Source organism: Phyllostomus hastatus, unplaced genomic scaffold (assembly GCF_019186645.2).
Source record: "Phyllostomus hastatus isolate PE091 unplaced genomic scaffold, TTU_PhHast_1.1 phas_scaffold_21, whole genome shotgun sequence".
Taxonomy (NCBI): Eukaryota; Metazoa; Chordata; class Mammalia; order Chiroptera; family Phyllostomidae; genus Phyllostomus; species Phyllostomus hastatus.
In genome coordinates this window covers 6,024,325-6,312,682 of record NW_025334017.1, presented here as the reverse complement: position 1 = coordinate 6,312,682, position 288,358 = coordinate 6,024,325, and the positions used below count along the sequence as shown (strand labels likewise).

At 40.0% G+C, this 288,358-nt stretch overlaps 1 protein-coding gene, 1 long non-coding RNA gene, 2 other non-coding genes and 3 pseudogenes across 9 annotated transcripts; 3 read left to right on the top strand and 4 right to left on the bottom strand.

Moving 5' to 3' along the window:
• Positions 1-20,042: 20,042 nt before the first annotated feature.
• Positions 20,043-20,203, top strand: LOC123833399. The gene has a single exon (XR_006788239.1). It is a non-coding gene; the product is annotated as a U1 spliceosomal RNA (small nuclear RNA).
• Positions 20,204-26,512: 6,309 nt separating this feature from the next.
• Positions 26,513-27,068, bottom strand: LOC123833341 (annotated as a pseudogene).
• A 94-nt stretch (positions 27,069-27,162) lies between these two features.
• On the bottom strand, positions 27,163-38,433 carry LOC123833239 (annotated as a pseudogene).
• A 14,498-nt stretch (positions 38,434-52,931) lies between these two features.
• Positions 52,932-53,061, bottom strand: LOC123833434. The gene has a single exon (XR_006788264.1). It is a non-coding gene; the product is annotated as a small nucleolar RNA SNORA31 (small nucleolar RNA).
• A 71,591-nt stretch (positions 53,062-124,652) lies between these two features.
• Positions 124,653-133,131, bottom strand: LOC123833046. Its single transcript, XR_006788162.1, has 5 exons — positions 132,857-133,131; positions 132,668-132,752; positions 132,433-132,572; positions 129,115-129,314; positions 124,653-126,290 (listed from the first exon to the last, which is right to left on the bottom strand). It is a non-coding gene; the product is annotated as an uncharacterized LOC123833046 (long non-coding RNA).
• A 105-nt stretch (positions 133,132-133,236) lies between these two features.
• CA8 (carbonic anhydrase 8) lies at positions 133,237-248,683 on the top strand. Of its 6 annotated transcripts, none has more exons than XM_045861050.1 (9): positions 133,237-133,643; positions 134,826-135,017; positions 148,403-148,527; positions 196,548-196,643; positions 212,498-212,560; positions 214,771-214,819; positions 216,352-216,464; positions 225,201-225,370; positions 235,489-235,572. In XM_045861050.1, the coding sequence occupies exons 1-8, from the start codon at positions 133,544-133,546 to the stop codon at positions 225,333-225,335; spliced, it is 873 nt and encodes a 290-aa protein (XP_045717006.1). In that variant the 5' UTR covers positions 133,237-133,543; the 3' UTR covers positions 225,336-225,370; positions 235,489-235,572. The 6 variants fall into 6 exon arrangements, with proteins under 6 accessions (XP_045717006.1, XP_045717003.1, XP_045717007.1 ...); XM_045861047.1 differs by lacking the exon at positions 235,489-235,572 and adding an exon at positions 233,614-234,081; XM_045861051.1 differs by lacking the exon at positions 235,489-235,572 and adding an exon at positions 229,543-232,289.
• On the top strand, positions 227,826-228,712 carry LOC123833043 (annotated as a pseudogene).
• Positions 248,684-288,358: the final 39,675 nt, after the last annotated feature.

Genomic DNA, 288,358 nt, shown 5'->3' with positions numbered 1-288,358 from the left:
AGTGAAGTCACTGGGTAATAAGGCATTTCCATTCTTAATGTTTTGAAGTAACTGCATGCTGCTTTCCACAGTGGCTGCACCAGTCTGCAATCTTGCCAACAGTGCTCAAGGGTTCCCCTTTCTCTACATCCTCACCAACATTTGTTTGTTGATTTATTGATGATAGCCTTCTGACAGGCATAAGGTGATATTTCATTGTGGTTTTAATTTACATTTCTCTGATGATTAGTGATGTTGAGCACCTTTTTTTATTTCCATATGTCTAATGGCCATCTGTATGTCCTCTTTGGAGGACTGTCTATTCAGGTCCTTCACCCATTTTTAAATTAGATTGTTTGTTTTTTGGGTGTTGAGTTAAATAAATTCTTTATAAACTTTGTATATTAACCCCTTATCAGATGTATCATTAGCAAATATGTTCTCTCATACAGTGGGTTGTCTTTTCATTTTGTTGATGCTTTCCTTTGCTGTGCAAAGAGTTTGATGTAGTCCCATTTGTTTATTTTTTCATTTCCCTTGCCTGAGGAGATGTGTCAGAAAAAATATGGCTATGAGAGATGTCTGAGATTTTACTGCTTATGTTTTCTTCTAGGATTTTTATGGATTTGAGTCTAACATTTAAGTCTTTAATATATTTTGAGTTTTTCTTGGGTATGGTATAATAAGGTGGTGTATTTTCTTTGCCTGAACACATCTGTCCAATTTTCTTAACATCATTTATTGAATGGACTATCTTTACCCTATTGTATGTTATTGCCTCCTTTGTCAAATACTAATTGGCCGTAAGTTGTGGGTTTATTTCTGGACTCTTTATTCTATGCTACTGATCTCTATGTTTGGGTTACTATGGCCTTATAGTATAGTTTGATATCAGGTAGAATGCTTCCTCAACTTTGTTCTTCTTTCTCAAGATTGCTGTTGCTATTTGGGGACTTTTGTGGTTCCATATAAATTTTTGGACTATTTGTTCTAGGTCTGTGAAATATGCCATTCCTGCCAGTGGGTTTCTATTCTCAGCAATTCTAGATGCTTTTGTGGGTGATTGAGTCCACTAAGGTTAAAGATAGGATAGTGCTGGCTTTCTAATTGTGAAAGGAAGCTCTCGGCTAAGGAAAAGTGGGGAGATTACCTCTGAGAATGGCTCCAGCCCTACTAGGCAGGTATCTCCTACGGGAGAAATTCTAACCCTAAAGATAAAATGCTATGGTTTTGAAAGCCAAGAGTTGCATTTGATATCAGAAGTCTAGTGAAGGGATAAGGATTTGTTATGATGTCATAGCAGGTAGCGTTGCCTTGGTAACATAGCAGGGGACTACAGAGAAGAGAGACAGAAGAACAGATGGGCAGGGTGTCATTGTATTGAGAACTCAGGGGAATCCAAAAAGGTTTACTAAAATGAGCAACATAAAAACATACTTGGCACACTGAGAAATCCAGTCACGGATGATGAAAAGTCAGAAGATGTGGTTCCATAAATATATTTTAAATCTATAAAATATGTTTTAACAGCCAGAGCAGAAGAATCTTCACAGACATCTGAGAATTCTTCATTCTGCAGACCTCCTCTGCAAGTAGGTTTCTAGTAAATCACACACTGTACCATATGTTAGAAGTGTACTGTGTGTGGGAAACTGAGTATAGTGTTTGCACTCAAAAATCCAAGCTACACAAGGACAATTAAACTGTCACTAGATGATCTAAAAATAATTGATTGAATTTAACATAGCAATTCCATGAGTCAGTATTTATCAGGTAAATAGCTGGAAATAATTTTGAACACCCTTGTCTTTCAATTTCATTATTATAATAGATAAGCAATATTTAAAAACAAAACTAATTTTAATTGTGTACATTAATTTTGATGCATACTTATTTTTGTTTTTACCTTGAGCCAAAAATGGCTATTACTTAACACTTCCATGTTTATTTTTCATCAATTCCGTGAATTCATGATAACCTAATAAAAATTATTTTTAAAATACTCTGTACTTCAGTAATTAAATTTCACTAGTTTCTTTGATACACAATCACTAAATTAAAATGATATTGAAAAGGAAACATACAAATGGGGTCTGTTGTCACTTGATAAAGAGCAAGAAGGTTTTCTGCCCCTTTGAGCAGTAGACAGATGCTGACCTCACCAGCCTGGGCGTGGAATTCTTCACATTTTTCTTGTTTGATTTGGTGTCTTCACACTAAGGATGGAAGAAAAGAAAAGAACGACACCTTACATATGTGGTAGAATTCCTCTTTGAGTACTTCTCAAGTTACACTACTTACTGAGAGGCTGAATCCTTCCAGTGGTCAAAAGTCTTCCCAGATCTCAGGCAGTTGTAGTAATTTTCCCCTTAATTGTCTTATTTTGCTTCAGAGCCTGGTAAAATGGGACACCTATCAAGTCAGGAAATAAGAGCATCTCTTGGCCTTTCATGTTTTTGAAGACATCTGATTTTTCCTTCTTCACCCATACTCTCAGAACTGCTCTGGATTTCTGGGTTTCATGCTGCTTTGCACATTACATCTTTAGGCATCTCAGGGTGAATTTCCTGGACTGCCTTCTTCTGTGTCCACGTGTAGCTCCTAAATTCCAGTTCTGAAGCAGGCATACTTGCTCAGAACCTTGGTGAAGAGCTGACTTAGGTGCATAGCTGCATGGAATCCAAGCTGTCTATTCCTGGCCATCAAAATCTCACCCATTTTTAAAAATTGATTTTAGAGAGAGAGGAAGGAGGCCGGAGAGAGAGAGAGAGAGAGAGAGAGAGAGAGAGAGAGAGAGAGAGAGAGAGAGATTGATTTGTTATTGTTCCACTTATTTACGCATTCATTGGTTGATTCTTTGATTCTTATATATGCCCTGACTGTGGATTGAACCCACAACTTCGTTATATGGAGATTATGCTCTAACCAGTTGAACTATCTGGCCAGGCCTCACCTATTTCTTATGCCAGCACTAACAAAGGTGGTGTGGGGGAAACTGAGACCAATTTTTACAGTGTGATTATGTGAGGAAATTACAATTCCATGACAGAAATACACTGGGATAAAGACAGTGAGAGAGATCAGAATCTAATCAATGATCTACATGCTCATTCAGTCTCTTCAGTCAGTCCGTGTTTCCAGTCACTAGATCATTCCTGTATACAGAAAAGTCTTGAAATGTGGGCTTTCTATGCCTAAAAGGAATGTCCTGGGGTGAATCTCTTTATTACTTGGGCCTCCACTGGTTATAAATAACAGAAACTGATTTGAGGTAACTTAAGCAAAAGGTGGGGATTTTGTTTTAAAGATAAGGGACTCTCATAAAATCTAACGTCAGGCATACAGTCTTTGACTTGAAGTGGAACCAAGGAATGTAAGTCCATTGCAGGTCACTGTGCTGGCCTTTGCATGCTTGCTCACTCTTCTTTCTGTAGACTGGTTTCTAGTGCTTCTCATTCCCATATTGGAAAGCATGGCCGCAGTCAAGTCCTGGGCATTTGTTTCCTGTACTTAGGAGGTAGCCACATTAAAGCTGGAATCTTTAGGTTGTGTATCCAGTTTTCCCTGAGAAGGGGTGAATTGGCTCAGCTTGGAACAGGTGTCCATTCTTGGTACAAGCAAGTAAGGTTTGGAAAAGCAGTCCCATTGTGTTAAATGGCTGTCAGGAGTCCTGCTGCTTGGCCATGCAGATTGCAATGGGATTAGGGTGCAAGTAAGGCTTCCCTAGAGCTGGGCAGGTGGATTTGAGCTGGGTAAACTACAAGACCCCTTCCCTGTCACATAGAAACAGACACTTTTTCTTCCCTTAGCATTTAAAGAGTCTCCATCTAACATGATCAAATTGTGTTATATAAATAGCATTTCTATACAGTATACACCTCTTCCTACTGCAGGATACCCCAAAGTCATGTTCTGCCACTGCATTTAAGAGTTTTGATGAAGATATTACTTACAATTAGAGCACAAGATTTTTGGGAGAATTCCATTCTTATTGACTAAATGTGATATCTCACTATCTTGCAACCCATAGACTATTTAAAGATAGATACTTCTTACACATCTGGTCCAACATGGGGGAGGAAAAATTGGAATAATCTCAGGAAAATCCTCCCACTTAGAAAATACAGGAAAGGGAAGAGCCACCTAAGTTCAGAGTTTATGCCTTCTGTTGTTGATAAATTACAGGATCCCAGATTCTCATGGGCATTAACTGGTCATCTCACTGCTGGCAGAGGAGTGAGTTGATCTGGTTGTCTCAGGTTCTGACTGCTGAATTGCTCTTGTCCAGTGTCTTTCAGGAGAGGCACTTGGGATGGAGAGGCATCTTCAAAGCAGTCCATTTTCTGTTGGTGCAAATACTTGGGCTTTGGGATTGCTTCAGAAACTGAGAATTGTAGACTGTTGTTCACTAGGCCTGAGTTTTTTTGTTTTTGTTTTTTTCCTTTTCGTTTTCTGGCAGTGAAACTCCCTGAGATTATTGGTTTAATTTCTGGGACCCCATTTGCTAATAACCACTACCAGAAATCCTGTGCTTCTGTTCCTTAGCTCTGGGGCTTGGCTCGGCATGGCACCCTCTCCTCGCCCCTAGCTTTCAACTAGAGAGGTAAGTTTTCTTCATCTGCCCTGGAATGTTGCCCCAGCCTTCACTGCAAGCACCACCACCATTTTCTGCCATGAGAGAGTTTAGTTAGAATCCCTTCCACTCAAAGGCTGTCTTCAAGGGAGCTTCTCCAGCTCTTGGGAATGAAGAGCTGAGCAAAGAGCAGTGATTATTCATTCCTTTCCCCAATGCTAGAAACTGGACATACTTGCTCACACACCACACTTGGGGTGGCTCTCAGAAGCAAGCTGCACATGCTGTGGGTTGAAGTAGTTGCATATTTTAAACAATATCCACTATTTAAAAACATTTAAATAATGTACTCCTTTCCTCCCCATGGAAGTCTGCTTACACTCTCTAGTCTTCTTGTAACCAAGCACACCGGGGCCTGTCCACATGTTGCCTTGATGCACCACCCACAATTAGTGCTGTGGGAAACAGGTTTTATTTACCGGATTCCATCCTTGGGCGGGGGTAGGGGTTGGCAGGTGCTGAGAGCACCTGTGCTCAGAGCCCTGTTCTCCCACATACCCAGCACTTCCCTTACTCCCCACCAGGCTATAAGCCAAAAACATGCCCCAAAGTCCCCCATATCTTTATCTGTTCTTAAGCTGGCTGTGTAGTTTTCTATCCTTTCTGGAAGGCACACTTGTGGATTTCAGAGTCACCATCCTCTCACAGCAGCTCTCTCCTTCAGGATCGCGGGTACATTGCCCTCAGCCTCCATGTAGTAGTCCAGGAAAACATGTGCCATGTTACACTGGATCCTGGTGGAGACCAGAGAGCCACATATCTCAAGAGAGTGGCCTCTCTGTATGTCCTTTACAGAAGAAGACAGCATTCCCCTGTTACCGTTCGGCATTCCAGACATCTCTCACAAATCCATGCTTGTTTCTGCAGGTACCCGCACAGCTCCATCAGCTCTCTCCGTACACCCTTTGCTCAGCCCACATGGCTGCCTTCCTTACTACCCCAGGCCACATGGCTGAATCTCTTTACTTCATGGCTCCTTCAGCCCCTCCTTCACTACAAGCAGCGTGGCTGAATTGCTACTCTCTTAGACTCATGGCAGACCAGCCTTCTCTGCACTCACTGCCCGCATGGCTGCTTTCTCATGGCCACGTCCTCTTGGCTCCTTCCTCACTGCTAACCCCTCTTCCTTACTACCACCCCACTTGGCCGACTCCCCTTCTTTCTCTGTGTGGCCTTATTTTAAATGCTGACCTGGAGCTTCCTATGTGACCCTGTATCTGGCCCCTCCTACAGTGAGCTACCTTTGCCAGTTTCCCTGTGTTTTTTACCTTCTTGCGACTGCCATATTTAGTCAGGGCAAGAGTACTCTGTGACACAGGAGCCCCTGCCTCCCTGCCTCTTGTGCAGGTACTGTGTAAGTTCCCCTCCTGCTGTGTCACAAGTTATTACACATTCTGAAAGTCTTGTAGGCCTTTTGCCTGGAGCAGCAGCACAACTATCAACTTGCCTTTTATAGTGCACAGTATCTTAACTGCTGTATCATCCCCTTCCCCCAACCATGAGCTGTCAGGAATATTTTCAGGGACCCACACCCTGCACCCCATTGCATTCTGGGTTGAACTCCTAGCTCTATAGACGTATACTCAGAATGAATACTCTTGGGCTCCATTCTTGGCAGTTTGAACTGCAGTGCTACTACAAATATAGTACTACTACTATATTTGTCTGCTGCTGTTGTCTTGAGGACACACACACACAAACCATCTCACTCTAGCCCTGTAATACCATAGATCCTGATCATTGCCAGGCTAGGCCAGCTACAAGGGGGAGGAAAATCACAGTGGGGGAAACACTTCTTTGCCTTCTTTGTCTCTAACTAAATTTTCTAGTGGCTTTGTTTTTTGGAGCAACTGATTAATCCAGAGAGTAAAGTTGGAAAAAAAGTACAATGGAGCCTTGGTTCTTGAACTTAATTCATTCTGGAAGGCTGTTTGAAAAGTGATTTGTATGAAAATTGAATCATACTCATATTTGTGTATTCTTTCTTTTGTCACCCAAGAGACGTGTGACTGATTATACAGGTATCAGCATGAAAGGGTTGTCAGGTCAACCTGAATGAACCGAAGTTTCATTCAACAGCTGAGACATGTTTTCCGTGAACAACTTGGTTGAGAACCGAATTGTATGAGATGGAAGATGTTCGAGAACTTAGGTTTGACTGTGCATTCCTTAGAAACCAGGGACAGACCCCTGCAACTTTTCTTCCCATGGTCATGTTTCTGAAAGATTAGTCCCGGACAAGGAATGAGAGTGTCATTTTGCTTTGGGTCAGTATTTGGATTTCCGGTTCTCCACTGCCATGGCCAACCAAACTGGGCTGGCTCTCCTTTTTTTAAAAAAAGGTGAATGTGTAATTCACCTTTGGTCACTGTCTCCTTTGCTTCATCCCTCCCTTCCTCCTTTCATTTTCAACTTGCTTTCTGTTTTAAAGAAGATTTGCTGAATTCCTTGAGTGCAGTGCTCTGTGCTAGGAATAGAATGGTATACACAAAAGATACTGTTCTTGTCTTCATAGAGTTGAAAGTCTATTGGAGTGGGGAGTCAATGAATCACGTATTATAATGGTGAAAAGTGCTATATGACAGGGGGAGTGTGTGGGGTTCTATTGTACAGCTAAGCAGTGACACTTAATCTGGACATAGGAGGGTTGGGGAAGACCTTCAGTAACTTGAAAATTGAGATCTTGTAGCAGAGTGAATTGCACAGACTCTCTGACTCCATCTTGTTCAAGCCTGCTGTGTTGTTGCCTATAGATATGCTAATTGTTAGAGGAATTCTGTTGAGACACTAGTTTTTACAAAACCAAGCGTTTGCTGGAAGGTGCCTCTCCAGGGGAGTGGGGAAAATACGTAAAAAATAATGGTTGTTTATCAAAGATTTGCAGGAGCCACAAGACCAGACTGAGATCGGCTGGAGTCAGTCTACTACGAACAAAGAGATTTAGCGATTTCTTCCTCAGACCCCTGCTGATGCCCAGATGTCTGTGGCCGTTGATCACCTCTTGCTCCTCCCATTTTCCCTTCCCTTGACATGAAAGAAGCCTGACCTCTACTTTCTGAAGCTCCACTTGAGGCACCATTATGCCTCCCATATTCTCTGTTGGCAGCTGTCGCCTCCTCGATCAATAAACTTTTCCTTACTCCAAATTCTGACGTTTTGAGTTTTGGTCTTTCAAAGTGTCGGACACATGGACTTTGGACCAGTAATAACTGGAACAGTGCATAGGAGTTAACCAGGGGAATTTCGATTTCCTGGTGATGGTGATGAATGGGAAGTAAAAAGAATTTAGGTAGCAAATGCCTAACAGATGTCAGCTGTGTCTCCCTTCTGCTAAGATGTAGTTAGGATGAACTCCGGATTCTGCATCCTGCAGAAGTTCAAAGTCTACCTCAAGATTTCTGAGGCTGGCTCTTTGTTTTGTGCCTGCCATTTCTGTAAAAACTTTGACCTTTCCTTAATTGCTGCTAACACTCACACAAAGAACTGAGTCATGAACTTTTTCAGCATTTAGGGGTCACCATAAGGGACCCCACTGTGCACACTGCTTGGCCAAATTCAGCAGAAAAACAAATGAGAAATTTTGTTTTTGAAAGTCCTTCGTTTGCCCCAGGACAGGGGGGTTCTGACTTTGCCTTTGCCCCTCCAATGGCCCAAGTCTTCACCTTGCCCTCTCATTCCTCCCCTTTCATTCCTTCTCACCTCTTCCTCCCAGGAGAATCCCCCAAATTCCTCTCATTGCTCACGAATTCAGTCTCACCTTTTACTACTGGTGTCCTAGATTCTTCCCCCCTCCCTTCTGTACGTCTTTATTTTTTTTATATGTCAAGGACAGTGGTGGGATAGTCAAGCACAAAGACTGGCTGTGGAGGAGGAATTTTGAGTATTCTTGTTCTCCAGGTGGATACCATAGATTTTCTCAAGCGTAGGGATGGCTATAATATTAGGTAACCATTTAAATAAATTATTTCTGTTACTGCTACTATTACTGCTGTCTTACTACTCCCACTGCTACTGTCCCTCCTATTTCTACTGTTCTTTGTTCAGCACTTATTGGATGAAGAATGTGGCATCTGCCATCTCATGTTATAATCGCATTCATGCCATTAAGTAGGTATTATCCTAATTTTACAGTTAAGGAAATGAAGGCTTAAAGAGTTTAAGTAACTTAAAGTTACTCAGCCAGTGTGACTTTTACATTTAATCACCATAATATAGAATAGACACTATTACAAAGCACCTTGCCGTGTTTCTTGGCTTTAATTATAAAATGGGTCAGGCTGTGTTCCTTTGTATGTAGTGATAAATAGTGCCATTCATACTGTGACACAGTCTGTAACTAAAAATATATATGTTACTTAAAAAAATGGAAAAGTATTTTCAAATTTGTAAGAAAATTCAATGAGAAGCTATATTTGAAAATTCTGCTCTCATTTATGGGACATATCTAGAGAGTGAGGCACACTTGCAGGGGTTGAACTGTGTCCTGTTTCAGTTTCCTGAAGGGTTTCACAGTTGCACTTATGGAAATGATTTCACATTGAAATAACATTTGCATAAGAAATGGCTTGTGATTAATTGCATATTGCTTTAGTGTTCATCTGTGACAACAAAAAATAAACTGTTTTTACTTATTCCTTGCCTCCTGGTAAAACAGTTACAATCTTGGCAAATATCTGATATATTCTGGGACCACACATACAAATTTCTGCATTTGTCCTCTTACTTCTGTCTCCAAACTGTTAACTCAGAATCACTCCGATTAAACTTTTCCAAAATGTTTTCTGTAAACTGTAATTCAAAATGTTTTACATACTACCATAGCACTCCAGTTTTAAGCTTCTAAAAATAAGGAATTGAAATGTAGGATTTTCATGGGTTAGTGGGGAAGAGGTGAGATTTATGATCAGAAAACCAATATTTTCAGGTTGGTTCTCACATTTCCCAGCTCTATGACTTATCAGCATCAGGTTCCTCCTTTTCTGTCAGATGGGGTTGTTAAAATTTGGAGGTCTGGGGAAATGTGGAAGTTGCTTGAGGTGGAGGGTAGGGAGTGGGTGAAATGGATGAAGATGGTCAAAAGGTACAAACTTCCAGTTATAAAATAGGTAAATCTGAGTGATGTAATTAATGTATAGAATGGGAAGTATAGTTAACAACACTATTGTGTATTTGAAAGTTGCTAAGAGGGAATAGATCTTAAATATTTCCATCACAAGGAAAAATAATTTGTAACTACTTGTGGTGATGGATGTTAACTAGACTTACTGTGGTGATCATTTTGCAGAAATACAAATACTGATTGAATCATTATGGTTTTTTAAAATATATTTTATTGATTATGCTATTACAGTTGTCCCATTTTCCCCTTTCACTCCCCTCCACCCTGTACACCCTCTCCCACCCATATCCCCCCTTTAGTCATGTCCATCTGTCATACTTATAAGTTCTTTAGCTTCTACATTTCCCATACTATTCTTACCCTCCCCCTATCTATTTTCAACCTACCATCTATGCTACTTATTCTCTATACCTTTTCCCCCTCTCTCTTCCTCCCATTCCCCTGTTGCTAACCCTCCATGTGATCTCCATTTCTGTGGTTCTGTTCCTGTTCTAGTTGTTTGCTTAGTTTCTTTTGGTTTTGCTTTAGGTGTGATTGTTAATAATTGTGAGTTTTCTGTCCTTTTACTATACATTTTTTTAAATCTTCTTTTCTTAGATAAGTCCCTTAAACATTTCATAAAATAAGGGTGTGGTGATGATGAACTCCTTTAACTTGACCTTATCTGAGAAGCACTTTATCTACCCTTCCATTCTAAATGAAAGCTTTGCTGGACAGAGTAGTCTGGGATATAGGTTCTTGTCTTTCACGACTTGGAATGCTTCTTGCCAGCCCTTTCTTGCCTATAAGGTCTCTTTTGAGAAATCAGCTGACAGTCTGATGGGAACCCCTTTGTAGGTTACTGTCCCCTTATCTCTTGCTGCTTCTAGGATTCTCTCCTTCATTTTTACCTTGGCTAATGTAATTATGATGTGCTTTGGTGTGTTTCTTCTTGGGTCCAACTTCTCAATGTGCTCAATCTGTTGCTTTTCCTCTTCCCCTTCTGGTACCCCTATAATTTGGATGTTGGAACGTTTAAAGATGTCCTGGAGGTTCCTAAGCTTCTCCTCATTTTTTTGAATTCTTATTTCCTCATTCTTTCCTGCTTTTTTTTTTTTCCTTCTGGTCCACTCTATTGTTTTGAGTCTCAGTTTCTTTCCCATCCCTATTGGTTTTCCATGCATCTTCCTTCATCTTTTTTATGGTAACCTGCATTTTTTCATGTAATCTGCACCCAAAATCAACCAATTCTGTGAGCTTCCTGATCACCAGTGTTTTCAACTGTGCATCTGATAGATTGGCAATCTCTTGGTCGCTCAAAAGGATGAGCCCTGGGGCATTGATCTGTTTTTCTGTTTGAGACCTGTCGCTCCAGTTATGGTGAGGGGCGGAGCCTTAGGTGTTCACCGGGCTGGGCACCCCAGTCGCTAGATTGTGGGGGCGGGGGCAGGGGGGGAACAATGGCGGTAGCTCCATTCTCCTGGGACCTCAGTCCCTTCCCTGGGATCCTGGGTTGCACGCTCTGCCCTGGTCCACAATTGCAGACTCACTGGGTCTGCCAGTTGCCGCTGGCGTACTCAGGATCTACCCACTGCGATCTTGGGCACCCCAGATGCCTTATGCGCTCCCAGTTGCCTTGTGCGCCCAGTTCTCCCTGTTCTCTGTGCTCCGCGACTGGCCCCTGGCTGCTGCTCGGCTCCGCCCCTCCTACCGGTCTGGATGAACGGGTCTACTTCAACTTCTTGGCTGTCTGACTTCCATTCAGATAAATTCTCTATCAGTTCTGGGTGTTATTATGCCTCTAAATTGTTGCTGTTCTAATCTTGGTTATGCGTGGAGGTACAGTGCGTCCATCTATGCCTCCATCTTGCCGGAAGTCTGAATCATTATGTTTTATACTGGAAACTAATATAATGTTCTATGCCAAGTATATCTCAAAAATATTTGTATTACAAAATTAAAAATACATACATATAAAAAGCTTTTTATGAAATCAATATGTCATGGGTTAGACATCTGGATAGAGGTTTATAACTACAGAAATCCTCATAAAAATTTAGTGTATTTGTATTGAAAATAAAAAAAAGAATATATGGAGGTCTGGGGAAAGAGCAAGCATTTACTGAATAACTGATATCAGAGGCACCCTGTACTAAGTCCTTCACATCTATAGTCCCATTTAATCTTCATGACAATCCTCTATGGTAAATAGCATTGTCTTTTACTTAACAGAGAAAGAGGCAAAGACTCAAGAAAGTAAAGTCACATTCGGGACCCCTTAGATGTCACTACCAGTAGTGAAGAGCAGACAGGTGACTTTTTAGTAGGAGAAGGGAGCCCGTACTTGCAGAGTTTCATTTGAAACCTATTTCCTAATTCATTGACCAAGTTTTTGTTCAGCACACAGCCAAGAACGGTGTCCTTAGATGGTGTCCTGCAGAGATGTCCTTGTTGTCCCTGACCAGGTCCTTTCCCTCTGGGCTTGCAGATAAAGGCAGGCCCTTTTTCTCTAATCCTCTTTAGGTTCTTATTATTCCACATTTCTGTCTCTTTTTCAGTCCTCATTTGGGCTTGTGTGTTTTCATTTCTGCCCTCCTGAGTCGTCCTCACCCAGCCTTCACATCTAGGGTTTCTTCCTTTTTCCCCTGAGGTAGCCTGTTCAGGGTCACTATTCCTTAAAGCATTGTCTAAAAAGCACACATATCATGAAAATACTCTTCCTTTCTTTTTGTAAACAGAAAATTATGACTCTTTTGTTTAATTCTCAATTTGTAAATTTATATTTCCAACTAATTTTTTTTTGCTTCTCCCTCTGGATATCTTATAAGTATTTCAAATTGGACCCTTGGAAAATTTAATTAATTATTCACTTCCTGGACTGTGAATGCACCCACCACCCCTGCAACCTCCTCCTTCCTTCTCCCCTGTCCTATCACTTTGCTTCCTTTGGTTCTACCTCATCACCCAAGCCAGAAACATGTGGAACATCCTTAATGCCTTTATCTCCCATCATTGTCCATGTATACAATGTCCTATTTGTAGTAGCTTCTAAAACCCTTTGAAATTACATGTTTTAAATACACATAAAACATAAAGAATATGTAATGAATACCCTTGCACATTTCACCTATCACTTCTAAAACCCATATTTTCTCCAGATTTCTATAAAAATATAACTCATTACAAAATTGGAGCCCCTGTGTTCTTTCCCCAATCCTGTTCCCCAGTATCCCTCTCCAGAGGTGACCATTACCCTTTTCTTTTTGTTTCACACTAGATTTATTGAGATACAACTCATACACTATGTAATTCATTAACTTTAAATATACAGTTTCATGGAGTTTATTTAGTGTATTCAAAGAGTTGTGTAATCACAATCATTTTTAGAACATTTTCATCATCCCATAAAGAAACCTAATAGTATTTAGCTATCACACCCTGACTCCCTAATCCCCTCCAGCCCTTGGCCACTATACGTTTACTGTCTGTTTCTAGATTTGCCTATTCTGAACATTTTGTTTAAATGGAATCATATGATATGTGATTACCTATTTTTATCATTTTCATTCATGCCTTCATATTGTTAACTCCACGTGGTTTCTAAATTCACATGATGACATCATGCTGTAATACCTTGTATGGATGGCTTTAAAAAATCAACATAATGTTTTGTGACGTATTATTTGATAGATTTGGTTCTAGAATTTAGACTTTCACTGCATCATAGCATTTGTCCATTCTTTTGTTGATGGGATTTTAGATTGCTTCCAAGGAAATTTTTTTTTTATCCTAACTCAAAGACATTTTTTTCACTGCTTTTAGAGAGAGAGAAAGGGAGAGAGACAAACATTGATGTCAGAGAGAAGCACCGATTGTCTCCTGAATGCACCAAGACTGGGGATCATACTCGCCTGGATGGGGCATCAAACCCACAACGTTTTGGTTACAGGACGATGCTCCAACTGAGCCACACAGGCCAGGGCCAATTTTTTAAAAAATAAACATTCTTTTACACATTCTGCACATGCTTTAGCTGTCTCATATGCAGTTACTTTTAACTGGAAAATGCTGGGTTATAGGGAATGGGCATCTTCAGCAAAACCAGATATTGCCAAATTGTTCTCCAAAATTGATGCACTGATTTACTCTTCTTCCAGTAGCTTATGAGAGTTCCTATTGCTCCAAATTGTCATCAAAATCTGGTATTCACAGACATTAATTTTTACCAATTTGATGAGTATGAAATATTATCTAGTTTTATTTTGAAATTTTCTAATTACTAGTAAGGTTAATTATATATATTTTAATATGTGTATTAGCCACTAACATTTTATCCTATAATTCAAGAATTATTTATCTTTTAAAAATGATTGGTATGTTTTATCTTTATATTCTGGATACTAAGTCTTTGTCAATTTGTGTCTTTATTTTACTGGTGTAATCTTTGAGTAGAGAACTTTTTTATTTTTAATTTTTAGCTAACTTTATCCAATTTTTAGGTAATTTTGGGTTTATATCTTTTTAAAGAAGTTCCTTATTATTTTTATGCCATAAAGATATCTTCTATTTTCTTCCAAACATTTAACAATTTTGCTCCTCACCTTGAACTCATCCTTTTGAATGGTGTAGTGATTTAATTATATGTTTTCCAGAGGGATAACAATTTCCTCATCAACTTGTTGAATTGTCTATAATACTATCCACACTGGTCGGTAAGGCTTTCTCTGCTACATAGACTATATATATCTGTGTCTACTTATATCCATCTCCAGTACAATGTGATGTATTGAATATACACACAAATATACACATGCACACATTATGTATGTGTCTTTATATAAAAGTATATAGATATTTCTGAGAATATATTTTGTTTCATTGATTAATTTGCCTTATACAACTGATATGACATGTGATCTTGAGTATTTCCTTAAATTCTCTGCTTCTGTTTCATCCTCTATAAAAAGAGGACACTAATATTGTTAATTCATAGGGATTGTGAGGATTAAATGAGTTACCACATCTTAAGCTCTCAATACAGTACCTGGCACATGGTAAGTGCTCATTAACTATTGATAATTATAATTGATTATTATAGCTTTCAAGTAAGGTCTGATAACTGATATGGTAATTACCTTTCTTTATTTTATTTAACTTCTTTTAGTTACTTTTGTTCCTTTACTCTTTCAGATGAATTTTAGATTCAGACGCCAAATCATAACCTTCTATATTTAAAACTTTTTATTGGAATAAACTATATATATATAACTATATATATATAACTATATAACTATATATATATATATATAATGTTGGAGACAAATGAAATCTTTATATTTAGCCTTTTCACTCATGACAATACTACATTTTTCTATTTGTTTTATTGTTTTTGGGGTTTTAAAATAATTATTGTTTTTAATAATTTAATTTTCATCCCCCAGATATACTTCATTTTTGTTGATCTTTTGGAAGAGGTCATATATTTCTTTTTTTTAATCCTCACCCAAAGACATTTTTTTCATTGCTTAACACTGAATGGTTGCCTTCTTGTACATGCCCCTACCTGGTATTGAACCTATAACCTGGGTATGTACCCTGACTAGGACTTGAACTCATGAATTTTGGTCTAGGGGATAATGCTACAACCAACTAAACTATACCAACCAGGGTTCTTTGGGGGTTTTAAATAACATTTTATGATTTCCCGATAAAGATCTTTTATAGCCTTTGTTGAATTCATTCCTCAGTACCTTATAAGGCTTTTTCCTTTGGTTATTTTAATAAATAGTATGTACTTTTAAAAAATAACATTTTTAAACTAATTGTTGCAGGTGATGAGCAATAATTACTTTTTGTATACTAACCTTAAAAGTAGAAAACTTGCTGAATGTTTTTATTATTCCTAGGAGTTTATCTGTAGATATTCTTGGATTTTTCTTTTACTTTTAAAAATTTATTTATTTATTTTTAGAGAGAGAGGAAGGGAGGGAAAATCAAAATTGACTTGATTCTTGGCTTCACCCACACTACTGTTGTTTCCCGGTAAATTGTTCTTTATTTCAATTAGTGTACCCTTCATTTCTGACAGAATCTTTTTTATGCTGCTGAGGTCCTCACTAAGTTCCTTGAGCATCCGTATAACCAGTGTTTTGAACTCTGCATCTGATAGATTGCTTATCTCCATTTTGTTTAGTTCTTTTTCTGAGGTTTTGATCTGTTCTTTCATTTGGGTCATGTTTCTTTGTTTCTTTGTTTTGGCAGCTTCCCTGTGTTTGCTTCTATGCGTTAGATAGAGTTTCTGTGGATCTCTGTCTTGGTAGTGAGGCCTAATGTTGTAGGTGTCCTGTAGGGTCCAATTGCACAGCCTCCCCTATCACTCAAGGGTACTTGAGGTGTGTCCTCCCTGTGGGCTTAATACACTCTCCTGTTGTAGTTGAACCCTGATTGCTGTTGGCAGGTGAATGGGAAACATTTATCTAGGTCATTCAGCTGCAAGGACTGACTGTCCACTGATCATCAGCCTCCTCCCTCTGTGGAACATCAGCTGTGCAAGGGCAGGGCAGCAGTGCTCTGACATGGTCTGTAGCTGTCCACTTGGTGCACAGGCTCTGGGGTTTCCTGGGTGCTGCTGGCCAAGGTCAACCCCCACCTGTGTTCTGCTGGGGGCCATCCTGCATGAGCTATAGAGCAATCTGAGTTGGCTGCTGCTTTTGTGCTGGGCTTGGAAGTTCCCAGGAGAAGCCAAGCTGTCAACCTAGGCTGGCTGCTGCTAATGCCCTGCCTGGGGCCACTTAGCAAGGGTTATGGGGGCTGGAGGCTCACTGAGGCCAGTTGTTGCTTATTGTAGAGGATTTAGGAAGTCATGAGGCATGAGGCAAGATCAACATTTCATATGGAAAAGCCACTGTTAACAGCTTAGTGGGCCTGTAAGTTGGGCGGGACAGAATCTCAGGGGACAAGGCCAACAGTGTTAGCCAGGTTGATGGAGTCTCAGAGATGGCCTTTGCCTGCTGGCTCTGTGGCCATGTGTGGGAAGGGCACAGAAAAGGGACAATGGCCTCTGTCTGCCCTTCTTTCTGGGAGAAAGCTGTCCCCAGCTCTCATCTTGGTGCCAGGCACTTCAGTTCCTCCCTGTACACCACTGGAGCCTTTCAAGCTGTTTGCAGTGTTGGAGCTCAGAGGGAGTGAGTCTGACTGAATAAGTCCATATGTGGTTCTGATAGGGAACTCAAGAGTTGGAAAATTTTAGTTTAAGGTAAAAAGTTATAAGCTTAGTAAGTAATGTATATGTTAAAGCTTTTGTTTCAGAAACTACACATAGATAAGGCCTGTCCTGGCTCCTGGGAAAACAGCTGACTTCCTGGGGCACTGCTAAGGATTACCACCTGGGGACAGGTGGAGGCATCCGAGCCTTTGTGTTCCAGGGAGAGACAGATGAGACAGCTGACCACCTGCCCCTGGGAACAGCTAACTACCCAGGACAGGAATGTTGCAGTTTCTTTCACCTAATCCTCCCTGAACTTCAAAACCCCTCACTGCACCTTGTTTATTCCCTGCTGTAAAAACTTTGGCCTTGGAAAGAAAAGACAAGATGGACTGTTAGGGTATGAACACCTTCTCAGATCGCTGGCCATCTGAATAAAGCACCCATAAAGATTCAATCGCTGTCATTGCCTATTGGGTTTGGTAATGACAGGCAGCCTGAACACCAGTGTCTTTTCCAGTTTTAGTTCTTTAAGAGGAACTCCTTGGGACTACAGAAGTTTTTTCCACTGACTCAATCCCTACTCTGTTGGTTTTTCAGCCAGAAGATTTGAGGACTTATCTTCCTGGCGTTGGAATCCTGGACTAAAGGGGCTGCTGTGGGGATGGGACTCCTTATTCCTTAGATACCCTCCTGAATTTTTATTTTCCACATGTTGATGTGGAACCAGCCCATTCCATGTCTCCGCCCCTCCTTGTAGTCTGGATGGATGTGGTTTCTTTAATTCCATAGTTGTCTGAGTTCCATTCAACATGGTTTCTGATGGTTCTGAGCGATGGTTGTTTTATAATTTATTTGTAATTTTGATGCGGTTGTATGAGGAGGCAAGCTGTGTTTACCTGTGCCTCTATCTTGACCAGAAGTCTCACCATCCTTTCTGTATTTTGAGGTAACGTTATTAGGGAATACATGTTTAGAATTTTGATTTTTAAAAAATTTTGTCATTATATAGGAGTGTACTTTATCCTTAATGATACTTTTCCCCTTAAATTGTGTTTGGTTTGATATTTAAATATAGTTCTGCTATATTTTATATGGGTAGTATTGACCTTTTCCCATCATTTTACTATCAAGCTTCCAGGCTACTGTGTTAGGTCTTTAAATGACATGGGTATAGCAGGATTTTAAAAAAATTATTCAATCAGAAAATCTTTGCTTTTTCCTTGAATTATTTAGTCCATTTATATTGATTGAGATTATTGATATAACATGTTTCATTGAGTATATAATACCACGAACTCTAAATATATCACTACTTCATGTATTGCTAAAAAAGAAAGAATATGCTCCCAACTGTTTATGCCATCAATTGTAAGACACATTCTGTTATGAGAGATATCAAATGTGAAAAAAGCATTTAGAAATATAACTAAGCAAACATATAATTTTTCACTCCTTATATTGGCGTAGGTCCAAAAGTCGGACAGTGTATTCATTGGGAAAGCTATGGGGAAACAGGTAGTTTTATATATTACTAGGGAGAGTACAGAATGGCACAATCTCTATGATGAGGAATTTGGTAATTTCAAGACCAATTACAGATTGATTTACTCTTTGGCTCAGCTATGCTTCCAGTAGGAATTTAACCTAAAAAAAATTAGCAAAGATTTACAAAATGACTAGTAGGCCATTAATTACAGTACTATTTGCAACAGTAAAATACTGAAAGCAAACCAGGTGTTCATCAATAGTGTCTTTGATGATTCACTGTGATGCATTCAACTAATGGAGTTGTATGAAGCTGTAAGGAAATGGCATGGAAGAGACCTGCATTTACATCAATATCTATAACTTTATCTGTATTAAATGTATCTGGTTTAGTAGTTTGATCATGGAATCATGTAAATGTTTTACATTAAAAAGTTAAATTAAAAACAAAGGAAGAACAATCTAAAAATTAATAACAAGTAGAAACAAATACCCTAACTGATACCAAGTTGTTAACATAACTACATAGAAAAGAATTATTTTAAGTGACTTTAAATAATAGTATTTTGACTCTACATCTTGAATGGGGTATATCCTAAAGGCAAAAATAATCACAAAAACTTTTTTAGATAAATTCATTAGTCTTATTTTTAGTAATATCACTAGGGGTATTATTTTAAAAGTATAGACATGAATATATATATTATACATAAGAGTATGTATGTAAAACAAGTAACTATGTGACATTCATTAGGAAATAAGATTTGTAGTACATACAAGAAAAATTGAATATAAATATAAAATAATTTAAGTAAAACCTTGTAATCTTTAAAATAAGTTGGGAATATCAATATGCAATAATAGTTAAGTACTTTATTTCTAAAAATACTCATATATTTTAGCTCTGTCCACTGAAACCTCGAGAGGCAATGGCTATCCAGTAGCAATGGGCACCTCTGGTGTCCGGATTGGATTCTCTCAATGCCATTTCCTAATGAAACTGCTCTCAAAAAGAGCTCTTTTGAGAAACTGCTGACTCCCGGTCTGAAGCAAGAAATATACAATATGAGCCTAGAACATTTTGTTATGCCAGGAAACAAGGAAGCGTTCAGACTACTGGTGTATAATTAAAAGCACATGGCAGACTAGCCAAAGATGGGACTTAAGAGTTAAAAATAATAATGTCTCCAATAAATGACATGCATCAAATATATAAATCCATGAGTTCAAATGAAATTGAAAGTTAAATTATATTTATCATTTTTGGAGCATATAGGGCACCAATTTATTATGAAAATGGAGCATATAGGGCACCAATTTATTATGAAAATGCTATTATGTAACAGCATTTTAAGCTTTTCATATTGTCTTCCCTGTGTTACACATATTTCAGAGAGAGCAAATTGTTGAGGAAGAGTTCTTCATGGAAGAACTCCAGCTAACCCACCTGGGGGAAATGATATAACTTCCCTCCCCTCAAACTGTTTTACTAAGAAAATAATGTATCTGGACATTTATCATCAATGGCTACTAACACAATTATATGTACAACTGATCAGAAACTTTACAAAGGATGAATCAGACTATCATCATTCAGACCAAATGATCTATTTTTACTTCTTTAAAACTGGGACAATCAGATACTTTACCTAGCAGCTACCATGATCACGAAGGTGGTTTTCCCAGGGTGAGGCTTGTCCCTTGCACTCTGGGTGTGCTGACCCCTGCCCGTCCCCCAAGTGTGGGAAACTTGACTGCTTACTTTGTTGGTAGTAGGGGACAGCGTTTGTGCTCTCCCTGGCTTAAAAAATAATGGGACAAACAGACATCATATACCTTTTTAAAATTTTTTTAAAAGATTTTATGCCCTGACTGGTGTGTCTTCCCACAAAACGAAAGGTTGCTGGTTAGATTCCTGGTCAGGCCACAGGCCTGGGTTGCAGTTGGTCGGGAGCATACAAGAAGCAATCCGTAATGTTTTCTCCTCACAGCGATCAGCGGGGAAGGCAAGGTGAGAGAGACGGAGAAAATATCGATTGGCTGCCTTCTGTATGCGCCCTGGCTGGGGACTAGCCGCAACCCAGGTGTGTGCCCTGACCTTGTATCAACCGGTGACCTGACTTGGAATCAATTGGCGACCTTTCGTCTTGTGGGGTGCTGCCCCACCAACTCAGCCACACCCATCAGGGCAGACATTGTGTATATTTTGATGAGATGAAGTAGAAAGTACACAGGATCACCTATGAAGTATTTTTTTGGGGGGAAAAGAATAAAAACCATTTACTCTAAATCTGATTACATCTTTAGAGTTTAGAGGAAATACCTGTTAACTGATACCACTAAATGCAATTAGCTAAATTTGGAAAATAAATTCTGTAGGTTTCTCCAACAAATAAATGACAATAAAATAACAAAAAAAAGAGTGGGGGGACTGTGATAGGCATAAAGAGATATAAAGGACATCAATAACATGTAGCACCTTTTTAGGTCCTGATTTGAACAAACCAAGCCAAACAAAAAGAAGAGTTTGAAACATTTAGGGAATATTGAATACTATTGTTATTTTAACTAATGATGTTGTGGCTTATGTTTTAAAAACTCCTTGTCTGTTGGTGTTATTGGTGTTCTATTCTGGAATATTGACAGATAAAGTGATATGATGCCTGTGCTTGCTTTAAAACAATTTGGCAAATTTTTAAAAAGTGGGGGAATTAGATGAAACAAAAATGGCAAGATGGGACCATTGTTGAAGCGGGGAAGTATCACACATGGATTCACTATATCCTTCTCTCTAAAAATAAGCGTGTTGGAACTGATGACATTCAGTTTTAATTGTTTTGTACAGTACGTAAACCTCAACAGAAAAAAATAAAAAAACCCACGTTGCTCCTTTTCTTACTTTATTTTGTCCCTTTCCTGTCTTCTTTTTTCTGATAGCAGTTTTTTAATTCCATTTCTCTCTGTCAATTGGTTTTGAAGAATCCTGTTTTCATTCTTTTACTAGTTCATATTTAAACATGCGTACTTAATAAAATCTAATGTTAATTAGTAGCTCTAAATACCTTCTGCTAAACAGCAGCAGGTCCTGGGGATGCTTTAACTCCAGTCACTGCACCCTACAGCTGTTGTCCAGGTGCTGAGTTCCATCTTGTTTTTGTAACTTTATTTGTTGTTGGTGTGTGAGACAGCCAATGTTTGTTTTAGATTTACTTACATGCTTATGGATGTCTTTACTCATCATTTCAGTTTCATTTTGCTTTCAGTTTCCTGAATATATCTGTCATGAATATTTTCTTTAATGATTTATTAATGGTAAATATTTTGTAAATACTTTGCCTATGAGTGTTTTTACTCATCATTTCAGTTTTATTTTGCTTTCAGTTTCCTGAATATATCTGTCATGAATATTTTCTTTAATGATTTATTAATGGTAAATATTTTGTAAATATTATTAATGGTAAATATTTTGTAAATACTTTGCATTATGGACTGAATGTTTGTGTCTTCCTAAAATTTGTATCTTGAAGCCCTAGTGCCCCAGTGTGATGGTGTTTGAAGATGGGGCCTTTGGGAGGTAATCAGGTTTAAATGGAGTAATGAGCTGGAGGGGGCACGATGTGATTAGTATATTTAAGAAAGGAAGAGATAGGGCATAGAGGGATTGAGTGAAAAAGAGAAAGCACTCATGGACAAGGACAACAGTGGTGGTTGTTGGTGGGGAGGTGGAAGCAGAGTATAAGGGGGATAAATGGTAGTGGAAAAAATACAATAAAATAAATTTTTAGAGAAAAGAAGGGAGAACAGAGCACTCTTTCCCTCTGCCTCACCCCTGCCCCTCCGAGTGTGTGGACACAGTGAAAAGGCAGCCATCTATCTGCAAGCCAGGAAGTGGGCTCTCGCCAGGAGCCTAATAAATTGGCAGCTTAACCTTGGACTTTACTGTCTCCAGAACTGTGAGAAATAATGCCTTTTGTTTAAGCACCCAGTCTGTGGTATTGTGTTATAATGGCCTGAATGGACTAAGACACTTTCCTTTTCCAAGTGTCTTTAGTTTCACCCTAATTCTTGGATGATAGTTGGGTATAGTATTTTTTTCTTTAGCCTTTGGAAAATAAGTATTCAACAGTCTTCTGTTTTCTTTTATTGTTGAAGAGAAATCTGCTGTTGGTTTAATTGTTAGTCCTTTGTTGGTAGTCTGTATTTAGTTGCTGTTTGTTTTAAAAATTTTCTAATTGGTGATCTACAGTTTAACTCTCAATTGTCTAGAGATGGATTTAGTTTTTGCCCAGGAATTGTTGCATTTTTTAGAAAAGATTTTATTTATTTATTTTTAGACAGTGGGAGGGAGGGAGAAAGAGAGAAATATTGATGTGAGAGAGAAACACTGATCTAACACCCCCAACTGGGGATCCAGCCCGCAACCCAGGCACGTACCCTGACTGGGAATTGAACTTGTGACCTTTTGGTTCACAGGCTGGCACTCAATCCACTGAGCCACAACAGCCAGGGCTGTTGCATTTTTAAAAATGATTTTCTCTCATTAATTTGAATAATTATCAACCATTATTATTTGAATATTACCCCCCTCCCGTTTTCTGTTCTCTCCTTTTGAAATTTTTATATTTTCTATTCCCTTGTTATTTTATGCTGCATTGTGGATTATTTCCTCAGAATTTTCCAGAATATCTGAAAAAAGTGAAAATCTGCTGTTTAGTATATCCATTAAGTGTTTAAAATTTTAGTGTTTTTCATTTCTAGAAGTCTTAATTTTTAACCTTTAAAATATTCCTTCAGAATATTTAATTTTATTATGTTTTGAATTCTTTATTTTGTACTTATAATCTCACAGATAGAGATATGTGTACATGTACACATCTATATATCTGTTCAATATATCTATGTATACACACATATGTATTTTGAATGGTTTCTAGCTGATTATTTATTTCTGAAGTTCATGGGGCCTGTTTAGTCCTAGCACTTGCTGTGTGTGCTATCTCAGAGTTCATGGTAGACTTTGCTCATGGTCCTGTAATTCTGCGTTGTGAGCTCACCTTCAGCAGGCCTTTATGTGTGGGGATGCTGTGAGACCTGGATTGAGTGCTTCATTTGAATGATTTTCTATTTACTTGTACTAGGATCCCAAGGGGATCATCTCATCAGCTTAGGACTATATTTTATATTTTATTTCTTTTATTCTTTGATTAATATTTTTGAATAGTTAACATAAATTACAACATTAAAAAGGAAGAAAAGTGAATATAATAATACCTTTTTCCCATTTCTACCCCATTCACCCAGTTCACTTTTCCAGATATAACTACTATTGATGGATTCTTCTTGCTTCTTCCATTCCTTCATGGAGATATTAACAAATATGGAGTGTCTAATATGGGCCAGATATCATATTAGAAGCATGGATACATCAGTGACAAAACACACGAAAATCCCTGCCTACAGACAGCTTACCTTCCATGTGTGTACATGTGTGTGTGTGTTAGTGGTAGAGGAAGACAGACCAGAAATAAACACAACGAATAGGCACATTGTGTAATGTGTTTGGAGATGAGAGTGATATGGGAAACAGGAAATAAAGCTGTGTTAGAAGGACCAAGCACGCTGGTACCGGGTCAGCCGCATACAGTATTAAATGATGTGCTCGGGATAAGCCTCCTTACTGAGATTTTATCAAAGATTTAAGGAGACAAGGAAGTTAGCAAGTGAATAACAGAGAGATGCAGGTTCCAAATCAAGGGAACAGCGGGAGCAAGCAGTGTAAGGTAGAAACGTGCCGGCCTGTTCCAGGAATAGCAGGGAGCCTCGTGTGCCGGAGTGAAGTGAGGGAGTGAGGAGCACTAGGAGAGCGGAAAGTAGAGGGGCACAGATGAGACACCTCTGATGGGTCACTGTGAGGTCATTGCTTTTACTTTGCTGTGAGAGTGTGTCTGTGTGTTTGCTTGCTGCTCAAATGAAAGTGTTTTATTTTTATATTCTCTCCAGCCAGTTTATCTCATTGCACTTAACAAAGAGAAAAAAAAAGCTATATTTAATTTTGTGTTAAGTATAAAAGAATACCCAGTGGCTTCTCTTTCTTAAATTTAGGTTATTACCATTAATTTCTGTTCTGTTGTTATAAAAATATTTTCTAAAATATCCCCAGCAAACCTGTCAGCACACTTAGAAACCCAAACTCGACCAAGGCCGCCCCATAGCTGAGACAGGAGCAGTTCCGAGTGGTGCCTTTGTGAATGGCAGCACCGCAAGAGAAAGTTCCTGGAACATTATCAAGCTTCGTTTTCAGCACAAGAGAACCTCCCATTTCACGGGGCACTTTTCACAGAATTAAGAAACAACCACCTGGTCTGCTTGATTAAAACTAGGGCAAAGGACGATGTGTATGGAGAGCAACCATTGACAAAAAGTGCCCCATGGACAGCACTCTGACCCAGAAGGCACAGGGACAAGTTGCCAAATCTTAACCTCTGTAAATGTGTCAAGAATTGACATGGAACTTTTATTTATTTATTTTTTTAGGGATTCCAGCTTTTATTTTTCCCCTTCCACAAAGCAAAGTAGAAGAAATAATAATAAAAGACTGAAACCACAAAAATAGTTAAATTGGTAGAACATGTATATGAAAAAAATCCAGCTACGAGAACAGGCTTATTTACAATGAGGAAACATGTAAATTAGGGTGGCTTGTAGTTTTCACACGAAACATTACAAACACAAACACAGGCTGTGCAGGTGTCACTCTTTATAGCAATGTAGAAGGGGAAGAACTACACTTATTTAAGGACAGATATATGACGAGGTCAAAGTTTTACAGCACTACTGCAATATATTCACAGAACTTTATTACAGCTAATTAATTAGAGGTTAAGACCTTTTCCAAATATGTCACATTTCTGGCAACCTTAGAGGTTCATTCAACAGACTTCAAATACTCAAAACTTCTAACTACTGAGAGGGAGAGTGACTCAGATGCTTTCCAAGAGTTACAAAATCTCTACCAACCCAAGGCTGGCTGTTTATCATCTCCCCAAATTTGCTCTCACCAGCAAACAGCCCTTGGATTCTTCAGAAAAATATCTGGTACAAAAGTCAGATGCCAGCGTAGTCATCTCCTCCTGGGCCAAATCTATGGGGACCTAAGCAGCCACATTACCATAAATTAAGAATTGAAAAGTTAGTAGGAAAAGACTATTTTCTACTTAATCTTGATGAAATACAGGAAGACTTTTGTCCTTTTTTAGCTGGTCTTGGAGTGAAAGTCTTGGGCTGGAGTCTTTATCTCTTATGTGCTTTAGTGTTAGACTGCTGAAAATCTAAAATGAAAGGTATGCTAATTCCTCAATCCAAGTTTGCTATTAAAAAGCCTTTAAGGACCTACTAGCTTGGAGGCTAAGTACAAGGGGACAACAGCCCTAAGTCCACAAGAGTCCCCGTTTCAGAGGAAGGATAAATATTTTTTATGAAGTGCTAAGTTTTGCACACAAGAGAAACCAACACAAGTGAGGGTATGTAATTAGTTTCATTTTCTCCCACGAGAATTCTTCTCCCACGGCACAGAAACAGAATGAGGAATGAATCTTCATTGGTCTCTTCATTGAAAGTGGTAAATGTGGTCCCTATATTCACGAAGCCAGGCAGTTTTTTTAAGCAGACTGTGGAAGTAGACAGCAGAACCAGTTTTCTGTCGCCACAGACCACTACACCTTGTATCTAGCTAAAAATAGCAAAGATCAACTTTAACAATTATCCAAAGTCACTGTTAACTGCCCTGTAGGGTGAAACTCACCACTATATTATTTTAAAGGAAGTTACCAAAAGGATGAATTCAATTAACCAAGGGTAAGAAAAATCAAAACATGTTGTATTCCCGAATGAGTTGTGCATATCAGGCCAGCTGTTGAGAATGCACCCAGATACACTTGACATGAAGACACTATGTACAAAGCCTCAGGCAAGTCTGGATTTCTGGTAACTAAGGGCTGAAGGAGTGACAGCACAGAGCTAGTTCTGTAACACTTTATATCCAGATGATAGAAACTGTTCCCAAGGACAATCAATGTACACACTGTTAATCACACTGAATAAGGAAAAGGCATTACTCATTTTTCTTTTCTTACTGCTTAAGAAGCTCGTTCATCTCCCTTTTGGCCATTCCAACGTACTTTGAAATGTTTCCATGTTGGTTTAGTTCAGGAAGCAATCCCAGTAAGAGAAATGATCGTGGCTGTGAAGAATGCTTTTGGCTTTTCTTTCTTCCTGTAGTGTGAAGAGGCATTTCGACCAGCCCAAGCTCAGCATCGAGTGTTTACTAGACTGCTGCACATTTCATGGAATCTGTGCTGCTGCTCAGTAGTTTGTTTCTTAGAGCCAAAAATTCTAGGCGCTAGAATGGGAACAAGGCAGCCAGCCAAACACAAAAACATAAGAAAAGAAGAAACACCAGACAGAACAGATGGATCTAGATAGTAGAGGGTCAGAAACACCAAGGAAACCACACACACGATGGCAGGTGGAAGCCAGGATCTTCCAGCAGAGGACTTTATCGGCCATCCAGCATCGCCTCTTGCCTCTCCCCATCCTCGCAGCTGCTCTTCTAGTCTTGCAATATCTGCAGCCAGCAAGTTGGTGCTGCCATAATCTCCCTCTGCCATCGTCTCAAGGTGCGGCCTCAGTGAGCGGAAGCTGGCCTCCTGACCAGCCTTCCTCTGCAATCAGCACTGCGACCCCAGGGCCCACACGGAACTTTTAAATGTGCTTGGGACGTCTGTGTTCAATGTACTCCCTGGTGATCCACTTGGGGGAGGCGAGCCCCTCCCGAATTGAACCGCCCTTCGGGATCACTTCCATGCTCAGTGAAAACGGCTGTCCTCTCTTGTATCTGGACCTCAGGTGGCTGGCTGAGGATGGACGGAATGCTTTCATTTCCTGTCGGTGTAGTTTCTCCGCCTCCTGTTGCTTCTTCTGCTGTTCATACCCCTTTAATGTGAATGTCAATTGTTTGCTGCCAACTGTGGTGTCTGATACACTCCGTGTCCTATTTTTTTGCTTCAAGTTTCAACCAGTCTTCCAGGGTTTTATTCATCAGCTTCTGCTTGGCGGCAGAATCTTTGAAGCTTCTAAATTCCTCTTCTTTGATCTCACAAAACTGGGGCTCGAGGACGTTCCGGCTGGTCCTCCCTGAGCGATTCTCACTGCTTCACTCTGTCCTCTGCTGGAGAAGTCGGTGCTGGTCCCTGATCTCTCCCACTCGGTGGGGTCTTTTCATCACCTGAACTTTCAGAACTTTCTGCATCACTTGGTTTTCCTTCCAGTTCTTTCTCCTCTTCTTTTCCATGATGCTCTTGTTGCTCTAAGAGTCTCAGTGTCTTCTTCCTTTTTTCAGTAATCTTTGAAGTAAATGGATTCAAAAGCCTGAAATCTTCACTCTCTTCATCTGCTTGGAAGTCAGGGTTCTCAAACAGAACTTTAAATTGATCATTGGTGAGAATATTTGGAAGGCTCTTAACTTTGTTTTTCCATGTAGGTTTTTGCTTCTCCTCCTCTTCAGTTAACTTAAGACCAGCTCTTTGTGAACTTTTGGCAATTTCTGTAAGTGGACTCTCTGTCCAGGTGTTTCTTCTGTCTTCTGTAGGATCTTTCATGTTCTTCATAAGCAAGTGGACTTACTACCAATTTCACCCTGTGATAGAGTCTTCTATCCATAAGAAATCTATACATGTATGCCCAGAGAAAAGGTGATCCAGTGAGATGTATGAGCCCTAAATTGTCAAGGTCTTTCTTGGTGATAAATTTGTAACTGTCATAAACCATGCTTTCTGGATTCTCTTCCAATTCTTCTGCCAAAAGGTCTAAGATGGAGCACCACCTGGGGCAGGCCCCAGACTGTAGTGTAACAGATGCTCCTCTTGGGGGTTTCATCAGCAGCAGGAAGCATGCCTGAGTTGGGGCAGAGGCAGGCATCTTTGCTGTGAGGTTCTGGCTCCAAGGAAGGAAATATTTTTCCTGAGTTCTCATTCCACGTTTTGATAATTCAAAAGTCTGCAGACAAAATCAAATCTAAAGAATCCTGGAAATGAACTGACTTAATGGGCAGCCCACGATGGTGATGCTTAACTAGCAATGGCTTTTCAGATGGAAGATCAGATAACGAAACCTGCCCTGTGGATGTTCCCACTGCCATGGTCAAGGCACAGCTAAATTTCAGAGCAGGGGCTGTAGGTAAACTGTTTGTCTCTGAATCTGCCATGACTCTACCTAATGCACAGTCTAACAGGCCAGCCACGTTTCATGCTCTTGGATCCCCACACCCTACTCGACGCTGTCCTGTTCCTGTGGCAAACAAGCCCCACATGGAATGGATGTGACAAATGTTATTCTCCGCAGCATTACGTTGTAGAGGATTTGGGTACCTTCCTTGTTCTAAGTTTAATCTATAAACCTCAGTGCTTGAGCCAACAAAGTTTAAGTTGTGGAATGGATAATGGTAAGAAAAACCTCTCCCAAACTGTGGTATTCTGGCTTGGTAGTAAAAGCCTGACTGTGAATGGAATTTGCTGTGTCTATCATTATGTAAGAAGACAATTTTTGAATAGTTATCAGGCAGTGTTTCCAAGGTGACAACTTCTGAATTGAAATGCCTTTCAAACTTCAAGGATCATTGATCCATGTCATAGGGTTGAACCCAAGGTCTACACGTTCCAGCTGCTAAAGTATGTTGTCCGCCTTTAGAAACCTTAATATTGGTACAAACAGGTATTTCAAAATCCTGAATGAATTCAGTTCTCCTATGACATCTTTCTTCTGCAGGACTTTTTTCTTCCTGTCAGAAAACCACTCAGGAAAGAGCTTGCTGCACCTGAGACAGTAAATCTTTCCCCTGTTGCGGCTAGAGGCCTGTGTGGTGGTGGCGAGGAGTGGCAACCGGTGCTCTGGGTCAGGTCACTCTCCCTGTGGTGCACCCAACATGAGCTCCCTGAGTCTCCTCAGTGCACCTCCATGGCCTGTGGCACCAGCACTTTTTGGCTTTTACTTTGGATAACTGGGACCCATTGCAGGATTTGGGGCATAGAGGTGACTTTGAGGCAGGTTAGTAAGAAACTAGGAAAATTCCCTAGCAAGTGGAATGAGGAAACTGAGACAAACTGCTGAGCAATTAACAGGTAGGTGATAAAGTACAAGATTCTATCCTCCCTAACCAAAGATCCCTAAGAGCAGGTGGTTCAAAACACCTTAATCAGGGAAATAGATAACAAAAAATTAAGTAGAGCCTGACTAGTCTGAGATAGAGGTGAAACTAACCAGAGAATGACCCCTGACCCCACTATGCACTTGTTTTGATACACCAGCCTGCTAAACGACCACCTATAAATCTAATGACTGTTCTGTTGAGCTCCTCCCCTGGGACCCACACTAAAATTCTCACCTGTTGAATAGCGACGAAACCCTCAGGACAAAGGACAACAGCTTTTGCTCTTCTTTGAGCACACCTGCATCACCGTCTCCCCTCCCCCACCTCCCGCTTTCTCAGGCATGTACTTTGCTTCTTCTTTCCTAAGCTCTAAGAGTCCCAATGGGGCTTTCACCCAGGGGAGCAGTTGGCAGCAGCAGCCCACTCTGGGCTCACCCCCTGATCCTGTCTCCAAGGGCCCTCCTTTTGCCTCACTGACCTAAGCTTTAATAAGGTCACTCTCACTTTCACCTGGACTTGTGTCTTGAAATTTTCCCTGACAGAGTCACGAACCTGGAGGTCCCTGATGGGTGAAAGTTCCCAGACCTGGCCAGCCCAGCACCAGCCCCAATGCTGAAGGGGTCCAGTAACAACTTGATCGGACATTTGTAAAGGATCACTCTGGATTCTGAATTTGTTAGGATGTGTGTGTATGTAGTCAGGAGAGCAATGGTAGAAGCAGGGAAACCTGCTAGATGGTGGTGCAGTAATCCAGGTATGCTTATGATGAAAGCTTTGACCACCTCATGGCTGTTGAGGAGGTGTAAAGCAGAGGCATTCTGTCTACATCTTGGAGGCGATCCAACAGGCTTTCCTGGTGAATGGATGTGAGAGCAAGAGTGGAGTCAGGAATGCCTCCAAGGTTTTAAGACTGTGCAACTGGATGGACAGATTTACTGTCAATGAAAATGGGGAAGGATGTGGAGAAGGAGGATTGAGGGGGTGTAAAGAAAGTTTTGGGTTTTATTTGCTTCTTAGTCATTTATGTAGGGATTTTGAGTTGGCTATTGAAACTTGCAACTTGTATTTGGGAGAGAAAGGCGGGCTGCAGATATACATTTGGGAGTGATCACTTATAGATGGTTCTTCCAGCCTCGAGACTCGGTGACATCACAACACAGTGAGTATCGCTGGAGGGAAGATGAGGATCGAGGGCTGGGCCTGGGACACTCCCACACGACCCAAGGAGGCTTTGTACATAGATTGGGTGTATTACATGACATTGCACTGTTTCTTACACTAACAGTAGTCTTGTCATATTGTTTTGTATCTTCCACCTTTTAACTCATCATAGGGCTTGTCCATATTGTATGTTATTTTTTTAGCTTTGATATTCCAGAACCCTGGAATAGTGTAAATTTTTGCTATGAACTCAGGTAAGGGCAGACCCCTGATTTCAAGTTCTCAGGGAAGGGTCCCCGCCCCCTGGACTGTTGACCAGGATAGATTAGCTTCTTTGTCATCTGCTCAGTGGACAGAGTTTTCTAGTCTTTACTGAGGAGTAGTGCTTTACTTTCTTGTGAGCTCTTCCATGCATTCAAGCAATTGCTTTGTTTCATGCAGTATTTGAGTTGTGGTGGTTCTTTTTGAGTTTAGTCTTCCATATTGCCTTAAATATATCTACTAATCCTCTCCATTGTCACTGTCCTAGTTCAGATCCCCTTAATTTGTTCCTTTACAACTTCACAAGCCTCTGGGCTGGTATCTTTGTGCTGTCTCTCCCTTCTTGCAATTATCCTCAGGTGTGCCCTGACTGGGAATTGAACTGGCGACCCTTTGGTCTGCAGCCCATACTCAATCCACTGAACTATACCAGCCAAGGTTCAGTGGACCTTTTGTAATGCAAATCTGAAAATTCCATAACCTGGACAGTTTTTATGGCTTTCTCTCCCTCATAAAGATAAACCTCTTGTCTTTAATAGGACTTATAAGGAATCTTTGACTTTATCGCTCACCTAATACCCTTCGCCCTGGCTTCATTCCACCAAACCTAAGTGTTTCAGGGCTTTCAATGCTCTGTTGCACTTTCTTAACCTTTGTGTAGGCTGTGTTCTCTTCCTGGAAGGCTCCTCTAACTTTATCTGTCTGGTTATCACCCAGTGTCCTTCAAGGCTGACTTCAAATGCCTTCTTCTCTGGCACTCTTTCATATTAGTCCCATCTCTTTTTTAGAATGAGTGTGAAGACTTTCGTTTGGATTCCCACTCCTTGCTCCATAGCCCTTGGACAGAGTCTTATTATAACTCTCATTTTTTGCATTGTGACCAAGGTTTCTCCCAGCAGACTGAACAAGTCTCGGGACTGGAACTGTGTTTTTATCCCCAGTGCCTGGCACTGTGCGCATCTGGTGCATAACATATGCTCGATACACATTTGCCGAATGGCTGAAAATGTGGAAACAAAAATGGGAATACCCTGTATCATTATAGAATGAAGAGTTGAACTTGGGGTGGTGAATGCAATATAATACACAGATGATGTATTATAGTGTTGTACATCTGAAACTGGTATAATTTTATTAACTGATGTCACTCCAACAAATGCAACCAAAATGATAAGAAATAAAACATTTATATCATTAAAACAGAACGGTCTACTTTGATTTCAAATGACAAGTTCCTAAAAATATTGGGATCTGAACATGTTTTGAAGTACCACATTTAAAAAAAATGTGTTAATATCTAAATGGCACCTGGATGAAATGGCAATTGTTAAATACTGGAGGATATTAAGTTACTACACTTGTTCAAATCTAGTAAGAATAGAAGTCTATTCAACATAGAGGCACACTTTATAAAGCTCAAGACTATTTATGTAAATATACAAAATAAAACAAATATTTTGGGTGCATTAATGGTAGAAAAAATAAAATAATGGAATGGTATTTGTGATTTGGGGTGGGAAGGTGGTGTGCAAAGCTGATGACATCAGCACTGTTAGGCCCATGTGAGTCCTTATGTTTTAACTGACTGCAGCTCCATGAGGGCAGGGACACATGTAGCTGGGCACATAGCAATAGGTGCAAAGTACGTGTTCACTGAACTGAAATGTTCTTGAGGATACTATGAACTATTCTTAATAGATATGAAAAAAGTTTTAACAACAATGTATAAACATTGGGGAGGGAATTTAAAAAAAATGTCCTTTCTACCCCTGGCTGGTGTGGCTCAGTGGATTGCATGCTGGCCTGTGTACCAAAGTGTTGCTGGTTTGATTCCCAGTCAGGGCACATGCCAGGGTTGCAGGCCGGGTCCCCAGTAGGAGGTGTGTGAGAGGCAACCACACATTGATGTTTCCTTCCCTCTCTTCTTCCTTCCCTTCCCCTCTATCTAAAAATAAATAAATAAAATCTTTTAAAAAACATAAATAAATAAATAAATGTCCTTTCTAAATTTTATTTATTATCAAGGCTATGGTAAAATATGATGGGAGAATAATCTAATGACTAACAGTGATTTTTTATATAGCACAGATGTGCTCTGCATAAAATACACAGTTTTATAAGTATTTTTTACATGTAATAACTCATTTAATCTGTATACTCACTAAGTAACTATTAATATCATCCCCATTTTAAAGACTGGAAGCCTGAGGCACAGAGACATTAAGAAACGTGCCAGCGCCTTGCAGCCAGCAGGTGGCAGAGCTGAGATTCAGTGGCATCACAAGAGCTTTCTTGGGTCCAGTTCCCTCCCAGACTCTGCTCACATGCTCACATGTTGCCATAGCTGTAGTTGTGACATTTAAAATAAAAAACTCAGACTTTTGTCTAGCATGTTTGAAACATTTCCCCAAAATATCAGGCCTAAACATTAGAATTTTAATTGAACTACACTCTACTGAGTTATGTATTATAATCAGCCTGACTGTTTCTCCCTTGCTGGCAATTTAGGTTGTTTCCCATTTTTTTCTATTATGTGTGATTATGTTATGTTAATGCATGTAACTTTTCCTTTTTAAATTTTTTTTCCTTAGGATAAATCCTTAAAGTCAGACTAACTAAAAGAATGTAAATGATTTAATTACCCTTCATGTATAATGAAATCAAGAAGAGTTGTATAAATATATGCTGTTATCAGCAGTATGTAAGAATCTTATTTTCTTCCCAACTGTGCTTAATTTTTGTTAGGTATTCTTGCTCATTTTTAAATAGGTACATAATAAAATTTTCTCTTTTCATTTTTATTTATTTACTAGAAAGTTTGGATACTTCAAAATACAATGTTTCCCTCCTTTATTGACATACGGGGTCCAGCACAAATAACGCCCCCTTTTTATTACAAAATCTTTTATTACAAAATCATAAGCATGCAATTCTGTAACATAACAGTATCACACTCAAGCACACAATATGACATTTTAAGTGAAATGTTCAAATTAAAACTATAAATTATTACACCCATCTTATTACTCTACCAACCACACTCAAGTAGGCATTACTTCTGCCAGACCCTGTATTGCTGCAAATATTTTTCTAATCTGTTGTTTGTCTTTACAATTTAAATATTGATAGCTACATTCACAGAAATTTGGAACTTTTATATTGGTCAAATTTATTTGTCTCTTTAGTTATAACGTCTCCTATATTTTGACTTGCAGGATGTCACCATTCTAATATGAGTATTGTGGATTATTTGTTTATGTTATTTGATTTTTGGCACACACAGTTTAAATTGCTAAGAAATGGCAAACGTCTCAGAAGTGTGTAAGGGAGTCTCTGAAGGAAATGCAGTTGGAGGGACAGAGAAAACTGTGCTGATTGCTGTGACTTCCTGTATGGAAATTATAGCAATTTGCAGTGTAGTGCCCAATCTTTCTGAGTTTACTTACAGTTCAAAGACCTCAAATCCTTTCCTGTAACACAGATCTGACCCAGAAGAGTAATTCCCTGGTTGTGCAGGATTCAAACAGTTCTATATTGTGAAGCATTTGAGGTAAACTGGCACATGCACGGCCAATACTGTTATTGGTTAAAAGTTGAATGATGGCATTTGGCAATGTTGGGACATTATTAAGGAAGGTTGGTTTGTCAATGCCCACATGTCTCCTAAATCGGCATTTACTTTCCATAGATTCCACACTATCAATACAAGGTCAAGTTGTCAGCTTTGAAGCTTCAGATATTAAGTTTTATGTACACTTGTTATGGATCCAGCTCCCAGGGGGTAGACTCCCATTAACTCAGACAATAAGAGACTGATGTATAAATCAAAGTGCCAGTATTTTTTTTTGCAGGGAGAACTCTGAGCATCCCTTTAACTGAGATATTAAGGCCAGTATGATTAGCATATTATCTTTCTCTTGGCAGCTGTCCCTGGGAAGTAAAAGTCTCATCAGGAATTTTCCTGGTTAATATAGAATTAGAATCAGGTAATATCATATAAATGTTGTGGGTTACTTTGTAATAATAATGTAGACTATAGAATCAGATAATTTGTCACATTGAGTTTCAGCAGCCATATTATGTTCAAGTGTCTTGATTGTGTCACTGGGGTCTGTGGGCACTCTGCCCCTGTCATCAGAGTGTGTGTGAGCATGACCCCCTTCCGCACCTTCAAGCACAGCCGTTCTATGCGGAACGGGACTGCGGTTTGATGTTCAGTCTTTCTCCTGACAGGGTTCAATGTGTTTGACCGAGTCCCCACACTCCTGATTATAATCACACTCCAGCTCGGCCTTGCTGTGGTGACTCTTGGGTCCCATTGACTGGCATTTTGAGTTTTTCTTAACACATTTCAATGGTCTCTTGGAGTAACCACATGACAAATCTAAACCAGGTTTAGCTCTTTGGGGACAAACTTTTTCCAACGTTCTTGGGGAGTGGTCCCTCATTGTTACCCCCTTTGGCTCTCCGCACTGTGGCCCAGGGAAAATGAGGGGTTTGGTCACTTTGTCCAACTCTAAATACGTTTTACCCCTGGCATCTCCTCATTGCTGTCTCTCGGGATTTCCCATCCAGACAGGTGGCCTTCGTCTTTCTTTTTTGGTAAATGCCAAGCCATCCACATCTGGGGTGTGGTTTTTCTCCTCTAAAACTTGCATGGGAGCGCGGACCAGTCCGTAGAGCTACTTGAGCCTGCGCATGCTCCATTGTAGCTGCGTTTGTGGAGTGGTCCTCACACTGCGCTCCACTCCTCTCCCCGTGGGCCACCCTGGCTGTGACGCACGCTCGGCCCTGGTTCTGGGCCTGGTGCCAGTTTACCAGTCCCGCGCAGGCTCTGCCAGCTGCTGCGTGATGGATGGCGCTCACAGGCATGCTGGCAGTTGGGTTAAAATCCAAGACGATCTTTGTTCAAATCAATAAAGTAAAATATGTGATGCAGTACTTTGGGAAAAATTTTTAAGATTTTTAAAAGTGTATTAAGAACAGTAAATTTCGGAATATTTCACAATGCCTAGTACAACAGTTTGGACTAATTCAATAAGCCAACAAGAAAGCAAAAGAACAGAAGTGAACAGATTTTCATTGTGAAGATATAAAATGTAGTTAACTGTGCATACATATCACACCAAAACAATAAAGTTTAGTCATCAGAGGTCTCTTCAGTAATCAGGAATTTATGAAACCTATCAAATGTTGCACTGTTGAAGTTCCTCTTCCAACCAAGTCTTTCATTTTGTGGGTGAGAGAACAGCACTGCTAGACCCAGGTGATCTAGAGTTTAGCTCTTCTTCTTGTTAGTGCCGGGCTCTTTTCATTACAGCTGATGACATAGAACCATTTTCTCCAGTGACCAGTTTCCAAAGGCAAACAGTGTAGGAAGGCAGAGGGGAGCAACCAGCTGCAAACTCAACCAGACCTGAGCTCCGTCCTGGCTTTGCTGGTGACAAACTGAAGGACTTTGAACAAGTTAATTGACCACACTAAATATCAGTGATTTTCCAACTGAGAAAATGAAATAGTAACAACAATAATTATAATGAAATAAATTAAATGGTAACAATGCACATAAAGTGCACAAAGAGATTAGTCAAATACTAATTTTTATTACATATATGTTTTATTATATTATTATATAGCACTGTTTGATCAACTTAATCAAAAGCTGACAGTTGAGGATTGTGAAGATTCATAAGAACTCAGCAGGTTGTCATCACATTTGCTAAGATGTTCTCCTGTGAGCTTTTGCCTGGACCATCACCTTCATAGCCCTGAACTATGTATTTAATAGTACTTGCTCAAGTAGTGTTTTATCTCAATTCCTGAAAAGACAATAAACTTGAAAAATTAGTTGGAAAAAACTAATTGTATTGAATTTAGGTCAGAGTGAAGCTGATAGCTGTTTTTAGAAAATGTCCACTTTTTGAGAATGCAAACATAGCCTGTATTTGTATATGGCTTTTAAGTGTACAAAATATTTTCATGTTCATGAACATATGACATTCTATGACACACTATGACATGGTGTATTATCACGCTTTCACACATAAGAAACGAAGGGTGCCATGGCCGGTGGCCCCGCTGGGTGGAGCACTGTCCTGTGCCCCGAAGGCTGCGGGCTCAGTCCCCAGTGTGCACGCACGGGCAGCACCTGACGGATGTTTCTCTCTCACATCAGTGTTCTTCTTTCTCTCTCTCCCTTCCTCTCTAAAAATTAATAAAAACATATGCTCGGGTGAGGATTAAAAAAACAAAGAAATTGAGGCTTATTTTATAAGTGGCACATCTGGAACTCTAATTTTAGGACTTTTCCTCCACATGGTGACCAGCCCTGCAGAAATGATGTCTGTATGTGACTAATGAAAGGCAGGCTTTCCATAAACACTCACACACACACACACAGACACACACACACACACTTTTGCCCAAAGCCTTTGCATTATTGAGCTGCTGTATTCTGTTGTTAACAATGACAATGGCAGGTACTAACAGAACACCTCCTCTAAGTCTGAGGCTGTGCATGTGTTTTTATTTAATTAATTAATTAATTTTGAGTGTATGTTTATTGAAGCTGGGGACAGTGAAACAAGGAAGAGCTCAGGGCAGAAGAAGCAGCAGGAGAGTATAGGCAGGGCTGCTCCGCTCACTGGAAAGTCAGAGAAAGGGAGTCTTAGAGGCAGGTACAGGGGGTTAGCTTGGGATGAGCTGCTGCTGCTCATTGCTCCTCTGGTTGAAAGTCCTGTGGGAACCCTTAGAGTTTAGGGGGTGCACCCCTGTAGGGGAAGAAAGGTGTGGGTGTGCTCCCAGGAGGGAGGGTGTACTGTGTTTATGCTAGACATTTGCTGATTCACTCTCAGGCCCCATGTCTGCCCATTTTCTAGGCTTTTCACCTCCAGGAACTATAGTCACCCCTTGGTATTCACAGGGATTGGTTCTAGGGACCCCCCACCCCATCCTCCAGGACACCAAAATCTGCAGACGCTCAAGTCCTTCACATCACATGGCATAGTGTTTGCATATGACCTACCTTTGCTTGCAGGCTGCAGCAGGGCATGGCCACACATCACTTCTTTCACACGGATTCAGTGTAGTGTTTGGCATGTGGCAAATTCAAGTTTTGCTTTTAGGAATTTTCTGGATTTTCCCCCCCAATGTTTTTGATCTGCAATTGCTTGAATCCACAGATGCAAAATCTGTGGGAACAGAGGGCTAACTGTGTACTTCCCTGGTTACCCGGTCTGCTCACTCTGACCTCTTCTGGTCAGCAGAGGCCCTGGCGGGGGCGGTGGTGGGGGGGGGACTGCAGGGGGTGGGCAGGCCTTCTCCCCCTTCTGGCTGCCTTGCGTGCTACCTCTGAATCCAGCAGCAGCTAGTCCTTCTCCATGGCGATAGCTCTCCTGCCCGCTCATGGATGGTCCTGGCTCCTGCTGGCCACCCTGACTCCTTTACAGCCACCTCCCTCCTCTGTCCTTTCAGCAGCCAGTATCCACACGGCCTCTTCATTCCGTTTGGCTCCTCAGCTCTTCCATCTCCTGTGGAACCAAATCCCTGCCTTGGAAGGCCTGCAGTGGTTTTGTTTCATGACCGGACCATGCTGGTCCACTGTGATATTCAACCTTCCCAATATTCCTGGGAGGAGCTTGTAGCCATTTACAGAAAAGGATACTGAGGCTCAGTGGAGGCAAGTGATATGTTCTACCTTACACAGTTCCTGTACAGGGATTCTGGGACTCAAGTCCAGCAACATCCAGGTGACAAGGGGCACTGACGGGGCCCTGATTGTGCCTCTATGTGCCATCCCATGTAGCGCTCTACTCAATTACTGGTGAGGAAATGGAGTTCAGAGATGTCGGTGTGCTAAATGTGCAGTGCTAGTAAGTAGCAGAGATGGGATTCGAACCCTAATCTGTCTGCCTCCAATCCCTTTCCTTCTACTATTCCTCATGCTCCCCAAAAGTTAGTGCGCAGCACAGCCATGGTGGTGGGGTGAAATGTCATTTCCAGGCTCCGCCCTCAGTAAAACCATTACAGTAGGTTTTGGAAATGGCTCAGGAATACCCACTTTGCACAACTGTCCTAAGTGATGCTGAGGCTGGTGGTGGTGAACCACACAAGGCCAGCCTTGCTTACCCCCTTCTACCTGTGACACCTGTGTGTCCTCTGTGTGCCTCTCTCATGGGTCTCAGTTTCCCCATTTGTAAAGTGAGAGTTTGAACTAGATAATCTCCAAGGTCACCCCAGGCCTCTGCTGAGTCCCCTAAATCTGTGTGCTGCAGGGGAGTAAGGCACATGGAGTCACGACCCCAAGGGGACCACTGCTGTGCCATTGAGCCCCCCCCCCCCGCCCCAGGGCACGGCGAGGGCTGGGAGTCCTGCTTTCTCATGGACTCCCCGGGCTGTGGAACCCATCGGGAACCCTGTGGCTTGAGAGTAAAGGAAAGCCCTGTTTATAGCTTTGTAGTAGTTGGCAAACTGGCACTTTAAAAAGGAAGTGAATTGTGGGGTAAGGGGTTTAATTCAGGGAAATATTTGAAGACCTCAGTGTTTGCTCTGAGAGGTCATTAAATAAGTTTTGTTCCCACACCCTCTGGAAAAATGATGCTTCATTAAAATGGCAACATGAGGTGTAGTGAAATGGTGAAATTGGGAACACTAAAAAGACACATTCACTAGATTCCACTTAAAATGTAAAAGGAGTGTAAAGAAAACAAATGGACATTTTCTTGAGGCAGCTGAGCAATACAAAACACAGGCATCTTTGTTTCCTTCTTGAAAACTTCCACAATGCCTTCTCCTTTCTTCCCCTTGGCTAATCTGTACTTCTAAGAGGTGTTGAGTTTCGGCCAAACTTTCTGCTCCACTCGCATCAAAGCCTGCCTCCCTGTGAATAGCCAGCTCTCACCTACCGATCCGATCCGCTTACCCACTGCTGCCCAGTGGCCGGCCACAGGTCATGCCCATAATTAGTTCACAGACAGAATTTCCAGGCGGGCTCAGGAGCATCTGTCACAGGGATGAATGGAAAGTCCATGTGTGGGAACACGCTATGGCCCCTCTGACCTTGTCACCACATATCTGTCCGTGGGATGCCTCCTTAGTTCCCTGAGCTCCGGGTCGCCTGGCCCCGTCTTGGGTTGAGAGAACAGGTTATGCTGGTTACCATACCAATTCAGAGGGATTCCGATGCCCTGCAAGTGGGAAGGCACGCAGTTTCTGTTTCTGTTGTTACATCGCCTTTCTGGGTAGTTCCACCTGTGTCTTGGTTCCAGGTTGGGGGTTTGCACCACTAGAGGTTATGTGCTATGGACACTTAACGACAAATAGGGTACAAGGAAGACTGGCATTCTGCTTTTATTCTTACTGTAAAGTGCTGATTTCTTGTGTTTCAGCCTTTCAATTATAATATGACCAATATTCCAGAATTATTAGCTTATAATGAATGAGGATAAAAAACTTTTGAAAATACAAGGTAATGTAAATATGAAATCCTTGTTGGCTCCTTACTAATAACCTTTCCTGAGTCCTATTTGACCTCCTGTTCTCTCCTGACCGGGTTCCCTCCCCCATCCCCGCCCCTGCAGCTGCTCCAGGTGTTTCTGCTTCCCTCTTCCTCTCCCAAAGCCAGTCCCTGCTGCTTCTGCTTCCTGATGCTTTAGAGAGAGCAGAGCCTGGGACATTGAATTCAGCGCCAACATAAATTTGGGCAGTTCTGGTGCCTTTATATTGTGTATTGATCCCAGTGCATGATATCTTTACCCATACCTGTTATCTGGAACCACCACCGCGAAAGCCTAGTGAAGTCTAAGCAGCATCTGGTGTATGTTTCCCCCTGGTGGTCATTTGTTGTATTACAGCCAGCTCCCGGAGTGTAAAATTACAATCACTCTAGTTTCTTCTATTGTACAATATGGACGTCTCAAGCTATGAAGAATCAAAGGTAGATTAAGGGCAGTAAAAGCATAATGTAAATTTGCTTATGGGATTAAGGACAGAGGTTTTACTGTGGGAGCCATTCAATCTTTATCTTGTAACAAGTATAAACTATGCCAGAAGAAAATTACACATTTAATGGATTTAAATTAGTTTTGAGAGTTAAGAATTAAAATTATATTTATTGAATTCATTTTGAATTTTACCAAGTTTTTTTTGGAGTTCCATCTCATTTTCATACCTTTTACAATAGTTTGAGGGGAAGAGGATGATATATTTTTAATCTCTACTTTACTGACAAGGAAACGGGAGTGAGGTCGACAGTCTCTGCAGAGTCAGCAGCAGACTCAGGATGCTGAGTCGTAAATCAGAAGTCAGATGTGGGGCAGGGAGATCTGGGGTCGACCTGGAGAGCTTTAATCTAGGATTAGTGGCTTCACACCCCCTACTTTTTTCTCATTCCTGTCACAGCTCACTAAGAACGCTTCTGCTCAGCTGTGTGCTCTGTGTTAGGCATTTCAAATGTTTTTGGAAGTTGTCAGGCCTGAAGGCAAAACTCAATGTTTGCAGTAAATAAAGTACTAAAATTAAATCAGCTATTAAGAGAATGGATTATTTCCAAGTCACACAGCCATATTGGCTGCGTGTTGAATTCAGCACTGGTGCCAGCATGCTGTACACGAGAGTTTCGGATTCCTGGGCATGGAGAGTCACACTGAAGAAGGTACTGAGTCTGCTGAGTGGGCTATCAAGAAGGAGTTCATGGAGATGCAAGAGCAGGGTCTGGAATTTGCTGGGATGGAAGCTCCACTGGATTAGTTCCCAGAGAGGTGGATACTGAAGAGACAGGCAGCATCAGAAGTTAAACCCTCAGTGTTTCACCCACAGTGGGCTTCAAGCAGTGTTTGTGCCTCAAACTGAAGGGGCCTTGTACGGATGTTCTCTTCCCTGCTCTCTAAGTCTCTGTTAGGGCTGAATTTCTCTGTCCCCAGCCCCCCAACCATATGTTGAAGTCCTACCCTGCCTGTACCTGAGAATATGACTTTATTTGGATATAGGGCCTTTATTTTTTTTTTAAATTAAACTATTTGGATGTTAAGCTTTTAAAGAGGTAATTAAGTTAAAATGAGGTCATTAGGATGGTGCTTCATCCAATACGACTGGTGTTTTTGTAAGAAGAGGAGATTAGGACACAGGCATGTATGGAGGGAAGACCCTGTGTGAACACAGCAGGAAGATGCCCATCTGCAGGCCCAGGAGAGAGGCCTCAGAAGAAACCAGTCCTGCTGATGCCTCAATCTCAGACTTCCCGTCTCCATACCCTCGAGGAGATAAATTTATGTTGTTGAAGCCACCCAGTCTGTGGTTCTTTGTTATGGCAGCCCTAGCAGTCTAAAACAGTCTCCTTGTGGCCGGGCCAGGCAGCTCAGTTGGTTAGAGCGTCATCCCAATATGTCAAGGTTGCAGGTTCGATCCCCAGTCAGGGCACAAACAAGAATCAACCAATGAATGCATCAATAAGTGGAACAACAAATTGATGCCTCTCTCCCTTTCTCTAATATCAATATAAAAAAGTTTCCTTTTGAATTTAGAGAATATAACTGGATGGCCCATCCATTTGGTATTGATACCAACCTGTGAACACCAGGAAAAGCCACTCTGTAAGAAATTAAGACATCTTAAAAATACAAACAGAAAAGTGACTTGTGAAGTAGCATCTGGTTTGAATGGCATTCAGTATCATGTACTAGAAAAGATATATTGACATAATTTCTGGAAAAAAGCCCAAATACATGCCTAAAATATGTATACCATAGCTATTATGGAATATAAATCTTTTATTCTCTTTGGCTCTATGGTATTCCATGGAAGGAATCCAAGTAGTGTGAAAAATGTCCTCAAGTCTAAATGAATCTTACAGGCAATATTTATGGAACCAGGGCACAAAGTTATCAATTGTTATGAGAAAAAAATATTCGCTTATGTTACCTTTACTTTTTTCTTAGCTCTTCTGAGGTATCTGGTGTTTGACTTATAGATTATTTGGCATTATTGTATTTGATGAAACGGTACCAAAGATTTAGTCAAAAAAGAAACCTAAAAATGGAAGACTTAGAATCCAGCAAATGCAGGGTGTACTGTACTGCAGGGAGTCCTCGGGGGTGGTGATGAGGCTGATGCGGGTGATTAGCCAACCTTTCCGGAGCGTTTCCCTCGGCGCAGGTGCTAAATTGGTGCGTGACACATTTCACTCAGGTTTCATAGAAACACTAGTGGATCAGACAACGGCAATAAGGCAGCAGTTCACATTTGGCCAACACTATCATGCAGCTGTGTGATCTTGAGCAAATTACTTCACTCTCTGTGACTCCGTCTTCTCATTTGTAATAGGTTGTTAACACACCTGAAGTGCTTGAAGTAGCGCCTGGCCCAGATCAAGGTTTCAGTGAGAGCAGACTGCTAGTATTTTCCTTAGCACCTTCAGATGAAGAAACAAAGGTCAGTGGAGATATTAAGCAGTTTGCTCAATACCTCGGGTACCATTGTGAAGGGGGAATCCAGGTGGGCACGTCCCACCACGCCATTCCCCGGGCTCTCCGGCGCCTCCTGTTGGGTCATACTATCCTTTGCAGGTACCTTAACCCTATTCCTGCTGAGTCTCATGAGGATGATTTCAATATGTGTGACACACGCTTCTTTAACCCTAAACACTTCAGCGTATGTCTTTTAAAAACAAGGAAAGCCACTTACAGAACCAGAGTTCAAGGATCAAAATCAGGAAATTAACATGAGTATACTACCATCTAATCTGGAGACCTTACTCAAATTCTGTCAGCTGTTTCACTAATGTGATTTGTAGGAAAAGAAAATTCTTCCTGGTCCAGGATCCAACCCCGGGTCCCAGGGTTCATTTAGTTGTCAGGTCTCTTTAGTTTTTTTTTCATCTGGAACATTCCTCAGCTTTTTTTTCCCCCCTTTCCTGACTTTGATACTTTTCCAGTACAGGCTCTAGTTGTAGATTTCCTCTCAATTTGAAAACAGATTTGTTTTTATTGTGCCTTGTCTGGGGACACAGTAACTTTACATAAAAGAATGAAAAAAAATGTGGAAATATATGAGACATCATAACAAACACCAGGTGCGAATATTTTGAGATCAATGGGTCTTCTGAAAACACTTAAATTAAGCTATGCTGGTAGATACCACGGTTGGCTCTGACATGAGAGTTGCTCACTGTCAGTCTCGGTGAATCAGTTGTCTCCTGACTGGGGGTTTGCTATGCATGGTCTTTCATACTCTGTCCAGTTCTGGGACTCTTCTACAAGAACACCATGGAATTCTGATACCTTGTTGATGATGCTGTTTCCACACTTTCTTTGTTTAAGAGTTCCCACGCTGGCCTCCTCACCCCCTCTTGACAACTGTTCAATTCTCTCTTCCTCTGACCTTTACAATCTTCATTCCGCTGGCTTCACATTCTCCCTTGCCTGTTTTGACTGTGCTTCTGCCATGTGGCTGCTGTTGGAACATAGGAAATGCCTCCTATGCTAGGACTGTGGTTCCAAAATATGTCCTCTGTAGAAGGAACTCAGCTCCTGGGGAACAACACTGTGCCAGAGCACTCTGCTTACCATGGCTGCCCTGGTTGGTTGTAGTTTATTCTTCCCAAGAAATCCACTGCTGTGTACATACACTGGCAGGAACTGGACCACCTGCTGGATGGCAATGTAGACCAGGAGCTGGTCTCAATGCCATTGTTCCCTAGGTGGCAGTCCCCAGGCACACTTTCTAGTTGTTATTTCCAAGGGGTTCTATTTGCTACATGTTTGTTTTGTGGGGTCAAAAATGAGAGAGGCAGAAGGCCCATTAGAATGTTAGAATTTGCAAGTGAGTATGAGAGAATAATGATGCTAAAAAAGATGATGTTTTGCAAACAATTACATAGTGAGGGTGCAGAGTTTCTAGTTGCTGTTGAAATGGCAAAGAGTTGACTATCTTCTTGGGGGTGAGGAGGATGGGGGTCTAAGTAAAAAGGGAGGTTTCAGTCCCAGAAAGCCACTTCCATCTGATAGTTATGGAACCAATGGAGATAGAACAGTTTGCTCTTTATAAAGCATTTTCAAGTATCCATCCATCCATTCGTCCTTCCCTCCATTACTTATTTATTCAGCAAGGCCCAGCTTCCATTCCCAGCCCACAGAATGCACAGGTAGAAAGGGGAAACTCTCAGCCCATTCAGTGGGGCAGGCACCACAAGGTGTGAGTGCCGAGCATGGGATGTCGGGGGCACAGAAGATGGACCAAGTCAGGCATGCACGTGGTTTGGGAATGTTTAGTCTGGATGTTGCAGAATGTGTGGGAGTTTGCTACGGTATGGATGAGAGGCAAGAGAGCATTTCGGATACATGCCAAGGACTGGTGTTAAATACAAGAAGTGACCTTGTGAGGCCTGGGGAGGCAGAGCCTGGGTGTGTGACTGGCACTGTGGGTGTTTGCAGCCATTCACATCTGACTGGGCAGAGCCAGCTCAGTAAAATCAGAAAGTGGAGACAGCTGAGTCCCCTCAGTGTCCTTTCCTGTGTCTTCTTGGACTTCTTCCTTGTATCGTCTGAGGGAAGGGGCTCAGAGGGTATTTGTTTAATTTAAGAGGAAAACGAATAACAGTTTGAGATGGTTGTTCTCACCCAGGCTGCCCCTCACAATCTTCTTGGGATGTTTCTGAGACTGACCTAGTCAGAGCTGATGTCCAGAAGCCCCGGACACTCAGCAGCCTGAGGTGGGCCCAGGATGCAACTCTCTCCACAGGGCTTCCCGGGTGCATCCTTGTTTAGGAGCACCTATTCTGTGTATTTCTTTCTTTTTCCTTTTTAAAAATGTATTTATTAGTAAGTTTTCAGTGAAAGATTTACAGTCTTTTTATTATTAATTAATTTATTTTTAAAGGGAGGGGCAGGGAGGAAGAAAGAGAGGAAGACAAACATTGATGTGAGAGAGAAACATTTGTCAGTTGCCTCCTGCACACACCCACACTGGGGACCGAATCCGCAACCCAGTTATGTGTCCTGACTGGGAACTGAACTGATGGCCTTTCCCTTTACAGGACAATGCTCGACCAACTGAACCACACTGGTCAGGACTGTTCTGTGTGTTTCCTCTGCAAGGAGTCTGCATCTGCCTAAGGGAAGAGAAGACCCTGGGTGCTATACTCCCACCTCTGACGACAGAACCTGTGGAATGTTTCGTAGTAACCACATCCTTTGCCCTGCTGTGCAGGGTGTAAACTCTAGCGATGGGACGTCAGCTGGTGTTCCCAGGAGGCCAGCTCAATTTCAGGACAAATAAGATTTTCTAACCTGCTCTAGAGTCTGAGGGTTTATTTATACCATATTCCTCTGCTAATTTTTTATAATCAGATTTATCGTCAAATTAGAGGCAGGGAGGAGGTGTGTTAAGAGCTTCTGGGATGTTAGCAACGCTCAATTTCTTGACTGAATGCTGATTACGTAGGTGTATTCATGTTGTAAAAATCCACTGTGCTGCTCATTTACCACGTATACTTTTTAGCCAATACATGATACCTTAGTTAATAGTTGACTTAAAAATACATGAACAAGTTTCTAGTTGAAATTATAATGTAATGAATGTGGAGACTGTCTTCCTTGTGACCGGAGTCCCTGCGGCGGGTGGCCTCCCATAGTAGCTCCCACTGTGGCTCTGCTCTCTGGCGAGGATGCGGGTCAGGGCCGAGGCAGGGCCACAGTCACCTGTGTGTGCAAGGCCTCCGAGGGCTGTGGGAACGGCAGTCTTCGATTTCCTGACTTTTGTGCATTGATGGTTTCACTCACAGATTCTCATTAACCCACTTTGGCGGAGTGAATGAGACCATTGGCAACTCTCTGATTGTTCTCCAGCCTGAGTGGAAGCTGGTAACTAAGGCAGGAATTCCCAGGCTTTCCCAGGCAAGTGTGCAGAAACACTGGGGAGCCTTCTCCTCTTCTCCGTGCATCTGCAGGCTGAGTGTGCGCCGGTCAGAGCAAACTCTGAATCGAGCTTTGTGCAAGTCTGGAAGGATACCCAGAATTGTGTGACGGGGGAAAGTGACAGAGGCGGTGGCAGTGGCATCTGCAGGGCTAGCCCCATCCGTATCTGCTGCAGAATGCATGTGGGCATGCTTTAGGAGAACAATTCACGCAGGATAGAATGGGGCTTTTGACATCAGCTGAGGCCTGGGCTGCTTACAATGAGAGGCCTGTTTGTCAGAGGGACACTGTTTGACCAAGTGGGAACCAGAGGCCGGCCCTGGCCACCTGCACTGAGGATCTTTGGAGTGGCTCTTTCCTGTAACTGCTGCTCCAAAGCACACTGCCTTTCAGAGAAAGCAACGGCAACAATACATTCATATTCCAAAATCACAAACTTTTAAGTGTCTGTGCTGAAAAGCACTGTATACATATTCTTCCACTTTATTAGCAAGCAAGCCTGAAAAAGCATCTTTAGCTCTGAGGTTGATACTGATAATGGCTTTTTCCTTATGCTGGGTAGCCATGTCCTACCAAGGATACAACCATACTTTATGAACATGAAATTCATTAAAGCCCTGAATAATCAGGTAAGGCAGGCAGGTGACCATGACCGTCACTACCTGGCAGAGGAAACACGGAGGCTCAGGGAGAACAAAGACTCAAGACCAAGGTCAAGTGGCAGGCGGGAGGTGGGGCTGATATCTGATTCTGTCCTACAGCCTGAGGCACTGGGGAAGGACTCGTAAAGCCTGTGCTGACTCTTCCTGGCAGGCTTGTCATTCCCAGCCAGAATGCAGGTGGCAAGATTGTGATTTCCTGGCGTAAACTTCAGTGCTTCAGTGATAATCTCTGTCGACGCCAGGAACCAGCTGAGTGTCACAGTGCAACTCCAAGGCTTAAGCGATGCCTGCCGAGGTTTGCATAGCAGCCTCTCATTTATTAGTGGTATTGGAAAGAAATCTCTAATACCTGACTGGGTACCTCTGGATTTTAACAGCTGTGGCTTATAAGAGATTTGGGAGGGGGGTTGTTTTCAAAGTGCCTTTCAGAAAGTGTCACCCCAGATTGGAGTTTCTATTCTGTCCCATAGACTGACTTGCAAGATTCTGTGCTCAGAAAACCAGGCTTGCAAGAAAAGTCAGTTTCTATTTTCTTACAACTCATTTTAGCAAGTTGCCTTCACACCACCTTCCTGTCACCTCCCCTTTATTGGGCGTAGTCCTCACAAAGGGTTTTGTGTCAGATGTCGAGGATCATAGAAGACACCCTGCAAAGATGACTGCTTGGCGGGGTGCTGGTGAGTCGTGGTGGGACTTGGGGAGCAGGGAGTTCCCTCCAGTCTGAGAGGTTAAGACCCCAGAACTAATTAGTTCCTACTCATAAAACAAAATGATGATAACTACCATTTGCTGAATATTTTCTGTGTTCTGGACTCTGTGCTGCAATCTTAACATCATCACTCTGAATTCTAATAAAACCCTTGCCAATGTGGTCTCCATTTACAAATGAAGAAACGAGGATTTACAGAAATTAAACACTTGTATGGTGGCACAGATTGAAGATTTAGGAAGTGGTGGGCACCTGGAAATGGATTTGGGATCAGGCTAATTCCATGCTCTAAATCCACAACTTAACCAGAATGAAGTGGAGACACTTCGTGGCTGGCCTGTTCTCCAATCAGATTGTGATCTGTGGCTCTTGGGGTGGCCAGGGCTGATCCTCCTGTCGGACTCTGTGTTGAAGCCAGGGAGGAAAACCTCCAGCTGGGACCAGGGGTGTCCTGGCCTACGAGATCACCTCTAGGTGGACCAGATAGCTGGCAGAGTCCTGTTTTCCTGCCAATTAGAGACCCACTAATTGTAAACAGTACAAATTCCCTGCAGAGAGAATACATTAATTGTCACCCATTAACACTGTTGTGTGAATTAGTGTAATTCAACAAATTCCCTGAAGGAAGAAGCTCAAGGTCCACAGCTCCAGACCCATCCCAAGGTGGGCGCCGGAGACTAGCACTGGGGAGTTTTGAATATATCTGTCTCAATGCTTGCATGTAGCCCCTGCTCAGCAAAGAGGTGTTGGCTTAGCCACACACAGTCTTGCTTTCCAGTGGGTTGGAAGCACAATTTCTACTAGAAAAAATTCTCAGAATTCAGACCTGTGTATATGGGGGAGATATAGAATAGTAAAATTACAATTTATTTTTAAAATATGGTCTGTGAAGTCAGATACATATATTTATATATAATATATAAACATATATATATAAGTATATATTAAATATTTGTGTATATATTCACAAAAGGAGATAGCTAGTAGACCCTCTCTGCCTGGAAAGTGTCCAGCCATGTCAAATGAAAAATAGAGACATTTATTGAGGAAGACATAAGAAACATTGTACATAGGACAATTACACCTTAGTCTCCTTCAAAGCAGACACCAGTTCTCCCAGCATCTCTTCCACTGTTCAAATCACTCTGCAAAATCCTCTGTTGGAATCACCATCAGCTGCCTTGTTGTATTTTCCAGAATCTCCTGCATCAAAATCTTGGACACAGTAGTTTTGGGAGTCCCCAGATCAGCTACTAGTTCTCACACTGTCAGTTGCTGATCTTTGTTGATTGCAGCTAATATATGGCCAACATTCTTAGGTGGTCTGCTTGTTGCAGGCCTTCCAGAATGTGGATCACTTTCAACAGATTCTTGACCATCTTTGAAGTGTTTGTGCCACACTTTTATTGGTGCTGCACTCATCGCATCATCCCTAAAAACTGTCTGAATCATCCGAATAGTTTCCACTTAGGAATGTTCAAGCTTAACACAAATTTTGAAGCAGATTCATTGCTCTTCTTGCTCAGTCACTTTGAATGCGATGGCCACACAGCACACATGCTCACTCAGGGATGTCTACCACCCCCACTGACTAGTACCATAAAGTCATCATTGTTCATACACGTGCATTCCAGTCCACTCTCTTTGGCTGCCAGGTTACATCAATGTCACACAAACCATTATCATATATTAACAATGGCTGGACTTTTTCTGGACAGATCTCATATACAGGATGGGACAAAAGTAGGTTTACAATTATGAGTATAGAAAACACAGAGTTTATTCTTGTATTATTATTTATTAATTATTGTATTATTTTCCATATATAGTTATATATCTCTGTATAGCTCTATATCTATATATCTGTATCTACATGTATATCTATCTATTTGCTTTTAGTAGAAAGAATATCCTTACAATCCAACCCTAAGAGGACCTTATTTCTCATCCAGTCTGTGGCTAATTGTATTACCAAGTAGCTCTTCCTGTCTTTTCAATGGGGTACAGGCATGGAAGCTGTCTACACTGACTACTTTTAGCCCAAATGTTTCGTGATGTTGAAAGTCAAAGTCACCTCTCTTCCATGGTAGGCCCTTCCACAATCAAAGCATCTGTTGCGTGGGTCACCGGCCAGCAGTGATCATGGAATGCTGTGGATGGCTCGACGATAAACACGCGAGAAAAAACATGCACAGAGACAAACTAGTTTCTGTGGAGAAGTAGGGACGAAATGGCCACCCCTTCTAGTGAGGAGCGCGCCGATTTACAGTCCATACCTGCTTTTATTGGGCTCATTCTGCATAATAATTCAGGTAACCATAGAAAACAAAGAACTCTGCCGGTCTATTGAGTTGGGGGTCAAAGAGCTGTAAGACTGAGGAACAAAATAACTTCCTCCTAAGACCCTTCTCATTCAACTGAGAGCATTCTAAATAAAGAAGGTTTCACAGTAATTTACATGTTCTTTCTTAGGCCTGATCACCCTGGGGAATCCGCACTTCTCAGTACCGAGCTGCACCACCCTGTCATTGTTTCAGGCTTAGGTGGAGCAAGGGAACTAAGGCAACTGGGAGACAAGGAGGTTTTTTCCCAGACAATGAGAACTCAGGCTATGTCAAAGCCGAGGAGCGAGAGTCCATCACCCCCTTTTGCTGCAGCCCCCCAAGTCCTTCTTTTGGGGGACCTCCCAAAGTGATCGTGCCTGTCTTAGGTCGTTCCCCCTGTGGGGAATCTTACCCGTCTTTGGCTAACCGACCAAGCTTTTTGGGGTTCAGTCATGAATAAAGCAGCAGAAGCAGCATTCCTGCCAGGAAGATAAGCTTTTGTCTCCTTGCTGGCTTACGGTTCCAAGGGCGTTCCCTTAGCCTTAGCTAGGCGGGGGTTTCAGCTTCTGATACCAGTCAGGGCGGTTCCCAACAAACGTCTTTGTCATAAAGGTGATGTGAATAACAACGAGGTAGCCTAAAGCCATGTGACATACGGAAGTGCAATCTCACACTGGTGACAAAAAACACAACATTTTAGAATAACTCAAGTTTTTCAATTTGTTTTAATTTTGGAATTAAAATGTTCTCAGAAGCAAAAAAAAAGTAAGAAATAAAAAGAAAAAATGCTTCATTATATGTGTCAGGGTACTGAGATAAAGTAAGTATCAGATATTATGAGAAAATATGCTTCATTTCATCACTCAGTGTCGATTAAAAAATCAATCTCAAATACAGATTTCATCGGTGAAGCTGATATTTTTTCAGGTTTTATGAGGACTTTTCAACTTTGATGTTTCCAAAAACACTGGCGACGCCGAGTGAGGGGGGTGCCTGGCCTGTCTCCTGCTGGCCGCCAGGATGAGGTTGTCTGAGCACCCCGTGTGGCTGCACGGCGGGCATCTGCGGAAGGGTACTGGCAAAGTGTTCCTGGCCAAGACCAGTGCTGAGTTATTTTAATTTTAATTTTAATTTTAGAGAGACGGGAAGGGAAGGGGAGAGAGAGGGAGAGAAACATCGATCGGTTTCCTGGACGACGAGCCGACCGACTGAGCCACACTGGCCAGGGCCTGACAAAATGTGTAACCACTCGGGCCCTAGGACCTCCACAAGGATATCGCTGAGGCACTTCCAATCTAGCAAAACAAAGAAAACTGACTTTGATATGTACCTTTCTCACCTATGTTTTATCATTTGAAAGTTGTTATAAGAATTTCAAGTGGGTATGTCGGGAAGTGAGGTGAGAGCTATTCCACTTTTAATATCTATGAAATATTCCTTCCTTCTTTCCTTTCCCTCCCTCCTGCCTTCCCTCCCTTCCAACAAACAAGAAGAGCAGGGCAAAGAATTATTTTGGGAAAAATCACCAGTGGAAAGTGCCCCCCATTAAACAGGGAAGGGAAGGAACGAGGGAAGCAGGGTGGTCCGGCAGTGTGCAGCACCTGTCCCTACCCCGGGCGTGTCTTCTAGGGGTGCCCTGCCTGTCAGTCAGCCTCCTCAGCGAGGCTCAGGCAGCGGTCAGCCCTTTGGGGAGGACATGGGCTCCCAGGCCAGTGCAGGTGGGAGCTCAGCGATTTCAGCTTCTGCCCTGGATCTCTGAAGTCATCTAGAGCTGTTGCTTTCCCCTTATTCTTTACACAATCTGCGTCTAGGCTGCTTTCCTGGTGGCTGGCATTGCCTCAGTATGTAGAAAAGGGAAAATACTGGAGGAGAAGTCAGTTCCTCAGTCAACCAATACATCAATTTTGGTTTCATATAATAAAACCTCTGGTGCAAGAGAGGCTGCTGCTGTGACAGGATTCTGAAGGTGTTATATTTGAAATGTAATCATTAATCCATGCATTTTCAACACACTTCACCCAACATCAGTTCTACATCTTCAATGTCACAATGTTTTGGTCCTATTATGTCTTAGTAATTATCTTATTAAAGCGATAGTGTAAGTTTTCCAAAATCCTTTTAGAGCTGGCTGGATAAGTAAATCCTAAATGAACAAGAAAGGATAAATTTCTACTTGTAGTTATGTCACATCAGAGTGGACCAAGCCCTAAATCAAACTTACCTAGCTACCCCATCTCAATTCTAATGATTTCTTTCCTTTACTCCCTGTTTTTCTTTTCCTTTTTTCTTTTTCCAGGCCGCAGATGTAGTCCCCTGTTCAACCTGGGCTGCCACAAAGACAGACAGAAAGTGCAGGGACTTTTTTCTTTCGCATCTTAGTGCAAAGCAAAAGAACAATGTTAGATTGTTTGATGTCTATCGGTGGATGCAATACTCCCTGTTTTTCCTCATCATTCTGCTATTCACACAGGCAGAACATTAGGAGGCCCATCACTCATTCATTTATTCATCTATTTGTTTTTCTAATCAACAGGTGTTTATTGAACACAAACTAGGAACTGAAACTAGGCACTGTTCTGGGATACAGCAGCGAACAAAACTGATATAAAACATCTCTGCCTTCTTGTAGATTATAGATCAGTTGGGTAGAGTCAATAAAAAATAACTATGATAAATAAATTTGATACTGAGTAGTGATATATTTCCCCATGGCCTTCCCCACTTTTGGGTGTCTGTGTCTTCTCTTCTGTCTCTTACACAGATGCTTGTTACTGGATTGAGGGCCCACTAAATAACCCAAATGACCTCATCTCAAGACCCATGATTTAGTTATATCTGCAAGGACCCTCTTCCAAACAAGGGCATACTCACAGATTCAAGAGATGGAGGCAGTATGTTTTTTTTTGGAGCCACCATTCAATTGTGTTTTTCTCGTAGGGAAGACCTTTCTGGAATGGAACTTTTGAATTAATACGTAAAAGAGGCAGAGGAGGGAAACGAGCAGACTCGTGGGGCAGCGCCCTCCAGTGGGCAGGGCAAGCATGAAGGCCTTGCCCACGCTGCTCGAGGAATTGACAGGCCAGGGGGAACCGATGGAAGGGGTGGAAGCAGAGACAAGTTCTGTTTGAACAAGGCAGTGAGGTGGGGGTGATGGTTGCTTGACCCACAGTGGTCGCTGCAGAAGTGGTGAGAAGTGATTGGATTCTGAATATGGTTTGATATCACAGACAGGATTTGCTTCTGAATCAGATGGAGGTTAGAAGAAAAAAAGGAGTCAAGGATGACTCCAAGCTTTTGGCCTGGGCCACTGGGAAAAATGAAGTTGATGTTTGCTGACATGAGGAAGACTGGAGTGGCAGAAGCTTAGTTGTGAACAGCTAAGCTGTGGAGCTCCAGATGTGGAGGTGGCTCCTAGCTATTCAGATTCAGGTGAACAGGCAGTGGGATCTACCAGACCAGCAGACAGGGGATGTCAGGGCTTGAGATTTAAGTCTGGACGTGGAGCCTAGAGAAGATCCTCAGCCAGGAGACTGAGTGAAAGCTCAAGTGTGGGACGGAAAGAGAAGTGGTCCAGGGCTGGGCTCTGGGTCAGCACCCACAGTGATCCACAGTGGTCCACAGTGGTCCACAGTGGTCCACAGCTCCAATGCTTAGAGGTCCAGGAAACACGGAACAGAAGATGTCTGAGGAGAAGAGGCAGGTGGGAATTCAGACAGCATGAGGTGTGGAAGGCAAGTAAAGAAAGTGTTTGTTCTTCTACTTCCCCAGATGCATCCTTCAGCGTAGCTGTTTCTCCCTTTTAGTCATTTCTTGTTACTCTTCTGGTCTTCCTATTCTCATTGTCTTTCTCATTTCATTAGTCCACACTGGGGTGATTGTACTAGAAGCAATTCGTGGTTTCGGACCCCCATTTCATCCATCACAGATGTACTGGCCCCTCCCCTAGCTCAGACCCACAGCTGTTCGGTGGGGGCAGGGGTCCCTTATGACCACCTGAGGGGGAGAAGAAAGGCCAAGTGTAATTTGTGGGCGGGTCAGCTTGGAAGGGAGTACAAGCTCAGTCTGGACTGCTGAAAGACATAGGTGAGGGGAAAGCTAAGGGTTAGTGAGTTGGGTGGTGCATCTAATCATCCAATTAGCAATTAAGGAGAATGGCCTGAGGCACATGGGTTCATGAGCGGTGGCAGAAATAGTCAGAGGGCTGCCAGGAGAAAGGTGGACTATCAGGGAGAAGCAGGTCTGGGCAAGAAGCAGGTGGATGGGCACCAAGTGCAAAGGTCTTGTTTCTTCCGTGAGAGCTTCCCAGACAGCATCCACGATGCATGGGGCACTCAACAAACAGGTATGGAAGGGCTCACTCACCTGAAGCCAACGAACCTCATCAGTGACCACCCAGTCCGGGCAACATGGTCTGTGTACGGAGTAGCCACGGGGGTAGGAATGGTGGCAGTGTGTGAGCCCATCAGCGGGACTCCCACTCACCAAGGCTCCTGTACTGCCAGAGTCCAACCAAGACCAGTGCTGAGCCCTGTATGGCACCTCCCTTCCCACCAGCCACTCGGGGCAGGTGGACCACAGTGCACTGGGTGGCACTTGTGTCACTGTTCAACTGCCCACCCATCCCCCCCTCCCACCCCCGGGGCCGCCACCCAATGCTGTCTCCCTCACTCCCTCGGAGGGTCTTTACTGAGAACACTCCCCATTTACTGTCCTATGTGCAAATACATATCTAGCACAAGATAGGAAGAGATTCGAAAGCAAGAGGAAAAATAGAAAATGAAAAAAATGAACATCTGATGTGTCACTGATTAACATACAGAATGTTATGTCTTTTCTCTCCGAGTCTCTGTACCTCATACCTGCACGTGCCATTTTTATTTCATTACATGTTTTTCAAAACATCCACTAGGTGGAGAACTTGCATCAAGTTTGCCACAAATTATGAGGCCATGCCAGCCAGTCCAGGGAGCTGCGTTTATTTATTTATACCATTATTGAAATGATGGGTTCTAACCAACAATGAAATGCATTTATGGCTCTTCTTAGTGGCCTAAGCTTTTCAGACATTATAGACCTGAACACATTATAGAGAATTACATTTCTCTTGTGATTGACTGTTTCTATGGATGTTTTCTGCAGGAAAAGATTAACTATGTGAGGACAAGGCTCAAATTTCTGCATAATTATTTTTGTTGAACACTGCCTCTTCGTTAATTTATTACGATTTATTCTAAGCTCTTTTACATTTGCAAGATGATTTTTTTTAAATTTCTGGAAGTGAGTATTGATTGAAAGATAACTGAAGATTAAGAAAATAATTTTATTCATTAAAAAACCTTCTCCATGGATGTGACTTTTTTACTCTTCAATTTTCAAACACCGGGCAAAGAACTTTCTTCTCACATGCACTGTTATTCTTGCTGATTGTCGAGAAAGTTTTATTGAGGTCACGGAATGTAGGTTAATAGAATTTAGTATACTGCGTTCTTGTGCAGCTGGGAGCAGTAGGAATGTGGCCAAATTCAGTGGCCAGCCATCCCAGCCACGGGAGGGAGCACTGCACCAGGAATTCTGCCTGGCTCCTGGTGTGGGAGCTTGTCTCCTGCCGCCAGAGTCAAGTTCCATGGAGGGCATGTTTTTTACATTCCATCCAAGTGAGGATGCAGATCTGCTAAATGAGTGTTGGCCACACCCAACTCTCGGTTTCCGAAGCTGGCTCCCATTCGTCCTTTCTACAAAGCTGGGTGAAGACAGGTGGCCTTTACAACACCCCTAATTTTTCTGGCCCTGGCCTGGCTGGTCCACAGTGCAGTGTGTCCTTCTGGAGTCTACTGCCTCTTTCTCTGGGTGCATCTTAAAGCAGGAATTGGCAAATTGATGCCTGATGGTCAAATGCAGCCCACTGCCTGGGTTTTTACAGATGACATTTTTCAGTCGATTTTATGATAGGGAATACTGACTTGTAACTACTGTTGAGTGAAATATTGTTCTCCTCTCCCCCTGCAAAATTCCATTCTTCTTGTGAACAGACCTGTATTACAGAAATTGTACTCGATTATATTTTGAATTTTGTCAATTAAAAGTTGTAGGCATTTGTTCTCTCTCTTGTTATATAAGTATCTGTATAATATCTCTGATTTTGCCCTTTGACCTGCAAAGCCTAAAATATTTACTATCTGGCCTTTACCTAGAGCAAGTTTACTGACGCTTGCTTTAGAGGGTCTATTAACTTTTTACACCTTCTAAAATCACACATCCAATTGTGTGTGAGGCATGTGATTTATTTCTGGAGAGAGGCACCTGGCTTTCTTTTATCTGAAAGGTGAATGTGATCACCAAAATGTTAAGAATTTGACAATTCTCACTGGATGAGTCCTATCCATTGCTAATAATAGTAATAGCTCTAAGTGTTGTATGGGGCCAATGTATAAAGAATTGTCAAAACACTGTCCATAAAGAATTCAAGGCAACTAAGTAGGGGTGAATCAAGTTGTTAAAATTTGAGAGTGATTCTTTAGTTATGATCACAGAGTTTATTATTTTTGCTGAAAATAATATAGGTACTTAGTAAGTTATTGTTTAATCAACTTTGTGCCATAATGTAAAACAAATAGGGCCCCCTTTTTTGACACACTTGAGAAAACCAGTGTGCCTGGCACTGCATAGGTTTTTAGTTTGGGTTCGTGACTGAATGACCCACATGAATACGATTAATGGTGTATTTGAAAATGGGTTACTGTCAAACGCACATAGTAATTAGAGTTATGAAATCAGCTATTCTTAAGAATTTTAAGCTAACCTAATCAGGACAGCACCTATAAGGAATGAGGTTATAAATAATGTTATTTGGCATTTCCTGTATTTTGTAAGGCTCGCTCTGCTGTAATGACCACAAGATGAAGGAATTAATGCCTTTAGAGAACAGAGATGGCCAAAGAGCCTCCTGGCAATTCATAGCGATTCCTTAGAACGCAAGTTTGATGCTTTGGTGCCATTCAGTTAGAATTTCTGGAAGGCTGAGTCTATTTTAGCCATTTCAGATCCCATCCATGTGAGTACTCAGATCTGCTAAATGAGTGTTGGCCACGCACAGCACCCCCTTCGTTTCTGGAGCTGGCTCCGATTCATCCTTTCTACAAAGGTGGGTGGAGACACGTGGCTTTTACAACACCCATCATTGAAAAAAACCAGGGGCAGAAAGGAAAACAGAGATGTGACCACTACCTGGAATCAAAGCCAGTGTATTCTTGTCCAGGCAACGTGGGAAGTGTGGTCTCAGAGGACTGTACTTTTTCCCCCATAGAACACTTGCTCTAGTTTATCAAAGGGAGGATTCACACGTCTTCTTTGATTGAGCTGTTTGTGTTACTGCAGATTCTGGCAAATGTCTCCTAGGGCTTAGCTGAGTGGTTTGGGTACAACATCACTGGCTGCTCCAATTTAAGAAACGCTCACGAGATTGCATGAAGACAAAGAGTCTGCAGAGAGGCTCCAACGCTCTAATCTGAGTTCTGCTCTGGGAAGTCCTTTCTAATCCTCTTGTATCCTGCTGTGGCTAGCAGTGTAAGGAAGGGCAGCAAGAGCAAAAGCTGCAGGATACAGATTTAATTCAATCTAGCAAACATTTACTGAGTACCTCCTGAGTGCCAGACACTGGGCCAGGTTCTGGGGATGAGAAGATTAATAGGACATGATTCCAGAACTCAAAGGGGTCACAGTTTACAGGGAGAGATGCACAACCACATGAATAATAAAACAGAAGCAGGGTGCAGAGGGGATTCATCACTGAAGGGATGGCAAGGATGTGTCTTCCCTGATAAAGAGATGTTAACAGGCAGAGAGGGGGCAGATAGGCATCCAGGGCAGAACAAGCAACATAGGCAAAGTTAAGAAGGTATCAAGGTCTGTAGTATTTGGGGTGGAAGTTGAAAGGTTTTATCTTAAAGAGAGGTGAGAGAAAAGACTAACAGTGTGGACTGGGGCCTAACTGTTGATTCATTCATTAGCTATTGGAGATAGAATAGCAAAGATAAACAAATCCCTGCCCCTGAGGAGCTTACCTTTGGGGGAGAAAGCAGATAATAAACACAAAAAACAGGCTGATTATATAGTATTCATAACAGCTCGCTAGGGCTGCTATAACAAAGTACCACAAACTGGGTGGTTTAGACAACAGAAATGTATTCTCTCAGTTCTGAAGGCCAGAAGTCCAAGATCAAGGTGTCAGCAGGGTTGATTCCTCCAGAGGGCCTTCTTAGCAAACACCAGAAGCATTGTTCTGATTTCTGCCTTCATCTCCACATGGCATTCTTCTTGTGCATGTCTCTGTGTCCGAGTTTCCCCTTTTAATTCGGACACCAGACATATTGAATGAAGGCCCACCTTAATGACCTCATCTGAACTGGGCCATGTGCAAAGACCCTTTTCCCAAAGAATTACATTCACAGGTACTGGGGATTAAGATTTTAACATCTGTTTTGGGAACATGCTTCAACCCACAATAGTATGTAAGAGAGTGTAATAATGCTTTCCAGCATAATGCAGTGTAAGTGTGTTGGGGAGGGTATCTGTGTATGAGGCAGGGTAGGGAGAGGGTTGCCATTTTCAATAAGGTGATTCAAGGTATGACTCACTGCGGAGGAGGCACTTGAATAAAACCTGAGGGAGATGAGGGACTGAGCCTCTGGACAGAGGAAAAATGGTGCAAATGAGTTAGAGCATCTAGGGGATCTGAGGCGTGGGGAGGAGGCCAGTGAGGCTGGATCCAGGTGAGATGAAGGCCATAGAAGGGGAGGAGGTCAGTGACCATGAGCTGTCGGACATGCAGAGTCCTACTGCCATCAGGAGGACTCTGATTATGGAGCCACTGGGCAGTTTGAACAGAAGAGTGAGATGATCCAACTTGGGTTTTTGGGTTGCTGTGCAGAGATGGTATGGGGGCAGGGCCAGGTGGGTTTGTGAAATGGGTTAGGAGGAGACTGTAAGGGTCCAGGTGACAGGCAGAGGTTGGTTGAACTCAGGTGGTGAGGAATTTAGAAACACTGAGTTTGAGCTATGTTTGTTTGACACAGGAAGGTGGAGATGGGGAGGGAAGCCGAGGTCAGCTCTAGAGTTAGATAGACTCGAGCTCACACTAACCTAGGCCATTTCGTCGTTTTCTCAGAGATGAGGCTCTCTTTTATGAATTCATGGACTTTCATATGCAGTAGGACACTCCAAGAGTGTTTTTGGTTACATGTTTTCTGTGTTCTTCAAGGCACAGCTCCATTTCTTCCTACTCCTACCTAGTCTGAAGACACAGACATTCATTGATAAGCAATCATGTGCTGTGGACTCTCTCTCTTCTTAAAAATAGAAGACAGACACAGAGATAAGTAACTCAATGTGATCTAGACATTCTGTTCTTGCTTGTTTTGGGTCTGGTACAATCCAGAGCAGTGACTTTCTTCATTGAGGTGGCAGGCTTTGCCACATGTGTGCCATGGGGGCATACTCTACTAGGTAGCAAGGTAAAGACAAATCAGAGTGGCTCTGGGGTTGACATAACCTCATCCTCACCCACTTCTCCAATTTACTTGTGTGCCAAGTTCCGAATCCTTTTTTCTTCTTCCTTCTGTAATTGTCCTAGTTCAGGCCTGAGTCTCTTCTCCTGGGCTATTCCAGTGGTTTCCTCAATGATCTTCCTACTTCTGAACTTTCATCATTTTCTTCTAAACTATTTGTAAATTTATTTCCATAATGTTCCCCCTAAAATATGAAACTGATTATAGACATCATTTCCTGCTCCCTCTTCAAACCCCTCCACAGCCCACATGGTCTTACAGAAGCCTGCGTTCTCTGTCCTGGCCCACAAAGCTATTCCCACCCAGATGCGGTTTTTCAACTTCTGTGGCCCCTGCTCTCGACCTCAGATTCCAGGCCTTGTCCTCACAGCACTGGTGCTTTTCCTCCCACCCTTGTAATCTCTGTGCTGAGAAGAAAACTTTCATCCAGAACCGTGATCATGATTTACTATCCAGCATCTTTGTTTGCGTTGTTCACTCTTGTGGAATAGTCAAAGGGCCTGGATTTCTAAGCCAGCAAGACCTAGATGGCTCTGAAAATGATCAGCCATGTGACTCTGATCGGCTACGTAACCTTTCTGATAGGAGACTCAATGTCCTCATCTGTACAACAGAGATCACCCCATCCACCCGGCAGGGCTGTTGTCAAGAAGAAGCACTCAGTGAGTGACTTCTCAGTGGTGACTACAGTGAATACATTTAAGATTGGAGCTCGGGGGAGAAAGTCGGGAGTTGGACTTCCAGGAGCTGTGGAGGTCTGTGGAAGCTGTGGTCATTTAAAATGTCCCAGGCAGATGGAGAAAGTGTAGAGAAAGAGACAATGACCTAGAACAGATCGTACACAATTAACTGACATTAGGCTTTAGTCTAACACACACTCATACCTCACCAACTTAAATTTAGCTAATTTAGATTTTATGACATTGCAGACAAAACTGGGTTGCAACTGACTTCCGTGCTATTTATGAGACAGTTAATAGGGAGAACATGATTAAGAGCTCCTAACGTGGGGGCTGTTTAACCTACTTACACAAGTCACCTAAAATTACATCGGTATCAGTTTTGCAAGATTCATTTATATTGAGACACTGTGTTACTTTAAATGGTTTAGAGGTGTAAACTTGGAATTTTGGAGCTGCAAAGGACATAGAGATTGTTAGCATATGCCCCTTGTGTTTAAGATGAGGAGGCAGAGGAATGAGAAGGTCAGCTGACTTGTACAAGCCCACACAGAATAAACAACAAAACTGTGACAAGAATTCAGGCCACCTGATTCCTGAAGCATGTTCCTCTGCATATGCAAGACATTAAAAGTGATTAGTGTCTTTTTCTAGACTATGCCTGGTTAGCCAATAGTGCTTTAAAAAAATTTTTTTTATGGCAATTAAGGAAGTGCTACTTACAAATTACTATGTAGTTCAGACTTACTCTTCTTTCACGCCAGTGCTCCCAGTGAGGTTCTGGAATGTACTGTAGGGATCTGGCCCATTTACTTGGGCAGAGTTGTGGCAGGGAGACCCACACAGTGGGTAAAATCCTGTTGGCATCATCACTCTGAACTAATGTTCTTTATTTTTTTAAAAATTGGCCTCCAAATACTCAGTTTAACTTACTGGTCCTAAATTAGGACCATTATGAGTTTAGATTTATTGTGCAGAGTAGAGTTTTTGAATGCTGAGGACTGGCTGGCTTAGCAACTTAGTCTCAGCTAAGATCAAAAGCATTTCATGAGCAATTCAGCATCCCCCTCTTGGAATCTGATAGCAGAGAACACTGGTCAATGCACTTTCAGGGTCATGCCTTTTCAGCCTTTCTTACTGGCTGAAACACGAGCATGTGCACATTCATCTCATTGGTGGTGTTCTGTGAAAAGTTAGCTGAGGCAAATGGTCTCAAAAGTTGAATAGTTGATGTAGGTCATTGTTGGCTATAACATTTTTTTTTGGCCAAGAGTGTACAGTCCCCAGAATCCCTATTATCTGACTTTAGGAGACTCTGAAAACAAGGAAATCTAGTGTGATTCATTTTCAAAAATATCCATGTATTTCTTTGACATACAAATTTGTACCCTTAGGAACATTGCCCCAGAACATCAAGACAAAACAAATCAATGTTAATTACTCGAATATTTAACAGTCCTGAGAGAAATAACAGTAGAAAACAGCTGCAGCTAATGGAAAGAAAACAAACGGAGGCCACCAGTATTATTCCACCATGGAAGGTTACAAATGAGGCTGGACTCACATACAGTAAGAAATTGGTAAAAATGGACACTTCTGAATTCTGCAAACCTTCCAACTACAGTTACACACTCCATTCTTCTTCCTACTGGGATTTGAAGGAAATTATGTCCCACCCCATTACCATCTGAGATATCGCAGCTTTATCTTTTCTTCTTCGCCTTCTCCTTGGCCTTCTTATTGGATTTAATAATTATGATGGGAAATGAAATGTAGAACAAACTTAAATATCATATTAAATCAAATATTTTATATTTTTAAAAAATATTTTATTTATTCATTTTTAGAGAGAAAAGGGAGGGAGAAAGAGAGAAAGATCAATGTGCGGTTGCTGGGGGTCATGGCCTGCAACCCAGGCATGTACCCTGACTGGGAATCGAACCTGCGACACTCTGGTTCGCAGCTCACGCTCAATCCACTGAGCTACGCCAGCCAAGGCTATATATTCTTTAGTATATTTTACATATGATATAGACTATATATTCAGTTTAAGTTAAATATTAAATCAAATACTATATACTCTATCATTTTTGGTGAAATACTATATACTCTGTATCTTTTTCTGGTCAGAAACATAAAGCATATTAAAAGGGCAGTGTAATGAACCTACTGAATTCACAGTGTTACAGACTGACCCAGACTTTGTCACGTGGGCGGGTGGCGATGGGATGGTCAGATGCCCTGTGCCCAGCTCTAGTGTTCATGATTTCTAACACATCCATGTTGTGGTGAATGAAGGGAAATCCAAGTCCTTCTCACCAAAAGCTATTTTTCAGGCAGAATTGTAACTTTCAGGCAATGATGGAACTAGCTAAATTGTAAAAACTCATCTATCATTTTTAACACTTAAAAATATACTGACATAAGCATGTGGCCAGGACAAGGGACCCCAAAAGCTCTAGCTAGTTGTTTACTTTTGGTAAAGTCAGGAAAATGTCATCTTAAGCCACAAACCAGGTTTTTTTTGAAGAAGAGATATTTTCATAGCTTCCTCTGTTATTTCCTCCAGAAGATTGCTGAGTGGGATGAGTACAGACAATTACTTGGTTGCTTTCTAGGGCGTTCCCAGCCAGTGTCCCAGGACGTAACTCTCAAAATGAGAGTGTCAGGGCACAAGAATCTCCTTCCTTGGTGTTTGTCCTTAAATCAAGTGTGTCAGATGGGACATCCTATGCTTTTGCTCAAGTGCCAGCTTTCCAGAAAGGCTGTCCTGGATCGCACTTTCTAAAACAGTGTTCCCTGATCTTGTCCTTTTCTATTCCTTTAACCACTTTATTTTTTCCTAAACTTCTCTTAGCAGGCATTATTGCTATGTATGTGTTTATTGTCTGTCTTTTCCATAAGAATGCATGTACCATTGGGGCAGGAATGTCACTGCTCTATCTGGTCAGGCAAAACCAGAGATGGCACATGGTAGGTGCTCAATAAAAACTTGTTAAATAAGTGTCAGAGGGACATTGTTGAGAGTAATTAATTGGATAGGGAAGTCAGGGAAGTTGTTACAGACATGTATTTGAGCTAGGTTTTGAAGACTGGGCAGGTTCTGACAAAATAGGGAAGGTTGGAAACAATGACCCGAATGGAAATGGAAAATTCCCCTTCCTGTGCAAAGCTTTTGGGTCTATTTAGGTCATGTGATTGTTTTAAGCGATGGCCAGTAGTGAAGTGAAAAAAGTATGGTCACTGCATAGCTCACATTGTCTTGAAAATATTGGCTGAAATTTATTGAAGATTTATGTTGCATGAGTTACCTTGGTAAACTTCATCCTCAAAACAACCCTTTGAGGTTTCCCCACCAGTTAAAACCAAAAGTTGTAGGTGGTGAGTAGTTAGGAAGATTAAGTAACTTGCTCGAAGTCACACAACTAATATGTGGATTTGAACTCAGTTTCCTCAGGTTTGAAAAAAATATAATGAACCATATGTATAACTAGTAAATTGTTAGTAGCCACATGAAAAATAAAAAGAAACAAGTAAAATTTATTTGAATGCTATATTTTATATTTTATTATTTTTAGTTGATTATTGGGGTGACATGGATTAATAAAATTATATAGGTTTCATGTGTACACATTCACAATATATCGTCTGTATTGTGTGTTCACCACCCCAAGTCAAGTCTCCTTCCATCACCATTTATCCCCCCTTCACTTTTTCCCACCTCTAGCTATTGAATGATTTATTTCTAATATATCCAAAATATTATTTCAACACATAACTCAATGTAAGGAAATTATTAATGAGATGACTTATGTTTTTCTTTCATATTGTCTTTGAAATATATTTTACACTTAAATGCCACTTCAATTTGCTCAATAGCCACATTTCAAGTGTCCATTGGATACAAGACACATTACCATAATCGAAGCCCTTACCATAATTCGTGGATCTGGTGTGATAGTAACTGGGTTGTGCAAAGGACCGAAGTATGTATTTTTGCCCTTTTCCTGGGAAACTCCAGATTCAGCATCTTGCTCTTAGTGTCCTCAGTTTTATTTATGGAAACTATGATGAGTCTATTTCTGGTTGTCATTTCTAGGACATCCCTATTTAACTGCATTTGTTCTCTAACCTTTGTTCACAAGAGACAGGATCGGGCTGATTACACAAGGCAGACAACACTGCCTGTAGATGCCACTGAATGTGGTTATTATTCGTCTCCAAACTTGCTCCTAGGCTTCTGAGGGCAGGCACTCTCCAGCGCCTAATGAATAATAAATATGCAATGAAGTCTTTGCTGGATGTTAAATGGAAGATTTCCACAATAAACCTTGGCACCTATTTCTTTCTTTTGGCTAATCACTTAGGAATCATGCTGACTACTGGAGATCCTAACAGGTTTCACCTGTAAAATTATTTATTCTACTTCAAAATGGATTTCAGGACCTGGTAAGACCACAGGAGCAACCTGTGTGTAAGTGAATTTTCTGTTCCTCTTGAGTTACCAGTTTTGCAAAATGGAAAGGTTTTAGAATATTCTTCAAACATTCAAAAACCAAGACCTAAGAGCCCATTGAAAGGAATATAATTTAATGTACAAAGTGATTCATAAAGTTCATGATCCTTTTGTACTTCATGTGACTCCTGTTTGGGGACTGTCCTTTGCATGATCACCCAGAAGATTAAGGTCTTCACGAAAACAGTGAGCTGTCAGGACCTTGCCTGCTCAAGGTATTTCGTTGTATATTCCCACTAAACAAATGTGACAGCTCAGGCTGGGATATGCAGCTCCCAGGAACAAAGGATTTCCTAACAGTGAGTTTTCATTCTTCTCTTTTTGGTTGCTGACATACCTGCAAGAAGTGTAAGTTGAATCTTGCAGACTTCTATTTGGTATTTCAGCCACGTTCCCTACACATTCCCAAATGTCAGTTGCTCTCTCTGTAAAACTTGCAATGGAATTTTTACTGGCACACAAGTGTAGATTCAACCTCTTTGCTTTTTCCTCTGATCTCTATCAGCAAAATGAGGTTTGGGATTTGATGGGGTCATGTCAGAATCAAATTCCCTTAATTCTCATTCTAACACAGTGTTCTATCTAGTTGAAAGGTCTTCTACTCTCTCGACATTTATTTCTTCAACATGGGATGTATCAGAGAAGGAGTATTAGAGTCTTGGGCTTTAAACATCAATCTGAACTCTGGCAGAAATGGTTGGCGTTGGCCTCTCTCTTACTGTCAGGAATTCTTAACTGCAGGATGAGTTTGAAGTTATAATTTTCAAATGTCTTTATCTAAAATGACTTTACAAAAAAATCAAGTGTTGATTCCATGTCCAGATTTCATTCATATTTCCAGCTTGTATTATTACTTCACCTGTAAGACACACTTTATAGTAGCTATATCGAAGTATTACTTGATGTTTACAGTTCTGTGATCCAGTTTTTCTAAGGAATAATACTGTTTTCTATTTTGTCACCATGTCTCCAATGTTTTTGACCATTTTGGTGGCTTTGTTCTTGATTTTTTTTTGAGAAATGTTTTCCCAATTTGAGAGCCTGGAAAAGGGCCTGCATTCCTCTCTCCTTAATGTCTCTGCTGGCAAGAGTAAGATTATATCTCCAATGCTTGGACATTCAGGAATGGAACTAAATTATATGATTTCCTCTCCTAAGCCATAAACCAGACATGATGTTGAAATCATTTATTATGGAAACAGTTTCATCATCCAAAATATCTGGCTTTAATAGTCCTATAATAAATGATCCTGAGGTAATGGTAGGGCTGTGGGAGTTGAATAGAAATCTGGCTCTAGGACTGATACCAGAATGAAACTGTTCATACATAGGAAGCACAATTAGATGCCTAATTCCTGTCTTTTCTATTATATATCTTCTCAGGGTGTTGTATTAAGGCCCTTAAAATAAATAGGAATTTCTCTTGTTTTGCATTGGTAAAGATGGACAGTGGGAGAAATGGGTCAAATACTGAACAGCTGACAAAAATTATCCCCAGACAGTCTAGTGGGTTCTTAGATTCAAGGTTAAACCTCACATAGGGGTCCTCAAGTGTCTGACTTGGAACCACTGACTTGATGAGATTGAGGAGGGGGTAGTCTAATCACAGATTGGCATTGCCTTGAGCTCTTTGCTGAGGAAGGGATATTCCTGTCAGCCGAATGTGTTATAAATAAATAAGTAAGTAAGTCAATAAATAAATAAACAGCCCCTTGCACCTGTGGAACTAGTCTGTTCTCTTGTTTTCTTAAACTCAGAGTCAAAACACATTATCTGATCAGCAGCTTCCAATGGGATCTATTATTTTACTTACTGTGAAAATTTTACATTTGGATGGTTACTATGCTCCTTTAACAAAACTATGGATTTTGTATATGGTTTGAGAGGGGCCTATAGATTTTTAAACTTTGGGTAGAAGCAAAGTGCTCACTTTTCAGTTGAACATATCTAAATTGAAAAGGGATCAATAAAACTCCCATTCTGAGCCCCTGAAAATTAATAGAAGCATTTTATTACAAGCAGACCCTATGTTTTAGTTCAATGAAGAAGGAGTGAACTTAACTGATAACTGGCCTTCCTTACCAAGTATGTCCAGAAAGAAGGACTTCAGAAACAAAACACACTTGATTTTTAATAGACCCCCCAACCTATAATTGGCAGACAGTTAACAGCTCTGAAAAGCAGATAAATCCAGTCAATCCATTGATTTAGGGCCAATTAAATCAATTATCTTGGGGGTGTCCAGTAAGTTATAACACAACTTACATATGGGTGCTCAATAGGTGCTCCAAGGAGCATTTTTTGGGGGTTGAGGGAAGGGGGAGGCGGAGATTTTGGTCATTTTTCATACAAAGATGGTTGTCTCCATGTTTGTTTGTTTGCTTGTTTTTCTGTCACCATTTCCCCCCTCATATCCATGTTCAAGTACAGAGCTCTGGGACTCAACTGCTCCTTTTTCTGTGTGTTGGAGGAACTCGCGTTCGCTGTGCTCCCAGCTCCCCTCCGTGCAGCAGTGGTACCTTCTCTTCTGCGTGCAACCATCCTGGTGTCTCCGCTCATATGAGAACCTGTTAACCTTGCACCTCGTTCAGCTGACTCTAGAAGCATCTGTGTCAGCCTTTAAATGGCAGCACAGAATCCTTTCACTTCTAAGTACTTGTCAAGAAGCATTTGTTCCTCTGATCCCTGGGCGTCCTGAAGCAGTCTTCACGGAGGTGTGCTTGAGAGCCTTGCAGCTCATTTTCTAGATTTGCTCATTTTTTTCTGCATCAAACCTAAACCGCGTTGTCTTTGTTCTTCTACATTGACATTACCTTACTGAACAGCAGTTTATATAACATGCCATACATACACCTTGAAGGAATATTAAAAATTATCTTATGAATACTCTTGTGTTTACTATAAGAATATTGGTGAAAATATAGGGTACTAAGTTAAAAGAAACCTCTTTATAAAGGTCTATTTGTAGGAGATTTTTCTCTTATATTTCAGATACTAAGAATTAAATCAATTTTGCTTATGATTTCCATTTTACACTGGCTGCTAGAAAGCTTAGAGCCAATTATTCAGGCCACTTCAAGCAAGTGTACATATTTTTTTGGTATGAGTTTTATGCTATAATTTCATCTATAGGTTTATTTTTTTAAATTTTATTTATTTATTTTTAGAGAGAGGAGAAGGGAAGGAGAGAGAGAGGGAGAGAAACATCTCTATCAGTTGCATCTCACACACTCGCCTCTGGGAACCTGGCCCACGACTCAGGCATGTACCCTGAGCGGGAATGCAACCAGTGACCATTTGGTTTGGAGGCTGGCGCTCAAGCCACTGAGCCACACCAGCCAGGGCTATTGCTTTATTTTTATCTTTTTACCATTATGTTTTTGTAAACTCAGTTCCTATTTACTATCTTGTTTCATTGTAGATATTTTTGGACTTTAAATCCTGTAGAATTAGATACAGTACACATAAAGAAATAGCACAGAACTAATTACATTTTGGGGGGGGTGTTTAGAACCAATTAAAGTGACTCCAGCCTCCACGGAAATAGATGGGGCATTCAAAAGCTTGGCAGGCAGCTTTCTCAGTTATGAGGTCAGCTGTGAGGGTATCGCAGTGCCTGTGTTCAAGTCCCCCTTATTTGAGTCAATAATGGCTCAAAGTACAAGAGTAGTGATGCTGGTGATTCGGATGTGCCAAAGAGAGGCCGTAAAGTGCTTCCTGTAAGTGAAGAGGTGTATATGTGTAGGAAAGAACAGTATATAAATGGTTCAGTACTATCCATGGTTTCAGGCATCCTCTGGGGGTCCTGGAACACATCCACTGTGGGTAAGGGGGACCACTAGAGAGGAAAGTGTGTATTTTCCCTGGTGGGTTCCAGAAGGGATAAGCGGGGGAGGTGGGAGGCAGTCTGTCTGGCTCTGAGAAAGAGAAGAAATACCATGAGGACCGAACATAGAGATTTAATTACTATGTTTTAAAAGCATTTTTGAACTGAGGAGGCTGGAAGTCCTGTGCAATTTTGACTTCCCATTTCTTCTCACAAGCCTCAAGCTTACTTTTGTTGATGGCAATGCTCACTCAGCCTCACTGTACCTTCTCCTCTCCTTCCTTTACTCCTACCTGCCTTTTCTTCATTCTTTTTCTGAGGTGTTATGGTATTTTTTCCCCCTTCTGCACAACATGTCAGGATCCCACACCAGCACTGACAGTAGCCAAAGCATGAAGGACCAGCGCTGAGGACCAGCAGGCAATCTGAGCTCTAGTTCTTCTCAGGAGGGGTTGGACTCGCATGCCTGAGCGTGTCCTTTAGCTGCCCTGGTGGCGGGGACAGTATTTCCCATGTTTGTCCCACCTCTCCCAGAACCCGGGCCCCCCCGCCTGTGAAGCTGAGGGAGCCCCTCCTACTTGTGCTGCTGTGGCCTCGGTCCCCACCCTGGGTAGTTCCTAAAGTCACCCCCAACCCATGACTGAGCCCGATGCCGGCCCACATACCTGGTTTCTACACTTGTCAGGACAGTTCCAGAAGAATACTCCCAGGGTTCCCAGGCCAATAGAGATTTTGGGGTCACACTGCGCTTTGCTTTTTCTGCTCCCAGCCCCTGTCCCTGGGACTCAGATAGTTCTTCAGGAAGTCTGATGAGTACCCACATCAGAACGTAGATCTTTTTTACATAATGGCTTGAGCTCCACAATCAGTTCTCTCTGATAAAAAACCTGCATTTCATGATAAAGCTTTAAATACAGGTATATAAACCTATGTCTGGGCCCAGTTTGAGCCAATAATCAAGGCCACATGCAGATCCATCTTCTGAACTTCAAGAGGATGCACTTCTGACCTTGCATTTGAAGACTGACATTGGCCAAGTACACTGACCATAATGTTCCACAGTATGAAGTCAGTCCAATTCTGGATTTCATTATTTGTAATTTAACTTGCCAGTGTATTGTCTTGTGTGATATTTAAGCTGTTAAGAATCCTTATAATTCTAGCAACCTGATGTATATGTCATGTGGATGTTCTGTAAGTAGTGCCTGAAGTTCAACCTTTCAGAAAAGGAAACTGTTTATTTATAATCATTTGTAAATGAGTCCCTGATGCCATATGAAGGGTTTGGGCACATACTTTAAGTTTTACTTAAGAGGGCAATGGGCAGAGGTTGAGCATGCCTACTAGATGTTTTAGCATCTGACACATTAAAGTTCTTGCTGAATTACTATATTGCTTGTTTTCTTATGGTCTTAATTGATTCTCTTTAGAGAAAGTAATTAAGTTGTCATTAGCATTTGATGCTTATGATTTTTTAAATGTATTTTTCCATTATCATTTATCCCCCTACACCTTCTTTCACCTTCACCCACAGCCTTGTCTCTGCTCCCCCACCCTCTACAGTCACCTCACTGTTGTCTGTGTCCATGAGGTCTTACTCTTTTTTGCTTAATCCCTCCATTCATCAACCCCATAGCTGCCAGCCTACTCTTAAACTATGAGTCTGTCTTTATTTTGTTTATTAGTTCAGTTTGTTCATTAGATTCCACTTATGAGTGAAATCATAAGGTATTTGTCTTTCTCTGACTGGCTTATTTTACTTAGCTTAATGTTCTCCACATCCATCTCTACTGTCACAAAGGGTAAAATTTTGTTCTTTTTATGGCTAAATAGTATTCCCTTGTGTAAATGTCCCATAGTTGTTTTATCCACTCATCTACTGATGAACACTTGGGCTGCTTCCAAATCTCGGCTATTACAAATAACAATGCAATGAACATTGGAGTGCATATATTCTTTTGAATTAACATTTTGAGTTTCTTTGGATAAACTCCTGGAAGTGAAATCTTGGGGTCACAAGGTCAAAATTAAAAGTTCCATTTTGAATTGTTTGAGGTAACTCCATACTGTCTTCCACAGTGACCGCTCCAGTCTGCATTCCCACCAGCAGTGGAAAAGGGCTCCCCCTTCTCCAGATCTTCACCAGTACTTGCTTGTTGATTTATTGCTGGTAGCCCTTCTGATAGGTGTGAGATGATATCTTCTTGTGGTTTTAATTTGCATTTATCTGATGATTAGTGACATTGAGGATCTTTTCATATTATGATTTTATTTTTACACTATATCAGTCTCTGGTGATGATAGCCCTGTCCAGTTACTCATTTCTCCAACACAACGTCTAACACATTCAAAGCCTGGGGGTGCTTCTGTCTGTGCACCTGAACATGGGTTGTCAATGTCACTGGGCACTCTGGAAGCCAGGCTTTCTCTAAGAGAGGCTCCAGGCAATTTTCTCTAATGACAGCAGAGCTAATGCAGTGACTCTTGGGGACACTGAAAGAGACTACGGAATCTCATCCTTGGGGTGTTCAGAAAAGCAATTGGTACCTGTTTGGACCATTTGAGTGACAACTTACCCGAAAGTAAAGCAACACAGTCATTCTGTGACATCTTGGGCTTTTCCGATGCTCTGACTGTGACAATGAAATAGTTCTAATATGTCATTCTTATTTAAATAATGGAATCATTGAGTGTTCTTTGAAGAAAAAAACATAACAGTGGGATATTAGTCAGTAATATATTGTCTCTAAAATTCTATCTAAGTGTGCATTTAACAATTCTTTTATAGTTGGAATTTGTCAGGAATTCCTTGCACATAGCTCTAATAAGTTTGTCTTCAATAAGAAAACATTTATATATTAATATAGTACAAATCCATTAATTGTAACTTACTGTTACATAGGATTTAGATGCCTCAGTATTCATATCATGTCCCTAAAAATATCATATTAGAATTCAAAGTCATATCCTATTCCAAAGGCTGACTTTTAAAACATAAATTTATAATTCCCACAGTTTATAGAGGACAGGGAGGGATTTTTTTCTGGGCTCCAGGAAGCCCTTTGTTTGCTAAATATTGTGAAGATTATGTCTGAAGGTAGAAGATGGAGATGAGGCAAGAATGACTTTCTCTACATAACAAAGTGGGAAGGAATTTGAGGTTGAGGGAAAGAAGTCAGAAGGAGAAAACAGGAACCATTGAAGTTAGGCCTTGAGAAGGGAACTGGTGGGGAAAATTACCCTCAGGGGCAGCCTGGTGGGGAGGATTGAATTTTGGAGATAGAACTGTTTAATGAAGAATTTTAGAGTAGGTTATTTTGCACTGTGGGATTTGATCTTTCTCCTCCATTACTCCTGTGAACTCTTCAGAAAAATCTGTATTGCTAACTAATGTTTTCAGTGTGAATACATTTTTTCTTGGACTTGTGAAGACTGCTGAGTTGAGAAATGAGGCTGGCACAAAGCAAAATAGATGATGGGGGGTACTGCTGACACTTGGGCATGCCTCATCAGTAGGGGATGGAACCTGGTGCAGATATTAGAAAAGTTGCTTTATGGTCATGATGTGGAAGGGAATTAGAAAAGAAACATTCAAGGGGAGAAGAGAAGACCAAGCTCATGACCATGGAATGATGGGCAAAGGTTATAACATATTCTGGGATGCATTCAAGGCCAGAATTAGGAGGCACAGTTGGATTGAAATGAGTTGTTCAGGCACATGGTCCATAGAGAAAGCCATAAAGAGACTTGATAGGAAATTGGAGTCAGTGTAGTTTGGTCTGTTAGTGACCAGGAGAAACTGAGGTAGTTTCTACAGGCTACAATAATCAGAAGGTCTTAGTTTGTCAACCTGCAGTTTTTGTTTTTAACAAGCATAGAAAGCTAAAAGAGACCACATAAATCTAGCAACCATGCTCACACTGAGATAGCATCCTAGGAGTTTCTGAAATACACAACAGCTAAGTTTGTGAGGTGTGTGTGTTATTGGATGGTGTAAAGTGTGGGGAAGGTGTTCTAGTAAGCAGAATGGACCAGATGGCTCAGAGAGACTGGAATTAAATCAATGGGGAAGTGCAGGCATAGCTCTGGAGTTAGTTTTTTTCCTTACCTCACTGATCGCAAATTTCTTATTGCCTCTACTTCTGTAACAAAAGCATCCATTCTTTAGATCAGTGACTTTTGGACTTTCTGTCTTTTTAAAGTAAGGAAGTGCTTTCTTCAAAGAACTCTTACGTGGGCCCTAATTCATTAAATAGATCGCGGCGCAGTCTTCTGATTGGACTGGTGTTGGCAGGGCTTGCAGCCCTGAGCCCTGCTTCTTCAGCTGCTCTCTCCCCTCTGTCTGTCTTCCTGCCTCCCTCATTCCTCAAAATCTCTTAAAACTTCTGTGTTCTGGGAACACTGTATGATTTTAATATAGTTTTTAAAACTATAAAATAAAATGGCCCTAGCTGAGAGGCAGAAGAGGTTGAAACATGACTATGTACATTGATGGTGGAAGGCACAGCAGGCCCATTTGGGTTGAGGAGTGGGGTCAGGGTGGAGGGGCAGCAGGTCACACAGGTCTCAGTCGAGGCCATGGAGGCAAAAGTAAAGTGTGCAGATCTGGGGCTGACGGCCCAGGAGCAGCTGCCAATATATCCCCTTCACTCAGGTAAGCAGGAGGTGGGTACTTCACCCTTCCTCAACTCCCTGTTTCCTCTTGATCCAGCTCCAGCCACTGGCTTTGTCCTTTTCCATGAAACTAGGTCTCAGTCCTTGCCTCTGGATATGTGCCCTCCCTGGATCTTTCCAAGAGGAAGGTTGCCACACAGTGACCTGGAGGGGAGGCAGGCACCTCTTCAAAATCGTCATGAGCTCCACATAGATGAGGGTGTCCTGATCCTCCTCAAGGGAGGCTCTTCAGAGATCCCCTTGTGGATCTGCGATTCATTGTTGTTGCCTCCCTGTCTAGGAGGTGGGCTGGCCCTGGCTGGCCCTGGTTGCCTAGGGCCTGACCGACTTTTGGCTTCTGCCAGCCAACCCTCACATTTCTGCACGTCCTATGTCAGCCTGCTTGTTGTTGCTCAGCGTTTCTCAGTGTGTGAAGGTGCTTCTTCATTTAAAGTCTTCAGAATTGTGTTTGTGTATTCAGATATTGAAGAATTTCTACTTCCAACTCACAAAAGGTCACAGTGTATGTGCAGAAATGAATGGCATTACAAAGCAACTGTCTAAGGAGTGTATTTACAGGCTATGATTGACTTGCTGTTATTGTACAGGAGGTGATTCGGGCTCTGACTTATTCTTTAGTCAGAGGGTCACCCATGCTAAGTTGCTCTGAACACACTGCAAGGCTTCAAGTCATTTTCTTGTTTGTTTTGTTGAAACCGTACCTGTTTTCTGTATTTAAAATATTGTCTCATGGATCTCAAACCAAGCCTAACCCTGAGACAGTAATAAAAAAATAGATGCTGTTACTCTGGTATTTTGACAGCAAGTTTGTGTTGTGATTTTCTCTAGTTATCAAATCTTACAAGTTACATCTTCAATTACAGTCCAACATGTTGAAGCGTATTTCACTTAATTATGTTGGGTAAAGGTAATTATTTGTCATCAATTATGTCTGCGTGGCAGGCAAATTTCTAAATCTGTTTTAATTTGCTCAGTTCTCTGGTATTCAAATGTCACTTCTATAATCTCAATGTGCTCTATGTTTTCTTAAAAATGATATTATCTCTCCCATCAAGATGGTGGCAGAGGTAAGTGGCAGCACAACCACATCAACATTACAATTAAACTACAGAGCAACCATCATCCAGAACTATCTGAAGTCTAGCTGAATGAATGTTGTAAAAGTAGGATTTAAAGAGGAAGCCACATTGAGACTGGTAAGAGGGTGGAGACATGGAACAGGCTGGTCCTACACCCATGTGTGGTAAATAAAAATAGGGAGGGATAGCTTGGTATTGGGGGTCCCCCTGAGGAGCAAGGGGTCCCAGTCACATAGCAGGCCCCATAGCCCAGGGTTCCAGTGCCAAGAAGGTAAGTCTGTATAGCTTCTGGCTGTAAAACCCAGCAGAGATTTTGGCTGATTGAGAGGGAGGGCTTTTGGAGTCCTCTTAAAAGGCCAATGAACAGACATACTAAGACTCACTCCCTTTGAGTTTCGGCACTGGGGCACCAGCTTGAAAGGCACCAGGGACACCTGGGAGGAACTGAATTGTCTGGCATCAGGGTGAGAGCTGTGGGGGCAGCATTCTCCTAGACAGAAGTGCTGGCAGAGGCCATTGTTCCTTTGCTGAGCCCTCCCTCACAGAGCTGATAGTCAGTGCCATATCTGAGTCTTCATCAACCTGGCTATCACTGTTTTCCTATCCTGGTGAATACCTGAGACCCTTCTGCACCCAAAATATGGTCCCACCCATGCTGTTTGGAGTGGCTTTTTAAAAAAAATTAATTTTATTGACTTTTAGAGAAAGAGAAATATTGATTTGTTGGTCCACTTATTTATGCATACATTGATTGACTCTTGCATGTGCCCTGATGAGATCAAACCCAAAACCTTGATGTATTGGGATGACACTCTAGGCAACTGAGCTACCTGGCCAGGGTGGAGTGGATTTTCCATATGAATATCCTATCTTGGCTCATGCCTCAGACTTTCCTAAAATATCTCAAATAAGCACCATCTGGCCTTGGTGTTCCTGTGCCCCATATTTCTCAATAAGTGGCCCCAGAACTGGCATTAGTAGCAAATGACCTTGGTTTGCAGCTTGGCTTCTCCTGGGCACCTCTGAGCCCAGCACAGGTAGCTGCCTTCTGAAGATAGGTTTGTAGCTCCTGATGGGTAGTTCCCGGCAGAGCACAGACAGCAGCTGACTTTGACCTGCATCTCCTGGGAGGCCCAAGAACCAGTGCACCTGGTGGGTAGCTTTAGGCCATGTAGAAGCACTACCAAACCTCTTCTACAATGGACACACTGAAGGGGTGGACTCAGTGGGCACCAGTGACCCATGGAAGTAAGTCCTGCTCCATGGAGTAGGTCCCTGTGCAGTTGATCCTCCACATTGGTCACAGCCAGCCCTTGTAGCTTATTGGTCTGAGGGTAAATTCCTCCCATTAATGTGTCAACTGCAACCATGGCTCAACTACAACAGGAGGGTGTACACGGTCCACATGGCAGGGGACATACATGGAGTGCCTGGCTCAGGTTAATGGGGAGGCTGTGCCACTGAACCTTACAGGACACCTACTAAATAAGGCCACTCTACCAGTTCTGGGAGGTGTAACAGCTCTCCCTAAGACATAGAAACAAACACAAGAAGGTGACCAAAATGAGGAAACAAAGAAACACGTCCCAAATGAAAGAACATACCAAAATTCCAGGAAAAAAAACCCCAAAAAACAAAATGGAGACAAGCAATCTACTAGATGCAGAGTTCAAAACATTAGTTTTAAGGATGTGTAATGGCCTTAGGGGAAGAGTAGATGAACTTAGTGAGAGCTTCAATGCCATAAAAGAGGACATAAAAAAGAACCAGTTCAGAATGAAGAATACACTAATTGAAATGAAGAATAGTTTATAGGGAATCACCAGTAGAGTAGGTGAAGCCAAGGATCAAAACAGTGATTTAGAGTAGAAGGAAACAAAAAACGCCCAATCGGAACAGCAAAAAGAAAAAAGAATCCTCGCCAAATGAGAATAGTATAAGGAGTTTCTGGGACAACTTCAAGTGTGGAAATATTTCTTTCATGGGGGTGCTAGAAGGAGAAAAGAAAGAGCAAGAAATTAAAAACCTATTTGAAAAAATAATGACAGAAAACTTCCCTAACTTTGTGAGGGAACTAGACATATAAGTCCAGGAAGCACAGAGAGTCCCAAACAAGATGAACCCAATGGTGCCCACACTAAAATATACCGTAATTAAAATGCAAAAGGTTAAAGACAAAAAGAGAATCTTAAAAGCAGCAAGAAAAAAGCAGTTACTTACCTACAAGGGATGTCCTGTAAAACTTTCAGCTGATTTCTAAACAGAAATTTTGTAGGCCAGGAGGGATTGGCAAGAAAAATTCAAAATGACAAAAAGCAAGGACCTGTAACCAAGGTTACTCTACCCAGCAAAGCTATCATTTAGAATTGAAGGACATAGAGCCTCCCAGATAAGAAAGAGCTAAAAGAGTTCATCACCACCAAACTGGTATTGCAAGAAATATTATAAAGCCGTCTTTAAGAAGAAGAAAAAACAGATAAAAAATATGGACAATAAAATAGCAATAGATACATATTTATCAACAATTGAATCTAAAAACCAAAATATATGAATAAGCATAAGAGAAACAGACTCATAGGGACCATTTTGATAGCTGCCAGAGGGGAGGGATGTTTGGAAGATGGGGAAAAAGGTGAAGGGCTTGATAAATAAAAATTGATAGTTATAGAATAGTCATGGGGATATAAAGTACAGCCTAGGGAATATAGTCAATAATATTCTAATAACTATGTATAGTGTCAGGTGGGTACAAGATATATTGGAAGATCACTTAGTAAGTTATAAAATGTCTAATCACTGGGGCATACACCTGAAACTAATATAATATTGTATGTCAATTTTAATTGAAAAAATAAAAATTATTTTAAAAATAGTATCAATTGTATTTATTTTAAAATACATCATTTGGCATATTGGGACATTATTTGAAAATAAATGCATTTTATTAATATTAGTTTGCTTATACATTGTCTCCAGAATCCTATCTGCCCTGTATAAAGTGGTGTTAAAGATATTGTCTGTATCTTAAATGCTATGATTCAGCATTTTGGTGCATCTTGCCAACTGAAGATCTAGCTCACATATAGCCAGCCAAGTTTAAAAGTGATTTGACACCTTACATGCCATGCATTTTCTAGTGTGAGTATGTGTGTGTTTGTGTGTGCACAGGATGCTAATGTATAGTAAAAGTGAATTTATTGCATTAGATACTGCAATAAAGTACTATGCCCTGGTTTTTAGGACTGTATTCTGTGGAGTCTGACCAAATTTTGTGTTCTCCGCCTTTTTAATTCCACCCCTCCCATCTTCTTTCAATAAACATTTATTGAAGTACAAAGTACTATGGCAAGGCTTTGAGGATGTAAACACTAGTGACCCTCAGTCCCTGACCTCAAGGATATGCTGGTTAGGTGGGAGAAAATTGTGGAAACAAAGTTAGTTATATAATGGAGAGTGCTGTAGAGTAATGTAATTTGGTTCCTAGGATTGATTTTTCTTTTATTTTTCCATTCCCTCTCCCAATCCCTTCTTCGCCCCTTTGGGTTTTTAGTAAGTAAAATAGTTTCCTATTGCAGCTATAACAAATTACCAAACATTTAGTAGCTTAAGACAACTCAAATATTATCTCACATTTTTCGAAAAGGTCAGAAGCCTAAAATGAGTCTCATGGGGTTAACATTAAGGTGTCAGCATGTCTTCGTTCCTTCTGGAGGCTATTTCCTTGACGTGTCCGGTCTGCAGATATTGTCCCCATTCCTTGCTTAGTGGCCCCTTTCCATCTCTAAAGCCAGAAATTGCATCATCCAACCTTCACTTTCTTTCCTTTTTCTGATTTTCCTTTTATGCCTTCCACTTTCACTTACAAGATCCTTGTGATTATATTGGTCCTATGTGATATCCAGGGTAATTTTCCCATGTTAAGGTCAGCTGATTAGCAACCATAATTCCATGTGCAACCTTAATTCCCCTTATTATGTAACATAATATAACATGATGTAACATACTCGCAGTTTCTGTAGACTAGGTCTTAGCTTTGGGGATCATTGTCTGTCTGCCATAGGGTTATCCCCTCCAATTGCTAGTTTGTACTTTTACTGTCACATTGTTTAAAGAAACACAATAATTCTTTAATAATATCAATTATCTAGTCAGTGAACATGAACATTTCCTGGGTTGTTCTGTAAAAGTATATTTGTAAAGGGTTTTTATTTCCTTGGCAAGTTGTTGTTTTTGTCATTAAGAAACTGAGTCACTTCTGTAATTTTTTCAGTCTGGTTCTTGCTGTTTACATTCCTGTGGTATGAGTTATGTGTACCTTTTCTTCTTTTATTTCCCATAAATTGTTATCTAGAACCTTGATCAGATTCAGATTCAGTATTTTGAGAAAGCTTCAACAGGTCATGTTGTATACCTCCACTGGATTTTACTTTGATATTTTTTGGCAAGATGCCTTCATAGGAGGTGAGCAAGTTAAGTCCAGTTGTGAAGTAGAAACCACTGAACACAGAGAATTTAATATAAAGAATTGTGAACAAGTAACTGCAAAGGTAAATAGATAACTTTCAGGTATCACAGAGTAACAACTGCAAGAAGAAGCAACACTACTATTACTAAGGTAAAAGAAGGAAAAGGGTAGATTTATTAACACTTAGAAGACTAAGGAGGAGCTCTGAGCAGCTGAAACTGGGGACCAGGGGACAAGAAGCCCTTGTGCCTGTGTTCTCCAGTTCGTGGACAGGGGCCCAGAACTCTGAGGAGGGGGTGCACCTGTGCTGGTATGTTTGAGGTAGCATGCAGTAGTGCTTTATTTCTTTTAGTTTCCAAATAAATTTTATTTTCTATATCCATTAAGTATTGATGGGCATTTGGGGGGATATGAGCACTTTTTGGCTATTATGAATACTGATATTATGAACATTTATATACAATTTTTAAGTACATTTTATTGGTTATGCTATTACAGTTGTCTCATTTTTTCTTTCCTTTATTCCCCTCTGCCTTTCACCCCCTCCCCTCTCCACCAGTGTTCCCTGCCTTAACTCATGTCTATGGGTCGTACATATGTTTTTTGGCTTTTTCATTTTTCATACTGTTCTTAACCTCCCCCTATCTTTTTGTACCTACCAATTATGCTTCTTATTTCCTGTACACTTTCTCCATTCTCCCCTTCTCTCTCCCCACTGATAAGCCTCCATGTGATCTCTATTTCTGTGATTCTGTTCCTCCTCTAGTTGTTTGCTTAGTTTGCTTTTGGTTTTGTTTTTTTTTTTTTAGGTTCAGTTGTTGATACTTTTGAGTTTGTTGTCATTTTACTGTTCATATTTTTGACCATCTTCTTTTTCTTAGAGAAGTCCCTTTAACATTTTATATAAAGGGCTTGGTGATGATGAACTCCTTTAACTTAACCTTATCTAGGAAACACTGTATCTGCACTCCATTCTAAACGATAACTTTGCTGGATGGAGTAATCTTAGATGTAGGTCCTTACCTTGCATGGCTTGGAGTACTTCTTTCCAGCCCCTTCTTGCCTGTAAGGTTTCTTTTGAGAAATCAGCTGATTGTTTTATGGGAACTCCTTTGTAGGTGACTTTCTCCTTTTCTCTTCCTGCTTTTAAGATTCTCTCTTTATCTTTAATCTTGGGTAATGTAATTATGATGCACCTTGGTGTGTGCCTCCTTGGGTCCAACTTCTTTGGGACTCTCTGAGCTTCCTGGACTTCCTGGAAGTCTATTTCCTTTGCCAGATTGGGGAAGTTTTCCTTCATTATGTTTTCAAATAAGTTTTCAATTTCTTGCTCTTCCTTTTCTCCTTCAGGCACCCCTATGATTTGGATGTTGGAACATTGTCCGGGAGGTTCTTAAGCCTTTCCTTGTTTTGTTTTTGTTTTTGTTTTTTTGAATTCTTGTTTCTTCATTTTGTTCTGGTTGAATGTTTCTTTCTTTCTTCTGCTCCAAACCATTGATATGAGTCCTGGTTTCCTTCCTGTCACTGTTGGTTCCCTATACATTTCTCTTCATTTCACTTTTCATAGCCTTCACTTTTCCTCTATTTTTTGACCATACACAGCCATTTCTGTGAGCATCCTGATTACCAGTGTTTTGAACTCTGCATCTGATAGGTTTGCGACCTCCTTGTCACTTGGTTCTTTTTCTGGAGTTTCTTTTTTTAAAGATTTTATTTATTTATTTATTTTTAGACCAAGGGGAAGGAAGGGAGAAAGAGAGGGAGAAAAACATCAATGTGTGGTTGCCTCTCACTCGCCCCCCACTGGGGACCTGGCCCACAACCCAGGCATGTGCCCTGATTAGGAATCTAACTGGCAACCCTTTGGTTTTCAGGCCAGTGCTCAATTCACTGAGCCACACCAGAGAGGATTTTTCTGGAGTTTTATTCTTTCATTTGGGCCATATTTCTTTATTTTGGCGCACTAGTTACATTGTAAGGGGTGGAGCCCTAGGTATTCACCAGGGTGGGGCAACCATTGCTGTGTTGTGGCACTGTATGTGGGGGAGGGGCCCAAGAGGAAACAATGCTGCTTGCTTGGCTCTCAGCCCAGTTTCAGTCACTTCCCCTACTTCCCACAAGCAAATTTGGCCCTTTTGGTGCTAATTCCTGGGTGGGTGGGTGGGCGGGTTTGTGTCCTTTCTACGAACCCATGGGCCTCTCCAACAAATTCTCCTATGAGGCTGAGTTTTTCCTGCCACAGAAACCCCCACAGGTTTTTATAGCAGAGGTTTTGAGGCTTTAGTTCCCATACTGGAACCCTGGGTTGTGAAGACTCTCTTGCTCGCCAGCTGTTCCTCCCAATTATCCACATGCAAATGTAGGACCTCCAGCCACCTCGCTCACCTGGTCCACCAGCGTCTTCTTCACTCCTTCTACTGGTCTGGATGAATGTTTCTTTTTTAACTTCTTGGTTGTCGGACTTCCATACAGTTTGATTTTCTGGCAGTTCTGGTTGTTTTTTGTTTTTAAACTTGTCATTGTCCTTCTTTTGGTTGTGTAAGGAGGCAAAGTGCATCTACCTACACCTCCATCTTGGCTAGAATCCTTAAGGCTCTCTCTTTATGTTTAACTTTTGGCACTTTTGGCACTTGAATGATCTGACCTGTTTTCACGTTCACTGAATCCTCTGCCAATTAAAGTCTACATTTGAGTCTCTCTAATGCATTTTTCATTTTGGTTATTGCACTTTCTAACTCCATAATTTCCATTTAATTCTTTTAAAAATAATTTATATCTCTTTATTAATATTTTTTATTTGATGAGACATTGTCTACATACCTTAATTTACTTCTTGTTTGGAGTTCCCTTTAGTTCTTTGAACACAGAGCTACTTTGAAGTCTTTGTTCCTGAAAACTTGCTTCTAGCCCTGCAACAGGCAGTTTCTCTTGCCTGCTCTTTCCCCCATGCATGGCTTACATGTTCTTATTTCTTTGCATGTCCTGTAATTTTGTTGTTGTTATTGAAAACTGGACATTTTACAGAGTAGGTAATATACAGGGTAGGTGTACAATTGTGAGTACAAAAACACAGTTTATTCTAGTATTCTTGTTTATTAATTATTATTTGATTTTTCATATGCACAACTGTACACCTACTTTTGCCCTACCCTGTAATGTAGCAACTCCAGATGCTGATTACCTTACCCTCTCTTTGGGCCTCATTTTAGTTGTTGTTTGCTTGTGTATTTGATTTGTGACTTAGCTAGATTCTTCAGTGAAATCTATTTCCCCTGCAGTGTTAAGCAGCACCTCACAACCTTGGGTGTGACAGTAGTTTTACCAGGACTCTCATTGGTTATCTCCTCCCCGGACCTCTTTGCTAAACTGCCTGCCTCATTTGATATTTGACTCAACCTGTTGGCACCATCAATTATCAATGGATTTCTCTATTGTTTTTGACAATGTCCTGGGGGTATAAATTACTTAGCAGTCTGATTCAGTTAAATTCACACAGGGGTAGTTTTTTGAGGTCAGTCTTTGAGGTTTGTCTGACTCCAGGAAGGCCCTTCTTAGCTGCATCTTTTCCTGGTTCTCTCTGGCGACCTGGCTGGTTTATGTTTTAGCTTGTTGTTCTTAATCAAGAGGAACTACTAATTTGGGGAATACCCTTACTCTTCAACTTCCCCACAATCTATTTAAAACAAAGTCATGTTCCTTCTGAAAAAGTTTTGGAGCTCTATTTTTTTATGATCTGCCTCTCCCCTTGTTGAAACCCTGAATCACACTCCAGGTGCTGGGCATGTTGGTAACCTCTTGTCTTCTCAGTTTGTCTCTCTTCGACTGGAACCACTCATTTACAAGTGAGCTGGTTTGAGGGTGGTCAGGATAATCTAATAATCTCAGCAGGCTATGCTTCAGAATAGAGACTAGGTGGAGGAAGGGACCTGCGACCCCTCAGCTATTCTTAACAGGAATTTAGCTTCTGTATCTTATAGTTGGTGGAGATGAGAAATGCTAGCAGAATGCTTCTTCCAATGAGATACTATAATCCTTGACTGAAAGGTGAAGAGAGATGGAGACCTGTCTTCTTGACCACACCTTTCCAGAAGGAACTTCTGTCATACTTAACTGGCAGAGGGCAGGGGAACTGGTTTATAGTTCAATTGCACATTCTCATTTTTCATATGGGTTTTAGTAGATTTTCTTGACTACATTTTTCTTTATTTGCTGTATGGTCTTAGGAAATTTCCAGAGTTTAGAAAGTTTGCTTAAACATTTTTTTATGAGTTTTTCTTATATCACTGGGGATTGGGTTCATAGGGCTCCTTATGCTTTTATCCCAGACATGGAACACTGGAGACTACTTTTCAAAATTTTAATTTTTCTTTAAGATCATATAAAATATCAATATCATTGCAAAATCTAATATAAAAATGATGTATTTTAAAAGGACTAATTTATAATCTCTTCCCCCTTTTTATTCTTTATTCTATAGGTAACCATTTAAATTTTTTAGTTTAAATGTATGAGTGAATATATTTTTTACGAAGGTTCCTATTTTTGTTCTCATGCTTACCTTTATACTACAACAATATCTTTTTTGTAACACACTTGATGCTCTCTTTTTTGCTATTGTCTATTTTTTCCACTGCTAGAAATATTGAAATGAGCTGTTGTCCTATTTCCCTTCCATTCATCTCCACATCATCTGATCTGATGTAATATTCTTTTACTACTTAATGCCTGTAAGTGAGATTATTCTACTTTCATATACTTTTACGATTTTCCCACCTAGTTTTAATAGTTGTTTCATATCATATATCATTGTACTTGCTTTGGCTGCACATATATAATGTATATCATTAATAGCTATACTGTCTGCCTTATAACCATTATTTAATATTTTTCACATTCTTTAAATTTTTTAATTGAATTTATTGGGGTGACATTGGTTAATAAAATTATATAGGTATCAAGTATACAATTCTATAATATACCATCTGTATATTGTGTTGTGTGTTCAAATCTCCTTCTGCCACCATTTATCCCCCTTTACCTTCTTTTACCTCCCCCCATGCCCCTTTCCCTCTGGTAATCACTCTAGTGTTGTCTGTGTCATGAGGATTTTCTTTGTTTTGTTTTGCTTAATCTCCATACCTTTTTTACCCAGCCCTGCAACCCCTCTTCCCCTGAGAACTGTCAGTCTGTTTCTATTATGTTTGTTAATTTATTTTGTTCATTAGGTTCCACCTATAAGTGAAATCATACAGTATTTGTCTTTCTCTGACCAGTTTTTTCACTTAACATAATACTCTACATGTCCAACTATGCACCATATTTTAGTATTACATCAATATGTCTTCTCTCATTTTATATGGCTGGAGCTCATTTTCCAGTACATTCTTAGGGAGGATTTATCTGAACCATGTTCTTGGAATTCAAAGCCATTAGTCCATGATTTTGAAAGCTGAAGACCAGTTTAGCAGAATATAAAATTATTGGCTTACATTTTTCTTTCTTTTTTCCTTTTCTCTCTTTTTTGCATATTTTAAACATATCATTCCATTGTCTTCTGGCCTTTAGTGTTGCTCCTATGAAGTTAGTTGACAGTTCATTCTCTTTTCTTTTTTTTAAATATATTTTATTGATTATGCTATTACAGTTGTCCCATTTCCCCCCCTTCACTCCCCTCCACCCTGTACACTCTCTCCCACCCATATCCTCCCCTTTAATCATGTCCATGTGTCATACTTATAAGTTCTTTGGCTTCTACATTTTGCATACTATTCTTACCCTCCCCCTATCTATTTTCAACCTACAATCTATGCTACTTATTCTCTGTACCTTTTCCCCCTCTCTCCTCCTCCCACTCCCCTGTTGCTAACCCTCCATGTGATCTCCATTTCTGTGGTTCTGTTCCTGTTCTAGTTGTTTGCTTAGTTTCTTTTGGTTTTGCTTTAGGTGTGGTTGTTAATAATTGTGAGTTTGCTGTCCTTCTACTATACCTGTTTTTTCTTTATCTTCTTTTCTTAGATAAGTCCCTTTAGCATTTCATTAAATAAGGGCTTGGTGATGATGAACTCCTTTAACTTGACCTTATCTGAGAAGCACTTTATCTGCCCTTCCATTCTAAATGAAAGCTTTGCTGGATAGAGCAACCTTGGATGTAAGTCCTTGCCTTTCATGACTTGGAATACTTCTCTCCAGCCCCTTCTTGCCTGTAAGGTCTCTTTTGAGAAATCAGTTGACAGACTGATGGGAACTCCTTTGTAGGTTACTGTCTCCTTATCTCTTGCTGCTTCTAGGATTCTCTCCTTCATTTTTACCTTGGGTAATGTAATTATGATGTGCCTTGGTGTGTTTCTTCTTGGATCCAACTTCTTTGGGGCTCTCTGAGCTTCCTGGACTTCCTGGAAGTCTATTTCCTTTGCCAGAATGGGGAAGTTCTCCTTTATTCTTTGTTCAAATATGTGTTCAATCTGTTGCTTTTCCTCTTCCCCTTCTGGTACCCCTATAATTTGACAGTTCATTTTCTTTACTTTTTAGTGACATAGTCTTCTGCTGAATGCCCCAAGGTTTCCTTTTTTCCTTTTTAAGGACTAACTGTGTTCCCAGAATATCTCTCAGTATTGACATTTCATGGCCAATTTTCTTAAGTATACAAGGTAGATTTAAGTTTTTAAATTGAAATTTTTTTATTTAGAAATTTTATTTATTTATTTTTAGAGGGAGGGGAAAGGTGGAGAAAGAGAAGGATAGAAACATCAGTGTGTGCTTGCCTCTTACACGTCCCCTACTGGGGACTTGGCCCATAACCCAGGCATGTGCCCTGACTAGGAACTGAACCAGCGACCCTTTGGTTCTCAGGCTAGCACTCAATGCACTGAGCCACACCAGCCAGGGCAAGTTTTTTATTTTTAATTCACAAAATTTTCTTCAATTACATGTTCATTTGTTCTCTTCCATTACTTTATATCTTTGGAGAGTTCTACATATATATTGGATCTTCTTTTCACCCTTGAAATTACATTTTTCGTTTAAAATATTTGTTCCTTCAATCTCGTAACTCTCTTTAGGGCATTTTGTGTTGTGTTTATTCAAGGTCTCATGATTTTTCTTTATTTTGAATTTTTTTTTGAGTTTCATCACCCTTTTGAAATATTCCTTTTCTCCAATCTATTTATTTCCAAGTTTTTCTGATTCTGATTTATGTTATTCTTTAATAATTCCTATAATTATGTTATTTATTTTAGTTCTTATTGAAACGTTAGGTGACATTATTTATTTGCTCTGTGGGCATGTTTTTCTGATGTGATTACATTGTTTGTAAGGATATCCATTCCTTCCTTCCTTTCTTCCATCCTTCCTCCCTCCCTTCCTCCAGTCCTGCCTTGGCTGTCCTTCCTTGGTATTAATAACATTGCATAGAAATTGATCATGATTCTGTTCTGTTGCTCATTTTTGAGTGAAATAAATTTTTCTATGCTACTTTTAGGAAGAAAGAGTGGGCCCGAGGTCTGTTGTCTGTTGTTTTATGAAATGACACAACATGACCTTTTTTCTGACCTCTGTCTTCTCCACTGTTTTTCCTCAGGTTCAAATGGGCTTCTCTTTTCTTTGCCTCCCTGTCCTTGTCCTGCTCAACTTAGGATTCTACTCTCATCAATTTCTCCTTAGTGAGAGGTTTGCTCTAGAGGTGAGCTCAGTACTTCGTTTTGAGAATTCCTAAGACCAAGCAAGACCTTTTCAGCTCCTTTCTATAGGTCCCGGTTCTCACCTGTGAATCAGAATTTGCGGAATCCCCTGTTGGTCTTGTTGCTATGCTTAGGGAGTTACTCCTGGTGACTTTGGATTCTTCTCTTCTCAGAGCACTCAGATGGCCCGTTTCTCTCCCGACCTTCTCCCACATGAATGCAGATATCAAGTGGGTCTTCATCCCCACTTCTCATATTTTGGGGTTCCTAACTAGGTTTATTGTAGATCCTTATAATCCTTTGATAGTGTCATTTTACCTTAGATATAACCATGTGAGTAAATATGTGGCTTCCTTGGGCTTCTTATGCTGCACCTAGAAATCATTCTGTCCTTTCAAATGTTGCTGTGAATCATAGAACACTGCTTCTGAAGCAGAGAGGTGACAGCACAGACCATCTGGGGTTTTTCACAGTCGGAAGGCCTCTGAATCTGCTTAAACCCGATAAGCTGGTTTATCTAAATTTAATTGTATTTAAATTTTATCTCTGAACCAGTTCTAAAGAACTTCAGAAAGGGGAAATGGGAGTTTAGGGTCATTCCGTTTGTGTGTTAAAAAGTATTTTCCAACCTAAAGAATTAATATCTTCACCCTATGAAATTCTTAGCCTCTTGAAATCACTATGTTTTTTAAATAACCAGGCCTTGATCCTCTATTAGAACTAAAATTACAGAGTTCTTAACTGTGAAAGTATTTGATGATCTACTTTCAAGATAAGCCTAAAATTATAAGCTAATCATATATATGAGAAGAGTAATCACAGATGAATTATGGTCAATTTTTCATTATCAGAGAAGAGGCTTAGAATTTACAGAGTTCCCAAAGCCAGTTATTTTTATGTGTATGGGTTTAAAAACAGTAAATACTTCTTTGCTGAGCTGCTGATGCATAAATCTGGGGCATATCCTACTTTAGGAAGTTGTTCCACAATAAAATGTGACTTGGAGCTGTTAACAAAAAACAACAATGCCCTAGTATCACTGAAAGCTTCATTTGCTCAGGGACAGAGTAATGAATAGAATTTTAAAAATCACAATCATGACTGGGATTTTTAGTTTCTTTGGTCCAATTATTAATTGCTACAAATTTCATTTGGAAAAAGAAAATTTCTTTTTCTGTGCACTCCCTCATCAACAGGTAAAAGTGCTGGATCTCTATGCCATGTGGAATCACATGGAGAGGGAGAGAAAAAGAATAAAAAAAGTGAATTCAAACAGAAAATGGAAATTATAAAAACATCTGTTTCTAAAGATTTTAAATATTTGAATTTGCATATCACAAGGAATTTGGTTTCTTTGAAGATTTAAAAAATGGCAACTTAATGATCTGCAAATAGACTGTTTCATTCAATTCAGTATGTTTTACATATTTTTTTCCTTAGTAACACAAAACAGTTTCTAGCTTGGTTTGCAAATTCCCTAATCATATGTCTCCCAGGGTCCTGCTATCTGTTGGAGTAGAGACTAAAAAAGGCCAGGAAAACATGATTCATGATCTCTGTAGCTCCGTAAGCTTCCAGAAACACTAGCAGGACCAATACAGGAGGGGGCAAGAGTGTTAATGACAGCTGACTACTGATGAAGCCCTGAGCCCCTCTCCAGAGACCACCTTCAGCTTGGGGCTTTGGGAAGTAGAGTTTTCTATTAAGTTCTCCACTTAGCATGCTACCATCCATACACCAAGTAGGCACTCAGTGAATAAATGAATCAAAGTCCTGCCCAATCAAGATAAAATACAAGTACTGCTTCTTCTATGAAGACTGCCTTTATCCTTAGTCAGAAACCATCTCTCATCTTTCCCTTCTCTGACCACCTGTGGAGTCCTGCAGTGAGACATGCTTTGTGGTATTGATTTTAAGTTCTTTACTAGATGCAAGGATGTGGGAAATTGCACTTCCCATTGGCAGCTGCTCCTATGTATTTTATCCCATTCCACAGGTTCTTCTTATGACATCACTGACACTCCTCCCAACAAGAGATGGCAGGCCCGGGGGTTATGATCCTTCCTCTTGAATTGGGATTTGTGACTGTCCCCAGTGCCCCAATGGAGAATGGCTGGAGAGATCCCATGTGCCTTCTGAGGCTAGGTCATAAAAAGGAGAGAGTCTTCCTCCCCTCCTCCCAACCCTATGCTGTTCACCCTCGGAACCCGGTGCTGATCTATCTGGTAAGGGAGCCTAGGACTCTGCTGCATCAGTGACCAGTGGCTAGCACCAACCACCAGATGTTTCTGAGGTTCATGCAGTTATTTGCGTTGTAAATGGTGAGTACTAGGCACATGATTCCATTCATTATGACCTTTCAAAAGCAGAAAACACACAAATACCACAGGTTAGTTTACAAGTGGATGAAGGAGACACATAAAGGTGAATTAATTTTTCTCTCAGAGTAGACAGCGAAAGAAAATTCCTAAAACTGACTATATGGTTTTAGTCACTCATTTTATTTGTTTAGATAACTGTCTTGTTCAAATTGTGATTGTTTTCTTTCATATTTATGTAATCAAATAAATTAAAATTTATTTTCAGATATAGGATTAATGTATGGAAATGAATTATGGCACAAAATGCACCATTTCTTCACAATTGCCTACAGTGTAGCGGTTGAAAGAAAAAAAAACAGGTACCATATGATCTCGCTTATATGTGGAATCTAAAAAGCAAAGTAAACAAACAAACAAAATGGAAACAGACTCATAGATATAGAGAACACACTGACGGTTGCCAAAGGGGAGGGTGGTTGGGGGGCTGGGTGAAAAAGGAAAAGGGATTAAGAACTGCAAATTGGTAGCTACAAAACAGTCCCTGGAATGTGAAGTGCAGCCCAGGGAGTACAGTCAATAATAGTGTAATAACTAGGTATGGCGTCAGCTGGGGACTGGAAATATCAGGGGGGCTGCTTTGGAAACTATATGATTGTCTAACCACTATGCCGTTCACCTGAAATAACAGTGAATGTAAACTATAATTGAAACACGTAAATAAATAAATAAATAAATAAATAAATAAAAGAATAAAACTAAGCAAACAAAGAAAGAAAAAGAGAAGTGAATGAGTCCGGGAAGAGATAAGAATGGGGAAGAAATGAAGAGTGACCTGGAAACAGCGCTGACCTCGATTTCTCATAGTTCTTTCAACAGTATTGTTTAACTCTCAAGTTTGTGAATGGAAAAAGTAACTAGTAATCATTTTCCCAAGAAGCAATACCTAGAAGGATGTGGCACTCAATTTCAATTAAGAAATCAAGAGAATAAAAAGGCATATCCCAGCTCAAATTGAGAAGTCTCTAATGTCCTCGTATGATTTGGAAAGTATCGTGTTCTGCATTTTTCTCCCCTGTGACAAGGTATCAGTGATAAATTTTTACATATTCCCTACCCATTCCCACATTCCCTTAAGACACTTTATTTCTGATATTCATCCCCCACCTCACCTCTCCCTTTTAATTACCAACTGTTATGGATAATAGTGGTCTCAACTTAGCCTGCTTTATTTACCTGTGCTACAAAACTAAATTAAAGGAGCATCTCTCACATAGCTTTATGCTGGTTTAGCCTTTGGGCTTTGGTACTGAAAACCTTCACCCTCTCCTCTCCATTGGGGGATAACAGAAAGCATTCTGGTTATTATATCTCCTTGCTTATGTTACTGTTGTCATACCATTAAGAAATAAATATAGTGATTGTCAATGCTTAGTCTTGCAGACAAATTGAACCTTGTAGAGTTAAGAGATACTTTATGTAGTCTTGTATTATAAATATAAAATATATTGGATACATTGAAACTATATCTTGAGATATATAAGTTAATAAAATAACTAAAGAGTATTACGACATGTCTTGCAAATGCTATGCCTAAAGAGATATAAAAGTTCTGTTAATAATTATCTAAGTTTGGGAGCTGGGAAGGAAAAGAAACAGAAAACTCAGACAGTATATGGAGCTTTTCCAGTATAGAGTACTGGTATATTTTTTTCTCTCTCACAACGAAAAGAGAAACACAGAGCTTAAGTGCTTTGTCTTTAAAGAGTTCAAGGGGTTGTAGAAAATTCTGTTCTGCTAGAGAAATATTTTGATTTCCACTATTGCCAAATCATTTCTGCTCAAGTATACAGTGAAGCTTTCTGCCTGAGGGGACAAAGGCCAGAAGAACACTAGTTCTTCTTGTTCTGAAGGACGGGGGTTTGGGGTGCAGCAGGCAGATGGCGTGGGAAGAGGGTGCGCTGTAAGAAGACCTGAAGGGTGGCCAGGAGGTGGGGCTTCATTCTTGCACCTCTGACTTGCTCATGCTCTGTTTGAGATCCAATTAGACACTGAAACTTCCCCCAAAGATCTACTCAAGTAACTAAACAGACACATCTCCCTGGTCAGATACCAACTCCAGAAGAGAGAACAAATGACCATAACGTCCCAGGAGTTTTCAGTTATGTCCATACTGAGGAAGAAGTCTCAGGACATGAAACTCATTTGAAGAACAGTATTAGAAGGTCAGGGGAGGGGCAATTTCTCTTTGTCCCTTTGCCCAGACACCCAAATAAATAGGTCTATTTTTTTCTTTTCTGTGTTTAGTTTTAAAGTAAAGATGTATTGATTTGGCCTTGAGATGGAGTAATGGCGAATTGAAATAGGCTGTTGGTTACATTCTCACGTGAACTCAGGAGTCAAGTTACACTTTCATATTTGGGAGGTACATGAGATCTTGGAAGCAATAGAAATTTAACACATTTCATTTCTACTCACCACATGATTCAGTATTCTTAATATCACTTTTCAAAGAAGATTTTGAATCAGGTACAAGTTTTACTGTTTTTATACTCGTACACCTTGGAGAATTTGAGATAGTGAAGTCGGATGGAATGCTTACATTCAGAGCAGTGACTGAAGAGAAATACATATAAAAATTACCAACTGAGCTGGAAAAGAGAGATCTGCCTCAAGTCTTTGTTTTTACTGTGTATAATTATGGGTTTTAAAACATTTCTAGAACTAAAAAAAAGTCATCCCACACAAAAGAACAGCCAATTTGGTTTGGAAGGAAATGAGAACTGTCAAGGATAAATTTTGTCTTTTTTTCAGTGTCCTAAGTCATAGAATTGTATCAACTCCTCATTTAAGCTTGGGTCAGAAAAGAGATAAATTCTTTTGGAAGCAGGTTTTTAGGGCTCCCCTGCAATATTGCAGAGCTCAACATTACAAACTTCTTTCGAATTTACACCTCAATAGTTCACTGTTAGAAGTCAGACATTCAGAGGCTGACAAGAAAGTCAGCTTCCTCTGATGCATGCTTCTCAAGTGCATCTATATTAATCTTCAAAGAATTTTTCCAAAACCTCATTTGGGATGGGAGCTATATTTTTAAAATAGAAATTGATGAAGAACACAGTGTTTATAATTATACATGTAGTGTCTATAGTTTATCATCACTTTTCTCACTACATATAGGGTTTTAAAAATAATAAGACATCCAGAAAAGCATAATCATATCAAACATCAACAATATCCCTTCAAGCCTCCCCTGCTTCCTCCCTCTAGATGCAGGTGACAGGGTGAGGGTGCAGTTGTTTGGAGGCCTGAAGTTTCTGCCTCCTTTCTAAAATGTGTTTCACCACTTTTAACTTTAGATGTTAGTTTTAGGAATCATGTGATGAAATCGACTGAGTCTGAGTTTCTTCTCCACCTACTTCATCTGATCTTGAGAACATCCTGTGTGTGGCTGACGTTGGTGAACCTCCTGGCACGATGCTGTCAAACCCACAAGGCTTCTCTGCGTGACTGGGTGTAGAGAACAGAAATGTCATTCCCCGAATGTTTCTTCTTTTCCATGTACCAAACACTGATATTGTGTTAACATGATCTTTCCTCTGATTCTTGTACTTGTCCTGTTGTTAACTATTTGGGAGACAGCATAGCATAGCAGTTAATAATTCAAATGCTAGAGTTAAATAATTATCGATTTGAATTCAAACTTCCACACATAACAGTTCTGTGACCTTGGACATGTTCATTCAATTTTCCTGGAGCATTCAAAATGATGATATTCGTATCTGTCTCATAATATTGTTGGGAAAATTAAAATTTGCATGTTATCTTACATAGTTTTATATGTGACATTAGAGAAAGTTATTTTTCTCTTTAGTTTTCATTTTTTAAAAAAAGTTGAAATGGTTTTGCTAATATTCTGTGAATTTTTGATTTGTTAGGAAATCTCTGGATTATTCCCTAGTTTTTATGTAGATTTTGATTCTAGTATGATGGAGAAGATTCTATTTGTTAATTTAATACAAACAAAATGCTTTGGCTACTGCAGTTAGATTAACATTTGCTTACTAGAGGCACATAGATCTAGTTATGTTACCAAATTGAGATGGTAGGACAGTTTTTAACATCTCTGAGTTCCATCTTCAAAATGGAGATAACATCTATTCCACAAAGCTTTGTAAGAATAGGTGAAATAATTTCTGTAAAGTATTTAAGACAGTGACTGATAGATTATTTTCATTATTGTCATTGAGCATAAAACATAAAAGAATTTCTGACAGCTTATGTGGAGGAAAATGGGTCAGCCTGAAGCATGTACATGACATGAAGAAGTCAAGTAGGCACTCTGTACACAAGTCAAACGCTCACGGGACATTTGGAAAACAGAAACTGCCTTTACAAAGTCTAGGAAAAAAACTACCCAGTGAACCACAGAACCAGCACTAGCCAGGGAATGGCAGATTTACCCTGGGTTATTCGCTGGGTAACTAAAATGAGTGGTATTAATCACTCCCCAAATGAACAGTAATTTTCTCTTACCTGAAAAGTATTATTTTTGTTACATAAACAAAACCTGTTTGTGAAAGTCAGGGTTTCACTGGGTTGATATTAGTGGTATTTGATTAAGGGACACAGATTCCTTTGTTGACCTAGCAACCTTGTTTCCTCCCGAGTTACCCAGAGAGATTTAATCCCAGGGAATAATGGACATAGCAAACGACAAAGAAATCACTCCTCAGTTGGGTTTTAGTTCTAAACACCCATGCAGAACAGCCGGTGCTGGCCAGACCCCTTGGAGAGCAACTTCTCTCAGGCCGTTTGCTATGACTGCCTGGCACCAACCAAGACACACTTTTTGCCCCTTTGATTTACACCATTGTACACATTAAGTCTCAGAACTTGCTTTTCAATGAAACAACCACCCCTGCCCACCACCCCCCCCCGCCCCCACCACCATCATGGCAGACAGAGGAAAAGAGAGAGCAGGTTTTCTCCTTATGGGCTCACTTAAGCTCCTTTGTCTTTACCTCTAAAGTAGGGACAGTTTTCTTTGTTGCAGTAGAGTAAAGGGGGTGGGATGGATGGGAAGTGCTCCCCCCACGGTGTCCCCAAACCAGCCTGCTCATTAGAGGGGCTTGAAAAATGTTGCCATGTGGGTCCTACTGCTGATTAACCAGAATCCCTGAGGGTCAGGCATAGGAATTGAAGGAAAAGCTTCCAAGGTGATTATGGGGTACAGTCAGGGTTGGGAGCCACCACTCTAGGGGCTAACATTATTCATTATGAAAAAAATGAAAAGGTACAGCCAGACAAAATCAAACAAATAAACAAACATGCTCTCACTAACCCCCAGAAATGACCATTTCCATGCAGTCATATCTACATCTCTATCTATTTCTCTATCTCTATTGAGAGATATTTTAAAACAATGTGAAGAATTACTTTCTGTAACCTAATACGTAGTGCATATAAAGCTTCCCTTTTGCCCTGAGTGGTGTGCCTCAATGGGTTGGGCATCATCCCATGAGCCAAAAGGTCATCAGTTTGATTCCTGGTCAGGGCAGATGCCTGGCTTGTGGGCCAGGTCCCCAGTTGGGGGTGTGTGAGCTGATATTTCTCTCCCTTGCTTTCTCCCTTCCTTACACTTTTTCTAAGAAGAAATAAAATCTTTCAAAAATTTCCCTTTTATAATTTGTTCTCTTTCTGAACAGGATTCTTTCCTGAAGCCATTAGCCAAAAACGGAAAACCACCTCTGTCTTAGTGTATTCAGGCTGCTATAGTGAAACCCCACAGACTAGTCATAGACCACCAGCATTACATCTCACAGTCTGGAGGCTTCAAGTCTGAGGTCAGAGAGCCAGTGCAGTTGGGTGAAGACCTTCTTCCTGGTTCATAGCTGGCACCTCATTGCTGTATCCTCCTATGGTGGAAGGGGTTAGGGACCTCTAAGGAGTCTCTTTTAGAAGAGCACTAATCCCATTCATGAGGGTGCTACTATGACCTAAGCACCCCCCAAAGGTCCCACCTGCTGATACCATCATCTTTCATGGTTAGAATTTCAACATATAAATTTGAAGGGTATGAGGGGTGAGGGACACAAACGTTCAGAACATGTTGACCTCTCAAACATCTAGCTGCTTCCTGTTTAACTCCTTCCCTCACCTTGTCCTTTGCGGCAGAGAGCGTTGCCACCAGGCAGCAGCTGCAGAGTCAGTTCTCTGATGCACACGGGTCCCCCCTGCCTGGGGACATTCCAGGTCCCCACACTGTGGCCAAGTAATTGGCTTCCTCGAGGAACAGAGACAATCTTTTTGCTCCATCACACCCTCACTAATAAGCCCTTTCATTAGAAATCCTGCAGCTTTGTAACTGTGATGTTTTCAGAATGAAAACAGTCTTCCGCTTTACCTGAAATATTAGATGATAGACCCACCTCCTCTGGGTAAGAGTTGGGGGTGCATTGGTCTTTAGTTCTCTTATAGAAAATAATTGCCTGAATTAAAAAAAAAAGAGGTATGAATGTGTTTACTCAAGAAGAGGCTCTCTGTCTTTCCTCCCACAATGCTCTTGGGATGTATTTGGTATTTGTTCACTTAAATTTCATTCCATTGTCATCCCACAATGGACATAAAAATCTCCATTCACTCTGTTGGAGAACCGGTATTAAAGTACATGTGGTGGTTACAGAGCTGTTTCCTTGGTTCAGGCACTAAGAATTGAGGGACTCACCCTGGCCATTGTGGTTCAGTTTGTTGGAGCACCATCTTGTACACCTAAAGGTTGAGGGTTCAATCCCCAGTCAGGGCATGTACCTAGGTCGTGGGTTTGTTCCCTGGTTGGTATGTGTGCAGGAGGCAACCAACTGGTATTTCTCTCTCACATCGATGGTTCTCTCTCTCTCCTTCCTCCTTCCTCTGTCTCTTAAAAAAAAAAACAATGAGAAAGTGTCTTTAGGTGAGGATAAAAGAACTGAGGGATGCTACTAGTAAAGGCACAGTGGGAATGGTGAGATGGGGCTGGGTGTGACAAACACTGCAAATACCATTTTAGGATGAAGTAATTGGATGGGACTGGTGTGTGACCTGAAGAGGAAGAAGAAAACGGTGAAGCCAAGGTTATAAGCCTGGGCAACTACAAGAATGGTGATCCCATAAACAGAAACCAGGAATGCAGAAGGGTTTGGGAGTTAGACAGTCAAGAGAAAGGCTACAGATACAACAGACAGAGCTTTACGAGGATTTTAGTTAAGAACCATAACGACAGCAAAAGTTTGACAAAGTTTTGAACGCCAAACCTTAAGGGAAGAGGAGGGTTTAAATGCCATAGAGAGATGTGAAGCATGTATTGGGAGACAAGGCCCACCTTGCCACACTTGGAAGGAAGGCAGGTAAACTTCTTCCCAGACACTCTCTCAGGACCTTGTGTTTGTAACTTCTTACATGATCATCAAACACTGACTTTCAGGCAAGGAAATTCCATGCCAAATAAAGAGGACCCTTGTGTTTCCCTTGTGTTTATTCAGTTACAACTGAATTAAAATAAATGCCAGACAAGGTGGTTTTTAAAGTTGAAAAACATTACACTGAAGCACCCTTTACTGAGTCCTATCAATATTTTATTAATAGCACTACTTAATTCTGAATAAGGGTTGTCTCCATTGGGGCAGCTTTATATTACAAAACAATTAATTTTCATCCTCCCACTTGCAGGTCTCCCAGAGGTCTTAATTATAACCCAACAAACCTGCTACAGAAAGTATATAGATCACATTATTTTAAATGTTTTCTTTTTAAGTTCATTTGAAAAATGTCACGGCAAACAATTTATCAGGTAGTTTTAACATTGGGTTGTTTTTGTAGTTCTCTTTTGAGAGTATTCACTTACAGTGTATTGGAACGCGTGTAGTTATATACTTAACACCTTAATAGGGGGCTTTGAATGATCCGCAAAAGGCATTATTTGTTCAGCACAGGTTTGTTTGCTGTGTTCAGTGCTTCCCATGAATTATTTCACTGAGCTCTGTAGCAACTCATTGAGGTAGGTACTGTCGTCAGTGTCTATCGTCGTCATTTGGGGCTTTTGTGTTTGTGAATTCACCTGCTTGCTAAACTCCACCTGTAACCCGGACTTTCATACTCGTGGCAGTTTCGGTCATTGTCGGGTGTGCGCCTGTGTGGAGCAGTGGACATTCCCTGTCGATCCACGCAGGCGTGCCTGGGGCAGATCAAAAGAGGCTGCGTCCTGGCCTCTTGTTTCAGCTCTTACCCTCTAAACAAGTGTTATTTTTGAGATCTATTTAGCGTTATGCTTTTTGCATTTCTCTTTGCTTTATATTGATGATTTCATTGTTTAAAAAGGCTCCCAAGCTAGTACTCTTCCTAAGAACCAGAAGGCTGTGATGTGCCTTATAGAGAAAATAGGTGTGTTAGACATAACATTTATGTATTTGTGTGTATGTATGTATACATATATGTATGTATTTTCACCCTATTATTTTGTATTTTCCCCAAATTTTTCTAGATTACTTTTCCTATTCTTTCTTGCTCTCTCTATTTTTTCTTATTTGGCTTTTCTCCTTTACTAGTTTGCAAAAGATGCCCCTTTTTGCTATTTTTAGTGGTTACACTAGAAATTTTGATATGCATATTTTATTTGTCTAAGTCTAAATTTAATCAATAAATTTAATTTTTTAAAGAAATAAAACAAGGATCTTAGAGCTAATTCTAATCTCCTGTCTCCTAGAAAAAAGAAAGAAAACAGGTGTGTTAGATAAGCTTTGTTCAAGCATGAGCGATAGTGCTGTTCGTTTATTACAAGTTCAATGTTAATGATTCAACTATATATGTTAAATAAGGTGCCTTAAATAGAAACACACATAAAACAAGGGTAGGTGTTGATGGGTTGAGGAAAATATCTGGGTTGTGACCAGAGGCTCCCAGGACCCCAACCCTGTATTTCCCTTGCGTAACATAAGAATATGAGAATTAGCTGGCATCTCCATTTTGTCAGTGAGAAAGCAGAGGCCTCAAGTCATGTGCTCGAGGGCTTCCAGTCTGTTAAGTGGGAGAGCCCTGATTCGGCTGGTTCAGTTGAATGACTTCAGTGCTCTGCGCTCTTAAAAAATCTAGTTTAAAATTGTTCTCTGCTCCTTCCCATGGTCTTCTGTTGTTTACATTTTCTACTTCAGCCATTTGCATTCCAAGGAACTCCTTCCACTCAGAGGCTGACATGGCACACGTCCTGTCTACTCTGGTGGCATAGGAGTTTGGGGCTGGCCCTTTGTAATAGACCAGCTATTGGGGTTCTAGACTCCCTGGCTGTCATGTCACCCACTCTCCTAAGTCCACAGTGGGAGTGCCTACCACCCCTGGGAATGTGGCTAGGATGCTGGGGGCAGAAGAAAAGTTAGTGTATATGCAAGGCCAAAGGAATCGTCAACCTCCGTTTTTACCCTCAGGAATCCTGAGCACAGCACCTGCAGGTTGAAACCTAGTGTTATTATTTGCATTTTATTCCTGGGGCCAACATTTTATACTTGGCTCTTTGCTTGAGGCCACCAACACCATCCAAATACTCATCCAAAACTTCCTGAAAAAGTAGGCATTTTCAATCACTTCAAAGAACCAAAACATTATAATCGGTTAACACAAAAGTGTTAGCAATAGCATACATTTCTGTTTAATGCGATATAGTCAACACACACCTTACATTGCAAGCCTTTGTTCTCCCAGAGTTCTGAGCTTCTGATGGTTGATAGCTACACTCCCAAATTTATTTTATTATTTTGTAAGTTTCTTCTTTCCTCAAATAGAAAACTAATACATATTCCTTGCAGATTGTTTGGAAAATGTAGAAAAGCAAACAGAGGTTGTATAGGAGGTAGTTGTTAGTCCCATCACTCACATACAATCAATCCTTCAGTGTGTGGGTCCTTTCAGTTCTTCTCCCTTAGAGTTTATAAAGTACAACATGCTGTGTTTCAAGCTTTTCCATCTCATGTTGTAAAATAAATATTTTCTCATTTAGTTAGAAATACTCATTACTATCAAATGCTAGCAAAATATTCTAGTGTGTGTGGGTTCACCGCAAATTAAAGATTTTATAGAGCTGTATATTCAAGTTTTCTGCTTATTTTTAATATTATTTAAAAAACTCTATAATAAGATTCCTTGTAGTTAAATCCTTGCACAAATCTCTAGTTATTTTCTTTGGAAAAATTATTGGAAATGAACTTGGTAGATCAACAATATGCACATTTTTCAGGCCTTTGAAGGACTTGCACCCAGCTGCTGTGTAAATATTGGTTAGGATCCAAGCATCTTTTCCCCTTTAACTAAATTTTCTGCATGCCAGCAAACATATTAGTGGTATGGTAGGCAGGGTGAGGCTTAGAGAAACCTACTTCAAGGACTGTGAAGAAAAATTACTACCTTTTAGATCTTCCAAGTATGGATGGCAGAAAGATAGGGGTCGATTAGAACCGATCGAATGTGTGTGTCTGGGGTGCGGGGGTGCTCTGTTTGGGAGCTGTCATAGGGGCTCATTTTCTCCTGGGCAAGTTCCAAACTGTCCTGACATAGGATGTGTATTTGAAATGGCCTGGGATAGTAGCTGTAACGGGGTGGTCACTTTTGAACACCATATACTGATTTTTCTACCCAGAACTTGCCACCTCTCCTTGAACTGGCCAAATTTCCAAACAATACTGGTTTGGGGCTTGGAACAAAGTAACTTGTGCAGGTGCAGTTGCTGCAGCAGCGTAGAGCTCCATTGGGTGAGTTCTCCTTAGTGATGAAACAGAATCATTTGGTAGAGAAAGTCTGTCTGCCGCTGCAAGTGTCTATTTTTATTTCTTGAAAAGATAACATTTTACCATCAGTGTACAATATCATTGACTAACTTGTGACCATTGTATCTAGAGAAAACTGCCACCCCATAAATCTTTCTGCTAATGGAGTAATTAATGATGACTCTTGGGAGAGGGCAGGGGTGTTTACATCTAGCAATAAAGAAACAGTCTGGCACACTGAACTTCCCCTCCCATGGCGTGAGGGTGAGATGAATTAGATCCAGTAAAACATCAACGCGGTTTCTATGTTAGATCAACATTTCTTTTTGAGAGCTGAACAAATCAGACGGCAGAGAGCAATAGCATTCTTCTTTTTCACAAAGGAAACTTTTATTGTGCACAGTTATAGTTTATGAATGCCCAAATTTGTCACATTGGCAAGAATTTGGTCTTTTTTTGGTCTTCTAAGTGGCTGGTGGTAGCAACCAATGGTGTTTACCCCAGGAACTGTGCTTGCACTGAAACTCGTGCATCAGAAGCAAGCTGTCAGGGCTGGCAGAAGTGTCCGGTGGGTTGTTTATGTTGGAGGCTCCTGCCTCCATTTCTGCTACATGTCCTTCACTTTCCATCCTTGTTACTTTCTCTTTTATGACTTAAGTCACGGAAGAGAAGTATCTGCTAAACAGATATTCATTATGATGATAAAAATATATGTTACTCCTCCAAGGATTATTTTAATTTTAAAGCCCACAAGAAGGAGGATATCTTTCACAAAAAAGTAATTAATTTCTAATGTGTGACTCAGTATCACTGCACTACATATCTACTTTTAATACCATTGTGATATATAGGTGTATGTTTATAGAGATATATCCTTATTTTGTTGGTAAGAGGGTAAGAAATGTCTGAATCAAGAGTAGAAGAATGTATCTCTGTAATGCTGTTGTTTCCATTTGCCCCAAGGGATTGTTAATTAATCTGACAAATTGTCAATTTAAACAGCTATGTGGTTGGTGGAAGATTCATTCCTTTTTCATTATAGTTTTGCATATTCCATTTGTTCTCCTACTATTACAGGAGCAGAATTTAGAAGCTGTAAAGATTTGATTACTATTAAAATCTCTATTTTCTTACATTGTTAAAAAAATTTTCATGGTTCATTTCAGCAAATTTCTGCTTGATTATACTGGGAACGTTTCCTTAGCTGGTTGTTTTCTTTTCAAACTAGGGGGGAAAATGCTACAATTCCTAGCCACTAGTGGAACATATAGGGCTCTGGAAGTGATAAAAAAGATAAATGTATCTGTTCCTCTATTTATGCTCCAGTTCTTCCTGTTCTTTTAGAATTCAATTTTTTTTAGGTACAAATATCTATTCATAGAAGGCAAATAAATTTTAAAGAGACTGTATTCAAATAAACAGGAGGTTTTCTGGTGTGATTCTATGGTACGTACCTTTTAAATCATTTTATGTGTTTTGTTAAGAAGAAAATGTTCTTCTGGTCAAGATGGCAGTGTAGCAGACATCTTCACACAACCACATCAGAGTTACAGCTACACTGTAGAACAACCATCACTCAGAACTGTCAGAAATTGAGTTGAATAAAACATATTCACCCAGACTGGTATGAGGGACACATACACAGAACAGGCTGGTCCCTCATCCACACGTGGTGGGTTAAAATTTGGGAGGGATGTCTTGGAAGGGATCAGTCCCAGTCCCACACCAGGCTCCCCAGCTCAGGGTTCCAGAGCCAGGAAGATAAGTCCCCAGAACTCTGGCTGCAAAAACCAGTGGGGATTGAGTCTGGAAAAAACTGCTGGAGCCCCAAGCAGTTCCTCTTAAAGAACCCACACATGGACTAATCGACTCAGACTTGCTTCCTCTGAGCTCCAGTGCTGGGGTGGAAGCTTGAAGAGCACCAGTGGTATATGGGGAGAGACGAGGGTATCTGGCATCAGGGTGCACACAAGCCATTTTCCCTCTTATGGGCTCTCCCCTCACAGAGCCGGCAGGCTGGCGCGGTATCTGAGACTCCACCAACCTGGCTAACACTATTTGACCCTCCCCGGAGATCCCCAGAGACTCTGCCCCACCCAATTTACAGGCCCACCCAACCTGCTTTTCCATATGAATGGCTGGTCTTGCCTCCTGCTTCACAACTTCCTGAATCCTCCCAAACAAACAGCTGGCCTCAGTGAGCCCCAGGTCTCAAATGTGTTTTTATGCACTCCCTAGTTTGAAAGTGGTTGGCATTTCTGGATTCTCCCTGAAAAAAGCCAGTCCTACAGTGGAATGCAGAGTCTTCAGGCATCTCAGGGAATATGGTAGACCAAGTGGTTGCCATGTCAGTACAATTTTAGGGGCTCGGGGATGTGCTAGGACATCTCCAAAGTGCTACATCTTGCCCTTTTACCACAAAGAAGGGATCACAATGGCTGTTGGGCCTCTTTGGGTTCTAGAAGCAGCCTATGATTAGAGCTGCAGAGCACTGGCTCTAATATTGTGTAGGGCAACAGGCTACTTACCAGCTTTGAATGTGGCCAGAGTAGTAAGGTCTCTGCAGCAGGTCTGGGACACATTGGTGGTAGGAAAAGACGCTATGTGGAATTTGAGGCAATCCCGGTGTGGGAATCACAAATCAGGCTCCTGGAGCTCTGGGGTAATGCCCATTTCACCAGCAGTACAGAATTAGATGCTTTTTCAAAAATGTCTCCTGGAGTGTTACTGGGCTCTGGTAGAGACAGAAAGATGGACTGTGACCACCATGTGACCATTCAGCTGGATCTGTCAATCATGAACCGGGAAAATTCATTAGGTCATAAGGTCAGGTTGGCATAGCAACAGTCGTCAGAAGATGAAGTGGGTACATCGGGACTGAGCACAGGCAAACAGCGTGAGTGGCAACCCAAATCCCATGGCACCCACGACTGCAGCACAGCCCTCCCTCAGCTTCCCCTCTGGCTGTATGGGGGATCTCAGGTGTGGGGTGGAGGGAAGCCTGAGCTTTCTCTACAGAGGGTGAGCTTGATATGCAGGGGCAAACTGCAGATGAATGGCAACCATGCAGCATGCTCACACAGAGGTGGCTTTGATAGAGGGTGGAGAAAGAAAATCCTTCCAGTGGGCAGTGCACCAGCTCAGCCAACTAGAAGTGGCCCGTGGTTAGAAAATAATGAGAATCATGGGAAACAGTGAATGATCTGGCCAGCTGATCAGGGGTCTGGAAGGAAAAAGGTTGGAAAAGCATAGATGCATGTGGTTGGACACGTGGAGTGGCCTGGAGGCGAAGACCTTTGTATCACAGGTTAGCAGCCATGAGAGAGTGTCCACAGAGGATGCACTCAACAACTGAGCAGCCAGGATGACCCAACCTGTTGCTGTCAGCCAGCCTTTGTCATTAATCACCCTAGTGCTGACATGTGAACCCAGAATGCACTGGCCATGGTGACCACCCATAGCTGGGCCCAATCGCATGGACCCCACTTACCAAGATCATCAAGGTCTCATGGCCGAGGAACGTCTGAACTGCCAGCAAACAGAACAATGGGGGAGCTTTCATCTTCCAGTGGCCCCCCACCCCCAACGCTGCCCCTGCCAAGCTGGCTTCAGTCTGTACCGAAGGGGCCTCAGATTCACTCAGAGTAGCTTCCTGAAAAATATGAGGGCTTGTTCGCTTTGGAGATATTGCCATAACACTTAGACTTCTTAAAACTTTTTACTTTTTGAGCTGCTAAGCCCCTGGTAGAACTAGGACTTGATAGGAACACTCTTTTGGTTGTCTTTAGGCTGGCGATGCTTGACCTTTCTCATCTTACTGCACACACAAACTAATTACTAAAATTCTGTGGCACACCAAAAAATATATATTTTGCCATTCTGACAAAAAATAGGTATAATTTTGTTTCATTCATACTGGATGGCTACTGTTGTGTTGGCTGTTGTCTTTTTTTAAATTATTTTATTTGACAGTCTAAGGGAAAAGAGGTCAGGGTCCCTGACTAAATAGTTAGGTATTGCATGCTTTAAAAATTCTTGTGGCACAGTGATTGAAAATCACTGATGTAGACAGTCGACAAATTGACATTTATTGAAGAGGTCAGTCTTTTAAAATTGTATTTTATTGATTATGCTATTACAGTGGTCCCAATTTTTCTGCCTTTGTCCGCCTCCACCCAGCATCTCTTACGCCCTCAGGCAATCTCCCCACCAACATTCACGTGCATGGGGCATGTGTATAAGTTCTTTGACTACTCCATTTCCTATACTGTACTTTACAACCCCATGGTTATTCTGTAACTACCAATTTGTACTTCTTAATCCCCTCACCTCTTCACCCATTTCCCCCCATACCTTTCCCATTTGGCAACCATCAAAATGCTTTCTGTATCCATGATTCTGTCTCTGTTCTTCCTGTTTTCTTAGTTTGTTTTTTAGATTCACTTGTTGATAGACGTGCATTTATTGTCATTTTATTGTTCATAGTTTTGATATTCTTCTTTGTCTTAAATCCTTTTAACATTTCTTTTTTTAATTTTAATTGTTGCTCAAGTACAGTTTTATGTCTTTTCCTTTAACATTTCATATAATAATTGGTGGTGAACTGCTTTATTTTTTCTTGTCTGGAAAGCTCTTTATCTGCCCTTCAATTCTAAATGGTAGCTTTGCTGGGTAGAAAAATCTTGACTGTAGGTCCCTGTCTTTCATGACTTTGAATACTTCTTGCTGGAGCTGAAAGGGAGTGAGTCTGAGTAAGTCTGTGTGTGGGTTCTTTAAGAGGAACTGATTGGGACTCCAGTGGTTTCTTTCACCAATTCAATCCCCACTGGTTTTTGTAGCCAGGGTGGTGGGGACTTATCTTTCTGGCACTGGAATCTTGGGCTGGGGGACTGGTGTAGGGCTGGGACTCCTCACTCCCAAGATATCCCTCCTGAATTTTTATCTACCACTCGTGGATGTGGGACCAGCCAGATCCACATCTCCACCCCTCCTACCAGTCTGGATGGATGTGGTGGTTTCTTTAATTCTGTAGGTATCAGACTTCCAATCAACTCAATTTCTGATGGTTCTAAATGACAGTTGTTCTTTGGTATAGTTGTAATTTTGATGTGGTTGTGTTCAGGGTGCAACCAAGAGGGGGGACCCCAAATGGGCATTTAAAATGGGGTCCAGAACTCAAGGTGTCCAGGGGATTTTTGGATGTTCTCACTCCCACCCCACAGGTGTGGGTTGGGGGAAGGGATAAATGGAGCAGGGCCATTGAGAGTTGTTTTGCATAGCAACATCCTTGCAGCTACCCTCTGGCGTGGTCATTTACCATATCTATAGCTTTTGGCTGGTCGCTTAGATATGTTAAATAGCTGTGGCCATGCTCTGAGCCAGGGGAATGGAAGTAACCTCCCCACCAAGATGTGACTGGGGGCAGGTCCCCCGAGCTACAGCACCTGCATGGGAGCTTGGAGAAGATGGGCTCCAGGACATGGGGCCACACCTGCCCAGACTCATGATGGCAATCCAGTAAAGCTGGAAGGGTATGAGTTCTGGCATGTGAAGCCGAGTGTGGGAGGAGTTGGAAATGGGGCTGCGGAGGAAGACGGGCACGGGGATTTAAACCAAGACACTGCAGCCCTGAGAGGGAGAACCATGCAGCTGTGGAAGTGCAGGTGCGGCAGCCATTTGAGAGAGAGAACCACAAGGCTTTAGTAGAGTGAGGACTCCTGCAGCCCTGAGAGAGAGAACCACACAGCTTTAGCAGAGTGAAGACTCCTGCGGCCCTGAGGGAGACAACCACGCGGCCTTGACAGAGTGGAGACTCCCGCAGCCCTGAGAGGGAGAACCACGCGGCTCTGGCAGAGTGGGGACTCCCATGGCCTGGGGAGAGAGGATCACGTGCCTTTGCCAGAGTGGGGACACCCGCAGCTTTAGGAGATACAGTACTCTGGACTGGGCAAAGGGGGAAGGAAGGAAGGACTGTGTCTGTTTGTGGGTGTTTTAAGGGACTTTAGGATTTTTGATAAAAACATTAGGTCACTACTTTAAGTTTGTATAGCATTAAATAAACATTTCCTTTCCTTTTCACAAATCTCTGGCATTGAGAGACATCTTTCCTCTGGCGGCGGACATGACGGACCTGGGGGCTTTTTTTCAATAATAGTATATTGTCCCAGGCCCCCCTTGTTTGTTCTGTAACAGTTGTGCGAGGAGGTGAGCCATTTACCTATGCTGCCATCTTGTCTGGAAGTCAAAGAGTGTGGAGGTTACCGGCCTGCAGTATCCATCTCAGCTGCAGATGTTCATGGAAACGTGCTAAAAACATACACAGAGACAACCAGGTCCTGTGGGGGAATAGGAACAGCAGGGCCACTCCTCATGTGGGGAGCGCCTTGGCCACCCTCTCTCTGGGGGGGAGAGTACCTCATTCCCCTTCCGGAGAGGCTTTTTATTGGTTTCATTTGAATGAGAATTCAGGTAAAAGCTCCTTACTCATTGCTTGGAAGTAAGGATCAAACAATAGATAACAAGGAAGTCTGAGGGCCTATTTTGAGTCAGGGTCAAAGAGCTGTAAAACTTTGAGGAACAAACTTACTTCTTCCTTGGACTCTTATCATTCAACTGAGAGCATTCTAAACAAAGCAGGTCTCACAGGATTTTACATATTTTTTCTTAGGCCTGATCACCCGGGGAACCCGCACTTTTCAGCACGGAGCTGTACCACCCTGTCATTGTTTCAGGCTTAGGTGGAGCAAGGGAAGTAAGGCAACCAAGGGATAAGGAGATTTTCTCCTAGATGATGAGGACTCAGGCTATATCAAAGCTGAGGAGCGAGGGTCCATCACCCCCTTTTGCTGTAGCCCCCAGAGTCCTTTCTTGGGGGCCTCCCACGTGATCATGCCTGTCTTAGATCATTCCCCCCTTGGAGAATCTTACCCATCATTGGCTAACTGACCAAGCATTGGGGTTCAGTTATGAATGAAGCAGCAGAAGCAGTGCTTCTGCCAGGGAGATAGCTTTTGTCTCCTTGCTGGCTTACGGTCCAAGGCCACTCCCTCAGCCTCAGCCTTGGTGGGGGTTACAAGCTTCCGATACCAGGCAGGGTGGTCCCCAACAAAAGAGGTCAGTTTTAATGGCACTAACACAGCATCATAGAAATCTCCTGTTAGAAAAGGTGGAGAGCTCATGCCAAGTGCTGTAGGTGAGAAATTGATTTTCTTTAAAACTTTACTTCCCCCATCTTTTAAATCAAATGTGTCTCAACTACTGTACGAAAACTCAAAAACACAAATATTACATTTTTTCCAATTCATAGTATTTCATATTAGTGGGTTAAAATCTTCCAAGATGCACTTTAAAAAGACCAATGTGTGAGAAGAAACATCAGTGATCTTTCACAGAAACCATGGGTCATGTGCAAGACCAATTCCATAGTTGGGAAAAATATAGGAGCATACATTTGTAATGTCTGTAATCTGTCAAGATGATGAATATATAAAAGTATGGCTTTCAAGAAATCTGTTCTTGGCAGCAAAATATTTTCAACTGGGAAAAGTAATCCTGAACCAGTTAAGGAATTATGTGGAGTTTCGGTATCCAGGTGAATCCTGCTTATTTAGGATAAACCTGCTTTGGTGTTTAAGATTTATATGTCTCTGCCATGCCTTGTACTCTGAACTTTATTAAACTGACCTGAAGCCAGAAAATGTCTTTATACTATTGCCCTAGAGAAACAGCATCTTTTATAGAATTCGTGGGTGTGGCATAGCTACAACACATGGCAAAACTTCTATTTTCTGTGATAGAAAATGATTACCTTGTAATATTGTAAGCTGATGGCAGAAGAGATGTCTACACTGTTTCACCCCAGGCACCCAGAACAGAACCACTGAACTCTCTGAATACATAATAAATAATCCAATGGCAAATGGAAAATTAAAGAGAACAGGAATTGCCTCAGGCATATTCCAAATACTAATTGTACCTTTGGGAGACATCTGATTGTAGAGATTTCAGAAGCAAAATAATCGATTTTTCTCACATTGAATTAATGGTTTAACATTTAGCCAAGGCACCTTAGAAACTTATATCTTGGCTTTAGGGAAAACTTAGCTTTATAATTCCCAGGGTTCCAATGCCTTTATGAAAATCCCATACACCTGCCTGCCAACTCTGCTTCTCATCTTGCTCTCTGCTCTCTCACTGCGCTACCTGCTGTGCCCTAAATTCGCCCTGCATCTTACTGCTTCCAAGTCTTTGTTCTGCCAGAACTCCTCCCCTGCCATCCCTGCCTCCTGAGAGCCTACTCATTCTTTAAAGTCTAATTCAAATTCACTTCCTTGGAAAAACCTTCTCTGATCCCCACAACTGGGAGCAGTCTCTCCTCAGTAAGATCACTCCACTCATAGCACACAGAATTCATATTGGTTGTGTTAATAAAACCTATTTAATATACGTGTTATCTCCCGCTCCACATCACAAGCTGAGGCAGGGACTCACTTCTTTCCTTTCCCCTCCCCTCCCCTTCTCTGCCCTCCTCTTCTGTCCCCTCCTCTTCCCTCCTTTTCCCTTCCCTGCTGTGGACAAGGCCTGCTCAGGTCTTTCCTTCCCAGATGGCAACACTTAACACAGACCCCTGCCACCCAGAGCTTAATTGTCCTCCTGGGCCCCCCACCCTTCAGCTAGACTATAAACTTCAGGAGGGGTGGCTGTTCTAGAAGTATCCTGAGAGCCATTATATCCAGCATTCAGATCATTTGAAGAGTGACCCACACAAGGCATTTAACATCCATTCTTATTGCTTTGTTAGTCTGCAATTTCCTTCACAGTACACTGGAATTCATAAATATTTTTTAATTTGGGTCAAACTGTATTCATTTCCAAAAGCACAATCTGTCATGTGCTTTTGGAAATGAACTAATATCGTTGTCTAAGCCCGTTCAGTTTCTCTAAAGCATAGTGCAGGATTTGTTATTAATGACTTAAGAAATGCCTTGGAAGATTACCGGAATGTTTATGTAGCTGAGATTGAACTTCTGTAGGTATGTGGCCTCTCTTAAGTCAGCAAAAGCCACAATGTATGACTAAACAGAAAGTACACAAATGAGCACAGGATACATTTTTAATGTTGTAACTTTTTGTTTAATAAAGGAATTATTGGAAAGCAATTTGTAATCCCCAATGTAGATTCCTGTAAATTCTCAACATGGAAAAATAAGGAAATGTAGCAAACCGAAATCTATCATATGCTAAACTAAATATATTAGAAATGTGTGAAATTTATACCTGTGTTTTTCTAATTTTGCAATTTGTAATAAAACTGTCACTATTTGGCATAAGAGTTGGCAAAATGTTTTAGCCCAAACACCACTGCATGAATTAAGTAGCTGTTCAGTGGAAAGTGGAATTTGGGAACACTTCAACTGGACGCTGTGTGTGGGGGCGTTCTGTCTTCTCCACCGCAGTGAAACCTATTACCCAAGTTTAGAAACCATTTACATAAAATAACACTAAATCTTAGAGCTTCTCAGATGTGCAAACGCAAGATTAAACAACAACATGAAGACACAAATTGGGGGAAAAGGCTGTTCTTTCTCTAAAATAGGCCTTTTCATGGAAATAAACTGGGTGATTTTTTTTCCTAATGTGAAATTTGGTTAATTTTAAGTTTGGTATTTGTTCCAATATTTGTTCACCATTTCCTCAGCTGCATAACATCTTTGGAACCTTCTCAGAAACCAAATACCCAGGCCTGACTCTAGTGAAAAGATACAAACTCCGAGTGGAGATTTTCCATCCCTAAGCACATGTTTTGAATTTGGGAGGGGCGCACAGAGAGGGGGAGCCCCACAGGCCTCCCTGTCCCAGTTCCTTTTTCATCACTCCTTACATTTTCCAAGATGAGAACAATGAGACTGAATTGCAGTGAGAGCCGGCTTTGTGAATTTATTTAGCTTTACTTACTTAGAACGGGGCCTTTGGGGAAAGGAGAAACCCTCTCCAGGCCATCTCCAGTGAAGATGATGCACGGCAGTGTCCTTGCTCCCTCCTCTCCTAAGCCCTCGGACAACGTCCTCCTCTCTGGCCTTGGGTAGGCTTGCCCACTTTCATCCCGCTCTATGCCTTGGCCCATTTTTGCAAATCTTATTTTCAACTTTGAAGCCATTATAACTCTTTTGACTCTGGACTTTGAATAATTTTGTGCATATTAAAATACTTGACATTATAGCTTGATAAATGTCTTCGTTATATAGTTACAGAACAGTTAAAAGTGTGGGTTCCAGGGGCAGACTGCATAGGTTAAAGCCAGAGTCCACTATCTACTGGCTGTCTGACTTACGGCAAGTTAGTGGTCCTCTCGAAGCTTCTGTTTCCTCATCCCTAAAATGGAGATAATGATCGAACCTATCTCTTTAGGCTGCTATGGTGGTGAAGAATATCATGTTCATAAATACCCCTGTGTGTCTGCCAGACAGTGCTCAGTAAGTGTTGGCTGCTCTTTGTATGTGGGTTATCATTGCTGCACAATCTTTTAATTTTCAAAATTCTATTGGAAATATCATCCTAGTCAGTCCTTCATTATAATTATAATTGGGTCATCCTAAGTTATCTCTGCCAGAGAGGTGCTTCAGGCCTCACCTTATAGAGCACTGATATTAATTCGGTTCTTGTTAATTTATCAAGGGACTTCCACTAGCTACGAATATAGCAGAGTCCAGAGTCTCCCCGTATCTCCTTGAGCTGCGAGGTAAGAGATCAAGTACATGGAAAAAAATAGCACTAATTGCTTAGCCTTCCAGCTGTTCATTTTCTTATTTTTCCACAATGGCTCTTAGCAACTAGCAGGAGACAGGAGAAAGGTTGTTCTCGACTGGAACTTGATTTAATGTGTTGTGGACACAAAACTTTCACTTTCAGAACCGCCCCTGCCCCAAGCTTGAAATATAAGAAATACAACCTGTAATGCCTTAGTAAATGGTGAGTGGCCTAAGGTCAAAGGCAATCTGGCACTAGGGGAAATCTGATCTTGTTCAAAAGTTGCTCTTGGGGTCTGCCTTGAGACCAAAAATGCTTGATTGTAACCCTGATTCTGGGAAGGCAGGAACAAGGAGATTAATACTGAATGGACCCTTTGGAGCTGGGAGAGAAAAGTCTTTCCTGATTCCTTTCTCTGTTAGACCGAAGTACCTGGAGCTGAGTCCCCAGGTTCCGCTGGGTCCACGCAGAAGGGATGATTGCGATGCCGTCTTCCAGGACTGGACAGGACCCTCTGTCCCTGCCCAGGGGACAGGGCGTGGCCCGGGACCCCTGGAAGGCCCAGGTCTTGTTTGCTGAGAGTGGGGAGAAAAGGGCTACTTCCATTTTATTTGGGGGAATCATTTCTCTGCCTTGTTTTTCTCTGTATCAACTTGACGACTTTTAGACTTAAGACTCATCAAGGGGTAAAAAGCTATAGGATCTTGAGGGATATTCCTTAGAGAAAATAGTCTAAGGATAAATTTTCTTTTTCTCCACTCTCTTTTATTTAGAAAAATGACATTCAATGTAGAAACAGGAATTTTTACCCCTGAAATTATAATTCTGACACTACATAGTTGTTATATTTTGGTCTTTTAATATTTCTGGATGTCTGTTTTCTCAGATAGAAAATGAGGGGCTTGGGGTTGGTGAGTTATAAAGCTCTTGTCAGGTGTAAAAACTTGATGGTTCTGCTAGAGGCTTAATTTATAAAGGAATATATTGGTCCCTCACCCCTACTAGTCAGTTCCAGATAATGTGCTATTTTTCACAAACATCGCTGATAGAGCATCTATTTTCAGTTCTCAATAAAATGAAGAACAGTGTGACCTGTTTAAAAGCTAGCTCATGAGAGAATATTATCCACCAGTTATCAATCCTTCTATTTAATTTTCTTGATAAGGACACTATGATAGAAACATTTCTTTGCTGCAAAACTAATAGCAGTCTAGACTATATTTGATAATACTGTACATGCACTCTGTAATAGCTCTGAAAAATGACTTCACATTCATTGCCAATTCAACTTGCATGTGTTGAGAAAAAGGAAAAGAATTCACTTTTGTGTTCATCTCTCCTGAACAACTGAACAGTTAAAAAGACATATGGTTTCTCCAGATCGTTAGAAACTATAACTATTCATTTTCATGTGGATCGCTCTTGTGTTTATGATCCAGAAAGGATTGCTATTAAGAGCATAAGAACTTTTTATTTAGTTTTAAGAAAATATTCTCCTGTTTATATACATGCCTTCTTAGAATGAGTTAAAGGGTGTTTATTAAGAAAGACTGATTTAATGGGGAACAGTATTATTTTAATACATAACTCAGCTTATGGATGTCATTTCTTAAATTTCATTTATCAAACCATGGTCTGATTAATGTCTGCCTATTGGAGATAGTAAAGAGACTATAAAAATTTGTTTCCATAGAGAGGGACCAGACATGGGCATTTTGGGTAAGTGATGTCAATAGTTCCTCATTTTTATATTCAATTTTAGTAACAAAGTTTCTACACCTGGATTAGAGGCAAACACCAGAGTACATATTTTCAGTGATACATTAACTTCTAAATGCATAGTTTAAAAAATATGACAAGGTGCTGCTGCTTTTGCCAATAAATATTCTGCATATAGGGATGCTTAAGAAATGCTTTATAAAAATGAACAATGAAGCATCAATGCTGACAATATTATTTTTAAAATTATTTATTTGTTATTAAAGTACAGTTGACACAAAATGTTGTATTAGTTTCAGGTGTACAACACAGTGATTGGACATGTTGCACTTCACAATGTGGTGACAGACACAAGTCTGGTGACCATCCTGCCAGTGTCACTCTTAATCCTTTCCAGCGTCTCACACCCTGGCCAGGGACACACCACATACACACATGTGCACACATGTGCACATGCCACACACACAGAGAGACACACCTTGGCTCATACACCACAGGTGGGTGCGCCCCTCCCACACACACCACTGACAGAGACATGCACACCCTCCTTAAATTGTTGATGGTGGGAAAGGAAATACACCCATAGGTAGCAGAAATGTTGGGCAAAGGCAACAGTGAAAGGACTGAGTGGGGCGTGGAAACCAGGTCTAGGTGGGAGCCCTCCATGGGATGCTCCCTCACCATTGAAGGCAGCTGTAGAAAAGGAGGCAGGAGAGGGGAGAGCAACCTAGGCGTCCAGACAGGGGAGCATTGCTGGCAGGCTGCCCACGAATGATGCCTCTGTTTGCAGCTCACTTTTGGAAAGTGGTATTGCGGGAGAGAGTGGAGAGTGGAGAGTGGAGAGGAGATGGAGGGCGTGGAAGAGAGAAAGAATGAGGGTGGGAGAAAGGCACTCCTGAAAATACGGCTTTGGCCAGGGAGCAGGCTGACCATTCATCCTGGTTTGCCCGTTGTTCTTGTCTAATTAGAAATAGTGTCCCTTCACTTTAAAAGTGTCCCAGTATGGATGATAAATTGTTACATTGTTACCCTATATACATGCCCCAAATGCCATTAGCATAAGTAGGGGTGGAACCCCAGTCCTGAGACTCTAAAGGGTCAAGTGGTACAGCCAAGGAAGGAAAATTGTTGAAGATTTGCAGATAGCATGGACAAAAAGAAGAAAATGTCACTGCATTTTTCTTATTATTTGTATACTTTTATTGATAGACTTCTTGCAGGTGTAGAGAAATGTTTTTGTATCAAAAATTATAAACTTAAGGTTGGATAAGACTTTTCCCTCATCAAATCTCTGTCACTGTCTCCCTTTTGCCTCTAAGAGGCAAAGGAAGCCTCTAAGTGTGTCCCTGCCCTTGTGTTATCCCCTTGCCTTGAGGGCAGGCTGGGTCCTGTGACTCCCCTCCAGCAAATAGAGGGGGCTGAGGTGAGAGGATGCTTCTTCCAAGATCAAGTCATTCCTCTTGGTTCTCTGTCTCTCCCTTTGAAGCTGGCAGCTGTGTTGTGAGTTGCCCTGTGGCAAGGACAGAGGCTGCCAAAGGCCATGTGAGTGAGCTGGGAAGGAGAGCCTTCCCCAGTCCAGCCTTGAGATAACAGCAGCCCCAGCCCCAAACTTGACTGCAGCCTTGAGAGAGCCAGAGGAGAGCCTCTAAGCGGCACCCAGATTCATGACCCACAGAAACCACGATGATAAATGTTTTTTAAGCCCCTAAATTTTGGAGTAAGTTATGCAGCAATAGATAACTAAGACAAGCACCACTTTTGTTCCCTTGCAGGGTTCATGGATTGGTTTTTCTCACTGACTGAACCTAATTAAAGCAAAATCCTCCACCTGGCTGTCATTGCACAACATTAGTCGAATGCCTGTTTTAGTAGGAGGGCAGGAAATCAAAACTTTATGTGTGAAATGAACACAGTAAGAGGATTTATAGGCAGGGGAGGTTTTGTCCTGGTGAAATGACCCAGGGAAGACCTTGCCTTACTCACTAAAATCTCCAGCTCTAATAGCTCTTGTTGTCTGTAGGGAGACCCCAGCTACCGAGTCCCCTCAAATGCACCCACTTCCATTTCTTATGGAGCTGCTCTTCAGCAATGGGAACCTCATCTGCTTTCTCCACAGAAGATCCCAGCCCTCTGGTCTCTGTCCTGGGTGGCAGAGGCTGAGGCCAGGCATGTGGCGCTCTTGCTCTGACTGTGTTTGAAAACCCAGGATCCATTTCCTGCAGCTGACTGGTAAAACTTCCGACTGACTCAATGCATGTTTTTCTTTGTTGGTTCAAAAGCACAGCTCACATACAAATTAAGCCACCGTTCTCTTTTTGATAAGGACTCTTTCATTCACTCTTGAGAGGCAACAGAACCTGGTGGTTCCGAGTTTGGCTCTGGATCTTGACTTTCTGCCTGCAGGTTCTGGCTCTCATGGTCTTGGCTGTGTGGCCTTGGGTAATTTGCTTCACCTCTCTGTGCATCTGCTTACTCAAACAAAAATTGGGTAATAATAACTGTTATTGGGCACTGATGAACATGTATCCTTTATTTGTAAGGACCAGAAATGGTCAGCTGTCTCCGAATGTTCTCTGGTCAGGATCATGTGGCGGACAGTCCCATCCCATGGGCTGCTCGGACTTCAGGGAGTTCACGTGCACAAACGGTAGTGCCTGGCTGCGGGTGAGCACTCTGTGAACCTCGGGTTCCATATCACATCATTACTGGGCACAAATATAAGCAATCATATTTTAATTCAAACTGCTTTCTTGAGCTGGGATGACTTTAAGTTTTTGGAATTTGCCATGGATTGTGAAATAATCCACTGGCATATACTGGATTCTCTGAGAGTGGTCAATGACTCAGATTCCTCATAAGAGGTAAAACCTCTTTCTGTAAAGCCTTAAGAAGTAATTTGTATTCCAAGAGTGGGGATAAGTATTGAATTATACCAAGAAAAGAGAAATTGCCTATTTAATAGGTACAATAAGATGAGGATTCTACAGAATTGTTTATGGAACTCTCACAGAACTGTAGTTTGTAAAATAAATGAGACACTATAGAAAAGTTGGTTCTGTTAGTCAGAGGAGGCTGTGATTTCAGTTGCTGTATTCCATGTAGAGGAGATGAACATGTACTCAGTGATGACGCAGATACTTGCAGTGACCTTATCTCATAGGTGTTGTTAATAGCAATGGTTTCCAGTAGACTAGGGAACATGTATGGATATAATACTTTGTTTATAAAGCCTGGAAATGGATTATCTGTTTTGGAATCAAAACCCAGGAGAGGATGTATGCACACACACACACATACACACCACAACTTTCACAAGAGGCCTGGGTGTATCTGTGTTCAGACTTCTTTCTTCTTGCTTCCCTGATTCTCTTTAATCTTTCCCTCAGTGGACTTCCCTGCTCCATTCACATGCTTAATTCCGGATGTGCCGGTGCCAGGGTACTGGTTGGAGACACAATACTTAAGGTGGTGATGAAAATGCAAAGTCTGCACATAATTTCCCCATGTGCACAGGAGTACACACAAAAACAATCTATGAACGAGGATATCATATGGCCCCCCCTCCCCAGACTAAAGCAGACTCTAGACCCTTGAAACTCAAAGTGTGGTCCCTGAACCACGAACATTGGCGTTGCCTGGGAGGCTGTTAGAAAGGCAGACTACCAGACCCCGGACTAGACCTACGAAATCTGAACCAGCTTTTCAACAAGATCCCTAGAGACTTGTATGTACATCAAAGTTTTAGAAGCACTTCCTGAGAAGCGTTAGGTGGAAACTCAAGTTCTTACAGCAGCACGGCACAGCAGTAAAAGCACCGAGACCGAAGATAGAATGCCTAGGTCCAAATCCTGTCTCCATCCCCACAGTTTAAATCATACAACTTCCTTAACCGCACTGACTCAGTTTTCTCATCTATAAAGTGAGAATAACAAAACTACCCCCACTGGATTGTAATTGAATGAACAACTAGAGATTGCTTAGAACAGTGATTGGCACATAATGATTAAATGCCATATTAGCATTGGTTAAATATATCTTTATAAAGCTCAGTATAATAGAAAAAATTCTAGAACTTGTTTAAGTAGTCAACTTATGGAGTGATTCCCAAGATCTAAAGTTCTTCACATTTCCACCTATTTCCTTACTCCCTACACTGGGCTGCTGCTGAGCCTTGCACATATTTCTACTCTGTGATTTTACTATGAAATGTAATTATTTGTTTATTGCTCTGATTTTGACTGTGAGCTCTTAGAAATGAGGACTGTGTCTTAGCCTTTTTGCTGTCTCTCTAGAGTCTGGCACATGAAGGTGATCAGCACATGCTTTTAAAATGAATGAATAGATGTTTGATTGATCACTACTTCCTAATCTTCTTCAAGGCCCAGGTATTTCTGATTTTCTCATGCATTATTCTCTTTATGTTATTTAAAAACCATGAATGGATATTTATGAGGATATTTATGGAGAATTTCTTCTCTAAGTAAGTTTGGTCATGTATTCTTTACTAACAGCAGGGTGTGATTCATCCAGCTTTTTGCCCCTTTGGACACATGTGTTATGCACCCAGCTGTTTGGACCTAGTTAAAGCGCACAATCCTATCTTTGATCACTGTACAACATACTACCAAAACCAAACTCAGCGATGTATAAAAACAGTTATATACCATGAGAAAGTAGGATTTACTCCAGAGTGCAGGACTGGTTTAATATCAGAAAGTCAGTTAATGTCAGACACAATAATAAAATAATAAAAGACAAACACTTCATGATTCTCTCAATAAGCACAGAAAAATATTTGCCAAAATGTACCTCCCTTTCATGATAAAAACACTCAACAAACTAGGAATAGAAGGGACTTCCTCAAACTGATAAAGGAAATCTGCAAAAAATTGTCAACAAAGACCATGCTAAATGGCGAAAGACTGAGTGTTTTCCCCTTAAGGTGGGAGCGGGACAAGGCTGTCCACTTTCCGCTTCTATTCAACATCAGGCTGGAGGGTCTCCCAGGCAGGGCGATGGAGTGACTGCTGATGGAGGCAAGGCTTCCTTTCCAGATGATAAAAACATTCTCAATGTTTTGTGACCCAATTAGGTCACAGTGATGGCTGTGCAACTCTGAAAATATGCTATAAAAACTATTCAGATGTACACTTTCAACAGCTAAACTTTATGGTATGTAAATTAGATTTCAAAATAACTGTTAAAAAGTCATTACAATACCAAATGACAAATGACAAATGTTAATAAAGCAGCTAATCTTCCTTTAAGCGGTGAGGGTGTGCTGGCCAGGAAGAAACTCCTTAATGCATGTGCTGCCGAAGTGAGCACACAAAACTCTTTAAATGCATTATCTCCATAATCACATATAAGGTAAATATTGCTATTCTATTTTATAGCATTTCACAGAGTGGGGAACTGAGGCTCAGGAAGCTTATGTAATCTGCCAAGGTTACACAGCTGGCAAGTGCTGGAGCTGGCATTTTGTCCTAAAACTACCTGGTGACAATGTACAGTGAGAACAGAGGGGAGGAACTTTCCAGATTTCACTTTTACTGAACACATGCTCTGATTATTTGATATTTATGCCAGTACAGTTCTGTGGACTTATATAGGCCAGTTCCTTTGGTGTGAAGTGAGGGGAGGCTAGACCTGCAAGAGGGGCTCGCCTAAGTTATAGAACATTCCAGAAGTGGGCTGAGCTGAATCACTGATTCAGGCATGGTGAGCTCATAATCCCTTTCAACTGCCTGACAGCAATGATAACAGTTTCTCACCCAAATGTTTATCAATGCGTGCATGTGCATGTGCGCATGTGCATGTACACACACACACACACACACACACACACACACACACACACACAGAAAGACCATTATTACCTGCCTTCAATTCCTAGGGAGAAAATGCAGATGGATTTTTAGCGTTGCATTCTACCTCTTACAGAACAACCTAGCTCATGGAGAATGAGGATTTGTGAAGAAGGGAAGGGGCTACAGCAGGTTCACAGGGACTATGGGAGGAGGTTTTTCCTTGAGCTAATACAAAGGCGAGGGACTCAAAAGACAGGAAAGTACAAGATACTTGTTCTCTTCTTCCACTGAGGCAAAGGGGAAATCGACTCTCTGTAGCCCTCCTTTTGTGACCTGTCTTTACTTGGGCTCTTGGACATTTTTAAATGTGTTTAAAAATACTGAATTAGAAGCTGAAAACAGGACTCATCACCACCAGCAAATATTCTGCGGGATTGTGACCTCCAAGGGACCTAGGACTTGACTATTCATTGTCACCCCTCCATTGCCCCACCTGACCTTGAAATGGTTTCTTTTGAAAGTTCCTGTTAGTGTTTTTTCCCTTTTCCCACCACCATTTATCCCCCCAAATCCTCTCCCACCTCCCCACCCCTTCCCACTGTAATCACCCCACTATTAGTGTTTTTTAATTACAAAAGTCAGTCATCTTGTTTTTATAAATCTGATCCTCATTTCACATACCAGTTGATTTTAGAGCAATTGCTGCATTGTTTTACTCTGTGAAAAACCTGAGTAAATTACATGCAGTTGAAAATAGTTCTCTATGAGATATTTAAAAGGGAAGACAGAATAAGTTCAGAATAATTTTAATATGATTTTTCAAAAATAGGTGCATGGAGTTTTGTACAGTTGTCCCTTGATACCCTTGGGAGATTCGTTCTAAACCCCCCTAGAATATTAAAGTCCAAGGATGCTCAAGTCTCCTTTATAAAACAGTGTAGGATGTGCACATGATTTACACACATCCTCCCGTACACTGTAAACCATCTCTGGACTACTTGCAATACCGAAGACAATATAAATGCTATGCAAATAGTTTTTCTACTGTGTTTGCCTATACATCTTCAGTACAGATGCAACCATCATGGGCCTAACTGCTCAGTACCAGTCAGCAACAACCTGTTTTTGATCTGCTTTGAATCTGTGGATGTGAAACATACGGATGTGGCCGTCCGACTGTACATATCTTCCATAGAGGAAGGAGTCACAGAAATGAATGACATAAAAATGGTGACACGTGTATAAAATTGGAACTACCAGGTACAGAGAACTTTATCTGTGCCAGCAAGTTAGTTGACTTCACAGCTGAGTTATGGGGAAGCCAAGGAAGCTTGGATTCAGGGTCCTTCCCTTTCACTGGGTCCCTTGCGAGGCCCTTGGAGAGGCTCTAGCAATTTTATATTTTTTTGAGGAGAGTAATTTTATTGAAGTATGACATTATGTAAGGAGAGTGGACAATTTTGCATTATTCTTCCTGAACAGGAATTCTACCTTCCAACTGACTAAGCTTCCAGTTCCACAAGGCCTGTATCAGCCTCTGCTTGATCTGGCTTCTGGAGAGAAAATCTTTCCCTGCTTCGCCTCTCCCAACCCAACCATGGAAGCAGGTCCTGTTTACCGCAAGCCTCCCTGAGTTCTCAGTGGTTCTGTCATGTGGTTGGCTCTTTGATGAAGACATAAACAATATGACAGTGGTTTCCTGAGGCTGAAATGATGTGTTCAAACTCTCCACATTAAATTTCAGAGGCGTAAATATAAGAAAAAACCTAGCACTTGAGTTATAAGAGAAAAGGTATAGGATAGGGGAAGTTCAGCGAGAGTACCATCTGTGAAGAGGACTCCTGCGGCAGTGGTGCTGATGGGGCTGCTAGACGGCTCTAGAGCCGTGAGAGGTGGGAGAGCCAAGCAGACGCGCTGCATGGGGACCCTCTGTGCTCGGACCACAGCTGGTGCACCACACTGCATTCTGGGAAGCCTGTCTCAAGGTGCCGAGGCATAATAAAGGCAAAATCGCAAAAATAAAATGAATATATGTCAAATATTTTACTTAACTCATTAATTAAAATCCATTTAAAATGAGATTTTTAGCTTACAGCAATTTTCATTCTCTGTCAGACAAGATTCATTTGCATTCCCGTAGTTATTTAACATCAGCATTGTTACCCATTTTCCATAACTTAAACTTGTCTCTACAGATCAGTTACATAGCCAAGCCTACCCAATGCAACCGGAAGTACACCCTATATAATTAGATAATCCCAGAGGGCCTGGTGACAATGCGCTGAGCTCCGGTGAAAAGGCACCGGAAATCACATTGGCCCATTTTCCAATACCCGGACCATTTCCCCTACATGAGGAATATCACCACGGAGAACGTTCAGTGGAGAGGAACCCTGAGAGCAGGAGCTTTTGAAATCATGCCTTATAGGCACAAATGGTGGTACTGGGGATTTTTCAGCCTCACAAAGGGCACATGGTTAATAGTGGTGCAAGTTCTAAAAAACTGAAGCAGTGTCATAAAGCAAAGGGTCACCCTCATTTTGTGTAGTTCTGGCCTCAGAACAGGATAAAGGAAAAAAAAAAAACAAAAGCAAAACAGGAAGTTACAGCAAAGCAGATCTTAATTTAATATATGAAAAACCTGTTCAGAAATGAAAGTGCTGATCTGTGGGTTCCTTGCTATTGAAATATTCAGGAAGAAGTTACAGAATTTTCTATAGGAATTTTGTGGAGTGAGTTTTTATATTTTTCAGAAGTTTGCTCTAGACAGTGCTGTCCTACAGAAATAATGCAACTCATGTAATTTTAAATTTTCTTGTAACCAGATTAACAAAGAACCTGGTTAAATTGATTTTAATAATATACTTTGTTTAACCTGATATACTGAAATAATTATTTCAACATGTTATCAATAGAAAAACATTAATGAAATCTTTTATTTTTTTTCACTAAGTTTCTGAAATCCAGTGTGTATTTTACACCTACCAGCAGGTCTCAGTTTGGATCAGCTACATTTCAAAGGCTTAATAGCGGCATGCAGCTGGTGTTGACATAAGAGACATCTAAATCTGTGAGAATATTTGTAATTTTATTTGGGCCGACCTGATGACAATTACTAGGAGGCAGAATCTCAACAGACTGAGAAAATGCTCTGGGGAATGGCAGTTTTACCACTTATACATCAGAATCAAAGGGCAAGACATAAGGGGGTTACAGCACTCTTTGTTGATAAATTAGGGAGGAGGAGGAAAGCAAAGCTGGAGAAATCTCTGGGATTGGATAAAAAGTGAAATGGACACACACATACTTGTCTCACACTGGTGGGTACAGGGTAGTTAACATTTATAGCACATAAAGATGCTAAATGGGAGAACAAGATAAAATGAGGGGTTCTGTGGTCTTGTGCTCTGGTGGAAGATTGTACCCTGAGGGGTCTGGAAAAAGGGGATAACATGACATTCCAAAGGCATGTTATCTTAGATGCAAAAAGACAATAGACAGGCTCAGTTAGGGTGAGGATCCGCATTTGTAAGGAAGATATTGGCCTAGGACATGACTACTCACTGTGATTTGCTTTTCGTTAAGACGTTCTAATTTCAGACCATCCTATGTGGTTATTTGAGTTTATAGGATCCACCATGCAGGCCTCCCCTGAGCTTGTCAGGTTTAATATGTGGCCCAGTTTTCACCCACATCAGTAATTATTTTCTTGACTAGCATAGGTCTAGACTACTGGTTCTCAGACTTTGGCATGCAGGACTTGTTAAAATGTGATTGCTGGGCTCCAGCCCCCAGGTCTCTGATTCAGTGAGGCTGGGGTGGATCAGCATTACTAACAGATTCCCAGGTGAGGCTGATACTGCAGTTTGAGGAAACATTTTTTTTTAAAGATTTTACCTAATTATTTTTAGAGAGGGAAGGGAGGGAGATAGAGAGAGAGAGAGAGAGAGAGAGAGAGAGAGAGAAACATCAATGTGCGGTTGCTGGGGGTCATGGCCCGCAACTCAAGCATGTACCCTGACTGGGAATCGAACCTGTGACACTTTGGTTCTCAGACTGCGCTCAATCCACTGAGCTACACCAGCCAGGGCTTGAGGAAACATTTTAAAACCACTGGTTTGGACAAACCTAAGATTATTTCACAGAAGACAATAAATGCTTCTGACAATGAGTATAGATTTAGGACATTTGTCTTTTATTTTTGTGCGATGATGTTTTTGTTTTAGTGAAACCGAGACTTTCTGTGTTGACTCCAAATGCTTGTGACTTTCTCAGTCTTTATTGAAAATTTCCTCTGTTATATCATCTCATTCTTGAGCACCTAATGTTTTATGTTTGACTTTCAACAGAGGCATTTTTACAGGTTTCCCCGAGAGTATACAAACATTAACATAAGAATAAGTAAAAGGTGGAGTTTAAGGTTGTTGTAGTATAAAGGGCATTCAGTGATGGGATATGATTTCCCAACGTGTTAGACCTCGGAGGCATACATTTTTTCATGTTTTTTTTTTTTTTTGTAACATATCCTTTGGCTACTGAATTCATAAATTTATCTAAATTTCTTGAAGTTGAATTTTTCAGACTATCATGATTTTTGAAGCTTATTAATAGTATAAAGTAGGCCTTTTTATTTTTCCTAAAATTATATCTTTTCATCTCCAAGAGGAGCTTTCTTAATTTTATGATTCCAGAATTTAGCAAACACATCTGGACTGAACTTACTGACATCACATTATTTCCTAATTACCATGTGTTTAGATATCTCTTTGGAAACTTTAGTTTGGGTCTTACCCACTGGTGCTTATCCATTGGCTATACCATCTATATCCCTAAGAAATTCCCTTTTCAACATATGCTATCAAAACCCACATTTGCTCACGAGTATTTTGGTTTGGCCCTTTAAAAACCATCAGTTAGTACCAAAGCAGTTATGAAAAGAAAAAGGGGCAGAGGGGTGGGGAAGAAGAATTACATTTCAGTGTATTGGAAAAGGAGACTGGTCTAGATATTCTTGGAAGCCAGGAAGACAAAAGTTTCTTCTCAGTAGATACAAAGAAACACAGACCTTTATTTTCATGTAACAAGAAACAAATGTTTCTTTCCTTCCCAAGAAGTTCTGGAATACAGTGGGGGCCATTTCCTCACAACCATCACAAAAGCACAAGGTTTCCATCAATCCCCAATATAAATAGGCCAGGGTGTGCTTGCTAGTCAGCAACACCAGGCTCCCATCAAGCTTCTTGCAGAATTTTTAAAATTATGATTCTTGGCTGTCACCCTCTCCCACAGCTTAGAACCACTGCTATCAAGTCATTCTTCTGAAGGTCAAGTTGACTTGGGGCCATTATTTTAGTTTTTCACGGGAGTATAGTCATTGCTTTCTGAAATCCTGAAGGTCCACAAGGATGCTCTCTCAGAATCGTGTTGATAATTTAGAATTTTCAGATGACTGTTCCCAGTACCTTTTGTTCATGTTCCTTTTACAGTGAGAGATTCCTTTTCTGGGTCACAAAATGAGCTAGGATTTTTTATTTGTTGCAGACACAATATACTAACATTATTAAGTTTTGCTCACTTGGGATAACGGTAAGAATTAGTCTAGATCAGAAGACTTTTCTTTACAGCAGGATAAGACTCAGCTTGGTACATGTTAGTAAAACACCAGGCTGTTAGAAGAACGGGTACTGAAATTATAGAGTACCTGTTAGAAGGGTTTGGGTTTCTCATTGCGTTAATATCTAGTATAGCTTCACCTTACAAGAGAACTCTTATGGAGCCCCTGCTAAAAGACTCCATGAAGAAAGTGTGTTGTCAGAGAGAAACTTGGAAACCCAGGGAGCATTAGAAAAGAGAAGCTGTGAGAGTTCAGGGTTGGAAATTTCTAGATGGAGAGAAATGTTGAAAGTCAATGAAGAGTGAGAAGAATGTCAAGCATCAAAAAAAGATTTTAAACTTTGTCCTAGTCTTGGCTTTCCCTGAACTTGAGGTGTAAACTTAGGGAATCACATGACTTTTCTAGACTTTGCCTTTAAAATTAAGTAATCTGCCCTGACTGGTGTGGCTCAGTGGATTGAGCACTGGCCTGTGAACCGAAAGGTCGCTGGTTCAACTCCCAGTCAGGGCACATGCCTGGATTGCCAGCCAGGTTCTCAGTTGGGGGCGTGCAAGAGGCAACCAATCAATGTGTCTCTCACACATTGATGTTTCTTTCCCTCTCTTTTTCTCTCCTTCACCTTTCTCTAAAAATAAATAAATAAAATCTTTAAAAAAATAAAATAAAATTAAGGAATCTTCCAGATCTCTTCAGTCCGAAAAAGCCATGAAAGACATTTGAAATGGGCACCATTTTCTGGGTCCATCTGGTGTTTCTCGCAGACGTGAGTGGCACAAGCAAACAGGAAAGTCTGCACTCAGAGTATTTCCTAACATATCGACTGAATGGGAACAAATTTGCATGTCCAAAACAAGCATTCTAGTAGAACTGGCTTTCTAGTTGAAGTACATTATCTATATTAACTTATTTAATCTTCCCACACTCCTTTTGGTTTGTTACAATTATTGTTCTCATTTTATTGGGAGGAAATGAGGTTCAGTAACTTGATCAGGATCAAAATTAAACAACAAAACCATTATACTATATTTTCTTTCAACATAGCATATTATCTTATTGATAATGCATTTAATTGGTTTTTCATGAGACTTTTGAAGACTACTTTAAATAATTCTTAATATTTGATAATTATTGTCTTGCTTCCATGTCTCCCATTGGAGTTTTAGTCTATTTCTCTATTATCTCTTTTGTCGAGATGGGGAATATCAAGCTATGACGTTGTATGTTACCACATTTTAAATAATTAAGGCCCAGATGAAACTAGTGTGGTTAGTCTTGTTTATTGGATAGTGTTACTCCGCACCAAGCTAGACTTTCTCTTCCATCACTGGCAATGACGCTAACAGTAATACTTAGTGAAACCTAATCACTGGGGTTCTGATCGTAATGCAAACATGCTGTTCTCCATTAGTGTTAAAGATGTTGATGGCTTTGTGTATTTCATTAGTGTCTCTGGTTCCTCCTCATTACACAAACTCTTTATGAAATAGAAACATTTAATATAGAACATCTTGTGTGCTTTCTATTTTTGAGCAGTAGCATCTTAGATTGCTAAATAGGCACTTAATTCATACCCCATTGAGAGTTGGTTGCCAATGTTAAAGGATGAATAAGTAATGGGCTTGTTGGTACAATGGTGGCTGAAACCCGACTTGGAGGTGAGGAAGGGTTACGGAATGAACGTTGGCTGTAGAGCTGCGTAGACCTGGTTCTAAGTTTAAGTTTCCCATTTTCAGCTGTGTGATCATGGGCAAAGCACTTAATTTTCCAAATTTCGGTTGCTTCATCTATAAAACTATACCTTTTGTCAAATTATTGTGAATTGAGCGAAATCACATTACACACATTACACATAATAGATGGTTAGTAAATCACCAGCCAGTGACAGAAGACTTTGTAATCCATCAAGATATTAAATCATAATGCAGGAGGTCGAGTCCGGGGATCTTGACTGCTCATTTGGATTAGCTGAAAAAACCACAAAGAGGACTGCAAGGAGCAGACACAGCCTGTATTACTCACATTACTGGGAGCACCAACTGTGGCAGATCGGTGAAGTGGGACTCCGAGTCCGAGACTTGTTTTACAGGGTCCCAGGCCAAGGGGCCATATGTCTTGAGTGTGACTCTAAACTACACGATCTCAGTGTGTATGTGCAGAAAGAAGCAGTCACAGGACAAGAAGCAGCTTCTGAAAGGAGATAAGGAGGGAATTACAACCCATTTCCAAAGCAGTACACATTCCATCTGGCCAGGGCCCTTTGGCCAGCCTTCCATTACCGGTGTTGGAAGAGCAATAGCCAGCATGACCCTACACAGATTTTGGCTTGTTAGTCTGAGGTTGAAGGTAAGCGGTGGACTGGGAGTGGCATCCAAGCTAGAGAATAGACTGGAACAAACCACCCAGAAGGACCTAGAGGGGGAGGTCAGACCTGCAGAAAACAGAATGGGCTAAGGCCTGGATGCAGAGTAGGGTTGGTTTAGGAGCAAATTTCATCAACATGGGATTCCCTTTTCTGTATGTAAGCAGACTCTTAAAATTATACACAATGTACAACACAAAGAGTGAGCCCAATGTAAACTATGGACTTTAGTTAATAATGTATCATTATTATTGGCTCATCAGTTACAACAAACGTACTATACTGATGCCAGATGTTAATAGGGAAAGCTGAGCTCAGGGGAGGGTGTATGGTAACTGTTGGTTCTTTCCGCTCAATTTTCCTGCAACAAAAACTCTGCAAAGAGTCTATTAAGCAAAAAAAAGTTTCAGTTATTGCATGTCTCTTTTTCCAACTTCGATGCCTTTCCCTTTCCCTTTTTGACCTTTCTGATCCCAGCTGCCAAGGCCAGTCCAGCATGTCTCCCAGTTTGCCCAGAGGAAGGATGCAGTGTGGCTGGATGGAAGTGTGCATTTGAGTTGGTGTTTGGTTCCTAACAGTGTTCCTACAACCCACATTCTGGTGATAGAGATGGAGCACATGTACTGAGTTCACCAGCTCTGAAGGCAGAAAGTCTGGTGGTTCAGAGCTCGGGTTCTGCAAAGAGCAGACCTCAGGACACTCACCACTCTGTGGCCATGGATGAGTATGAGCCTGTGTGTTCTCCTCTGAAGATGGGATGATGTTACTGAGGCTATTATGAGAATTGAAGGAAATAATCTATGGGAAGTGCTTGCAGAGGATCTGGTGCTTAATAAGTGTGTGTTTCTGTCATCTATGCTTTATAATAAATCATTCCAAACCGCAGTGGCTTATAGCAATGAATTATGATTTCTCATGATTCTCTGGGCCAGGAATTCAGGCAGGACTGTGGGCCATTTTCCTGCTGCAGATACCGCCAGCTGGGGTCACTCGCTTGGCTACATTCAGCTGGCGATTAAGCTGGGCTGGAAGGTCGTGGAGGGCTTTCCCTGCACATCTGTGCCTCTGTGTCCCTCCGTGCGTCACCATGCAGACAGTTTGGGCTTCCTCACAGCATGGCGGACTCAGGGTAGCCGAGTTTTTCACATGGGGACTGGTTTCCAAAAGAAAAAGAGGAGTGGGTGAGCCCTCTTAAAAATAAAGCCCAGAATTGGCACAGGGTCACTCTATCACAGTCTATGAGACAAAGCAAGCCACAAAACCAGCCCTGGTGAAGTCCAGGAGAAACAGCCGCCCCCTCGGCGGGAAGAGCAGTGTGTACCCACAGGAGGGCAGGGGTTACGGCAGCTGTCTTTGGAGAAAATCTCAGTGTTTGGACCGTTACTTTCTCATGAATTGCTTTGCCATCGTGCAGAACAGGCCTTCCTCCTGTAGGCAGAGTGAGGTGTCCCTGTTGCTGTGGGAACTGAAGTACTGGTATGGCCAAAGGGCCATTCTAATTTGGCCACTGCATCTTCTCTTAATGTCAAAAAGGGTTTAATACCCTTTTTAGAATTTAGAATTGTTTTTAGGATTGTTCTGTCAACAGTATGTGTTCATCTAAGCATATCATTTATCTTATGTTTTATGTCATGAGATTATTCTGAATCATGTCTTAAAAAATCTCTAAAACACACATAGATGTACTATTTAAATGCATCACTTTGCACTTTATTTACACCATGCAAAAACTATTCACACCATAAAAAAGAAAATAATCTTGATCAAAAAGTGAACCCACACTGGCTTCTGTATTTGAGTTTTTGTTGTTTTTACTTTTAATTGACATTTTCTTACCTTCTCTCCTCCTTCCTTTTGTGGGCAAAGGAACACTTACTTATCCTATAAAACCCAGCTTCGCCTATAAAGCCCCTATTGACACACCTGCCACCAAGTATGTTCTGTTACTCCCTTCTTTATGGCCCCAGTGTGCCCTGAAAGCCTCTGCTTCAGTGGTCAGGACTTCTGCTGCACTAATACTCGTAATGGCTAGTCAGATCACTGTACGCCTTGTGGCACAGGGAAATGGGCTCCTCAGTGCCTCCTGTGTGCTAGCTGGGGGGATACAGAGAGGAATAAGGTGAACCCTGTGCTCTTGGGAGCTCATTGTTTATTGGAGAAGGTGGTTATAAAATACACCCTTAAAACACAATGCTAATTTCAGGGCTAGAGATCTGTACTGAGTATTAGGGAAGCACTTTAAACCACTTGAGTAGATTTGTACATGCTAGGAAGGTGCCCCAGAGAAGGTAGATTATGGAGTCATCAATATAGTGATCTCCAACATGCCAAGTTCACCTGCTGTCATTTTGGTGCTGAAGTAGGTATAGGGCTCCAGGCATAATTGGTGTGACCTCAGAGACATGAAGAGAGCTATGGCCCCCATCTGCTTAGAGGAGACAGGGATTTTCCATAGGTAAGGGTTTTCTCACTGAGTGGTAAGGTTGTGAGGATACTCATTGGAGCCAGGGCTTCTAAGAAATTTGCAAGGTGTTGATAAGTGTCCTGTTTTAGACTGTTTAGTTTTCTTGCAGGCCAGAGAGGTACTTTTACTTTGAAGAAAAAGACATGCAAAAAATTATTTGAACAAATAAAAATTACCCTTGAACTCACCTTTACCTGGTGGGCTCCTGTAACAGTCAGCTTTTGGTAGGCTTTGCTGCTGTAACAGATGACTCCCAAATGTCAGTGGCATATAAAACAAAGGTTTATTTCTCACATTACATGTTGACTTCCACTTGCCTGTGCTCTGATCTGTGGGTGGGTTTTCTTCATTTTAGGATCCAGATGGAGGGAACAGTGCCTTTCTTGAACTGCGTAATTTGGGGGCAGAGAAACAACAATAATGTGGAACCGCATGATAACTACTAGAGCTTCTTTTAGAAAGTGGTGCCTGCAATGCCGCCCAAATTTAATTCATCAAAACAGTGAGGTATAATCTCACAGAGAGGGGCCGTGAATGACAGAAAGAATGCAATTTGCCTGAGCTACACTGTACCCTAAAAATAAAAGCCAATGGTTCTGAAGACAAAAGACCAAGAAGAGTAGGCTTATAACACAACTTTAAGTAAGCAAAATAATGAGATTAATCAGTTGAGGAAATAAATGTGAAGGAATCAGAGCCTCTTGCCTTGTAAATAAAATATTGAAACCTGTAGAAACCAAAATGTATAAAATGAGGAAAAATTTTATGTCCTTACTGAAAAAACAAACACCAGACTAACAAACTGAACAACCGGAGAAGTTTCCGACCTCAGGCCAGAGCCCCACGAAGCCCCCATGTTTTGAGTAGTCTGGATTGGTTTCGGCAGCTCACAGAAGGTACTCAGGGGAGAGAATTGCTCTTCAACAGGCATTGCCAATATTCGGCACCATGGCCCATGCCTGGAGTGCTATTCACTCACTCACTCACTGTCTCCCAAGTCCCATTTATTTATCCTTTTTTTAAAAGATTTTATTTATTTACTTTTAGAGAGGGAAGGGAGGGAGATAGAGAGAGAGAGAAACATCAATGTGTGGTTACTGGGGGTCATGGCCTGCAACCCAGGCATGTACCCTAACTGGGAATTGAACCTGCGACACTTTGGTTCGCAGCCCGCGCTCAATCCACTGAGCTACGTCAGCCAGGGCTTATTTATCCTTTTTTGTTTGCCTCAAATGACATTTTTCCAGGATCCCTTCCTGGATTGTTTCCATGTATGTGAGTTGCATCTTCCTTAGATGTAATGGTACTTACATCTCTGTTTAATATATTGCCTTTATTATCATTAATTATTTATCTTCCTCCCCCTGCCACCAAGAGAACTGTGCATTCCTTGAAGGCAGAAAAAAAGGTTTGATTCATTTTGGGGTCTCTTAGAGTGCCTACTGCAGAGCACTGCATATGAAGGGACGTCATTCATTGTGGTTGAAGTTCAGATTTATAGCCTGGTTAGACGTCATTTGACATGCATGTGTTAGTTCTATCCTTGAGGTTTTTCCAGAGTGTTAGGTGCACACAAGAAGGAAATTCTTGTTTAAGACAGTTCTAGGGCCAAACCTTGCCACTACAATAAGAAAGCTCGGTAAGAGAGCAAACGGGTGAGAGAAGATTGGGAAGAGAGGGTTGTGTAGGTACTGGGTGCTGGACGCAATCTCATCTCTTTGTTCCTTTGACATCTAGATAGGCTTGTCCCCTTTAGGTATTTCTATTTATACTCTTAGTATCAAATACTAATTAGCTATATAGGTCTTAGTTATAATGAGTTGTGCTACTATGTTGTTTGACCTCCATTATGCAAATAATAACAATGAATAATATAAAGTTAATTTAAAGAATCAAATATGGTATTAGGTTAAGCTGCATTAAAATTATATAGAAGGATATGTGGAATACTTATGTTCAAATATAGAGCATGAGTATTTTTAGATTCTTAGATATTAGATTTAGGTGTTCTTGTTCTATTTTGTAAATCAAAGAATTGCCCTATATATTTGATCTGTGTGTTTAGGTTTTATGGTGGCAGATACCTTATAATAACTAGAAATAGAAATTCCATCTTTAGTGATAATATAGTACAGAAACCAGAGAAGGTCTTAAGGTGCTGTTAATTAGCAGAAATCTGAAGCACACAGTCTCAAAGCAATTAAGGCTGTTAATTGAATATTTGGATGCACTGTGGAATGGCTCATATGTTTCAGACAGGGTACCCTAGGCTTGAGAAGAGTGATGTTATACACATGATGTTGAAGAATTCAGAAAGAATATGAATAAACATGTTTGTCTAGTAGCTAACTGCATTTATGAACAGTGATTCATTATTGGCTATATGCAAAATTACCTGTTAGCTGAAAAATGGAATATTAACAATTCAGTCTTTCAGGCTATCTGCTGTAAATGTGGTACACCATTTACCCATGGCAAATGAGGTTTTTTCACCATGGTGATTTTGCTGTCCTCTGGTTTGGTAAACATCTCTGTAATTCATGAGATACTTTAAATGGAATTAGTGGTCACACAATGGCTGCGATGCAGCATCTGTGTCCATCAGGGGGCAGAGAGAAGCGAACACTGCTGATGGGCTCTGGGTGGCAAAAAGGTTTTACCGTGGAGCCTCCAGAGGGTCCCTTAGCTGCGGCACACGATCAATGCATGAACATATTTTTAAAAGAAAGTTTATAAAACTTCCAAGATTCTGAAGAAGTTTTCATGAAAGGGTAAAGAAATGAGATATTCCTTTTAGAAGAACTTCAGAGGAAAGTAGTTAACATTTGGAGTAGTGTTTCTTGTTTTTAATAGCTATAGCTTCAGGATAGAATTTTGCTTCTGTCCAACTCAGGCTCACCAATGTGCAGAGGAGAGAGCCTATTCACAAAAGAACGTCCACAAGGTAGTGAGTGAAGAATGAATCTAGTTTCTCTCAGACTGAATCGTGGACTTTCTGGTGTTGTGTTAAGGAGAAAGAAATTATTCGAGTTACATGAAATCACGTTGACCAATAGTTTTCACCCATTTTGGGGAACATTCTAGAAAGTGGCTGATTGATTGAATTTTTCCTCCTTTCAGTCCCAATCCATTTTCTGGAGAAATTTCCAATGGACTGTGAAGTGGATTTTTTAAAAAAGAGGAGGGCTGAGCAGGCAGTGGACAACAGAACCCCAAATTCCCAAAGTGGGCATCTCTGGCCTTACATGAGGAATGAAGCATCCTAAGGATGGTGTGATTTAGGAAACCACTGTTCAAACTGCTAGCAGACATTTTAGTGAGTGCACAGAGCACATAAAAACAAATTTACTGAAGGTCCAAATCTGAGCTGATTATATACAGATTCCTTCTAACAGCACGTTCTAAAACTGTGGTGTTAATCTGCTCAGGGGTTATGGACTAAAGCTTTCAAAGGCGTCGGAACAGAGGGCTGAACTCACTGACAGTGGACTGGGAAGCATACTTACAAGGTAACAACTCCACCTCCTTGGATCAGGAAAGTTCCTGTTTCTTACGCAATGTGTGCACTTCATTATTTACACGATTTCATTAGGCGGTCAGGAGGTGTGTACACTGCTAGCTGCCTCTGCAGCGGGCACCCCAGGGTCTGAAATGGAAAACAAATGCTCTTTATTACCTTTCACTACTCCTGCCTTTGAAATATTTTTCTTTAATGGACAAATGTCCTTAAATTATATTTACCTCTCTTGATTAAAACATTTTTTTCTTAAATGTTTTTAGGAACTACAAGTTTCTTGGAAGTTTTTCCATACTTGTTTCCACTGTGCTGCAAGGGCGAATTAGAAAGTAAATACTGAGAAATAAAGATTCAGAGTGGGGAAACAATCTTTAGTTTGTTATGGGGTCTCGCAGCCCTCTCTTTTCCCCTACCTTAGGCAATCCGTCTTTCTTCTCCCCGACCCTCTTTCTCGGTTTTTGGTGTTTCCCGGAGTTAGGATGAACACGAGTGAGAGCAGAAAGGCCCTGGCCTACGCTCTGCACCCCGCAGTCCTGAGGACAGACCCTGGGTGAGGAGGACTCACCAGGTTCGGGACACAGGCGCGGCCGGAGCAAGGGCACCCGCAGCGGGGTGGGGGGCCGACCCAAGGGCTTCCGCGGGTTCTGCGCGGTAGCCCCAGGGCTCTTTCCTGCGCTCCCTCCCCGGGTCCTTGGGCAACTGAGCCAAGGGGGCGGATCCTGAAGTGCCGGACACGCCCCAGACGGGTTTATAATTCGCCTTCTCGCTCCTAGAGCTGCTGCTTCTCCAGTGCTCCGCTCGGACTTGGGACGCCCTCCGCTTGCCGGCCGCCCCAGAACTCGGGACCCCACGCCCGCCCGCTCGCGCTCACACTCACACTCACACACGCAGCCACACCTTCATTGCCTTTCACCGCGCGCGCGCTCACACCTATTCACGTGCGCTCACACTCGCACACGCTGTCACACTCCCTCGTGCACTCACGGGCGCACTTTCACCCTCTCACACTCACACGCTCACACCCCAGCTCAGGCCCGCTTACTCTGCAGGGGCCCAGGCCCCGTCGGCAACAGCGCTGAGAGGACACACACGGCTTCTCCATGGCCGATCTGAGCTTCATCGAAGATTCCGTTGCCTTCCCGGAGAAGGAGGAGGATGAGGAGGAAGAGGAAGAGGGTGTGGAGTGGGGCTACGAAGAAGGTAACCCGCCGCATATTGAGGTGGCTGGGTTCCCAGGACCGCGCGTGGGAGGCTGCGCGCCGCGTGTGTTTTGCCCCGCGCTGGGTTCTGCATACTTCTCCTTGGTGCTCCGAGCACCTCTGCGTCCCCTCCTTCCCACGTGGGTTTCTGCCACTTTCCCATTCCCGTGGCCTGTCTCGGGGCAGAAGGCACAGAGGGAGAGCGGGCGGGCCTGTCACCTGCATTCGGGTTGGGGAACCTGGCCTTCCTGCCCGGCAGCTGTTGGCACCTGCCTTCGTCCGGAGGGCGAGCCTTAAAGCTGCAGCCGTGACTGCCTTGCCTCTGGAACAACTGAGAGGTGCAGCTTCCCCGTTACTCAGCACCTTGAGAAAACAGTGTTAGTGAAACTATTCGTTTCTTGCTTGCTGTGAGGACCCTGGTGCGAGAAAGTATTCTGCCTCTACTCTGTTCCTGAAGGACACGACTACAGCTAATTCTTTCCAGACATGTCCTAAATTTCAGGCTGGATCAGTGGGCTTGGCGAGAAAGGGTTGACTTTTTAAAAAAAAGTTTAGGTTCCTGAATTTATCCCTAAAAATGTAGGTCTGTTAAAATAGCCAGCCACTCGTGCTGATGTTGACTACATCTATGAAAAAAAAAAGAATTTATCATTTTAATTATAAAAATACGGGAAGGATATATATGTATGAATATGTAGGTAGGCATGTGTACATGTATATATGCACACTTCAAAATACTGTATTTGCATTTCTAATAAGATGTTTATTCACTAGCATCAGATTTATGGTTTGGAGCTCTCACTAAGCATGTTGAGAGTTACAGGTATTTCCCAAGTACTACACATAATTGAACTGATGAGCAGAGGAAATTTGTGTGGTATTATTTTTGCTAATCACTTAAAGATGACCTAAATTTTTTAGTCGTAAATTATTACATTTCTGTGGACAAATACAAACAGAACGTTATGTGAACTCAAGGTTTTGTGTGTAGTATTTGATACTATATCATTCAAAATATAAACCCAAAGATTCACACACATTTACCACATTTCATCCTACAGAGACAGTAGTCATAACCCACTTAAATGTCAAGGATTAGAAACTGTTTAAACTAGTTTTAACATGTTAAATTTCACTGTAACTTTTTTAAAACCAATATAAATGTGCTTCATTTTGTCCTTAGGTGTTGAGTGGGGCTTGGTGTTTCCTGACGCTAATGGGGAATACCAGTCTCCCATCAACCTGAACTCCAGAGAAGCTAGATATGACCCCTCACTGCTGGATGTCCGCCTCTCGCCGAATTATGTGGTCTGTCGGGACTGTGAAGTCACCAATGATGGACACACCATTCAGGTTATCCTGAAGTCAAAATCAGGTATTTTAGAAGATGCTTTGCATGCTCTTGTAAACTTGAAGTTATCTTTGGAGCTATTAAACTCTTATTTAGCTTTTATGATCTTAAAGGTAGAACTAACATAGCTCCATGGTCAAATACCTTTATGTATTATAAAGTGCACTTCTAGGAATTGTTTTCTGAAACACTTTTGAAAGAGTAAAAGGATGAAATGATGAAGATGTCAGTCTGGTGTTACTCTAACAACCTTAGGTGGGCCACTTACACCTTGTGGAATTTGTGGAAAGGTGTATGCAGGTGTACAAATGTGAATTTTGTCCTAAATTGTTGACTAGCTTAAATCATTTAGATAATGATAATTCTTTGTTTTATTGCATTGTAAAACTGCAAATTAAAATTTATTGACATTATCTGGTGTTCCAGCGAGACTTTTTCTTTTTTTCTTTTTTTTAATCATTGTTCAAGTACAGTTTTCTCCCTTTTACTCCCAATCCAGCCCACAGACTTTTTCAAATTCACTTTTTCCACTAAGTTAATGACAACTAAGTAATGATTTAAATAACAATCCTCTATTAGTCCTCTAACTAATGGAGAGACTTTAACTAATAGCAATAAAAAATATCCTTTAAACTCAGCAAAAGATTTAAATAGCAAACAAAGCTCTTTCTTCTTATTTATTTTTTAAACCCCCCTTCTCTCCATCTGAACCTATATGAGATGGATCTGAAATGTTTTACAGAAAAGGTGTTAAGCAATTACCAAGGAAATTGGTTTTCAGCTTAAATGTAGTGGAAAGGACAGCAGAATTCTAAAAATTAGCATTAATATTATGCTATTCATGGTGAATAATGACTATTATTTCCCTCTTAGGAAAAGTGTAAAATTAAATGTGTTTAAATAATAGGAAGTGCTTCATAGAGACCAACTGTGCTCAAATTAATTCTGGATCAGTAAGTTTGATATTTTAAAACATGAAATCTGGTTAATTATTAGGCTGGGCAGATATTGATGACCAATTATGGATTTTTTATTCATTGTGAATGTCCCTAGCTTTAATTTAGAATCTGTGAGATAGTCGTAGGTTCGTGTAGTCTTCCCTGCTGTTCTGAGGTCAAAGTATGAGCACCGCCAGGAACAGACCATAGGCTGTATCCATACTTAGAGAGACAGCTTCAGATGTGAATTTGAATTTAAATCAGACTAGTTGAGGTAGAGGAGTTAATCTTTGATGGGGCGATATGTATTATTAAAAAATGTATAGTAAAATTACTGAATACTGACTTCTGGTCTATAAAAACATTTTAAGGTACTGTGTGTGTGGGTTGACATGCTTCTGTACTTTAGGGAATACAATATTTCTCCATCTACTGGATGACAGGCATGATTGAGGCTCAGTGTTCTTTGTATACAAATGGACAAGATGGTTCTCGAGGAGTCATTGAACTGTGTCCTGTAGAGTATTAATGTTGGTATGCTGATGGGAAGTGTTAGAAAACTTTATGGGAATGTAGAAGAATGACTAAGTACAAATACTGTCTATTAAGACAGTGTGTATCCGTCCTACTCCAAGATCAAATTTACTTGATGTAATTGAAATAAACTTTTTCTTCTGGTAAGTTCTCAAACACTTTCCTTGGCCTCCTACTCACCCTCAAAAGAGACTGTGAAGCACTGTCTTGGTCCTTTAACCACAGGTATGTTTTTTCCTCACGTACCTTTGTTTGCCAGTTGGTTCTCCTTCTTCCTCTACCTCTCATCACTGAAAAAGAGCTGTCTGTCTGTCTCTCTGTCCATCTAGGCCTATTTTGGATACACATGCCCCAGACCCTTTACTCCTATCTTCTCAGAGAGAACTTGTTTCTTCAGATGCCCCTATCTCCTTTCTGCCACTATAATAATTTCTTCTCAGTGTTTCTCCAAACTTAAAATTTCTACATCTGGACAAGTTTATTTATTTTTTTCTAGGCTATTTAAGCTTCTCAAAGGAATAGTCTACAAGCCCTGAACACCTTGACATTCATTTTTTTAGTTCAAGTTTTATCTTTATCAAAATAGAATATAAATATAATTCAAATAGTTGACTAGTACTGTATTTCTCTCTCCCTCTGGGCTATACCCCTCTCCTCCCACCTAAAACGTTCTGTCCTGGTGACAGTCACTTCCAGCACTTAGCTGTTTCTCCTGTGCCATTCTTCTTAATAACATGTGTACACTGTCCTGCTTTGATATTTAAGATACCTGTGAACTCCCTGCTCTGGAAGATGAAACTAATTCTCTTATCACCCTTCCACACTGTGATTTTGCTCCCCTTTGTTCCTGTACTTATATTATAATTTTTATTTAAATCAATAGTGTTTTTATTATGTTGATTATGTAACTACTATTTCTGGCTGAGATTATGTCTATTTCCTTTATTGACTATGTTTTTTTCCCTAGACTTAATGTATTTTTGTTTCTTTAGCTTTTAAATTTATCTTTCATGATTTCATTTTCAAACTTTCTGACATATGGCAGATCTTCTTCCAGGACATTGAAACGTATTAAATTATCCTTCCTTCCCTCTCATCCGTTCTTCCTCCTGTCCCTGGCAGCCTCCCTTCCATGTATCCCTGCCCTGGTCTGGTCCACTGGCTTCTTAGGCCTGCCGTGCAGCCATTCCTGCAGCTCCCTGGAACCCGAGCCCAGAAGTCCCTTTGCCTGTCTCCCTTGTGCAATCCTATATTTTCTGGATGCTGTGACATTCTCTTGTGGGGTTGTTCGTCATTTCAGGGACTTTCTGGGTCTATCTCCTTCTACAATTCATCAGCTCGTAACCTCCTGAGAAAGGGCATGTGAGGGTAAAGTTGGGTTACTTTGCAAGTTTGCGTGTGTCTCCCTTGACTGTTTGCCTCGGCAAAGCAGCCCGGGCTGGAAGAACCCGCTTTGGCATTTGATGTCACTGCTTCATTACCTTCTGCCCTCCAGTGTTTTGGTGGAAAGATTTAGTGCCATCCGGCTTGTCAGCCCTTCCGTGTGACCTCTTTCTCTCTCTAGGAGCTTTTATAATCTCCTCTTTATTGCTATTGCTTTGAGATTTTATAGCCATATGCTTTGGTGTGGTTCTTTTTCACTCTCTGTGTTGGGTACCAGGTGGACCGTTTCAATCAGAATTTCTCAGAAATGTCTCGGAAATTTTGTTATGTGATTTCGTTGAAAATTTTTCTGTTTTTCCTTTCTATCTTCTTTTAATAACTCTTATTTTTCTTTGTTTTTTTCTACTTTCTTTAGATATCCTCAACTAATATCTTTCAGATTTTCTACTGAATTTTTAACTAATGCTAGCTGTTTTCAATTTTTAAAAAGTTGTGCTTATTCTATAAATTGTTTTACTTTCCAACATCCAGTATCCAGCATTTATTTCATGAATGCAGAATGTCTCCATTCTTTTCTGTATGGCTTCTTTCTTTTCTCTTCATGTGTCTGTTTATTCTGGGGTCCGTCTATTTATTTTGCTCACTTTTATTATTGGAGGTTTTCCTCAAATGCCCAGTGATCTTCGGTTCATTGTTCCTCTTCAGGAATGGGTCCAAAAAGTGGATTGGAAGCCCTGTGCATCTGGGCGGGACTATGGTCTGGATGTCACGGTTAGGTGATTAGGCAAGGGCTGGCCCTATTGTTGGAGGAGGCTTTGTAGGTTTGATCTGGGGAGGGCTTGTGTGGCTGGTGGCTGGCTGTCAGCAGCTGGTTTCTGACCTCGGGTGAGAGAGTGGAACCACAGTGGCACATTTGTTACGGTTGGTGAACCTGCACCGACACATCCTCATTGGCTCCAGTCCATAGTTTACCTTAGGGTTCACCTCCATGTTGCACATGCTGTGGGTTTGAACAGATATTGTGTAAGACCGTGTTTCCATTGCTATGGTATGAGGCAGACCAGTCTCACTGCCCTAAAATTCTTTGTTCTCTGCCTGTTCCTCCCTCCCTCTCCCCACCCACCGGCAACCACAGATCTTTTTACCGGCTCCATACTTTTACCTTTTCCAGAATGTTATATAGTTGGAATTATACATTATGTAGTCTTTTCAGTTTGGCTTCTTTCACTTAGTAACATACATTTATTGGATGCTGTCTTTTTAAATAAAAAACTCATAGAATAAGCAGATTTTTTTTAAGAAATTAAACTTCATACACACCAATCCACTGAAACATCTCACCTCATGGAGGCCGTCAGTGGCCTGGGCTACTTTGTTTGTTTTTTCTTTTTGCTGTTGTTGTTGCTTTGTTTATATTAAACAATAAAAAAGAATTGCCAAAAGGAGTTACAAAAATTGTAGCATAATTTAAATGCAGGCATTTATTAAGTTAAAGCTTTTTAACATAATCCTAATGACATAGAGCCTATATATAAATCCATCTGGATACACTGCCTTAACTGAGGCATGCCCTGAGCATGACCTCCACTCCTAACCCCTGCCGCAGATTCCAAACCAAAGTCATTGATGATCTCACAACCACACGGACGCTTTAAAATTCTTAAAACACTTTAATTCTGCGGCATTTGCAATGGGATTTTTGGAAATTCTCTCTCTCTCGGGTTGGTACCTGTGAGACGTCACCTCCTGCTGTTTTCTCTTATTTTTGAGTGTCTGTTCTCTGCTGGTCCTTCATTCTCCACTTCTTTACATAATGGGTGTCTCAAGGTCTCCTCCTCGGCTCTCTTCTCTTGTACAACATGCATTCCATAGCAGTGGGTTCTTACAGACTGCGTGCTGCTTGGTTCAGTGTTCTGTTTTCCAATAAGACAGCACATGAGTTTAGGACAGAGCTGAAGTCATAAAGGAGGTTCCTGAGTGGAACTGCCTGTGGGCAGCCTGCCCAGCTTGAGCAGCACTCCTTACTGAGCAAGCCCATTCTGCTCTTTGGGTAATTTCAAAGATCAAAAAGTTCCATGATTGCCCTCATTGTTTCCATTTTGGGATTCTGGACCTATGCAGGGCAAACATAATTATATTTTCACATAGCACCCTTTAAAATATCGACTACCAGCATCCTATTATGAAATTGCCTTTTTGCCTTTTAGAAGTATGAGTTTCTTCAACTTTCCTCATAGATAGTCTTTCATCCATTTACACTTATTTATTGATCATTCACTATAGGACTTACAAATATATCTCTGAAAGCCAGGCAGGTCCCATAAATGAGAACAGCCGGGAGAGAAAAACTTGTAAACAGCTACTGACCCTCTGCAGTGCTTTATGTGCAGTGTTGGGAGGCAGTAGGGCTGGTTGGGACTGTGGGATACCAGCAAGCTGCAGGAAGTGCGCCTGGTTTGCCAGGTGTTTGATGTGCCCAGAAAAGCTGGAGGAATGGGCCTATGAAGCAAACGCAATCACCAGGTTCATCCGGCCTGTAAGGGGCAGTTGGCCATCTTTGTTTTACCTCATGCAGGGTGCTCCATGCTTTGGGTAAGGTAAATATAAATCATACCCGGTGCCTACCCTCAAGAAGCTTACAGGGATAGGTGTGAGAAATAGGTGTATGGAAGAGATTATTTTTGCCTGAAGTTGTTAGGGAAGGATTTGGGGAGGAAATAGCATTTGCAGTGATCCTTGAAGGGTGAATAGCATTGGGATCTGGGAGACTGGGATGTGTGGGAAGAGAGAGCATCAGGCAAACAGACATGGATACGGGAAGAGCTAGAGCTCTTGCAGGGAAAGGTGCATCCTTAAATGGTTTGGAAGAAAAGTTTTATTCATAATAAATGAGGTTAATAGAAAATATGATGGAAAGGGTATGTTGGAGCAAATTTATTAGGGACCTTGAACCAAGTGTACCAAGTCTAAACATTTTTTATTTTCTGTAAGATACAGTCATAATCATGTTGCTTTAGGAAAATTAACCTGATAGCAATGAGTAAGATAGGATCTGGGAGAAATTAGGAGTCAGTTTGAGGGTTATTGTGTGAGTCTCAGTTCACCAAGGCTATGGCTACTGTGTTGGCAGTGACAATGGGAAGGAAGGCATGATGCAAGAGGGATTTCGGAGATGCCACCTACGAGCTTCAGTGGTTAGTTATGTGGACCAGGGGACAGGAGGGGTGGGCTGTGTGGAACCTCCATGGCTGGACCACGTTTTAGATCCTATCACCATTCTCCCTCTGTTCTTTGAACATATTTCAAGGTGGCAGAGTGTCTCTAAACCTGGGGTTGAGCCAGGGTTCCCATTCCAGGTGGACCTGACCAGACCGTGGTCCTACTACCACCCCGACTGTGGAGAATTTTATCTAAGCCACTGCATGTATTACGTGTCTGTGGGGCAAGCAGATTGCTGTGCTGCAGGAATCTTAACAACTTAGTGTCCACAGACAGATGAAAATGGATCAGATGAAAACTTACTTATTGATCATTCACTATAGGACTTACAAATGTATCTCTGAAAGCCAGGCATTGTACTCTGGAACATACAGTGATATAAAAAGTAGCTTAAGTGTAAAAATATAATTATTATAGATTCTCACCTGAGTGGTTTGATACTTAAGTTGTGAGAAAGTGTGAGACTGCTCAAGCTTGGGCAGGAAGAATGTCATTCCATCTGATGGCAAGCAGTGTGTTAAGGATAACGACATTTGAAAGGGCCATCAGTGTGGGAGAAAATGCTAATCAAGATAGGTCACTTGTGCCCTTTACTGTAACTTATTATAGAAACCTTAATTAGCAAATTTTACTTTTGGGTCTTCTATAATTCTCACAGTTAATTTTAGGCTAGATTATTACTTTATTATTAATCATACTTTTAAAAAAATGACAACTTTTTATAGTGCTTCTTAGCAACTTTGCTGATTTAAAGATGAAGTTTTCTTTTTTTAAAAAGATTTTATTTATTTATTTTTTAGAGAGGGAAGGGAGGGAGAAAGAGAGAGAGAGAGAAATATCAATGTGCGGTTACTGGGGGTTATGGCCTGCAACCCAGGCATGTACCCTGACTGGGAATCGAACCTGCGACACTTTGGTTCACAGTCCACGCTCAATCCACTGAGCTATGCCAGCCAGGAGGCTTAAAGATGAAGTTTTCAAAAATATCTTAAAATTATTTTCACTTAAGAAGAGACTGTATACTGTTTATTTATATAAAATGTCAAGCTTTGATTCCTTTATGATTTTAGTTATTATTAACTAACTTTGGGGGGTTTGAATTACCTGAACAGTTGCCTTAATCTGCTTCATTTTGTGTGTACAGACCCAGCATAACAGCCTCCTCTCTGTGTTGTCGATGTTATATCTTCCTTTAAGAGCTGATGATATTTATTCTTTAAAATGACATAAAGCTGCCCTGGCTGGTGTGGCTCAGTTGGTTGGAGCATCATCTCATACACCAAAAGGTTGTGGGTTCAATTCCCTATCAGGGCACATGCCTAGGTTGTGGATTCGATCCCTGGTTGGGGGACATATGAGAAGGCAACCGTGATTTTTCTCTCCTTTTCTCTGCCTCCCTCCCTCCTTCCTCCCTTCCTCCCTCTCTTCCACCTAAGAGTAATGAAAAAATGTCCTTGGATGAGGATTAAGAAAAAAACTTAAAAAAGAAATAATATTATAGGTTAGTTAAGAGCTAACCTACAATAGCTACAAAGCTAAAGACAATAAAAAAATATTGATATTTGCTTTCAAGACTTCAAATGTTAAAAAACTAATTAATGCAATTTTTTGGAATGTTTTATGAATACATTTGGGATTCCTTAAGAGTTAGACTGAGGTTATGAAATCTTTAAACCTACCAAGAATGAACTTGGGCCTTTGGGTCCTTTGAGGACACATAGGCACCACTGGTGTTGGTGTCCCTCCCTGTTGGGGACATGTTTCTGTCTTCCGGTTTCTGTCTCACTAAGTTTGCCTGGTCTATGACAGCAGTTGCTAGTTGCTTAGGCTTTCCCTTTGCTGGTCCACCATCCATGCAGACATGGAGTAATCTTTTTGCATTTTAAAACATTAGTCCCCTGCTTAAAAGCCATCGATGATTCCCTCCATGCTGAACTCCAGCTCCTGATGACTTGGGCTGTAGGTCTGACATGGGCTGATATGGGCTGATGCTCACATATCTGGAGGCCTGACTTGGGCCCCAGTCTACCTTTATTCTCTTGGAACACATTCAAGCTGCTTCATATCTCTGAGCCTTTCCCAGCCTCTTCTCTCTGCTGGAATGTATGTTCTCATTTCTGAGAGCTTCCTCTTCAAAGCTCTGCTTAGCTCTCATCTCCTGTGGAAAGTTCCCTGACATTCTGATCCCCTTGGTTTTGGCTTGGCCTGTGCTGGATGCTCTCTTAGTGCCTTGTGCGCTCTGCCCCACTCTTCTAATGCAATGCCTTGCCAGCACTACAACTACATCCTTCTTTTTGTGAACTTGGTGCCAGGCACAGGGCATGGAGTTCATCTTAAAATGTGTGTGTTGAACTCAAGTGAAATGAGGGAGCTAAGCTTTGATGAACATCAGCCTTTAAAGTATCTGGCAAATTTGTTTTCAACAAAGGATATAGAAGCTTAAATAGATTTAGGTGTGTGTGTGTGTTCTGTTCAGAAAGTATCCAGCCACATGATATGAAAGTAGACATTTATTGAAGAAGATACATGATACAAGAAAAATTGTACATAGGACAATGATGCCTCAGTCCCCTTAAAAGTAGGTACCTTGGAAACTCACACAGTTCTCCCAGCATCTGTTCCACTCTTCAAAACACTGCAAAATCCTTTGCTGGAATCGCCATCAGCTGCCCCATTGTATTTTCCTGAATCTCATCGATGGTGTGAAATCTCTTCCCTTTCAAATGTGATTTTAGTTTTGAGAAAAGCCAGAAGTTGTAGGGTGTCAGATCTGGGTTGTAGGGGGCTGAGTCACTTGGGTGATTTAATGTGTTGCCAAAACTGCACGAGATGTGACAGATGAGTGGGCGTGTTGTCACGATGAAGCTGTGAATCACCAGTTTCCCATAGCTGTGGCTGCTTTTTGTCACATTGCATCCCTCAACCAAGGAATAATATTGAGGTAGTACTCATTAATTTTTTGGCCTGGAGGGGTGTATTCATGATAGACAACACCTTCCCAATAAAAAAACACAGTTAACACAGTCTTGATCTTGCTGCAACTTTGAAGCACCTTCTTTGGGCGTGGAGAGCCAGGTGATTTCCTTCAGGACAACTGGGCCTTCGTTTCAGATCATAGCCATAGACCCAGGATTTGTCTGTGGTTATGACCTTGAGGAAATCTGGTTCTTTGGTAGTGGTTTGAATCAAGTTATCAACAACTGCAGTAGGCTGTTCCTTCTGCTCTGGTAGCAGACACTGTGGAACATATTTTGCCATGATTTGTTTCATGCCAATATCCTGCCTCAAATCAGACACAGTAGTGTTTGGAATCCCCAGATCAGGTTCTAGTTTTCACACTGTCAGTGGCTGGTCTTTGTTCATTGCAGCCTGTATATGTTCAGCATTCTCAAGTGTTCTGCTTGTTGCAGGCCTTCTAGAACATGGGTCACTTTCAACAGATTCTTGACCATCTTTGAAGCATTTGTGTCACAGTTTTATGTGCTCTGCACTCATTGCATCATCCCTGAAAGCCTTCTGAATCATTCAAATGGTTTCCATGGGGGAATGTTCAAGCGTAATGCAGAATTTGATGCAAATTCAATGCTCTATTCACTCAGTCATTTTGAATGTGATGACCACATAGTACACACACTCACTCAACAGTGTTTACTGCCCCCACTGACTAGTACAGTGAAGTCGTAATTGTTCACACATGTGCATTTCAGTCCACTTGATGTTGCAGAAGCTGTTCTTATTATATTACCAATGGCTGGGCTTTTTCTGGACAGAACCATATTTTGTCCCTTAAGTTTTGGAGAAGGACCTCTTTTTATATCTCACAAGTCTGATGGGCATGATTCTTACAGAATATTAATGAAAATGGATGCAGCAGCAATGACATCAATTTATTTTATATTTTTCACAAGTTTGTTATTCTAAGGAAATGCAGCATGTTATCAGTATGGGTGTTATGTTGTTTCATTGTAAAAAATTTTATTGAGCTTAATGGCATCACAAGTAATAAGCCTGCCATATAGTGATGAAGTATCACTCAACAAAATTTGATAATCATAAATTTGGGAAGAGTATACACCTTTTGGTATGACTGGTTTCCTAATTTTAAAAAAGCTATAAAAGGGCAGAAAAATGCCTTCAGAGGATGTTGCCAAATGGGTAAAACAGAGCTACTATTCATTTTTAGTCTATAAATACCATCGCTCTTAGGAGATGAACAGGTAATATTTACCAGGCACCTTGTAAAATTCCAATTTCAGTAGTTGTCATTTTTTATGGCTTTGTACAGCCACATGATTTTAGTGGGGTTTAACTCTGGATTTTTCATCTGCAGCAAAAGTGAAAGGTCCCCAGCACCTGATTCCCAGCTGAAGGCTGCCTCTTTATCACTTCTCCCTGGGGACCAGGACAGGCAAAATGTTTCTTTTCTTTGTGTGCATTGTCAATCCAATAGAATGGAAGATCCACAAGACCATGGAATTTTGTCTGTTTTGTCAAAATCAGTGTATCTTAAACACTTAACACAGAGTCTGGTACAATGCAGGTGAGCAAGGGTCTCCTGTGGGCCTTGAACGTCTCCTTATGAAGACATAGATTTGTGGAGTTCAAATTTCCTGGGCATTTAACAATATAAGCTCTATCTCCATGTTTTAAATGAAGCATTTCATTCTCATTAAAGAAATATTGGGCATTGTTCAGGCGGGGGGTTCTGTTTTTGAAGAATGGATCTTCTTTTGGCCTCCTGAAATCACTGTGAAGATCAGTCATAGCATCCATTTTCATATGGAAGCACCAGTAGACTGCCCGGTAGCAGTTTTAGAAACACTGTCTGTGTGTGTTGTGTGTGTGTGACATGTGCTGGGTATATGCAAGAAGAGGTTTTTGGGAAAAAAATTTCTAATCCTCTTTCCCATTTCAAATGAACTTTATTTCACAATGCTCCTCTTTCTTTTTCCTTAGCAGTGTGGAGCTAAGCCTCCTTGGAGATAAATTTTCACTTTCTTTTAAAAGCAGGGTGGCACAAAACACACCCCTCTGAAGCCTCAGGTCAGGTTGTGCTCGCACACAGTGAGGGGTGTGCTCTCTGGTTGATGATGAGGCCTGGGGTACAGCGAGAGTCTTCCAAGCTTTTCCCTCTTTTTGGTTTGGGAAGTGGGTACACTATGGGTAGACTCCAGGCCTCCTTCCTGGTTTTCCTTAAGACCAAGTTTGGATAGCCATGGTGAAGGAGGAGTGGGTTTTGAGGTTATTTAGAAACTGGCACCCTGGTTGAAATAGAAACATTTATACCTTCCTCCATCCATGGCTTGGATGCTTACTGAAGGTGTTCAGTGAGCCCACAATGCACTTCTGGGTGTTTGCAGCCCTTTGTGATCCATGTGTTTACATTTTTTATTGTCATGGGAAACAGGACTGCAGTTTTAGAAATCTAGACTTCAAGGACTCATTGTTTTTCAGTTCATGCTTTCAGTTCATGCTCAGTTCATACTGCAATGTGGTTTTCCCCAACCCTGTCTCGCCCTGAGATATAGGTCAGAAGATTAGAGTCCCAGGCTCCTGGAGCTTGGTAGCTGGGAGGTCAGGCAGGACACACTTAACTGTTCTCAGCCACATTTTCCCACCTGTCCATGTGGATGACAATGTCAACCACCCTGATTTGTCGTGAGACTTAAGTAAAACCAGATATGAGGAAGAACATCAAAATTGTGAAAGATAGTATCCCCAAGGCCATGCATTTCACTCCTTTCCCACTTGATGTGAGGTTCATACACATGAAATATTAAAATTGCTCTTCGTACTGTAGCTTTTTTCTTTTTTGAGCTGGTAGAAAACTTATAAGCAAATTTGTTGGGTACTTTTAGCAAGGACTTGATGACATTTGTTTCTGCAATGGCCTTATTTCTTCATCTGTTTTCTGCCTCTGTATTTAACCTTTGCTCTTTTCTCTGATTTATGCCTTCTGCCCCTTTTATATGTACCTTGATATAAGCAGCATACATTTTTTTGTGGAACAAGTTATAGGATGAAGAACCAACCAAACAAGTAAATATTGTTATACCAATTTGCTCTCTTCTCCTTTAAGTTTTAGAGTAAGGATGGATAACCAACTGTTCCTCAGGAGAGCAGTTTGGATGCAGCTGCCTTCTCCACAAGGGCAACCCAGTGTCAGTGACAGTCTGTTTGAGAGAGACCACTTCTGGGGGAATGGGATGGATTTTGTCAGGTCCTTGACTAAAAAATAAGCTGTAATTCTTAGCCAATACCATTTAAATATTTTCATTTATTTATTTTAGAGAGGAGAAGGGAGGGAGAAACATCAATATGTGGTTGCTTCTCAAGAGCCCTCTACTGGGCCCTCTACTGGGCCCACAGCCCAGGCATGTGCCCTGACTAGGAATCGAACCAGCTACTCTTTGGTTTGCAGTCTGGCGCTCAATCCACTGAGCCACACCAGCCAGGGTGAGCTGGTACCATTTAGAATGAAGAGTTTTTACAAGAAAAATGCAAACAAACTTTATTTGTATTGAAATCAGCCATTTCTAATAAACTTTATTTCAGGTTTTTCCATATGATAATCAGGGAGTGTTTAACTGAAGAAAGTATTTTATTGCTTCAAGACTGGTTCCTGTACAAATTTATTTTTTATTATCTTTTAGAGTGCCCATATCTGAGACAAAGTTCTGGGTCATATTCAGAAATGAGAAATACAGACAGGGACTTATAGAACTAATGTTCATATTTCAAGTACTATTAATATTTTACCATAATTTAATTTTGTTTGCATTGTATGTGACACTGAAAAGTCAGATTGGCTTAATAATAATTCTCTTCAGAGATAATTTTATTAGCTTACACCTATTCTCTAAATTGAAAGCTTGCTGCTACAAATGGGTGATCTGTAAGCAAGGTTTGATTTATTGATACAGCAAGAGCAAATTACTGGTCAGCCTGAGACTCAAACCATAGTTTTGTCTCCTGATCAGTGCTAAGTTTATATCTCAGGGAGTATAGCTAGTGCATATTTTTTGGTCTAAAACTAAAAAAGTTGAAATGAAATGATATGTATATCATACCAAGTATTTCAGAGTTTTTGAACTTGTACTGTATCTAATTAAGAATTAACTGTATCTAACTGTAACTGTACTGTATCTATAAGAATTTCAGCCAAACCCACATAGTGTGAATTCATCTCACAGTTGTGAGGTAGTTCTCATTGTGGCTATATTAATTTAATCTATAGAGCTCATGAGAGTTTTTTGGAAAAGCATGTCCCCAGTGGTTATGCTGATGAATATGTTTGAGATGTAATTAAATAGAATTTATTTTATTTTTTTTCAGTTCTGTCAGGAGGTCCGTTGCCTCAAGGTCATGAATTTGAACTGTATGAAGTCAGATTTCACTGGGGAAGAGAAAACCAGCGTGGTTCTGAGCACACCGTTAATTTCAAAGCTTTTCCCATGGAGGTAAGAGTAAGAAATCATCTTGTAAAATTCTTATTGTTCATGGAAAGCGACTATTTAAAATGGTTTAGTTTAAAAGTAGATGCATAGCTTTTGAATTTTTACCAATGTACATTAAAATTAAAAAGTATGTGATGAAATGTAAGCTTGGAGCAGCAAATGAAGGTTTCTAGGGACTTTAGTGGGCTTGAAGAATGCACATGGGCTACTGGCCATAAAGGGTAAGTAAAGCCGTTAAGTTTCATCTATTATTACCCTTATAAAAATTCTGCTGCCTCTGAAAATTCAGTAGGTCACTTTTGTAGATGCTCTGAATCAATGATAAGCTGAAAACAAATAACTTTCGGAGAAAACTCAACACTAACTACAAGCCTAGTTTAGCTCTAGTTGAAATGTCATTTCATCCTTGGGACTCAGTTCCTCCTCTAAGCACAGTTACCTTCTCTCTGTCCTCTGCTCCCAGTGGACTTGGTAGATTGCTGCAGTGGCACTGATCTCATGGATTGCTACCATTAGTGTCTAAAGTGTCTTTCTTTTTTTTATATAAAAAATTTTTAAAGATTTTATTTATTTATTTTTAGAGGGAAGGGAGGGAGGGAGAGAGAGAGAGAGAGAGAGAGAGAGAGAAACATTAATGTGCGGTTGCTGGGGTCATAGCCTGCAACCCAGGCATGTACCCCGACTGGGAATCGAACCTGCGTAAAGTGTCTTTCTTACCGACTGCGGGCTTCTGTCAAGTACTGAATGTTTGTGTGCCCCCCACCTCCGCATTTGTATATTGAAACTCTTTCCTACCCCAATGTTATGGTATCAGGAGATGGGAGAGGTGATACTGAGGTCATGAGGGTGGAGCCTTTGCATGGAATTAGTGCCCTTCTAAGAGTCTAGAGAACTTGCTTCTCTACTCTCTGCCTCGTGAGGACAGGATGAGAAGAGAGCCATCTACAAACCAGGAAGTGGACCCTCACCAGACACCAGATGTGCTGGCACCTGATCTTGGACTTCCCAGCCTACAGAAGGGAGAAGTGAATGCTTGTTGTTTAAGCCTCCAGACTGGTGGTAATTTGTTACACAGCCTAAGCCGAGACAGCTCTGGAAGAAAAAGTCTCCCCCTTCTTCTCTGTTTTATTTGCATCCTTTAATCCAATGCCAGGAACATCAGAGACACTCCATGGTAGTGAAATTGAGGACATGTCTCTGTTGGTCCCAGCCTTGTTTGTATTTTATTTTTAATATATTTTATTGATTATGCTATTACAGTTGTCCCATTTCCCCCCCTTCATTCCCCTCCACCTTGCACACCCTCTCCAACCCACATGCCCCCCCCTTTAGTTCATGTTCATGTGTCATAAGTTCTTTAGCTTCTACATGTCCCATACTATTCTTACTGTCCTCCTGTCTATTTTCTACCTACCATCTATGCTACTTATTCTCTGTACCTTTCCCCATTCTCTCGTCCTCCCACTCCCCTGTTGCTAACCCTCCATGTGATCTCCATTTCTATGGTTCTGTTCCTGTTCTAGTTTTCTTAGTTCCTTTTTTTTTGTTTTAGGTGTGGTTGTTAATAATTGTGAGTTTGCTGTCATTTTACCATACATGTTTTTTATCTTCTTGTTCTTATAAGTTCCTTTAACATTTCATAAAATAAGGGCTTGGTGATGATGAACTCCTTTAACTTGACCTTATCTGAGAAGCACTTTATCTGCCCTTCCATTCTAAATGAAAACTTTGCTGGATAGAGCAATCTTGGATGTAGGTCCTTGCCTTTCATGACTTGGAATACTTTTCTCCAGCCACTTCTTGCCTGTAAGGTCTCTTTTGAAAAATCAGCTGACAGGCTGATGGGAACTCCTTTGTAGGTTACTGTCTCCTTATCTCTTGCTGCTTCTAGGATTCTCTTCTTCATTTTTTACCTTGGCTAATGTAATTATGATGTGCCTTTGGGTGTTCCTCCTTGGACTCTCTGAGCTTCCTGGACTTCCTGGAAGTCTATTTCCTTTGCCAAAATGGGGAAGTTCTCCTTTATTATTTGTTCAAATAAGTTTTCCACTTGTTGCTCTTCCTCTTCTTCTGGTACCCCTATAATTTGGATGTTGGGATGTTTAAAGATGTCCTGGAGGTTCCTAAGCCTCTCCTCATTTTTTGAATTCTTATTTCTTCATTCTTTTCTGATGGTATGTTTTTTTCTTCCTTCTGATCCACTCCACTGATGTGAGACCCAGCTTTCATTCCATCACTATTGGCTCCCTGTGTATTTTTCTTCATTTCACTTATTGTAGCCTTAATTTTTTCATCTAATTTGACCAAAATCAACCAATTCTGTGAGCATCTTGATCACCAGTGCTTTGAACTGTGCATCTGATAGGTTGGCTATCTCTTGCTCACTTAAAAGTACTGGCTTTGGGGCTTTTGTTTGTTTTTCTGTTTGAGCCATCTTGTTTTTTTTCCTTTGGTGTGGTCGAGCCTGTTACATATGAGGGGCAGAGCCTTAGGTGTTCACAAGGGCAGGGCACCGCAGTCGCTGGGTTGTGACTGTATGTGGGGGCAGGGTCTGAGAGGGAATGATGGTGCTTGCTCTGCTCTCTGTTGGACTTCAGTCCCTTCCCCCACTTCTCCTGAGCAAACTGGGCCCCTCTGGTGCCAATTCCCATGTGGGTGGGTTTGTGCACCCCGTGGGACTTTCCAAGGACCTCTCCTGTGAGGCTGGGAGTCTCTCCCTGCACCTCAACCCCCACAGGTGTTTTCAATCAGTGTCCCGAGGCTCTATTTCCTGGCACTGGGATCCTGGGTCGCCCGTAGTGCCTTGCTTCACAGTCACCGCCTCACTGTCAGCTGCTAGCTGACAGCTGCTGCTTGCACGCTCTGGGTCCACCTGCTGCAGTCTTGTGCACCCCGGATGCCTTACACACCTGGTTCCAACACTCTCTGCTCTCCGCGCTGTGACCCGTGTCTGGCTGCCCAGCTCCGTCCCTTGTACCAGTCTGGATGAACATGTCTATTTTAACTTCTTGGTTGTCTGACTTTCATACAGTTCAATTTTCTGTCAGTTCTGGTTGTTATTATATTTCTAAATTGTTGTTGTCCCTATCTTGGTTGTGCGAGAAGGCACAGTGTATCCACCTCTACCTCCATTTTGACCGGAAGTTTATATTTCTTTTATAAGGATGCACAGTTCTGTCCAGGATGTAACCCCTCAGTGGCAGATAGCATTATATCTGGGGGGATGCTGGAATGCTGGTCTTCCTTCTCTGATGTTCCAGCTGCACATGTACTTAGTTTTATGTGGGACTGCTCATGGTCAGATACACATGCCCAGTTCTGCCTCAGTGGCTGGAAATCACTACTGTATAATTTGCATAAATGTACTTCAAAAAATGAAGTAGAGGAAGTATTTCTCAATATTAATTACAATGAAAAAACTCCCTTTGGGAGCTCAGAAGATCGCTTTCATTAAAAAAACTTGCCTTGACTGGTGTGGCCCAGTTGGTTGGGTGTTGCCTCACAAAGCGAAAGGTTGCTGGTTCAATTCTCATTCAGGGCATGTGCCTGGGTTGCAGGTTTCGGCCCTGGACTGGGTGCATAAGAGAGGCAGCGGATCCATATTTATCTTCCTCTCTTTCTCCCTTCCTTCCCCTCTCTCTAAAAATACATAAGTAAAATATTTTTTAAAACCTTAAATCTTAAAGCTAAAATATGTAGTGTTTTGAATATAGAAGGGGGAAACAATTGCAGTATGTTGAAAAGAATATATGATATATATGTGTGTGTGTGTATATATGTATGTACACACTCTTGTGGTGGTGAGGACAATAACAGCTTATTGAAGGTTTTGATGGGGAAGGTCTTCAATGGGTCTTCAATATCACCTTTGTAGGGGCTTTAAGCTCAAATCCTATGGACATCCTCTCAATTCAAATACCTTAAAACAATTTTGCCCTGTCTCTGTGTCACCTCTGGCTATTGCTCTGTCCTCACTCAACATGAGACAGAAAAGCTCACACCAGAATGCCTCAAAGAGGAAGGAGGACACACAACAATGTAGAACAATTAAACCTCCTGTGTAGCAGAGAGCAAAGTGAGGGCTGCTAGGGCCTCAGCTCTGCTCTATTCTTTGAGCTTGAAAGGCTGCTTAATCATTGTGTCCCCACCAGACCTCAAAGATACACTCAAAAATAATAAAACATTTAGGGAGAGATAGGAACAATTGGGTAGGCAAAAATTCTGGACAGGAATTCAGTGGCTTTGCTTGTGACACACAGTGTTTAGCCTTGGAAAAGTTTAATTAGATTAGGTGAGTCAGTGGTGTGTGCTCTTTGCTCTAAAGCTGAACAGAATTTCCGTACCAAATGTTCCAACTGGTCCTGCCCCTTAGTGGTGGTGTACCTGCTCCAGCCCATTAATCACAGGTAATGGTTTGTTTGGACTGAAAATTAAATTCTGGTAGTGAGGCTTTGTTTCTGCAGAAATATTTATCTTTAGCATCATGGAATTACTGACTGTAATTTTTCCAAAATATGTTATGAGTAATATTTATATTTTTCATTATCCTAGATTATCCCTCATCCGATTTAAGAGAAAATACTTTTATCAGTCTCTGATGCTTGTTTAGTGCTATACCCTATCAAGTGCATAAATGCTGTGGGTTAAAAAAATTTAACCCATGATTAAAAAAATTTAACCCATGATTAAAAAAATTTTTAAGACACTTTCCCATATTTTATTTACATTTTAGGACTAACTTTAATTTCTAAATTACATATCAATACCTACTTCCTTTTTGTTGATTTCACTTAAACTTAAATGGTTGGTTTTGCCTTGTAAACATATTTATGCTCTGTAAACATATTTATGCCCTGTAAACATATTTATTATGTCTGTTACAAGTAACTCAAGAATGGCTTTTAACAGAAATTCATCGACCTCCCTTCTTGGCTTTTAAAAATTATAAATACAGATCTTGGATGCATTTTGATCCTCCTATAAGCCAGCACCCACATCGTTTCAAAAAGTAACACAATTTGTCACTTTAAATAATTTAAACTCAAGCTCTTTTCTTAAGCAAGATGGATAAAGCATGCCATTTTTGTTCCTCTTAAGATTTTTAGTTTTCAGAAACACAGATTTCTCACCATGCTTTCATCTTGTAAAACCTGAACTCCATTACGACTACTTCAGGTTTATGCTTAATGACAGTGCCTTAACAAGAAAAAAAATTGTGCTGCATTTTTCTTTCTGTTACCTGAAGCATAACTTTATTTAATGTGTGGATATTTTGCATTGTGATATTTAATCAAGACAGCCACATGAGTTGTTGATTTAAGACAAGTTTGAGATCCCATCAAGTTAAGATCCCATTTCTGTTTGTCCTGGTGGCTGTGGAAGCTTCATATTTTCTTTGATGTCATTATGCCTGTTTGCTCTTGAAGTCCAATCATCAATGCTATGAGTGTAAATGTAGCTCTCTTGCTAACACAGGTATGATCTGTGCATCTGCCACACCTCTAGAATTATTCCATCCTTATTAATTTTTGTTACAAATCTAACTGATGGAAAAACTTCTAGGTATATAGATGCACATTAAATTTTCAGAGTATATATTTTATTTTCATCATTTGTCTTTGGAGACAGTCATCTTCTTTGCTACTTCAAGGTAGCCTAACTTTGTGGTCTGTATAAACTCTTGCTAAAATATGATTGATTTTTATACATGAATAGCTACTTTCATGCTTCAATGGGAGAATACTTCCCAAGCATTTAGATTTTACTTTAGATTAGTAAAATTTTAATTTTTATAAATTTTCAATTACAGTTGACATTCAATATTATTTTATATTAGTTTCAGGTGTACCACATAGTGGCTGACATATAATTTATGAGGTGATCCCCTGATAAATCTAGTACCCACCTGGCACCATACATAGTTATTACAATATTACTGACTATATTCTCTATGCTGTAGTTTGCATTCCCATGACTATTTTTTAACTACCAATCTGTACTTATGAATCCCTTCAACTTTTTAACCCAGACCCAGGCCAGTAAAATGTAAAGAAAAATGGGGGGGTGGGATTAGGAGATCAACAGCATGGCCAAGTTTTATTTTTCCAAATAAAAGCATTACTTGGGACTTCTTGTCAAGATGGTGGCATAGGTAAACAAGGTACTCGCATACTTCCATAACCACATCAAAATTACAACTCAACTACAGAACAATCATGGCTTGGTACTACCTGAAATATAGCTGAAAAATAGAAGAAGTCATAAACAACTCGGGAGTTAAAGAAGAAGCCACATCAAGTGTGGGAGGAGGGGTGAGACACAGAACAGGCTGATCCACACACACAAAAATAAAAATAGGTAGGGATATCTCAGCTACAGAGGTCCCCCATGAGGAGTGAGGGGTCCCAGCCCTGCACCATCCCCCAGCCCAGGGTTGTAGTACCAGGAAGAGAAGTCCCCATAACTTCTGGCTTTAAAACCAGGTGGGATTGTGGCTGGGTGAGATGGGAGACTTCTGGAATCCCAGGCAGTTCCTCTGAAAGGGCCTGTGCACAGACTTGGACTCACTCCCCCTGAGCTCCAGCACTGGGGCAAGAGCTTGAGAAGCACTAGAGAAGTATGTGGAAGAACTGAAAGTTGTCAGATTTAGGGTGAGTGCTGAGGGAGTAGCTTTCTCCTAGACAGAAGTGCTGGTAGAGGCCACTGTTCTTTTGATTAACCCTTCTCCCACAGAGCCAGCTCCTTATATGAGACTCCATCAAACTGGCTTACACTGTTTGCCCCGACCTGGCAATCCCCTGCAGCTCTTCCCCACCCAACTTTCAGGCCTACCCAAGCTGTTTTCAGTGGCGTTTTCATAAGAATGACCTGTCTTGGCTCATGTTAATATTTTCCTAAAGTCTCTCAAATAAGCAGCATCTTCCCTCAGCATGTCTTGTGCCTCTTGCTAAGAGGACCCAGGCCCAACACTAGCAGCAGCTAGCCTTGGTTAGCAACTTGGCCTTTCTTGGGTACCTCCAAACTGAACACAAATAGCAGCCATGCACAAATTGCTTTGTAGCTCATGCCAAGTAGCTCTTGGCAGAACACAGGCAGTGGCTGACCTTGACCTGCATGTCCTGGGTGGACCCTGAGCCAGTGCACCCAGTGGACAGCTTCAGACCACAATGAAGCTTCACCACCCAACCACCTCTGCAAGTGACACACTCAAAAGGTGGACTCAGTAGACACCAGAGCCCCACTGAAGTAAATCCTGTTCCACAGAGCAGCCCTCTGCACATCTGATCACCCATGATGGTCAGAGGTTGGTGATTGGTGATCACAGCCAGTCTGCAGCTGATTGGCTTGGGGGTAAATTCCTCCCATTGACATGTCAACAGCAATCAAGGTTCAACTATAAGAGGAAAGTATATACAGCCAAGAAGGGGGAGTGCACTTTGAGAACTCCACTTAGGAGAATAGGGAGGCTATGCCACTGGACCTTACAGAATACCTACTATATTTGGCCACTCTACCCGGCTTAAGAGACATAGAAGCTCTACCTAATACATAGAAACAAACACAGGGAGGCTGCCAAAATGAGGACAAAAATAGCATGTCTCATATGAAAGAAGAGAACAAAACTTCAGAAAAAGAACTAAATAAAGTGGAGACAAGCAATCTAATAGATGCAGAGTTCAAAACTATTTATAAGGATGCTCAAGGAATTTTGTGAGGACCTCAACAGCATAAAAATGGAACAGTCAGAAATGAAGGATACAGTAATTGAAATGAAGAATAATTTACAGGGAATCAACAATAGAATAGATGAAGCCAGGAATCAAATTAGCAATTTGGAATATAAGGAAGCAAAAATCACCCAATCAGAACAGCAAAAAGAAAAAAAAATCCAGACTTCCAGCCAAGGTGGAGGCATAGGTAAATACACTTTGCCTCCTTGCACAACCAAAAGAAGGACAACAATAAATTTAAAAACAAAAAATAACCAGAACTGCCAGAGAATCAAAATGTATAGAAGTCTGACAACCAAGGAATTAAAGAAGAAACATCCCTCTAGACTGGCAGGACAGGCGAAGACAGGCAGCCAGGGCAGAGAGAATTTGCGACAAAGTGGCAGCTGGAGGACCTGGGTGGGTGAGTCGGCAGCTGGTGGACCAGGCAAGGGAGTGGCTGGTAGAACAGGAATTCCCACATTTGTGTGCAGATAAACCAGGAGAAACAACTGCTGAGCGAGACAGACCATGCAACCCAGGGTTCCAGCATGGGGAAATAAAGCCTCAAAACCTCTGACTGAAAAAAACCTGTGAGAGTTGATACAGCAGGAGAAACTCCCAGCCTCACAAGAGAGTTCATTGGAAAGACCCACAGGGTCCTAGAATGTAAACAAACCCATCCACTGGGGGAATCAGCACCAGATGGGCCAAATTTGCTTGTGGAGAGCATGGGAAGTGACTGAAAGCCTGATAAGAGCTGAGCAAGTGACATTGTTCCCTCTCAGATCCCTCCCCCACAAACAGTGCCACCACATGGCGACCTGGGTTGCCCCTCCCTGTTGAATACCTAAGGGTCCACCCCTTACTATATGTCAAGCACGGCAAGACAAAAAAATATGGCCCAAATGAAAGAACAGATCAAAGCTCCAGAAAAAATACAACTATATGATGAAGAGCTAGACAACCTAACAGAGGCAGCATTCAAAATGCTGATAATCAAGATACTCACAGAAATGGTTGAATATGGTTGCAAAATAGAGGAAAGAGTGAAGTCTATGAAAAGTGAAATAAAGGAAAATGTACAGGGAACCAACAGTGAAGGGAAGGAAACTGGTCTTCAAATCAACGGTTTGGAGCAGAAGGAAGAAATAAACAATCAACTAGAACAAAGTGAAGAAACAAAAATTCAAAAAAATGAAGAGAGGCTTAGGAACCTCCAGGACAACTTTAAACATTCCAACAACTGTATCATAGGGGTGCCAGAAGAAGAGGAAGAGCAAGAAATTGAAAACATATTTGAACAAATAATGAAGGAAGTCTCCCTTAATTTGGCAAAGGAAATAGACTTCCAGGAAGTCCAGGAAGCTTAGAGACTCCCCAAAATGTTGGACCCAAGGAGGAACACACCAAGGCACATCATAATTACATTACCCAAGATTAAAGATAAGGAGAAAGTATTAAAAGCAGCAAGAGAAAAGGAGACAGTCACCTACAAAGGAGTTCCCATCAGCCTGTCAGCTGATTTCTCAAAAGAGACCTTGCAGGCAAGAAGGGACTAGACAGAAGTATTCCAAGTCCTGAAAGGCAAGGACCTACATCCAAGATTTCTCTATCCAGCAAAGCTTTCATTTAGAATGGAAGGGCAGATCAAGTGCTTCTCAGATAAGGTCAAGTTAAAGGAATTCGTCATCACCAAGCCCTGATTTTATGAAATGTTGAAGGGACTTATCTAAGAAAAAGAAGGTCAATAATATAAACAGTAAAATGACAAGAAACTCACAACTATCAACAACTGAACCTAAAAAAACAAAGCCAAAAACAAACTAAGCAAACAACTAGAGGAAGAACAGAATCACGGAAATAGGGATCACATGGAGGGTTATCAGTGGGGAGGGGAAGGATGGAGAATGGAGGAAAAGATACAGGGAATAAGAAGCGTAAATGGTAGGCACAAAATAGACAGGGAGGGTTAAGAACAGTATGGGGAATGGAGAAGCCAAAGAACTTATATGTGTGACCCATGAATATGAACTAAGGTGGGGGGGGTGATGGTGGGAGGGGTGGTACTGGGTGGAGGGGAATAAAGTGGAGGAAAAAAATGGGACAACTGTAATAGCATTATCAATAAAATATATTAAAAAAAAAGAATCCTCCAAAAGAGGATAGTGTAAGGAGGCTCTTCAAGATAGTTTAAGGACAACTTCAAGCATGCCAACATTTGCATCATGGTGATGCCACTAAGAGAAGAGAGAAAGCAAGAAATTGAAAAACTGTTTGAAAAAATAATAATGACAAACTTCCCTAACCTGGTGAAGACATATTAGTCCAGGAAGCACAGAGTCCCAAGTAGGATTAGCCCAAAGAGGCCCACACCAAGACACATCATAATTAAAATGCCAAAGTTTAAAGGCAAAGAATCTTAAAAGCAGCAAGAGAAAAGCAGTTGGTCACTTACAAAGGAGCTTCCATAAGACTGTCAGCTGTCTCTCAACAGGAAGTTTGAAGGCTGGAGGGGATTGGCAAGAACTTTTCCAAGTGATAAAAAGCAAGGACCCACAACTAAGATTATTCTACCCAGCAAAGCTATCATTTAGTATTGAAGGACAGATAAAGAATTTTCCAGACAAGAAAAAAACTAAAGGAGTTCATCACCATCAACCAGTATTATAAAAGATCTTCTCTAAGAAGACTAAGAAAAAAAAAGATAAAACATATGATCAATAAAATGTCAAATAATACTTACTTATCAACAATTGAATCTAAAAAAGAAATGAACAATTGGAATAAAACCAAGCTAATAGATATAGAGAACTTTCTGATGGTTACTGGAGGGGAAGAAGGTTGGAGAGATGGGTGAGAAATGTGAAGAGATTAAGAAGTACAAATTGTTTGTTACAGAGTCATCATGGGGATGTAAAGTACAGCATAGGGAATATAGTAAATAATAGTTTAATAACTATGTATGTTGTCATATGGGTGCAAAATTTATCATAATGATCACTTAGTAAGTTATATAATGTCTAATCACCAGGGTATGTACCTGAAACTAATATAAGAATGTATGTCAACTGTAATTAAAAAATAAAAATGGTTTTTAAATTGAAAAAAAAACTGCTAATTCCCCCTTCTCCCCATCATTCTATAAAGAGAGTATCTTTACTTTAATAGCTAAATGTGGGAAGGATACGGTCTGAGAATAATAAACATGGACCTACAAATTGAATAGCTTTAACTTATAAAAAACTCACTACATTATTTCTGTTTGCCCCATTTCACTACAGATGAATTATAGTTTGGTCAGGTTGGGCACTGATCCTTCCCACAAACCAGCAGAAGGTAATAGATGGTGGGTCTGACTTTCTTTGCCTTTGGACCTAATAAAAATTTATGATTTGAGAGTGAATTACCAAGAAAGAGGCACAGTATATTGCAGGTCAAATGCTTATCTTAATTTATATTGTATTTAAAGAGCAGCTATTGCTTTGTGTACTCTGAAAAGGCTGTGGTAATTGAGCCAGCCACATACCAGCTGTTTATAGGAAGCTCAATGCATTGGGAAATAGAAAGAAAAAAGTGAATTTCATGGTGGAGAGCAGGATTTTTTAAATGTAAAGAGTCCATGTCCTGGTTGCAAAATAGGCCAACCAAACATGAAGAATTTGTCTCATTATATCGTGCCAATCCTGAATATTCCTCCTCAGTTCTCCAGATGGCTTATATTTTTTCTTTTCTTTTCAGACAAATACAGTATCTGCCATTTAAGTGTTTTTTTAGTAAAAATGACCTGGCCTTTTGAGTTGCTGTCTCTCAAGTCATTTGTGCACTCACATTAAGTTTACTGCTCTGAGAAGGGTTTGCTTTTTTAGTATTAAAATGATGATCTTTTCAAGTTATTTCACTTCCATGGATATCTCAATTGGAGCTTCATGGTTGTGAATCTCCTCCAAAATAGAGACTTCCATTGACTTTCCAAAGAAATATAAGAAGGAGATTGTAGTGACACAGGACATAGGAGAATTAGATGTATATGATATGTAATTAAAGGATTTATTTTTAAGAGGAACTTTAGAGATCACCTTGTCCAATAACATAGGAGAAATCTGAAGCTCCAAACAGTTAAGCGTCACAGGGCACCCTAGAGGAAATCATAATGTATGGCCCAGGTGAAGGAGAGTCTATTTTGGTTAATTACAAATTTAATTTAAGAGAATTATCCTTTATTTTTTTGTGCTTATGCTGATGGCTTAGATGGAAAGAGACAACACAACAGTTTTCATCCCTTTGAGGGGATTTTATGTCTGCATGCACACCTCTCCCCCCAGTCTGAGGCTGGTGTATTGTAGCCTTGCATAGGGCCATTGTCGTGAAGCTGTGGCATCATGCTTTGGCATCATGCTTTGGCCTTGCAAGCTGAGCGTGGCTTTGTGAAGGTATAGGAGTGTGGCATTGTGAAGGTGGAACCCTTGCTGCCCTGTGAGAAATGGGCTGGGTTTAATGGACCATGTAGTCCCACCCACTTTGCTGAGCACATCTGAGGTCAGAGACCAAGGTGACTGCGTTGCACACCTAGGAAATGGTAGGAGACATGTGAGTCCTGTGGCATGACTTCTGCTCCAAGGAGTGTTTTTTTGTCATGTTCCAAAGCCTATTCTTACCAGGAAAATCCATCCTAGTTTGAGATTTTATTTGCATTGATTGTTAATACTTTGGATTGAGGTTGCTTGATGTGCAAAAAGGAAAGCTTGCCATGAAGTAGAGTTAAGACTGATACTAAAGGAATATTTGAAACTTGAATGTTCAGCTTCTCTGAAAAGTTTTATTACTTTGACTAGAAAATGGAACATCTTGTCTCTAAATATAATGACTATTATGATTATTACTTGGTATTAGTTGGTAATTATTACTTGGTAATCTTCCACAGGGCTAGCAGACTGGGCCTCACAGATAAACAGGTGAAGGAATTAGAACCTTGTGCTATGGCCCCTTCAGTGGTCATAATTATGAAACTCCTCACATCTTAGTAAAAAAAAGTAAAAACAAATTTTATGTTTCCTGAATTATAATGAACACTTGCATTTTTACTGCATAAAAACCATGGTTCCTGTTTTGATTAAGCATATTAATTTTTTTCATTTATTAAAATGCATTTAGTGTAGAAACCTCACAGTTTACTGAACAGAAAATAAATTACAATGTTGAGCAAACAGAAATGTTGTTTTAGCTGTACCACATGATGTGGCAATCTGCTCTTGCCACTTCGAAAATGAAGTGTATAAGGACAATTTGACCTTTGAGTGGCCACTTTGAGCCTACCTTTGATTTTATATATGTAAATATTTCTTTTAGCAGATTGTTCTTTGCATTATTTGAAATTGTGTAAAAGGTTTCTTAGCAAAGTAAATTTGAAAGACACATTTATATTGGAGCTCAGCTTATGATGTAAGGCAAATTTGTAGAGAATGAAAAGTTAGTTTCTATAAATGAATATAATATGTAATTAATTTATAGGTAGTTATAGTCCTGCTGCAGGTGAAAAAATTAAACTGGGTTCCAACAGATCTAAGTTTCATAGTAAAATATATCTCTTAATATGTCTTCAGATAACATTGTTTTGATTTAAATATATAGTGTATAACCAAGTTGCCAACTTTAAAGTAAGTCATTTCCATTCATTCATCCAGTTACGGTCTGTCTGTTTATCCATCCATCCATCCATCCATCCATCCATCCATCCATCCATCCATCCATTTCTCCATTGGTCTGAACAACAAGTATTTGTTGGGAACCTACTGCTTAGCATCTGAGCTAAGTGACAGGGATACAGCAATGAGTGCAATAAACAACCAATGGGTGTTCATTACATTGGAGGAGTCCGAATGCAGTGTATGTGGTTTGTCTCCATCCCTTTCTCTGAACGTGACTGATTACTGAGGATATAATTGAGTGGCATTTATTTATACATTTTTGAATTATTTCCAGATTGGAAAAAAGTGGTTTTTTTCTTTATTTATTATTGTTGAAGTATTACAGATGTCCCCATTTTCCCTCACTACCTGCCTCCACCCAGTCCCTGCACCCCTTTCCTCTGGCCATCACTACACTGTTGTCTGTGTCTATGGGTTATGTACATATGTTCTTTGGCTATTTTCTTCACCTTCTTTCATCCCGTCTTCTCCCTCCTCACCCCCAATAGCTGTCAGTCTGTTCCACGTGTCCATGCCTCTGTCTCTATTTTGTTCATCATTTTATTTTGTTCATTATATTCCACATATAAGTGAGAACATATCTTTCTCTGACTGGCTTATTTCATTTAGCATAATATTCTCCAGGTCTGTCCATGCTGTGGCGAAAGGAAAGATTACCTTTTTTTATATGGCTGCATAGTATTCCATTGTGTAAATGTACCACTGCTTTTTTATTCACTCATCTACCAATGGGCACTTGGGCTGTTTCCAGACCTTGACTATCATAAGTAATGCTGCTATGATCATGGGGGTGCACATATTCTTTTGAATTGGTGTTTCAGGATTCTTAAGATATATTCCCAGCAGTGGAATCACTGGTCAAAAACAGTTTCATTTAATATTTTGAGTAAACTCTATACTGTGGCTGCACCAGTCTGCATTCCCAACAGTGCACTAGGGTTTCCCTTTCTCCACATCCTTGCAAGCACTTGTTTGTTGATTTATTCTGGCAGGTGTGAGTTGATATCTCACTGTGGTTTTAATTTGCATTTTTTTGATGAATAGTGATGTTGAACATTTTTTCATATGTCTGTTGGCTATCTGTATGTCCACTATAGAGAAGTGTCTATTCAGGTCCTTAGCCTGTTTTTTAACTGGATTTTTTGTCTTCCTGATGTTGAGTTCTATGAGTTCTTTATGCATTTTGGAAATTAACCCCTTATCAGATGTATCATTGGTGAATATGTTCTCCTGTACAGTGGGTTCCCTTTGTTGATGGTTTCTTTTACTGTGCAGAAGCTTTTAGTTGTAGTCCCATTTGTTTATTTTTCCTTTATTTCCATTGTCCTAGGAGACATATTGGCAAAATATTGCTACAAGAGATGTCTGAGATTTTAGTGCCTATGTTTCATGACTTATTTAAGTCTTTTATTGATTTTGAGTTTACTCTTGTGTATGGTGTAAGTTGGTGGTCTAGTTTCATTTCTTTGCATGTACCTGTCCAATTTTTCCAGCACCATTTATGAAGAGACTGTCTTTACTCCGTTGTATGTTCTTGCCTCATTTGTCAAATATTAATTGACCACATAAGTGTGGGCTGATTTCTAAGCCTTCTATTCTATTCCATTGATCTGTGTGTGTGTTCTTATGCCAGTACCAGGCTGTTTTGATTACAACGGCCTTGTATTATAGTATAGTTTGATATCAGGTATAGTGATTCCCTCCAACTTTGTTCTTCTTTATCAAAATTTCTGAGGCTGTTTGGGGTCTTTTGTGATTCCATGTACATTTTTGGAATATTTGTTCTAGATCTGTGAAATGCAGTGATCCCTCACCTATCATGGGAGTTACGTTCCAGAGACCCCCGCGATAGGTGAAAATCCGCGTAGAGGCGTTATTATTTATTTTATTATTTATATATATTTTAAGGCTTTATAAACCTTTCCCACTCTCTTATTAACCTTTCCCACACTCTTATAAACACTTCATATGCTCTTAAACACTTTCTACACTCTTAAACCTACGTAATTTTAACAACATATAAAATTCTATGTGGGCACTCACCAGTGAAATATACAGTCATCCCTTGCTATAAGTGAACTGCAGTATAGCAAGGGATGACTGTACGCCATTGGTATTTGTAATAGGAATTGTGTTGAATCTATAGATTGCTTTGGGTAATATGGCTCTTTCAATGATGTTAATTTTCCCAATTCATGAACACAGTATATGCTTCTACTTATTTGTATCTTCCTTAATTTCCTTCTTCAAAGTGCTATAGTTTTCCTAGTATAAGTCTTTTTACTCCTTGGGTAAATTTATTCCTATGTACCTTATTCTTTTTGTAATAGTAAGTGAAATTTTTTTCTTCGTTTCTCTTTCTGATAGTTTATTACTGATGAATAGAAATGCCACTGATTTCTGAACATTAATTTTGTATCTATTGCTTTACAGAATTCATTTATTACCTCTAGCAGCTTTTTGATGTAATCTTTAGGGTTTTCTATGTTCAATATTATGATATTTTGTGATAATGACAGTTTTACTTCCTCCTTTAGATGCCTTTTATTTCATCTTCTTGTCTGATTGCTGTGGCTAGGACTTCCAGTACTATGTTGAATAGGAGGCATGAAAGTGGTATCCCTGTCTTATTCCTTATCTTAAGGGAAATGCTTTTAGTTTTAGGCCATTGAGTATGATATTGGCTGTGGGTTTGTCATATATGGTCTTTGTTATGCTGAGGTATGTTCCCTTTATTGCCACTTTGCTGAGAGGTTTTTATAATTTTTTGTTATAAGTGGGTGCTGGATTTTATCACATGCTTTTTCTGCATCTGTTGATAGGATCATGTGGTTTTTATTTCTCATTTTTCTTTTTGGTGTTTCAGGTTTATTGATTTGCAGACATTGTACCCATTTGCATCCCCAGAATAATTCCCACTTGATCACAGTGTATGATCTTTATAATGTATTGCTGGATTTGGTTAGCTAATATTTTGCTGAGGATTTTAGCATCCATTTTTGTTATCAAGGATTTTGGCCTATAATTTTCTTTCTTTGTAGTGTCTTCAGTTGGTTTTGGAATTAGGATAATGCTGGCTTCATAAAATGAACTCAGAGTTTTCCCTTCTCTTGAATTTTTTGGAATAGTTTAAGAAGGATGGGTGTTAGTTTTTTTTGAACATTTGGAAAATTCACCTGTGAAGCCATCCAGTCCAGCACTTTTATTTTTTTAGAGTTTTAAAATTATTGCTTCAGTTTCACTAATTGTAATCTGTCTATTCAGATTGTCTGATTTTTCCTGGTTAAGTTTTGGAATATTGTATGTTTCTAGAAATTTATTCATTTCTTCCAGATTGTACAATTTGTTGGCGTAAAGTTGTTTGTAATATTTTGTTACAATTTTTTGTACTTCTTTGACATCAGATGTTACTTCACTTTTATTTCTGATTGTATTTATTTGGGTTATCTCTCCTTTTTCTTCATGAGTGTGGTAAATTTTGTGAATCTTGTTTATCTTTTTGAAGAACCAGCTCTTGATCTTTTGTATTTTTTTTTTAGACTCACTTTCGTATATTTGTACTCTGGTCCTTATTTCCTTCCTTCTACTCACTTTGGGCTTTGTTTGCTGATTTTGTCTTGTTTTGTTTTGTTTTTACAGTTCTTTTAAGTGTAAAGTTACATCATTTATTTGAGTTTTTCCTTGTTTCTTGAGGTAGGCATGTAATGCTATGAATTTCTGTCTTATGACTGCTTTCACTGTGTCTCACAGGTTTTGGGTTTTTATGTTCTCATTTTCACTTGCTTCAAGGTATTATTGATTTCTTTTTTGATCTCACTGTTAATCCATTCATTGTTTAGTAATATGTTATTTAGCCTCCATTTTTGTGTGTTTCTCAGTTTTTTTCCTGTTGTCTATTTCTAGTTTCATACCATTGTGGTCAGAGAAGATGCTTGATATGATTTTAGTCTTCTTAAATTTATAGAGATTTGTTTTGTTACCTAACATGTAGTCTATCCTGGAAAATTTTCCATGTGCACTCAAAAAGAATGTATATTCTGCTGTTTGAGGTAAAGTGCTCTGAAGATATTAAGTCCATTTGATCTACTGTGTCATTTAAGGCTCCTGTTTTCTTGTTCTTTTCTGTCTGGTAGATCTATCATTGGTAAACACCCCAACTATGACTGTATTACTGTCAATCTCTCTCTTTATGTGCATCAAGTTTTGCTTTACATATGTAGGAGCTCCTATGTTGAGTGTATAATGTTTACTAGGGTTATATCCTCTTGTTGGAGTCTTCCTTTTATCATTAAGTAGTGTCCTTCTTTGTCTGTTACTGTACTTTCTGTTTTAAAGTCTATTTTGTCAGATATAAGGATTGTCACCCAAGCTTTTTTTGTTTTGTGTTCATTTGCATGAAATATGTTTTTCCATCCCTTTCCTTTTAGTCTGTGTGTATCTTTCATTCTGAGGTGGGTGTCTTGTAGACAGCATATGTATGCTTTCTTATCCATTCACCTACCCTATGTATTTTGAATGGAGCATTTAATCCATTTACATTTAAAGTGATTATTGATAGGTATGTATTTATTGCCATTTTAACTCTGGTCTTTTTTGTAGCTATTGTTGTTTGCTTTCTTGTAGTTCTTAAACCAGGACCTTTAACATGTCTTGTAATACTGGTTTTGTGGTAACAAATTCCTCTAGCTTGTCTGGGAAGCTCTATATTTCACCTTCAGTTTGAAAGATATCCTTGTTGGGTAAAGTAGTTTTGGTTGTAGGTCCTAGCTTTTCTTCAGTTTGACTATTTCATGCTAATCCCTTCTGGCCTGATAATGTTTGTGGTGAGAGATCAGCTGACAGTCTTATGAAAGTTCCCTTGTAGGTAACTAACTGCTTTTCTCTTGCTGCTTTTAAGATTCTCTCTTTGTTTTTAACTTTTGGCATTCTAATTATGATGTGTGTTTGGGTGGGCCACTTTGGGAACTCTCTGTGCTTCCTGGACTTGTGTGTCTTTTTCCATAGCCAAATTAGGGAAATCTTTGGTCATTATTTCTTCAAACAGGTTCTTGATCCCTTGCTCTCTCCCTTCTCTTTCTGGTATCCCTATGATATGGAAGTTGTTACGCTTCATGTTGTCCCAAACTTCCTTTAAACTATGCTCATTCATTTTAATTATTTTTTTTTCTTTTTGTTGCTCTGATTATGTTTTTTTTCCTACCTTGTCTTCCAAATCACTGATTTGATCCCATGTTTCATCCAATGTACTTTTTATTCCTTTCAGTGTATTCCTGATGTCATATATGCTATTCTTCATTTCCTACTTTTTTATGGTTTATATGTCATTTTTCATGCTTTTGTAGTTCTTATTAAGTTCCTTGAGCATCTTTATAACTGTTAATTTGAACTCTGTTTATGATAGATAGCTAAACATTTCATTTAGCTCTTTTCTTGGAGATTCCTCCTGTTCTTTCATTTGGTGCCTATTTCTTTGTCTTCCCATTGTGGCTGTGTTTTTGTATTTGTTTCTATGTTTAGATAGATCCACTATGATTCACTCTCAACCTTCCTGCAGTGGTCTTACATAGTAGGTGTCCTGTGGAGGCAAGTAGTGTGTTCTCCTTGATCTTCTGAGCTGGGTACTTTAGGATTGTCTCTTGTGTGGGTTATGTGGACCCTCCTGTTGTATTTGAGTCTTGATTACTGTTGGCTCATTCATTCCTGAGGTTCACCCCCAGGCTAGTTGAGTGTGAGGCTCAACCCTGACCATATTTTGTGAGCTTCTTTGCAGGTACTGCTGTGTTCTTCCTTGGGGTATGCTGTTTGTGAAGTTTTTTGGGTCCTGCTCCAATGTTGTCTGAAGCTGGCCACTTGGCATGTTGATTCTGAGCCCCTTGGGAGGAACTCTGGCATAGGTCAGTGTCAGATGCTATCCATACCTGACCCTTGGCACTCTGTGTGAAGCTACAAGCTATCTACTGTTTGTGGCTGCCTCTGCTGGGCCTGACTACACATGGGAAGGACCAAGATACACTCTAAGGCTGACTTTTACCAGCGCTGGGACTGGTAGTTGGCCAGAAAATGTCCCAAGGCACCCTGAGATTCACTATCACCTGCCTTCACCCTCCATTTGCCTTCCAGGCTCAGTCACTGAAAGAGCTTCTGTGGAATTGGCAGGGTGGGTTAATGAATCTCCTGTGAGAGGAAGGCATCATTCAGACTTCAGGGAAGGTGGTGGTTGTGATTCCCTTCCCCAGAGCCACCATGACTGCATCTTTCCCATTTTTCCCTAACCTTGGCAGGCCAGAGTCTGTAGTAGTTAGGCGTGTGGGGCCTCTGGAGCCCAGAGGTTGGGTCTCCCATAAGTGGGGGATGTGTTTCTATCAGATATCCCATAAAGGTAAGTGCTGGTCAGGTTCACAGAAAGGGGGTGGAATGGCTCTGCCCCAAAGCTGGTCACTTATACCTCCTGAATCAGCCCAGACTTCCATGCCTCAACCTATGCTGCTGACCCCTCAGTTGGGCTCAAGATAGGCTGGGTGGGGAGAGAGGGATTCTAGTGGGTGGGGTAATTGTTTTCCTCTGGGCTGAGGCAGGAGGAGATTGCTGTGCCCAAGAGGCTACTGTGGTGTCTGAGAATGACTCAGTGCAGTGATTTTGGTGGCTATCCCCTATGTCTCTCCCCAGAGCCACAAACCACAGATTCTCCTCAGGTGACTCCAGTTTGCACCACCCTCCCTCCGACAGAGCCCGCAGTGAGTGGCTGTGAAGAAAACTTTGCACATTGGCCCTTTAAGAGTGGGCTTTTGTTTCAAGCAGACTCCACCTCTCTTTAGTGGATAGAAACTCTGCTGCATTTCACAGGTGAATATTCTGTGGGTGCCTCTTTCCAGCTCTGGTGCTCTGGGCTGGGAAGCCTGGCTTGGGGTTTAGGCCCCATGTCTCTCAAGGGGAACCTCCTAATGCTGAGCTGTCCCTTCAGCACCTTAGCCAACGCCTGTGGGAGCAGGGCCAGCCATTTTCAGTCTCGGCCATTCCTGCCAGTCTCCACGTGGCTTCTACAAATCCTTGGTTATAGACTCCTATTCAATTAGTCTTTGGCTGGTTATTCAGGGTGATTGTTTCCCAATTTTGGTGTACTTTCAGTTTGGTTTGGGTAGGAGGTGAGTGAAAGATTCATCTACTTTGCTGATATCTTGAAAAGTATCTGTGACATTTATGCCCTGGCTGGTGTGGCTCAGTGGATTGAGTGCCAGCCTGTGAATCACAGGGCAGCGAGTTTGATTCCCAGTCAGGGCACATGCATAGGTTACAGGCCAGGTCCCCAGTAGGGGGTGCATGAGAGGCAGTGATATTTTTCTCCCTCTCTCCCTTCCTTTCCCTCTGTCTAAAAATAAAGAAAATCTTTAAAAAAAGTATCTGTGACGTTTAAAAGGCCTCATTCCCTGTATCCTTTCCCTGTAGTATGCAAATTCCAGCCATTAGAAGCTAATTAGAGGAAGATTTTTGAAGACACTTACTAGAAAAAAAATTTGTTATTTGAGATGTAAATAATTGTCAACTAAAGGAATATTTATTAACTAGTATGTGAAAAGCCTTGTGCTAGGTATAACCATGTTATCAGTAGTTGTAGGCTGGATTAAGTACCATAACCTAATAAAACTAGAATCAATGAGACACAGGTAGGAAAGGTCTGATGGTGGAGAAATGTGTAGAAGGATCTAGGTTCTGAAAAAGTGCTAGAGAATAATGCAGCAGTGCTGCCGTCTCCACTGACAGTGGAATCATGTGGGAGGGAGTCAGAAGTCAGAAAAACCAGGATTTAAATACAAGCTCTGCAGCCTGGTGCACACTAGAAAATCTCTCCCAGGCTCAATGTTCCTGTCTATAAGAAAGACTTCAAACCAGCCCAGAAGTTGCCAGAGAGTAAACCCTTCAGTGTGTATTTCCTTTTATTAGGAAGACATAGGGATGGGGGTGGGGGACCAAAGGGAGGATTGGAGTAGTAATGACAAAAATCTAGTGAAATGTCCTGAGGGGGAACCGAAATCTTTCTTAATACAAATAAGAAATGCAGAAAATATGAATGGAGAAGAAATTTGAAATATTTTTTCTTCAAAATCCTGACTCCCCACATTAGTTGAATATAATTTTCTATAAGTCTAGTCAATATGACATTTTTCCTGACACATCTTTTTATGATTATTATGCATGCACATGCAGTAGAATTTATATTATCAGCTTATTTTATAGCAAACATTAAGTAAATATTTTCTGTGTAAGATAGTTAGGTAACAGTATGCTAAAACCTCTTGAATGGAAAGATGTTAAAAAATTTTAACTACGTAAGATCATAACCAGTATAATAACTATATATATTTTTCTGTTTTTTTTTTTAATATTTATGAATGGCAGCTTAAAATGGTACAGTGATGTTACTGAGCTGGTTGTGCCCTGGTCGCTGCTTTGCCGTGCTTGAATGCATTTTTTCTTCAATCTTTTTAGGGCTATACACAACCAACTCTCACCATGGAATCCTAGAACAACATATTGTGAATCCTAGGGGAAACTGGACTTTTTGGTGCCTTTGTTCTCTAGGAGGCAGCCTGTTCTGGTGATCAAAATGATCAGTCAGGGAGAGCTACACTCTGAGTCCAGCTCCCCTTCGTGCTGGCTATTGGACATTTGAGTAGCTGTTTAACCTCATTTCCTTCACTGGCACAAAAGGATAATACAATTGTATCCACCCTTAGGAAACTCAGGGAGTGGCTGTAAAAATTAATGGTGTATTGGAGGCACCACACTTTGGATATCTCAGAGAGTGGTAGAAAATATTGTTATTGAACACAATCTGATATTCACTTTTAAAGTGCTTTCTAAAACATTTTAAGGGCATAATTAGCTATATTGGATGTAAATGTTGTAACCTAGGACAATATAGCTATTCTGTCTTTTTAGAAGCCCTAAAATGAATAAGAAAAAAGAAATGCAGATTTTAAACTGTTGAATATAAATATTAAGTATAGAAGGAAGGCATTTCTGCTTGTAAGACATGACAAATGAAAGATGGATCTTTTTTCATCAATTAGTATTTTCACTTGGGAACCCTGAGGCAAGTACAGTCTCTGAACCCAGCTTAATGAATCACTTAGAGCTCTGGGTGAGAGAGTTCATTCAGTGGAACCAGTTTATTTGTTTTCAGAGTTAATGTGTTTCCCATGAATATTCCTTCGTGAGTTCTATGAATTGGTGAGTTCTCTAAAGAGCTCTCATAAAGAGATTCAGTCTCCCCAGCCCGAGCTGTGAACAAATTACGAAATAAGGCATTATTAGGGTCATCAGATGAATAGCAAAATATTACCTCTATTCTGGATAGAACTATGTTGGAGACATAGCTTAGTGTAAGAGGAAAGAAAGGTTCTGCTCACCTGGTTATGGCCAGGGAAAGGTGGGGTGGGTGGAGGATGAGTGTAGTTCTAGGTAGGATTTATTAGCCAGCTCTCTAAGGGAAGCTCAAATTTCAAAAGAGGGAAAAAAACAGGGAGGAGTTAGTTTAAGGGAGTGGAGTGGAAGGTCAGCCTTGTTCAGGGAAAATCCCTTTTTATAGAAACCAAGAAAAGGGAGGAGGCATTTCCTGTTAACAAGATGAACTCTTCCCAAATCCCCCACTTTAAAATTCTATGGCACTAGACAGTAACGAGAGCCCAGCCACCTCTGGGAATCAGTGAAGGAATTCCTATCTCCTTTCATTGCAAGTTTGTTCATTTTGAGCATTTGGGACCCTTTTTGCTTGCTGTTGTATTGAACCTAGAATAGTTATACAGTTTCCCACATTCTGGACAGAGTTAGGAGGTGGAGTGAGCAATAATTTTGAAGCATGTGTAGGATTTAATTTTTTTTTCTGATTTACTTGGGTGAGTTTTTGCCCAAGTTACCATCGCAGCTTGGTTGAACATTGTTTAAACAAAGACATAACTTAAGAGTGGTTTATGGATGTTTCATTTTTCAAAAATTGTGACTTGGGTCCAGGGCTTAAATCATTAATCATATTCCAAGGTTGGATTGTATGGGACTGAAAATATTTCGAAATAATTTTTTAAAACAAATGTTACTTACCCACCTTGTTATGGAGAACAAATATTACAGATTTTTATCAGCAGGCATTGTTCCTGACTAACTTATCAGTCCTGACATGCTTTAACCATGTTCCCAGCCCTGCCAGTTTCTAGCTGATCTAGAGCTCGGATGTGTTAAAGAGTTGGACTGTGCTCGTTAATCGCTTGGGTCATAGGGAGGCAAAGTCTGCACCATCAGTGACTGGGCTGCCTTTCCTTGGCTCAGCTGCAGGGGCACTGCTTCATGAAGACCCACTGGAGTTCTAGAGGCCCTTTTTTCCAGAAGCAGGTGAACAGGAAGATATTGAATTTGGAGGCTTTCAGGAATGCAAGATGATGAAGTGGTTCAGTTAACAAGTGTTTGTTAAGTGTCTTTAAAAGGAAAGCCCAAGAGAAATATAAAGTGTGAAAAAACAGTATTTGTTTTTAATGATTCTTTAGTCTATTTGGAAGAGGTGGAATTAAGATTACTCTGTCCAGCAAAGCTAGCATTTAGAATGGAAGGGCAGATAAAGTACTTCCCAGACAAGATAAAACTAAAGGAGTTCATCATCACCCAGCCCTTATTATATGAAATGTTAAAGGGACTTATCTAAGAAAAAGAAGATCAAAACTATGAACAGTGAAATGACAACAAACTCACACTTATCAACAACTGAATCAAAACACAAACACAAAAACAAAAGCTAAACAAACAAGTAGAACAGGAACAGAATCACAGAAATGGAGATCACACGGAGGGTTGTTAGTGGGGATGGAGAGGGGGGATAGGGGAAAAGGTACAGGGAATAAGAAGCATAAATGGTAGGCACAAAATAGACAGGGGGAGGTTAAGAATAGTATAGGAAATGGAGAAACTAAAGAACTTATATGTACAACCCGTAGACATGAACTAAGGTTTTGGGTGGCGAGAATGCAGGATGGTGGGGTGTGCAGGGTGAAGGTGGATGAAGGGAAGACAAAAATTGGGACAACTGTAATAGCGTAATCAATAAAATATACTTAAAAATAAAACTAAAAAAGAAACATATGAAAAGAAAGGAATCGAAGGGTGAAATGACAATGTAAAATAATTCAAAACACGGGAAGCAAAATAATTCAAAACACGGGAAGCAACTATTGTGTGTTCGCTGCTATAGTTAGTGCTGATGTATAACAATAAAGGAGAAATAATCGAGGTCTGGAAGAAATGTACATTCCCCACAAGGTGATAGATTATGTAAAAGTAGCTTTATGGGATGAAACATAAAAGCATACACACATCAGGGAATATCTGCCAGGCTCAGAGAAAGCTGTGGAAAGGAATGGATATTGGAGCTGAGCCTTAATGATTGAGTAGGAGTTTGCTGTATAAAAATGACATGGATGGAAATAGAAGAGGTGGATACAGAAGATATAGTAGAGGGCATAAAGGTGGGGCTTGGTGAGTGATTAGAAAAGGCCTATACTATGCTAAGAAATGGAACTTGAGTGATGGAATAGTGATGGAATAGTTATAGAAAACAAAGGGAGCCAGAAAGTGAGGTACCATGGTGCAGAGAAGCTGATGAAGTTGAGTTAATAAATGATACTATTAATAAAAGTTGGTTTATCCTGTTACTATGAATATTGCTTTCAATTCCAGAACATTATCAAATTACGTAAAGAACAACAGTAATTGGCCTTACAATTACTTGAAGAATTGTAAAAAGCTCTGAGCTGTATAGGTAGGATGGAGAGATAAAAACATATGATGCTTCAGTAAGCCTGCTGTAATTTGAGTTGTAATTAGACCTAATCTTTCTCCACACAATGGAAGAATGAATTAAATTTAAGATTACTAGATTTTTAGTTTTTGTTTATTGTTAACTGGAGTTGATTTGTGTTCTTAAGGGGAAAATTTTCTAGCTTTGGAATTTATATTCTCTATTTTTAGTCTAATTGTCTTAATTTATTGATCTTCACAGGATAATATGTATTTCTGCCTGGACTTCCAAGGCAATGCCCAGCAGAACCTCTTTTTTCAGGTGTTTTTGAGGGGACTTTTCTTGATATCTTTGCCTCTTGGGATTGCCACAGCTTGCTGTTGTTGGTTGCTGTTCCCAGGGTCTCTCTTCCTTTGTCATACCCTTCCCATGGCCCATGTGACTTTTCAACAGAGATGCCTTATCCAGTCAGTGCACCTGCTGACTCCCACACATTTCTGTATTTTAAAAATTAAAGAAAGTGGCAGTAATAAAAAAGATATTGACTGTGAAAGGAACAAATGAAGATGCATCAAATGACATGGGTATTTCATTTATATATACGTAAATTTTAGTAGAGCTTTATTTTGAGTTTGGTGTGAAAACCATATTTTTGCCAGTAACACAGAATTTTATTTTAGATTACTAGAATTTGTTTATTGGCATTACTGATCTGGATGAGCTGAAAGCTTCTGGAGAACTAGACTTTTTGCTTATTGATCTAGTTAAATTTGAGGCCTCTTTATCGTAAAAATTATCCTGGGTTGTTTGAGTTTAGTGTCAGAAACTTGGAAGTCACATTGTGCTATTGAACAAACAGTGAATACTGTGGAGATGAAGATTTGAGAAAATGGCAGATGACTTTACCTCTCTCTCCCCAGCAATTTTTTTGGGGGAAGATAATTGAACTGACCAACTACTAGAATATTTTTTGGAACAAGATTCAGTAAGCATGTACACCATGTCATGCTGGTGAAAAGTGAATGTAGATTTTGAGCAGGAGGCTTGGGAGACCTCTGTGTTGTTAAATAACATGGGGATGCCAGGAGAGAGAGGGAATTATAGGAAATACATCAAGGTCAAACATAGTCATTTTGTATTTGAGATTGGTTGAGATTTTTTTATAATTAAACTGAAAGATAAATTCTAGGAAGCTTTACATTTGGAAGTTTGGTTTGACTTCTAATATAATTTAAGTACCTGGCATGCAGTGACTTTAAATAATATAAACACCTGGCTGAAAATATAGATGGAAAAGTTCTAGACATAGTGTTAGCCGATGAGGATGTAAATGGAACAGAGATGTTCTTCCCCCATCTTGGGGACTTAGCCCTTGCTATCTTCTGTCTGGAATACTCCTCCTTCAGAGAGCCACATGACTTGCTCCTTCAGCACCTTTGGGTCTCTATTCAAATGTCACATATTCAGTGAAATTAACCTTAACTTTCCTTAACCTGCTCATAGTCCATGTCTTCCTTCTTTAGTTTGTTTTTCTTCATAGCATTTCATAGTAATTTAATAATATATAAATACATGGCCATATAAAATACATATATTGTATAATTTAAAAAATTCAAAAATATATTTTATTGATTATGCTATTACAGTTGTCCCATTTTCCTCCTTCACTCCCCCCGACCCTGCATGCCCTCTCCCACCCACATTTCCCCCCTTTAGTTTATGTCCATGTGTCATACTTGTAAGTTCTTTAGCTTCTATATTTTCCACACTATTTTTACCCTCCCCCTGTCTATTTTCTACCTACCATCTGTGCTACTTATTCTCTATACCTTTTTCCTCTCTCTCCTCTTCCCACTCCCCTGTTGCTAACCCTCCATGTGATCTCCATTTCTGTGGTTCTGTTCCTGTTCTAGTTGATTGCTTAGTTTCTTTTTGTTTTTGTTTTAGGTGTGGTTGTTAATAATTGTGAGTTTGCTGTCATTTTACTATACATTTTTTTTATCTTCTTTTTCTTAGATAAGTCCCTTTAACATTTCATAAAATAAGGGCTTGGTGTTGATGAACTCCCTTAACTTGACCTTATCTGAGAAGTGCTTTATCTGCCCTTCCAGTCTAAATGAAAACTTTGCTAGATAGAGCAATCTTGGATGTAGGTCCTTGCCTTTCATGACCTGGAATACTTCTTTCCAGCCCCTTCTTGCCTGTAAGGTCTCTTTTGAAAAATCAGCTGACAGTCTGATGGGAACTCCTTTGTAAGTAACTGTCTCCTTATCTCTTGCTGCTTCTAGGATTCTCTTCTTCATTTTTACCTTGGCTAATGTAATTATGATGTGCCTTTGGGTGTTCCTCCTTGGACTCTCTGAGCTTCCTGGAATTCCTGGAAGTCTATTTCCTTTGCCAGAATGGGGAAGTTCTCCTTTATTATTTGTTCAGATAAGTTTTCCACTTGTTGCTCTTCCCCTTCCCCTTCTGGTACCCCTATAATTTGGATGTTGGAACATTTAAAGATGTCTTGGAGGTTCCTAAATGAACATGGAGGTTCATTTTTTTGAATTTTTGTTGCTTCATTCTTTTCTGTTTGATTGTTTCTTTCTTCCTTCTGGTCCACTCCGTTGATTTGTGTCCCAGTTTCCTTCCCATCACTATTGGTTCCCTGCGCATTTTTCTTCATTTCACTTTGTGTAGCCTTCATTTTTTCATCTAATTTGCAACCATATTCAACCAATTCTGTGAGCATCCTGATCACCAGTGCTTTGAACTGCGTATCTGATAGGTTGGCTATCTCTTTGTCGCTTAGTTGTATTTTTTCTGGAGTTTTGATCTGTTCTTTCATTTGGGCCTTTTTTTTTGTCTTGACATTCCTGTTACGTATGAGGAGCAGAGCCTTAGGTGTTCACCAGGGTGGGGTAGCCCATGTTGCTAGGTTGTGATGCTGTATCTGTGGGAGAGTCGGAGAGGGAACAATGGTGCTGGCTCTGCTCTCTGCTAATTTCAGTTACTTCCCCCACTTTCCCCAAGCATACTGAGTCTTTCTGGTGCTGATTTCTGTGTGGGTGGACTTGTGCATGTTCTAGGACCCTTGGGTCTAGTTCATTGGGTCTCTCCAATGAACTCTCCTATGAGGCTGGGAATCTCTCCCTGTGTCTCAACCCCCACAGATGTTTTCAGTTGGTGTTTTAAGGCTCTATTTCCTGGCGCTGGGATCCTGGGTTGTTCGGTCTGTCTCACTGCCTAGTTTTGCCTGGTTTATCTTTGCGCGAATGTGGGTCCACCCATCCGCCTACACCGCACCCCTCCACAATTCCCCTCCTTGCTGGGTCTGCTTACTGCCACCTTGCACATCTTGGATCCACCAGCCACCACCTTTCTTGCCGCAACCCTTCCCCACCCGGCCACCTGACTCCTCCCCTTCTGCTGGTCTGGATGAATGTGTCTACTTTAACCCCTTGGTTGTCGGACTTCCATGCAGTTCAGTTTTCTGTCGGTACTGGTTGTTTTTTTGTTTCTAAATGTTTGTTGTCCTTTTTTTTGGTTGTACAAGGAGGCACAGTGTGTCTACCTACACCTCCATCTTGGCTGGAAGTCCAAAAATATATATACTGTATAATTTATAAACACAAATATAGTGATTTAATGATAATCTAGATGGAATTTAGGGGAACTATAAACTAAGTAGCAAGAGATAAATTTAGAATGGCAGGTGGGAGGCAAATAATGGAAGCTCCAAAATGTAAAGTTTCCATGGGAAACTATGTATGGTGTATACATAGTATTTTACAAAGAGCAGTGGGATCATTGTTCTATGTTTCATGGTTATGAAATTTTTGCTCATTCACCAAATACTTATATAGCACCTACTATGCAAGTTTAGGTACTGGGAACACCAATGACAAAACACGCAAAAATCATTTCCCATCTAAAATATTTTCTCTACTGAAATGTAATCAACTTCATTGATCAGAAGAGGTGACATCCTTTAGGAAATCATTTACAAAAACAGGCTTGATGTTCAGATGAGGTCAACTGGGATGATGCTTTTGACAAGGAAAAAAAAGAGTGTTTGAAATGATGTGGGGAGTGAACATGCAGAGCTTACTGAGCGCTTTGAGAATTTGTAGATGGAGAGAAATGAGGAGTCTGATGACTCTAAGATTTGAGTCTCAGTAGCTGGAAGAATGGTGGAGCTCTTAAGGAATACCAGAAAGGGGGACTACGAATCTTTTGGTGGAAAATTGTGGTGTTCACTTTGATATGTTTTGGATTTGACAGTTGCCATTCATTCAAGTGGAGATGCCCAGGAAGGGGGATGGAAATGCAGATGTGTAACTCAGGAGTGATGCCACAGACCAGGATTCATTGCAGCAGCTGATATTTACTTGTGTGCCATTTAAATGTAGCTCTAGGTAAATGAGTTAATGTAAAGGCACAGAGTGTCTTCTTCATCTAGTGTCATGGGATATCAGCTGCAATTTTAATTTGCCATCCTATCACTATTGCTATCGATCACAGGAATGGTCGCTGTTCCTGAATAAGTGTGATCATGTAGTACTTTACCAGTGGACACTGTATTCCTGAGCCTAGGGAGTGGCTATCCTGGGCCCTTACTTTACACACTGTGGTTGTAGCTCCAACCGTAGCATCTGTTGTCCTTATCTATGTCAATAATTAATCCATTCTTGAAACTTAGTAAGCTGCTCACTCAATAATAAACCACTAGTACAATCTACTGCTTATTATTAAGAAATATTAATGTGAGAATAAGAGATTTAAGATTAGATTTATATTCCTAAAATTGCCTTAGTTTATGACACATTTTATGCTCATTGATAATGGGTTTACATTCTTCATGTTTTTACTTTTTAAATGATGATATAGAGAATGCCACTTAGACTATTTTGGTGAAAAGCTCTATATCAGAGCAAAAAGCTCAATCCACCTTTTGTCTACTCTTAGATATAACTTCATTTTCAAGAAATACTATGTTTCGTCTATCAGAGCCCACATTCAGATTATAATAAAAATTTTATTTTGTTAGGTTTTTTATGCTATATACACATCTGAAATACCTGATGTAAGTAACTAATGGACTGCTTTTGCTTCACATTCCACATCTCTTTTATAGGAGTGTGCTTTGGTTTCAGGCAAGTAATGGGAAACCCAACTAAAATAGTAAGAAAGTTCTCCTCTCACATCACAAGCAGTCCAAGGGCCGTTCCAGGGTTGGTTAATTCAGCTTCTTGAGGCATACTCATATTTCCAAAGGCTAGTTTTTGTCTGTTTTTCTGCAAGCCATTTCAGAATTTTGGCTTTTTGTTTTTGAGTTTTTCACTCAGGGCTGTAAGATGGCTGTATCACCTCTTACAACCATGAGTGAAAAAGCATCAAATCCTCACAAATTAATAGTGAAAGGTTGTAAGAGGAGATGCTTTATTATCTTGTGTTAAGATAGATTTATTGAGATGATTTACATACCATAACATTCATCCATTTTTAGTGTACAAGTCAATGGCTTTAGAATATTTACAAACTTTGTAACCATCATCATATTCTAATTTTAGAACACTTTTGTTACCCCCAAAAGAAACAGTCGCACTCCATGTCCTATCCCCTCAGCTCTAGACAACTGCTAGTCTGTGCTCCATCTCTATGGATTTTCCCATTCTAGACATTTAATATAGTGGAATCATGCAATACATGGTGTGTTCCAATAGCCTTCTTTCACTTAGCATAAAGTTTTAAATCTGTATCAGTACTTCATTACTTTTTATTGCTGTAGAGTATTCTGTTACATGGATATACATTTTGTTTATACATTCATCAGTGGGTGTTCGGTGATTGGCAGTTTTTGGCAATTGTGAGTAATGTAACTATGAACATTTGTGTAGTATAAGTTTTATGTGTATGTGTGTTTTCATTTCTCTTGGTTATGTACCTAGGCGTGGAAATGCTGAGTCATCTGGTAATCATTTGTTTAACATTTTAGGAATTGTTAATTTGTTTTGCTATGTGGCAGTATCATTTTACAATCCCACCAGCAGTTCCAATGTTACCACATTCTGGCGAATACTTGTTATTGCCTGTCTTTTTGGTTATAGTCCTTTTAGTGGGTATGAAGTGGCATCTCATCATGGTTTTGACTTGCATTTCCCTAGTGAGTAATCATATTGGGCAACTTTTCATGTACTTATTTGGCCATTCCTATATCTTTCTAGTCAATCTTTTGCTAGTTTAAAAAATTGGGTTATTTGTCTTACTGACTTGTATAAGCTTTTTATCTATTATAGACACTAGTATTTTATCAGACACGATTTGCAAATATTTTCTTTTATTCTGTGGGTTGTCTTTTCACTTTCTTGATGGTGTTACTTGATACCCAAGTGTTTGATTTGGGTGAAGTCTAATTTATCACTCTCTTTACCTTATTGGTTGTGGTTTTGGTGCCATTGACATCTTTTTTTTAAGTAAAAATTTTTTTAAGTAACATAATACAGAAAAGTGCTCATATCACAGTGTACAATTCATTGCATTTTCATAATGTGAAAATACCTATGAAGCCAGAATTAATAAACACAACATAACCAATATCCCAGAAGCTTTTTTCATGCCTTCTCCAAGGTTAACCATGATTTTGACTTCTAATATTATGGATGAGTTTTGTCTGTTTTGAGATTTTTATATAGATTGAATGATACAATATGGCCAGCTCTATTTTACTCAGCATTAAGTTTATAGACTCATCTACATTGTGGTGTGTACTTTTTTGTCACTGAAATTGTTTTTATTGTTCTTTAGTTACGGTTGTCACCATTTTCCCCCATTGCTCTCGCCTGCCCTGCCCACTCCCCTGCCCCATTCAATCCTCCCTTCTGTTGGCCTTGTCTGTGGATCCTTTGTACATGTTCCTTGATGACCCTTTCCCTATTTTGCCCCATTATCCCTCTCCCCTCCCCTCTGGTCACTGTCAGTTTGTTCCTTATTTCCATGTCTCTGGTTCTGTTTCGCTCACTTGTTTGTTTTGCTGATTAAGTTCCCCATATAGGTGAGCTCTTATAGTGTTTGTCTTTCACCACCTGGCTTATTTCACTTAGCATAATACCCTCTGGTATGTAATTTTGATTGGCTTGTTTTCATGTGTAGCATTTCACTATGTGAATTTTCCACAGTATATTTTTCTACTCTTTTTAGATATTTGGATGGCATTCAGATCTGGTCTGTCAGAATAAAGCTTCTGTAAATATTCTAAGTCTTTTGGTGAACATACTGTATACTTTAAAGTGTGGCCTGGGTTATAGGATAGACTTAGTTCAGTTCTAGTGGATACTGCTATACTCATACTAATCCATTCTGTTACTACTTCTTGAGTCTTCTTAAAGAACTAGGAAACATTTTTCCAGAAGTCTTCCTCCCTCCTGCCATCCAGAAGAATTCCCCTCATGTATCTCTGGTTAGAATATCTATACATGCAGTTTCCTGAAACAGTCATTTCAAGAGAAATGACAAGGCTGTAATTGTCTTAGCTTAATCAAGAGTCACCCTCTGGGGTTGAGGAGGGGGTCTAGCATTCTCATAAACTGTTGACCTTCTGATACATAAATGCAATGGGGTTCTGTTCTGTGGAGGGGCTGGGAGGGGAATGTGTGGTGAGTGAAGTCAGGTGCTGAAAAAAGGAACATTCGGTTAAATCAATTAGATGCCTATCTGAAAAAGTGAGCTATTCACCCTATTAGATATCTCTTCTGCAATTATTCTGACAATTTACTAGGTCTTTCAGTTTCAGGACAGCTTAATATAGTAAGTGCTCAATAAATGTTTTCTAATAATGATTACGTTTTCTCATTTTAAAATAAAATTTTCAAAATATTATATTTTCATTGGGCTTGCCATCATAGACTAAATGTCTACCTTTGTATAGTATTGTTAGTTCTCACTTTTAACTTTATTACAATGCCTATTGAAAATGTGCTGTATAAAATAAACAGGGAGAGGTTAAGAATGGTATAGGAAACAGAGAAGTCAAAGAACTTATATGTACAACCCATGCACATGAACTAAGGGGGAGAATGCTGGAGGGTTTGGGGGTGCAGGGTGGAGGAGGGATAAGGAGGGAAACTTGGGGAAACTGTAATAGTGTGGTGGACTTCATCCAGGAGAGTCCGCCTGTTATGGCTGAAGGAGAAAATAAATGCACAGACGACAGCAATCCTGTGGAGAAAAAGGGAACAACATGGCTACTCTCTCAAGGGGAAAGTATCTATGAGTGCCTTGGCCACTGTCTCAAGAGGAGAGCGCCCTGACCCTTGGCTAGACAGACTTTCATTGTTTTTCTCGGGGCTTACATCAGATAAAGATTTATTATCTATTACATAGAATATTGTTGTCTGCATTTTAGGTATAATCAAGGAAATGAAAATAACATACAGAGGGGAATGGTGGCAAGCTGATTAGCTCTGTCCTTGGGTGAATTCACACAGGCTTTGGAAATTACCTTGAAGATAGTTGATACACATTTGTTATTTTAGATCAAGGTGATGGAGTTTTAGCAAGAGCAAGCCATAACAGTCTGTATGCATTTTCTAGGCCTGATTCCCACCGGAAAACTCGGTTTGAAGGTCTGGCTCCTGCCTACCACTTTGCGTCTGTAGGTTTTCTATACAGACCTGAGTACATTTGCCAGACTGAAACAAACCGGTCCTCTACATAATAGCATAATCAATAAAATATACTTTAAAAAAAACAAAAAAAGAAAATGTGATGTGAAGTGTTCACTTACTCACAGGTGGCAAACACAAGGCCCACAGGCCGAATCTGGCGCTCCGCCTGGTTTTATCCTGCCCAGCACCTTGTTTCTACCTGGTGGCCACACTGAGCTCCTTGCCCCTAGTTGAGGAGTAGTTACATTTATACAGTCCTGAAATTATACTCGGCCCTTTGAAGGTAACTGCAAGGCTGATGTGGCCCCCAGTGAAAATGAGTTTGACACCCCTGATTACATGGTGTTACCATTTTCCCACAGAAACGTGTTTTTATTATACTTTTATTCCTGTTAAAGGCTTAACAGCAAATTAATTAAAAACATCTAACACTGTATTATATAAAAGCAAAGATAATAAAATAATTGTATATCTCTAAAATCATTTTGGATAGCAAAATTATCTTCTGAGTTATGTTCTTTTAAAGCAAGAGAGGCTCTTGCTTTTCTAAGGGGCCTGTTTCAATGAGTACATATACACATAAAAATACAGTTTTGTTCATTGATATATTTTATTTGTATAAAACAAATTGCTATCTGTAATAAGAACTTGTAGAAAACAATAATTTTGTTTCTGTTTCTTGAATTTACTTAGGTTTTTGGAAAATGGTTTGGGTGGCTAAAATAATAAGGGCGTGAGCAGTGCAGTATATGAGCTAGTTAGATAGCTGTGACCGCTGGGACCAGACACAGGAAGTGTGAAGCAGAGAGAGAGGCCGGCCAGGTCTGGAGGGGCAGGCCCAGTGCGGGGCAAGATCAGGAGTAAGTGAAGTCCTCATTTTCTAACTGGTGTTGTTGCCTATCTGCCTTCTGAACATTTAAAGAGCTTTCACCATTGATGATTATACATTTTGGATTATGTATGAAATGTAATCATCTTGTTTTAGAAATGTTTTTCCCCTGTGTCATTATGAGCTGTACAAAATTGAAGTGCCTTGTCATATAAACGCAAGTGTAGTTTCCTATCTGAATTGTGCTTTCCCTGGTTCACACCCATTGATGCCTTTCCTGTTCTTAGTTGACCTTTTTTTACCCAAGCTGTTTTGGTACAAGTTCCACCTCAATTAACAAAAGTGACACTTTACCTTGTCACGACATTGGAAACAACTTGGACACTGTGTTTTAGGTCAGTAGTAGGTTTAAGTCCAATTTTCTAAAGTGTTCTTTAAAACAAGTTGGTTCATATTTGGTTACCTACTGCACAGCACTGCATGTTAGCAGGAAGGTCTTACAGAAATCTTAGGGGAGCATGGTTCTCTTTAACTAGTCCTAGAAATGATGTGGTTCATGGTGAGTTTGCCAAAGGATCATCCTGTGTGCACCTACCTCTCTGGAACAGTCGGTGAGTTGGATTAGTTTGTTATCATGTTCAAGTACACTGCAAACATACAAATAAGGAAGTACTTTGTGGTAAAAGCATAGGTGTAGATTTTTACAGAGCTTTTTGTTTGTAAGATTTGGACAACCCTCTTCTGTAGTCATTTAACTGTAGACAGGGGAAAATTCCTCCATTCCATGGGGAATGTTTTTGGTGAAATTTGGTTCCATATGTCTCTATGTATACATTTATTTGTTTAGCCTGTCAAGTTAACTCTTGTCACAATATTTTGAAGATACTATTTATAGTATTGGAAAGTTTTATGTCCCTTGCATTATTTTATAGCCATGGAGTTAATGCAAGATTCATTTTACTCCAGCCCTCAGGGACTTGTGGGGACAGAGTTAACACTTCTGAAAAATACCCATGTGCTGGGCACGAGCCATCTCTATGTAGTTATTAAAATATCCCTTAGAGGTAGATGTGATGCCCACTAAAAAAACAATTTAAAGATTTTATTTATTTATTTTTAGAGAGAGGGGAAAGGAGGGAGAAAGAGAGGGAGAGAAAGATCAATGTGCCCCAACCAGGGCTGAACCCACAACACAAGCATGTGCCCTGACTAGGAATTGAACCAGAGACATTTTGTTTTGCAGGATGACGCCCAACCAGCTGAGTCATACTGGTCAGGGGTACGCCTATTTTTCAGCTCAGTAATTAGGTCAAGAGATGTTAAGTTGCTCAAGGTGCCATGGGTAATGGCTGAGACTCGGACCAGCTACCATTCTCCTCCCTCTACAATATGTGCCTTCTCTTATTTCTAATAAAATTGTTCTGATTTTTACTTTAGATAAGTGCAAAAAAAAGGAGAGAGAGAGAAAAATGAAAGCATGTGAGTATTCTGTGCTACCAGTGAGGATTAAAATGGTTTTTCTTTAACATTTTCAGATAAGTGCATTTTATTGTAATTTGTAGCATTTTGAATATTGTAATTGAATTTTTAAAATATTGTTCCTGAAAATTACTTTATTGGGTAATGTATTCAGTGTATAAGGTTGGGAATGTGAAAATTGACAGTGTTATTTCATAGAGAAATGAAATAGCACTGAATTTTAAATCTAATTAAAATTGCTTTATATGCATTCTTATGACTAAAAAGGGCTTATTACTGTAATTGTTATCACCAGCTTACCTGAAACAGTTAATGTATAGTGAACCAAAAGTATCACACTTTTAAAAATTATACAAAGACATTTTTTAAGTGCATTTCCTATTAAGGAATTTGAACTGTACCCAATGGACAGTAAGAAGCCCCCGACGAACTTTCCCAGGAGGGGACAAGACCAGGTTTGCACTGTTATAACTGCTGGATGGAGGATGAATTTGGAAAGCTGACTTTGGAAGCATGGAGGTGGGTTAAAAGATCTGGGCTGTAATTCTAGTAATAGGTTATCGATGTCTACACTAAGGAATTGTTCATGAGAATAAGCAGAACACATGGGTTTGGGAGATTTTACAGAGGTAGAAAAAGGCAGGACCTAGGTCTTGGTTGTTTGTAAGGGAAGCAGGGTGAGGGAAGAGATTTCTGGCTTGGGTCCATTAATGCAGCTAGGAGCAAACAGGAAGACATAGGTCTGGGAGGTGGTGGGGGGACTTCAGTTATGAAATGCTAACTTTAAAATATTTCAGTAGGTAGTTTAGTAAAGGGATCTAGACTCAGGGCCAAGTTTTTGGCTAAAGATGTTGATTTTGGGATTATAGGTCCCTAGATGACAAATGAAGACACAAGGGCAGATAAAATCGCTTAACAAGGATGTGCTGATTGAGAAGAGAGTAGGTAAGACAGTGGAGCCCTGCCAGAACCACAGGTGGTGGCAGGTGACGGAAATGAGTAAAGCAGCCTGAGGTGAATGGCTGCTGAGGAAGACAGCCCTGGGGAGCGTGCTGCCAGGGCACCCATGAGAAGGGGGTGGTTCAAGAAGAACAGGCAGGGCTCTCTGATGCTGTAGAGCAGTCAAGGCAGACAAAAGGTGTGACTGAGCAGAAGAAGGTTCTTGGTGAATTGGGGAGAGCAGTTTCTCCAAAGAGGTAAGGATGAGAGACGACTTTCAGTGGCCTGTGGAGGAAGAGGGCTGGGAGGAAGTGGTGATGGGGAGTGCAGATAAGGCTGTGAAAAAGTCTGTTGCCAATGAAAGCCACTAGGAGAGTATGTGAGGTCAAGGAAGGGATTTTTTTTTAAAGGTGAGGAAAATTTGCACAGATTTATAAGATGATGAGCAGCTAATAGGGAGCTATCAGGTCAAGGCTCAGGAGAGTAAAGAACTGATGGACCAAGCACTGGAAGTGGTCAGGAGAAGAATGGAGAGGAGAGAGCCGAGGCACAGGTCGACTCCTAGATGAGAGGGATGAAAACTCAACATTGGGTCAGGAAGAAGGATGAAAGGACGGCAGGATGTGTTGGCAGGGAGCAAAAACAGCTCAGATAGTTTTACTTGTTCTTCCAGGCAGGAGATCTTGGTTAGAATATTAATGATGTTTTACATCATCATCATGAGAGGTTGCAAAGTGGTGACTTTCGAGTTGGATTTAGGGGTGGATCCAGCTGGCACTGTGCTTTTTAAATTTTGGTATTTAACCACCCTTGGGAGGGGTGCCGATTTTCTGGTTTTCACAGCTCTCCCTCTCCTTGCCTCATTATTCTTCCCCTCATTTATCAGCCAAGTTCCTGGACACCCTTGAATTTGACTCTGATGGAAGTGACCTGGCTTTCTAGAGTGGAAAACATTGTTAATTATTTTTAAACTTTAAGAAAATAAACAGTTGAGTTCAGGCAGGATAATGAGAAGATAACTAAACTGAACGGAGATGAACATTTTATTTTCAAAGACTGTGCTCTTTATTTTCTTTTTCTTCTATTTATTTAAAAAAATTATAGTTGACAAGCAATATTGTATTAGGTATACAACATAGTGATTCAACATTTATGTACCTTACACAATGGTCACCACGATAAGTCTAGTAGCTGTTCGGCATCATATATAGTTGGAAAGATACTGCTGACTACATCCCTACGCTGTACATTACATCCCAATTACTTATTTTTATAACTGGAAGTTTGTATTTCTTAATCCCCTTCCTCTCTGGCAAACATCGGTTTGTGCTCTGTAGCAATAAGTTCATTTCTATTTCATTTTGTTTGTTCATCTGTTCTGTTTTTTGGGCTCCACATATAAGTGAAATCACATGGTGTTTGTCTTTCTTTGTCTGACTTACTTCACTTAAGACTGTGGTATTTAAATACAACCATGCCTACCTTTCTGCTGCATCTCCTCCTTTTCCTCCCCAGTCTAACTGGCTCTAGTCTGCATTTACTTGACATTTACCAGGGGCTTTCCAGATAATACCTCTTGCCCTTGCATGGCCTTACACATTAGATAGTGTGATCTCTCATTTACAGCTGGGATTCCGAGAGCGCAGGTAATTTTCCTAGGAGTTTGTAGAAAGATTGCTCATTCATACCAGGTGTCACACCAGGTGTGATTGTACAAGACTGTACATTCATACCATGTGCTCTTGGTGTTGTGCACAGCCTGACTGGATTACAAGCCATTTCTTGGGTTGCACACCATCCATTTCTCTACCCTAGTTTTTCTTGTCTCTGGAGGGAATGATGTTTGTCATTCCTTCACATGTTGTGTGAACATTCACACTGTGAATTCTACCCTGATCAGTGTTCTACCCTCCCTATTTGGAGGAAAGAGCTGGCTTAGAGGTGGGGGACCCAAACTACTTGGTTCATGTCCTGGCTCTCGTTAGCTGTGCAGCATAGGACAGCCTTCTTCACCTTTGGTCTCTCCATTTTCTTCTTGTTAAGGTGGGGTGTTGGGGGTAGCCATAGAATTAGTGAGGACTGAGTGAGGTAATGTTTGCAAAGAACAGTGCCTGGTGGAGAATGTAACCTTGGAGCTCATTAAATAAATACAAATACCCAAACTATCAATTTTGTATTTTTATTTATTCACACCCTGGATTTTTTAATAAAAAGACTTAAGGTCATTGTATTTACAATGTTGAAAGCAGTGGACACTACAACCATAGACATTACCGACACTCAATAAATGTTTTGATGGATGCTGACATTACTCCAGAACTCATCTGTCAGTTGTAGTTCTTATTTGGCGGTAGAAGGGGAAAGATTACAGGCATTAGGCACTGACTCACTGTTCAAGGTGAACAGATGCGATCTATATGTGACTTATATTCCATAACACCAAGACGCTTTGACAGTCTCTTTACCTTTTTTATTTTATGGAACATGAAATGAAATATAGAGAATTTAAGTTAACAGCAATTTAGTTGTAGCCATAACCAACAATTCAGATATTTTTCTTTTAGAAAATAAGAGAGTGGGTATTTCTTGGAAAACCAAGAAACCAGTGTCTAAGTTTCACTTTTAACTGCTTCTCATCTTACTCTTAATAAAATCTTTCAAAATGGTGCACTGTTTTGTTTCTTTATCCCTATGACTGTTCCAACAACCCTCCCCAACCTTTCAAAGTGAATGCCCTTCATAAAGGAAGCTCCACTTTTTGGAGAAGAGCTCTAACAGTATTACTATGCCCTGCTTCTAAGAGGGCAACAATAGCAAAGTAAACAAAAGGAAATCAGCATTCAGAGAGAAAATCATCTTGCTTTGAAAAAAATCTTTTTGTAAATTACATAGAACTAGTGCCTTTTTAAATGAGGATTCTGAACCCTAAGAGCACTCACCATAAATACCTTCTGATATTAATGTATTAATGGATGAAGGTGTTCTTAAATGCTCTGGTAGATCCTCTTGTTCCTTTTACTTTTATAAGAAGATACATAATTAAGTTTAGACAAACATAACAAGGAGGTGACAGAGATAGAGTTTCAAATAATTTATTTTCCATTCCATGCTTTATAGCACCTTGTCATTATTGTATCTGTCTACGCCTTGAATGTCCTTCTTTGACAAATAGCTGCATGGTATATTGACAATGACATCTTAAAGTGCAGGGGCACCTGAAAATAATATACACTAACTCTCCATTTCTGTGCAGGTGAATGGCTGCTTCAGGTCATTAATTGTGAGTCTGGGGCTTTCTCTGCTGTTTCTCTATTAGTTAATGCTCCCATTTCGTTTTCAAACATTTCACCAGCCCCCCCTCCACACCTTTTTAAAGTTTTCAGTATTTAATACGTTCTTTCCTTCAACTCCTAATGTCATAAATGTAGTTGAGACAGTAACTTTTTTTCCATTTTCTAATTTTATAGCTCTTTCCGAACGCTCTGAGGATGGGTATTTTGGGAGTGAGAGCATGGTTGATGTGAGAAACTTGGCTCCCAAAACTCAAAAGCTAGCTGAATTTTTTACAGCTCTCTGTAGTTGAATTTCTTTGTGACGGAGGTAAACAAGCAAAGTCAGGGCCTAGGCGCCAGGCTGTGCTCCTGACGACGCCTTTTCCTCTGTGAATCTGTACCAGGTGGTGGCCTGGCTCGGAGGAAAGTTCTTGATGACTAGAGTTTGGCAGAAAAATGTTTTTCAGGTCATTTGCATCTGTTCACAAGTGCATTGAGTACTTCTGACATAAACATTTATAGCAGTCTGTGATTTTTTCAAGTTTTACTTTTCCTCATTATAGGATTAAAGAATACTAAAAATGAAAGGTGAATTTTGCTTTAACTCAAGTATACTGATCTTCCTCATTAAAAAGCAATCACTACTTATTGATGTGTTCTGATACTGCCCACCTGGCCCCACTCAGTTTATGCTAAGTTCTTCGTGTCTGCCACTGTTCCTTCTGTTTGTAGTACAATAATCCCAATAATCTTCCTAATAATCTTTGAAAAATATATCCCAAATCTTCTTTTATCCTCATTTTTTTTGTTTTGTTTCTCTGTAGCTATTGTAACCTTGACACTGTGGACCAGTCTTTTTTCTAGAGAGTCTTTCTCCTTTGTCCTAACAGGACCTGGGAATTTCCTGGGCCTTCTCCTTTTCCTTGTGTCACCATTTCCCAAAGCTTAAGTCCTTGCCCTTCTGTCACTCTCCTTCATGACTTGACCTGTAGGTGTGACCGGACTCTGTGGGGCTGTCTCTAGGTATCAGAAATAGTTGCATTCTGTACCATTAGCTGTTCTTGTTCTGCATCTCTTACTTGTGGGAGACCAACTGAACTGTTCTGATAGAACTCATCTACTACTGAGCTCATATTACTTTTGATAAGCGATTTAGGGTAGAAACCTCAGTTATCCCTCTTTTTTCATATCATTTGGTTCAAGTTGTATTTCTGTCCCCATCCATCATCTCTATCTCCAATCTATTTGTCTTTCAAAGGCCTTCTAAGGTCTAGGAGGAGAGGTAGAATTGAGAGAAGCAGGGAACAGCATTTCAAGTGAGTGGAACATAAACAGAATGGGGGGATGTTGTGAGGGGTCAGAAGATATACTTGATTTGAGTGAGTGTCTTAGGGATAGTTAGAATGGGGTTAGAGAAATTTAAGCCTGATATGGGTAAAATAAAGAAATCGGACATTTTTGAGCAGAGAAAATGTGGTGAAACCTGCATCAAAGAGAGATTCATTGGACTTTGTAATGTAAACAGTTAAGGGCCAGCCAAGGCTTTGGTGAGTTGGAGATAAAGGGTGGAAGTTCAAGGTCTGAAGCCCGGGAAACTGGGGGCTCCATCAAGAGACTGGGAGGGTTCCTTTTTTTTTTTTTAAAGGAAATTGATGTCAGCTCTAGAAATATTGAGCTCAGTTGACATGAAGCCATTTGAAAGGAAATGTCCATTAAGCATCTGAGGATGAGAGACTTCACAGAACTTGTGTGAGCATACTGGGCTAGGGAAGGAAATTTGTGTCATAATTGCCTTAGCAGTTTTTACTGCTTTTTCCATTTCTCATGATTCATTCTTTTGTATTTTAATGCTGTCATGTTATTTATGTTAATAATAAACCTCATTTATCTTGAAGATAGCTTTCTGTTAGGCTGCCATGAGATCTTCAAACTTATTTTCTCAGTGACAAATAAATGATTATAAGGCTACAGCATGTCACAGTTTCATAACTTTGGACAAATTTATTGCTATGAGTTAAGTACATTAAGATTAACATTTCACAGGTACTAATGGCACAGCAGGATAATTGATGGTAAGCAGTTTGAATTTGTGAGCCTTATGGGAAAAGCTCAGTCAAAGATTTTCTCTGAAACCATGAAGAGGATGTTTATGATTATTATCCCATGGTAAGATTTTTTTAAATAGGAAGGAATGATGGTCACAATGCTGATAGAGTGATCATGTATCTTTGCTTTTTTTTTGTTTCTTTGTAATATATACACTGTCAGTAAACACGAGGACACCTATCCACATACATTGAGGTGTCTCGGGTTGGGGAGTGTCGGGGGAAAACAGAAGAACTGAGGAAAGGCTCAGTTTTAATTGTTATAGAAAACTACGTTCCTCTACTCTGACATACCTGAGTTGGGAGGAAGCCAAAACTTTTTGTCTTTCTAGGGAGAATGAGTGAAGGGAGGGCGGAGAACTGCCTATTGTTTCAGGTGAAAAAGGATTCTTGTTCCTTTTTTTCCCAACTATTTTTGTTGGTGGCCATAGTTGGAGTTTGGGTTCAAACCTCAAGAAGCAGCCCCTGTGCCACCTGATGGACTGTGTGTTCACAAGGTTCTAGAAGGCCTGAGTGAGACTGAGCTCTGCCTGAGGTCATCTTTAGTCCAGTGGGCCCTCGAGGAGTGAAGTGACCGAGCAGAGTGGGACTGTCTGAGTGTAGGCAGTAGATGTAGCAATAATACCATTTAACCCTTTTACTCCTTAGAAATGGTGAGAGACGTCTGTATGCTTGGTCTTCACTACAAATTGTTAAGCTGCTCTCCATCTTCAAAATTCATCACTCTTCTTCTATGCCTTTGCTGGCCATACCTACAGCAAAATGTGATAATACAGGAATAGAGAGAGTACTATGGGAGGTCAGGGAAAGGTATGAAGAAGCCACGCTTTTAACATATAACACTCCTTATGTTAGTCTGATGCCCAAAGAAGTTAGTGCCTGTGAAGTTCACAGAACTGAAGAGTTGTGGAACTGAAACAAGAATCTAAAGCTTGTGATTCCTAGCGTAGGGGTCTTTTATGAGAGCATGTTGCCTCTAAGAACTGATCAGCACAGTTGCAGAGGTGTGCTGTGTTTCTGCCTCTGCATTCTGTACTCAGTGATAGGTAGGCCAGACACACCCCAGAGCCTGTCTCAATCAGGCTTTGAAGTTCATCTTCCAGCTCCCTGGCCTGATAACAACCATCTGCTTGGACCTCCACTGAGCCTCCCTTAGAAGCAGTGGGCCACTTCTTCATTTTCTAAACCATATTCTTAGTATCACATGCCTTTCCATTCAAAACCATTTGTTTCTAAAAGAAATTTGGAGCACATATCCTTAATATGTCCATATTTATTTAAAAATTATATTCATGTACTAATATGTATTTTTATTTTCTTTATCTCTCTCTCTCCTTCCTTCCTTCTTTCCTATCTACCTACCTATCTATCAAATGTATTTTTTGAAGCATAGGAGAATCGAAATTGAAAAGGCACTGGATAAATATGAGCAGAAGTTCTAATTTGTTCTTTCTGATAATCAGTGGGTTGTTGTGTCCCCCATTTCCCTTCCCCAAAGGCACCATGTTTAGTGTTAGGAGAATAACTTCCAAATATCATTTTAGAGCCCTGTCTTTATTCCTACTAGTCTTGTTCAGATTTAAAACTCCATTCATCTTTATACTTTTTTTCCCATTTTTTTGTACAACCTGTGTCAGTTAGGGTTCTCCAGAGAAACAGGTATATGAGGTCTGTCCAGAAGGTATCCAGCCATGTGCTCTGAAAAATAGACATTTACTGAAGAAGATGCAAGATGCAATAAACATTTTACATAGGACAATGACACCTAAGTCCCCTTCAAAGTAGGCACCTTGGGACCTCACACAGTTCCCCCAATTACCATCAGCTGCCCCAATGTATTTTCCTGAATGTCATCAATGGTCTGAAATCTTTTACCTTTCAAAGGTGATTTTAGTTTTGGGGAAAAACAAGGAGTCACAGAACACCATATCTGGGCTGTAGAGAGGTTGAGTCACCTGGGTGATTTAATGTTTTGCCAAAAAACTTTGCATGAGATGTGATGCATGAACAGGCATGTTGTCTTGATGAAACTGACAATTTACAGTTGCCCATAGCTGCAGCCTTCTGAACATCTGAATAGTTTCCATGAAGAATATTCAAGTTTAATGCAAAATTTGATGCGAATTTATTGCTGTACTCTCTCAATCATTTTGAATGCAATGGCCACACAGTACATGTGCTCACTCAACAGCATCTACTGCCCTCACTGACTTGTAGAGTGAAGTCGTCATTGCTGATGTATGTACATTCCAGTCTGCTTTCCTTGGCTGCCAGGTTACATCGACGTTTCACAAACTGTTCCCATTATGTTAATGATGGCTGGACTTTTTCCGGACAGACCTTGTATATCTGAACAGATCCTTGTCTATCTCTGTGGCTATGTCTGTCTCTGTCTGTCTGTCTGTCTACTGAAAGATGAATTAAGATTCATTTTAAGGAAATGGCTCATGTGATTGTGGAAACTGGCAATTTAGAAATCTTCAGGACGGGCCAAAGATTGGAAACTCAGGTGAAATTTTTATGTTACTATGTGGAGGTAGATTGCCTCTCCTTCAGGGACCTCACCCTTTGCTTTTAAGGCTTTCAGCTAATAGAGGAGGCCCACCTATGCTATGGAAGGTAATCTGCTTTACTCAAAGTCTACTGGTTTAAAGGTTATCAAATCTAAAAAAACTACCCTCATGCTGACATCTAGGCTAGTGTTTGACCAAAACACTGGGCACCATAGCCTGGCCATGTTGGCACATAAACTTAACCATCCCACATGTTTATCATCATTTTTCAGCTGGAACTTTTTTGGTCGCATCCTAGCTTATCTTCCAGCCTCCTATGCCTAACACTTCCAGTTCACCCCCATACTGCCAAAAGGACCTTTGAAGGAAACACATTGGTATGGGGGAGTTTGTATGAGTCTAAGCAACATAAGTAATAATAATATTCACTGCAGTATTGCTTTAGTGATTCCAAACACACAATTATGATAAAATTCAAAGTTCTGTGCAGTCAGAACCCCTTTAACTTCCTAGCCTCTTCTTTCCCATCACTGCCAGACTTATGTACCCCTTAGCTACCCACAGTTACTCTTAGTTCTTCATAAGTACTGATAATTTTCCTGTATCTATGTGGCTTTTCTTTTTGGAACAGAGCAACACTAATATGAGGGGAAATACAAGATGATGGGGGGGAAAAACAGGACTATGGAAGAGCAGAAATTGATGTGAAAAATTCAGGGTTTTGTGATCTGAAAAAAATTCATTAAGATGAGGGAAAGGTGAGATAGATGGTGTTATAGGCTGAATTGTGCCCCTACTCCATTCATATTTTGAAGTCTTAACTCCTAGTACATCAGAATGTGACCATAGTTGGAGACAGGATCTTTGCAGAGGTAATTAGACTAAAATGAGGTTGTTAGGGCAGGGCCTAATCCAGTGTGACTGGTGTCTTACAAGAAGAGGAAACTGGGACACAGACATGCCCAGAGAAAAGATGATGTGAGGACACAGGGGGAAGGCAGCCATCTGCAAGTCAAGGAAAGAGGCCTCAGAAGCAACCAAACCTGCTGACACCTTGATCTTGGACTCCAGCCTCCAGAACTGTGAGGAATAAATAGATCTTTATTATTTGCACTGTTCAATCTGTGGTTCTTTGTCATGGTAGCCCTAGCAGACTAATACAGGTGAAGTGAGGAAAGGTTTCGGGAGCACAGAGTGAGCTGAAGCTAAGAAGCAATAAACTGTAGAGTGTTATATTTGTGGATTGTGCATCAAGGTTACTACTACATAAAATTAAATATGTACTAGGTTATAACAGATCTCCAGAAGGTGCTGGAAATTTGTTTGGCACTTGAATTAACCATCTGTACTATCAACATGACTGATAACTGCTGAATTTGACTTTGATCACCTGGCTCCAATAGTGTTTGTTATATTTCTCTATTGTAAAGTTACTCTTCTATACTACCCTCTTGGAAATGAAGTCAGCGTGTGCAGCACACACTTAAGGAGTGGGTCCCCTTAAGTTTTTTAAACACAGAATATGTGAACCAGGTTTTGAAGAGCTGGTGAGAGTGACAATGTTCTTGAATTGTGAAGGTGGTAAAAAAAAAAAAGAAAGAAATGATGATGTTGTTTTGGTTTATTTGTTTTGCATTAGAAAAAAATACCCGAAAATGTGGCTGTGAGAACTACGGAAAATGTTGATTTGAACTCTGTAATTTGTTAAATAAAATTAGATTTTTACCTTGGGCCGTCTTTCTTGATTTAATTAAGGCAATCAGTTCTTATCAGCACCAATGTACACTGGTCGGTACCACTGGGACGCCTGTGCTATTGTTGTAGCCAGACAGGGAAAGATTAAAATTGGTTGGTCTTTGATTATTAACTGAAAGGTTATAAAACATTATTTTCTTAATGGCAGGGCCTTGACAGTTACATTTATTGGGCAGTCATAATCCATGTGGCTTTTTCATAGCCTGACCCCACCCTGGTTTTGGATATATATAGTTTTTTCCTAGGCTACCATTTCTGTTACTTATGGGCAGAAGACTTCATTACCTCCCTCTAGTGGTCAGTCTTAGAATTTCAGATTCTTGGACAAATTTAGCCAAAAAACAAATTCGTGGCAATCCACATGATAATTTTCAATAATATTTTAATATGGATGCTAAAATGACATGGTGATTGAATTTTAACTATGTCTTTTTGGATTATAACTATTTTTAAATGAGACAATGTTTTAAGGTAGTGAGTAAGTATAACTTGATTAAAAGCTATAGTGACGAAGATGGTATTCCAGGCGGAGGCTTACCTAGCTACTGTAGCTAAGAACCTCAATGGCCATTTAATTTTAGCCAGGGAATTGAATTTGGCTTCTTGCAAGGGTTTTATCAGGGCTGTAGGAGCAAGTGTATTTTCTAGATAAACTTGAAAGCTACAAAGCTTTATGAAACCAGGAGCGAAGGAGTCCTCTAGAGCATTGCTTGTCATTCCCTCACAGATAAAACTTTATCTCAGCGCAGGGAAGGGCCTCCTTTTAGTGCTCCTTATCAGCCCTCATTGTTTTACCATGGCTTTAAAAAGATGCAACATTTTTATAGGATCCTATCTCTGGATATTCTTAGAGGGTTGAAATAATTTATCAGAATTTGAGACTGGCTTTGTCTTATTCTTGAAGGAAATACTGCAAGTGCTCATCCTGTGAATGAGTTCCAGTGTTTCTGCCCTGACCCAGAGTCTTGTTCTATTGAGGTTCAGATGATATGACAAAGAAAAGCAACCAAATCAATGTGGAATCTGTCAGTCTCCTTTGATGTGGTCCTGGTTAGGACTAAAGCAGGACTGGAGAGGCAGAAGTCCACTAAGCAGTACTTTTGTTCAGAAATAAGAAGGAAGACATTTCTACAGAGAACCCGTATTAAAGCAGTAGTCTATTTGTGATATTTGTGTTGCATATGATACCATATATGTACAGTTAAGGAAAGTTGGTATGTCTCTGCTTTTTTAAATGGAAGTACATTAAGTAATGAGGTAACCTGCCTGTTGTTGCTCACGCAGTTGCATCTGATCCACTGGAACTCCACCTTGTTTGGCAGTATCGATGAGGCCGTGGGGAAGCCACATGGGATCGCCATCATTGCTTTGTTTGTTCAGGTAAACTGTTACCTGTGATTGTTATGCTGTTCAAATGCTTATTTCCAATTAATTTTGCAGTGTGTATATATATTATATTTAAAAGCAATATATATTTATTTTTATTGAGGTAGAGTTGACATATGTTATATTAGTTTCAGGAGTACCACATAAGAATTTGATATTTATATACTTATGAAATGATCACCATGATGTCTCTAGTAACCTTCTCTCATCATACACAAATTTTACAATGTTATTGACTATATCCACATGCTGTACATTACATTTTTATGGCTTATTTATTTTAGAAGTGGAATAATGTACTTCTTAATCCCCTTCACCTACATGGCCCACATCCCCAACCCCCTTCTCTCTGACAACCATCATTTTGTGTTCTGAATCTGAGTGTGTTTCTGTTTTATGTGTTTGCTTTAGATTCCACACATAAGTGAAATCATATAGTATTTGTCTTTCTCTGTCTGACTTGTTTTATTCAGCATAATACCTTCTAGGTCTATCCTTGTTGTCTTCAATGGCAAGATCTCATTATTTTTTATGGCTAAGTAACAATCCTGTGTGTGTGTGTAATATATATTAAATCTTCTTTATCCATTCATTTTCCATTCATCTGTAAAGAGCCACTTAGTTTGCTTCCATATCTTGAATATTGTAAACAGTGCTATAATAAAATTAGGGGTGCATATGTTTTCTAGTTAGTGTTTTTATTTTCTTTAGATATATACTCAGAAGTAGATGCTGGATCACATGGTATTCTATTTTTAATTTTTTAAGGAACTTCCATACTGTTTTCCACAGTGGCTGCATTAATTTACAATCTTACTAATAGTGCACGAGGGTTCCCGTTTCTCCACATCCTCACTAGTGCTTGTTATTTGTTGTCTTTTTGATAATAGCCATTCCAACAGGTGTGAAGGATGTCTCATTGTGGTTTTGATTTGTATATCCCTGATGATTAGTGATGTTGAGCATCTTTTCATTTGCTTGTGGGCCACCCATATATTGTCTTTGGAAAAGGGTTTATTTAGGTTATCTGTCCATTTTTAAATCAGATTGTTAAAATATTGAGTTGTATAAGTTCTTTATATGTTTTAGATGTTAACTCCTTATTGGATATGTTTGCTAATATCTACTCCCATTCAGTAGGTTGCTTTTCTGTTTTGTTGATGCTTTCCTTCACTGTATAAAAACTTTTTAGTTTGATGTAGTCCCATTTGTTTATTTTTGCTTTTGTTGCCCTTGCTTGAAGAGGCAACAAAAAATGATTGCTAAGACTGATGTCAAAGAATTCATCACCTATGTGTTCTTCTAGGAGTTTATACTTTCATGTATTACTTTCATGTATAGTTTCATGTATAGTTTCATGTATTTCATGTAAGTGTTTAGTCCATTTTCAGTTTATTTTTGTATATGATATAATGAAGTGGTCTAGTTTCATTCCTTTGCAGGTAGTTGTTCAATTTTCTCAACAGTGTTTATTGAAGAGACTATCATTTCCTCATAGTATATTCTCATCTCCTTTGTCATATATTAATTGACCGTATAAGTGTAGGTTTATTTCTGGGCTCAGTATTCTGTTCCTTTGATCCATATGACTGTTTTGTTATGAGTACCATACTATTTTGATTACTATACTATACTTTACAAACTATACTTTGCAGTATATTTTACAATATACTTTAGTATATTATATTATACTTATAATATAATATATTTATAATAAAGTATAATATTTTATAATTATAATTATAATAAATTATAACATACCACATTTTGCACACCATAAGATGCACCTAGGTTTTAGAGGAGGAAAATAGGAAAAAAAAGATTGAAGCAAAAAATGTGGTAAAATATTTAATACCATAAATGACATAATATTTCACCAATGTAAATGTAAACAGAACTCAACAATAGCATTAACAACCATTATTCCTCCCAAATTTGGAGGGGGGCTGTAATGTACCTCTTATAGTCTGAAAAATATGGTACTTTAGTATATTTTATAATATAATATAATAATTTATAATATACTACAAACTATATCTTCGTAGTATACTACAAACTATATTTTGTAGTATAGTTTGAAATCAGGAAACATGGTATCTCTAACTTTGTTCTTTTTTCTCAAGATTGCCCTGGCTATTTGGGGTCTTTTGTGGATCCAAACAAATTTTAGGGTTATTTGTTCTAATTCTGTGAAAAATGCCATTGATATTTTGATAGTGATTGCATTGAATCCATAGAGTGCTTTGGGTAGTATGGACATTTTAACAACATTAATTCTTCCAGTTTATGAACACTTTATATATTTTTTATTTGTGTCACCTTCAATTTCTTTCATTAATATTTTATAATTTTCTAAGTACAGGACTTTCACCTCATTGGTTAAATTTATTGCTAGGTATTTTATTCTTTTGATGCAATTATAATTGGGACTGTTTTCTTTAATTCTCTTTTTGATAGTTTGTTATAATGTATGGAAATGCAACAGATTTCTGTATATTGAGTTTCTGTATATCGAGTATACCTGCAACTTCACTGAATTCATTTATTAGTTTTAGTAGGTTGTTTTGGAGGAGTCCAGTGTTTTCTGTATGTGATATCCTGTCACCTCCAAATAGTAACAGTTTTACTTCTTCCTTTGCAGCTAGGAAGCTATTTATTTCCTTTTTGTTATCTGATTGCTGTGGCTAAGGCTTCTAATACTACATTGAATGAAAGTGGCAAGAGTGGGCATCCTTGTTATGTTCCTGCTCTTAGAGGAAAAGCTTTTAGCTTTTTACCATTGAGTATGGTGTTAGCTGTGGGTTTGTCATGCATGGCCTTTATTATGCTGATGATGTTTGTTCCCTCCACATCCATTTTGTTGATAGTTTTTAATTATAAGTGGATGCTGAATGCTTCATTAAATGCTTTTTCTGCATCTATTGAGATAATCATAGAATTTTTATCTTTTGTTGTGTTTTTGTGGTGTATCATGTTGATTGATTTATGGATATTGACCCATTCTTGCATCCCAGGAATAAACCCCACTTGATTGTGGTGTGTGGTCCTTTTAAGATATTGTTGTATTGGGTTTGCTAATATTTTGTTAAGGATTTTTGCATCTATGTTTATCAGGGATAATGGTGTACAATATTCTCTCTCTCTCTTGTTTTTTTTTTTTTTCCCTGTCTTTGGTTTGGTGTCAGGGTAATGTTGGTCTTGTAGAATGAGTTTGAAAGTGTTTTTTCCTCTTCAACTTTTTGGAGTAGTTTCATAAAGCTATGTATTAACTTCTTTAAATGTTTGACAGATTTATGCACCTGTGAAGCATCTAGTTCTGGACTTTTTAAATTGGGATTTCTTTTGATTAATGATTCAGTTTCACTACTAGTAATCAGTCTGTACACCAGTCTTTCTGATTCAGTCTTGAACATTTGTATGTTTCTAGTAATTTATCCATTTTTTTCCTAAGTTTTCCCTTTTTGGTATATAATTGTTGTAGTATTTTTTTATGATCCTTTGTATTTCTGTGGTGTTGGTTGTAACTTATCTTTCATTTTTTTTTATTTGTTTGGGTTCTCTTTTTGTTCTTGATGAGCCTGGCTAGAGGTTTATCAATTTGCTTATCTTTTCCAAGAACCAGCTCTTAGTTTCATTGATCTTTTCTATTGTTTTCTTTTTTTGTCATTATTTTGTTTATTTCTACTCTGATCTTTATTATTTCCTTCCTTCTAATAATTTTGGGCTTTGTTTCTTCTTGTTTTTCTAGTACCTTTTGATTTAGGGTGAGGTATTTTTGGGGGAATTTCTCTTATTTGTTTAGGTAGGCCTGTATCGGTATAAATTTTCCCACTTAGAACTGCTTTTTTTTTTAAGATTTTATTTATTGATTTTTAGAGAGAGAGAGAGGGGGAGGGGGGGAGAGAGAGAGAGAGAGAGAGAGAGAGAGAGAGAGAGAGAGAGAGAAACATCAATGTGCGGTTGCTGGGGGTCATGGCCTGCAACCCAGGCATGTACTGGCTGGGAATTGAACTGGGACACTTTGGTTCACAGCTGGCGCTGAATCCACTGAGCTACGCCGACCAGGGCAGAACTGCTTTTTCTGTGTCCCACACAATTTGGAAGATTGTGTTTCCATTTTCATTTGTATGACGGTATTTGTGAATTTCTTATTCAATCTTTTTGTTGACCCATTGGTTATTTAGTAGCATGTTGTTTAATTTCCATGTGTTTGTATTTTTCCGGGTTCTTCTTGTAATTAATTTCTAATTTCATACCTTTGTGTTTGGAAAAGATGCTTGATATAACTGCAGTTTTCTTAAATTAATGAGACTTGTTTTGTGGTCTAACATGTGATCAGTTTTGGAGAGTATTCTTCTGTTATGGGATGAAATGTTCTGTATACTTATATTAATCTTATCTGGTCCAATGTGTCATTTATGCCCATTGTTTTCTTGTTGAGTTTTTGTTTGTTGATCTATCCATTGATAAATTTGGGTGTTCAAGCTCCCTACTATTATTGTAATACTGTAAGTTTCTTCTTTATGTCTGTTAATATTTACTTTATGAATTTAGGTGCTTCTATTGATATGTTGGGTGAATAGATGTTTAAAGTATTGTATCCTTTTGTTGGATTGATCCCATTTTCATTATTTAATGCCTTTCTTTCTTTCATGTCACCACCTTTGTTTTAAGTATTTTTGTTTTAAGTGCTCTTTGTCTAAGTATTGCTTCCCTAGATTTCTTTTTGTTTTCATTTGCATGGAATCTCCTTTTGCATCCCTTCACTTTCCGTCTGTGTGTGTCTTTAGATGAGACATAAGTCTCTTGTAGGTAGCTTGTAGGTGGATCTTTAAAAAAATTATTCAGCTGCCCTGTGTCTTCTGCTGGGAGCATTTAGTTCATTTACATGAATAATTGATAGGTATGCACTTGTTTCCATTTCATACTTCTCTGTTCCTTCTTCCTGTGCTCTCTTTCCATGTGATTTGATGACTTTGTTTAATGATCTGTTTAGGTTCATTTCTCTTTGTTTATATTTTTGTGTCCAGTAGTTTTTCGGTTTTTGGTTACCAAGAGGTTTATACTTAACGACCTGTGCCTATAGCAGTGTATTAAATTGGTGGTCACTTAAGTTTGATTGCATCCTAAAAGCTCTACATTTTTATTCTCACCCTCATGTTCTATGTTTTTGACATCATATTTTGCATCTTTATATTTTGTGTAACTTTTAATGATTGTACAATGAAATAATTTTGTGACTTTTTTCTTTTAACCCTCATACTAGTTCTTTAAGTGGTTGATCCACTATGTTTACCATATGTTTGTCTTTATCAGTGAGATTTTTAAAATATATTTTATTTTTATTTTTTATATATTTTAAAGATTTTATTTATTTATTTTTAGAGAGGGAAGGGAGGGAGATAGAGAGAGAGAAACATCAATGTGCAGTTGCTGGGGGTCATGGCCTGCAACCCAGGCAGGTACCCTGACTGGGAATTGAAACTGCGACACTTTGGTTCGCAGCCCGCACTCAATTCACTGAGCTACACCAGCCAGTGCTTAAAATATATTTTATTGATTATGCTTTTACAGTTGTCCCATTACCCTCTTCATTCCCCTCCACCCTGCACACCCTCTCCCACCCACATTCCCCCCATTTAGTTCATGTCCATGTGTCATAAGTTCTTTAAGTTTTTTTTTCACTTTCTTTTTTAAATATATTTTATTGATTATGCTATTACAGTTGTCCCATTTTCCCCCTTCACTCCCCTCCACCCTGTACACCCTCTCCCACCCATATCCCCCACTTTAGTCATGTCCATGTGTCATACTTATAAGTTCTTTAGCTTCTACAATTCCCATACTATTCTTACCCTCCCCCTATCTATTTTCAACCTACATTCTATGCTACTTATTCTCTGTACCTTTTTCCCCTCTCTCCTCCTCCCACTCCCCTGTTGCTAACCCTCCATGTGATCTCCATTTCTGTGGTTCTGTTCCTGTTCTAGTTGTTTGCTTAGTTTCTTTTGGTTTTGCTTTAGGTGTGGTTCATAATTGTGAGTTTGCTGTCCTTTTACTATACATGTTTTTTCTTCATCTTCTTTTCTTAGATAAGTCCCTTTAGCATTTCATTAAATAAGGGCTTGGTGATGATGAACTCCTTTAACTTGACCTTATCTGAGAAGCACTTTATCTGCCCTTCCATTCTAAATGAGAGCTTTGCTGGATAGAGCAATCTGGGATGTAGGTCCTTGCCTTTCATGACTTGGAATATTTCTTTCCAGCCCCTTCTTGCCTGTAAGGTCTCTTTTGAGAAATCAGCTGACAGTCTGATGGGAACTCCTTTGTAGGTTACTGTCTCCTTATCTCTTGCTGCTTCTAGGATTCTCTTCTTCATTTTTACCTTGGCTAATGTAATGATGATGTGCCTTGATGTGTTTCTTCTTGGGTCCAACTTCTTTGGGGCTCTCCGAGCTTCCTGGATTTCTTGGAAGTCTATTTCCTTTGCCAGAATGGGGAAGTTCTCCTTTATTATTTGTTCAAATATGTGCTCAATCTGTTGCTTTTCCTCTTCCCCTTCTGGTACCCCTATAATTCGGATGTTGGAACGTTTAAAGATGTCCTGGAGGTTCCTAAGCTTCTCCTCGTTTTTTTTTTTTTTAATTCTTATTTCTTCATGCTTTCCTGCTTGGTTGTTTCTTGCTTCCTTCTGGTCCACTCTATTGTTTTGAGTTCCAGTTTCCTTCCCTTCACTATTGGTTCTCTGAGCATCTTCCTTCATCTCTTTTATGGTAACCTTCATTTTTTTTTCATGCAATTTGCACCCAAAATCAACCAATTCCATGAGCTTCCTGATCACCAGTGTTTTGAACTGTGCATCTGATAGATTGGCTATTTCTTGGTCACTCAAAAGGATGAGTTCTGGGAGACTGATCTGTTCATCTGTTGGAGACATGTCTCTCTCTCTCTCCTTTTTTTTTTCTGGTCTGGTTGCTCTTGTTATGGTGAAGGGGGAAGTCTTAGGTGTTCACCTGGGCTGGGCACCCCAGTTGCTAGATTGTGACATTGTATGTGGTGGTGGTGGCAGGGGCGGGGGCAGGGGTGGGGGCAGGAGCGGGAGGGAACAATGGCGGTAGTTCAGTTCTCCTGGGATCTCAGTCCCTTCTCTGGGATCCTGGGTTGCGCGCTCTGCCCTGGTCCACAATGCCGCTTCACTGGGTCCGCCAGCTACTGCTTGTGTACTCAGGGTCCACCGCTGCAATCTTGTGTGTCCCGGAAAGCTTACACGCTCCCGGTGCCTTATGCACCCGTTCTCCCCGATCTCCGCACACCCCGACCCGCGCCCGCCCCTCCTCTGAGCCCCTCCTACTGGTCTGGATGAACAGCTCTACTTCAAATTCTTGGCTGTCTGACTTCCATTCAGATAAATTCTCTATCAGTTCTGGGTGTTATTCTGGCTCTAAATTGTTGTTGTTCTAATCTTGGTTGTGTGTGGAGGTACGGTGCGTCCACCTATGCCTCCATCTTGCCGGAAGTCCCAAGTTCTTTAACTTCTACATTTCCCATACTATTGGTGCCCTCCCCCTGTCTATTTTCTACCTACCATCTATGCTACTTATTCTCTATACCTTCCCCCCCTCTCCTCCTCCTACTCCCCTGTTGCTAACCCTCCATGTGATCTCCATTTCTGTGGTTCTGTTCCTGTTCTAGTTGTTTGCTTAGTTTCTTTTTGTTTTTGTTTTAGGTATGGTTGTTAATAATTGTGAGTTTGCTGTTCTTTTACTATACATGTTTTTTATCTTCTTTTCTTAGATAAGTCCCTTTAACATTTCATAAAATAAGGGCTTGGTGATGATGAACTTTAACTTGACCTTATCTGGAAGCACTTTATCTGCCCTTCCATTCTAAATGAGAGCTTTGCTGGATAGAACAATCTGGGATGTAGGCCCTTGCTTTTCATGACTTGGAATACTTCTGTCCAACCCCTTCTTGCCTTTAAGATCTCTTTTGAGAAGTCAGCTGACAGTCTGATAGGAACTCCTTTATAGGTAACTGTCCCCTTATCTCTTGCTGCTTCTAGGATTCTCCCCTTCATTTTTACCTTGGCTAATGTAATTATAATGTGCCTTGGTGTGTTCCTCCTTAGGTCCAACTTCTTTGGGACTCTTTGAGCTTCTTGGACTTCCTGGAAGTCTATTTCCTTTGCCAGATTGGGGAAGTTCTCCTTTATTATTTGTTCAAATAAGTTTTCTACTTGTTGCTCTTCCCCTTCCCCTTCTGGTACCCCTACAATTTGGATGTTGGAACATTTAAAGATGTCTTGGAGGTTCCTAAGTGAACCTGGAGTTTCATTTTTTTTGAATTTTTGTTGCTTCATTCTTTTCTGTTTGAATGTTTCTTGCTTCCTTCTGGTCCACTCCATTGATTTGAGTCCCAGTTTTCTTCCCATCACTATTTGTTCCCTGTGCATTTTCCTTCATTTCACTTAGCATAGCCTTCATTTTTTCATCTAATTTGCAACCAAATTCAACCAATTCTGTGAGCATCCTGATCACCAGTGCTTTGAACTGTGCATCTGGTAGGTTGGCTATCTCTTGGTCACTTATTTGCTGTGTGGTTCTGATCTGTTCTTTTGGGCCATTTTTTTTTCGGTCTTTCTGGGCCTGTTATGTATGAGGGGTGGAGCTTTACGTGTTCACCAGGGTGGGGCAACCCAAGAGCTGGGTTGTGATGCTGTATGTGGGGGCAGGGTCTGAGAGGGGACAATGGCGCTTGCTCTGCTCTCTGTCAGATTGCAGTCCCTTCCACCACTTTCCCCAAGCAAAGTGGGCCTTTCTGGTGCTGATTCCCATGTGGGTGGGCTTGTGTACATTCTAGGACTCTGTGGGACTTTCCAATGACCTCTCCTGTGAGGCTGGGCATCTCTCCTTGTGCATCAGCCCCCACAGGTGTTTTCAATCAGTGCCCAGAGGCTCTATTTCCCGGTGCTGGGATCCTGGGTTGCTTGATGTGCCTTGTTTCACAATTGCTGCATTGTTGGGTCTGCCCATTGCTACTCCGTGTCCGGGGTCTGCCAGCCGCCTGCATACCCAGGATCCATCCGTTGTGGTCTTGCACACCCAGAATGCTTTACACGCCCGGTGCCACCACTTTTTGTGCCACAACCACTCTCTACCTGGCCGCCCTACTCTGCCCCTCCTACTGGTCTGGATGAATGTGCCTATTTTAACTTCTTGGTTGTCCAACTTCCATACAGTTCAGTTTTCTGTCAGTTCTGGTTGTTATTCTATTTCTAAATTGTTGTTGTTCCTATCTTGGTTGTATGAGGAGGCATAGTGTGTCTACCTACGCCTCCATCTTGGCTGGAAGCCCCAGATTTTTTTAAATATATATTTTTATTTCTAGTTATTTTTTTTTCTTTTTCACTCAGAGAAATCTTTGCAACATTTTTCATAAGGCTGGTTTAGTGTTGATGAATTCCTTTAGCTTTTGCTTGTCTGGGAAACTATCTCTTCTTTAATTCTGAATGATAACTTTGGGAGTTTTTCTGTTAATGCTTTTAATATTATCATATCAATTGCTTTTGGTCTGCAGAGTTTCTGAAAAAAATTAGCTTATAGTCTTGTAGGGGTTCCCTTGTGTATCACTAGTAGCTTTTCTCTTGCTGATTTTAAGGTTCTCTCTGTATCTGTAATATTTGACATTTTAATTGTAATGCGTCTTCATGTGGACCTCTTCGGGGTCATTTTGTTTGGGACTCTGTGCTTTTTGAGCCTGGGCGTTTGTTTCCTTCCCTGTATTAGGGGTGATTCCTTCACTGAGTTTCTGCCCTTCACTCTCCCTGTTCTGCTGGGGCCTCTATAAGGCTATGCTAGTGTGCCTAATGTGGTCCCAGAGTTCCCTTAAACTGCAGTCATTTGTAAAAATTATTTTTCTCCATTTGCTGTTCAGCTTAGGTGAACTGCAGTACTCTGTTGCTGATCTGTTCTTCTGTATTATCTAACTGCTGTTCATTCCCTCTAGTGTAGCTTTCATTCAGTTATCATATTCTTCAGCTCTGATTGGTACTTTCTTAATTTTGTTTCTTTGTTGAAGTCCTCACTGTGTTCACCCATTCTTCTCCTGAGTTCAGCGATCCTCTTTATGATTATTACTTTGAATTCTTTATCGAGTAGATTGCTTAACTCCTTTGTTTAGTTTTTGTCTGATGTTTGGTTTTCCTATTTTGTTTGGAACATATTTCTTTGTCTCCTCATTATGCCTGATTCTCTGTCTTTGTTTCTATGCATTAGGTAGATTAGCTATGTTTCGCAGGCTTAAAGATGCGACCTCGTGTAGGAGATACCCTGTGGGGCCTGGCAGTGCAATGCCACTCTGGGCGCCAAAGCCAGGTGCTGGGTGCTTCATGTATCATTCTAATGTGGTGGGCCTGTGGCTGCTGCGGGCACCCTGGTGGACTAGGGAGCTGGCCGAGGTAGAGGCGTGGGCAGGACTCTCCCAGGGGTGTGCCCAATGGCACTAGCAGGATAGCAGGAAGACTGTAAAATGCCACCAACTAAGACTGGGCTCAGCACAGGAGAACAAGACCATGGAAATGACTTTTACCAGTGTCTCAGTCCCCAGAGAAAGTTCCAGCTGCTTCCTGCCTCTCCAGCATGCACTTCAAGATTGGCAAGTTGAACTCTTAACCTATAGCCTATGCGCTTTTTTGTGTGTTGGTTTTACACTGATTTCTGAGTCAAGTGAGACCGTGTGTGAACCCTTTAAGGGTAGGTTTTTCTTTTTTCTGCAGCTCTAGAGTTTTCCTGGACATATTCTCCATTGATTTTGAAAGCCAGGTGTTTTGGGGGCCCCTCTGTCCTGTGCAGGATCCTGTGCCTGATGCAGAGCTTGAATCCCTGGCTCTTCTGGGAGAAGTTCTGTATCCTCGAGCTCCCTCCCGACTGTGAAGCACACCTCTGCTGGGGTGTGGTTTTTCTCTTGAGTCGACTGTATTTCTACCTCTTCTACACTTCTCGGCACTGCCCCTTGTTGTGGAGGCTCTATTCATTCTGTTTCCAGGCCCCCTTCAGAGGGAATCCAGCATTTTCCTACACTTGCATCTTGAATGGGAACCCAGGATATTTTTGGGTCTCCCTCAATTTTATGACATGGTCGTGACATTAAACGTGTATATATAGCCTGGCCATGGGCTGGAGCATTGTCCTGATAAGCCAAGGTTGCAGGTTCCATCCCCAGTCAGGGCACATGTGAGTACAAGAATCAACGAATAAATGCAGAAATAGGTGGAACAATAAGTCGACGTTTCTGTCTCTCATTCCTTCCTCTCTCTCTAAAGTCAATAAATAAAAATAAAAAATAGAATAAACCACATATACAGAGAACACTGATAATTTAATGATACAAAACTTGATCTTTGTGGGTCATGAAAGAGCAGCCATATTCATGAGTGGCAACTGGTTCATTTACTTATTAGAAATTTTCTTCAGAGTGCCATTCAGGGGCTTTGGAGAAGTGATTTAGAAAATGCCTTCTGAAAACAGAGTTTACTTTATCAATGAAAAATAATTTGAAATGTTTTTGGACTTTGGCTGACTAAAAATCTAAGAAAAATCAATGATGTAATCATGTCATAGATCCTTTTTGTTCTTTGTTATTCATAATTTTTACTCCAAGATAATTTGAAGTGCCTTATACGAAGCATTGATAAAATAAGACTGGCAAAGACTTTGCTGGATATAGTCAATATAAAGTTTAGATTTGAACTCCATGGTGGACAAAGGAAATTATACAAATTTAGTGAATGTACAAAGGTAGACCATCTGCTTTAAAAGGGAGAAATTTAATCTAGTTCCTAGGGTGAATCTTTTAAATTTTGTCTTATTTATACTGCATGTGATAAAAGATGTATCTTATAGAAGAGAAACTAAGGGCCAGAGAGGACAAGTCATTGTTTATAGTCACACAGAAATTTGCTGTCACCAATCAGGACCAGAAACCGTTCTTTCACTCTGTGTGGTCCCAGAAATAGAAGGCAATGCCCCATTCTTAAAACAAAAACAAAAACAAAAAACAAAACAAAATAACAAAAAACCCCAAACTAATACAATGAAATAAAAACAAGAATACCAGTAACCAGACAGCCACACATAGAAGAGCAGGGACTAGTAGAGCACGGGATGGAAAGCCAAGGCATTTGAAACTACCACGAGTTTCCTAAGAACAAGCTCAGTGTTGGGGGCAACAGGAGGTTCGAGAGCAGGAGCACTGGTTCTAACTTGCCATATGTTTGCTATGAGAGAAAATTCAGGTAATCCATGTGAAAATGCCTTTCAGAAGAAAGTAGAATTACACAAACTATGGGAGCAAAATTTCATGAAGGAAAGAAGAGCTGATCAGGATGGTCAGCTGAAGCAGAGGGGGGAAGGACTGAAGTCCATTGGGGGTCTCACATGTAGGTGAGAAAATGGGAGGGGAGAGACTCAGAGGCAGTGACTACAGACTTCTCTTTCAAGAAACCTGATTCAAGAAAAGGAAAGACAAAAAGGGTCATGAGGTGGGGAAGGCCTGTTTGTTTCATTTTGAGATCTGAGATTCGCCTGTGTTTTTCTTCTGAGCCAAAAGGGCTAGTTCAGATATGGGGTTTAAAAATACTGGCAAGAAATGGGATAATGGACATAGGAATTCCTGGAGAGGGCAGGAGGGCATGGGGTGGAGAGCATATGTGTGTGGACTAAGCTTGGACAGGAGGGGACCCACCCTTCCTTCAAAATAGAGGGCCAGGAGGAAAAGGTGGATAGAAATGGGAGTAATTTGTAGGCAAAAAAGCAGGAAATTAGAGGAATTCATGCCTGATGACTCTCATTATCTCTGAGATACAAAGCAAAATTATTTATAGAGAAAGGAAATGTGAGTTTGGGGTTGGGTTTTTAAATAGCCCAGAAGAGGAATGATAATAGACTTAACAGTGGGTGTACCCACTTCAGATTGGATAACCCAGATTGTACTGGACAATAAATTGTGGATTGTTCTCTATCCAGGTAGAGGAGTAGAAAATTCTAGCAAATTGTTCCACTGGTCCATTGCATAGCATACAATGTAGGACAGAAGGGTTAGAGAGTTGAGAGTGTTTGAAGAGGTGTCACTCAGTGTAAGCAGGAAGGGACAGAGACAAAGCCAAGAGTCCCCCGAGAGTCTTGGCTCCTTGTGGTCCATTAATGGAAAGAGAGAGAAAAGAGGGAGAGAGCTGGATAGGCGAGAAGTTTTCAGAGTGTAAACAAAGCCAGTGTGTGTTCTCAGGATTGATTTGCAGAGGGAGAATGGGGCTGCAAGCCATGAACTGAGGGGACAGGTCACCAACGTGGATGTTGAAGTCCTCCAGAGAGATGGCAGGGGGTGACAGCTGCAAGGGAGTCACTAGTGGATCAGTAAATGACAATTAGAACATGACAGCATCAATGGCAGATGGTCCACTCAGCAGAGAGCCTTGTGCATATGCTTCTGAGTACTGATCTGAAGGTAACAGCAGGGCACTGACCACAGCTTTCAGTCTTATGTGAAGGAGGCTACACAGTCTCCACTTGAAAGGCCAGGGAGAGCTGTGACCTTGGGTAGACACGAGGGGGTTCACATAGACCAGGAGGTGGCAGGAGAGCTTGTCAAAGACATGGACTCATCTTGCTCCAGAGGACACAGAGGGAAATGAGGGGAGGTGGAAAAATACCAGGCCAAGCAGGGCTGAGATTCTAGGAGAGGAAACCGACCAGAGGCTTTGCATTTTGGGTGGTGGTGAAAGATGGATAAGGTGAGAGGTAAGAAGGTAATTGTCTCACGGCTGCTGGTGGACTCGTGACACCAGGAGTGCCACTACCACGTGTTGTCACCTGGACTACTGTAGGATTTTAGGGGCCGAGGTGTGCAGAGTATCTTCTGTGCTTGCTTTTTGGTGGCTGTAACCTCTGCAGACCACAACCTGGCAGAGGAGGAAAGAGAAGAGATTGTATAGTATTGATAAATTGAGTTTGTGACTAGATATAAATCTTTGCCCATAAAATAATCTTTATAGATAAAAGGAGCCAGTAATAGTGATTAAGGGCTACTATACCTAAGAAGTTATTTGATACTCTATCACATTCTGAGAAGAATGATATGGGTGATTGAATTATAATGCACTGTGCCCTGTTCTGAGGTCTTTGGTTTAGTCTTCTCTTCAACCCTATCACTTTTATTCTCTGCCCAAGTAGAGTGAGGTGCAGATGTTAAGTAAACTTGCTCAAGGCTAAAAAGCTAGTCAGAATTAGAACCCAGGCATCCAAGGTGAATGAATGTTCTTGATCCTGAACCACTGCTTGATGTGGTGGTGCAACATTCAGATGTGGACTCTTCATAGTTATAATCTGACAGAGATACAGGAAATGAAAACAGACCCTCAGTTCTAGGTGCAGACATCCAAATGCTACATCAGGGTTAAACCGAAAAACAGAGAGGCCCATTTCCCCTGAAATCTGGTGATGGCTTCTGTTTAAAGATCCAGGCTTGGCCCTCACTCATGAATACATTTACCTCAGGTATTCTTTCTTTCTTTTTTTTAAATTTAGAGAATTTATTTTGTTTTTAGAGCCTATATTAGGAATTTCAAACAGTTGGAAAATATAGTCTTGATTATTTTGAACTGATTGGCGTATTTTATTTTTATTTTTTTATTTTTTTTCCAAAGATTTTTTATTTATTCATTTTTAGAGAGAGAAGGGAGGGAGGGGGAGAGAGAGAGAGAGAGAAACATCAATGTGCGGTTGCTGGGGGTTATGGCCTGCAACCCAGGAATGTACCCTGGCTGGGAATCGAACCTGGGACACTTTGGTTCCCAGCCCTCACCCAATCCACTGAGCTACACCAGCCAGGGTTATTGGCGTATTTTAGAGTATGCAGATTTCTTATTTCTTTTCCTTTCTCTTTGATGCTCTTTCACCTAGCATGTTTCACAGTTGGCTCACATAGAGAGAAACAGAATATAATCATGTTGACAGCTATTCTAGCTCTTTATCAGTCATTTTCTAAAAATATATGTGGAAGAGAAAACGGGAGTGATAATAGTGATTATCTGAGGTTATAAATTATCTCTGCTGTTACTGCGCTCCTTTATCACGGGCTATTAAAACTTGGTTGAAAAGTGGAAATAAGATTGCACTTACAATTTTTAAAAACAAAATCAAGATTACGTAATGTAAGATTCTTTTAAAGTCTCAAGTTCATTGGAACATTTTATACATGACAAAGAGGTAATGATATATGATCTTTGAAAACAGAAAGTCATAAACAGCATATTATTATTTGAGGCTACAAAGGTGGTTATAGAAATTACGTCCAGTTGTCATCAATTGTCCTGGTATCAGTGGCATTAGCATATAAAATCACATACCCACTTTTCTAAGTTAATACAATTTTTCAACATTGATAAAATTTTTATAATGATGATCGAGAAATGCCAGAGGAGAAAATGAAAGGGTTTGGGCATGTGAAGGACAATTTTGATTTAGAAATATCTTTGAAATGTATATATTGCTGTATTACATGATTTGATTCATTTGCAGCACAGTGCCTTACACATAGCATGATGAATTTAGAATGGATTCTTGGAAACATCCAAGAACATATCTAATATTTGATTGTGGTAGCTTCTTTAATTACCTTCAACTTTAATTACCTTCAGTAAACGTTGACCTGGTTATTCATGAAAAGGTCATTTAATTATTCCCCAAGAAGGAAATTCAGGTGGACTCGATCCTCACTTCTATAATCATTTACTTTGAGTAAAAGCTAAGTATTTAATACCTTTGTGGTTATGGTGTGTGCTTTATATATTTCAGATAGGAAAAGAACATGTAGGCCTAAAGGCTGTGACTGAAATCCTTCAGGATATTCAATATAAGGTAAGGCATTGTTTTAAAGAAAATAAAAACCCTGGTTGTATAAGAGGTCCCTACGGCCACCTTCAGGCTCGATGACTCACTAAAAGGACTCACAGAAAAGCTGCTGTTCTTATGGTTGTGCTTTACCACAGCAGAAGGACATGCATGAGGAACCAGTGCCGTGAAAAGCCATGTCCGGGAGAGTCCAGGAGAAACCAGGCCCAGCTTTCAGGGGTCCCCTCCCAGTGGTGTGGTGTGGGGATGCACCTGGTTCTCCCAGCAGTGATGTGTCATAACACGTGTGAGGTGTTGCCAATCAGGGAAGCTTCTTGAGCCATGGTGACTTGGGATTTTATTAGGGGTCATGCATTGCGTGAGGGACTGACCTCAGCAACTCAGACCCCAGCCTTCCCACCCTGACCCTCAGCCAAACTAGACATTCTTGGGATCAACTTATCTTCTCAAATTGGTATAGCATGGGCCAAGGCCTCCAGCATACAAAACACTCTGTAAGGCAGAATATCCCAGGGGCTCAGAGATTATGACACAGGAGTTTTTAAACAGCCATTTCTTATTTTTTTAACATTTTTTTTGAAAAAAATTTATTTGTTTTATTTTTAAATTACAGTTGACAATACAATATTATATTAACAAGGGTCAGTCTTAAAGACGGGCCATTTTTGAAATGTGAGGATTTGAGCAACCCAGGCCTGTTGAGTTAAACTTTTCTGCCCATTGGTTATAGGAAAGTTGTGTAAATGAAACAAATAAAAATTGTGGCAGCCATACTTCACAGTATTTATATATAAAAAAAGACAAATACCCATAGGCCATAAGATAGTATATCCCAGAGAAGGTGTTATAGATTGATTTGACCCTGCAGTGATTAAGCCTAGCATGGCTGAGAAGCCAAGTTCTGCCATAAACAGTACCTTTTATGGTTACATTATCATCAGTAGAATCTGAGTGGCCTTGGAGGGGAGTAGTTTAATCCTGCATGGATACTTATGGCACAGCATACTGATCCAAAGACCCAAAGGCAATGCTAAAACCCATTTGGGAATGAAGTCTCATTAACTTTATGCTAGCACTAACCCAGGGAATGTTGAACCAGATGAAGAACCTCTACCAAAGATCTCCTGAGCAGCCTCAGAATGAATCCAGGTACCAAGGGAAAGTGCAGAGAGTCAAAGAAACTGGTAAAAGAGGACATGTTTCGACTGAAATTTGTCTGAAAAAAATAGGTGGTGAAACTTTCCTTTATTTCTTTGGCTAATATGACATAAATCATTACAGAATTCAGGAGGATGGTGGGAGGCAAGTGATCTGGATCCTGACATGTCCAATAGTCTCTAAAAGTAAGGAAGAGACATAGAGCTCGTGCATTAATGTTCCCTGGTATGTCTGCATTCACAGAGTAAATCTGTGGGGGATGTCCAACTGCCATGACAAGTCTGTCTGCCTCAAAGGCCTAAGCGATTTAAATGGGAAAAAATACAATAAAGAATAAAATAAAAGAACATTAATTTATAATTTTGATGTTAAAAACATAAAATAAAATCTCAGCACAAGATCACAAAAAATAAAATAAAATAAAGGCACACAAAGGACTTCAAAAAATAAATAACACTATTTAAAATAGTGATCATTAATATGAATTACTGAGTAAGGCACACATATTTTTGTTGAAAATTAAATCTGGCTTTGGTAAAGGTTGACTGAAGTTGAATGTTTTCATTCATGTGTCAGATCTTTCTGTCTGGAGGAGGAGAGCATGTGGAAGAGGTCCTAGGGATGAATTGCCAAATCCAAATGAAACAAAATAAGAATTTGGGAGGCAGGTTGTGATGCCAAGATCAAAGTACCAGAAGGAAAGTTCAGTCAAAATAATTACATCAGGGTTCAGGCATTTACCTCCAAAGCCCGAGTCTTTGCTATGGACATGCTAGGCCCAGGAAAAGTAGGACAGATACTAGATTGACAGTTGCCAGTTTCACAGCAGGAACTGCAGGGAGAACTGAACTGCAGTAGAAAAGCAGACTCAGAACAGGAGTCTTGTTGGAACCAGACTCTGTTGCTCCAGTGAGAAGACAGCATGAGACACAAATCTGTGGGGTCCGATGATGTCATTCACAGAAAACTTCAACTTGAATTTTGAGTGCTAATAACTCTTTTATTGTAAAATTAAGAAGGTTTTTTAACATGGGGTAATTTTTTCCCCTTTTTTTTAGGGGAAGTCCAAAATAATACCTTGCTTTAATCCTAACACTTTATTACCAGGTAAGTGTGCATCTGATTGCATAAGATGAATTTTGACGGTGGATATGAGTACATTGCTCTCCTCAGAATGTATAACTATATATATTATTAGTTAATATAATTTCTTTAGTATGTATATATTCTCTATACTAGGTAAACCTTTTGAAAATAAAAATACCACTAGTTCTATGAATCCATGAAGGGTTTCCTTTTTATAAAAATTGCATCAGCATAATAAGATAACCTTGGTATACTTCTAAAATTGATCACTAAAGCTTTTATTAACCTCTAGAGTAAAATAAACTTTACATTGTATTTTATAAGGCAACCTCTTTGCAGTGATTATTTAGGTATGCCCAAATGGGCAAGAATTGTGTGTAAAATACTCAGAATATAATTTGTAGTTGAAGGTTGATTTGTACAAAGTTTTGGTCCTTGCAAATCTTTGCCTAAAGTATGTGGAATTTCTTTTTTAAAAAATATTTTTAAAAAGATTTTATTATTTATTTTTAGAGAGATGAGAAGGGAGGGAGAAAGAAAGAAAGAGAAACATTGATGTGTGAGGGAATCATTGACTGGTTGCCTCTCACATGCCCCCAATCGGGGACCTGGCCCGCAACCCAAGCATGTGCCCTGACTGGGAATGGAATTGGTGACACTTTAGTTTACAGAGTGGCACTCAATCCACTGAGCCGCACCAGTCAGGGCAAAATTTCTTAATATTTCAAATAAAACCAAATAGGTTGATGCATTGTATCTTCTACTTTCTATGTATAATTGCTTTACAACAAAAATGGACATTTATCCATCATATTTAATCATGAGTTCCTCTGATGCAGAGCTATAAGATTCCATAAGAATAACTTTTTGTCTATCATAATATGCTTTTTAAATTTTGCTGTTGAAGAAGCAATATAGATAAAAGCTAGAACAGAATGGTTAAAAACACCATTGAAGCCAGACTGCTTTGGTTCAAATCCTGGCTCTGCCAGTTATTAGCCCAGTGACCTTGGGCAAATTATGTAACCCTCTGTGATCGGTTTCTCCATCTGAAAAAATGGGGATCATAATAGGACTTATGTCATTGATTTGTTGTAAGGATTAAATGAGTAAATGTAGAATAGAACCTTACATGTATCAAGCTTTCAGTAAATATTATGTATAATTAAGTAAATCCTCCAACAAAGTAAAAAAACAAACCATGAATACATTTCTGCCAAAGTGACTAAACTTGATATATAGGTACATATCAAGTTTTATCAAGTTTATATATATTAAGTTTGTACATCAAGTTTACACAACCATATTTGGATACACATAATAAACTGTCGATAGAAATCTCTATAAATAATAGAGGACTCATCATGTTTTCTATCAATTCTTTTCTTTATGATGATTAGTTTAAAAATACATGTAAGCCTTCATTTTAAAAATGACATCAATATGAGAAGTATTATTTGGAAAATTTGTAATTTTGAAAATTATTGTTTTGAGTCTTCAAAATTATGATTAATTAACTTGCCTTTTTGTGACATGTCCACCTGGCTGCACAGACCCTCTGCTGCGTGATTACTGGGTGTACGAAGGCTCGCTCACCATTCCGCCATGCAGTGAAGGCGTCACCTGGATATTATTCCGATACCCTTTAACTATATCCCAGCTACAGGTGAGTGTGGTACCTTAAATCTCTTTGAATGAAGTTCTGAGTTAAAGGTTAAACGTTGTTTCTGTAAAAGGGAAGTGTCTGTTTCCTGTGTAAACTCTCTTCAGATCAGTCACATCTCTGCGGATGAAAGTTAAATGTCTCGAGCTTGTGAAAGCAATTGAAAGGTCAAGGATGAACAAAACCCAGTAATCCTTTATGATCTGTGTTTTAAAAGTCAGTTTTTATGACATAAATAGAAGTCACTGAAATAGTCAAACTTTTGATCAGTATAGTCATTCCTGTGAGTGGGTTTCCCAAGCATGGAGAAGAAGAAGGTCTTGGAAGTAAAGTGACAATGCTGGTTTCTGCTGTAAGTCACAGGTGGGCTTAGAACTAGTTCTTTGTGGGCTAGCACAACAACACATTTGTGTGGAGAAAGGTGAGAGAGTTAGAAAGAATACCCTGGAAAGTTCTGAATTGTTCTGTAGCCCCATGTTTGGTCCCCTACCTCCCACCTTGGGCTCTGCATAGGTGTTCTAAGTGCTCCTCGGTAAACGGCCCTATCTTCCTAAAGGGGAGACTGCCAAAGGAATGTGTATTTGAAGTAATAATCTCAACTGCTTTAGAAAATAAATGACTTTCCAGTTAGCTATAGCTTTTCAAGAGAAAAAATTTAGATGCAGTTATCACAAAGCTCCCAATAGCATCTGTTTAGAGGGCAGATGTTACAGCAGGCAGCAGTGTTAAAAAGTACACACACACACACACACACTCAGACACGTGCATGCATACTAAAATGCAATTTAGGGTGAGTTAGAAAAAATTATTGAATATAATCTTAAGAGAATATGTGTCAGTCTGTCCTTGACTTGAAGGTTGCACTGTTGCTGCTCTATAATTTCAGAGAAAGCAGAGCAAAAATAGAAAATGTCTAGAGAGGACAGTAAAAATGAGAATCTAAATGAAAAATTGAAGTCTCATATTATTGTACTTAAGAAGAACAGAAAAGGAGATAAAGAGAAAGTGAGAAATGATGTATACAATAAAAGGAATAGTGAATGGCAGGTGGAGTCACACACAGATGATGATATTGAGAAAAATAAAACTTTGTGTTGAAGAAAAGAGTATTTCATTCTGTAGGGTTAACATGTGATTAAGCTGCTGGGTATTATGATGGAAGCGATTACTATCTTGAATACATCATCTGCCATGGGATAATGTCTGCACTAGCAACACTGAAAAACAAACTCTCGGTCATAATGCTTTCCTGTGAAGTACACAGCAGCTTGATTCAAGGAGGAGTTTTCTGCTGAAGTGTGCGACTGACAATTAAACATGGCATGGGACATTTACATCTTCTTGAGTACAAAGAATTCTAGAATATGGAATTGGAAGCGCCTGCTTAGTTGAGTTTTTTATATTGTGCTTGGTTAGCAAGCAATACCATATGCCAGGGAAAAACACACAATTGGATGAATTTGAATGAGTGCAATTTTCTTTTTTTTAATGATCAATAACCATTGAATTACTTTAAGATAAACAGTTTTCTAAGCATTAGAAAGCCAAGTAAAATTTTTTTCAGCTATATTGTGTTTGGAGATGAGGTTCCACAAAGATAATAATTTCATCAGATCTGACAACGGAAATTGTAACACATTCTGACTTCACAGAGCCATTGCAATATGAACAATACTCAGAATTGATAAAATGTGGTATTTCAATACAATTGCATATATGCAAATATTTGTGCACACACGTGAACACACACATAGACGGATAATTAAATTTTACCCTCCTTTTTCTGCTTTTTTCTCCCCCTTTTCCGCATTTTCCCCTTATTAATCTATTTCTTTTTTAAAAAGATTGTATTTATTTATTTTTAGAGAGAGGGGAAGTTAGGGAGAAAGAGAGGGGGAAAAACACCAATGTGTGAGAGATACATAGATCAGTTGCCTCTTGTATAACCCAAACTGGGGACCCAGCCTGCAACCTAGGCATGTGCCCTGACTGGGAATTGAACCTTTCGGTTCACAGGCCAGCACTCAATCTACTGTGCCACACTAGCCAGGGTTATTTCTATTTCTTAACTTACCTGCTTTCTCAAATTAAATGTGTCTGTCTTTGTCATTTCTTGTCCCTTTCAACAGCAAGTAACACCAATGAAACAAAAAGAATATGGAATATGTTAATTATTTTTTAATTATCATTTTTAATATATTTTATTGATTATGTTATTACAGTTGTCCCATTCCCCCCTTCACTCCCCTCTACCCTGCACACCCTCTCCCACCCACATTCCCCCCCTTTAGTTCATGTTCATGTGTCATAATTTCTTTAGCTTCTACATTTCCCATACTATTCTTACTCTCCCCCTATTTTCTACCTACCATCTATGCTACTTATTCTCTATACCTTTTTCCCCTCTCTCCTTCTCCCACTCCCCTGTTGCTAACCCTCCATGTGATCTCCATTTCTGTGGTTCTGTTCCTGTTCTAGTTGATTGCTTAGTTTCTTTTTGTTTTTGTTTTAGGTGTGGTTGTTAATATTTGGGAGTTTGCTGTAATTTTACTATACATTTTTTTATCTTCTTTTTCTTAGATAAGTCCCTTTAACATTTCATAAAATAAGGGCTTGGTGAGGATGAACTCCTTTAACTTGACTTTATCTGGAAGCACTTTATCTGCCCTTCCATTCTAAATGAGAGCTTTGCTGGATAGAGGAAACTGAGATGTAGGCCCTTGCCTTTCATGATTTGTACTTCTTTCTAGTCCCTTCTTGCCTGCAAGGTCTCCCTTGAGAAATCAGCTGACAGTCTGATAGGAACTCCTTTATAGGTAACTGTCCCCTTATCTCTTGCTGCTTCTAGGATTCTCTCCTTCATTTTTACCTTGGCTAATGTAATTATGATGTGCCTTGGTGTGTTCCTCCTTAGGTCCAACTTCTTTGGGAATTTTTGAGCTACCTGGACTTCCTGGAAGTCTATTTCCTTTGCCAGATTGGGAAGTTCTCCTTTATTATTTGTTCAAATAACTTTTCCACTTGTTGCTCTTCCCCTTCTCCTTTTGGTACCCCTGTAATTTGGATGTTGGAACATTTAGAGATGTCCTGGAGGTTCCTAAGCTTCTCCTCATTTTTTGGAATTCTTATTTCTCCATTCTTTTCTGTGTGGCTGTTTCTTTCTTCCTTCTGGTGCATTCCATTGATTTGAGTCCCAGTTTCCTTCCCATCACTATTGGTTCCCTGTGCATTTTCCTTCATTTCTCTTATCGTAGCCTTCATTTTTTCATCTAATTTGCAACCAGATTCAACCAATTCTGTGAGCATCTTGATCACCAGTGCTTTGAACTGTGCATCTGATACGTTGGCTATCTCTTGGTCGCTTAAAAATATTGGCTCTGGGCTTTGATTTGTACTTTGGTTTGAGCCTTTTTTTTTTTTTTTTTTTTGGTTTGGTTGCACATGTTATGTATGAGGGGCGGACACTTAGGTGTTCTCCAGGGCAAGGCAACACAGTTGTTGGGTTGTGACGCTGTATGTGGGGGCGGGGTCCGAGAGGGGTCAATGGCGCTTGCTCCTCTCTCCATCCAATTTCAGTCCCTTCCGCTGCTTCCCCCAAGCTAACTGGACCTTTCTGGTGCTAATATCCTTGTGGGTGGGCTTGTGTACATTCTAGGACCCCGTGGGTCTCTCCCATACACTCTCCTGTGGGTCTGGGAGTCTCTCCCTGAGCCTCAATCCCCACAGGTGTTTTCAATCAGTGTCCTGAGGTTCTATTTCCTGGTGCTGGGACCCTGGGTTCCGTGGTCTGTCTCACTGCTCGATGTTGCCTCATTTATCTGCGTGTGAATGTGGGACAGCCAGGCGCCTTGTGTGCAGTGCCTCCCCTCACAGTCGCCACCTGGCTGGGTTTGACAGCCGCCTGTGTTGTTGGGATGCCTTACGCACCCAGGATATGTTACACGTCGCTTTTTGAGCCTCCACTCCTCTTTGCAGGGCTGCCGGACTCCGCCCCTCCTACCAGTCTGGATGAATGTGTATATTTTAACTCCCTGGTTGTCTGACTTCCATACAGTTCAATTTTCTGTCAGATCTGGTTGTTATCTTGTTTCTAAATTGTTGCTGACCTTATTTTGGTTGTGCAAGGAGACACAGTGTGTCTACCTACTCCTCCATCTTGGCCGGAAGTCCAGAATATGTTAATTATTTTTCACTGTGTGGATACAGGTCTGTTAGAATTTGGAAAACCATTTCAACTTTGTCTCTTTTCAGTCTTACCTCCTCTTCATCTGTCCCCATCCCATATTTCCTGTGGATTGAGACGTGGGACTCTTCTTAGCTCCTGACACCTGAGTTAAGGCACAGTGTGTGTGTGGCAGGTGGGATCTGGGAGCACCCTGGGACCTGGACAGCTACGGGTCTGATTATATCCAGGAGTCCTCAGCAGGCCTTTCTTGTCTTTGTGTTCTACATGTGGTTTGAGGGTTAACAGACCCTCAAACCGGTTGCTGTGGACCACAGCATGGTCATGTTTGAAATGAATTCAAGTGCATTGGAACAATTGTTGTAAGCTTTTTTTTTTTTTTCCTGTATCCGTGATTCTCAATCAATCCCCTGGAGGGCTTGTTAAAGCGAAGATGCTGGGCCTCACGCCAGAGTTGCTGATTTGGTAGGCCTGGGGCAGGAACTTATTCCAGGAAACACACTTTGAGAACTGCTGTTTTTCATCTGCCAGCATTTATCTCCATGTGTAATTTCCACTCCAACACCAAAACGGTGTTTCTGAAGGGTGACACCAGACCAGCCCTATCCCATAGAAACATGATGTGAGCTAACTATGAAGATGAAAATTTCTAGTAGCCCCAGTAAAAAGTCAAAATAAAAGGTGAAATTAATTCAAGTTGTCTATTTTAACATAATATATTCAAAGTATCATTTTAACATGGATGTAATCACATCAGTGAGTTTCTGTTTTTACATTCTTTTTTCATAGTGACTTTCAGTGTTTATTCAGTACATCTCAGCTTGGACTGGCTGCATTTCAAGTGCTTGGTGGCCCCCTAGGACTGGTGGCTGCTGTGCTGGGCAGTGTAATTTTAAGATTCTCTCTTTCCTTGAAGACTCTCTCTTTCCTTTCTTAACATGTACTATTTTTAGGAATTTGTGGGAAATTTTGTGTCTGTTTCTTCAGTGTCTTTCATGATACAGAGCATATCCCCTGTGGTCATATACTCTGCAATCTGTAAATCTTGAGTCAATTTCAGTGTGTGTGGCTCATCAGTAACTGTCCTACAGTGATGAGGGCGAGACAGTGGCAGAGACCAGGCTGGGGACTGGAATAAGAGGAAAGTTTACCTCTATGTTCTGGGGAAAAATGTTCTCTAAGCTCTTCCTCAGAAAATAAAAAAGATCAGATTAAAGAGTAAGTGATAGAATGAGGGTTGGTTTATGAACAAGAGTTCAGTAAGAAAGGGGAAGCAATGTTTTGAGAAAGACAGTGAAGACAATGAAACAAAAGCAAGGCTGCAGTACGTGGAAGGTGCATATTACATAAAATCTCACGATGTACACACATATATATGCAGACTGTTGGAGCACAGTTTGCTTTGACTCTTTCATTGCTACCCTGATGAATTATATTACTGTAATTCATGTATCATCATTGCCTGATGATAAAAGAAAATAAGATGAGAACACCACCTTTTATGTGTTTTTTCTCTTTTAACATGATGACACATGAGATGTAAATTACAATAAGTCAGTTAGCAGATGTACATAGAATCTTGGGAATTCCTAACAATAATGAGTGTCAAACCTCAGACCCTGGACATTAGCACTTTAAATGCATTCATAAAGAAAGCAGCGTTAAAGCTGGACTTTGAAACTCCTGGTCCACGAGTCAGTGAAGGTTGGAAAAAGCGTTTTACTTAGACCAATGGGAGTGCAACCCAAGTTCAGAGAACAGTGGCTGTTCAACCCTGCTGCCTTCAGAAGATGAGGGTTTGTCTCTGAAGTGTTGGACCTCTGCTGTTTCTCTCTCTCTTTTAAACTGGTTAAAAACAAACACCATGTTTAAGCAGAGTAGCATTAAAAATTGACGAAGTCATACGTACTGATATATATGATAATGACTGCCTCTGTACTGCCCTGACATTTGAGTTTTGTTGAAGGCTTTTATCCTGAGGTACTTTCTGTTCATTTCTTGCTCTCTCTCACATCAGTGTGGGACAACGCAGTAGGCACTCGAAACCATTTGAAGTGACTAAAGGGTTTGAGGGGTGGTTACTTCAGAAAAAAATTGGCATTTCAGAAAGATGTGTTTTTCCCTCGATCTCTGTTGATGTTTGAAGTCTTCAAAGCATTGCTATGATCAGAGAAAAACATTTCTTGTGAAATAGTTCTCTCTAGGAACGCAGTGACTTGAGACTGGCTCACTGTTGATTCAGATCCTCCCGTCTAGAAGCTGCTTTTACTGAAGGTGCTGCCAGCTGAGGCCTGGAGCTTGAGGCCTTGGACTGTCTTCAGTACAGAATATGTAAATATAAATTAACCTAGCTTTAAAATGAACTTCAAAGTCCATAAAAATGGAGTGTTTTTAAAAATATGTTGAAGCCGTCAAGTTTCTAGGTCATGCTGTTCATCAAAACATAGGATTACATGTAAAGTGAATGTGAAGAGAGATGACTTTCCGTTTTCTCAGTCTAACTGGTTTATTATTTCCAATCTACTTTTTTTGTTAAATGCTTATCCATAATGCTAAAAGTTTCACTTCAAAAATGTTGGCTAGTAGTTATCAAATACTTCTGTGTGCTTGAAACTACACTGAATAATTTTCCAGAATCCTCCTGCTTACTTCTAACACCATCTCTGTGAATACTGTTATTTCCTCTCCATTGTACACATGTGGAAACTGAGGCTGAAAGAGGTGAAGTTGTTTGGTGGTTTGGGGCTCATGTGACAGAGCCAGGGTGACAACTGGCCTTTTGATGCTGAGCCCACTGCCTTCACCTTCATATTCTTCTTTTTGGAAAAAGCATAGGATCCTCTGACTGACCAGGTTCTTTTCCACTCCACACTTAGGGGAAACTAAGTAGAAATACATTCCACAAACAAGTACCAGGGATTCTCATGCAGCCTTGGCTCTAGACCCTTTCCAGGTGTAGCATGGTGGAAGTGTTACTCAGATTCCCATTCTAAGACCAAGAAGGTCTAGTGACAAACCATCATGTAGATTAAACAGCTAATTACTCATCTGACCGGCACTTCAATATAAATACCGATACTATTTTTTAAAAAATGACAGTTGTAGTTGGCTCAGATTTAGGAAATCAAACAGTATTGGAGACATGGAAAAATAAGACATTAGAAGTCAGATTTCTAACCTGGGGTCTAATCTAACAACACATTTAAAATTTTTTTCCCAACTCTATTTCCCAACATGTATGTGCATGGATTGAATTAGCATCTTGTGAGATTCAACTCTTTTTGAATCATGGAACTTCTACTTCAGAAAAAACACACAGGTGAAATTTGTATATCATTTAGGGGATTCATGGGCCTTCTAAATTCCATAGGAGTTTTTTGATTTTTATTAATTGATTATTAGTTGATTCCTTGCATTTTATTTCACTTTATGAATGGAAGAATTGTATGGCTGTGCTGTATGAAGAACCTTTGTAGATATAACCCTCTGATACACAGCTGTTGGACTTCTGGTGGGTTGATGCTGATCAAATCACATTTGTTCAACATCCTGGGATTGTGCCGGATATAGTTTGAATTGATTGGACGAGAATTCCCAAAGAGGTGGCTGTGGAGCTCTGAAAAGAGTGGGTGGACTTGGAATTATCAGACTTGGTTAATTTGGAAACTTTCTTCACCTCCTTGTTCTCAGTTTCTCCTTTTATGTAAAGAATGAAGACCATCTCTGTCATGTGATTATGTGGCATTTAAAAGGAATAACAGACAATGAGCCCTGTAGATAAATCAACCAATAGGTAGGCAATGTGTTTGCTTGTTGCTTAAACACTTCTCAGAGGGTCATGTCTGGCTGGCTACAGGTTCTCATGGGTGCAGCCCTGGCAGGTCAGAGAAACTGCAGTGTGGCTGGTGGAAAAGGTCCCTGGGGACTGTGAGCCCAACCTCTTCACAGGTAATGGGAAAACACAGGACCTGGAGAGGCCTCCTGAGAAAGGGAGACGAATATGAAAATCAATATTGCTAAGAGAGAAAGTTGGACTAAAAATTTTGGAAAATCAGAGTTAGTCTTTGGACCTGTGATCCCGAAGGGCTAAAAGAGCAGCAAAAGAATCTTTCGATGAAAGAAACCTTCATCTAATAAATCTAACATTTAATCAGTGTTAACATACAGTAATATCAGAACTCATTAATTAATGATATACTTGGGAAGCTTATAGGAACACATTTATTCATTCACTCTTTCTTATTATCCTACAGGCAGGCATGGAAGAATTTTGAGAGGGGTCATATCATTTTGCATTAATTAACCCAGTAGGTTTCCATGGCTATTGAGTTGACCTTGAAATCTCTACTTCTGTTGTCTCCATTTCTCTTGCAAGGATGAGGTCTAATGTCTTAGGTCTGGAAGAATTAAGTCTATTTTCCTCTTTTTGAGGTTTAGTTTGATGTTTTCCTTTTTAATTGTGGTAACTTCTCCATATTTTAAGTCACTTATGAAGCTCCAATCTTCTTAATGTCTAGTAGATGACTAATACATTTTTTCCCTGCTTTTCTTTTCAGATTGAAGAATTTCGAAGGCTGAGGACACATGTGAAGGGGGCAGAACTTGTGGAGGGCTGTGATGGGATTTTGGGAGACAACTTTAGACCCACGCAGCCACTTAGTGACAGAGTCATCAGAGCTGCATTTCAATAGCCTGAAAGAACAGGAACACACCCACCTTCACCCGGGTATGTGCAGATGAATTAAGAAAATGGGCACATAGTTATGTAAACCCACCAGACCAAAGTTACTCTCGTGATGGTCTGGATAATTCAGCAATATGAATTTTATTTTGATAAAGTTTATGACCCTTTTCAAGTTCCATTAATTTACAAGTGAAATAGTTTTATAAAATTTCTGTAGCATTGAAAAATATCTGCAGTCCTTATATTTCCCACCAGAGTAGCCTTTTGTTTCATACTTTGCTTCACTATGGACTTTCATGAGGAGAGGCACTTTGAGACAGAGAAATGGGGGAATGCAAGCACCCCTTCAGTTCTTTACTGTGTTGAATCCCTGAAACTTCAGCAGTCACCTCCTGATGACTGAGGACCATAAAGGAAGGGACTAGAGTATGTGAGCCTCAGAGCTGACCCTCATTGTTTAATGCAGGTTTGATTGTATTGTTTTGGGGTGTAGGAAAGGGCAGATCTGTCATGAATGAAAATACTTGTCCTATGGAAGTGCTGTTATTTGATAATCAAGAAGCACTGATTAATCTGAATATGGGTTTTTCATTGATCAAAAAATAACATATACATTTTAATATATTGAATTCAATATATATTCCTTACCCTTATGGAACTAACAAAATAAATATTGCAACCATGGAAAAGATAAAGTCTACAAAAATGACTATATACTGAATTATTTCTTTACCTTGTAATTTGCCTAAGAATGCATTCATAGGTCAGCACCTGGCTGGCACACCACTGCTTCCTGTAAGCATAGTATCTGTTGAAATAGTTTCCTAGGTAAGCAGGACAGTGCTTTGACTGTTAGATGGACCATTGGGAGTATATAATCACATACTATGTGACTGGTACAGTGAATGGACTGGGCAGTCAAAGATGAATAGAAATCTTTGGCATCCAGAAGCTCACAGTCTCATGAACTAGACAGTAGACAGAGGAATTTTAAAAGGTGATCATTTTGTCCATGTTTCCTAATCCATTTTTCTTGCCTCTCTATTATTACTGTACTCTATGTACCCAGTGTTCTGGACAAACTGTCTTCTCTTCTGTGATTGTGCTTTGCTCACACAGTCCTTCCCACCCTACCTCTTGCCTATTGATATCCTGGCTGCCCTACAGGCCTAACTCAAATACCACTCTCAGCATGAATTCTAGGCTTCTCCTTTAAATTGTAGCTCTTATTTCACATTCTTTCTTCCATTTAGCTATTTGTGTATTTCTTACTTTTTTGGTTAGATTTCAAGCTTCTTAAGGGTTGGAACATGTTTGCTTTGAACCCATTGTGACACATAACACTTTGTATTTTGAATGTCTAGGCAAATTAGAAGTTTCTTAGAAATATGCATATTGTATATTCCAGTCATTCATCCATTCTCGGTTTCTGTGTTAGACAGTACAATTCCTCTCACCCTTCTAATTTTGGAGTTGATGAGAGCCAGGCAAAGTTGCCTTTGGTAGGAATGAGAAGAAACTTTTGGTAATTCGTATATGGTAACAATGGAGAAAATCCAAGAGTGCTTTAAGCCAAGCCTTATAGTAGAGGATAAAAACATATATTTAATTAAAAATCATTATTGAACACCTTCTATGTGATTGGTTCTGGGTGTGCAGAGTTGAGAACAGATGTGGTCTCTACCCACATAAAACAGAGTCTGAGGTGGGGAGCCTGACATAGAAAAATAAAGACTTCAAAATATACAATTATAAATTATTTATTATAAATTATAATAAAGTCCACAATCGAGAAGAACAAAGAATGTAGCAATGAAGATTTCTGATAAAAGGAATATCTTTTGCAAAAGTCCCATTGAGGGGCTTCTCCTTTTGGAGGTGGTAAGAAGTGAATGCATTGAAGCACCTGAAAGAAGGCACAGTAAATCTGGGAATAGAAATCAAAGTGGAAAGTTAGGCGGGGCCCATTCTTAGAGGGTCTGTCAGTCACATGAAAGCATCTCTATTCCCATGTCAACAGAGTTGAGATCTCATAAAGACCTCAGGGAGTGGCCTGATCCCACGTCTGTTTTGAGCTGATCACAGGGATTGGATTATAGTGGGCCAGGGCAGGAGTAGAAGGATATTTCAGAAATCAGGTAGCCAAGGTGAAAGATGGCTTAGATACTAGACTAGGAGCAGTGGAGGTGGAGAGACGTTGATGTCTGTGAAACAGGCCTTGAAAGTGACAGCTAGTGATAAATTGGATGAGGTGGAGAAAAGTGGAAATATCAAAGATAACTTAGGGGGCTTGAGGTTTTGGAAACTGTGTGGATAGAGCATCATTGAGTGATGCAGGAAAGCTGGAGGAGGCTCTGTTTGGGATGGAAGAAAGAAAATTTGGGTGGTAATGTCCAGAAGCTGAGGGGCCTGGGCTGCAGTGAGGCAGGGGAGCCTGCGTCAGCTGCTGCCCCTGCCCCTATTCCATGGGGACCACACAGGTGCTGCCTGTGCAGTGATGGTGTGCAGCTTCCAGAACAGCCATGGACACCTCTCCTTCAGGCCTGGGAAGTTGCAGAGAGTCAAGACTCACATCATGAAGTTGATGGACATGGAGAAGGTAGCTGATGAGTTGCATATGCCATCTCTCCCTGAAATGATATTTGGACACAAGGTTTTAAGAATCCAGCACTGTTCTGGTTTTGGGATTGAGTTCAGTGCTACAGATGTAAACAACTACCAAGGAAGGCTTAAAGTAGCCTGTGCTCAAGAGTGGTGGGAAAGCAGGATGGAGGGTGAAGACTATAAGGAGGCTATTAAACCATATGATTGGGCCTGTACAACAGATTATTAGGAAACATTACTTGGGGAATCATTTAACTTAAAGGTTGTACTTACAACAGACCATAATAGATACAGAGAAATTGAAAGCTAAAAAATAGGTTAAGTTTTTTGAATTTCTCTTGTTTGAGGATGAACTTCATGATCATGGAATTTCAAGCCTAAGTGTGAAAATTAGAATAACACCTTCCAGGTTTTCCCTGCTGTTGCAGTTTTTCTTGAGAACTGATGGAGTGCTTATCAGAATGAATGACATAAGACGTCACCACGGAGGCCTGCAAGACCTACATGTTATGAGAAGATATGTCATGAGAGAGCAGAATTGCTCATTTAATGCATGTTTCACCTTCCCTCCACATGGAAACTAATGAGATACCATGGCATTCACTGATCAAAGAAGCAGTTGATGAGAAGCTAATATTTCCAGAAAAAGTTGATCATAACCCTGCAGACTCACAAGAAAATGCACCTGTGGAAGAGACTGTGATGTACCATCTCTCCATGGTAATGTTGGAGACCTCTGGCTATATGGATGGGGATATTCTTATTATGAAAATTCATTGACTTGTCTGAATGCAGATTTTCTGTAGCCTTAGAGGAAAAAAAAATAAAAGATTGTTGCAGACAGGTTCCACTAAAAAAAAGAGTTGAGTGGGAGCACATTGAATAAGAGATGCCTGTCACTCACAAGTAATGGGCTTGCCATGAAGGGAGCTGGAATTTTGATAGTGGAGATCAGAGAAGAGGTCTGAACTGAATACGGGAGTCATTAGCATAGAGATTTTACACTTATGTATAATGTTCTAATGCAGCATAGGCACTAACTCATTAAATGCTCATAAAAATCTTTAGGAGTCTTTACAGGTGCATTAACCAAAGCACAAATAAGTTAGGTTGCTTGCCCAAAGTAATGCAGTCCCACAGCAGAACTGGATGTTGGAACAGGGCAGCCTGGGTGGCAGAGCCCTGTTTCTTGGCTTTACATGACAGAGTTCAGAGAGTGTCCCCACAATGGAAGTCAAGGTGGAGCATGATGAGGATGCACGCGCCATACACAGGACGATGTTGAGTATGAAGGAAGAAGGTAGAGATGCTGTGTGATGGCAGCTCTTGATGTGCCGGGCTGGGAGGGGAGCAGAGGCTGCAACAACCGAGGGGATAAGATTGAAGGAGACTTTTTTTGTTAATTGACATAAAATCGATGAACAGCATTGCGTAAATTTAAGGTGTACATCCTGTTGATTTGATACACTTAAGTATTGCAATGGGATTACCACGGTAGCATTGGCTAATGTCTATCATGTCACATATATAGCATTTCTTTTTCGTGGTGAGAATGAGACTTCTTTTTTTTTTTAAACAAAAGAAATAATAGAAATTCTCTGTATTTTCAGGGGAATGAGCCAGTAGGTGGAGGGGCTGACGGCACTGTTTCCCAGAGGAGTGAAAAGGGATGAAATCCTAAGCAAATTTGGAGACTGACTTTTTTAATGGAGTAGATACTTTATGAACTTTAATAGGACGGAAGAAGAGGTGATCGTTTATAGACTTTGGGATTCATGACTTGTTTTCATTATTTCAGGAAGAATGGTGTAGCAGCCAGGAGGGCAAGAGCAGCAGGAAAGATGGGAGATTGGAGCAGAGTGAAGAAGGGTCGAAGGGTGGGCTTACAGGAGCGGCCAGTGAGAAGGGCAAGCAGTGAGGTGTGAAGAGGTTTGATGAACATGAATTTATGATTTTCCCCAGCCTAAGTTTAATTTACTATCTGTGAATATCAGTAACTATGAATGACACATTTTAATGAAATAAGATTCTCTTGAATTTTTGATCCATATGTCCCTAGACCAGAGTTACCTCTCTATAAATATTTAAATAAACAACACTATTTTATCGCTGTTACATACGCACACACAGCATGAGAGTTTAAAGTTAATGAGATTATGTATATTTCAGATATGTCATATTCACAGTATGATAGATAATGCGTAATTTTCAAAGTCTTAAATCAATTATACTTTAGGTATTTTGAGAGGAAGATGGACTTGTGTCCATTTCTTGGAGGCTGAGATTACTTAAAGGAGGTCATTTTCCTCGAAATTCCTAAGACTGGTGCAGGACTTCTTTCAAAGGCAACTCCAATTCTGACTTCATCTTTTTATGAATACATTTTTGATCATTTTATCTTGAAATATGTTATACAAATTTAGTTATAGTTTTACATAAAAATTATATTAGGAAATCAGACTTATGGATGTATGCTTTTTATTTGATATTTAATAATGCCCTAAGGCAGGTAATTCAAATTTTTATTAAAGTGAAATGATTTGACAGTCAGACTTTGAATTTAATGCATGAATGTTTCATTTAAGCTCTTGGAGCTGAAAAGAAAAAAAAACTTTTTTTCCTAGGAGTTCTCTAAAAAATGTTTAAAATAATTTAGATTTACTTTAGCTATGTTTTACTAAAATAACTTTAGTTTTTGGACTTAAAATGGCATTTTTTTGCATGACATGTCTAGACATCTGGAAGGCTTTGATAACCAAGACTCATTATTCCCATGAATAATCTGTGACTTTTCACATTACCATTTAAGAAGTATGAGCTCTGATTTTGTACTTGTATAGGGAATTAGCATATAACTCACCCAAGTGCAGTGTTAGTTCAGGTTTCTGGGAGCCAGTTGACATTAAGTGATCCTTTACCTACTGAATTTTCTACATGATATAGGAGGACCAAATCTGAATAACAACGAACAGCAAATAAGAACAAGTGTTAGGTCCAGTTTACTTGTTGCTCTTGGTGTTATAATACTGGTGCTAGTGAGTGGTTATTTGCCTACTTGTTTCATTAAGTATTAGCCCATTTTTAAAAGGCTATTCTGACTGTTTAGACTTAACTATTTCCCCCATGACTCAGGTATCATTAAACTGCACATATGTTTACAGTAAGTATAATTAATTATAATGATTTACTCTCTGTAAAAAACAATGACACAAAGCTTGTTAAATAGTTTTCCTTTATTCCACTTATCAGTGGAAAATATAAGTATGCCCTAAATAGATTTAAAAAATTCCCAAAAAATGTAGAAGGGAAAAGAGTGCGTATTAAGCAGCCATCTCTGAAAGATCCCTTTGTCGAACTTGCCCTCATTTTCTTTCTGGGTCTTTGGAGTCACCCCTACCTGTGCTGAACTCCTCCCCATGTGTACTTCTGAATTAACAATGTCTTCTGAACTTTAATGAACTGTAGCTAGCATCAATTCTATATCAGTTTTCTTTAATAACCGAAAAGAGTTATATGTTAGAAAGGGATAAGACATTATAGGAGAGGAGGGGCTGTGTGGGGAAAGGAAGAATATCAACTCAGAATGACCAGGTAGCTCAGGGGTGTCCAACCTTTTGGAGTCTCTGGGCCACACTGGAAGAAGAGATGTCTCGGGCCACACACTAAATACACTGTGACATGTAATCACAAAAACCCCTCATAATGTTTTAAGTAAATTTACGATTTTGTGTTGGACTGCATTCATAGCCATCTTGGGTCTCATGTGGCCCAGAGGCTATGGGTTGAACACCCTTGTTAGGGAAAAGCTATTATCTTTCCCGGATAAATGGGAAGCTGAAAGCCAATTTTAGTCAATAGAACCTGTACTCTTCTCAATCTAATAATTTAGCATAATGCACAGCATTAGGGTGAGGAATGAAAGCTCGATGGATGCAGTTGTTTTAAATTTATTGTATCAGAATTTCTTGAAAATGGAATGAATTTCTTAAAGGGTTTCAAAATGATTTCAGGAAAGGCCCCTGATACCAAGGGTGTTCATCCTATCTATTGTGTTTTGATTATGTGATATAAAATTGTTATTAACCTAAGAATGAAAAATATCAAAACTGTATAGGCATTTCTTTAAGATTACTAAACTAGGAAAATGCTCCTGGCTTCCATATTTCTGACTTTTTTATGTTTTGGAAATGTTCATCATTTGTTATGCATAAAAATATCTGAATAATTTAGTTTTCTTCCACCCCCATGAATTCATACAAAATTGTGTTTGGGTAGGAAAAAAGAGAGCATTTTGCAGTCATGTATGTTGAACATTAATATATTCTGATACCTTAAATAGATTTTATGAAAACCTAAAGGATTTCTCTTCCATAAGAAAATCACTGAGAACAGATTATCTTCTCCAAACATGTCCTATTATGCCTTTTACCTCATGAATGCTCAGTTTTGGTCATTTCTTCAAATCAAATTTTTAGCTTTTTTTTTTCCACTTTGAGACTTATTAAGAAAACCTTATGGAGAGACATGCACTTCAATTTCTTCCTCCTTTATCTGCCATGTGTTCCCTCTAGTTCTCTCTCCCCTGATAAAGTCCACAGAGATTTGGGAAAGCAGAGGCATTTTAGAACTAGGGAACTATAAAATCTCAGCACTCACCATCAGAGTCCTCACAGCTCAGGCTGGGGGGCCTGCTCTCTCTATAGGGACTCACCCACACTCACAGCTTCTGTTGCCACTAAATACAGATGATCCACTCATTTATATTCCTAGACCAGGTCTCTCTTTTAAGTTCTAGAACCAAATGCCTGACTGTCAGTATGACTTTTCTTTTGGCTGTGTCAAAGGCATCTCACACTCAACACATACACAACTGAATTTACGATATTCCTTCACAGACTTGGCTCTCTTAAAGTTTTCTCAGAAACCTGTCATACTTGACATTCTTCTTCCTCACCTCACCTCACCTCAAATTTTCACTTGTCATCCAGTTCTGCAGATTTTCCTTCTGACAGCTCCAAATTCATCTATACCAAGTTCTGTCCAGAAAAAGTCCAACCATATTAATATAACAAGAATGGTTTGCATGGCATTGAAGTAACCTGGCAGCCAAGGAGAGTAGACTGGAAGACACATGCATGAACAATGACGACTTCACTGTACTAGTCAGTGGGGGTGGTAGAAGCCATTGAGTGAGCATGTGTACTGTGTGGCTATCACATTAAAAAATGACTGAGTGAGTAGAGCAATGAATCTGCACCAAATTTTGTATTAAGCTTAAACATTCCTCTGCAGAAACCATTCAAATGATTCAGGAGGCCTCAGCTATGGGAATCTGGTGATTGGCAGCTTCATCAGACAATGTGCCTGCTCATGCATCACAACTCATGCAGTTTTTTTGTGAAACATCAAATCACCCAGGTGACACAGCCCCACTACAGCCCAGATTTGGCACCCTGCAACTTCTAGCTTTTCCAAAAACTAAAATCACCTTTGAAAGGGAAGAGATTTCAGACTCAATGAGATTTAGGAAAATCTCATATGACAGGGCAGCTTGTGGCAATTGGGAGAACTGTGTGAGGTCCCAAGGTGCATACTTTGAAGGAGACTGAGCCATCATTGTCCTGTGTACAATGTTTCTTGTGTCTTATATCTTCGTCAATAAATGCCTCTGTTTTTCATAGTACATGGCTGGATACTCTCTGGACAGATCTGATGTCTCCATCTTCATCCACACAACCCATCAAGTTACCATCATCTCTCACCTAGACTGTTGCAAGAGCATCCTTCTCTTTTATGTTGAAAAAAGATTTATAAAAATAACAGACATGGATGACATAGGGCACTCAAATGTGTGTGTCAATTCTGAGAAATTGGTACAAGAATGTTAAGTAGGATTCCGAATCCACACATGAGCACAGTGGAAAAATAACTAATTGGCACCATTTTTCATTAGGGGCTGGTGGTGGTATTGTGGTTGGTTATTGCCATCCACATGAAATATAGTATTGTTGCCATCTGATTTAAATGCCTTAGCTAGTGAGGTACAGTCTTTTGGAATGGGCTTTGGAAATTTATCTGCATTAGATCTACCAATATGTAACTTCTTGTTGTGTTAGCAATTACAAGGAAATAAAAAAAACATAATGAAAGAATGAAGTTCTCTAATTCACTTTCTATTTAATATTTTCATTTCATTGTGTAATAGTTATGGTCCTGATGATTATACTTAGCAAAAATGCTTATGTATAGCTTCTGTTTTCCATTACAGTGCTTCTTAAATCCCTTAAAAATTTCTGAATTCTTGTAATTTCAGTGGTTAGAAACTCATAAAGGCCTTTACACCTTGTCTGTAGAAAATATTTTCAGGAACAGCTTAGAAGCATGGAGTTGAAATGGATCTCAAAAAGTTATTTAATCTAGTCTTCTGCCTGAGGAGATGGGTCTTCAACTACATTATTCTAGATGGTTGCTTTCCTTATCTAGAAACAAACAAGCTAACAAACCTTTGTTGTCTGACAATACCTACTTCAGACATTTGTTACTCCTGCCTAATGCAAAAAAGAAAAAGAAACCCTTATGAAATGCTGTCTGTAAAGTATTAACTAAATTGGAATGCCATTTCAATAGTAATATTTTTATAGTTTGCCATGAATAAATATTTTTTATTATTGTAACTGGTTATATTCTAAGTATCCCAAGATTTATATTTTTCTTCTCTTTGTAGCTGGTGAGAAGTCCTATAACCTTTATGCTGCAGACTTATAATTTTTCACAGATATGAATGTTCATTCTGATTTTAGTATTGGGACAACCAATGGGTCTCCAATAACTTTTCTTTAAAGAATGATTATATTTAGTGGTTCCCAGCAATAAAATCACTGTGATTAGGAATAAAAGATTATAAATAAGAATAACAGTGTTATTAATCATCTGAGTTAGTCATTTATGGCACATTCCTGTATCTGAAATAGTTCCATAGGAAATAATGCTAAAATCCACATTTACTTATAATTACACATAATACAAACCTCTCATTATAATAGTTGCCCAAATCCCAATCCAACTTAATTTCATTGAATATAATTTCTGGACTAAAAGCATTAAGCTTGAACTAGTGAAAAATGTATAATATGTGCATTTAATTAAGGAGTAATTAGATACTCAATCACCCTTACAACACACCAGGGATTAGGGAAGAAGGAAGGAAATCATGATGCACTGTAGTGTATGAAATAGTTCCCTTAATTAGTTTAGTGCTAATTGAGATCGAGAAAGTGTCAAAGTTTCATAACATAGGTTTACTTGAGTAACTTTAAAAGCTAATAGTGTTTAATGTCTTATGATAGTTTGATGCAAAGAAATGTAGAAATGACCACCTTATATGCTTTATCCTAGAATTTTGATTAGGTTTGTACATTCATTGTACGTTTTGCACATTAGTGAGTGATGGAAAGCAAAAAACATATACGTTTTGTAGTTCAGGTATTTTGTTATATTCTACCTAATTTAATCCTCACAACAATTCTGTGAGGCATGTGTTTTTATTTTCATTATAGAGATAAAGAAACTGAGGCTGAGAGGGGTTGATTAACTTGTTCAAGGTCATAGCCATTAAAGTGCAAAGCAAGGATTCAAACCCAGGTAGGTTTAACTGCAAATCCTGAGCTCTTTCACTACATCACATTTCACATAACAAAGGGCAGAAAATAATGAAGTCCTTTACATCCTTGCCTCCTTGTCTTTTTTCAGAAAAGTTCCTGGGAATCGGATTTCTGAGGGAAAAGGAGATGCATGTTTTCATTTTTGGTAACATTGCTAAACTACCTTCTAAAGAGTGTTATGCTAATTTTTGCTTACACCAGTGATTATTTTATAGAAGGTGTTTTTGGCATTTATTTTTATCAGTCACTTTGTATAACTTTCATCTCCTTTCTCATCTTTTTACTCTTCACTTTCTTGAAATGTGTTCATTTCCATCTACCTATTGAAATGGCTGTGGCAAAATTCACCTTGACTTATTTCTCTTTTTCTAGTTTGTTTCCATGTCTCCAAATACATGTTCATGGAAGAAAATTCAAACAATACAGAACAAAAGGAAGAGGAAGCAAACATTTCCTCCTCTCGGTGATAGCTGTCCCCAGCGCTGGGGCGTTCTGGTTAACGTGGGGAATCTGTAGCACGGGGGATGGGGGATGGCTCAGGTTCCATCCTGACACCTCATTAATTAGCTGTGTGACCTTGAAAAAGTTACTAATATCTCTAAGTCTCCTTTTTTCAATCACTTAAATGAAGGCCATAATAGTGTCCACCTCATAAAGTGGTTGTGAGGAATATGATGAGATAATGTAACCAAAGAGCTTAATTTGGGTCCACAATTAAGTGTTCAATAAATGTTACCTTCAACGTAGTTTTGTCCATTCGATCTTTCCTTATGCACATACATATTTCATATGGGCATGTGGACATGTGGTGGTCCTTATGTGATGACATTATGAGGGCTGTTTTCTATTTGATGATACATGTTTTCATGCATTTGAAGAGATGGTATACTTTTAAATGATATTACATAAGTTGCCTTTAAATATGTTACAAAATTTACTGAGCTATTCTTCTATTATTGTATATTTAGATCATTCCCAGTATTTTGCTATAGTCAATAAGACTATGGTTAATTTATGCATTTATTTCCTTAGTAATAAATTCTAAGAAAAAATTCTTAGTAATAAGATTATTAGATCAGAAAGTGAATTGTAATATATATGTATATATGCATATATATTGTAATATATTGTATATGCATATTACTCTCCCCAAGAATTATATCAGTTTATGTTTCCACTAACCATGTTCCTAACTACACATTTATTTATTTTTACCTTTATCAACATTGAGCATTTTCATTTTTTATTCTTGGCAATCTGATTAAAAGTGACTCTGTTATGTTATGTTAAGTATTCCTGTGAATACTTGATTTTATTCTTGAATTTCCTGTTCTGTCCCATTAATCTGCCTGGTCATGAGCACCGACCGCCATGTGTGTGGCAGGAGTGTGTGGTTTAGTGTCTGGTGTGACAAGATCCCTTACTAATCTTTTTGGCAGAATTTTCCTGGCTATTTTCACATGCTTAATTCTCCCAGAGAAAATATAGGATCATTTTGTCAGAAAGACTGAAATAAAGAGTAAAAGAAAGAGAAGGTGAGAAAAAGTGAGAGAAAAAGAAAGGAAAAAGAATCTTGCCAGAAATTTTCCTTTAGATTGATTGACTGTATGTAGAGAAATTTGATGATAATTAATATTCTTACAATATTAAATCTCTTTGTTAAACAAACATAAACAGGTCTATGCTTATTTAAGTTTTTATGTTCTTTGTACATTGCATAGTTCTCTCTTCTCACTAAATTTACTTCAGGATGCACATTTGTTCTCTGGAGTCAGCCTGAGGTATAGCTTGATGAGGAACACAGCATCTCCACTTTCTGCCCCACAGCTTGGGTAAATTATTGATATTCTCTCAGCCTCAGTTTCCTCCTAAGTGAAATGGAGGCAATGAGAGTCATACCTCTTAGAGACACTGCGAGGATTAAATGAAATATGGTAAAATGCACAGGGCAGTGCTTAGCAAAGGCTTAGCATTCAACAAATGTGAGCTATTACTAATGTTATTGTTATAATCAGCAACTTTGATTAGTGTCATTTTCCATTAAAATGATATATTGGCTAATATTATTTCATTGGAAAAATAATTGCTTAAGTCTGTCCTTGGCTTTCTTACTAATCTTTTCTATAGTTTTAATAATATTCCAGCAGATTGTTTTGAATTTTTTAAGTAGACCACGATCACATCTGTAAATGACAATTCTATCTCCTCCATTCTAATTTTAATATTATTTTATTCCACCATCTAGTACTTTCAGAATAGTGTTAAATAAACTAACAATGATGTCGGGTACCCCTATTTTATTTCTGATATGCTTGATTTTTATTTCCAAATCCAGAGGCATTGTCCACTCTCTTTCCTTTATTCAAAAGCATTTGTTGCTCTTGACCTCTTTCTTTCTGTATTTATTTTTCCTCATCATCACCTCATCCTGTTACTGCTGGGTATGTTGTAATGGAAGGACATTAATTTTTAGCCTTCTGTTCCGTGTATGGCAGTATTGAAGGGGCTGTGTGAAAATATAAACACAGACACAGACTTCCTGAAGGGGTTTGCAGCCTAGCGTTGGGAGTTAATCAGGTACACAGCTACCTTCAGATCATAGCAGTGTGTGGAAACTGCCCTGAGAGAGGTCCTACTAGTGAACAGGGAAAAGAGACCATTCTGAAAGATAAGAGTCCCTACGTCAGGCAGACAGCTGTTTTTTAGACAACTTATTTTGGAGAGTTTACATTGAACTATCTTACTTAAAGAGGGATGCTTTAGTGTGTTATCAGTAAGCTGAGCCAGACTCACCGAAACTTAGGTCAACCAGGTGACCTGCAGTGGTTTCTGAGAATTAGGGCATGTGTGCACATGTGCTTCTTTATTTTTGATAGCTGTTCAGGGAATCCTTCAGGTTCAGGTTCCTTCAGGTTCAGGTTTGATAGCTGTTCAGGTTCCCCAGGGTATCCTTGTAGAAGATAATGTAGGGTTCAGAAATAGTCACATGAAAGATAGCATCTGCTATTATATCGAAATATCTGATAATTTAGATGACTTCTTAAGATATGGCCATACTTCAAGGCCTCATCATAGACAATGATCATTGTATAATAGAACATTCCCTTTCATAGTTAAGCTTTCTTATTATTTATATATAGATAAATGGGTATTTGGAGCAAGTCCCAAAGGAGAGAAAGTCAGCCAGATTACCTTTGCATATTGAAAGTGTCATTTCTTTAGATTGATGTACCAAATAAATTTATATTCTGATTACCAAGGAATACAGTTATTATGAAAACTTTAGAAAATACACAAATATATAAAAAAGAACTTCTATTTTAAATACTGGTAATTCATTAAGCCCAGGCAGTTAATTTTGTTTCCACCACAAATTGCAGTAAAATAACAGGAAATAGATTTTTTTAAGTGCACAAACTTACAAGGGTAGTGAAAACAAAAGAGGAGACAACAGCAGCAATATTTTGGAAGCTGGAAGCAGATGGTTGTGTGGTAATGGATTTAGCAGATGTAAGGAACAAGCCTGTTTACATGACAGAGTTTCTCAAAAGTCCCAGGAATTGGTGGCAACAGACATCACTAGAAGTTGGAGTGCAAGGAGGCTCAAATCATCTGTGTTGGTGAGAAGCTGTTTAAGAAGCACATACATCCCCAGATCCACTCCCAATCTTTGGTGGATGCCTGGAGATACCCTCTGGAGATGATGAAGAGTCTCTCATTAGGGGTCATAGGCACAATTGATCAGTGTACCACACATGAAATAACATCCTTGTACCTCATGTTCCCCTCCTCCACCCCTGCCTTGGCCTCCAATGTATTGGTAGCAAGTCCCCTACGCAGACAGGTGGCTGGAAGGATCTTTCTGGAGAATATTACACCCAGAGTCTTATCTACTGAAATCTGCCAGTCAGCTCATCCTGTGGTGAGGGTATGACAGATAGGTCCCCTGTGTGCGTGGAACCTCCAACCTGGTTTCTTGTAGTGGTTGTTCTTTCTCAGGTATGAGCAGTTAAGGATGTTTGAAGAAGGACTATAACATGTAAGAGTCTAAAGCAAACAGAAGAAGGCAAGATATTAGAAATAAATATCTAGGAAGAGAAAAACTTCAGAAAGTTCAGCATTCAGATCTTCAGAGAGGTAAGGAAAAAGTTGAAACCATTGCATAGGAATAGGATGCTACTAAAAAACTGAAAACATGAAAGCAGAAATGAGGACCTCCAGTCAAGATGGTGGCATAGGCAGACGTAACTCACCTCTTAGCACAACTATATCAAAATTACAACTAATATGTAGAACAACCATCACTCAGAACCATCAGAAACTGAGTTGAATGGAAGTCTGACAACTGTGGAATTAAAGAAACCACATCATCCAGAATGGTAGGAGGGGTGCAGACACAGAATGGGCTGGTTCCATATACATATGTGGTGGATAAAAATTCAGGAGAGATATATCAGGAGCGAGGAGTCCCAGACCCACACCAGGGCCCCCAGCCCAGGATTCCAGTGCCAGGAAGATAAATCCCCACAACTTCTGGTTGCAAAAACCAGCAGGGGTTGAGTTGGTGGAAGAAACTTCTGGAGCCCCAAGCAGTTCCTCTTAAAGAACCCACACTAGGAATCACCTACTTAGCCATACTCCCTCTGAGCTCCAGCACCAGGGTAGCAGCTTGAAAGGCACTAGTGGTATACAGGGAGAAAGTGAAATGTCTGGCATCAGGACAAGCAGAGGCCATTGTTCCTTTGCTAAATTCTACCCCCACAGAGCTGGCAAGCTGGTGCTATATCTGAGACTCCAGCAACCTGGCTAACACTGTTTGACTTGTCTTGAAGATCCCCAGAGGCTTTGCCCCATCCAACTCATGGGCCCATCCAAGCTGCTTTTCCATAAGAATGGCTGGTCTTGGCTCCTAAATCTTATCAAACAAGCAACAGCTGGCTCCACTGAGCCCCAGCTGTAGCCAGCTTAGATTCACAGCTTGGTTTAGTCTGGGAATCTCTGAGCCCAGCACAAGTAGCAGCCATCTCAGATTGCTTTATAGCTCAGGCAGGCCCCAGGCAAAACACCAGTGGAGGTTACTCTTGGCCTCAACCAGCTGGGAACCCCCAGGGCCTGTGCACCCTATGTACAGCTATAGATCACACCAGAGCACCACAACCTTGCTCCTGTACAGCTGATCCTCCATGGAGGACAGAGGTTGGTAGTAAGTGGTCATAGCCAGTCATTGCAGCTTACTAGCCTGGGTAAATTCCTCTCATTGACCTGCCAACAGCAACCAAGGCTCAACTACATGAGGAGGGTATATTCAGCCCAAATGAAGGGTGCACTTCAAGTACCCAGCTTGGACCCTACAGGACACCTACTACATTAGGCCACACTACCAAGACACTGATTCAAGCAGCTCTACTTAATATGTAGAAACAAACATAGGGAGGCTGCCAAAACAAGGAGATAGTGAAACATGGCCCAAATGAAACAACAGATCAAAGCTCCAGAAAAACAGCTAAGTGAAATGGAGATAAGCAATCTATCAGATGAAGAGTTCAAAATGCTGGTTTTAAGGATGCTCAAGGAACTTAGTGAGGACCTCAGCAGCATAAAAAAGACCCAGTCAGAAGCAGGGGATACACTAATTGAAATAAAGAACAATTTACAGGGAAATAACTGTAGAGTGGATAAAGCTGAGAACCAAATCAATGATTTGGAGCATAAGGAAGCAAAAAGCAACCTATCAGAAAAACAAGGGAAAAAAAAATCCATAAAAGTGAAGATAGTATAAACAACCTGTGAAACAGCTTGAAGGGGTCCAACATTCGCATCATAGGGGTGCCAGAAGGAGAAGAGAAACAGCAAGAAATTGGAAATATATCTGGAAAAATAGTGAAAGAAAATTTCCCTTTTTTTTGGTGAAGGAAATAGACATGTAAGTCCAGGAAGCACAGAGAGTCCTAAATAAGATGGATGCAAAGAGGCCCACTCTAAGACACATAATAATGAAAAGACCAAAGGTTAAAGATAAAGAGAAACTTTTAAAAGCAGCAAGAGAAAAGTTAGTTAACAGATGGTTGATGGAGTGGGGAGGGGGAGAATGGGTGAAGAGGTGAGGGAAAGTACAAACAGAAGTACAAATAGGTGGTTACAGAATAGCCATGGGGATATAAAGTACAGTATGGGAGATAGAGTAGCCGAAGAACTTAATACACATGATCCATAGATGTGAATCAATGGTGGGGGGACTGCCTGATAGAGTAGGTGGCAGTGGGTGGAGGGGGGTAAAGATGGAAAAATCAGGACAACTATAATAGCATAATCAATAAAATATAATTTAAAAAAGCAGAAATGAAAAAATTTATAGTAGAATCAGAAGGCAGAATTGAAGAAATTTCTTGGAAAGTAGAGCAAAACCAGGAGAGAATAGAATAGGAAAATTGGAAAACCAAGTTAGGAGCTCCATTATCCAAATAATAGGAAAAGGAGAAAAATGGAGAAAATGGAGGGGAGGAACCACCAACAAAATTATTCAAAACATTTTCTCTCCCTGGCTGGTGTGGGTCAGTGGGTTGAATGCTGACCTGCAAACCAAAAGGTCACTGGTTCGATTCCCAGTCAGGGCACATGCCTGGTTTGTGGGCCAGGTCCCCAGTGTGGGGACATAGGAGAGGCAAACAGTTGATGTCACATCTATGTTTCTCTCCCTCTCATTCTCCCTCCCCTCCCCTCCCCTCCCTCTCTCTAGAAAGAAGTAAATAAAATAAAAAAAAATTTAAAAAGTTTTCTCAGAACTCATGGACTTAAATTTACAAATTGTAAAAGACTCACTGAATTTCCAGCATGGTAGATCAAAATATACATACCCATGCAGTATTACTGTGAAATTCCTGGACAATGAGGGAAAATTAAAGTGAGAAAAAACAAGTTGAAAATCAAAGAACCTGGAATTTGGATGTCAGACATCGTGACAGTATACTGGAAGCTGAAAGTCGATGAAGGATGGCCTTCGGAATTCTGAGGGAGTATTACAACACACTTAGAATTCCTTGCCCAGGCAAAATTTTCAATAATTTGCCACGACTTCTCAAAGTCGTTTTTAGGTATCAAAGTCACTGAAGATTTACTTTCCAGGAAACTGCTGGAAGATTTGCTTCACCAAAATGCAGCAAGCTGAGAGAAGAGGTGTGGGATTCAGGAAACAGGAGATCAGACAAGGGAGATTGCCAAAGTGATGGTGATGTGAGGTTGTAGGCAGAGATGGTGTCAGTCCAGATGTGAGCAGATGAGAAGGATGTAGAAGAGTTTTCTTAGGAAGATGAAATTGATAGACTGTGTGATGCCTTATCTTCCTGAGAGTAGAGTCAAACAGTCGGCAGGTAGTTTTGAATTGAGTACATAGGAAGCTAAGTTGGAAAAAACCGGAGATAATTATTAACTCCAAGGAAACTAAAAAGTTGTGCAGGAAGGGAGAATTAATGGTATATTAATAAATATAGCTCAGCTCTAAATAATATTTACATCATTGCAGTAATAAAAGCTGAATATTGATCCAGCCAAAATTATTACAAAACCATATTGGGGGAATGGGGTGAAGGGAAGGGTGTATGTGTATATGGGTGATGATATGTGTGTGGGTTGGGGCTGACAGGGGAAAGTAGGTCACATCTTCATTCTCCACAGGAAAAGTCACCAGATGATACCAAAACAGAAAATTGAAAAGGAGCAGTACAATCATACTACTTAGTTCAATGGTGTTAATAAAATAATCAGCGATAGGTATTGAGGAGGAGGAAATTAGTGGTGGACTGATAGTTTTAGCAACAAACCTCTTAGCATCATTTAGCAAACCTTTAAGCATCATTTAACACATTTAAACTATGTGCAAGCATAATTTTGAGGTTTATAAATAGGAGTAATTGCTGCTGTTATGTTACTTTTTAAAATGTTTGTACACACACACACACACAGAAACTTTTTTTAGGAGTGTTTGCCATGGGCCAGATGTCGTGCTGGACCTTGGGAACACTGTGCGGATGAGAACAAGTCTTCACCCATGAACACTCACTGGAGTGATGGAAAGTAAATTTCCAACACCTGCTGTGGAAAACAGTAGGCCCTCCAGCAGTGCACTTCCAGTTTCAGTGAGTGAGATTCCTGTCCGTCACCCGAAATCGTCACCAGGAGTTCAGTTATGTGCCTTGGAGGTGCTGCTGTCACATTGTATCTGTTGTCATATTATATTCTCACACAATCGCCCCAGGGTAAGAGCTGTTATGTGAGGCTTAGAAAGGGCAGGTAGATTGTCTAAAATGTTATAGCAAGTTGGTGACAGAGTTTGAATTTGAACTCAGGTCTCACTGATTCAAAATCCATTCCCCAGGTTGTTATCGATTGAAACATTTTCCCAGGTAATCTGGTATCTGCAGTGAACAAGATCGGGTGTCTGTCTTCAGGGGGAAGTAATACCAAGATCACTCTTAGAAGTGGCCTTTTCTTTGTTTGAAAACTATAGAGAAGTAAGTACTCAGCAAGCATGGAGTATTATCTTTGGTCTCTTCTGTGAGAGAGATTTCAGCAGAGTGAGCACCTAAGTTCACCAGCAGAGTCCACTGTCAGAGAAATTAGAATTCATTCAGCACTTTTTGGAGAACCCTCTAAATCGAATACTCAGAGCTTCAGAAATGAATGAAACACCAACGAACAGGAGCATTGGCTGCCCTGTGGAGTATGTTCAATGTTCAATGCTTTGGATTAAGACCTGACCTTGTATGATTAGAGTGATGGGATATTTACTTAACCTATATTTTCTTCAGTTGATGTTTTAGACCATGGTAGTTTAATTTTAGAATAGCTGGATATATTCTTAAAGTGAGGTTTTATTGGTTTTATAAATTTGGAATATTTGCCTCTAGACTAGCCTTTCCCAACATTTGGCCACCAAGATGTTAAATCAAGAGGTGACTGTCCACATAAATTTGAAAAATCCTGTATATAATATTCTCCTCTTGGAGATTTACAATGCAGGTTAGCATGTTAGAGAGTCTGAGATGGTTTTACATGAAAGAACCATATTTTACTACATTTAACCAGCATTTCCACAATTTTTCTGAACATGGATTTATTTTTCCAAGCTACTTCTAAAGTTATGTGGAACACATTTGAGGAACTAGGGCTCAAGGGTAAAGTCCTTTTGCAGAGAATTCATACATTATGACCTTTAGGCTCATTTTAGCTCTGCAATGGTGTGACTTCACAATTTTGATCATCAGTCAATTTCATGTCAGTCATTTCGACTTATAATTTTTGGGGCTGTGTTTAGTTAAGAATATGCAGATTATGACCTCCGGAAGGAGGAGGCACAAGCCACCTACATGGCTGGGCAGGTGTCGCCCTAAGCATCTGAGCTCCCACTTTGGGGAATTGAAAACCTAGGGGACATTTTGATTGAAGGCATAGTTTCAATACACACACACACAGGAAACAAAGTCACAAGATTTATATTTATACATCCCAGAATGGGGGTGCAGTGAGCCTTGGGGAAAGCAGTCCTCCGTCCCAGGTCTCAGTGAGCAGGAGAGAACAGGGTAGCAAGCATCTATTTACGTATAAGGAGGTTGGGGTGGGAGTCACTAATTTTTTCACGGGCTTAGCTCTGAGTGGTCATTTTCAAAGCTGACCCAGGAAAACAAGGCAGAAACTGGTGGTGGGAATTCTGAGCTTGGATCTTTGTCTAAATGTCCAGATGCAGGAGTGAGCAGGGTTTTCACGCTGTGAAATGCTTAAGCAGCAACTCAGAATGGCTGTTTTCTCATCACATAGGTTATAATTGTCAAACATATACATAAACAATGTCCTGTTTTACCTTTGAAATCATATCCTTGAGGCATACTCTCAAAGCTTTGGTCATGGCTCACTATCTTTTTTGCAAGGTAGTCTGGATATATATACCCCAGCATTATAACTATTTTCTAATAATTTTTCAGAAATGATATATATTAACATGCACATATGCATGCATGTGTAGACATGTGTGTACATGTGTACAGGCACATCCATGCATGCACCATACATGGACAAATTTAAAGTATATTCCAATGTACCGTAATTTATTGAGGAAGGAAGTCATTTGGTTTGTTTCCAGTTTTTTTGCAGTAGGAAATATCCTTGCACACAAAGTCCGCGTATGATTGCATGGTTATATCTGTATGATAAGCTCTTAGAAGTATAATTCCAGGTCAAAACTATATCCATTCTAAATTTTAATAGGTTCTTTGTTGTTCAAAAGATTAGAGCAGTTTACCTTTAGCCACTGTGTGAAGGTGTCAGTTTCAGCACCCCCATCTTGGTCCGCAGGAGGGGATGCTATCAAACTGAAAGCAGATGTCATTTTCCTCAATGGGAAACTCATGATCTCACAAAGTGCTCTTTTATATATGTATTATTCTCCGTTTGTTATTTATCCATTTCTTTAACAGAATTGTAAAGTTATTTGGGGACTAGGAAGAAGTGGCCTTTGTGCCCAAGTTGTTATTATCAATGATATTACACATAAAATTAATGGTGGTAGCTGAAAGCTTTATTTTATTATTAAACATCATATGTGAATTTTTGTTTAGAAAACATTTCACACATTATTTATTTTGGTGTAAAATATTTGTTGCTCTGAAATTTTGCATAAATAGATTCTGCCATACCAATTAAAATTATGGTAGAATGGAGAAAATTTGCAGAGGTGACAAACTTGAGCATAAAGATATTTAGAAATTTCTCCATTTTTTTATGAAGTCTTTTTTTTATTTTCTCTTATTGTACTGTAAAAAGATGTTTCAGTCTGCTGTGGAGGAATGTCAGTAACATAATTGACTCATTCTTTTTGCATGAAGGAGGAAGACAGTGGTCGTATAGTGCCCTTGGATGAGAAATGGATACTTTTGAGCTGCAGCTCCAGTTTTTCCTGAAAGCCCGCATTGTTTATCTTCATCTAATCCAGCTCTGATGGACATCTGTGGCAGTTGCCTGTACAATGCTCTAATGAAATATTAGAAATGGCTGTACATTCAGGAGAAACTCCGTATTATATATCCACATCACTGCTGGTAGTATTCATATTTTTGCACATACTGTTTATTGCTTACATGTAGAAGAAATGAAACTAGTTTTCAGAGTTGTTATTAATATAAATATATATCATGTAGTAATGTCGACACAGGAAAAATACATTTCCAGCATTAGCAGTCCTTCATTTCCTGTCCCCAACAGAAAATTCACTCCTTCAGAGAATGATGTAATTCCTGATAATAAAATAAGAATTTTGATCAAGAACAGTGTACGGCTTCAAAGTGGAATGTAAAGGATTAGTAAAAATCATATCTCATGTTATTTTTCAGCCCCCATACCACAATTGATGCTAGGCTGGTTTCTTATTATGGAAAACAGTTGGGAAGTTAATGCAAAAATATAATACTCACTTTATATATTACTTTTTTAGTAAAAGGATTTATTGGAAGATATGAATCTAATCATTTATTTGATATATTAGAAGCTAAGGTTTCTAGGACACGATAGCAATGCAAATTTAATAGTATCCCTGTAATAATTTAGTATTGTACATTTTGTAAGACTTCAAAATATTTTATTGTGTGGATTTTGTGTCTTCAGCATATTGAGATGTTTCTTTCCAAGATGACCAACAATATCTTTATTTTAATTAATTTTAAGTGCTACTGACAAATTCAAGCATATGCTTATATATAGTTAAGTGTGGCAGAATGAGATAATTTATATACAATGGTAGAGTGCGTGGTGCAAAACAAGTACTTAATAAATATTTGTTATAATCACTGTTGTAAAACTAATAACTTCAATAATATAGTCCTGATTTGGAGGTATTTTTGTGATGCAAAATATCTAAGTTACAACAGAAATAATAAAGGTGGAACAGGCATGTGCTGAGAGATTTTAGAGGTGTTGGGTAGAGATTGTAATAATGACAACATTAAATTCAGATAAAAATCACACTAAATGTCCTGGAAATTGGAAGTGTGGCAGGTTCATGGTGGAGCTCAAGGCAGGGAGAGAAAGCGAAGAGCTGCGGCAGAGTGAGGGAAAGCAGAGTCTTGTGAAGGGTCGGTCCCGGGTTGCCTGGACCACATCAGGGCAGTGTCAGGCAGAGCTTGAGAGGCAGAGGCAAGCCCTGCATTCTTCCTGCCACTGTTCCTTGTATGTATACAGACATGAAGAAATGACAAAGTGTGGTTACAAAAACTGTGGCATATGTAAACATTTATATCTGACAGACAAAACTGATAAACCACTCATTTAGCACTGACTGCGGTGGAGCCTCGTTTGCAGTCCACATCAAAAGACAAACTCTGAAGCTTTTCATGAAGGAGAGGCCAAATGGGCTGCCCCACTCCTCGGGCTGACCCCATGTTCAGGTCCCAGGCCCAAACGGCTCACAGGCACCCAGCTTCTCTGCTCCTGAGCAGACGGAAGCTGTTCCTGAACCTAATTTCTGATGCACCTTGTAGTCCCCCACCATCTGTCCCCTAAAAATACAAAATAAACATAACAAAAATGAATTCACATGACTTTCAAGGTGATATTGAGTTTCCCATATTTTCCTTTTTCTTCTCCAATATGTATACATGTATATATATTTATTTTACATTGAGGAATCACATTAATTTGCTGTATATTTTCTGAGTCAAAAGACTGAAATGAACTACTTGGTTAAGTGTCTGGTATTCATTGGTGTGATCTTGTGGAAGCTTAATATTCTTTAATATGGAAAACCCCTTCTTTCCATAGTTAGGTAGCTCAGGGTTGGACTATGAATACTGTTTGTAGTGATGCTTTTGTAGGAATGAATTTGAAAATGTAGTCTGTCAATTAGCAAAAGTGCAAATAACTGATATCAAATGTATTCCGCTTCGATGGTGGCCTGGGAAAGAAAAGTTAAGGGTGTGTAACAGACCCCAAAATGGGGGAAGGAGCCTCCCAAAGTAGAAGTGTTCCTGTGTGGAGGCAGGGGGTGAGTGGGAGTCAACTAAGAATAAATGCCAGGTTTTCAAAGATCTTGAAGTTTAACTTAGGGTATATTTTGTTTACGCAGCTGTCCTGAGAGATACTCTAATCTTATGTGTATTCACGCCATAGTCTTTCCCACACGTCAGCCTGCAGCCTTTTCTCATGGACCGGAGTCACCTGGCCACCTATGAGGCCACCAGCCCTATAGACAACACCAGGCCAAGGAATAACAATGAGTCAATGAAGGTGACTGTGCTATTTAGTCAGCTTTTATTGATGCGGGTTCAATCTCAATCACTAAGAATCAATCAAGAGCAATAACAGAAACAATCAGTAACAATATCACATGAGAGAACTGGAGGGTAACCAACCCAAGTCCCAAGAGTTCAGATAAGGTCTGATCTGGGAGGCAGCTGGGTGGTCCACATCTTCAAAGACAGAGTCAAAGGGACCGGACTCTGGCGGAGAGCTCTCTCCTGAGGAAGAACATGCAGGACATCTCAAGGTGATTCGCTCTCTGGATGTGTTGTTCAAGTCTGAAGTCCTCTGCTTATATACTCTTGTATGAGGCAATGTTGTATCAGCTTCTGATTAACAAATACTGTTTTGTGCAACTTTGATAGGCACATGTGGTTTATGTTGCTCTACTGCGCATGCTCTGAGAGGGCGGTGTTACCCTTCAGGTAAGCACATGTTGACTGCATTGTCCTGCGCATGCTCTAAACATGGCTCCCCTCCACACCATCTTGGTTCAGTCCTTCTTTCCACAGCAACAAAGGAAAAAATGGTGACAAATGGAGGTGCTTTCCCACATTACTTACGCATCTAAAATCACCCCTGATTCATGGCAATTAATGTACCTGAACATGTGTGAAGTTGTATTGTTTTCAGAAGCATTGTCAGTTAAGATAATTTGTCTTCTGTTTTTCTGTTGGTAAGTTTAGCTGAAAGCTTGCCAATATTGTTTGTCCTTTCAGAGAACCAACATCTGATTTTGTTGGTTTTCTCTGTTGTGCTTCTATTCTCTATTTCAGTAAGTTCTGCTCTAACCTTTTTTACTTCCTTCCTTCTTGCTTGGGGTTAGTTTGTCCTTGTTCAAGTATCTTAAGGTGAGAGGTTAGGTTTTTGACTTGAGATCTTTTTTTTTTTTTAAGATTTTATTTATTTATTTTTAGAGAGGGAAGGGAGGGAGTAAGAAACAGAGAGAGAAACATCAATGTGAGGTTGCTGGGGGTTATGGCCTGCAACCCAGGCATGTACCTTGACTGGGAATTGAACCTGCGACACTTTGGTTCGCAGCCCGTGCTCAATCCACTGAGCTATGCCAGCCAGGGCTTTGAGATCGATTTTAATACAGCCATTTACTGTTATGAATTTTCCTCTAAGCATTGCTTTAGCTGCATCCTATAAATTTTGGTATGTTATATTCTTGTTTTCATTCAACTCAAAAGTATTTTCTAACTTGCCTTGTGACTTCTTCTTTGACCCAGTGGTTCTTTAGGCATGTGTTGCTTAATTTCCACATATTTATGAATTCCCTGATTTCTGTTATTGATTTAGAATTTCCCTGCATTGTGGTCAGAGGGCATACTTTGCATGACTTTAATCCTTTTCAATCTGTTGAGTCTTGTTTTATGGCCAAACATACGGTTTATCTGGGAGAGTACTCCATATGTGCTTGGCAGAATCTCTGCTCTGTGAGTGGGGCTGGGCAGAAGAAGAGGCCTTTGACCTCTTAGTTGTCTCCAGGATTTAGCCTCTGTAGCCTTTTTAATATTCCTTGATTGGGGGCATAGGGGGAAAGAGGCCCCGTTTTCTTGGCTATATCCACCTAGAGTGGAGATTTAGTTATGCCAAGTTGGAAAAGGGGAAGGGAAGGTTGGGTTTTAGGCTCAAAATCCAAATAACACTATTCTTACTGAGATTCAGAAGATTTTCTTCAGTAATTGTTTCTTCAGTTGCTGTATGTCCTTAGGAGAATTTCCAGACACTTTATATTTCTTTTTATTTCACCAGTTATGGTTATTTTGCTGGGGGCAGCAGGTCTGTGGGGCTCTTCACAGTGCCATTCTAGATGTAACTTTATCATTTAGGGAGAACGTTACTCAAAACTTCAGGCTATCAATTCTCTTTTGGAATTTTCACTTGAATAAGCACATTTTTCAAAATTTTGTTTCAAATATCAACATTTTAATTAAGGGTAGACTCATGCTATTTTACAATTTAAAGTTTCTTATAATGAAAATGAAGTTGACATATCAGTCATTAACTTACTGAGTTACTTTGCACTTCAACTTCATCATTTTATTTCTCTATAATTAATTAAAACAATTAATTAGTATGTGCTGATTAATGCTTTTCAGATCTTAACTCTGTTTACTCCAAGAAGGCCAGTGCTCAAATAGACATCCAGAAAACCTCACTTTCCTTAGCATCTACCCACTTCTATTGGAAGATATTAATATAGCAAATATTGACTAAAGTAACCTCTTAATTTAATGCAGAATATTATCGTGGGTCATAGAGAAGAGGCATTATACACTGATGATGTAATGCAGCTCTTAAAGATATGCACACAGGAAACATTCTTTCCTTTTTTTCTGTGTTCCTCTCCTTTGTTTAGAGTTGTTTCTTGCACTATTGCTGGTATGAAACTCTTAACTGGCTCTCGCTGAGATAATGAGGTGGTGAGACCCTACAGGCATTTTTAAAGAAAGATAGAAACAATACAGAAGAAGGGACTTTAAATTGGAAATTGTGTGTCATATCAGACTTAGATTACATTTTAATAAGGCATCCTAGAAGTTTTATACTTTGAGTTGTACAGGAATACCCATTTGGAAATGATGCTATTGAGTTTTAAGAAACTTTTCAATTTCTGAAACTTAGGCGATACTGCATAAACTGCTGCCTTGTAATGCTTTTACTCCTCAACTGAAACACTGGAGTTTTAGTGAGTCAGTAGAACTTAAGAACTTTCTTAGAGCTGTTCCGAAGACCTGAATATGCTTGTTTTATTTCCTTTGGGCCTGATTCATTTCCAGAATAACTCTACTGCACAATTCCTTTGTTAAACTTTAATTGCTTTCAAATTATATTGGAATCAGACAGCCTCAATAGGAATTTTCCTGCAAAATTATATTAGAACCTGGCCCAAAGGTATTTTTTTATAAAATGCAGATCAAAGTTATACATTGCACAAAAACATTTTATCTTTTATAACATCAAGATGCTTCTTTATGGCATAATGGAAATTTACAGTATTATTATAGTACAAGACTGGAATGAAAATTGACCCCTTGCAATTTTCAGTCATATTAAATGAATTTCCTTGCAAATATTTTTTGAGCAAATCTCATTTGAATGAAATAATCTCAATACAAAAATCCCTATAACATAAATGGTTCCCTTTCCCTTTTTCTACTCATATTGAGAAATTATATTTATGCAAAATAGTTCCAAATATTCAATACATATATTTGAATAAAAAAATTCACCTGCAAGTCTAGTGAAGACTCTTACAATGGGTTTGCAGAAAGGGAGAGGACCCGGTCTTCTGTGCAGCTGCCCCACTGCACAAGCCTAGCCCTTACACATAACCAGAAATGTGAAGCAGTTTGGGAAAAACGGGGACCAGGTAAGAAAAGCCTATAATTCTATACTTTTTATTTTCTAAATCCACAGAAAGGAAATGTGAATACAGTTCTTCTTGTGGGTAAATTGATCTTCCCAGGAAGAGGAATTCATGCTTCTAGAGCACCAAAGAGGTGATTTCCTCATTTATGAAAGTGTGAGAAAATGTCCTGAGTGGTACTCTGTTGTAAGAGGCAAGTAGCAGGTGGGCAATTAACTCTAGGGAACAGACAAGCCCACATAGCATAGGACCAGTATTACTGTCGGTCCTTGCATGAAAGTACATATTGAAAACATTTTATGGGTATTGACTATGCCATTATTTCTCAATGCAGTTCTGACCCTTGGGCTCTGACCTTGCATTTGTAAGATCCACCATGCTAACTTGCGCAGCTTTGGCAAGAGGACACTCTTTCAATACCAGCCTTGGAGGCCTTTTCTTACTTTTGGATTACTGACAGTGGTCTGCATTTTTACCATCGCGTGTATTTGTATTAAATATATTTTAATTATCAAAATCACTCTATTATTTTAAGCATTTAAGACAGAAGAAGCTTTTTCTTTCTTTTTTCCTAAGTTACCTTTTAAAAATAGGTCAGTTAGGATGACATTACTGATTTTTAGTATTTATTAATTCTGTCATCTGATCAGCTAAAGGAAATCATCTTTCCTTTTTTGGGCCAGAAGGAAAAAATGTGTCCAATATTATGTGTGGTCAAACCTATGCATTCAACCAAGAATTATTTTTATTCTGAATCTGATTAAGATATTTCAAAGAGTTGCACAATACTCTTAACAAAACAAACTTTCCCAACAGCATTAGTTTCCTCCATCTCCTTACGAGTTAGGAAAACTAAGCGGTGGGAACCTATGGCATATCTCCTCCAGCTGAAACATGAAAAAAGAGTTGTCATACAGCCACCTGGAGGGCAGAAGCGCCTCCAAGCACAAAGTGACCTGTAATACGAGAATGTAACTGTAAGTGCAGAAATGAAAGAAGCCCTGGAGTCTTCACCAAAGGAGCAGAGAATTTCAATGAAGCCAGACCTGTAGTGGAGCAATAGGTGTAATTGATACAGGGCAATACCTTTCAGGTGTATCTAACCTGCAGCCTGCGGGCTGTATGCAGCCCAGGATGGCTCTGAATGTGGCCCAATACAAAATCATAAATTTATTTTAAACCTTTTTTTTTGTTCATTACTTTTTGTTAGTGTTTGTGTATTTAATGTGTGACCCAAGACAACTCTTCCTCTTCCTCTCCCAGAGATGCCAAAAAGGCGGACACCCTTGAGAGATGATTCATAAATAACATCAGTCTCTGGGCAAAGTTTTGTGATTAACTCCAGGCAATAGACTCTTGTGCTCACATCATGTCATGTGGCCAGATGGTGGGAATTACAGAGGGTCAAGGCATAGATGGAAGCCAGACTCCTTGGTTTGAATCCTGGATCTGAGTGTTGCCAGCAATGTGTGGCCTTGGTCAATGTATTTAATCTCATTGAGCCTCAGTTTCTTCAACTTTAATCTCAATACTCAAATCTTGAGGCATTGGTTTTAATTATTTTAGCACTGATGGGAATATCTGAATAAGTGCTCTTATAATTCCATCATTGATAGGGATGTCTAAATCATTAGAAAGTTCCTTTTACCATATACTCATATTTTATAAAAGTATTTATTTGCTCAATCAACAACTGTTTGTTGAGCACTTAAAACAGTTCCAGGCACTGTGCTGGGGGATAGCAAAAGTGATGAAGGGACAGGAGACATCCTGCTCTTGTGTTGTTGATGAGCACTGAGTGTGTAGGCTGCCTGATGTCCTCCACTTGCCAATCCATTCTCTACTCTTCCTGGAGACATTGCAATGGACATCCGTGGTCAGCCTTCCAGTATCCCAGGGTTACACTGATCTCCTCAGATCTCATTTCATATCCAAGATGATTGACAGTGATGACATCCAATCATCACTTTTGATTCCTCATTCAGAACTGAGAAGTGGGTTTTACCTAACTCTAATAGCAATATGAGAAAAGAACAAACATTAAAATCTCTCATGACACTGAGAAAGATATAAAGACTAAAGAACTAGAACTGTTTTGTGCTTTTATTGCCTCACCTTGTGACATGGATTGATTAGCTTTGTCATGACAATAGACCATCCTTGTGGTTCTGTGTTCCCTTCGTGATGACTGGCAGGTCCATGAGTTGATGGGTAAAGGAGGGACTTCACACTGCCAGTGGCCAAGAGCTCTGGGCTGCTGGATCAGGACTGCCTAACTCAGTCACCTGGCTTCTTTCTCACTCCCTTTTCCCTTTTTTCAAGGACAGTCACTCCAGTGGCCATTGGGTCCCCCATAAGCTCTCTGTTCAGACAACCACGGACCTCTCTCTGCAGGATATGACTAACTCAGCACCTGCTCAAGTTCCAGGAGAGGAGTATCACTCCCCTAGGCAGAATCTCCTCAGGATTTCTGCATTCTTTTTTTTTTCCTTTTCACAATCTAGGCACCAAAAGTAGCTGTATTCCTTAGGAAGGAACAACTTCAAGCAGGTACCTGAATATTGAAATACTTGAAGGAAGATGATGAAATAATTTGAGAAGATGAGTGAAGTCGTAGTCTGAAATGAGGAGTAAATATGCTAACCACATGGAATTTTGTATGCTATTGTGTGTTGGCCCAGACAAATACTTTAAAAAGTTAACTATGCCTGCCTCTTCTATACTTAGGCTACAACTTCCCTCTTAGAGATGCAAATGTAGGCAACTAGGCACTCCTTGCTTGGATGAAGGGCACAGGGATGAGTTTTGACTTTGACAAAGGGGACCTCTCCTGGGTAAGGAGCATTCTGGGGAGTTGAAGCTGTTTCCATAAGGAGATAGAGTCCTAACAGGAGTGAAGAAGCCAAGAACCTTGTATGAGTTTTGAAGTTCAGAAAACTATGTGAGTTCACTGCTTGGGAAGGGCTCCCCAAAACCCAGTCAATGCAATATACCACGTGTGGAGGGGCAGGCTGACCATGAGACACCCGATGAATGCTAAAGCCTAAGGGTTATGGGTTAGGACTGGTCCCAGCATTCTGGGGGCTGAGGCTGGAATCTTGTCAGGATCTCCTTACCCATCATAGCTTCGGATCACGAGCCAAACATGAGCACCTGAGGGCACTGGGGGCAATAATGCTACAGTGATTAGACTGGCTCCCATTGAAAATGCTAGGTGCCTGGAGAGCTTCAGGGAGAGAGACACCTCCCAGATGGTTCTTAGACTTCCTGCTAATGAGGATATGTGGAGGGACAAGTGCCTTATTAAACAAATAAGAGCAATGTGACCATTGTTGATGCCCAGGCTGATAAAAGGGGTCATATCCATTACTTACACACATCAGACTATAAAGAAGATACAGTGGGTCCAGGTACAAACCTACAGTTCCTCTTCACTAAGTGTTACTAGTCCTGATGCCCTGTGGGAAAGTGAATAAATGTGGTTCTCTCTGGAGAATCCTTTCCTTGAGTTGCTAATTGTTCTTTTCCAAGCCAAGCTTTTTTCCTCAGTACTGATCCTTAGTTTTCAGCTGATGTACTTGCTCTAAGTTCAGTCTGGGAGTCCTGAGACTTTTTCAGTGGATTCCTGCAGAAGCCTCCCCTCCCTCCCTAGAGTTCTGTGCAATGATGGCGGCCACACTGGCTTGTTGATGAAAATGGCGGCATGAAGCCACAGCTCTCTGCCTTTCTCTGTCCTGTAGGCTGTGTCAGTGTCCTTTAAGGAAACCTCTTTCTCCCCAGTGACATCAGCATTCTCTAAAATGTAATGATATTGTCACACTTATCACCATTCTGGCTGTAAAAGGTCAGTTTTTGATTGGAATATGACTGGAAAAAACTCCCAAAATCCCACACAACATACCAGGCCTCCTATGCAGTAACATGAAATCTGGGTAACACAGGGTGTAATTATTTAATCAATTCATTTCCAGTTTTATGTGTACTAGATAATTATTTGGTTAAGCACTCTGACCTTTTCTTATCTCAAATGGAAATTGAAAGAATGTTTAGTTTTCAAGAGCCACTTAGATAAGAAACAGTTGAAAACACTGAAAGCAAATGGAATTGTTGGTGTCTGGAGAACTTCCTATGGCTACTAAATATCAACACTTTCTGTTTTTTTTTTTTTTTAAACACTCATCACTTTTGCTTCTAATGCAGAGTCAGCACTTGGCCCTCATGTATGAACTGTTCATTGCCCACATTAATGAGGCATCTCTTAGAGCCAGATGGGTGAATGAAAGGAAGCTCTTCAGTTGCCCATCTCCATTGATAAAACAGACTGTTTTATAATGTTAGAGCACCAAAGGCAAACAAATGCCACATGTGGGCTATTTGCTTTGTTTTGATGTATACACAGAGGTATTTTCAGTGGCCTTCAGCCACCTGGAACACTATATATAACACTAACAAGAACTTTCCAATTTTCTACCGGAGAGTACTCTAGCAAGCTACTCAGAAGCAGATAAACTAGATGGTCATTTGATTCATAGGAATCATAAGCTACTGAATTTGATCTAGTTCTAGTACATTAAAATTTCAATAGCTTTGTTTCAACTGGATTTTAAGACCAGGTTCTAAAAATCAGCAATTACTGAATTATTGAATTGTGTTGTTAGGAAATGGGCAGGGCTCTTTGCAGCGATGCACTGAGTACAGAATTAGGTGGCAGATAGACTTGAGGGTCACTTTGGGACTAGAACTCTCATCACTTATACAATGGACAAGTCACTTCTTGGGTAGGATGTCAGAGTGTGGGAAGTGAGCCAGAGTATAAGTGCATGTCAACAGTAGTCCCTTTAATTATGTCCCCCACACCCCTAATTAATCCTACCTGGTCGAACCACTACTTTACTTTATTCCTTTACAAATTTATATCATAAAACTCCTATTTATTGAATCAGTATTGATAAGATTTTTCAACATACACATTCCATTTATTTACATGTGCAATCTCTAGTCAGGACCAGTGAAGCTTATGTAGTGATATGTTATTATACATATGTTTCAACTTCCACTCATCAGAAATACTTAACAGATGCCCCTGTATTATTATGGAATTATTCCTGAAGCAAAGTGTTTTCATGGATGTGCCTAATTGATGCATTGTCTGTTTCTGGAGGTGTGGAGAATTCTGGAGAGCAGTCCAGCTGACAGGGGTCCCTAAGTCACTGGGGGGATAGGTGCTGCTGCTTGCTGAGATCCTCCTGGGATGACAGCCAGGCTCACTCTGAAACAGAAAACAGAATTAAAATCAGGTTTACATGTTGCCGGAGCTGCAAAAGCCCATTATGATGATTTTACATGATGCTTGTCTGATAGTCTGCAGTGGCCTGTCACACAAGACATGTCCTGATGGAGATGCTGTGTTTTGGTGAGCGAGTATCTGCAGCCACAGATGTGGCTGCTGGTGGACAGCAGAAGGGGTATGTGGAGGATGTCGGAAGATGGCCTGGGAAAGGTGGGCAAAGCCAAGTACAGCAATGAAGCCCCTGCCTCTGACTTTGTTTCTCTTCTGCCTCCTCTATTGCTGCTAATTAAACATCATTACTAGTGTCTGACATCTCTCCCTTGTCAGTGAGGGGGACAGGGTGTGTCATTTTTGTATTCAACAAATGCTTTCGGAGTTCTTACTCTGGGTCAGTTTGTATGCTGGTGGTAAGGAAATATCAATATAATTCAGAGCATCTTCTACAACCTATGTGGATGGTACAAATTATATGGTCAAAGAAGGTAAAAACAACATCCTGAGCTGAGCAAGGAATGTTTCATGTGGAAGGTGGGCATAGGACTTGACAGCGGGAGAGGGAAGTTGGAGAGGTGGTTCGGAGAAGGGCTCTTCCAGGTGTGTAGATCAGCAGGGGAACAGGTGTGGGGATAGTGAAACAGGTGCTCCGATGCATGGTTGAGTTGACATTTTAGCTGAATCTAAATATGTATGAGAAAGTGGAGATATGTTAAGGTAAAAGGCAGGGCGAAGGAATCAGATGGAGTATTTTAAGAACTAAAATATGAAATTTGAATTTTATCTATAGGAAAGAATGGATCCATTATGCAAGTTAATTACTGAGGACTCAAGTAGGTGGTACTGCTACAGACATGGAGATACTGAAGGGTAAAGAACACACAGCCATTTCCCTCCCAGGGAGTCACTAGGGTGGGGCGGGCAGTGCTCATTCACCTGGTCAATACAGATTCAGATTTGGTGCCTGCCTGGACCTGCCTGCGCCTGCAGGCTGCATAGGGGAAGGGCTCAACACTGGAAAAATGGTGGCTGTCCCTCCAGCCCTGGCCCTGAAGCCACACAGTGCAGTTTCTCTCTCCTTTGGCTCTGGCCTCTTTCAAACTGCTGTCCCTTCATTGGACCTTAGGGTGAGTATTTGTGAGTGACTGAGTCTGTGTGCAGACCCTTTAAGAGGACACCTGGGTTTCCAGCCACTGTCTGTTTCACCTGGAGGGAATCCCCACTGCTTTCACAGCAGGTGTTGAGAGGACTCCTCTTCCTGGCACTGGTACTGTGGGCTGGGGAGCCCAGTGTGGGGCTGAGAGTCCTCCCTCCACAGCTGAGATATCTCTCGTGGTTCTGAACCACCACATGTGAGTGTGGGACCAGCCCCTCCTACCAGTTTCCACATGGCTCCCTCTTTACATTCTCAGTTATAGGAGTTCTGTGCAGCTAGTCTTCAGATGGTTCTCTAGGTTGACTGTTCAGTAATTTAGTTGTAATTTTGATGCGGTCATGGGAGGGGCAGAGAATAGCTATTCCTGCTGCACTGTTTTGCCTGGAACTCCTGCAGCCCCTTCTCTCAACCAGAGACAACAACAGGACGCAGAAGAGTTTTAAACATGGGCTGATGTTTTTTGGAGATTAGCCCCCATGTTATTCCTGCTGGATGAGAATGGAGGGAGACAAGCCTTTCACCCAGAAGTACAGGCAGGTGGAGAGAGACTGGGGCCAAACGCAGAAGAGGTAGGACGGCTACCTCCTGGCTTGAGAGCGGGTGTCTGAGGCTGCCTCCTCCACCTCATCCCAAGTTCTTCTTCCCTCCATGAGTTCCTCATCTAACAAACAAGTAAGTCCAGATGCAAGTTAAGCTGCTGCCCTTCTGTTTACCTTTTAGGGGGGAGTTATTTGCAAATTTTTTACATTGCTCCTTAGGCTCTAAGAAGTATAACCTAGTGACCTCTCGCTCTCTTTAAAAGTCTTGCCTATAAATTGTCCTTCAAAAACTTCATTGTGCTTGTGGGCAATCCTCCCAGGTAGCATTTAAACACCTTAGAGGTAAGGACTGTGTTTTCAGTTTCTTTGACAGCATAGCATTCCCCCATAGGCCTTTGACACCTGACAGATTTCCCAATGAGATCAAAGATTCTGAATTTACCAGCAAACACAAACAAATGTCAGTAACAAGTAATTACAAATTTAGTTATCTTTTTGGAAATGTAAAAATAAAACCTCTGTGTGTGTGTTCATTTTACCCCATCTTTTCTTAGCAATCAGTGCCGAATTCATGGTAAAAATATTTGCAATCTGGAAAACACCCAGCAGCTTCTGACCTTTTAATATTATCCTAAAGCTGTATCACCCATTTTCTTTTCAACTTGTTGACAACACACTTGTGTGGGGTCATACACTCAGGATGGGTGTGTTTTCTTGGTAAAAAGTAACGGACATGTGGTTGTCCTATTAGCTTTTGATCCTGTTTTGTTTTCTGAAAGCGTTCTTTAAGAGGATGCGTGGCTCAGCTGTGACACACCCAGGGCCCTCAGCTCCTCCTCAGAATCCTGTAAGCTCATCAGTCTCTGTTTTCTCCAGACCCATGCAGTATAGGACAACCTAAAGGGACTTTGGAGATGGGCATCTACAAGGCAAAGTTGAGAGGCTGGGCACTGGGTGTTCCTCTGCCAGCACATGGAGAGCTCAGGGTATCAGCTGTCTGTTTAGGGAGGTCCACAGGCAGAGAGGTGTTATGTCTCTGGAGACTCAGAGCAAGCCCAAGAAAGCTGGCAAACCCACAGGGATGCTCTGGCCTCGCCCATCCCTTACCTTGTCATTGGCATCAAGTCTTCTAATGCTCTTTGTGTTTTTAAACAGAACTCCTTTGATTATTTGTATTCCTTTCAAAGGATTGATTCATTCTATCTACTTTATGCCACATGAGTGATTTTTCATTTCATGTGAGCTACTGCACTGTTTCTCATTTCGGTGGAGATTTGTCTTTAGAATTAATTTCAGTCACTTCTTCTCTTCATCTCTTTAGCAACTCACAAACATTACTTGGAAAGACTGGTTTTTATGATTTATGGGCTCTTTTAAAAACCAGTCATATCTCTTTCTCGTCTATAATTATTTTACTTAAAAGGTTATAAAGTTATTTTTCTTACTTAGGAGTGAACATAAAAAAGAATAGTGTCACTCTGTTTATGTGGTAAATGTAGGATTAAAAAATAGCTTTAGTTGTTGTTTCCACATATTTCACTGGGTTTTCTTCAATCTCTGCAAACACAAGAGCAACACTATTATTTTTCTTTTCCTTGAAACCTACCAGAGGAAATATACAGTCCCAAGAAGCTTAGTCTTTTCAATTAGCTTAGTCTTTCTTTTTTAAATGGCCTCACAAGAGTGTTGCCTGAAAACCACACTCCCTTAATGTCGGAGTGATGCGCCAGGCCTGGCACGTCGTGTCGCTTTGCCATGACATCTTTTTCTGTTCAAGCATTCTGAAGCGACTGTGGATGGATGAACTGTCTTAAAAGGACAGCCTCCTGTGATTCGTAATCCTAGTGCTGCAACAGTGGGCGTAAGACAAAAAGGCTTTTTCCAGCTTGTGTGAATCATCACTCAAGCATTTAAAAACACGGAGTGTTCTTTCAGTGCAAAGCACAGCCACTAATGTTAATGTAAGTCACACATTTACCTCAAAGCCAGACAAGATGTCTCAATCTTTCCCCAGGAGTCCTAGATTATAAAGAAAGAGTATCTGTTCTTTTCATTTTGTAGTGGAACACAACGGAATAATGAAGCTTAGGCAGAATCTGGCAACTTTTAAAATAAAGCTTTCCATTTGTTGACACCAGTAAAATACCTCGGTGTCGGAACATAAATGCAAATGTCTCCCTTCATGCTTGATACTTTTCAGATTTGTCTCTTGTTCACTTTGAAGGAAAAATAAAAATCATTTTGATTTTTAAAAGATAAAATGGCTTTTGAAAACATGTTACAGACACTGGCCACTCATTTTCTCACTAATTCAAATAAAGCATTCTTATTGATAGAATCTGAGAAAAAGAGGGGACATGAGACACAATAGATGAAAGCCCAGGCAGCAATAGTAGCAGCATAATGGTCCTGTTCCCCATCTCCTAAGGGAGTATATTCTATCACTCTTATTGAGCTCAACTACCTCTGATGTTGGTGGGCTGAGTGCACTGAAAATGCTTCATTTTCAAAGTATTAGCAAGATCAATTAGTAAGTCCTTACATCCAAGAGTAATAGAAACCCTTGGCAATAGGGAAGTCTCATGTACTGTTATTCTTCTATGAATTACCATTTTTATGTTCTTCTATGAATTACCATTGTATGTTTCAAATGTCAGTCCTCACAATGAACCCTATTCCCTTTGAGAATTTTGAGGCAGTTCAGTATTTTGCTCAATAGATGGCTCCAAGTGTAGTGAAAAGGGCATGGGTTTGGGGGTTAGAACACAAGCTCAGGTTTATTTAGTTGGTAAATATTTATGTGTTATGCACTCAATGCTCAGCCTCTTAGTAGGTATGGAATTTTGTTTATGGAATGTAGTTTTTATGAGCTTTAGTATTTTGGAGATGTATCACATTTAGTCTGTTCAGCAATTTTCTTTTAGGACTTACCGCTCTCTGCCTGACAAAGGTTGCTGATACCTAACCTCCTCCCTAATATGACTCAGGTTGGGCAGTCCAAACTCTCAGCCCCAGTGGCCAAGGCGATTAGTCTGGGAGGAACACGTGGCCAAAACCGGGCCAATCTGGAAATTTTGCTGGAGCTTTCTGGAAAGAGGAGTAAGTCAGCCATTCTCCAGGATCACAAGCTATTAGGGTGATTTAACTTCATTTCCAGGTATGAGCTTACCTGAAGATAAATTTCAACCCACAGAGCCAGAAAGAGCCCACATAGGAGGGCTCTGGCCATATGTTTTGAATCATTGCATCTGAACTTAACTGGGTCCAGTTGTAGACATTGGAATTATATGGAATCAAACTTTTTTCTTTTACCTTTATGAGTTTCATTTTGTTTAGTTGGAGTCCCGAGCAGACCATTTGGTTTCTTCATTGGTAAAATTGGAATAATAGTGTGTTCACTTTAAAGATTTGTTGTGATGCTTGGGTGACATCAGACAGGTGAAAACGAAATACATTACCTGTGGTGTGCATTACCTATGGCGTGCATCAGTGACCTGAGGTGGAGGACTTGGAGCAGCCCCACTAACCTTGGGGTGAGGGAGGTCTGCTTAAGCTCTCATCTATCACAGGAAGATGATCTGTTCTTAACATGAATCATGGGCTTCTGCTTGAAAGTATCATTATTACAACTGAATTATATTTATAATTTATACTAACAGGAAAAAATAATACCCTCACAGCCACTAGCATACATTAAGTCAACAAAATTTATGAGGGCCTCTACTTATGAGGCACTGTTCTAGGTGCTGGGGAGATAGTAGTGAGGGTGTGATGAATCAGCTTCTGCCCCACATTGCTTACATTTCAGTATAAATGCAGGACCGCACAGAAACACATTCCAAATGAGATTTGGGCCAGCGTTTTGGTGCTGAAAATATGAATAAAAATTCTGCTTTTATTGCTTACCTGCTTATGTTCCTGGTCAGGAATACCAGAAGTTTGAGCACCAGGTTATTTGACTCCTTTCTTCACTCACCTACTTGTATGTGTGATCCAGATCTGCCCTCATGTTCCTTTCATTAAAGTTGGCAAAATGGCAAGGTATATTGGCAGGTGGTCTCAGGATCCATGAACAGGATACCCACTGACCAGAGGCAGTGAAACGGCTGTAAGTGCTGCCCACTCAGCTATGGCCCACCCACACTGCCAAGCTGTCTCCTGCAGTGTGCCGGGTGTATTCACTCGTGCCCACACTACCTGGAAGTATCTCGTTTGGAATAATGAAAAATAACCCTCTACCAGTATAGTTCATCAACCAGTTTATCCCAAGTGTAATCCTTCAGTTTAGGGCTTGTGTTGAGTTTGGCTTTCACTGTGTTTTACTCATTCTAGAATTGTGTACAGAATGCAGTGTTCAACAGCAATGTCCTGTGTTTAGTGGAAGGAATGCAAGCTTTGGAACCAAATGGATTAATGGAGTCCTTGCTCTGTCACAGTGGAGTCCTTAGCATTTGGCAAATAGGCTTTCTTAACGTACTTCTAAATCCATGGAAGACTCAACTGAACTCATGTTGTGGTTATTGTTTTTCTCTTTATTCTAATCATTTTCCACCAAAAACCAAAACTACTTTCTAAAGGTGAAAGGATTAAGGAGTATAGATTGGTAGTTACAAAATAGTCACAGGTGTGTAAAGTACAACATAGGGAATGTAGTAGATAATAGTGTAATAATTATGTATGGTGCCAGGTGGGTACAAGAATTATTGGGGGAGTCACTTTGTAAGTTACATAATTGTCTAACCACTATGCTGTATGCCTGAAGCTAATATAAAATAATGTTGAATGTCAACCGTAATTGAAAAATGTAAAGATGCAAATGTCCTCTTTAGATTACCATTGCTACAGCTGGATGGAAAGGGATGAGGAGTCTATAAAATTATTATAAAAGATTTGCAGAGTCAGAAATACTTCATATATTGCCTTTAACCAAATGAATAATGCCATATATCTATACTTGTGCATCTGTTATCTATCTATCATCTGTCTATCAATCTCTACTGTATGCTACTACTTTGCAAGTATGTAAAGATGTTCTTGAATTAGTAATTAAATAAACCTTATTTTAAAATATTACCTAATTCAAAATAGCTTTTGGCAACTATTTTTTTTTCAATTTGCAGATGATAACTGCATATATAATATATGACATGGATTTTTAAACTTTAAAAGGAAGTTTATAAAAAGTTATGACTATTTAAAAAAGATTTTCCCCTCTATTTATTTCCCCTCTATTTACTACTTCTAGTTCCATACTTTCTCCTTTTCTCCAACTAAGGTTCACTAATTTCTTTGTCCACAACCACTATTGGCTAATACTATAAAAATAGCCTGGAAAAAAAAGGTGACCTTTGCTTCTCCTTTTGGCATTTCTTCCAAAGAGCCCTGCTAAAGTATATAAGTTGTATGAGTGCTTCCATCCTATGATAATGATTTTTAAAAAATCTTTTTTTTTCTATTACCATTTGGTCCCCTTATACTCTCCTCCCCACAGCAATCACCACACTGTTCATCATGTCCATGAGTCCTTTTTCTTTTTTGCTCATTTCCTTCAACCACTACCTGGCCCCCACTGCCAGCTGTCATCCTGCTCTCCTTCTTTGAGTCTGTCCCCATTTTTCTTGTTAGTTCAGTTTGTTAATTAGATTCCACATATGAGTGAAATCATATGGTACTTGTCTTTCTCTGACTGCTTATTTCACTTAGTGTAGTGTTCTCCAGGTCCATCTATATGTCACAAAAGGGTAAATTTATTTTTATGGCCGAGTAGTATTCCATTATGTAAATATCCCATAGTTGTTTTATCTACTCATACACTGATGGACACTTGGGCTGCTTCCAAATCTTGGTGATTGTAAATAATCCTGCAATGAACATAAGGGTGCTTATGTTCTTTCAAATTAGTGTTTTAGATTCCTTTGGATATATTACCAAAAGTGGGATCACTGGGTCAAAAGGCAGATCCACTTTTAACCTTTTGAGGTATCTCCATACTGCTTTCCACAGTGGTTATACCAATCTGCATTTCCACTAACAGTGCAAGTGTTCCCATTTCTCCACATCCTTGCCAGTGCTTGTTTGTTGATTTATTGATGATGGCCAGTCTGACAGGTGTGAGGTGATATCTCAGAGTGGTTTCAATTTGCATCTCTCTGATGATTAATGACGAGCATCTTTTCATATGTCTATTGTCCATCTGTATGTCCTCTTTGGAGAAGTGTCCATTCAGGCCCTTTGCTCACTTTTTAATTGGGTTGTTTGTTTTTTTTTGTGTTGATTATTATAAATTCTTTATAAATTTTAGATATTAATCCCTTATCAGTTGTGTCGGTGAATATGTTGTCCCATTCTGTGGCCTGTCTTTTTATTTCATTGATGATTTCCTTCACTGTGCAAATGGCTTCTTATCCCTTTAGCTATGGTACTCCTTGGAGGTTTACAGTACACATCTCAGTATACTAGTTTTGTTGTATATACATCTATATGTATACCACATTGGCCTCCACTGACTTTAGGTACACAACACACTGAAATGCTCCCCCCACAGCTTGAGAAGGAGATCATATGAAGTCGTACTTACTCAGCTCAAATCTACCCGTGATCCCAATGTCTTCTGTCCATCACCACTCCACACTCCTGAAAACTGCTGCTAAATCCTCAGACCTTGAGCATCTTTTTGCTTTACTTTTATTGTTAACAATAAATTTGTGAATTTAAAATTTACAGAAAGGTGAAATAAAAATAAACATGGTGGGGATTGACTGTGGGAGTGGGCGATGGGTGGGGCAGAGGAGAGCAATGGAGGAAAGTTGGGACAACTGTAATAGAAAAATAAAAAAATACCTATTTTCTTACCTCCAAGAGTTAACTATAAAAAACCTGTCACATTTTCTTATTCTGTTTGTTAAAGATGTGAAGCATGACATTAAGCAAAAGTCTCCTTTAACCACTATTGCTGGTTCCACCCTCACCAATTTTTCAGAGACAATCACTATAATTAATTAGTGTGTAGCTTTCTAGTATATCCTAATGCATATGTATGTGACTGCACAATGTTACTTTTGCATATTCTATTTATTTATTTATTTTTATGTAAGTATCCTTTTATCCTGCTTTGTTTCACCCTACATTATGCTTTTACTGTATCTCCATGTTGTAGTATTATTTTAAGTCTGTATTCTGTTTATTTGTTCTGAGCTTGGTGATTATTTCGATTGCTTCCATTCAAAGATGTCATAAATATCCATCTTTGAACCTGCATGAGAACCTTCTAACATATAGCATTTATATATTTTGTAATATAGGGGAGATTATGATACAGTGTTAAGGCCTTAGGATTCCTCCTGTGGTGTGGTCATATCAATGCTAAAATTCTTTTCACTTTTCCAGCATTGAGAGTCATCTTTTGTTTAGCCAGGTTTTCTTAATTTCTTTTATCTTCCTCTTGGTTATTGCATCCTACCATGTGACCCTGACTCAGATACCAGCATCCCATTCTATTTATGCTTTACCCAGTGTGCTTACTCAGAGGATGTACATAAACATTGCTTCCTATGTACTTTCCTCAGAAATAGCAAAAATAAATCTGAGGGGAAAAGTAACAGAGAAGAATTCTTCTTTAAAATGCCTGCTATCAGGCCAATGTGAGTGACTTAGATTCAGCAAGCAACAAGTACTGTATTGTCATTTTTGAAACAGGCATTGCTAACCTTTAACCACCCACCACCCAGACTATCAGAGAGAAGATTTCCATGTTGTTCCCTAAATGAGGGCAGCAGGCAGCCTAACTGATACAATGCATGTTATTTCTCCATATGCCAGACCTCATCATCAAATATTTTACGATGATAACCAGGTGATTAAACCAATATTTGAAGAAGTTAAAGGGGATAATAGAGTCAAGTGATAGGATAAGGAGGAAGAGAAGAAAACCTTAGATGCTAACAGTTTTGTCCTAGAATTTGATTGGATTAAAAACTCTCAGACACAAATAGACAAGATACTGTATTTTTACATATAAAGAACTTGTATATTTCACTACTCTGTTTAATATGTGGTTCGTGAAGAGGAAATAAAGACCTGGGTAAGGCCTCACAGACCTTAGCAATGGCATTTGAATGCATGCCAGCTGCTCTGAGGTCACTGCTCTCTCCATTGTATGATTATGAGGGTCACGGCTCAAAAATAAAGCATTAGTGTCAGGAAATAAATATTTTACTTTTCTATCATGTTTTAACTGCTAAATGTCATTGTGATAAACTGGACCATTCAATGTAGAGGAGTAATGGCTTGAAAGGTGCCTGAACTTGCGGCCAGGATCACAATGGCCTCTTGCTAGCTGGTGACCTTGTTTGGGCAAGTGCCCCTCTGTCCCTATCAGTAAAGTAAGCTATTATTAGACAAATACAAAATCCTCAGATTTCACCATTGTCAAGCATCAGTTTCCTTTTTTCCTAGCTTTTTTTGCCTTTCAAAACTCCAACAAGTAGCAAATGTACTCAATGACATTTCAGATACAAAGTTAGTGTTATTTAGAAAAGCTAAATGCATGGTGAATGCATGGAAAACCATTTATAGGATAGTTCAAAAGAAATTCAGATGTATTCATTGCAAAGAATACATTTATACAAATAGAGTTCTGTTAATATCTCTTTTAGAGATGCTTTGTTGGATGGAAAAATAATTGGTGATTATTATTATAATTTTGGAAATAAATACATGTTGGCATATACTATTCAAATGGGTTTAAATGTAAATGGCGTTTGTTCTATTAATGACTAACAAAGCATAACATAGCTATTGCAGGGCTTCCACTTCTGCTCATGAAGAATTACATGCTTTGGAAATTGCTTTTCTTCCATATAACCTAGAAAACTGGATTGCGACCCTCTGCCCCACCAAAGAAGGAAGACAATAGAATGAGCCCTACAGTTTTCCCAGTTTACAGCTTGGACACAGTTTCCAGGCAGTGGCACAGGGTGGGAGAACAGGTAATAAGTGAAGTTTGTGATTTGCTGACTTGAGACAAAGATTGCCATTTAGGGAGACCATGGCAGTCACAGTTTCTAGGCAGAATATCAGAGAGACAGGGCTGCACAGACAGAGCTGTAGACATGCAGAGGGTTCCCTTTGAATCTTCAACTACATATCAATCTTCACATATTGGGAGTAAATCTTCATAAGCCAAGAAAGGAGCTACTAGAAAATAGTGAGTCAAGCAATTTCCAAGCTCACACAGGACTGGGGACATGTGAACATTCTCAGCAGTCAGAGTGAAGAAATCTGAATCAGGTATTGGACAGAATTCTCAGAGCGGCCACACCATTGTTTCAGCACAAAATTAGCCTGAGAGTAATCTATGTGGGCCCTCTCTAATACAGCTTAACAGAAAACCTTGAGAGAGTCAACATGATGTGCAAGTGGAAGTGCAGTAACAGGGACTTTGCAAGATGATGGTGGAGTAGGTGAATCTTGCACTTACCTCCTCCCAGGACAAAACTGGAAATACAACTAAATTGAGCAACAATTATCCTGAATGACCAACTAAAGACCCCCTAAAGAGGGATCTTATAACCAAGGATTTGCAGGAGAAACCATGTCGAGACTATATCTGCATAGCAACTTGTACACCGTGGTTGGGGTTGAGCTTCACAGTCAGACAGCTTTCAGGTCTATCCTATGCACAAACAGGCCAACAACAATTGAGGTTCAATTACAACAGAAGGGCCTATATAACTCACACAAGGGGCATTCCTAGAGCACCCAGCTCAGGAGATCAGGGAGACCACACCAGTGGGACCCACAGGACACCTACTGCAAGAGCCAAGGAGACTGGAAATCATAGAAGATCTATTTAATACATAGAAACAAATACAAAGAGACAGTCAAAATGGGGAGATTAAAAAGCAAGCACCAAATGAAAGAACATCAGGGCTCTTGAGAAAAAGTGCTAAATGATACGGAGGTAACCAACCTATCAGATTGGAGTTCAAAGTAATTGTTATAAGGATGCTTGAGAACCTTACTGGGAACTACAATAGCATGAAAAAGGGTATAGAAACAATGAGAAAGAACAAGCTGGAAATGAAGATTTCCATATCTAACATTAAGAATACACTGGAAGGAATAAAAGGTAAGTTGAATGAAGCAGAGTATTGAGTCAGCAATTTGGTAAACAAGATAGAAACCCCCTCCCCACCAAATCAAGCAGCAAAGTGAAAACAGAATTAAAAGTAATATAGATAGTTTAAGGGAACTTTGGGACAATATGAAGTGTAACAATATCCGCAAAATAGAATTAGCAGGAAGAGAAGAGAGAGAACAAGAAATGAGAACCTATTTGAAGAAATAATGACCAAAAACTTCCCTAACCTGGTGAAGGAAAAAGACATACAAGTTCAGGAAGCAAGATAAACCCAAGAGACCTACACCAAGACACATCACAATTAAAATGGCAAATATTAAAGACCAAGAGAGAATCTTAAAAGCAGCAAGAAAAAAGCACATAATTACCTGCAAGAAAGCTCCCATAAGACTTTCAGTTGATCTCTCAACAGAAACTTTTCAGGACAGAAGGGATTGATATGAAATATTCAAAGTGACAAAAAGCAAGGCCCTACAATTAAGACCACTTTACCCAGTAAGGCTATCATTTAAAATTGAAGGAGACATAAAGAGCTTCCCAGACAAGAAAAGGCTAGGGAGTTTGTTAACCCCAAATAATATTAGACATGAAAGAGGGTAAGTAACAACTGACACCAAAGAAATACAAAGGATTGTAAGAAGATATTCCAACAAATTGGACAATCTAGACAAAACTGATAAATTCCTAGAAACACACAATCCTCTAAAAATGAATCAGAAAGAACTGGAGAAAATGATTAGAAAGATTACAACTAGTGAAATTGAAACAGTAAGCAAAAAACTTCCAACAAACAAAAGTGTGGGGCCTGATGACTTCACAGGTGAATTTTATCAGATATTCAAGGAGTAACCAACACCTCTCCTCCTTAAATTATTCCAAAATATTCAAGAGGAGGAAACACAAGTTCATTTTAAAAGGCCAGCAATATTATAATCCAACACAAGATAAAGACAACACAAAGAAAGAAAATTATAGACCAATAGCCCTGATGAACATAGAGGCTAAAATCCTCAACAAATATTAGCAATCTTGATCCAGCAGCACATTCAAAAGATCATACACCATAATCAAGTGGGATTTATTCTGGGGATGTAAGGTTGGTACAATATCCACAAACCAATAAATGTGATATATCACATAAACAAAATGAAGGATAAAACCACATGATCATATTAATAAATGAAGAAAAAGCATTTGATAAAATCCAACACCCATTTATGATAAAAACTCTCAGCAAAGTAGAAATTGAGGGAACAGACCTCAACCTAATAGACATCATATATGATAAACCCACAGCCAACATCACACTTAATGGGAAAAAATTTACAAGCATTTCCCTTAAGATCAGGAACAAGACAGGGGTGTCTACAATAACCAAAAAATTTCAGAATGCTGTGATTTTTGTGACAATCCTTAAGTAAGTTAATCAAGACGTGACATGATATTGTACATAGAAACACTAAAGACTCCACCAAAAGACTGCTAGAGCTAATAAATGAATTCAGCAAAATAGCAGGGTCCAAATTTAATATTCAGAAGTTGGTAGCATTTCTATGCACCAAAAAATGAACTGTGAGAAAGCAAAAGTAAGAAAACAAGTCCATTTACTATCGCAACAACAATAACAAAATAGGTGCCTGGAAATAAATTTAACCAAGGAGATAAAAGGTACATACTTGAAAAACTATAGGATATTGAAGAAAGAAATCAAAGAAGATACAAATAAGCAGAAACATACACAGTGTTCATTGATTGGAAGAATTAGCATCATTAAAATGTTCATACTATTCAAAGCAACCTACAGATTCAACACAATTCCTATTAAGATACCAATGGCATATATCACAGTTCTAGAACAAATATTCCTGGTGAATATGGAATCATAAAAGAGGCCAAGTATCCTCAGAAATCCTGAGAAAGAAAAAAGTTAGAGGGATCACAATACCTGATATCAAACTATGCTATAAGGCCATTGTAATCAAAGCAGCATGGTACTGGCATAAAAACAGGAACATAAATAAATGGAACAGAACAGAGAGCCCAGAAATCAACCCACACATATGGTCAATTAATATTTGACAAAGGAGACAGGAGCATACAAAGGGAGTAAAGACAGTCTCTTCAATAAACGGTGTTGGGAAAATTGGACAGGTACATTAAAAAAATAAAACTAGACCACCACCTTATATCATACACAAGACTGAAGTCAAAATAGATAAAAGACTTAAATGTAAGTTGCAAAACCATAAAAGTCCTGGAAGAAAACCTAGGCAGTAAAATCTCAGACATCTCTCATAGGAATATTTTTGCTGACATGTCTTCTAGGGCAAGGGAAATAAAGGAAAAATAAACAAATAGGACTCTATCAAACAAAGAGCTTCTGTACAGCAAAGAATCCATTAACAAAATGAAAGGGGGACCCACTGTGTATGAGTACATAATGCCAATGATACATCTGACAAGGGGTTAATTTTTTTTTTATTATTTTATTAATCATTGTTAATATACAGTTTTCTCCTTTTTACTCCCAATCCAGTCCCCCCTCCTACCCTCCCCACTTCCCTCCCATTACCACCCTCCCCTTAGTCTATGACCATGTGTCCTTTAAGTTTGTTCCTGTGAACCCTTCCCACTGTCCCCCTTAAATTCCCTCTTCTCTCCCCTCCGGTCACCATCAGCCTGTCCTCTATTTCAGTGTCTTTGGTTACATTTTGCTTGTTTCTTTGTTTTGTTATTTAGGTTCCTGTTAAAGGTGAGATCATATGGTATTTGTCTTTCACTGCCTGGCTTGTTTCACTTAGCATAATGTTTTCCAGCTCCATCCACGCTGTTGCAAAGGGTAGGAGCTCCTTCTTTCTTTCTGCTGCATAGAATTCCATTGTGTAAATGTACCATAGTTTTTTGATCCATTCATTTACTGATGGGCATCTTGGTTGCTTCCAGCATCTAGCTATTGTAAATTGTGCTGCTATGAACATTGGGATGCATAGGTTCTTTTGAATTGGTGTTTTAGTGTTCTTAGGATAGAGTCCCAGCAGTGGAATTGCAGGGTCAAAAGGCAGATGCATTTTTAGTTTTCTGAGGAAGTTCCATATTACTTTCCATAGTGGTTGTACCAGCCTGCAGCCCCACCAACAATGCACTAGGGTCCCCTTTTCTCCACAACCTCTCCAACACTTGTTGTTTGTTGCTTTGTTTATGATGGCCATTCTGTCTGGTGTGAAGTGGTATCTCATTGTGGTTTTAATTTGCATCTCTCTGATAGCTAGCGATATTGAACATCGTTTCATGTGTCTTTGGATTTTCTGTATGTCCTCCTTGGAGAAGTGTCTGTTCAAGTCCTTTGCCCACTTTTTAATTGGATTCCTTGTCTTCTTAGAGTGCAGTCGTGTAAGTTCTCTATATATTTTGGAGATTAGACCCTTGTCTGAGGTGTCATTTGCAAATATGTTTTCCCATACAGTTGGTTCTCTTTTAATTTTCATACTGTTTTCTTTAGCTGTGCAGAAGCTTTTAATTTTGATGAGGTCCCATTTGTTTATTCTTTCCTTTATGTCCCTTGCTCTAGGGGACACGTCAGTAAAAAAGTCTCTTCGTGAAATATCTGAGATTTTCCTACCTACGTTCTCCTCTAGGACTTTAATGGTGTCATGTTTTATATTTAAGTCTTTTATGTACCTTGAATTTATTTTTGTATGTGGTGTAAGTTGGTGCTCAAGTTTCATTTTTTTGCACGTGGCTGTCCAGTTCTCCCAACACCATTTGTTGAAGAGGCTATTTTTATTCCATTTTATGTTGCTGCCTCCTTTGTCAAATATTAATTGACCATAGAGACTTGGGCTTATTTCTGGGCTCTCTGTTCTGTTCCATTGGTCTATGTGCCTGTTTTTTATGCCAGTACCAGGCTGTTTTGATTACAGTAGCCTTGTAGTATAGTTTAGTGCCAGGTATTGTGATCCCTCCTACTTTACTCTTCTTTCTCAATATTGCAGCAGCTATTCGGGGTCGTTTATAATTCCATATAAATTTTGAAGTGTTTGTTCTATGTCTGTGAAATATGCCATTGGTACTTTAATAGGAATTGCATTGAATGTGTAAATTGCTTTGGGTAGTATGGACATTTTGATGATATTAATTCTTCCAATCCATGAACACGGTATATGTTTCCATTTGTTTATGTCTTCCTTGATTTCTTTCTTCAGTGTTGTGTAGTTTTTCTGAATACAGGTCTTTTTACCTCTTTGGTTAGGTTTATTCCTAGATATTTTATTTTTTCTTTTTGCTATTTCAAATAGGGATTTTTTTCCTTGATCTCTGCTTCTGCTGTTTCATTGTTGGTGTACAGAAATGCCTTTGATTTCTGGATATTGACTTTGTATCCCGCTGTTTTGCCAAATTCATTTATTAGGTCAAGCAGTTTTTTTGGTAGAGTCAATAGGATTTTCTATGTATACTATCATGTCATCTGCAAACAGTGATAGTTTTGTTTCCTCCTTTCTGATTTGGATGCCTTTTATTTCTTTTTTCTTGTCTGATTGCTGTGGCTAAAACTTCCAGTACTATATTGAATAGAAGTGGTGAAAGTGGACAGCCTTGTCTTGTTCCTGATCTTAATGGAAAAGGTTTTAATTTTTTCCCATTGAGAATGATTTTGGCTGAAGGTCTCTCATATATGGCCTTTATTATGTTGAGGAATGCTCCCTCTATTCCCACTTTGCCAGGTGTTTTTATCATGAATGGGTGCTGTACCTTATCAAATGCTTTTTCTGCATCCATTGATATGATCATGTGGTTTTTGTCTTTGCTTTTGTTTATGTGATGTATTACATTTACTGACTTGCGAATATTGAACCATCCTTCCATCCCTGGAATGAATCCCACTTGGTCATGGTGTATAATCTTTTTAATGTATTGTTGGATGCAGTTTGCCAGTATTTTGTTGAGGATTTTAACGTCAATGTTCATCAGTGATATTGGCCTGAAGTTTTCTTTCTTTGTTGTGTCTTTATTTGGTTTTGGAATTAGGATGATGTTGGCCTCATAAAAAGAGTTTGGGAGATTCCCATCTTTTTGGATTTTTTGGAATAGTCTGTGAAGGATAGGGGTTAGCTCTTCCTTAAATGCTTTGTAGAATTCTCCTGTGAAACCATCTGGTTCCGGGCTTTTGTGTGTTGGGAGTTTTTTGATTACTGCTTCAATTTCTTTTGTTGTTATTGATCTGTTCAGGCTTTCTGCTTCTTTTTCATTGAGTTTTGGAAGATTATATTTTTCTAGAAAGTTGTCCATTTCTTCTAGGTTTTCAATTTTTTTGGCATATAGTTCTTCGTAGTAATTTCTTACAATCCTTTGTATTTCTGTGGTATCTGTTGTAATCTCTCCTCTTTCATTTCTGATTGTGTTTATTTGGGTCTTCTCTCTTTTTTTCTTGATGCGTCTGCTTAAAGGCTTGTCTATTTTGTTTATCTTTTCAAAGAACCAGCTCTTGGATTCATTGATCCTTAGAATTGTGCTTTTAGTCTCTATGTCATTTAATTCTGCTCTGATCTTGGTTATTTCCTTCCTTCTGCTTGCTCTGGGCTGCCTTTGTTGTTGTTCCTCGAGTTCTTGTAGACGTAGGGTTAGGTTGTTTGTTTGGAATGTTTCTAACCTTTTTAGGTGGGCTGTATCGCTATGAACTTCCCTCTCAGGACTGCCTTGGCTGTGTCCCATAAGTTTTGGGTTGTTTTGAGTTCATTTTTATTTGTTTCCAGAAACCTTTTGATTTCTTCCCTAATATCATTCTTGACCCATTCATTGTTTAATAGCATGCTATTTAATCTCCATGATTTTGAGTGTTTTTGGTTTTTTTCCTTCAGGTTGGTTTCTAGCTTCAGTCCCTTGTGGTCTGAGAAAATGCTTAGTATGATTTCAATTTTCTTGAAATTCTTGAGGCTTGTTTTGTGTCCTATCATGTGGTCTATCTTTGAGAATGTTCCATGTACATTTGAAAAGAATGTATATTTAGCTTCTTTTGGATGGAGGGCTCTGTATGTATCAGTAAAGTCCATTTCATCAAGGGTATTGTTCAATGCCACAATATCTTTGTTGATATTTTGTTTAGAAGATCTGTCCATTTTTGATAGTGGGGTGTTAAAATCTCCTACTATAATTGTGTTGCTGTCCATATCTTTCTTGAAGTCCTCTAAGATTTTCTTTATGTATTTGGGTGCTCCTATGTTGGGTGCATATATATTTACAATATTTATGTCTTCTTGATGGATTCTTCCCTTGAGTATTATGAAGTGACCTTCTGGGTCTCTCTTTATGGACCTTTTTTGGAAGTCTATTTTGTCTGATATGAGTATTGCTACCCCAGCTTTTTTTTTCCTGTCCATTTGCTTGGAAGATTTGTTTCCAGCCCTTCACTTTCAGCCTGTGTAGGTCTTTTATCCTGAGGTGGGTCTCTTGTAGACAGCATATATGTGGGTCATTTTTTCTTATCCAATCAGCTATTCTATGTCTTTTGATTGGAGCATTTAATCCATTTATGTTTAAGGTTACTATTGATAGGTACTTATTCATTGTCTTTTATGTACGTGTGTTCCCTCTCTCTCTCTCTCTCTCTCTCTCTCTCTCTCTCTCTCTCTCTCTCTTCTCTCCTCCTTAAAGCAGTCCTTTTAGAATCTCTTGCAGAGCTGGTTTGGTCGAGGTGTATTCTTTTAGATTTCTTTTGTCTGGGAAGCTTCTTATTTGACCTTCTATCTTGATCGAGAGCCTTGCTGGATATAGTAGCCTTGGTTGCAGACCTCTGGTTCTCATTACCTGGAGTATTTCTTGCCATTCTCTTCTGGCTTGAAGTGTTTCCATTGAGAAGTCAGCTGTTAGCCTTATTGGGGCTCCCTTGTATGTTACTTCCTTTTTCTCCCTTGCTGCCTTTAAGATTCTCTCTTTGTCTGGAAATTTTGTCATTTTAATTATGATGTGCTCTGGGGTGAGCCTCTTTGGGTTCCTCTTGATTGGGACTCTCTGTGTTTCCTGGATTTGTGTGACTTTTTCTCTCGTCAAATTAGGGAAGTTCTCCTTCATTACTTGTTCAACTAGGTTTTCGATCCCTTGCTCTTCTTCTTCACCTTCTGGTATCCCTATTATACGGATATTATTACGTTTCATATTGTCTTGCATTTCTCTTAATCCCTCCTCATTCTTTCTGAGCCTCTTTTCCTTTTCTTGCTCTTTCTCGATGCTGTTTTCTACTTTGTCCTCCAGCTCGCTAATCCGATCTTCTGCTTCATCAATCCTGCTTTTCATTCCTTCTACTGTGTTCTTCAGTTCAGAAATTGTATTCTTCATTTCCTCTTGACCTTTGTTGAGAGTTTCTATTTCCTTTTTCATGTTTATATAGTTTGCAGTGAGATTGATGTAGTTTCTCTCTAATTTCTGGTAGCTCATTGTGAGCTCATTGAACTTCCTGGTAATCATTGTTTTGAACTTACTATCTGATAGTTGAGTTGCCTCTATTTCATTTAGCATTTTTTCTGAGGCTTCCTTTCTGATCTTCCCTTCAGTTGGGGGTTGTTTCTTTGTTTTCTCATTGTTCGTGGGTTTCTTCTTTTTTCTTCTTGTTTGTTAATTTGAACTCTTCTGATTCCCTGTAATTATGGTGTGAACTTCTGTGGTAGAATATTTGTGTGTTTCAGTGGTGCAATCTCCTTCATGTATCCTGGTGTTCACAGCTTCCCCCTACTCTTTTTTGGGGTCAGTTGGAGGAGTAAGGCAAAATGGTTTAAAACAGCAAGATAGTATACTATGATATTTACTTTAGCAGCCAGTAGAGAAGAGATGGGTTATCCTGTGGCTCCTTATAGTGTAGCCGTGATCCTCCACCCCACTATCCATGTTTTAGAAAGGATGGAAAGAAGGTAAGACTCTTATTGGGGACGAGAGGATTGTTAGTTGGATCTAGAAAGCTGTGAGGCTGTGGGAGGTCAGCTTCTAAGGTAGGGTTGGACTAAAGATTAGTATATAGGAGTAGTGAGTAAAAGAATAGAGACAACCCCCACAATAGTATAATTCAGAAAATTGCAAAGTGGGTTGAGATCAGGTAGGGGTATTGAGAAGCATTTACACTTGTATAGACTAGGTCTTACTAGCAGTAATAGTCAGGTGACAGTCTTGTGGCAGAATCGATGAGGTCTAGATAACAAGAATAAAGAGTATAGAACCTTGAGAAGTGTATTAATGGAACGCAGATGAAAGATAGTAACTTATCAACAGCTTGTGACTGAGATACCAGGGGGAACCTATCAAATGACAGTATAACCAGCCAAGCAAAGAAGATTATACAGAAAGAAAAAGAATACCAAAATATTATTGAAATAAAAAATGTCGGAAAAGTGAGAAAAAGATAATACAAATTTACAGTAACTTGCAAGGTTAAAACAAAAGGAAAGAAAAGCAGAAGATGTGGTGCAGGAGAGATAAATTTGGAGTGGAAAGAATAATATTAGGTTGAATGGAAGAGAAACATAAGGGATTGCGAGATAAAAATAATGAGAATTGAAAAAAAGTCACATAAAACAAGATAAAATCAGTCAACCAACAACAGCCAGAGAAACCAATCAAAACCAAACAAAACCAACAAACAAACCAACAAACAAACAAACAAACAAAAAACCTCTTGTTGGTTTCTAACTGGCCAGACCAGTTTTTCTGATCTTGCTAGCTTCAGCTGGCTGAGGGGCCTTTGAAATGCTTCTCTCTCTCACAACCAGAACTCAGCAAGTCTGTCAGGTACCCGGGGCACTCCCGAAAACACTGGCGCTCGAGAGTCAGCCTTCCCGATGAAGGTGCGGGAGCCCAGCCGTTTCCAGCTCCATGTTGCCCGCCGAACGGCTCTCCGAACGGCTCTCTGAGGGAATGTTGGCGCCTTTCCCGGCTCTCCCGGTCGGGCTGGCTGGAAATCTCAGAGCCACCACTGAAGGAACACACCCAACCCCTCGTCCCTCCTGGGATCACAGCGCGAGATTCCGGGATCGCAGTGCGCGATTCCGGCCTCCCTATGGGGCGTGAGCTGAGCACAGCCAGCTTGTGCTCTCTACCGATCTGCACTTCCACTGGGCTAGAGATGCCCCTGGTCCTGTCGGCTAGAGGCTCTCACTTCTCGGTCACTGGGTGGGATTTCATATTCCCTGGGCAATTTTTTCTCAGTCCAACTGGCCAATCTGTTCCTTCTAGCAACCCATTCTCCCCTGGAGTTGCTCACCCCCGTATTCGGGGGAGGGAGGGAGCAGCGACTTCCCTCTCCTGGTATCCCTGGGGCAGAGCCCGGAGCACCAGGCGGGCCTGGAGTCTGCGCACCCCCAGACCCCGCGCTGATCCCTGGGCCCCTTTTGTCCTGTAGCCGGCTCCTTACCGTCTGGTTTTCCAGTGAGTGCAATAATTTCTGATGTCCTGCTTTCAAAAGTGATTCGGCAACCCAGCCCACTTGCTCTGCCTCTCCACCGATCCGCAAGTTTCCCCCCTCTTCACAGAAGCCGAGAAAAATGCTGCCTAGAGTAAAGCCGCCATCTTCCTCCTCCTAATTTTTAAAATATATGAAAACATATACAACTCAACTGCTATATACCAGGAAGATGAACAATCCAATTTAAATTGGGCAAATGACCTGAACAGACACTCCGCCAAAGAGGACATACAGATGGCCAAGAGACATAAAAAAGTGCTCAATGTCACTATTATCAGAGAAATGCAAATTAAAACCACAATGAGATATCACCTTACACCTGTCAGCATGGCTACCATCAGTAAATCAACAAACAACAAGTGCTGGCAAGGTTGTGGAGAAAAGGGAATGCATCATATGCTGTTAGTGGGAATACAGACTTGCACAGCCACTGTGGAAAACAGTATAAAGTTTCCTCTAAAACTAAAAATGGAACTGCTGTTTGACCCAGACTTCTGGCAATATATCTTAAGAATCCTGAAATACCAGTTCAAAAGAATATATGCATCCCTATGTTCATAGCTGCATTATTTACAATAGCCAAGATCTGGAAACAGGCCAAGTGCCCACCTGTAGATGAATAAATAGAAACAGAGGCATGGACACAAGAAACAGACTGACAGCTGTCTGTAGAGATGGAGGTACTTGGTGAAAGAAGGTGAAAGGATCAGCCAAAGAACATATATGCGTAACTCATAGACACAAACAACAATGTGCTGTTGGCCAGAGGGAAAGGGAGCAAGGGCTGGGTGGAGGCAGGTAGAATGAGGGAAAATGGGGACATTGTAATAGGGTCAACAATAAAAATAAAGGAAAAACAGTGCTATAACAAAGCCAAATAGTGATTAAAGGATGAAACACAGTCTAACACTAAGTGACACAAAATCCACATGGCTGGTAAATCATTAGAAAAATTACTCTGTTGGTCATCAAGGAACATGTGTGAAGGACCCATGGGCAAAGCCAGAGTGAGGAAGGATTGGGGGTGGGGCAGGGAAAGTGGGAGCAGGGAAATGGAGGCAACTGTACTTGAAAAGCAGTAAAAAAAAATAGAAAAATAAAAATAAATAAAAAAGAGAACTCAAAAATAAAAGGAAAAACTAAAAACACTAAAAACTTCATGGTCTCCCATGAAGTGTGTCTGTAGACGTAAAGCAAAGTTACATTTGGCTTCTGTAAGGACAAATCTGTATAAAATTTTCTCCTAATGGGAAAGTAGAACTAAAAAAGCAAATAAAATTTACAGTGTGACCCCCAAAATTACTCAGTTTTCAAATAAGTAGGAAAATATGTCCAAAACCAAGAAGAAAGATCAATCAGTATAAAAGAACTAAGAAATGACAGAGATAAAGACATTAGGAGCCAAAGATCTTAAGACAAAGTATATAAATTTTAAATATGCTCAAGGATGTAAAAGAAAACATGAAAAAGATACAAAAGAAATGTAAAGAACCAAATGAAACTTTGAGAGGTAGAAAAGAGAACATCCAGAAAAAAATAAACTGAATGAAATTAATATCAGATTAGACACTGCAGAAGATCAATGAATTTAAAGATAATGCAATAGAAATCACCAAGATAAAATGAGGGAGAAAAAAGGCTTAAGGGACTCTCACAAAATCCCTCTGTCTTAGGATATAATATCGAACAGTCTAACATATATTTAATTAGAGTCCTAGAATAAGTAGAGAAAGAGTTGGTGGGTTAGAAAAGTATTTTAGGATGCAAAAAAACTCAACAAACTCAGAGAGATATAAAGAAAACCAAAATGTGTCAGTCCGGGTCCAATGAGAGGAGAGAAACCTGAGAGTAATTTGAACAGAAAAGGAATTTAAAGGGAAAATCGAAAGAATTATTAACTGTAATGGTGGTTGGCATAATGAAAGGCTGGTTAGTAAGGAGTAAAGAGAACTCTAAAGAATACAGGAGTAGCAGCTGTAAGGCACAGTCACTGCTGCAAGGGCTGAGAGAGACCTGGAGAGGGCACAGCCTTGGCTCACTGATGGCACAGAGGTCATTCTGGAGCCATGCCATGGAACTCACTGGAAATATGCCTGAGAACTTGCTAAAAATTCCATACTTTAGGGTGATGGATAAAGCTCTTCAAAGGGAGGCATTCCCTTGAATGTTCTCTTCTAGAAAAGCGCCTGAGGGAGGTTCAAGGACAGGGGAGGGAGCTGCTGGCCAGGGCGTGCTGGTGTGCTGCGGGCAGCACACTGCAGGCTCTTGACAAATGAGTACACAGCTACCAGGATGCAAAGCTGTTTCTCCGGCAGCATCTCTCCAGTTTCCTTTACTGACAAAACACACAGCGACCTGGCAAAGGGTTAAAATAGCTAAATGGTCAGATCCATTTTTGCAGATAATGAGGTATGAATTTGGAGCTAAGAGGCAATAAATGGGTAACCTGCACAGCCCACCTGGTGACTACTCAGCTTCCACATGCACTCTCTGCACATGTTTGTGTTTCCGTGTATCAATGAACCAACCCTATATTTGTACCTAACAAAATACATTCATCCCCCTGGCTGGCATAGCTCAGTGGGTTGAGCGTGGGCTGGGAACTAAAAGTGTCCCAGGTTCGATTCCCAGCCAGGGTACATTCCTGGGTTGCAGGCCATAACCCCCAGCAACTGCACATTGATGTCTCTCTCTCTCTCTCTCTGTCTCCCTCCCTTCCCTCTCTAAAAATAAATAAATAAAATCTTAAAAAAAATACATTCATCCATCTGACAAGACAGATGTCTTATCTTGCCCCTCCACAATGAAATAAAAAACACAGAGTCTTCAATAATTGTATTTGTTGCTGACTATGTTAATTCCTCTGCCAGTTTAGCCATAGATCTTTTGGATATTCTGTTAATTAAAAATTGAAATTTCAAGTCAGCTTCTAATAATTAATATATGAAATAAAAGTGGGAAGAAGAAGGTGTTCTAGGGCATAAAACAAAATCTGCATATAACAATGAGGTCACAAGGTTGTAGTTGTTATCCATGCTCCTCCTTCAATGGTTATCTTTTCTTTCCCTTGCTTGCAGAGTCTCAGCTGCTCTAGATTCTTTACCTGTTGAGTGACCCAGATATTCTTTCCTGTTGGGAACCGCCCTGACTGGTATCAGAGGCTGAAACCCCCACCTAGCTAAGGCTAAGGGAACGCCCTTGGAACTGTAAGCCAGCAAGGAGACAAAAGCTTATCTTCCTGGCAGGAATGCTGCTTCTGCTGCTTTATTCATAACTGAACCCCAAAAAGCTTGGTCGGTTAGCCAAAGACGGGTAAGATTCCCCACAGGGGGGAACGACCTAAGCCAGGCACGATCACTTTGGGAGGCCCCCCAAAAGAAGGACTTGAGGGGCTGCAGCAAAAGGGGGTGATGGACCCTCACTCCTCGGCTTTGACATAGCCTGAGTTCTCAGCGTCTGGGAGAAAATCTCCTTATCTCCTTATCTCTAGTTCCCTTGCTCCACCTAAGCCTAAAACAATGACAGGGTGGTGCAGCTCGGTACTGAGAAGTGCGGATTCCCGGGGTGATCAGGCCTAAGAAAGAACATGTAAATTACTGTGAAACCTCCTTTGTTTAGAATGCTCTCAGTTGAATGAGAAGGGTCTTAGGAGGAAGTTAGTTTGTTCCTCAGTCTTACAGCTCTTTGACCCCCCAACTCAATAGACCGGCAGAGTTCTTTGTTTTCTATAGTTCCTTACTTCCCCCTAATGAGTACTGTACTTTACCTGAATTATTATGCAGAATGAGCCCAATAAAAGCAGGTATGGACGGTAAATCAGGGCGCTCCCCACTAGGGGGGGTGGCCATTTCGTCCCTACTTCCCCACAGAAACTAGTCTGTCTCTGTGCATGTGTCGTTTTTTCTCGCGTGTTTATCGTCGAGCCATCCACAGCGTTCCGTGGTCACTGCTGGCCGGTGACCCACGCGCAACACTTTCCTGAAGAATCTATATTCTCAAATATTCTGCTTTTTATTGTAGTTTTAATATAACTTTTACTATTGGAAATGGAAGTACCAAGAGCCATCCTAAGGACCCCTGGGCTCTGCACATTGCCCCTCTTGCCCCCGCTGTACGGCAGTAATCCAGTCTCCCTTTGGTAATTGGAAACAATCACTCCAGTCAGGAGAATAATACCTTTTTAACCTACTGGTTCAAGGGTGCAAGGAGCCCAAAATGATCAGATATGTACTTTAGTGACACCATTATTGTGCCCTTAATGAATGTATTTTCCCATTGAGAAACATTGCCAAAATTCTGTACCCAGACAAATATTTTTCAGAAATAAAGTCAAAATAAAGATTTTTTCAAACCAACAAAGGTGTTGCCAGTCATTCTTAACTTTGTTTCTTTGTGTGTTTAACTTCCATAAACCTATTTTTTCTTCACTGGCTTTTTTAAAAATTGTATCTTTATCACTTCACACAGTTTAGAATGGCCATCATTACCAAATCAACAAACAGCAAGTTCTGGCCAGGTGTGGAGAAAAGGAACCCCAGTGTACTGTTGGTAGGAATGCAGACTGGTATATCTACTATGGAAAACAGTATGGAATTTCCTCAGAAAACTAAAAATGGAACTGCCTTTTGACCTGGCAATTCCACTGCTGGGATTATACCCTAAGAACCCTGAAACACCATTTCAAAGAACCTATGCACCTTGATGTTCATAGCAGCACAATTTACAATAACCAAGCATTGGAAGCAACCTAAGTGCCCATCAGTAAATGAGTGGATCAAAAAATATGACACAGAAAGAAAGAAGGAGCTCCTACCCTTCATGACAGTATGGATAGAACTGGAAAGCATTATGCTGAGTGAAATAAGCCAGGCGGTGAAAGACAAATACCATATGATTTCACTTATGAGTGGAACCTAATCTAAAAAGCAAAGAAGCAAGTAAAATATAACCAGAGACATTGAAATAAAGAACAAACTGACAGTAACCAGAGGGGAGAGGAGAAGGGATGATGGGGGGAAAAAGAAGAAGGGTCATCAAGGAACATGTATCAAGGACACATGGACAAAACCAAAGGGGGGCAGGATTGAGGGTAGGAGGTGGGGATAAGTGGGTGGGGTCAGGGGGGAGTGGTGAGGAGAAAATGAAGAAAACTGTACTTGAAGAACAACAACAACAAAAAATAATTAAAAAATTGCATCTTTGTTTTTGAATTTTTTGCAATTTCAATGTTATAAATATATGTATATTTCTTTCACATGTTTCAGCTTGGTATTCATTAAATTGCACAAATGTGGATTGCTATCCATCATTCTGGAAAATGTTTAGCCCTTGTTTCTTCAAATATTGCTTTTGCTGTATTCTTTCTATTCTTTCTTTCTGGGCTTTAAATTGGGCATATGGTATATCTTCTTCTTATTATATATGCTGTGTCTTTTACATTGTAATTTAAAAATATTGTTAACTTTTTGTTTTTCATGTTTCATTCAGCTAATTTCTCCTAATCCATCTTCTGTTTTACTCATGCTCACTCACCCTTCAGCTGGGTGTACTCTGATAATGCCTTCCACTGAGTCCTTCATTTCAGTTATGGTATTTTCAGTTTTGTAATTTTACTTGTTTCTTATCCACATAATCTGTGTCAATGTTTAAAATTACCACTTTGCTGCTTATAATTTTAAGTTTGGTTTACAATAATAATAGTTGTTTCATAGCCTGTTGTCTGATAATTCTACCGGCTAGAGTTCCCATGGGCCTATGTTTGTTTTCTGCTACTCCTGCTGATTCTTGTTCATATGATCCTGTTTTTTGGATGCTTGATTATCTCTGACCTTTTTAGACACCGAGATATAGAAATAATCTGAGGCCCCAAATGTTGTAATCTTTTCTTGAATATTTTTAGGGTCTCTGTAAACTGTAAAATTTTGTGGAATCTATCCATGTGAGTTATTAGTAAGCAACAAATTAATGATTCCATTGTACTGTTCAGAAATATATGTGTCTATCTTCCTCAGTCTACCTATTCATAGCATCATTAAATGCTTTAATTTTGGGAAGCTAATTTGATAACATCTAACTTTGGATCAAGCATTTATATTCCTGTTTTGCCTTTTTGATTAAAACTGGCATGATGGTGTTCTAATTTTTCATTTAAATTACTTGTTATATAGTGTAAATGTTTAAAAATTATTTTAGATTTAACATCCTGAGTCACATGACTTTTAGAGTTTTAATTGATTAATGTATTTTTTTTTTGCCCGAGTTACTAGTCATGTTTACTTTAAAAATAAATTCCTATATATGACCATTTTGGTTCATAATACTTTAGAATATGGGAGTGCAGCTAATAGGAAATAACAACACTGCATGAGAGTGTAATAAAGATTTACACTATAATCAGTCCTGATTATATTGATGGCATCTTACAGAATCTGAGAGATTTTGATCACAGAGATGTAATTCCCTGGAGACTCTATTCAAGAGCTACCTGACTGATCTTATTGAATGCTATAGATAAAAGAAATAAGTTTTAAAAGTTGCTTTGAAAACATTTAAGTTTATTAATCATTAAGCATGGAACTCATTCTTTTCTAAGAGCTGCTGGTAATTGTGCCTTCTTGAATTCGATATTCATTCCAACAAAAAGATTAAATTCAATTGCTGTGAGTTATAAGAATTCCTCTTCCCTTTAAACTCTCATTTCTTGCCAGACTATTATCTTATTCTATTTTAACTCTTTCTTTAACTTTGTTACATCTAATCATAACTGTCTTATAGCTATCCCTCTGGTTAGAACATCATTCCTTCAGGGAAAATGAAGCTTTGAATTATACTATTTTTCCAAATGCTTCTAGGGTTAGAAATACAATACTACTCAAATAAGTAGTATATATATATCAGTTTACATAAAATTTATTTCCTTTGAAACACAAGAATAAATATTGGTCTATTTATAACTGGATCACAAGATATATTTCTCTTTTTCCACTTGGGACAAAAATCATACCTAGGCTTTAGATACAAGAATATGTGTGCATAAGGGAATTAAAATTATTTTGAATTTATTACCTTTTTTCTGCCCCATAACTCTTTACTTCATCACATTACCTTCTCCATGTAGAGATTCTCCATTGAAACAAAACAACACAAAAATGAGATAATAGATGGAGAAGTAGACTTTTCCTTCATACACATATAAGAAGCCCCTGAATTTTGGTATACTTTGGGGAGAAAGTAACTTAGCTTTCCTTTCATTTGTATTTTCTTATTTGTAGAATAGAAAAGTAATTTCTCACTTCAGTGGTTTTTAGCCTATTTTTAGAATCAGTGATAATGATATGTTTTTTTTTTTTCAGAAATTCAAATGCTATTTTGTTTTCCGTGAAGTTTGCTCTCAAGATCAGTGTAATACCAGGAAAGTTTAGAGGGGCACACACAGGAGGGAATAACAGAACAAAGTAGTTGCCTAAATCATCTTAGACTAAGATTATATTTCATTGGTTTCTTAGGTTCTTTAATTTCATAGAGTTCACAGAAAGTTCAGGAAGGAGACAGACCTGCAGCCCTGGGTCAAGAGACCAGAGGTCACGTCATCAGGCATCTGAGCCTCAGGACCATGTGAGACCCGGCTCCTGGGTTACTGATGCCATCCTCATGATGGATCGAACAACTAACAAACTTGAAACAATTTGAGTAATTTAACCAAGCTATTATAGTGCTAACTTAGATACAAAAAATACTCATCAAGAGACCTGGATTACATTATAGTATCTGTATTAATTGGCTGACCATATAAAATAGTATTTTTAAAGAACCAAATTCCTTCTCTGTGGAAAAGTGAGTCTTTTTTCCTTCTTACTTGACTAACTTCCTTGCATCCTACTGATTGTCTCTACAAGTCAGTGTGTACTCATCATATTGGTGGTTCTGAATGCACTTTGAAACCTTCAATTATGCTCCCCTTAGTTCTTTCATAAATATAACATTGGTTTCCCATTTAGTGCTGTTAAAGCTTTTGCCATTTAATTTTTGTCTTTGTGGAGTTCATTTTTAATTATCATTAAAATGCCTTTAGTACTTAAATCCGAACAAAATACTCCTTTCTTTTATTGTGTTAAAGAATGGTTAACAGAAAGAGGATATACAGGCTCCAACACTTACTTGGTTTAAGAATTCCATTGACTAATTACATTCTAAGTCACCATAGCAGAAAGCGAAAGTCCACCCATGATACATTTACCACTCTAGCATAATTACTACCCTTTCCTCTTTGCTAACTTAACCTTGGAACTCTTGGAACTAGCAAGGGACTATTGCTCCTTGAATTGCATGATATAGGTGGAAACAGAAGTGCCAGCTGCCTCTATCCAGCATTTGTGGGAGCCGGAGCAAAATCATTGCTTCTCTTTTGACTATCAGGGGAAGTGACCAAACTATCATCAGTACCAAATGGCTCCCGAGATGATTCTGACAGTGTTGTTATATTGCTGTTATTTCATTCATCAGGAACAAAAGCCTTGGCAGTTGGTGTCCCATTCTCATTCATCTGGTTGAAACCTTGTATCATACAGTTTGAACCAGTTTCATCATTTCCAGAAAAAATAACATTACAAATGGTCAGCAATCAGCACACAGTCTTCTTTGTAACCCTTCCTCCAAGACTGGAAAAGAGGCAGCAAATCTCTGGACTAAGAGGTTGGCTGGAACAAGAGGCAGGCAGGTCATACCAGTTATTGGTGGCATTCTCTTCCACCAATAGTTTACTTCCTTACATTGTGGCCCCCAAGGTGTACATGTCATAACCCCCAGAACTGATGAATGTGTTTGGTTACATAGTAAAGGGAAATTGAAATGGCAGGTTGAATTAAGCTTGCTAATCAGGTGACCTCAAAATGGGGATATTATCCTAAGTTTTCCAGGTAGGCCCAGTATAATCACAAGGATCCTTAAATGTGAAGGAAAGGGGAAGAGGAGGTCAGTGAAATGCAATGTGAGAAGGGCTCGACAAGCTACTGCTGACTTTGAAATAGAGAAAGGGATCACAAGCTAAGGAATGTCACTAGAAAGGGCAAGTTAGTAGATTCTCCTCTAGAGCTTCTAGAAATGAATGCAGCCCTGCTGACACCATGTTAGTCTGGTGAGACATGTTTCTGACTCGGGAGTTACACAGCTGTAGGATAATAAATGTGTTGTTTCGAGCCACCAACTTTGTGGGAATTAGTTACCGGAATAGAAAACTAATACATGTTTAATTACCTCACCATTCATGCAGCTAGATCATGAACCTTAATAATGATGAAGTAAATAAATCATTTGTTTAAAATTAAGGTCACTTATGCCATTATCAGAGAGACAGTGCCTATGATCCCAACGCCCGAGAACTGCTACCACTGGCAGAGAACTTTTAAGTGATATCAGGAGCACTTTGTGGAATTTAGAGGTTTTAATACAACTCAGGAAAGTTCTGCCTCTGGAATGTCACTAAATAATTCAGATAGTGCATTTTAAAAATTATTTCTAACTATACACGTTAAAAAGGTAGGGTTAGGGTCA

Bases quoted from the DNA above. Each gene is read 5' to 3' on its own strand.
- CA8 (XM_045861046.1), top strand. From the start codon at position 133,544: ATGGCCGATCTGAGCTTCATCGAAGATTCCGTTGCCTTCCCGGAGAAG. The intron at 135,018-148,402 runs GTATTTTAGAAG...ATTTTTTTTCAG, and splicing joins TATCCTGAAGTCAAAATCAG to TTCTGTCAGGAGGTCCGTTG. The intron at 212,561-214,770 runs GTAAGGCATTGT...CCTTTTTTTTAG, and splicing joins TTCAGGATATTCAATATAAG to GGGAAGTCCAAAATAATACC.